At 37.7% G+C, this 288,358-nt stretch overlaps 1 protein-coding gene and 1 pseudogene across 6 annotated transcripts; both read left to right on the top strand.

Moving 5' to 3' along the window:
• Positions 1 to 86,171: 86,171 nt before the first annotated feature.
• KCNU1 (potassium calcium-activated channel subfamily U member 1) lies at positions 86,172 to 230,589 on the top strand. 6 transcript variants are annotated; one of them, XM_038560121.1, is made up of 28 exons: positions 86,172 to 86,376; positions 89,094 to 89,213; positions 106,300 to 106,361; positions 107,447 to 107,537; positions 108,688 to 108,799; positions 109,783 to 109,858; positions 110,963 to 111,038; positions 115,912 to 116,082; positions 116,991 to 117,082; positions 118,814 to 118,924; positions 126,320 to 126,425; positions 127,921 to 128,003; positions 129,131 to 129,200; positions 132,550 to 132,702; positions 136,789 to 136,901; positions 137,257 to 137,325; positions 141,311 to 141,400; positions 141,536 to 141,633; positions 158,969 to 159,083; positions 200,611 to 200,707; positions 204,132 to 204,356; positions 205,721 to 205,907; positions 212,232 to 212,303; positions 215,150 to 215,289; positions 223,177 to 223,368; positions 225,094 to 225,206; positions 229,418 to 229,527; positions 230,314 to 230,589. In XM_038560121.1, exons 1-28 carry the CDS (start codon positions 86,230 to 86,232, stop codon positions 230,343 to 230,345), a joined length of 3,123 nt encoding a protein of 1,040 aa, XP_038416049.1. In that variant the 5' UTR covers positions 86,172 to 86,229; the 3' UTR covers positions 230,346 to 230,589. The 6 variants fall into 6 exon arrangements, 5 of the variants coding, with proteins under 5 accessions (XP_038416049.1, XP_038416050.1, XP_038416047.1 ...); XM_038560122.1 differs by lacking the exon at positions 230,314 to 230,589 and adding an exon at positions 229,656 to 229,808; XR_005371468.1 differs by lacking the exon at positions 230,314 to 230,589 and having other exon boundaries at positions 225,094 to 225,300; positions 229,418 to 229,499.
• Positions 230,590 to 246,299: 15,710 nt separating this feature from the next.
• Positions 246,300 to 248,983, top strand: LOC100685222 (annotated as a pseudogene).
• The last annotated feature ends 39,375 nt before the right edge of the window (positions 248,984 to 288,358 follow it).

Below are 288,358 nucleotides of genomic sequence, written 5' to 3'. Positions count from 1 at the left end.
CTAGCCCTTTACCTGATATGTCATTTGTAAATATCTTCTCCCATTCTGTAGGTTGTCTTTTAGTTTTATTGACTATTTCTTTTTTTTAAGATTTTATTTATTTATTCATGAGAGACACAGGGAGAGAGAGAGAGAGGCAGAGTCACAGGCAGAATGAGAAGCAGGTTCCATGCAGGGAGTCTTACGTGCGACTCGATCCCTGGTCTCCAGGATCAGGCCCTGGGCTGAAGGCGGTGCTAAACCACTGAGCCACCAGGGCTGCCCCTTGTTGACAGTTTCTTTTGCTGTGCAGAAGCTTTTTATCTTGATTAAGTCCCAATAATTCATTTTTGCTTTGTTTCCCTTGCCTTCAGAGATGTATCTTGCAAGAAGTTCAAAAAGGGTATTGCCTGTGTTCTCCTATAAGATTTTGATGGATTCTTGACTCACATGTAGATCTTTCATCCATTTTGAGTTTATCTTTGTGTCTGGTGTAAGAGAATGGTCTAATTTCATTCTTCTGTATGTGGATGTCCAATTTTCCCAGTGCCTTTTAGGGAAGAGACTGTCCTTTTTCCAGTGGATAGTCTTTCCTGCTTTGTCAAATATTAGTTGACCATAGAGTTGAGAGCCCATTTCTGGGTTCTGTATTCTGTTCCATTGATCTATGTGTTTGTTTTTGTGCCAGTACCACAATGACTTGATGATCACTGCTTTGTAGTACAATGTGAAATGCCTCTGGCTTTGGTTTTCTTTTTCAGTATTCCCCTGGCTCTTCAGGGTCTTTTCTGATTCCACAGAAATCTTAAGATTATTTGTTCCAACTCTCTGAAGAAAGTCCATGGTATTTTGATAAGGATTGCATTGAATGTGTACATTGCCCTGGGTAGCATAGACATTTTCACAATATCAAAACTTCCAATCCGTAAGCATGGAATATTTTTCCATCTCTTTGTGTCTTCCTCAATTTCTTTCAGAAGTGTTCTGTAGTTTTTAGGGTATAGATCCTTTGGTTAAGTTTATTTCTAGGTATCTTATGCTTTTGGGTGCACTTGTAAATGGAATTGATTCCTTAATTTATCTTTCTTGAGTCTCATTGTTAGTGTATAAAAATGCCACTGACTTCTGGGCATTGATTTTGTATCCTGCCACATTGCCAAATTACTGTAAGAGTTCAGAAATCTTGGGGTGGAGTCTTTTGGGTTTTCCACATACAGTATCATGTCATCTGCAAAGAGGCAGAGTTTGACTTCTTCTTTGCCAATTTGAATGCCTTTTACTTCTTTTTGTTGCCTGATTCCTGAAGCTAGGACTTCTAGTACTATGTTGAAGAGCAGTGGTGAGAATGGACATCCCTGTCATGTTCCTGATCTTAGGGGAAAGGCTCTTAGTGTTTCCCCATCGAGAATGATATTTGCTGTGGGCTTTTCATAGATGGCTTTTAAGATGCTAAGGAATGTTCCCTCTATCCCTACACTCTGAAGAGTTTTGAACAGGAATGGATGCTGCATTTTGTCAAAGCTTTCTCTACATCTATTGAGAGGATCATATGGTTCTTGTTTTTTCTCTTGTTGATATGATCTATCACATTGACTGCTTTACGAGTGTTGAACCACCCTTGCATCTGGGGATAAATCTCACTTGTTCATGGTGAATAATATTATTTACTATTGGTTCCTATTGGCTAGTATCTTGTTGAGAATTTTTGCATCTCTGTTCATCAGGGATATTAGTCTATAATTCCCTTTTTTGGTGGGGTCTTTGGTATCTGGTTTTGGAATTAAGGTGATAGGCCTTATGAAATGAGTTTGGAAGTATTCCATCCCTTTCTATCTTTTGGAACAGCGTTAGTAGAATAGATATGGTTTCTTCTTTAAACATTTGATAGAATTCCCATGGGAAGCCATCTGGCCCTGGACTTTTGTGTCTTGGGAGGTTTTTGATGACTGCTTCAATTTCCTCCCTGGTGATGGGTCTGTTCAGGTTTTCTATTTCTTCCAGTTCCAGTTTGGGCAGTTTGTGGTTTTCCAGAAATGCATCCCTTTCTTCCAGATTGCCTAATTCATTGGCGTATAGCTGCTCATAGTAATACGCTTTTAAAATCGTTTTTATTTCCTTGGTATTGGTTGTGATCTCTCTTTTTTCATTTGTGATTTTATTAATTTGAGACTTTTTTTTAATAAGGCTGGCTAATGGTTTATCTATCTTATTAATTCTTTCAAAGAACCAACTCCTGGTTTTGTTGATCTGTTCTACAGTCCTTCTGGTCTCTGTTTCATTGAGTTCTGCTTGAATCTTTATTAACTCTCTTCTTCCGCTTGGTGTAGACTTATTTCTGTTCCTTCTCCAGTTCCTTTAGGTGTGAGGTTAGTTTGTGTATTTGAGTTTTTTCCAATTTTTTGAGGGATCCTTGTATTGCGATGTATCTCCCTCTTAGGACTGCTTTTGCTGTATCCCAAAGATTTTGAACGGTTGTATCTTCATTTTCATTAGTTTCCTTGAATCTTTTTAATTCTTCTCTAATTTCCTGGTTGACTCATTCACCTTTTAGCAGGATGCTTTTTAACCTCCACGTGTTTGAATTTCTTCCAAATTTCTCCTGGCGACTGAGTACAAGTTTCAAAGCATTGTGGTCTGAAAATATGCAGGGGATAATCCCAATCTTTTGGCATCGGTTGAGACCTGATTTGTGACACAGTATGTGGTCTTTTCTGGAGAAAGTTCCATGTGCACCTGAGAAGAATGTGTATTCAGTTGCATTTGGATGCAAAGTTCTGTTTATATCTGTGAAATGCATCTGGTCCAGTGTATCATTTAAAGCCCTTGTTTCCTTGGAGATGTTGTGCTTAGAAGATCTGTCATTTGCAGAAAGTGCCATGTTGAAGTCCCCCAGTATAAGCGTATTATTATCTAAGTATGTCTTTACTTTGTTATTAATTGATATACTTGGCAGCTCCCACATCAGGAGCATAAATATTCATGGTTGCTGGGACTTCTTGTTGGATAGACCCTTTAAGTATGATATAGTCCTTCTTCATCCCTTACTACAGTCTTTGGAATAAACTTTAATTTATCTGATATGAGGATTGCTACCCTAGTTTTCTTTTGAGGACCATTTGAATGGTAAATGGTTCTCCAACCTTTCATTTTCAGGCTGGAGGTGTCCTTAGGTCTTAAATGAGTCTCTTGTAGACAGCAAATATATATGGGTTTTGCTTTTTTAACCAGTCTGAAACTCTGCATCTTTTGATGGGGTCATTTAGCCCATTCACATTCAGAGTTACTATTGAAAGATATGAATTTAGTGTCATCGTAATACTTATTCAGTCCCCGTTTTTGTGGCTTCTTTGGGCTTCCTCTTTTTTAAGCCCCCTTCAATATTTATTGCATAGCTGGTTTGGTGGTCACCTATTCTTTCAGTTTCTGCCTATCTTGGAAGCTCTTTATCGCTCCTTCTATTCTGAATGAGAGCCTTGCTGGATAAAGTATACTTGGCTGCAGGTTCTTCTCATTTAGGATCCTGAATATATCCTGCCAGCCCTTTCTGGCCTGCCTGGTCTCTGTGGAGAGGTCTGCTGTTAATCTAATATTTCTCCCCATATATGTTAGGGATCTCTTGTCTCTTGCTGCTTTAAGGATTTTCTCTTTATCTTTGGAATTTTCAAGTTTCACTGTTAAATGTTCAGGTGTTAACATTTTTTATTGATTTTTTTTTGGGGGGGCGTGATCTCTCTATCTTCTCTATATGAATGCCTGTTTCCCTCCCTAAATTAGGGAAGTTCTCAGCTATGATTTGTTTAAATATGCTTTCTGGCCCTCTGGCCATCTGGCCCTCTCGGTGGTCTCAGGAACCCCAATTATACGTAGATTTTTCCTTCTGAGGCTATCATTTATTTCCCTTAACCTTTCCTCATGGTCTTTTAATTGTTTTTCCCCCTTTTCCTCAACTTCTGTCCATGTATCAACTTGTCTTCTATGTCACTCACTCTTTCTTCAACCTCATTAACCCTCATTGTGAGGATCTCCAGTTTGGATTGCATCTCATTTAATTGATTTTTAATTTTGGCCTGGTTAGACCTAAATTCTGCAGTCATGAAGTCTCTAGATTCCTTTATGCTTTTTTCCAGAGCCAACAGTAGCTTTATAATTGTGCTCCTAATTGGCTTTCTGACATCAAATTGTAATCCAAATTCTGTAACTCTGTGGTAGAGATTACTGTTTCTGATTCTTTCTTCTGTGGTGAGTTCTTCCTTCTAGTCATTTTGCTCAGTGCAGAGTGGCTGTATGAGTGGGCTGAATCAAGAATATCAACCGTGACCTAAATAAATTTCACTCTAGATGATTCTTATTATAGCAAAAACTTTTCTTTCTGTAGCTTTCCAGCTGTTCTCTTTAAATCTCAGGTCAAATTCATAGGTTTTCAGGATGGTTTTGAAAGTTATCTAGGTAAGTTGGTGGGGCCAGGTGAGTTGAGGACCCCTACTTCTCCACCATCTTGCCCCACCTCCTCAAACAAGTAGCTCTTGACTGAATTAACAAAGGTTCTCTTTTTTTCACACAGCCAGTTCATTACATTCGCCCATTTTTCCAAGCCAGTTTGTATATTTCTAGATTGTTGGGAAATCCAAGAAGATGTTCACCTTACACAGTGAAGAGGATAAGTGGCACTTACCCTGAATATCCCCTTCATTTAATAATTACTGCTAAGTAATCTTGGTTGTTCAGCCCCCAAAATGATGAGAAACTGGAAATAACTCAACAGCTTCAAAGAATTGGCTCCTTCTGTCTGTAATGCTCCTCCCTGAGGTCTGCACATCTCACTCTCTTTTCTCTTTCAGGCCTTTACACAAACACCATTTATCTGTGGGGCTTACTCTGATCAGCTCATTTTAATCTACTACTGGACTCCCTATCTCTTTTTCAAATGCTATTTCTCAATAGCACTATTTCATCTGACTTTCTATATGTTTTTCTTATTTTTAGCATCTCCCCACACTAACATTTAAATTCCAGAAGGGCAGAAAATTTTGCCTGTTCTGCTCGCTGCTGTATCCCCAGTGCCTAGAACAGTGCCTGGCCCATAGCAAGTACTCAAAAGTACTTGCTGAATGATGAGAGAATGATATCCCTCCAATGTAATTTTGTAACACTTTCAGTATATCTTATAATGTCCCAAATTTATATAAATAGAGCTGCTCCTTATCAAGAATACACTCTACTAAGAGGTTTATTTTCTTTTCCAAACAATAATAAAAGTGTTGGCTAGAACATCTAGCATGTTTTTTTAAAAGATCTCAAATGTCGAGGAAACTCAAAAGTTGCAGTGATTTGTGTCCTAGTCTTGATCTATCACAGTCTCTAGCAAGGTGACTTTGTCAAAATAACTTAGATTCTTGGGCCCTAGGTTTTATGGGAATGAAAATTAAAGAGCATAAACTAAATGATGCTTGGTTTTGTTCCTCACTCAAATTCTATGAGTATTTCTATGATTTCTGTGATATTTTCATTCTTCCATCTGATAATTTAAGCATCTCATGTGTATAGAACATATACTAGTTTATTTAAAAATCTGAACAAAACAGAACAGTTGCTCCATAGATCTAGAAAATAAGAAATCAGGAAGATCTGTTTTCTGGGCTTTTATATAAAAGTTTTTATGGGAAAGTTATTTAAAAAGTCAAATGTTTTAGCTTCCTTGTCATTACCTCTGCCATTGACAGTTTTGAATTTGTGAATTACACCCTACATAAGCATGGCTCCAAGTTTCTTTTTTTATCCAGATTACAAAGCCACTGAATTGTCTTTTCATCTTGGATGCTCCATTGAACATACTATACAATTTTTCAACACCATAATTTGATCTGAGAACATCTGCAAAAAATCTGGAACACATTTTTCCCCTTCTCAGCACTTGACTTTAAGCTTCACATATCAGACATTCTTCCACAGTTTCTGTGACATATTATGGGGCAAACCATCAGCAACACTTCTGTTTTGGAGAGTGTCAATATGAACAGAAAATGAGCCAGGTTAACATCATCATTAACAGAATCTTAATTACCTGCTCAACCTATGGATAAATCTGTTCTTTTAGAAATAATAATCTGGTGGTATTTTCTCCACTGTTATTCTTCATTTGAAATTGTTTCTTAGGGCAGCCCAAGTGGCTCAGCAGTTTAGTGCCGCCTTCAGCCCAGGGTGTGATCCTGCAGACCCAGGATGGAGTCCCACGTAGGGCTCCCTGCATGGAGCCTGCTTCTCCCTCTGCCTGTGTCTCTGCCTCTCTCTCTCTCTCTCTCATGAATAAATAATAAATAAAATCTTTAAAAAATTGTTTCTTATATACAATCAAGATTATTTCACTCACATATCTATTTCCCCAAATAATTAAAGCTTCCTGGAAAGAACTGCAAGGCTTTCTCTGGGGTCAGTGTTTCTAAATGTAAGGAAATTCAACCAATCATTCAAATTTTACCTTAATGACATACACACACCACCTAATATTTACTTTCTCTTATTATATTCCTTCATTCCATGACTATCAGTCTTCTAGTCCTCATTATCTCCTTTTCCACAGAAATTTGGCCAGGAATGCCACCATATCCTTTGATCTAGCCCTCCCCATTTTCCTCCTTCCTTTCTTATTTGCATGTTATTACTCATTTATTTTCATCTTATTTTCTTGTGGATTTCTAGCTATCTGCTACTTTTCTCTATTCTTCCTATGTGTCCTTGGAGGATTTTATTTTATTTAGTTTTTGGCTCTGACAGATTGAATGGCTTAAACAACAAAAACTTATTTTCTTATGGTTCTGGAGGCTAGAAATTCGAGATAAGGTGTCAGCAGACTCAGTTTCTTTGGAGGCCTCTCTCCTTGGCTCTCTTCTCTCTGTGTCTTCACATGGTGTTCCTTCTGTGTGTGTCTGTGTCCTGATCTTTTATTTTTATGAGGATACAGCTATATTGGATCAGGAGTTATCCATATGACCTCATTTTACCTAAAACTCCACTTTAAGGGTCCTATCTCCAAATATGGTCACATTTCTGAGGCACTAGAGGCTAAGATTTCAACATATGAATTTGGGGGACATAATTCAGCCCATAACTGACTCCCTCCTTTTCTTTTCTCTTAGATTACCTACTATTTTTCTATGCCTTCTTATTTTATTTTTATAATTTATTTATTTATTCTGGTCTCTATTCTTTAGCCCCATCTCTTTTTCATGCTTCAGGGACAATTTTATTCTCACTGCTCTCCAGAGACATGTGAATCCCAGCATCAACAAATCCTTCTGGCTTTTGGTCTTGAGACCAAAGAAGGGAGTTCAAAGATAAGATATGAAAGTGATCAAGTATGACTCCTCCACCCTAAATCAGATGTTGAGAAGTCTTACCCAGCCAACATATTGCCACATCCAAAAAAACAAGAAGGGAGACAAAAAGGTCAGGCTGCCAGGTTTTAAACATTATATCATTTTCCATGAAGGGTTTGAAGTGTATTATCAATTTTGTTCCCTTTTTTCAAATATTTTGTTTATTTATTCATGAGAGACAGAGATAGAGAGAGGCAGAGACATAGGCAGAGAGAGAAGTAGGCTCCTCATAGGGAGCCTGGTGTGGGACTCAGTCCTGGACCGGGATCACGCCCTGAGCCAAAGGCAGACACTCAGCCGCTGAGCCACCGAGGCATCCCAGTTTTGTTCCTTTTAAACTTGCTGCTGACTCATCATGATTAATAACTAGATGGAAATATATCTGTTCTTTCATTTCCACCACTATTACAGAAGGAAAAGCTACCAATCTTATCATTACCTACTGACACACTACTCAGTGACGGTGCAACCTCAGAACTCCAGAGAAGCTCTTTGGGGTGTAGTGCAGCAACATTCTTGCCTGACTAACCCTTTCTATTGTAGGAGTCCTATCTCCGTTCTTTTGCAGCAAGGGTTTGTTGAACCTGAGCCTTCATTCTTTTCCCCAGGCTAGAGTACAACAGATACACTGCTGCCCTGGAGACATATCGTGCTATGTTCAGTCAGTTTGGAGTTTCCCAACAGGCAGAAAAAGCATATACTTAGGGCTCCACAAGGCAGGATCATCAAAAAATGTTTGAAAGACTTTTATATTTAATAATGACATCTCTCCCGAAAAGCATAAATGAGTCATCTTTGGGGAAAAAAGTCAATCTTAATGGACTTCCTTACTTGTATTTCACATCTTGGCATTATTATTTTATAATTTTTAGTTACATATCTCAGAAGAATGGGTACACCACAAGATTCTCAGTGCTACTCTTTCTAATTGTCTCAGTCCAACCTGTTTTATATTTAAAATGCAATTAGAAATTAGACATTATTTATTGTAAGAAGCTTGAATGCAGCTAGTATTTCAACTACTCTTGAATAGACTTAGTTTTCAAAAGGTGTTAAGTTTAAGGCATTGAGAAAAAGTATGATTCAGAATATTCACTGGTTTTGGTCTTGTACCATTTTTATTTCATTGTGGATTATGCGTGTATTTTTCAAACTCCTTTAAATTCTTACCAATTGATGTGTCTCTAAGTATTTAGTTCATGGGAACAAATCCAACAAGAATTGCAAGGGTGTCTCATCAAAGATTAAAGCCATAGAGCAATAGTTCAATCCCTAGCCTGACCCCATCAGGAGGCTTTAGTTTCATGTAGACACCAGGACATATCCTCTCCCCATTAGAGAGAATTTAAAGAACTCCAGGTTAAGAGTGAAAAAACCCATCCAATTAACCTCTTTGCCCTTGTTGGTCTTGAGGTCTGGTAACTGAGTCCCACTTCTAGTAAACTGCCAATCTCCCAACCCTTCTGGGGTTGTAGCCTCTCTCCACTCTTACAAAGGCCTTGCTTTCAACAACTGTACTACAATGTCTCTTCACAACAGAAGCTCATTCTATACAAAGATAGCACTGGGAAGGGCTTACAGCAGATATTAGCCCCATTTTCCTACCTAAGTAACTTCCACCAGTTCTTACTAGTGAGGAAATTAAAGCTCAGTAATTTGCCCCAAATCCCATCTGACAAAAAAAAAAAAAAAAAAAAAAAAAAAAAAAATTGACACTCAATTGAAGTAGTAAATTTCAAATGAGATTTAGACACCCAGGAATTATTTAAGAGAACAAAAAAAAAGAGAGAGAGACAAAGCATCTGATTTAGACAGTAGAGCAGTTCATGTCCTTATACTCCGATACAGACTCTGTGGAGAAGAATGACCTCTTGGCTCATTCTCGACCTTATCATATCACTTACATAAGGTCAAGTGTGGAGTCTAATACTGACTCTTGTCCATGCAAATTGAATGTGTCTTTTGTTCAACCTCTCTTGCTTAGCAGTTTACAGTACACTTTTCATGTTGAGACCTACAAAGCACAGAAAGTAATGTAAATACTAGAAAAATTTAAGAATCAATGTTGCCTTTACTGGAATGCTGCTTTTGGTTTATCTAAATATTTTCCACTCAAATTGAACTTTAAATGACTTGTATACAGTATACGTCCCCATCTCCACAAGAACCACTTGAATAATGCTGTAATTAATATGCACAGTCACACAAATTTACCCTGTGAATATAAATATACTCTCCACACAGTGTACCTACATTTATACTTATTCTCCAAAATAAACAGCAATTGGCGCAACTCCGGAGTGATGTGTACAATCTGTAGCAGAATAGTGAGCCATGCAGAATGTACTAAAAAAGATGCATTTCTGATGGAGCCAATATTAAACATGTACCAACAAGACTGATGGGAGTTCTCTGTAGTAAAAGTCCACAGAGTGGGAAACATCTTGTTGTGTTATTATACAGGGTAATGTATGAAAACTAATATATAGCAGTCCTAGAAGCAAATATTTGAATGAGTCTCTACTCAAACCTCCAGAGGCCTATAACTGATTTTTAGTTTTAGTTTTAAATCAGAGCAAAGCCATAACAATTTAAATAATCTTTTAAGGCAGAGCTTCTTTTTGCTGCTGGATATGTCACTTGCTGGGAAAAGAACTAAATGGTCAGAGCACAAGCATGCTACCTTTCCTAGCAGAAAAGGAGGAAGTAGAAGCATTTGTGAGTAGCCTTGGAGTCCAGGTTTCTGTAGGATGATGCCTTTGGCAAATGAGGAGGGGACTCATGCCTTCCCTCACAGTGTGGGGAATAGTGATAGGAAAACCGAGGCAATGTCCTCAAATATCTTCATTTTATAGATGTGCAATTTGAGATCCAGAAAAGCAGTGTGACTTACTTAGGATCACACAAGTAGTTAATGGCAAAGCCAGGACCTTATGCAAACCTCTGAATTTCCTGCCTCTGCCTGTTTGGTATTTGGAGATGAGGTAGAAGTTGAAGTACTCAACTTACAGTCAATTTATGAAGCTACAAAATAATTCATATCTGAAAAATTCTTTTCTTTCTTATACTGACACATTGACCTTCAAAAAATGAGGTAGAAAAAAAAAATGAGGTAGAAAGTGAGCATTGGTATCCAAGGGGCCAATTACCATTAAGAAATCTGTCCTTCCCATCTGTTCCAAAAGCTGTTCGCACCCAACTACACATACCCACAGTCCTTCAGTCAATGGTAACAGCCCACAGTGCTTTGGGAAATCATAAAGCAGGGAAGAATCAGAATTTCTGGGTCAGGGGATCCCTGGGTGGCGCAGCGGTTTGGCGCCTGCCTTTGGCCCAGGGCGCGATCCCGGAGACCCGGGATCGAATCCCACATCGGGTTCCCGGTGCATGGAGCCTGCTTCTCCCTCTGCCTGTGTCTCTGCCTCTCTCTCTATCTCTCTCTGTGACTATCATAAATAAATTTAAAAAATTAAAAAAAAATTAAAAAAAAAAAGAATTTCTGGGTCAGGAAGGATCTGAGAGGTCATCTATTCTAGTGTCTCACTCATTCCAGAAATCTTCCCTGTAATATTACTAATAGTTGATGATGATTCAGCTTTTGTCTTGGAATCCCAGTGGCAAAAGCTTGCTATAGTCTGAGGCAGTGTGATCCATCCCATTGTGCTGTTTATCTGGAAATTGGTGGCCAGAATTAAAAAGTATGGTTGTTTATGCAACCATTTGGAGATGGGTACAACAATGTCCTGCCGAACAAAAAGAGTGGTGATCAAAGCCCTGTGCTCTGAAAGTGATTGTGTCTACCTGGAGGAAGGAGCTTTCTTTGTATCAAAACATCTGTCTCCCAAGCTACGTATCACTAAAGCTGTCAGCAGTTGGGAGGAGGGAAGGGGAAGGAAGTCCAGCGTTTTCCAGTTTACAGTCTCGGCTAGGGGAGACCTTAGTGGCAATATGTATAATGCTTCCAGACATCAGGAGAGAACTGACAAGAAAAGGCTGTAAGAGAAGTGTACTGATCTGAGTGCTGAAACCCAGAAGGGATTTCTCCAGGGTGGTAAGTAGATAAACCAATCCTTTAGTCTTGCATGACCAGTGAGCTTCTGCACTCAACAAAAGCCAAAGTTTCTGGAGTCTTTAGATGAAAGGAAGCAGTACCGGGGACTTTGATTGCACAACCCAAAGGTGAAAGTGAAGATTGTACTGCTAAAAGTCCTCTAACCTGGAGTTTCTCCTAATGTTGTAATATATCAGTTCCTTGAGCATCCAGATCCAACCTAACTTCCAGGCTTCATTGCTCGCCATGTAGACCTCCCTATCCCTTACCTTCATCACAACTCCCCTTCACCAAACTGATACCATCTATATTCTAACTACACTGTACTTCTTATCATTGCACTAACATCTGCCTCTTTGGCCTGCTATCCCTCTATGCTAAACAGATTCCTCTGATGTCGAGCTCCTCCCATGGAATTGCCTTGGCATGCTTCCATCCATAGTCCTGACCCAGTTCACCAGTTATTCCCTTTGGAAATATGCCCCCAAGCTTTTTCTGTAACATTCAGGTTTCAAAGTTGGGGATTATTTCATATTTAATTTTAAAGATCTCTGTGCCCTTGATATTTTTGATGGATAGATTATTATCTTGTTGTGTCTATTTCCAAATCAGGGCCATCTGAAAAGGTCCTTCCCTGGACTTTGCTTTTATGTGGCTCTAATTTTCCTACACTATCTTCCACTTGTTTTCTTCTCAAATGCTTGAAATTCTAAATCTATGTGATCTTTAGGACTTCAGTTTCTTTTTTTTTTTTTTTTTTTTGAGATTTTATTTATTTATTCATGAGAGACACAGAGAGAGAGAGAGAGGCAGAGACATAGGCAGAGGGGAAAGCAGGCTCCATACAGGAAGCCTGTTGTGGGACTCGATCCCAGGTCTCCAGGATCACACCCCAGGCTGCAGGAGGCGCTAAACCGCTGAGCCACCGGGGCTGCCCAGGACTTCAGTTTCTTTATTGAAAATTGAAATGATGATGTAAATATCTCTTAGGTTTAGAGGATTAATTGAGATAATGTAAGTACAATGCTTAGCAAAATGCCTGGTACATTAACAGGGGCTCAATTATTATTGGTTTATATTTCATTCCTATAGTGCATATGGTTTTGGGTGAGACTGAAGTGGGATTTACTAAATCATAGACTAAGCTTCTAAAACTAAATTAGAAAATCACTGACATTAACCAAAAAGAAAATATATGTAGAATTTAAGAAGAATGCGACTTTGGCTTTAAATTCTGACCCACTGTTTTTTTGTTTCTTTGTTTTGTGTGTGTGTGTGTGTGTGTGTGTGTGTGTGTGTGTGTGTGTTTGGAACTCACTTTAAGGTGGAAAATTTGAGAATTCCATGAAATGTTTTTCAAAGACTCATTACCTTTAATTTTAACTAGAAGTGAGGCCAATAGCATAGGGGTAAATAGCTGGCTAACTCTTGATCCGTTTCCCTTTATGGCACCTTGTACAAGGTAAATACCTGCATTATGGAAAGAATCTTCCTAATGTACAGTCTAAATACTTCATTTGGCACTTAAAATTCATAATCATTACTCTGAATTAAATTGGCATTGGGATCAGATCCTCTCCCAAATAAAATTCACAGTTATAATTCTAGGTCGTAGGTCATGATTTAAGCTTTTCCTTCATGAAACTAACTCACCTCCATTTCTCGCAGACCCTATTTGCATCATGTTTTCAAACTCCACTTACTTTAATTCAAAATCACTTTACAGCATATCAAAATGGGGCCCTGAATATGTTTTCTAGTTAATGAAAGCCAGTATCATTGCCACATCCATATATCTCAGAGAACACTTTTAGGCTTACCCAGATCTGTCACAATTATTTGTCAGCCTGAGAGCTATTGATTATTAATGGTAATTACTTGCTTAAGGAATCCCTCCCCAGGTTCTGAATTTCGAATCACAGCACCTTCGGGCTTGCTGCAGAGGCTGTTCCTGGGACCGAGGAAAGAAGGAGGGAACTGAAGTGGTGGGCCTTTCCTCTGGGAGGCCACTGAGGAGATTGATGAAATTACAGATAGTCTTTAACTAAATACCAAGCCTACCTGACAGAAACCACACAGCAATTCAAAGGGTCCAGGAGCAAGAGCAATGCATTTTAAACATACTCCCAGCCGTCGGTCTGTCAGTAACAAATGAGACTTGTCACTTTCTCCAAGCAGATTTAGTAAGGACATTACCAATGTTAATGATCTGTGCTTGCCACCAGAGGAAGAAGCTGGAAGCAGAGTCTGGTAGCACCCAGGGAAAGCTTTCATTTTCTTTTCATTTCTTTTCTTCTGGCTGCATGGGAGCAAGACGGAGTCTGCTTTTCCATCATCATCCTTCTCTCAAGTTTGAGAAATGTCAGACCATAGGAAAATCTCCTATATATTCTACTCAACAGACAGGTCAACATTTAGTCACTGTATTCCTATGTGTGAGGTCAAGTAAGGGTCATCAGGGGAATGAACCTCCAAGAGGAGTGCATGTGTGTAAAAAGAGGGCTTGCTTTCCAGGATGCAAGCCCTGCCAGGTTGCTCATGGGGAAGTAATGTTTGAAGAATCATGTATTTTAAACAGGACCCAAACTCCCCTGGGCCTTACTTTCACTGCATCCCATTTTCTAGAGGGAGGAATTTGAAACTAAAGCACAAACAGGAGCCCAGTGTTAATAATGATGAACTATTTACATGGAAAATCATCTCCTTTAAGAAGAAAGCTCCATTCATTTATCTCCAATAATTATAGTTTTTTTTTTCCTTAATGCATAGATGCAATGGCAATGACAAGTACACTTTACTTCCTTAAAACATTAGTTTTCAAAGCTTATTCAGAAAGGCAAATAGCAGGAAAAATGAGATGTCCCTCCCTCCCAAATATGGCCATTTACTTTGAAGCAGACAGGTAGTAGATCATGGAAATCAATCTACCTAAAATTAACAAGACCCAGCAATTATTTCACTGATCCAAACTCCAAAAGTGAAAAAAAATATTGGTGATGGCTCAGGTTAAAACTAGTTGAAAACCAATTTCACCCAACATCCATAGAGATTATGAGATATAAGACAGACCAAAATGTTGCATTATATGCAACAACAAAATAGGTTGGGTATATTAAAACTGAGATATTTCTAGACCAAACTCTCTTGAGTTTGTCAACAGTTCTGCATTTACCTTTGAGATCAAGCAACCAGTCACACGACTCTTGGGCCTAGGCGCAGAGATTCACAAATGAGTTAATAAAAACCTAATTAAGGATGATTCAGGAGGGAAATTTACTTCATGTTCTTGATATTGTAAGATTTTTTTTCTTATGGTTGTGGAGGGAGAAAAAGATCAATGGCAAAGAGATCATAAATCAAAGACACAGACTTTGCTATGCTCATTTTCCTATAAGCTCGACAGAGTCAGGTTTGCTTTCAAGCCCTGAGTTTGCAAGTGGCCTGGTTGCTGGAAAAACACCAGAAATGAGGGGAAAGCCAAACAGCAAAGCCAAAACAGGCAACTTCGAGGAAGGCTTTGAGAAGCAGCTCTAGTTTATTTTCCACCTTCTGTACTCCAAGTTAGCACCTGCCCCAGCACCGAGACAGCAATGAAGCCATGTGCTCGCCTCTTGCTATAAGCTACGGTCTTCTTTGCTTTGATTCCCTGGGCTTTGAAGTATCTTACTGCACACACACATACATCAAGTTGAATTTCTACAGGGCAAACTTCGGGTTTGTTTTTTTGTTTTTTTCAGGATTTTTTTCTTTCTTTTTTTCCCCCTCTCTTGTCTTCTTGTGTCTTTCTTATGTACATTTCTTCAGCATGTATTTCCCCCTCATCCCATTTTCCTTTTTAGAGCTGTCTTTCCGGACCAGCCATTGTTAGTCAAGAGATGACTAAGTTCTCTGAAGCATCTCCCACTGGGATCCTTGCCTCCATGTGAGCAGGTTTGAATTGCAGGTTGGCTGCATTTTTGATAAGTCCTGAACATAATGTACTATCAACCAGGGATGGAGGAAGCCGGTGGCATTTGGACTGAGCTGCCCAAGGAACATATTTTTCAGACATATTGGATTTTGCAAAGTCTGCATTGGACTTTGCCCCACAGGTATACTACTTATTTATTCCTTTAATTTCCAAGTCTTTGTGGATTTAAGAGGGCCTGAATCTATAGGAGAAAATTACAATGAAGACTTAAAGTTCTGCTTAAAACCCAAGATGCAAAGAAAATAATCTAAATCGATGTCAATTCTGAACTTAATGAAAAATGGTTTATTGCCAGCGTGTTGTACAACTATACTCAAAATACAGCAGTAAGCAAAGGATAAAAATGTAGTGGCACATGTTGATGTATGTATTTGCCAGCTTTTGCTATGACAGCAGCAAACTCAAGATCTCAGTGGTTAATGATACAGATATCTATTGCTTACTCACAGGTCTGTGAATTGGGTGTGACTCTGCTGGGCTCACCTGGGCTTAGCTCTGGGCTGCTATTTGACTTCACATATGCTCTGCTAGTCATATTCTTGGAACCTCAAGGAGCACTCAGGGAGCAGTCACTCTCTGGGGCATGCTCTTCTGGTGATAGTGGAGAGAAGTTCAAGAGGATAAACAGAAATGTAGAATTCCTCTTAAATGCTTCATTTGGAGCAGAAATAATGTTACCCCTGCCCATATTTCATTGTTCCAAGCAAGTCACATGACCAAGCCCAATGTCAATGGGGCATTGAAAATATGGTATAATAATAAATAAGTGTTTGGCCTTTGTTCCTAGTTCCTGCCATAGAGTTCTTCAAACTCTCATAATTTACTGTCTTTTGTATGCTGATGAGATGACTCATGAGGCAAGGAGTCCTAGGTAGTTTTAGATGGGTCATTGTCACATGAAAAACCAACAGTGAGAATACAGGGCAGAACTTTCAGCTCTATCCTCCATGAGAGAAGAGGGACTGGAAATTGAGTTCAATCACCAAAGTCCAATAATTTAATCATTTTTGCCTATATGATGAAACCTCCATAAAAGCTCCTGTGATGGAGTTTAGAAAGTTTTTGGGTTGATGAATACATTGATATGTTATGAGGCACGAAGTTCTCTATGCCTCCCCACTCCCACCTTGACCTATGCATCTCTTCCAGTTGATATAAGGATTATTGTATCCTTATGATAAACCAGTAACATAACTAAAGCACTTTCCTGAATTCTATGAATCCTTCTAGCAAATTATTGTAACTTGAGATGGGGTGTTTGAACCCTCAATTGATTCAATTTAGCATCCAGAAGTGTGGGTAGCTGACATCTGAAATGGAGACAGTTTTGAGGGACTGGGCCCTGTGGGGTCAGCACTAATTATGGGTAGTTACCGCCAGAATTGAATCAAATTGTTGGACACCCAGTCAGTGTTGAAGAATTGCAGACCTGAAATGACATATTTGGTGTCAGAAAAATACCACATAGAAAGGTATTCTAATCACAGGGAAACAAGGCTTAAGGAATGAATAAATACTTATGAGACAATAATATAGTCTACCACAAAGTACTTTGGAATAGATTTAAATGCATTACAAATACTTAGCACTATTGAGGAGCCTCAAATCCCAATTTCCCAGTCTACTCCCCACCCAAATCTAGCAAACAATATCATCTCCATATTTCATAAAAACATCAACATCATTCAGCATTAGCCAAAGGAGATCCTTTGTTTCCCAGAAAACATTTCGTAAACTTGAAATGATAAAAAAGAAGAATTATCTGGAAATAGTCTGGGTCCCTAAGTAGGCTTCAAGCATTAAAGGAAGATATTCCCTGTGCTGACTTACACAAAATCTGACACAGAGGCAGTACCAACTTCTTTTTGCTCATTGCTAACCTATAGTTAGGCAGAATAAAGGCATATACTTAAAGAGCGTTTAAAAGAATCCCCCAAAGAATGTCATATATTTGTTTTCTCAAGCTCTACACACATCTCTGCCTTGTCTCCAACTTAAGTTACAGAATGAAGAAAGAAAGAAAGAAAGAAAGAAAGAAAGAAAGAAAGAAAGAAAGAAAGAAAGAGAAGGAAATGTAAAACAAGTTCTGGGTATCTACTTTTGTTCTTAGAGCCTTTGATCCTCATGACAGCCTTGTAAGGGAGACATTACTACCCTCATGTTCAACCCCAAGTGCCCAAATAAGGAAACTAAGACTCAGAGACAAATGTGACACAACTAACATGTGGTAGAATCAATACTTGAACTTAATCCTATACAACAAAAATCCTATTCTTCCCATTCAGTATTTTTCTACAGTAAAAGTCTCAGGCTCAACCTTGTCTAAGGGAAGGGCCAACTAAGAAATGCTGTCATTTATGTTATGAAATCCATTGAATTACCTACATTTAGAGAAGAATGAGGGTAAAATAATAATATGTTAAGCTGGATAGCTTATATCCCTAATGTAAGTTTCTGTTTATAACTAGGGTTTGTTTGCTTATGTTCCAGAGCACTCCATATACCTTACACTCCATACAATAAACAACCCCCTTTTGCCCAAAAATGGGCAAAAGATCTGAGCAGACAACTCACCAAATAGGCACATGGAAACACACCCAGTATCAGTAGTCATTAGGAAAATGCAAATTAAAACCAGTGAGATACTACAACATACCTAACAAAATAACTATAATGAAAAAATAATAATAATAACAATAAAATTAAAAAGACAGGCAGTAATAAGTATTGGCAATGAAGTAGAGTAACTAGAATTCTCATACATTGAAACAAAGTAAAATTCTATACTGAAATGTACAACTATTTCATAAAACAATTTGGCGGTGTTCTAAATGGATAAATCATATGATCCAATTATTTGGCTACTAGATATTTATCCAAGAAAAATAGAAATATATGTGTACAAAAATACTTATATACAAATATTCATAGCAGCCTGATTTGTAACAACCTACAACTGGAAACAATCCAAATATAGATCAACAGATACATACATAAATAAAATGTGGTACATCCACTCCGTCAATGGAGTACTACTCAGTAATAAAGGTAATCTACAAATACCTACAACAACATGAATGAATCTCAAAATACTTAGGCTGAGTGAAATAAGCTAGACCATCCCCAAAACTATATGATTCATGTGAAACTATAGGATTCATGTGAAACTCTAGAAAGTGCAAAGTGATTTATAGTGACAGAAAGCAGAAGGCACGTGCCTGGCCTACCAAATCCTTGCCAAAACTATGTGCCTTATCCCACCTTCAATCTGCCTCCTCATTTTTCAGGTGTTGGATCAGACAATGACATTCCTCTAGATTTGGCAATCAAGCATTCCAGACCTGGGCCAAGTGCAAAAGGTGCCTCCAAGGAGAAACTGAAGGAACCGTCAAATGTAAAAAGTGAAGGTCCCTTGAATGTAGTAAAAACAGAGAAAGTTGATAGAAGTACTCAAGATGAACTTTCAACAAAATATGTTCACTGTGGCATTGTCTTTCTGGATGAAGTGATGTATGCTTTGCATATGAGTTGCCATGGTGACAGTGGACCTTTCCAGTGCAGCATATGCCAGCATCTTTGCATGGACAAATATGACTTCACAACTCATCCAGAGGGGACTGCATAGGAACAATGCACAAGCAGAAAAAAAATGGAAAACCTAAAGAGTAAAACCTTAGCACTTAGCACAATTGGTTGGACAGGGATCGAAGTAGGAGACATAGGAAGGAGGAACTACAAAGAGCATGAGAAAACTTTTGGAGGTGATCGATTTTTTAAAAATTTTTAATTGTGATGTTGAGTTCATGAATGTTTACATATGTCATATCTTACCCTTGAAATATGTACAATTTACTGTATGTCAATTACATCACAATAAAGCTTTGTTAAAAAGTGCATCATGGGGGCACCTGGGTAGCTCAGTTGGTAGAGTGTCCGACTCTTGATTTTTGGCTCAGGTCATGATCTCAGGGTCGTGGGATTGAGTCTGGCTTAGGGCTCCATGCTCAGCATGGAGTCTGCTTGTCCCTCTTCCTCTGATCCTCCCCGATGTTTGTGCTCTCTCTCTAATAAATAAGTAAATAAAATTTTTTTAAAACAAGTGCATCATATAGGAACATTGTGAAGAATAAATGATTTCAGATAAGAAATCTCTGAATGGCATCTGACACATAGCAAGCACTTAATACGTACTAAGATCTTACTACTATGATTGTTATTGAGAGAGATGCTGCAGAGTCATCACTGGTATTAAGTATAATACGAAAAGATCTACTTTCTACTTTCTGGGGCAATTGCCTTTGTATGTCACTGCTCAACCACGACAGAGTTGACAAAATCTAGGGCAAAGCTATAAGACTAACTATATAACTATATAAGACTATAAGACTAACTCTGACTAAAGGATGTTTTCTCATGTCTACATTTCATAATGTGAGAGGTATATTAGGGAAGTAGAATCTCTTCTGTGTGAAGTCAAATTGTTTCTGGTAAGGAAGGCTTTTGATCATCTTTAATGATACACAATAATTTAGCATTACTGAGCTCAGGAGTTTAAGTTCTCTCCCAAACATCTTCCCTTTTTACCTACCTTGAATGCTGATTGAGAGTCAAAAGTTCCTGAATGTTCCATGTTCCTTAGGGAAATGGAAGCAAAACTAGCCTATTTCTTTTTTTTTAAGGTTTTATTTATTTATTTGATAGAGAGAGTTGGGAAGCACAAGCAGAAGAAGAGGGAGAAGCAGGCTTCCCACTAAATAGAGAACCCCATGAAGGGCTCGATCCCAGGACCCGGGGATAGTGACTTGAGTCGAAGGCAGATGTTCAACCAACTGAGCCACTCAGGAGCCCCTAATGTTAGGCCAGTTCTAAGATTAATCAGAATCCACATGCTTTGGCAGTGACTGGGTGGCACAGTCGGTTAAGCCTAAATTCCTGGTTCAAGCTCAGGTGGTATTCTCAGGGTCCTGACATTGAGTGTTTCCTGGGCTGTTGCTCAGTGTGAAATCTGCTTAAGATTCTCTCTTCCTCTCTCCCTGCTCCTCCCACCCCTGCTTGTGCTCTCTCTCTCTTAAAAAAAAAAAAAAAAAAAAGCCACATGTTTTGGTAGCTGTGCCAATTTCCCAGGTGTCAAAAAGGAAAGATTATTTTCTCTTCATTCCTTTACTCATACACCATGGTGTTCTATTATCAGTGCTAGGTACAGTGTACAGATTCCTGTTGAGATTTCTGTGGTGTACAGGAATGGTGTACAGATTCCTATTGAGACCCAAAACCCTCTAAAAAGTTGCCTTAGAAATGTAACAATTTACAAGTTTCTCTTCAGGTTGAAGCCAAGGCAAGGAAAGATATGTACCATGAGCACTGGGGACTGGTCAGGAAAGTCACCGGCAAAGTGGCTGGAAGCTGCATCTTGAGTGGGAATGTACAAGTGACTGTATTTGAAAGTTGGGTCCTTGCTGAATGATCAAAAAAACAAGAAAGAAAGTAAAACACTACAAAGATTAGGCTTGAAGAAAACCGGTGCTATCAACATTTCTAAGCTTCTTAAACACATTAAATGACAAGATTGTTTGCTCTCAACTTTATCCCAGCTACCTTATCCATACTCTCTCCATTTTACTGATCTAAAGGAGAAATGGTGGAGACTCAAAGGTAAAATTCATGTCATCTTTGTCTTCATCAAATATGAATTTTACCAATCTTTACCACTTTTTTTAAAGCAATGCTCTGTGTGGAGATTTAAAGTGAAAGTTGAACCCTGGTTCAAACAAATGTGATCCTTGTCCAAACAAACAAAATGCAATTTCATTCAAGGCAGAGAAGCTGTGTGGCTCACCATCCTATCCCTACGAGTGACAACATATTGACGAATAGACCACAGCATACTTGAAAGAGAAACAGAGACCCCCACCTTCCAAAATCTCATTTTATACAATGTGGAATAGTTATTCATTCACCTCTGTTTTAGAGATGAGAGAAATAAGATACAGACTATAAGTGATTTTCTGAAGAACAAAAAGCTAATAAGTCACAGAGCCAATATTTTTATAAGTAAACACTTTATTGAAATATAACAGGCATACAAAAATGCCCATGAGTCATAAGTATCTAGCTGGATAAACACAAATTGAATACCTCTATGTAACTACCATCCAGATCAAAAAAGAGAAAATTTTGTGCACCTCAGAAGCCTTTTTGTGTCCCATCTCGATAAGTACTTTTCCACAAATTAACTACTAAGAACGAATATATATTGGCTTTGCTTGCTTTTGAACTTCATCTAAATGGAAGGATACAGTGCACTCTTTTTTTTTTGTAGCTGGCTTAGTTCTTCATCATGTTTGTGACATTCACTCCTGTTGCTTGTGAAGTAGCTTGTTCACTCTGCTTGTTGTATAGTATTATAACATCACTTATTTATCTTACTGCTGATAGACATTTAGGTTTTTTTTGCAGTTTAAAGGTATTCAAATCATGTTACTATGAATATTCATGATCATGTGTGTGTTATCTACTGGATATATACATATGTATGAAGATGCTAGGTGCTGGGACATGCATGCATTCAGCTTCAGTAGACATTGCGAAACAGCTTCCTAAAATGATTGCTGTAGTTTACACTCTCAGTATATGAGAGTTCCAGTGTTTACACATTCTTGACAACATTTAAGATTCCATTTTAGCAATTATGGTGAGTGTGCTATGGTACTTTTAATTTGCATTCCATAATAGCTAACAAAATTGAACACCTTTAGATATATTTATTTACCACATGGATCACTCTTTTGTGAACTGCCTCTTTAAAAATAATGTCCATTTTTCCTCTATTGATTTTTTTTTCTTACTGCTTTGCCTAGGATTTTTATATATTCTGGATAGGAATCTTTTGATGGAATTTTATATTACAAATATTTCTCCCCACTCTGTGGCTTGCCTTTTTATTTTTAAATATATATTTGATGAATAAAAGTTCTTAATTTTAATAGGTTTCTTTTTATAAATCAATTATTTTAAAATAAGCACTTTTTCTGTTCTATTTAAGAAATCTTTGCCTACTCTAAGATCATGAAATTATTTTCCTATGTTTTCTACAAAAGGATTAATCATGTTATCTTTCACATTCAGATGTACAATTCATCTAAAATTGATTTTTGTGCATAGTGTGTAGTAGGGGTTAAGATACATTTTTTTCCATATGAAAATCTAATTAACCTTACACCATTTACTGGAAAAAAAAAAAACTTTTCTCCCATTTCTTTGCAGTGGCAATTTTTTAATAAATCAAGTAACTACATATAGGTCTCTTTTTGGACTCTTTAATTTATTTCAACATCCTGCTGTCTTTCTTCACACTAATAACACACTAGTTTAATTACGTAGCTTCATGCTAAGTTTTAATATCTGTTGTAGAAAGTACTCAACTTTTTTTTGTTTTTTTGTCTTTTAAAGTTTGTCTTGTCTCTTCTTGGGACTTAGACTTTTTAAAATAAATTTTATGATTAAATTATCAGTTTCCAGGGTTCAAGAAGATGGCAGAGGTGCAGAGTCCCCAAGTCACCTGGTCCCAACAACTCACCTAGATAACTTTCAAATCATCCTGAAAACCTACGAATTTGACCTGAGGTTTAAAGAGAGAACAGCTGGAATGCTACAGAGAGAAGGGTTTTCGCTTCTAACAAGGTAGGAGGACGGAAGAATAAAAATAAAAAAGAATCCAGTGGGGGAGGGGCCCCGCGAGGAGCCGGGCTAAGGCCCAGCGGCCAAAGCCCCCGGGACAGGAGAGCCCAGTCCTGGAGAAGCAGGAATTTTAAAACTCCGCCCCAGATTCTTCCGGATCAGAAAGGTGCTTAGCAGGGAGCTCGCGCAGGACGGCAGGAGGGGCAGTGGAGCCCCCAGGTTGCCGGGGTCACTAACAGAGGAGGTGCGCCCAGGGGGAGAGGGCGCCACAGACCCCAGGCCAAGCGCGGTCAAGGGCTGGAGCGCGCCCGGCGGGGCCTGCGGAGCAGCTCAGGCCGCGGCTCCGGGCGGAGGGTCTGGGCCCTGCTGCCTTCGGGAGCCGCGGCCCCAGAGCGCGATTCCAGCAGCACAGGCCCCGGATCCCAGGGCGATGGGGGACACCGCCCAGGATCCTGCGCTCTCCCCGGGACAGCGAGGACTCTCCTGCCGCCCGGCGCCCGCAAGCTGTGGTCAGCACCCCCGCCCCCGGAACATCCAGGCCAGGGAGGACTGGGAGCTGCGGTAGTCACTGGGGGAACTGACTCCAGGGCTGGAGACCTGGCCACCGCCAGTGTGGCTGTTCCTCCTTGTGTCACCGGGTGCCTGGTACCGGGTGGGGTCGCCAGGGAACAGGGGCCTCGCAGGATAAACAGCTCCCACTGAGCCGTGCACCTGGCATGGGGCGGGACAGCTTCCCCAGGTGCACACACCTGAGAATCATCACAGCAGACCCCTCCCCCAGAAGACCAGCTGGAAGGACAGGGGAAGAGCAAGTTCTTGACTGAGCAGCACTGGAAGTCTCCAGGGGAAGTTGAGGGATTGAGAGTATATAGAACCAGAAGATACCCATCCCCCCCTTTTTTTTTCTTTCCTTCCGTTTTCCAGGACAACTCGTTTTTAGATCAGACTGTAAATTTCCATTTTTTTCTCTTTCCTCACCTTAACTACAATATTTTACCACCTCTTCATTTTTAAGTTTCTTCCTTTTTGACTTTCATATTTCTACAATTACAGGTCCTAGATATATTTTCCACTTCTAGATTCCATTCAACATACTCAACTAACATTTGGGAGACATAAGATATGTTATTTGTTTCGGTTTTTGTTTTCTCTGCCTCATTTTGTTCTACAATGGTGGAAGTTAATAGTTTCTAAAATATGAGCAGTATGCACACAGAACCAAATGGTATATGGTGCTGGTTCCTTTTGTGAGATTCCTCATTCCCATTCTGCCTCCCTCTTTTATCTCATTTATGTTTTGGTGGCCAAGGTTGGGGCCCTCTACAAGTATCTCTGGTTTACATAAATTTGGGACTGAGCATCTTCTAAAATACAGAACTTAATATACTCAGAAACAAGAGGATCACCCTATAGAACCGTTCAGGCAGACTATATTCTCCCTCCACTACAAGTTCCTAACCACCACCATCTCCCAGTACCACCTTTTTTTTTCTTTTCTTCTCACTTATTTTTTTTTCTTTTCTCTTCTTCTTTGGGATTCTTGGACTTTTATTTTTTACTACTTTGTGTAAAAATTTGTTTTACACCTTAGTGGTTCTTTTGTTTTATATCATCCTGATCTATATTTTCAATTTTTGGTCTCTGACCTCAGCAGAATCATCTAGGGAGAAATTTTCTTAAGTCGTGGTTGATATTCTTGATTCAGCCCACTCATACAGCCACTCTACACTGAACAAAATGAGTAGAAGGAAGAACTCATCACAAAAGAAAGAATCAGAAACAGTACTCTGCCACAGAGTTATAGAATTTGGATTGCAATTCGATGTCAGAAAGCCAATTCAGAAGCACAATTATAAAGCTACTGTTGGCTCTGGAAAAAGTCATAAAGGAATCAAGAGACTTCATGACTGCAGAATTTAGATCTAACCAGGACAAAATTAAAAATCAATTAAATGAGATGCAATCCAAACTGGAGGTCCTCACAATGAGGGCTGATGAGGTAGAAGAAAGAGTGAGTGACATAGAAGACAAGTTGAAGGCAAGGAGGGAAGCTGAGAAAAACAAAAGACCATGAGGAAAGGCTAAGGGAAAATAAATGATAGCCTCAGAAGGAAAAATCTACGTATAATTGGGGTCCCTGAGACTGCCGAGAGGGCCAGAGGACCAGAGGGCCAGAAAGCATATTTGAACAAATCATAGCTGAGAACTTCCCTAATTTAGGGAAGGAAACAGGCATTCAGATAGAGGAGATAGAGATCCCCCCAAAAAACCAATAAAAAACGTTCAACACCTCAACATTTAACAGTGAAACTTGAAAATTCCAAAGATAAAGAGAAAATCTTTAAAGCAGCAAGAGACAAGAGATCCCTAATATAGATGGGGAGAAATATTAGATAACAGCAGACCTCTCCACAGAGACAAGGCAGGCCAGAAAGGGCTGGCAGGATATAGTCAGGATCCTAAATGAGAAGAACCTGAGGCCAAGTATACTTTATCCAGCAAGGCTCTCATTCAGAATAGAAGGAGAGATAAAGAGCTACCAAGATAGGCAGAAACTGAAAGAATAGGTGACCACCAAACCAGCTATGCAATAAATATTGAAGAGGGCTCTGCAAAAAAAAAAAAAAAAAAAAAAAAAGAGGAAGCCCAAAGAAATAAGCCACAAAAACGGGGACTGAATAAGTATTACAATGACACTAAATTCATATCTTTCAATAGTAACTCTGAATGTGAATGGGCTAAATGTCCCCATCAAAAGACACAGGGTTTCAGACTAGATAAAAAAGCAAGACCATCTTTTTGCTGTCTACTAGAGACTCATTTAAGACCTAAGGACACCTCCAGCCTGAAAATGAAAGGTTAGAGACAATTCACCATTCAAATGGTCCTCAAAAGAAAGCTAGGGTAGCAATCCTCATATCGGATAAATTAAACTTTGTCCCACAGACTATAGTAAGAGATGAAGAGGGACACTATATCATACTTAAAGGGTCTATCCAACAAGAAGACCCAGCAATCATGAATATTTATGCCCCTGATGTGGGAGCTGCCAAGTATATCAATCAATTAATAACAAAGTAAAGACATACTTAGATAATAATACACTTATATTGGGGGACTTCAACATGGCACTTTCTGCAAATGACAGATCTTCTAAGCACAACATCTCCAAGGAAACAAGAGCTTTAAATGATACACTGGACCAGATGCATTTCACAGATATATACAGAACTTTGCATCCAAATGTAACTGAATACACATTCTTCTCAGGTGCACATGGAACTTTCTCCAGAAAAGACCACATACTGTGTCACAAATCAGGTCTCAACCGATGCCAAAAGATTGGGATTATCCCCTGCATATTTTCAGACCACAATGCTTGGAAACTTGAACTCAGTCACCAGGAGAAATTTGGAAGAAATTCAAACACATGGAGGTTAAAAAGCATCCTGCTAAAAGGTGAATGAGTCAACCAGGAAATTAGAGAAGAATTCAAAAGATTCAAGGAAACTAATGAAAATGAAGATACAACTGTTCAAAATCTTTGGGATACAGCAAAAGCAGTCCAGAGTGGGAGATACAACACAATACAAGCATCCCTCAAAAAAATTGGAAAAACCTCAAATACACAAACTAACCTCGCACCTAAAGGAACTGGAGAAGGAACAGAAATAAGTCTACACCAAGTGGAAGAAGAGAGTTAATAAAGATTCAAGCAGAACTCAATGAAACAGAAACCAGAAAGACTGTAGCACAAATCAACAAAACCAGGAGTTGGTTCTTTGAAAGTATTAAAAAGATAGATAAACCAGTAGTAGCCTTATTAAAAAGACTCAAATTAATAAAATCACAAATGAAAAAAGAGAGATCACAACCAATACCAAGGAAATAAAAAAGATTTTAAAGACATATTACTATAGCAGCTATACACCAATGAATTAGGCAATCTAGAAGATGGGGGCGCATTTCTGGAAAACCACAAACTATCAAAACTGGAACTGGAAGAAATAGAAAACCTGAACAGACCAATCACCAGGGAGGAAATTGAAGCAGTCATCAAAAACCTCCCAAGACACTAAAGTCCAGGGCCAGATGGCTTCCCATGGGAATTCTATCAAATGTTTAAAGAAGAAACCATATCTATTCTACTAAAGCTGTTCCAAAAGATAGAAAGGGATGGAATACTTCCAAAAGCATTTCATAAAGCCTATCACCTTAATTCCAAAACCAGATACCAAAGACCCCACCCAAAAAGGGAATACCAATATCCCTGATGAACACAGATGCAAAAATTCTCAACAAGATACTAGCCAATAGGAATCAATAGTAAATGAGAAGATTATTCACCATGAATTAGTGAGATTTATCCCCAGATGCAAGGGTGGTTCAACACTCATAAAGCAATCAATGTGATAGATCATATCAACAGGAGAAAAAACAAGAACCATATGATCCTCTCAATAGATGTAGAGAAAGCTTTGACAAAATGCAGCATCCATTCCTGTTCAAAACTCTATGGAGTGTAGGGATAGAGGGAACATTCCTTAGCATCTTAAAAGCCATCTATGAAAAGCCCACAGCAATTATAATTCTCGATGGGGAAACACTAAGAGCCTTTCCCCTAAGATCAGGAACATGACAGGGATGTCCATTCTCACCACTGCTCTTCAACATAGTACTAGAAGTCTTAGCTTCAGGAATCAGGCAACAAAAAGAAGTAAAAGGCATTCAAATTGGCAAAGAAGAAGTCAAACTCTCCCTCTTTGCAGATGACATGATACTGTATGTGGAAAACCCAAAAGACTCCACCCCAAGATTTCTGAACTCTTACAGTAATTTGGCAGTGTGGCAGGATACAAAATCAATGCCCAGAAGTCAGTGGCATTTTTATACACTAACAATGAGACTGAAGAAAGAGAAATTAAGGAATCAATCCCATTTACAAGTGTGCCCAAAAGCATAAGATACCTGGAGATAAACTTAACCAAAGGATCTATACCCTAAAAACCACAGAACACTTCTGAAAGAAATTGAGGAAGACACAAAGAGATGGAAAAATATTCCGTGCTTACGGATTGGAAGAATTGATATTATGAAAATGTCTATGCTACCCAGGGCAATGTACACATTCAATGCAATCCCTATCAAAATACCATGGACGTTCTTCAGAGAGTTGGAACAAATAATCTTAAGATTTCTGTGGAATAGAAAAGACCGTGAAGAGCCAGGGGAATACTGAAAAAGAAAACCAAAGCCAGAGGCATCACAATGCCGGATTTCACATTGTACTACAAAGCAGAGATCATCAAGTCATTGTGGTACTGGCACAAAAACAAACACATAGATCAATGGAACAGAATACAGAACCCAGAAATGGGCTCTCAACTCTATGGTCAACTAATATTCGACAAAGCAGGAAAGACTATCCACTGGAAAAAGGACAGTCTCTTCAATAAATGGTGCTGGGAAAATTGGACAGCCACGTACAGAAGAATGAAACTGGACCACTCTCTTCCACCATACACAAAGAGAAACTCAAAATGGATGAAAGATCTAAATGTGAGACAAGAATCCTTCAAAATCCTAGAGGACAGCACAGGCAACACCCTTTTTGAACTTGGCCATAGCAACTTCTTGCAAGATACATCTCTGAAGGCAAGGGAAACAAAAGCAAAAATGAATTATTGGGACTTAATCAAGATAAGAAGCTTCTGCACAGCAAAAGAAACAGTCAACAAAACTAAAAGACAACCTACAGAATGGGAGAAGATATTTGCAAATGACCTATCAGATAAAGGGCTAGTATCCAAGATCTATAAGCAACTTATTAAACTCAACAGCAAAGAAACAAACAATCCAATCATGAAATGGGCAAAAGACATGAACAGAGATCTCACAGAGGAAGACATAGACATGGCCAACAAGCACATGAGAAAATGCTCCACATCACTGGCCATCAGGGAAATACAAATCAAAACTACAATGAGATACCACCTCACACCAGTGAGAATGGGGAACATTAACAAGGCAGGAAACCACAAATGTTGGAGAGGATGCGGAGAAAAGGGAACCCTCCTGCACTGTTGGTGGGGATGTGAACTGGTGCAGCCACTCTGGAAAACTCTCTGGAGGTTCCTCAAAGAGTTAAAAGTAGATCTGCCCTACGACCCAGCAATTGCACTGTTGGGGATTTACCCCAAAGATACAGATGCAGTGAAACGCTGGGACACCTGCACCTCGATGTTTATAGCAGCAATGTCCACAATAGCCAAACTGTGGAAGGAGCCTCGGTGTCCATCGAAAGATGAATGGATAAAGAAGATGTGGTCTATGTATACAATGGAATATTACTCAGCCATTAGAAACGACAAATACCCACCATTTGCTTCGACATGGATGGAACTGGAGGGTATTATGCTGAGTGAAGTAAGTCAATCGGAGAAGGACAAACATTATATGGTCTCATTCATTTGGGGAATATAAAAAAATAGTGAAAGGGAATAAAGGAGAAAGGTGAGAAAATGAGTGGGAAATATCAGAGAGGCAGACAGAAGATGAAAGACACCTAACTCTGGGAAATGAACACGGGGTAGTAGAAGGGGAGGTGAGCAGGGGGTTGGGGTGCCTGGGTGATGGGCACTGAGGGGGGCACTTGATAGGATGAGGCCCCCCCTCAGATGAGCACTGGGTGTTATGCTATATGTTGGCAAACCAAACTCCAATTAAAAAAATAGAAAAAAATTATAAAATAAATTGTCAGTTTCCAAAAGAAAACAAAATAAAACAAGACTATTTCTAAGATCTTGACTGAGAAGCTTTGAATTAAAATAATGAATTTGTGAGAGAATTGATACCTTGAAATACCGGGTGTATCAATTCATGGATATAATAATAATTCTTTCCATTAGTTTATTTTTTAAATTTATATCAGCAAGTCGAATTCAGTATAGAAATCCTGTCCATATTTCATTATATTTACTCCTAAACTACTGATATTATTTTTACAACTATCAATAGTATTTTTAAATAAATTTCAAAAAAATTTTGTTTTAGATAATATATAGAAATACCAATTATTTTCGCATGTTTACCTTGAATCCAATAACCTCACTAAATTATTACTTCTTTTAGTTTTCTGAAGATTTCTTTTTACCCTATTCACACTCTAAGGCCTTGTATAGATAATAACAATTTAATTAATCTTGCCAAATCCTTACAATTTCATCTCATTTTCTGGTCTTTGTGCAATGTCTGAAATTTTATTAAATATTGAGTTGAGGTGGAGGTAGCATAAATCCTATCCCATTCCCATTTTCAGCTATTAGTAAGATACCTAAGTATATTATTTGTTTATATCATTTTTTAATAAACACTGATCTTAACAGATTAAGAAAGTTTGCTTTTATTACTAATTTGTGAATAGTTTTTATTATAAATGGATATTAGACTTTATCAAATACTTCTTTTGTGTATTTTGAAATGAGTACATTATTTTTTTCTTTTGTTCTATTTATGTAGCTAGTTCCATTGACTGACTTTTTGATGTAAAATCAAACATGCATTCATAAAATAAATCCAATTCGGTTGTGTTATAAAAGAACATTCCTGTGGTGCCTGGTGGCTCAATAAGTTAAGAGTCTCCTTTAGGCTCAGGTCATGATCTCTGGGTCCTGAGATCAAGCCCCTCATCAGGCTCTCTACTGAGAGGAGCCTTCTCCCTCTTCCCCACCCAACCCCCACTCGTGCTGTCTCTCCTTCTGTCTCTCAAATAAATAAAATCTTTAAAATGAACATTAGAAATAAAAAAACACATTCTTATATAAAGTTAAATACAGTTGGCTAATATTTAAGATTTTGCATCTATCTCATGATTGTGTATTTCCCTTGGAACAATATTTTTATACAAGGATTTTGGTAACATCATTATGCAAGTTTCATATGGATGTTCCCTTTTTATTCTACTCTCTGAAAGAGTCAGTATGAGTTTGGTGTTATAAGCTTTTTGTCCACTTCATCTAAATTTTTTAACTTGTCAGCATTACGTTCTTAAAAAGACACCTTTTTTTATTAAGTTTCTAATTTTCATTCCAGTATAGTTAACATACAATGTCCTATTATTTTTTAGTATCTGAAGATTCTGTAGTAATATTCCTCTTTTCACTGCTGATATTGGTGATATGTGCTTTTCTCTTTCTTCTTGATCTGTTTTCAATCCTATTAGTCTATTTAAAGAACCAATATCTTGTTTGTTGATTTTTCTCTTTTGTATATTTGTTTTCTATTTCATTAATTCCTACTTTTACTTTCTTTCATTTTTTATACTCTCTTTGTATTTATTACACTGGCCTCTTCCTAACATCTTTTTTTTAAAAGATTTTATTTATTTATTCATGAGACACACACACACACAGAGAGAGAGAGAGAGAGAGAGAGAGAGAGAGAGAGAAGCAGGCTCCATGCAGGGAGCACGATGTGGGACTCAATCCAGGGACTCCTGGATCATTCCCTGGGCCAAAGGCAGGCGCTAAACTGCTGAGCCACCCAGGGATCCCCCTTCCTAACATCTTGATTTTAATTCTCAGATAATTGATATTTAGTCTTTCTTTTAAAAGACATATATCCCATGAATTACACCCTATCAGCAGCTTTTATTCCTCAAGTGTTGGTATGTTGTATTTTCCTTTTCATCCACACAGCAGAATTTAAATCCAGAATTTTTTATTCTAATCCAGAATTCTTTCAAAAAGTATAAAGTATACTATTCTTTATTTTTTGTTATCTATATATAAGTAGTATTCAAACTTCTATGTGAAAATATTCAGACATAAAAGTGAACAAAATTGTCATTTTCAGTTTGCATATTTTGTGCCAGTAAATGGTTAAGCTTTTTCTTTTTTTATTTAGGTTTTTATATTTAATATTTCCAGCAACCTTGGGAGGTGTTCGTTATAATCTCTCTATAAGTAAAGAAACATGAACAAAGACATGAAGGTATTATATCTACTCTATGTAGTAGAACTAGAATGTGAAAATAAACAAGATAAACTTCTCTAGCTCTAAAGTCTATGTTTTTTTTTTCCATTCTCTCTTACTCTATGCTACTTCTGCCCACACACCATGCAATTGGAGGAAGAGAATCGAAGAATCATAGTTAGAATGAGCAAAACATCTTAGACTCTTACATTCTGCAGGTAAGAAAACTATAGATTCCAGAGAAGCTGTGTGGCTCATCCAAGGCCATTTTGCTACTGAATGGTTGAGCCAGAACCAAATCTAAGGTGCCCTTTTGTCCAGGACAATGAAATTCCTGCCTTTCTAAATTGCTTCACAGTCCACCTGCCAGGAATAAGCAGAGTGCTACTCTGTCAACAATGCTTACATAACCACTCACTTAACCTGATTGCAAACTTTAAGAAGTTATTTTGTCAGTATTACTATAAAAGAGTACAGAACATGGATATTATCCCCTATTAGTTCCTTAACAATATTTTAATAAATTCTACAAAAATTTTCTTGGTAGTCACTGAGGGGAATTAATATGGAAAGTAGAGGATGAGAGTTCTCCAGCTGTCAGCAAGAGCATTTCCAGGAAGTGCCAAAAACTGTTATCTGGGTTTAAACTTAACTTCAGGGAAGAGAGTTCAGGTACTGGATTCAATTAGGCCTGACTGATAAAACTCCACTTGCCAGTGTTTTCCATCTCTTGGCCTCTGGCACTTTCAGCAGCTTATTCCACTGCCCACTGGGGAATTCTATTAAGGGTACCCAAAGCTTTCATATGGGGTCCCTGTGGGCTGTCACAGGAAAGAGGAGTTTGTAGCTGCATGATTTAACCTCTCTTCCCTCTCCATACTCCTTGCCACAGAGAATCTCTGTCACTTAGGCTTTAGGCAGAGATGAGGCCGGCGAGAGAAACTATAAACTGTAAAACTCTATTCTGAGAAAACACATCATCCAATGAATGCCTTGTAGCTTTTGCTGAGAGACAATAAATGTTATTGCTCTACCATAAGGAGAAATGAGAAATCCTATTCCCAAGGGAGGGAAATACATCTCCACGTATGACAAGTAGTTAACATTATGGATAGCATCTGCCTGTACTCTTATCATGATGTAAATTTGTTTTCTATTCACTGGTTTTAATAGTGACAAAATAATATTGAAATGTGAATGAAGCACCAGATACAAATTTTATTACAACTTCCATGGTAATCTGGGCGGGGGGAGGGGTTGTTTAGGAGTGAACAAAAGCAGACAACAGTTAGTCAACTCTAGTATTTATTACCTATGTTGGAAAGCCAATCTGTTTATTAATAATAAGCCAAATGCTTTTTGGAATGAATAATTTTTTAAGGCTTTCTTAATGTCATATAATCGAGGTTTACATAAAGTTCCTGAAGTGGTTTGTACTAACTTGTTGACATGATTGTTTATCATTCCTTTTGGATGAATCATAAGATGAAATTTTGGCCACAGGCTCATAAAACTATCTTGTGCCTTTTTTTCCCACTAGAAGTAGACATGCTAGTAGTGAGGTTCCAGATAAATCTACTTCAGATTTATCCTTTATGTATTAAGCTGCTCAGAGACAGGACTCATATTTCTTATAAACTTGAGTTATAAGTACATGAGTTTAGGTGTGTTTGAAAGTGTGCATTGACAACAACGAACTGGGGATTTCTAAAACATATGGGATGATAACACAACTCCTACTTAAACTAACTCTAGCATTTCAAGTGGACATAGGGGGTTTTGTTAATTATATTTTTATTCTTTACCATGGTTTCCTCAGGCATATGGCCTGATGTTAACAGAGCTGCCTATTTCTACCATAGGGCTAACTGCTTTTCAGGAATGGAGATATTTATTTACTCACTGCTAAATTAGTTGCTTATGAATTCTTGTTTGAAAAAGGAAAGCAGGAGGGAGGGGCAAGATGGCAGAAGAGTAGGGTCCCCAAGTCACCTGTCCCCACCAAATTACCTAGATAACCTTCAAATCATCGTGAAAATCTATGAATTCAGCCTGAGATTTAAAGAGAGACCAGCTGGAATGCTACAGTGAGAAGAGTTCGCGCTTCTATCAAGGTAGGAAGACGGGAAAAAAGAAATAAAGAAACAAAAGGCCTCCAAGGGGGAGGGGCCCCGCGAGAAGCCGGGCTGAGGCCGGGGCGAGGGTCCCCAGGACAGGAGAGCCCCGTCCCGGAGGAGCAGGAGCTGCACCGACCTTCCTGGGGGAAAGGGGCTCGCAGGGAGTTGGAGCAGGACCCAGGAGGGCGGGGATGCCCTCGGGCTCCCGGGGACAGTAACAGACACCTGCGCCCCGGGAGAGTGCGCGGAGCTCCCTAAGGGCTGCAGCGCGCACTGCGGGACCCGGAGCAGCTTAGAGGGGCTCGGGGGCGGCTCCGCGGAGGGGGCTGCGGGGCGGGAGCAGGTGTGGGGGGCGGGGCTCGGGCGGAGGAAGAGGCTCCGCGGTGGGGGCTGCGCGGCTCCGGGAGCGCGAATCCACCAGCACAGGCTCCGGAGCACAGGGCGCCGGGACACAGCCCAGGATCCGGCCTCCCCCCGGGACAGGCAGAGGCCGGGAGGGCCCAGGACAGCAAGGACGCTCCAGCCCCAGCTGAGCAGATCAGCGGCCCCGCCCCGGAGCCTCCAGGCCCTGCAGACGGAGAGCTCAGGAGCTACTGCGGGGGCTGAATCCAGGGCTCCAGAGCTGGCCGCTGCCACTGCGGTTGTTCCTCCTGGGGCCTCACCGGGTAAACAACCCCCACTGAGCCCTGCACTAGGCAGGGGCACAGCAGCTCCCCCAAGTGCTCACACCTGAAAATCAGCACAACAGGCCCCTCCCCCAGAAGACCAGCGAGACAGACAAGTTCCAGGGGAAGTCAAGGGACTCAGGGGACCTAAAGTATACAGAATCAGAAGATACTCCCCCGTGGTTTTTGTTTTGTTTTGTTTTGTTTTGTTTTGTTTTTGCTTTTTGATTTCTGTTTGCTTCCCCCACCCTTTTTTTCCCCTTTCTTTCTCTTTTTCTTCTCTTTTTTCTTTTTTTCTTCCTTTTTTCTTTTTTCTTTTTCTCTTTTCTTTCCTTCTTTCTCTTCTCTCTTTTTCTCCTTTTCCCAACAACTTGTTTTTGGCCACACTGCACTGAGCGAAATGACTAGAAGGAAAACCTCACCTCAAAAGAATCAGAAACAGTCCACTCTCCCACAGAGTTACAAAATCTGGCTTGCAATTCAATGTCAGAAAGCCAATTCAGAAGCACTATCATACAGCTACTGGTGGCTCTAGAAAAAAGCATGAAGGACTCAAGAGACTTCATGACTGCAGAATTTAGAGCTAATCAGGCAGAAATTAAAAATCAATTGAATGAGATGCAATCCAAACTAGAAGTCCTAACGACAAGGGTTAACGAGGTGGAAGAACGAGTGAGTGACATAGAAGACAAGTTGATGGCAAAGAGGGAAACTGAGGAAAAAAGAGACAAACAATTAAAAGACCATGAAGACAGATTAAGGGAAAAACAACAGCCTGGGGAAGAAAAACCTACGTTTAATTGGGGTTCCCGAGGGTGCCGAAAGGGACAGAGGGCTAGAATATGTATTTGAACAAATCCTAGCTGAAAACTTTCCTAATCTGGGAAGGGAAACAGGCATTCAGATCCAGGAAATAGAGAGATCCCCCCTAAAATCCATAAAAACCGTTCAACACCTCAACATTTAATAGTTAAGCTTGCAAATTCCAAAGATAAAGAGAAAATCCTTAAAGCAGCAAGAGACAAGATATCCCTGACTTTTATGGGGAGGAGTATTAGGGTAACAGCAGACCTCTCCACAGAGACCTGGCAGGCCAGAAAGGGCTGGCAGGATATATTCAGGGTCCTAAATGAGAAGAACATGCAACCAAGAACACTTTATCCAGCAAGGCTCTCATTGAAAATGGAAGGAGAGATAAAGAGCTTCCAAGACAGGCAGGAACTAAAAGAATATGTGACCTCCAAACCAGCTCTGCAAGAAATTTTAAGGGGGACTCTTAAAATTCCCCTTTAAGAAGAAGGTCAGTGGAACAATCCACAAAAACAAGGACTGAATAGATATCATGGTGACACTAAACTCATATCTTTCAATAGTAACTCTGAACGTGAATGGCTTAATGACCCCATCAAAAGGCGCAGGGTTTTAGACTGGATAAAAAAGCAGGACCCATCTATTTGCTGTCTACAAGAGACTCATTTTAGACAGAAGGACACCTACAGCCTGAAAATAAAAGGTTGGAGAACCATTTACCATTCGAATGGTCCTCAAAAGAAAGCAGGGGTAGCCATCCTTATATCAGGTAAACTAAAATTTACCCCAAAGACTGTAGTGAGAGATGAAGAGGGACACTATATCATACTTAAAGGATCTATCCAACTAGAGGACTTAACAATCCTCAATATATATGCCCCGAATGTGGGAGCTGCCAAATATATAAATCAATTAAGAACCAAAGTGAAGAAATACTTAGATAATAATACACTTATACTTGGTGACTTCAATCTAGCTCTTTCTATACTCGATAGGTCTTCTAAGCAAAACATCTCCAAAGAAACAAGAGCTTTAAATGATACACTGGACCAGATGGATTTCACAGATATCTACAGAACTTTACATCCAAACGCAACTGAATACACATTCTTCTCAAGTGCACATGGAACTTTCTCCAGAATAGACCACACACTGGGTCACAAATCGGATCTGAACCGATACCAAAAGATTGGGATCGTCTCTTACATATTCTCAGACATAATGCCTTGAAATTAGAACTAAATCACAACAAGAAGTTTGGAAGGACCTCAAACACGTGGAAGTTAAGGACCATCCTGCTAAAAGATGAAAGGGTCAACCAGGAAATTAAGGAAGAATTAAAAAGATTCATGGAAACTAAAGAGAATGAAGATGCAACCATTCAAAATCTTTGGGATGCAGCAAAAGCAGTCCTAAGGAGGAAAAACATCGCAATGCAAGCATCCATTCAAAACGAAAGAACTCAAATACAAATGCTAACCTTACACATAAAGGAGCTAGAGAAAAAACAGCAAATAGATCCTACACGCAGCAGAAGAAGTTAGTTAATTAAGATTCGAGCAGAACTCAACGAAATCGAGACCAGAAGAACTGTGGAACAGATCAACAGAACCAGGAGTTGGTTCTTTGAAAGAATTAATAAGATAGATAAACCATTAGCCAGCCTTATTAAAAACCAGGAGTTGGTTCTTTGAAAGAATTAATAAGATAGATAAACCATTAGCCAGCCTTATTAAAAAGAAGAGAGAAAAGACTCAAATTAATAAAATCATGAATGAGAAAGGAGAGATCACTACCAACACCAACACCAAGGAAATACAAACGATTTAAAAAACATCTTATGAGCAGCTATACGCCAATAAATTAGGCAATCTAGAAAAAATGGACGCATTCCTGGAAAGCCACAAACAACCAAAACTGGAACAGGAAGAAATAGAAAACCTGAACAGGCCAGTAACCAGGGAGGAAATTGAAGCAGTCATCAAAAACCTCCCAAGACACAAGAGTCCAGGGCCAGATGGCTTCCCAGGGGAATTCTATCAAACGTTTAAAGAAGAAACCATACCTATTCTACTAAAGCTGTTTGGAAAGATAGAAAGAGATGGAGTACTTGCAAATTCATTCTATGAGGCCACCATCACCTTAATTCCAAAACCAGACAAAGACCCCGCCAAAAAGGAGAATTATAGACCAATATCCCTGATGAACACGGATGCAAAGATTCTCAACAAGATACTAGCCAATAGGATCCAACAGTACATTAAGAAAATTATTCACCATGACCAAATAGGATTTATCCCCAGGACACAAGGCTGGTTCAACACTCGTAAAACAATCAATGTGATTCATCATATCAGCAAGAGAAAAACCGAGAACCATATGATCCTCTCATTAGATGCAGAGAAAGCATTTGACAAAATACAGCATCCATTCCTGATCAAAACTCTTCAGAGTGTAGGGATAAAGGGAATATTCCTCAACATCTTAAAAGCCATCTACGAAAAGCCCACAGCAAATATCATTCTCAATGGGGAAGCTGAGAACCTTTCCCTCAGATCAGGAACAAGACAGGGATGTCCACTCTCACCACTGCTATTCAACATAGTACTGGAAGTCCTAGCCTCAGCAATCAGACAACAAAAAGACATTAAAGGCATTCAAATTGGCAAAGAAGAAGTAGAACTCTCCCTCTTCACTGATAACATGATACTCTACATGGAAAACCCAAAAGCCTCCACCCCAAGATTGCTAGAACTCGTACAGCAATTTGGCAGTGTGGCAGGATACAAAATCAATGTCCAGAAGTCAGTGGCATTTCTATACACAAGCAATGAGACTGAAGAAGAGAAATTAAGGAGTCAATCCCATTTACAATTGCACCCAAAAGCATAAGATACCTAGGAATAAACCTAACCAAAGAGGTAAAGGATCTATACCCTAAAAACTACAGAACACTTCTGAAAGAAATTGAGGAAGACACAAAGAGATGGAAAAATATTCCATGCTCATGGATTGGCAGAATTAATATTGTGAAAATGTCAATGTTACCCAGGGCAATCTACACATTTAATGCAATCCCTATCAAAATACCATGGACTTTCTTCAGAGAGTTGGAACAAATCATCTTAAGATTTGTGTGGAATCAGAAAAGACCCCGAATAGCCAAGGGAATTTTAAAAAAGAAAACCATATCTGGGGGCATCACAATGCCAGATTTCAGGTTGTACTACAAAGCTGTGGTCATCAAGACAGTGTGGTACTGGAACAAAAACAGACACATAGATCAATGGAACAGAATACAGAACCCAGAAATGGGCCCTCAACTCTATGGTCAACTAATATTTGACAAAGCAGGAAAGACTATCCATTGGAAGAAAGACAGTCTCTTCAATAAATGGTGCTGGGAAAATTGGACATCCACATGCGGAAGAATGAAACTAGACCACTCTCTTTCACCATACACAAAGATAAACTCAAAATGGATGAAAGATCTAAATGTAAGACAAGATTCCATCAAAATCCTAGAGGAGAACACAGGCAACACCCTTTTTGAACTCAGCCACAGTAACTTCTTGCAAGATACATCCACGAAGGCAAAAGAAACAAAAGTAAAAATGAACTATTGGGACTTCATCAAGATAAGAAGCTTTTGCACAGCAAAGGATACAGTCAACAAAACTCAAAGACAACCTACAGAATGGGAGAAGATATTTGCAAATGACCTATCAGATAAAGGGCTAGTTTCCAAGATCTATAAAGAACTTCTTAAACTCAACACCAAAGAAACAAACAATCCAATCATGAAATGGGCAAAAGACATGAACAGAGATCTCACAGAGGAAGACATAGACATGGCCAACATGCACATGAGAAAATGCTCTGCATCACTTGCCATCAGGGAAATACAAAACAAAACCACAATGAGATACCACCTCACCCCAGTGAGAATGGGGAAAATTAACAAGGCGGGAAACCACAAATGTTGGAGAGGATGCAGAGAAAAGGGAACCCTCTTACACTGTTGGTGGGAATATGAACTGGTGCAGCCACTCTGGAAAACTGTGTGGAGATTCCTCAAAGAGTTAAAAATAGACCTGCCCTACGACCCAGCAATTGCACTGTTGGGGATTTACCCCAAAGATACAGATGCAATGAAACGCCGGGACACCTGCATCCCAAAGTTCCTAGAAGCAATGTCCACAATAGCCAAACTGTGGAAGGAGCCTCAGTGTCCATCGGAAGATGAATGGATAGAGAAGATGTGGTCTATGTGTACAATGGAATATTCCTCAGCCATTAGAAACGACAAATACCCACCATTTGCTTCAACGTGGATGGAACTGGAGGGTATTATGCTGAGTGAAGTAAGTCAATTGGAGAAGGACAAACATTATATGGTCTCATTCATTTGGGGAATATAAAAATAGTGAAAGGGAATATAAGGGAAGGGAGAAGAAATGTGTGGGAAATATCAGAAAGGGAGACAGAACATAAAGACTCCTAACTCTGGGAAACGAACTAGGGGTGGTGGAAGGGGAAGAGAGCGAAGGGTGGGGGTGAATGTGTGATGAGCACTGAGGGAGGCACTTGACGGGATGAGCACTGGGTGTTATTCTGTATGTTGGTAAATTGAACACCAATAAAAAATAAATTTATTATAAAAAGAAAAAGAAAAAGGAAAGCATCAGATACGTGCCTGAAGCTTTATAAGTGAGGTCACTGGATGAGATAACATGAACATACTTGACGTTTCTTCTAGGAAGACAACAGAAGTCACATGTCCTAAGGAACTATAGGAAGAGCCATGTATGCTAATGAGGGATGAAATCAAATGTGGCATATTTATTCAGTTATCATATGGCCAATAACAAAAATCACAATCTCAAGTAATATTCATTCTTTTTTTTTATTCTTTGTAATATATTAAGTTAAAAAATGGTGCTGGGAGAGATACCCAAAAAAATGTAGCAAAATGAAAAAATACTATGTAGTAGAAAATTTGATGTATTTGCTGGAAAATATACTTTTAAGTCTTGGCATTGAGAAGATCCATGGTGAGGAAATTGGAGTGATGGTGGCACCATGCTGTAGGAGACATAGGGAGGGAGTAACACTGTAAGTCAGGGAAGGGAAAGAAGAGTTGAGAGGGAGTAAACCATAAGCAAGCCAGCAAACTAGAGAAGGCCTGACATTCCACATCATTACACTGTCTTGTCACCATCACCTTCTACATTAATCTTCAATAAAAGATCACAAAATTTAGGGTGCCTGGGTAACTCAGATGGTTGAGCATCTGGCTTTTGATTTTGGCTCAGGTTGTGATCTTAAGGTCATGAGATAGAGCCCTGCATTGGGGATTTTGCTATTCCCACACTCTCTCTCTCCCTCTGCCCCTGCCCCTGCATGTGCTCTCTTGTTCTTTCTATCTTAGATAGATAGATAGATAGATAGATCTTTAAAATATAAGATCACAAAATTTGAAAGAGGTTTTTTTTAATATGATCAGGTAATTTTGCATTCAAGGAATTTTGCATTCAAGGAGTTGCTAAATTTTACAAACTAAAAGCAAAAATGTTAGAGTTAAGAAGCAGAGAGATAGAGACAGTGAGAGAGAGAAATAGAAGGACATAGAAAACTTGGAAAAAGCACAGAAATAGTGAGTGGTCTTTAAAGGATGATCAGCCCTACTTTGGGAATTTGGGCCCAATGTCACAAATCTGTGAGTGGTGACAGGATAGGAGTGCTGCTGACAACAAAACTGTACAATTGTATGTATATATAAATACATACATATATGTGAATATATACATACACATATGTGTGACTTTATATATTGAGGGCATTTACATATATACATAAAGAAATTACATATGTGAAGGAATTCTATCAAATACTAATAATGGTTGTCTCTCTGAGGATGATGCTATATTAAATTTTCATTTCTACCTTCATCTACTTTTTTATTTTCCCAATTTTCTATAATGAATATTATTTTAATACACATAGTAACTATAATTTCCCTAACAAAGTCTATGATTACTGAGCATCTGTAGCCAACAACCTCTGTAAGGGTGAGAACTTGAACATATTTCACTTACCTTTAAATCAAATAACACTTTCACCTGCATCTTTTTAGTTGCTCAGAGATTATGTTGGTAGTTTCTAATAAAAGTAGTAATTTTTACTAGTTAAATTTGTGATCCAATTTTATTAATGCCTCTACTCCTGTTATTTCTTACATCCTGCTTTTTACCTCAGCATTCTCTTTTCCTCATGCTTAAGTATTACTTTTAAAATATCTTTCAGGGCAGCCCAGGTGGCTTAGTGGTTTAGCGCCACCTTCAGCCCAGGGCATAGTCCTAGAGACATGGGATTGAGTCCCACGTCAGGCTCCATGCATGGGACCTGCTTCTCCCTCTGCCTATGTCTCTGCCTCTGTCTCTGTGTCTCTCATGAATAAATAAATAAAATCTTGAAAAAAAAATCTTTCAGTGAAAGTTTGTGAATAATTTTCTTAATCTTTGTTTATCTGCAAACGCCTTTATTTTGCCCCCCTATTTTTTAAAAATTTATTTATTTAATATATATATAGAGAGAGAGTGAGAGAGTGGTGGAGAGGGGCAGAGGGAGAGGGACAAGCAGACTTCCTGCTGAGCAGGGAGCCCAATGCAGAGCTAGATCTCCAGACTCTAAGATCATGACCTAAGTGGAAATCAAGAGTCAACTGCTTAACTGAATGAAACATCCAGGTGTCCCTGTCCCCTATTTTGAAATGATAAAAGCATGGATTATTTTTACATAAAATAATAATATAATGATAATATGAATGTTTTAAACGCAATTGAGTATGGGGTGCATTTACCAATGGTAATAAAAGTTAATTTTTGGATAACCTAACTACAAAAAGGTGGTATCAGGAGATAGAAAAGAATTTCAGAGTGGAGGTGTCCACAGATATCACTAATTCCAATCTCTTTATTTTAAAACAATAGAATTGAAACCCAGCGATTCCAAGATTTAGATCCCAAGCATGGGGAAAAGAGGGGCAGAATGATTTCACTCTCTCACCACAGCAAAGTCTGGGATAAGTCTTTAAGATGAGCTGTTTTTCCCCTCAGGAATGCTATCCAAGGGCCAAGTGAACTTGTCTGCATTATGGAAGGCAGAAACAAAGAAATCAAATTGTTTCTAACCTATACCATGACACAAACTGCAAGGCTGAAGGAGCAAGGTCAATCAATATGTGTGTTATTGCATTTAGTCCTGGCTGGAACACTATCACAGACAAGCCTTAATTCTGGTTTCTGCTCCTTGTAACTGCAAAAGTCGGCCAGGTCCCTTGTGTTGAATTCTTATTGGTAATAGTCTTCCCCCCTGCTGGAAAGTGTCAGTATTCCGTGTATGAACAAGGCTATCCACATCTATAAATTGATTCTAGGAGCCAAGTGAGAACCCTCTTAAAGCGACAAAGTCAAATTAACTTAAAACACACACATTGAAAGACTATAGTAACTGAGAGAGAAGAAAAGAAAAAAAAAAAAAAACACATCACATGAAGATCCTGCTAAACCCTCTGAGTTCCTGATCCACTTCACTAAGGAAAAAGCCACTGATAATAATGCCAGAACTTTCCAAAACACTTATCACTTAATTAATTTAGATTTCCTTCCCCTTCGACTCCAGTAACTAAATGCAATACTAAAATCTTATTAATGCTTTCTGGTTTGCACATACCTTACATAACTTAACTCTCTATAAGATTATGGGAATTATTTATTGTAATGACTCCCATGGTCTCCACTAACATCTCCTTGCCAGGACTCATTACCCATTCAGCAGCTGCCGGAGGAATGTTAGTTCTGACTCCTCTCACCTGCGTTCTTCTAAAGGAATTGTGCTTGGTCTCAGGAAACTACCACACCTAAGATTTCTGCCTCCTTGCAGGATGAGCCTGTGGCCACCTCCAAAGAGCATTCATATCATTAATCCGGTAAATGTGTTCTTTTCCTTCTCTATCAGAAAAGAGGCTCCCAAGCAGTTCTTGCTCACCTGGGACAGACAACAGAATGCATCTACATCACACTTGTTATCTCTTCCACCCTCCAAGTGGCTCCAGACTATCTGGTCTTTTAACTGAATATTACATTAGTCCATCTTATTAATAAAACACTCTTGAGCAGAGTAAGCAAAAAATGGCAGTTATTTTGGAGCCCTTGGTAAGTATGTGCTTCAGAAGAAGGAAGGTAGATTCTCTGAAAACTCTGAAGCCCTACCGTATTACTAATGGTATTATGGGTTTGGTAGTTAGGGTGTGCTAGGATATCCTCTTCAAAGTAAAAGAAATAAAAAAAAAAAAAAGAGGAACCTGGGTGGCTCAGTTGGTTAAGCACCTGCCTTCAGCTTGTGTCATGATCTCAGGGTCCTGGGATCAAGTTCCATTTCAGGCTCTGTTCTCAGCAGGGAGTCTCTTCTCCCTCTCCCTTGTCCCTTCCCCCAGCTCTCTCTTTCTCTCTCTCTCTCTCTCTCTCTCTCAAATAAGATAAAATCTTTTCAGAAACAACAACAACAAAAAAAAAGAAGGAAAAACTTTTTGTCTCTTATAGTATAGAGGTTTTTAATTTTAATAAAGCCCAATTTATCAATCTTACAGTTTTTTTCATACATGGATTATGCATTGAGTGTTTATTTAAAAACTCATCACCAAACCCAAGACCATCTAGATCTTCTCTAATGTTATCTTTAAGAAAGTTTTATAGGCTTTCATTTTAAATTTAAGCCTCTGATCCATTTAATTTTGTGACAGTTGTAAATGTCTGTGTTTAGATTCCTTTTTAGACAATGTCTCCATAATTTTACTTGTTGAAAAGACTATACTGGTGTATAGTTCCTTTTATACATTGTCAGATTTTTATTGCTAATATTCTGTTGAGGATTTCTGCATCTATGCTTATGAGAGATATTAACCTATAGTTTTCTTTTAATGTCTGTCTGGTTTTGGTATCAGGGTAATGCTGGCCTTACAGAATGAGTTAGCAAGTATTCCCTCTATTTCTATACTCTCTCTGAAAGAGATCATAAAAAATTGGTAAAATTTCTTCTTTAAATGTTTGGTACCAGTAACTCATCTAGCCCCATTTGTTTCTTTTTTGGAAGATGATTAGTTGTTGATTCACTTTTTTTAATTTAATAGGTATAAGCCTATTCAGACTGTTTCTTGTGTAAGAGTTGGCAGATTGTATCTGTCAAGGAATTGATACATTTCAACTAAGTTTTCATATTTGTGGGCATTGAGTTATCCGCAGTATTCCTTTATTATATTTTTAGTGTCCATGAGATTTGTCATGATGTCTACTTTTTCATTTCCAACAGTAGTAATTTCTGTCATCCCTCTTTTTTTTTTCTTTTCCTTTTGTAAAATAAGCTCTGCACCCAATGTGGGGCTCAAAGTCACAACCCTGAGATCAAAAGTCACAAGCTCTACTAACTGAGCCACCAGGCATCCTGTTCTTTCTTTTTTACTTAATTAGCCTGGCCACAGGCATGTCAACTTCATAGATCTTTTCAAAGGACCAGCTTTTGGTTTTGTTGATTTTTTTCCTATTGATTTCTTGTTTTCAATTTCATTGATTTCTGCTTTAATTTTCATTATTTCTTTTCTTCTGTTTACTTTGGATTCATATTGCTTTTTCTTTTGTAATTTCCTCAGGTGAAAATTTAAGTTCTTGATTTTAGATTTCTTTCTTTTCTGAAGAAAGAAAGGGCATAAGTTTTCTTCTAAATACTGCTTTTGCTGCATTCCAAAAATTTTGAAAAATTGTGCTCCATTTTTTAAAATTCAAAATGTTTTGAAATTTCTCTATATTTCTTCTATTTCTATATTATGTTCAGAGCTGAAACTGGAAGTCTCTCAGTCTCTTTTAAAAGTTAGTATCATACAAAAAAGATGGAAGGAAGCCTATTCTAAAGGAAAAGATCATTAACATAAATACTATCAAATAAATATTGTGTTATTTTATTGGATCCTTGTTTAGACAATATGTATTTTTAATAGCATACGTTTTGGGTACAAATGGTAACATTTAGTATTTAGTATGAACTTGATGTTAGATGATGCTGTATTTTGATGCTCTACTGGTATCATTAATGGATATTTCAAAAATTATGATTATTTTAATGCATATTAAAGAATTTAGGGTAAAATGTCATGATATCTGCAACTTACTGGTAAAAACTCAAAGCAAGATAAAGTATAGCAAAATGTTAACTTTAAATTATTAAGTCTGGGTGATGGGTATATGGATGCTCATCACACTATGCTGTCTACTTTTCTAGATGATTAAACGTTTTTATTATAAAATTTTAAAATAAATTTGAAATATAATAAAATAAATAAAACTTAAAGGTAAATGTAAGATAAAACTATAGTCATGTTAATGAGTATAAAATTGTACATATGAATTACAAATAAAGTACAATGCAAGGCACATAAAAGGTGCTCAACAAGTGCTATAGAATATCATTCCCCAACTAGAAGTTTTCTATTCCAGAATAAAGATTTGTTCACATAGAGTAAATAATTTGGTTTTCTGAAATTAGTTTCACTTCACCTAACGATCATCTTTTTAGAGTGATGAAGGGTAAATCAATGCTGATTGTCAAACAAACCCTATCAGCAGGAATGAAGCATATATTAATGTTACCAGAGCTAACCATGAATGACCAGAAAGTGAGGTGGACATGAACATATACCATCCCAGATGTGAATTTCCTGACCTCCATTAGGTGACTAATGCTCACTGAGAGGTTGGCAGATCAGCACATTTCTTGATTTTCTGTACTTTATGGAATGTTCTAGCCTACAAAGATATGCATTCAAAGACAATGTGCATTTAGTATATGAATAGTTTACAAGCATGAAGTTGCATGTCTTCTTACCTCCCTAGTAGAATATTTGACAATTTGATATCCTTTTTTTATAGATGTTCGATTTGCCAACATATAACACCCAGTGCTCATCCTATCAAGTGCCCCCCTCAGTGCCCGTGACCCAGTCACCCTGTCCCCCCGCCCACCTCCCCTTCCACTACCCCTTTTTCTTTTCCCAGAGTTAGGAGTCTCTCGTGTTCTGTCACCCTCTCTAATTTTTCCCATCATATGGTTTCACTCATATGGGGAATATAAGAAATAGTGAAAGGGATTATAAGGGAAAGGAGGGAAAATGAGTGGGAAAAGAATTAGACAATTTGATATTCCATAAGCTATGAATTGCTTTTAAAATCAATGAGAACCTATGAACCATCTGGCACAACTCTTTAATTGCAAGGATGACAAAACTAAAGTGCAAGGAAATCAAGACTGCCTAGATTAGAAAACAGGACTTTTGGTTTTCAGTTCTGTATCTTGATATATGAAGCACATACAAAGGATGCCTTAAAATCTTATTAGTATTATGTTGTTTTCAAAATACAAGTCCTATACATGTTCTCTTAGATCCACACATTTAGTTTTTTAGGTGACTGTAAATGGTATTCTATTTTTAATTCCAGTATCCATGTGTTTGCTACTAGCATATAGAAATTATATATATTCTATATATATATTTATCTTACATTTATCTTATATCCTGGGACCTTCCTCAACTTACCATATGTAGATATCTTGTTATCCACACATAAAAAGCAGTTGATTTCTTCCTTTCTAATTTACTTGTTTTTACTTTCTCTTCTTTATTGCATTGGCTGGAACTCCCAACACCATATTTAATAAGAGTGGACATCCTTGCCTTGTTCCTAATCTTAGAGGGAAAGCATTCAATCTTTCATCATTAACAGTAATGTTACCTGTAGGTTTTGGTAGATGTTTTTTGTGAGGTGGTGAAATTACCCTCTATTCTCATTTTACATAGAGTTTTTACCATGAATACCAGGCCAATTTGGCCAAATTATTTTTCTGCACTGATTGATATGATTGTGTGCATTTTGCTTTTACCCTCTTTTATAGTAGATTGCATTGATTTATTTTTGAATATTGAACTAACTGTATCCCTGGAATAAATCCAACTTGGTCATGCATATAATTCCTATTATAAACTGCTGATATCTATTTGTTAATTTTCAGTTACAGATTTTACTCTGTATATTTTTTTTTTACTCTGTATATTTATGAGATAGTTTGCTCTGTAGTTTTCATTTTTTATACTTGTGGTCCAGTTTATTTTGGTCAGATTAATTCCAGTTTCATAAAACAAAGTGGGAAGTGTTTCTTTCTCTTCTATTTTATGGAAACAGTTGTCTAGAATTGCTCTTAAAAAGCTAAAGCTCTTTTAACAGTTTGGCAGAACTCTCCAATGAAACCATCTAGACCTAGAGCTCATTTTAGGGGGAAATTATTAAATAATGAGCTCATTGTGTTAATAGTTATAGGGCTATTAAAATTATTTCATATTTAGTGAGTTGTAACTTATGTTTTCTGTAGAGTTAGTCCTTTTAATCTAACTTGTTAAATGCATGCATGTAGAATTATTTCTAATAGTTCCTTATTATCATTTTAATGTCTGCAAGGTCTCTAATGACAACCTGTTTCATTCTTGACATTGGAGATTTGTTTTGCCAGAGGTTTGTCACTTTTATTGATATTTTAAAAGAGCTGGATCTTCGTTTCATTGGTTTTGTCTATTGCTCTTTTGTTTCAGTTTCATTTATTTCTGTTCTTACCACTATTATTTCTTTCCTTTTGCTGGCTTTTGTTTATTTTGATCTTCATTTTCTAGATTCTCCAAGTGAATACATAATTAACAATTTGAGACTTTTCTTCTTTCAAGAAGTATTCATTTAGTGCTATTACTCTCCCTCTCTGCACCGCTTTTTCTGTTTCACACATTTTTGATATGCATCTTCATTTTCATGCAGTTCAACACATGTTTTCATTAACCTTATATTTAGCCCATAGATTATTTGGAATTGTGTTGTTTAGTTTCTAAATGTTTATAGATTTTTCTGTTATCTTCTTGTTATTGGTTTCTACTTTAATTCAGTTGTGGTTAGAAAACATTCAATCTGAGTTTGTTTTTCTTTAAATTTGTTGAAGTTGGATTTATGGCCCAAGTGTGGCTATTTTCTATGAAAGTAGATTACATCCCATTCATTGATGGTATTGGATTCTTCTATATTCATGCTCATTTTCTAATTGTTCTATTAATCATTAAGAGAAGGATGTTGACTTCTTCAAATATAATTGTAGCTTTATCTATTTATCCTTTCAGTTCTATCAGTTTTTTAAAAACAGACTTTATTTTTTGGAGCAGTTTTAGGTTCACAGCAAAATTGAGTAAATGTACAGAGATTTCCCATCTATCTCCTGCCCCAACACATGTACAGCTTTCCTCATTTATCAACATCCCCTCCCAGAGCAGTATGTTTTTTTTTATAGTCCATGAAATTGCATTTACATTTAATAGCTTAAAGTCCATAGCTTACATATAACTACATATAATATTAAACAATCAGTTATACTTAGAAGAAATAGAGAAAAGTATGTCTAATTTATCTTACCAGAAGTGGGAATACCAATGCAATATTTTTAAAACATCAAAATTTATGCAAAAAATCTATATAAACAAAATATCAGAACTTTTAAATAATGATGTGATTAGTAGTACTGTATTTCCCTTATCTCAGGCTCCAATACAACCCCTTTATATCACTGTTATTAATTCTTTTTTTAGCACTGTTATTAATTCTGTCAATATTTAAAAACTTAGGATTTATTTTCAAATAACAAATAAAATAACAACCAGTGGTTTAAACAAGAGATAAATTAACTTATTTCTTGCATAGAGGAAGTCTTGAACCAACATCTTTAGGCTGGGTAAGAACTCCATGGCATTATTGGGAATTTGGGCTCTTCCTGGTTTATTCCCCTATCTTCAGCCTATGGCTACCTTGTCAAGATCACAAGGGTTATGTGGTTATGCCTAACTCTATTGAGGAAGAAGGAAGAGGAATGACAGAAAAGCACAGAATCTCCCTGGTAAAGATTCATCCCTTTGCATTTTTAGTTGGCCAAGAAGGTTGGGAATATATTCTTTTATTCCGGGTTGCAATGCGCTCAGCTACAAATCAGGGCTCTCCATCTAATGAAAAGGACACCAGATGTTAGGGAAAGGATTAGCAGTCTCTACCACACATTCAATATCTTATTAGATCCCAAAGTCTGGGGATACCTGGGTAGCTCAGGTCATGATCCTGGGGTACTGGGATCGAGTCCCACATCAGGCTCCCTGCTTCTCCCTCTGCCTATGTCTCTGCCTCTCTTTCTGTGTCCCTCATGAATAAACAAAATCTTTATGGAAAAATAAAAAGATTCCAAAGTCTGAAGAACGTTGACCCAATCCCTATTTATTTCATGATTCCATAAATATTAGAGTAGCAATAATAACAAATCATAATAAATAGTAATAATTTTATTTGGAAGAAAATGCAAAGTCAACACACCAAATATGTGTACAAGAATTTTAAGGTACTTGCATATTGAGAACTGTTGGAAAAATATCAACACTAACAGTTCCTTTCTTCTGATCCTCTTCATAAGGCCGATGTTCAAGTTCTCACTTATCATCGTGGTCAATATGAATGGATGCTGTTTTAGATCTAATTCACTGATACAAAGTGCATAGGCTTTATTTTCCCTCATGTCAGTGTCATTGCTCTGGATATCTGAGAGGCAAGTTCTCATTAGCATTCAGGCTACTATAGTTGATATCAATATAATCACGCTTCCTGAGCTTAAATTCCCTCTATTCTCACAGACAACAGCTGTATAGAGGTGACTATAAAGTTTTCTAGGTTGCTCATCAGTCCTGGAGCAGCATCATATTGTAAGAATTTTAAACAAGGTCAATAGTTTCATTTTGTTTTGTTTTTTGCATCAGCGAAACCAGTGTAATATCAGTACAAGAGAGAGCTCCAAACCAAGGGATGAAAGGAAGGATTTCATTAAATCTTTAAGAGAAAACTCAGAAGCCATGAATCTGCAATGGAGAATTTTTTGTTTCAAAGCCAAAAATTTAAAAATAAATAAATAAATGCACATTAAAACTAAAAAGCACATATGGAGTAAATCATATCACTTTAGTTTTCCTTGCTCATAACATATCTAATTTATAGATATGATGTAACAAAGCTTTACTAAAGATAAATCAGAAAATATTTTAGTATACTTCAATTTGGGAGAGCAACAGCAGAAAAAAAAAAAAAAAAAGGAAGTAACAGTTGAAGAGACCTTGTCAATTGGAAAACACTATCCAGCTGTTAGGAATAGGATCCTGGTGGCTCCATAATGCAAGTGCTAAGCATGTGGTACCATCTCTCAAGGAGATGAAGTTATTTCCCTAAGGTTGTACATTTGAAATATGTCAGAGCCAGGGCTTAAACAGATCTAAACCTTTTAACTACAGAGAAACAAGCTGCTCCCCAGGTATGAGAACATAGCAGGCATGAAGAGAAGTAAAGGAAAAGCTACAGCTGGGTCAGTGCTAGAGACTAGCAGAGAAGCAGGTGTGGGAACAGCCCAAGGGTCGCCCAGTGTTCATCAATTACTGATGCCACACTCTGCTATCCACTAAGGATCTCAAACTTTGTTTCACCCCTTACTACAGTTTTTTGAAATGTGATATTCCTATGCAATTACTGTTCATAATTCTTCAATTCCGTTCTACTCTTAAGCCACATAAAGTGCCCAAAATGGTGAATTAGGAGAAAACTGTCCACAAAATAAAAAATAAAAAATAAAAAAAAAACCTTATTTGTTTAACCCAGGGGAAAAAGTTCAATGAAATTAGGGCCCCTTTCCTCTTCAAGGCTGTTGGTTTATGCTTTAATTTATGGGGAGGTGGGAAAAAGCCATTCTGGAGATCCCTGGGTGGTGCAGCAGTTTGGCACCTGCCTTTGGCCCAGGGCGTGATCCTGGAGACCTGGGATCGAATCCCACGTCGGGCTCCTGGTGCATGGAGCCTGCTTCTCCCTCTGCCTATGTCTCTGCCCCTCTCTCTCTCTCTCTGTGACTATCATAAAAAAAATTAAAAAAAGAAAAAGCCATTCTGTACCCAACCCTACCCATAAAATGACTGGAATATATAAACACTTGGAGGTGTCAACAATTACCCACTTAGTCTTTGGAAAGTTTCCATCTCTCCCTCTCTAACCTGTTTACCTCGATTTACCAAGTGCTCACAGTACATGGAGTGTACCAGGGCACTCTCCACTCAGGATACATTGTTCTAAGTTTTCCTTTATCTCTCTTCTATAATTCCCAAAATAGTTTTGTAATTCATTAGCAATTTGTTAGTAGTGAGTATTCTTATGAGAGATGTTAAATTTAACTGGAGAACCTGGAAAAGAGAGTCTCTTAATCCAAAGTTAACACCTGCTGGTAAACAAAATATTGTGGAGAAAACAGGTAGAGCTATAGGGACTTCAAGCCGCTCCCCAAGGATTTCTGCAAGGGTGAACCTACACACGAGGGCAAAATCAGGAGATACCTAGCTGCCAACAGCTCACTGGCTGCCCTGACAACTTGAAGGAAACACTTGAAACATGGCCATTCTCTTTCTTCAAAGTCCAATGGATCCTCTAGATATCCCAGAGACCCAGGGACTAAGGATGAAAAAGGAGGTGCTTTGCATTTGGAAGAAGTGTCCATAGCTGCAATCTTAGCCTCCTGGATTCCAGGAGATCTCTTTTGTGTTCCATATTGCAATTCAAAATGGCATAAGTAAGCAAGAAAATTTATGTGGCATATCAGAAGCTTGGAGTAAAGTTTAAAACAGAAAAGTAATATATTCAGTTACAACAATGTTCATAATCCCATTTAAGAAATGGTTATTTTCTTTGTTTCCTTTACTCTAAACTGCCATCAGATTTCTGTGGTGTGGTCAAAAGTTTTGAAACCAAGATTAGTTCACTATGTTAAAGAGGGAAAAGATATTTCTCTTCAGAAATGTTAATAAAAGTAGGTTGAAATGTTATATCATTCTTTCAAATAAACTGACAGAATATAAATCTCTTTCAAAGTGACTTATCGTCTTTAAAATAATTCACCAGGAGAAAATGATTTCTTGTCTTCTCATGCTTTGATTGGGTGTAATCCTCCTCATTTGTCTACTAATTCTTAGCTGCAGAACAAAAGATACTAAAAGAGCAAGTTAGGAGCTTAGGTTCTTATATAAAATGGGATTTGGGCTTATTCAAGATGTTACCCTAATCTAGAAGATATCATAATCCTAGAACAGTTGTCAAATTAGGAACCAGTTCTGGGCTGTCCTATCAATTGATATTTTTTCAACTTCTCTTTTTTCCAGGCTCAGGATTCATTTGAATTTTAATCAAATGTGAAGAATTACCAAGAAGGCAGGATTAATAAACCTAGTGTAGGTAGATTTTCTGTTCCTCACAATATGGGCAGCCCCTACTAAAAGTTGATTGTCATAATTTTTTGGCGGAAATGGGGGGGTAACTGAATTGAATTATTTCCTCTTTATTAAGAAGTGGTACTCAAGACTTTGAGATTGCACTATCTCTAGTTGAATTATAAAAGCTTTTATAATGCAATGTCCCTTAATGTTGACAATATTAACGATTATTTTTATGACTTACTTAAATTTCCTGAATTTTTTCTAACTTTATTGAGATATAATTGACACATAACTTTGTGTAAGTTTAAGGTATACAATATGATGATTTGATACATGTATATATTATTAAATATTTGCCACAATAAGTTTAGTTAACACATTGTTCACCTCACATAATTACCATTTTCTTGTTGTTATAGTGAAAATATTAAAGGTCTACTCTCATGTCAAAATTTAAGTATACAGCACAGTAATGATTACGACTACTATGATATACCTTAGATCCTGGAAAATTACTTATAACTAAAAGTTTGTACCCCTTGACCAACATTTCCCCATTTCCCCATCCCCAGCCTCTAGCAACCACCACTCTACTATTGGTTTTTATGAGCTTATTCTTATTAAATTCCACATATAAGTGAAATCATCCAGTTGATATTAAGAGTTAGGAACCCCTATTCATAGCCAACACAACCTCTTAGCTAAAAATACATATATTTGCCCAGAAAAAGTGAATATTTGTTAAAAGATATTCTTAACTTAAAATGAAGAAAAGCATTAAATATTTAAAAAAATAAAATTCACGTGCCCTACAATATGAAATAGATTTTAAAAATCCAAGAATGGTATTGAATATTGAATCATAGAAGTCATATATTGACTATTGAATCACATAAGTCACTGGAATAATCCAAAAGCAATTACTTTCTTAAGTTAGAAACACTGTTTTAGCAAGATGGTCTCTGTTTGATTCAATATTTGGTGGAGACTCATGCCTATATGCATGAGTACTGCTGAGCCAGTATAATCCAAGCACTTTAAAAACCTATCAGACCTAGGCTATGTGCGCTCACTTAGGATCCATGAGAATTGTTCTGACAATTAAAAGTAGGAGAACAGAGAAAGTCTGATAACCTAAAGCTCAGAAAATTTTTATGATTTTCAAATATTTTTAAGATAGAAATCAATCATATATATTTCATTTCTAGATTCTTAGGAACAGATGCCAGAGAGAATGTCAGGTATGGACTGATAAGCCCTTCTTTCCATAGGTTACACAGCAAAGTAGCTTATTGAAAAGGGAGGAACAACTCTGACACAGAGAGGAATGATGTCCTACAGTCCACAGATATGTTGCATTCAGCAATAGGCACTCTGAGCTAACAACAACAATGACAACAACAACAACAACAACAACAAAATAGTTGGAGATTTCTGGAAAAAAACTCAGAATATTCTGCGGTAAACTAAATCTGCGTGAAGGTTAATAAGAGATGCCACAAAAGAATCAAAAGTAGGGAATCTAGAATTCTGAAAATATATTACAGCCAAAGTCATTAAGCTGTTACTGACTCAAGCAACTGAAAAGGGAACAAATATTTGGGGAGCATCTCTGATACAAGATAAGATACTAGATGCATTAAACATTGTTTCTTTTATTTTTAATAGCCCTTTGAAGTAAGGATTATTAACCTTCAAGGCCACAAAATTTATTAGTAAGTTATAACATCAGGATTCAAACCCAGACCAGTGAGACTCCAAAGCCTAAATATTCTCACTGTACTGCAGTACTTATGTGGAAAAAGCAACAGGCGTTGGATAGATGGTAAAATTAAGTTAGGTAAATTATAGATGCACTCATGCTTTTACCTATAATTCTGCTCAGAGCAATTTGCTTTAAACACCTACCCATGGAAGTCCAAAATATCATTCACAGAGTTATTTAATACTGCATTATTTGTAATAGTAAATGTCTGGAAAAAACACAAAATGTCTTCTGGTAAGGGAGTGATTGGGTAAGATATGATGCATTTGCACATTGAATTAATAGGCAATCATATAAAAAGAATGAAAAAGATAACTATATACTTATATGGAAAAATCTCTAGAAAAAATCATTAATCAAAAATAAGGTACAGAACACTGTATATAGCATGCTAGTATTTATGTGAGGAAGGAGAAGAAATAATAATACATATATATTATTTTATTTTTATAAAAATAGAAATATATACACATAAAGATATTCATCAGAAGAAATAACTAAAATTAATAGAAATTGTTATATAGAAGTGGTTAAAGGATATGGGGTGAAAGGACAAAGAAACTAAATTTCTTTGAGTTTATAATTTACTTTTTCACTATTTAAATGTGGATGCTCAATATCACTAATCATCAGGAAATTATAAATCAAAACCTACAATGAGATATTATCAGGAGGGGGCAAGATGGAAGAAGAGTAGGGTCCTCAAGTCACCTGTCCTCACAAAATTACCTAGATAACTTTCAAATAATCCTGAAAACCTATGAATTTGGCCTGAGATTTAAAGAGAGAACAGCCTGGAATGCTGTGAGAGGGTTCGCGCTTCTATCAAGTACAACTTGTTTTTGGCCACTCTGCACTGAACAAAATGACTAGAAGGAAAAACTCACCTCAAAAGAAGGAATCAGAAACAGTCCTCTCTTCCAAAGAGTTACAAAATTTGGATTACAGCTCAATGTCAGAAAGCCAATTCAGAAGCACAATTATAAAGCTACTAGTGGCTCTAGAAAAAAGCATAAAGGATTAAAGAGGCTTCATGACTGCAGAATTTAGATCTAATCAGGCCGAAATTAAAAATCAGTTAAATGAGAAGCAATCCAAACTAGAGGTCCTAACAACGAGGGTTAACGAGGTAGAAGAACGAGTGAGTGACATAGAAGACAAGTTGATGGCAAGAGGGAAACTGAGGAAAAAAGAGACAAACAATTAAAAGATCATGAGGATAGGTTAAGGGAAATAAATGACAGCCTCAGAAGGAAAAATCTACCTTTAATTGGGGTTCCCGAGGGCGCCGAAAGGGACAGAGAGCCAGAATATGTATTTGAACAAATCATAGCTGAGAACTTTCCTAACCTGGGAAGGGAGACAGGCATTCAGATCCAGGAGATAGAGAGATCCCCCCGTAAAATCAATAAAAACCGCTCAACACCTCGATATTTGATAGTGAAACTTGCAAATTCCAAAGATAAAGAGAAGATCCTTAAAGCAGCAAGAGACAAGAAATCTCTAACTTTTATGGGGAGAAATATTAGATTAACAGCAGACCTCTCCACAGAGACCTGGCAGGCCAGAAAGGGCTGGCAGGATATATTCAGGGTCCTAAATGAGAAGAACCTGCAGCCAAGAATACTTTACCCAGCAAGGCTCCCATTCAGAATAGAAGGAGAGATAAAGAGCTTCCAGACAGGCAGAAACTGAAACAACATGTGACCACCAAGCCAGCTCTGCAAGAAATACTCAGGGGGACCCTGTAATAGAAAGGGGAGGTCCAAGGGAACAATCCACAAAAACAGGGACTGAATAGGTATCATGATGACACTAAATTCATATATCTCAATAATAATTCTGAAAGTGAATGGGATTAATGACCCCATCAAAAGGCGCAGGGTTTCAGACGGGATAAAAAAGCAGGACCCATCTATTTGCTGTCTACAAGAGACTCATTTGAGACAGAAGGACACCTACAGCCTGAAAATAAAAGGTTGGAGAACCATGTACCATTAAAATGGTCCTCAAAAGAAAGCAGGGGTAGCCATCCTTATATCAGATAAATTAAAGTGTGTCCCAAAGGCTGTAGTAAGAGATGAAGAGGGACACTATATCATACTTAAAGAATCTATCCAACTAGAGGACCTAACAATCATGAATATTTATGCCCTGAATGCGGGAGCCGCCAAGTATATCAATCAATTAATAACCAAAGTTAAGACATACTTAGATAATAATACACTTATACTTGGTGACTTGAATATAGTGCTTTCTACAATCGACAGGTCTTCTAAGCACAACATCTCCAAAGAAACAAGAGCTTTAAATGATACACTGGACCAGATGAATTTCACAGATATCTACAGAACTTTATGTCCAAACGCAACTGAATACACATTCTTCTCAAGTGCACATGGAGCTTTCTCTAGAATAGACTACATACTGGGTCACAGATCAGTTCTTAACTGATACCAAAGATTGGGATCGTACCCCGCATATTTTCAGACCATAAAGCTTTGAAACTAGAACTAGATCACAAGAAGAAGTTTGGAAGGATTTAAAACACATGGAGGTTGATGACCATCCTGCTAAAAGATGAAAGGGTCAACCGGGATATCAGAGAATAATTAAAAAGATTCATGGAAACTAATGAGAATGAAGATGCAACCATTCAAAATCTTTGGGATACAGCAAAAGCAGTCCTGAGGGGGAAATACATCACAATACAAGCATCCATCCAAAAACTGGAAAGAACCCAAATACGAAAGCTAACCTTGCCTTAAAGGAGCTGGAGACAAAACAGCAAATAGATCCTACACCCAGCAGAAGAAGAGAATTAATAAAGATTCGAGCAGAACTCAATGAAATGGAGACCAGAAGAACTGTGGAACAGATCAACAAAACCAGGAGTTGGTTCTTTGAAAGAATTAATATGATAGATAAACCATTAGCCAGCTTTATTAAAAAGAAGAGAGAAAAGACTCAAATTAATAAAATAAATGAGAAAACAGAGATCGGCACCAACACCAAGGAAACACAAATGATTTTAAAAACATATTATGAGCAGCTATACGTCAATAAATTAGGCAATCTAGAAGAAATGAACACATTTCTGGAAAACCACAAACTACCAAAACTGGAACTGGAAGAAATAGAAAACCTGAACAGGCTGATACCAGGGAGGAAATTGAAGCAGTCATCAAAAACCTCCCAAGACATAAAAGTCCAGGGCCAGATGGTTTTCCAGGGGAATTCTATCAAACGATTAAAGAAGAAACCATACCTATTCTACTCTGTTCCGAAAGATAGAAAGAAATGGAATACTTCCAAACTCGTTCTATGAAGCTAGCATCACCTGAATTCCAAAACCAAAGACCCCACCAAAAAGGAGAATTAGAGACCAATATCCCTGATGAACATGGATGCAAAAATTCTCAACAAGATACTAGCCAATAGGATCCAACAATACATTAAGAAGATTATTCACTATGACCAAGTGGGATTTATACCTGGGATGCAGGGTGGTTCAACACTTGTAAAGCAAACAATGTGATTGATCATATCAGCAAGAGAAAAACCAAGAACCATATGATCCTCTCATTAGATGCAGAGAAAGCATTTGACAAAATACAGCATCCATTCCTGATCAAAACTCTTTGGAATGTAGGGATAGAAGGAACATTCCTCAGCATCTTAAAAGCTGTCTACAAAAGCCCACTGCAAATATCATTCTCAATGGGGAAGCACTGGGAGCCTTTCCCCTCAGATCAGGAACACAACAGGGATGTCCACTCACCACTGCTATTCAACATAGTACTAGAAGTCCTAGCCTCAGCTATCAGGCAACAAAAAGAAGTAAAAGGCATTCAAATTGGCAAAGAAGAAGTCAAACTCTCCCTCTTTGCAGATGGCATGACACTGTACATAGAAAACCCAAAAGACTCCACCTGAAGATTGCTAGGACTCATACAGCAATTCGGCAGTGTAGCAGGATACAAAATCAATGCCCAGAAGTCAGTGGCATTTCTATACACTAACAATGAGACTGAAGAACGAGAAATTAAGGAGTCAATCCCATTTACAATTGCGCCCAAAGCATAAGATACTTAGGAATAAACCTAACCAAAGAGGTAAAGGATCTATACCCTAAAAACTACAGAACGCTTCTGAAAGAAATTGAGGAAGACACAAAGAGATGGAAAAATATTCCATGCTCATGGATTAGAAGAATTGATATTGTAAAAATGTCAATGCTACCCAGGGCAATTTACACATTTAATGCAATCCCTATCAAAATACTCTGGACTTTCTTCAGAGAGTTGGAACAAATCATCTTAAGATTTGTGTGGAATCAGAAAAGACCCCGAATAGCTAGGGGAATATTAAAAAAGAAAACCATATCTGGGGGCATCACACTGCCAGATTTCAGGTTGTACTACAAAGCTGTGGTCATCAAGACAGTGTGGTTCTGGCACAAACACAGACACATAGATCAATGGAACAAAATAGAGAATCCAGAAGTGGACCCTCAACTTTATGGTCAACTAATATTCGACAAAGCAGGAAAGACTATCCACTGGAAAAAAAGACAGTCTCTTCAATAAATGGTGTTGGGAAAATTGGACATCCACATGCAGAAGAATGAAACTGGACCCATTTTCTAACACCATACACAAAGATAAACTCAAAATGGATGAAAGATCTAAATGTGACACAAGATTCCATCAAAATCCTAGAGGAGAACACAGGCAACACCCTTTTTGAACTTGGCCTCAGCAACTTCTTGCAAGATACATCCTTGAAGGCAAGAGAAACAAAAGCGAAAATGAATTATTGGGACTTCATCAAGATAAGAAGCTTTTGCACAACAAAAGAAACAGTCAACAAAACTAAAAGACAACCTACAGAATGGGAGAAGATATTTGCAAATGACCTATCAGATAAAGACCTAGTATCCAAGATCTATAAAGAACTTACTAAACTCAACAGCAAAGAAACAAACAATCCAATCATGAAATGGGCAAAAGACATGAACAGAGATCTCACAGAGGAAGACATAGACATGGCCAACATGCACATGAGAAAATGCTCTGCATCACTTGCCATCAGGGAAATACAAATCAAAACCACAATGAGATACCACCTCACACCAGTGAGAATGGGGAAAATTAACAAGGCAGGAAACCACAAATGTTGGAGAGGATACGGAGAAAGGGGAACCCTCCTGCACTGTTAGTGGGAATGTGAACTGGTGCAGCCACTCTGGAAAACTGTGTGGAGGTTCCTCAAAGAGTTAAAAATAGATCTGCCCTACGACCTGGCAATTGCACTGTTGGGGATTTACCCCAAAGATACAGATGCAGTGAAATGCCGGGACACCTGCACCCCGATGTTTATAGCAGCAATGTCCACAATAGCCAAACTGTGGAAGGAGCCTCGGTGTCCATCGAAAGATGAATGGATAAAGATGTGGTCTATGTATACAATGGAATATTACTCAGCCATTAGAAACGACAAATACCCACCATTTGCTTCAATGTGGATGGAACTGGAGGGTATTATGCTGAGTGAAATGTGTCAATCGGAGAAGGACAGTGTATGTTCTCATTCATTTGGGGAATAGAAATAATAGTGAAAGGGAATAGAAGGGAAGGGAGAAGAAATGGGTAGGAAATATCAGAAAGGGAGACAGAACCTAAAGACTCCTAACTCTGGGAAACGAACTAGGGGTGGTGGAAGGGGAGGAGGGGGGGGGGTGGGGGTGAACGGGTGATGGGCACTGAGGGGGGCACTTGACGGGATGAGCACTGGGTGTTATTCTGTATGTTGGCAAATTGAACACCAATAAAAAATAAATTTATTATTTAAAAAAAAAAAGAAAAATAAATGGTTAAAGAAGATGTGGTCTATGTATACAATGGAATATTACTCAGCCATTGAAAAATACCCACCATTTGCTTCGACATGGATGGAACTGGAGGGTATTATACTGAGTGAAATAAGTCAGTCAGAGAAGCACAAACATTATATGGTCTCATTCATTTGGGGAATATGAAAAAATAGTGAAAGGGAATAAAGGGGAAAGGAGAGAAAATAAGTGGGAAATATCAGAGAGGGAGACAGAACATGAGAGACTCCTAACTCTGGGAAATGAACAAGGGGTGGTGGAAAGGGAGGTGGGGGGGGGTAAGGGTGACTGGGTGATGGGCACTGAGAGGGGTCCTTGATGGGATGAGCACTGGGTGTTATGCTGTATGTTGGCAAATTGAACTCCAATAAAAAAATTTAAAAAAGAGATATGACCTCATACCTGTTAGGATGGCTATTATATGTAAATAACAACAGCTGGCAAAGATGTGGAGAATTGGAATCCTTATACACTGTTGACCAGAAGGTAACATTGTTGGGCAGCCCTGGTGGCCAGCAGTTTAGCACCACCTTCCACCCAGGGTGTGATCCTGAAGACCGGGAATCAAGATCCACGTCGGGCTCCTGGTGCATGGAGCCTGCTTCTCCCTCTGCCTGTGTCTGCCTCTCTCTCTCTGTGTCTCTCATGAATAAATAAATAAAATCTTTTTTTTTTTTTAAAAAAAGAATGTAACATTGTTCAACCTCTAAGGAAAACATGGAAGCTCCTCAAAAAAGTAATAGAATTACCATATAAAAAAAAGAATTACCGGGATCCCTGGGTGGCGCAGCGGTTTGGCTCCTGCCTTTGGCCCAGGGCGCGATCCTGGAGACCCGGGATCGAATCCCGCGTCGGGCTCCCGGTGCATGGAGCCTGCTTCTCCCTCTGCCTGTGTCTCTGCCTCTCTCTCTCTCTCTCTTTCTCTCTCTGTGTGACTATCATAAATAAACAAAAATTAAAAAAAAAAAAAGAATTACCATATGACCCCCAATCCTACCTCTACATATATACCCAAAATAACTGAAATCAGAATTATAAAGAAATATTAGCACTCTCATGTTTGTTGCAGTATTATTCACAATAATGAAGATACAGAAATAATTTGTGTCCATGGACAGATGAATAAAGAAAATGGAGCATATACATAAAATATAATATTCAGCCTTAAAAAGAAGTCAATTTTTCTATATGCAAAAACATGGTAAACCTTGAAGACATCTTGCTAAGTGAAATTAAGCTAGACACAGAAGGAAAAACACAGCATGATTTTACTCATATGAGTTATCTAAAATAGAAACACAAAGGAAAATGGTTTCTCAGGGGCTACAGGGAGGTAAAAATGGGAAGTTACTCTTCAATGAATATAAAATTTTGGTATATAAGATGAATAAATTTTAGAGAACTGCTTTACAACAGTGTGCCTATAATTAATAATATGGCATTGTACACTTAAAATTTTGTTGAGAGGGTAGATTTGAAGTTCAAAAACCCTTAATGTGTTATCACAATTTTTTTAAAAAAGCAACAACTGATAGGCCTATTTTAAAAAGAAGTAAAAAAGCAGTCTTTAGCTTTGTTCAGTAATGTAATTTCAGTGTTAATATTTATTTTGTTAGTTTGGCACTTGTGAATCTTGTATTATGCTACAAATAAATAATCATTTTAACATTATTCTGTGTCATGATTGCACTGTATGGAAAAAAGAGACAAATACAAAGTTCAAACATTAAGTAAATTTTCTTCTGTGTTGAAATGAATATTACAAAAACTCATGATTTTTAGAAAATAGTGTATTCATGAAAAGATATGAAATGCAGCAAAAGCAATACAAAGAGGGAAATGTATAACTGTAAATGCTTATCTTTAAAAAGAACAAGGGTCACAAATGAAGAATTTAGCCTAAAGAACTAGAAAAAGAAGAAAAAACTAAACTCAGAGCTTGTGGAAAGAACAGCGTAATAAACATTAGTGTAGAGGTCCATAAAATAGAGAATAGAATAATGGAGAATATCAGTGAAAGCAAGATCATTCGTTTTTTTTTTTCCTCCAAAAAGATAACAATATTAACAATCTTTAGGTAGAGTAACTAAGAAAAAAAGACTCAAGTAAATAAAATCAGAATTGAAAGTGGCTTTCATTATTTCTGACTTGACAGTAATTAAAAGGATCATAATCTAAAATGCACAAATTCCTGTAAATTTACAATCTACTAAGCCTGAATCATTAAGAAATGGAAAATCTGAGCAGACCAGTAAAGAACAAGAAAATTGAACCAATAGTCAAAAACCTTCCAACACAGAAAGGCTCAGGACCAGATGGCTTCACTGGTGAATTCTTCCAAACATTTAAAGAAGAAGTAGCACAACCTCAAACTCATAAAAAATTGAAGAGGAGGTAAAACTTCCTAAATCTCTCTATGAAGCCAGCATTATCCTGATTTCAAAGCCAAAGATACTACAAGAAAAGAAAACTATATACCGATATTGTTTATGAATATTAACCCAAATACCCTCAACAAAATTACTAGCATGTTAAAAGAGTTCTATACCTGGAGTGCGTAGTTGGTTCAACATACAAAAATCAATGTAAAACACTTCATTAACAGATAAAAACACCAAATGATAAAACACTAAATGAGGAATAGAGGGAAACTATCTTAACATAATAAAAATCTTATATAAAAAACCAATAGTTAACATACTCAATGGTGAAAGACTGGGAACAAGACAAAAAATGCCTACTTCGGCCACTTTTATTTAACACAGAACTGGAAGTCTTAGCCAGAGAAATTAGGCAAGAAAAAGAAAGAAAAGGCACCCAAATTGGAAAGGAAGAAATAAAATTATCTCAGTTCACAGATGCCATGATGCTATATGTAGGAAACACTAAGATTAAAATAAACAAACCACTGTTAGAACTAATTAACTCAGCAAAGTTGCAGGATACAAAGTCAACATGTAGAAATTAATTGCATTTCTATACACTAACAATGAATGATCTAAAAAAGAAAATTAAGAAAACATTTTCAAGACTATCCAAAAGAACCAAAAGCAGTGACTCAAACAGATATGTATCCACATTCATAACAGCATCATTCTCAATAGCCAAAAGCTGAAAACAAACCAAATGTCTATCAGTGGATGAATGGATAGACAAAGCATGGTATGTACATGCAGTGGGATACTATTCAATCCTAATAAGGAAGAAATTCTGAAACATTCTATAATATGGGTGAGTCTTAATGACATTATACTAAGTGAAAACAAACCAGTCACAAAAGGACAAATATTGTGATTTCACATATGTGAGATTCCTAGAGTAGTCAAATTCTTTTTCAAATTCTTAAAAACAAATAGTAACACAGTGGTTGCCAGGGGCTTGGGGAAAAGGGAAAGAGAGAGTTAATGTTTAAAGGTAGGGAGTTAAAAAATAATAATAATAAAAATTTTAAAAAGTAATAAATAAAGGTAGGGAGTTTCCATTTGGCAGGATGAAAACAAGTTCTAGTGGTGGATAGTGATGATTCATAATGTGAATATACTTAATGTCACTGAACTTCATACTTAAAAATGGTTAAAACAACACGTTTTATGTTATGTGTATTTTATCACAATTTAACAAAATAATTCATTGGTGGTGGTCAGTACGTCATGTTGCATCATATCTGGAGACACAAAATAACTAGTTGCTTCATTATTTGTGATGATCATTAATCAGATTTCCCCATCGTAAATGTTTATTTTCCCCCTTATACTTGGGAAATAATCTATATGACAGTATTTCTAGTACCATCAATGTTTAATATATGATACATATATCTATATATACATGCTTATGTATGCATATATGTATATATGATACAAATATAGCAAAATGTTGTCATTTGTTTGATTTAGGTGGTAGGTATATAGGGGAGTAATTGTACTATTTTTTCCTGATTTTAAATATGTTTAAAATCATTGGAAATAGAATGCTGAAAATGCAAGAGCCTATCTAAGTTGTATGGAACAAGATCAAAGAGGGCTTTGACAACCCATCAGAAGGGCTTAGATTTGTGTTAGAAATAAACAGGGAGCTGAGGTAGCTAAACAAAGTTCATTGTGGTTCAAATATTCCTCGCTACCAATAACCTTTCATTTATATTTTCCTAGTGTATATATATATATTTGTCTGTTATAAGCAAGCTGGCTGTGTATGGAAAGATACTTGCTCTATTGCCTTCAATATCTTGCTGATAAGCAGCCAACCCTTAGAAGCAGAGCTTCCTGGCTGACCAGAAACTGACCCCAGATGCATTACTGAACCAAGCTGAAAGCAGAATTGCTATTTCACAGAAATGTGAGATAAATGTTTGTAGTTTTAAGCCATTGTGTTTGGGATGGTGTTTTGCATAGAGAAAGGTAATTAATGAAAGGGACAAAAGGGGAAGATTGAGGAAAAAAAGAGGAAGAAGGTGTCAGAAATGAAAAAAGAGAAGCCCTAAGCATGTGAATGACATTTTTCATGGATGTCCTGAATGTTGTATTTTATTTAATCAGGGCTGCTGTTGCACTGGTGGCATTCAGCAAAGTCATGGAACTTATGTGGTGTTTCCTCTATTTTATCAAACTTGAGGTTTGAACTATTCATAGAGATAAAAGAACTAATTATATTTCAGGAGAAATTTCTTCTTTTGCCATTAGTTCATATGCACAGATGCACCAATCTTCCAGCAGTGAGCAGCTACTTAGTCTACTCACTGCTACTTTTCTCTTGGATTAAGCCCATACCAGAACATCTTGCTTTCTTGTGCCCATTAGGATATTGGTGCTTTACTTTTTTAAGGCGTTGGACAGAGTATTGATTGAGGTAATTTTTTTTCAGAAAGACAATAATCAGATTCCTGAAGCCAAATGATTCTGGACTCCAATCTGAAGCTAATTTCTTCCTCTAACCCCACCATACAGTTCAGTCCCTTTGAGTATAACCTCCTCTGTGTGTATATGTGTATATGTGTGTGTGGGGGGGATATGTATATAAAGTCATGAAATAAATGATGAACATTATTCAGTGACAAAGGCCAGAAAAAAACTGATCAATGTCATAACTTAGATAAGAGATATTTATGTGACCCACTATTGGAATGTCAGTGTTCTATCTCGATATTGTACAAGAATATCTGTGGACAGAGGAGATTAAGAAAAAGTAGAAGAGAAAAATGAGAGAGATATCAAACCCAAGAATCACTCAACTGCTTACATTTCTGGTAAGCATTTTGAAAAACTGGAAGAAGCCTGGGAACTAAGAGGATGTGAAGGGCAGAAATGCTTATGTTATCAGAGAACAGATCGGAGAAAAATAGAAGAAACATGAGATAGAGAGGTATCTCTGACCTGATTTTGCTTCTGACCGAATTCTGGCTTCAGCTATATTTCTCTTAGATTTTGATTTTTGCATTCAGTGGACTGCTCTGGTCAAAATAAAATTATTAATGCCAACAAATTTTATTCTATGTATCAGTATTTCTGGACCCATCAAGCAGTCAAGCTTTGGTAGTCAGTGATTGATTACCTGACTTCCATGGCCTTCCCACAATGCCCTCACTCCTAAGAGTAAGAAGGGCTGGAGGAGACCAATGGTTCTCAATACACTTGTACAAGAGAATTTCTCTAGATATGGTCATAAAGATAGTAGACATTTTTGAGGATGAAGGTGTCTGATAATCTGAATTCAGAAAACTCCCCCAGTTAATTTTCTTGCAGCCATCCAGACACTAGTTCAGGACCAGATTTTTGGAAACCACTGGACAAGATGTAGTTAAAATCAAGAGTCCATAAAAATGTATTTGTAGGGCTTTTGGTAGATTAAGTTAATTTCTGTAGAATTAGTTTGGGGACCTCCACCATTTGTTTTGTTTTGTTTTGTTTTTAAACTTTCCCGCTTTCTGTTTTTTTTTTTTTTTAAGATTTTATTTATTTATTCATGGGAGACACACACAGAGAAGCAGAGACATAGGCAGGGAGTCTGATGCGGGACTCGATACCAGGACCCTGGGATCTCAATCTGGGCCAAAGGCAGACACTCAACCACCGAACCATCCAAGCACCCCTAAATACACCTTTGAATGAGGTTCCAAAGCGGAGAACACAATATAAGTGCCAAAAGAATGAAATGGGCAGGTGGAAAGTGCAAAAACCTAGGGAAGAGTGCTATCTCTAAGAGTGTATTACTGCCATCTGGGAATGAGGATTCAGTATGACTTTTCAAACACATTCAGAAATTCAGATACTTCAAAATGAAGCTTCTTGATTTTAAAATGTTAACAGCTCATTTTTAAAAACTTAAAACACCATCCTTGGGCCCAATGGTATGTTTCTCTGGGCTTGAATGCAACTGTCCCATACGCTACCTTGGAGTATCTGCAGATGCTATGTTGCTTTTGTAAAATTTCATTCTGTCATAAACATTCTGAAGTATTCTAAGTATCAAGAGACTTTAAGCACAACAAAGAAATTGTCACAGATTGAATAATGACTAATTTTTGCCAAATATATATATTTTTTGCTGTGTTTTACATTAGTATAATATGACCTTATCCTAAAGACAGCCTGGCAGGGAGTCTCAGTAACACTTTTCTCCCCACACATACACCCAAACACACAGACTTATTTCTCTTTGAAGTGTCTATTTGTGTGAGTTTATACACATGGCATTTTGTTTCTGGCTATAAAGGGATACTGGGTATAATAAGGTAATGGAACATTGGCTACCACTCTCAGGGTCTCTTGAACTGCAGTGGTTCTTGTGGACAATGATGCTAAAACTACAGGATAAACAACTGTTTCCTTGATAAAGCATGTAAGGCCCTGAACCCAAAGAGCTTCCAAGTAGAAAGTCATCACAGAACCAGGGATGAAGGTATTCTCTGTATTTCTCTTCAGATTACCATATGGTTCCAGCACCCAGAAGACTCAGAGAAAGGACAGCTTCATTTGGCCCCTCTAAGATGTTGTGAATCTTATTGGTTTGGGGTCTGGGATTCAGTACTTTATGGAAGGCAGTAGTGCATTGACAAATGTCCTATGTTGAGTTACTTGGCAGTAGCCACCATCTATAAGAAGACCAGAGTTAATATAAAGCAATTCATTTCTGTATACCAGTGAAACCAGTCAGGGAACAACCAGAAAATTGATCCCTGACCATCATATACCTGCCACCATGGCCATCTGTGACCCTACTGAAAGCACTATTCACCCTAAAGAATCTGTTAACGCTGAATGAAGACAATATACCCATTCAGAGTCTTTTGGGCACATATTGGTTGCCTCCAGTGATTAGTGATGGTTGGAGATAATAATTTCCTCTGCAATGTCATTATTAGATAATATGTTTATATTTTTCTTCTTAAAAGCAAACACTGTACCAAATTTTGCCACAGGTACCAATAGTTATTAGCAAGCAGCATCAAAACATGCAGATAATCAATCTTGCAAATTTGGTGAAGTCCTCACTCCCCTCCTTTCCACTCTTCCTCTTCAGGCACCCCACAAGCCCATGCAGGAAAGATTCATCTTGTCACAACAAGTATTTGGATGGCTATGTGTCTGGTTTGATAAGAGCAAAGAATTATATATAAAACTGGGAACTCAGAAACTCTACTTAAGAGATCTAGACCTAAGGAACTGCTCAAAAAATATTAGCCTACAGGGATTGTCAGACTATTAATCATGTAATGGTAGATTTTTCTATGCAAATCTTTCTGTTTGACATATATTGACACTATTCATTTCTCTGGTGGCATAATTTAATATTATTTATGTTAATTAATAAACTCTCTGGTGCCAAATCAAACTATGATATGTGAAACAGTTTCTGGAGTCCCCTCTGAGGACAGTATGAACTGTGGAATAAGGTTTCACATACTAACCAATCACCTGTGAAATATTCTGAAGTGTAAATTACTGAGTAGCACACTTCACATATTATGTAACCACCCCTGAAGTATAGAGATTAATGTTAATTTAGACATGCATATACACCTCACACTTCAAACTGAAATATTTCCAATAATATTTTAGAAAATAGAGTAATATTACGCAGCACATTGTTTTTTAGCCAAGGAACTCACTTTTCAGTGAACTCACTTTACAGTGAAAGAATACAAGGCCATGGGATTTACTGATCTTACTATCCAATCCATCATCTAGTAGCAGCTAGCTCTGTAAAACTGTAGAATGGCTCAGTAAGATTCAATGTTTTCCAGTGCTATAAAAAGCAGACATAATGTTATCTGGGAGAAAGCACCAAACAAGATAGGAGTGTTGTACATAGGTTTGGTATTCATTCTACGCCACCAACCAACAATGGAGCTCTTTCCTCCTGAAGTCACAAGTACAGGATTCAAGAGTTCAAAGTGAAAAGATCCTCTCTTAGTTTTGTACACATAATGACCCTCACACAAAATTTCATCTCGTGTAGCAGCTAACCTATCTTCTCTTGATAATCAAATCAATTTTCTTGACCAATATTCTAATATCACAAACCTCCTTTTTTCTTTTTTTAAGATTTTATCCATTTATTCATGACACACACACACACACACACAGTGAGAGAGAGAGAGAAAGAGAGAGAGAGGCAGAGACACAGGCAGAGGGAGAAGCAGGCTCCATGCAGGGAGCCCAATATGGGACTCGATCCCAGGACTCCAGGATCACATCCTGGGCTGAAGGCAACAAACCTCTTTTCTTTCTCTTTAATCAGTTGCTATAGAAGCCCAAAATACCTGGGTGCACGTTACAGCTTCAGATTTAATACACTTACTGTTTAGCCTTTTAGTGGAAATGCTATCCTCCTGATATACTAAAATCTTGAAACTGTAGGAGTCCAGGGTATATCTTGGTATTGGACAACAAAAAGAGTTATATATAGCAGTAACAACACTTTTTTTTTTTCCTGACCATTATTTTAATCACCTTTCAATATTTGGGAATTTCCTCAAATTAGCTAAAAAAAGAGGTAGAGCCTACCTCCCATTATAGAAGCTCAAATATTACCTTTCTAAGATCCCCTTGCAATTAGCACATCAGGCACAGGATCAAACAGCTATTAACAAGCATTCATTCTGGAATGTTCTCCTCACTCCTTAGGGCCTGTGCCCTGCCACCAATCTTCCCTCCTGCAGTAATACCCCAGCACCTCATGTGCTCAGGCCATCAAGATATCCCAGAGATGCCATTCTCCTCATTGCTGTCATCTAGTCTTTCTCATTCTTTTCCTGAAGAGGTGATTCTGGCAGCCTTTGCTCACATTCCACCTTCTTAGTAGAGCTTTCTATGACCACCTTTCTCAGAAGTCACTCTACTGGGTGCCCGGGTGGCTCAGAGGTTTGACGCCTGCCTTTGGCCCAGGGCGTGGTCCTGGAGACGTGGGATCGAGTCCCACATCGGGCTCCTTGCATGGAGCCTGCTTCTCCCTCTGCCTGTGTCTCTGCCTCTCTCTCTCTCATGAATAAATAAATAAAATCTAAAAAAAAAAAAAAAAAGAAGAAGTTGCTCTACCTCCTACCTGTTTCTTTTCTAACTCATCATCATGTTTATTTCCCACAAATAACTTGTATTGTGAGATGTTTTATTAATTTATTCTTTCATTCATTCATTTAATGCATGTTCCTCCTGCTAAAATAAGGGAGAGTCCTTGTCTATTTCACAGTTGTATCTTCAGTACCTAGAACGGCATCTAACACTTTAAGTAAAACTGCCTGTCTGAAATTGGGTTAAATAGCCATACATGTACCTCACAGTTACATGAAATTCTATCTTGATATTTCACCTATAATAGCCAATATTTCAGACACTATTCATGAAATAATAGGCTTCCTGTTTGCTAACATGCAATGTTTTCTCAATTACATATTACATGTTTATATAAGATCTACATTATGATTTTCCACTCTGTCATGGCGATATATATATGCCTGTTTTGCAAAGCCAATCTATTTTTAATCACTGGGACTTGATAAACTTTGTAGTAACTGATACAGCAAAATATTATTTTCCCCTCTTTAGCTCTTCATAGGAAGTCTTTTCCAGGTGAACATCAGAGTTCAGACTATAGGGGTACTTTTGTTATAGAATAAAAGTGGAACAAATTCTAAAGGAAAAAAAAACCCTGAATTTGGTTACATAAAAACATGAACTTCTGTACATGGGAAAACAACAGAAACAAACCTGGAAGAATTATTTGCACAATATGTAGCAGTATTTGGGTAGGAGTCAGGCAGGTGCTATGATCCTCAAGACTTCCGGTTATACCACCCCCTGAAGTCTCCTCACCCCTACCTGCTGGCTGCCCAACTGCCATGAAATGGTCAAGAAAGGGAATGGTTATTCAAACCAACCTCTGACTTGGAAATATGTAAGAGTCAGTCTGAAAGAGATAGCAGGAATCTTGAGCATGTTCAAATGTATTTGCAGGTCTGACTGGTAAACTGGGGTATGTCAGAAAGAAAGTATCAGAGCTTAACCATCAGTGTGAAGACCGGTGCCAAGAAGTGTGTGAAGCTGGCCTGTCCACTGCCTGCTATAGAAACACCTCCATCCTTGGATCACCTGTGCTATCTGAGGAAGAGAGGCCAAGCCTGTCATATAATTGAGAAACCCAACTATCCTACTTTGGAAGGCTCTTTCCAAAGAACAGGTTAAAAAAAACCTAAAGAAACCTACCTGCTGGTCAATCAGAAAGAAGAGCCCTCATGTTGCTTAGGGAATGCCAGGAACAGCATTGGGTTTTTTGTCATTGACTCTGAGGCAGAAGGAGCAGCCGTCATGAGAAGGTACAAATATCTGATCTTTATGTGAATTCCTCCCCTTCCCTACCCAAGTTCCTAAGAATAAAGTAGCAAGAGAAATCCCAGAAGTGCTTTATCAGCAAAGGTAAAGCTCTGAACATTAAGATTTGTGAATGGCAGAAATTTATAATTACTGGTAGGTGAGGCTAGGACATCTATGGGTTACAAAGAGCCAAAGGGTTAATATTGTCTTTAATATAAAAGATATTCTTAATACTGAAGCAAAGAAAGGACTGCCTTTCCAATAGAAAAAAAAAATGTCAATGGATAGCAACACATAATTTTCTAATGAATGAAAGAAACTAGGATATGTCACCCCAATACATGCCTCTTTGACATAAAAATTATTTTGAGCTGAATTAAGAAACAGTAAATGCAGAAAAATTTCCCCCTTTTCTGCCTAAAGGCAGAATACAAATTCTTCTTTTATTAAAAAAATAAACTCTTATTAGCCCAGAAAGGGCACCAGAAGCAACCACAAACAAACCTTGATTAAACCAACCTCTACCTTCCAGTTATTTCTTCACCATTTACTTCCCCCAGTACAAAACCCTTTGCCTTGTTAATTCTTCACAGATGTACTGTTTATTAAAAAAAAAAAAATCCTGTTCTGGTCACTTCTTTGGATCGTCATTTTTTAAAAGATTTTTATTTATTTATTCATGAGAGACACAGAGAGAGAAAGGCAGAGACACAGGTATAGGGAGAAGCAGGCTCCATGCAGGGAGCTCAATGTGGGACTCTATCCCAGGTCTCCAGGATCACACCCGGGGCAAAGGTGGCGCTAAATCGCTGAGCCACCTGGGCTGCCCAGGATCTTCATTTTTTTTGTATGTGTGAAGGTTCCTAAGTACATGCAAAAAGTTCACTAAAATCCATATACTTTTCTCCTGTACATCTATCTCTGCCAGTTTCATTTCCATATCCAGCTAGCGACATGAAGAGGTGGAGGAAACCTTTTTCTTGCCCTACATGAAGCATTATCAACTGACCCAATATTTGAAACATGTGAAACACAACAGTGTGGGTAGAAGAGAGAGGACCTAGACATTCTAGTAAAAATAAAACAACACAAGCTGTCCAAGAAGAGATTTGACCATAAATATCCAGCACTTAAAACTGCTCATGTTCTTTTGCATAGCAATTTCACTTTTAGGACTCAATCTAAGGAAATCACTAGAGAGAGAAGAAATATTTACAAAGATACTTATTGCAGCACTTTTATAATAAAAACATTGAAAACCTAAATAGGAAATGGCTAAATAATTAAGTTAATATGTATTATGCAATCATCAAAACAATGTCTTAAGGTAATTTTAGTTATGTGAAAAATATTTAATATCTCATGTACAATAGGAACAAAAGGATGCAAAACTATATAATATGATTAGCTACAGGCCATAAAATCACTGAACTGTATCTCAGATATCATCCAGGTCGCTGCAATCATGTTATAGATGAAAAAATTGAGGTTCAAAAAGAAAAAAAGAAGAAGAAGAAAAGAATAGGAAAGGATAAAAGATTTCCTACCCAATGTCACAGTGATAGTTCAGAGAAGACGGACTAGATTTCTAGGCCCTCCACTCCTAATTCATAGTTTGTGGAATTTGCTCACATGAAGTTCCTGTTGGCACATGGCTTTAGGGGTTTCGAATCTCCCACCTGCATCACCACATCTTTTATTGGCATTTCTGTTATCAGCAGTTATGGCTCAAACTGCCTTGATTCCCAAATCCACATCTGCCTGGAAAAAGTGAATCCTTTTTTTTTTTTTTAACTACTTTGCATCATTTCTTCTCTGAAGTATTCCATTTTTCTTATCTGTGCCATAGGCTTTGGGAAAAATGCATTTCTGAGGGAAATGCCCCTAAGTCTTCTCAAATCCACAAGTTTGAAAATACCGCTATTACATATCATTTCCTCCATAAAATGCTATAAAGTGTAACTTAAAATTTTAAGTGACCCCCTTAGACAATTAATGATTCCATAAATTTAGTCCTAAAGTCTTTTATATAGCTATTAAAATAAATTCTGGTGGAAGCAATTGCTGAAGTAGTTTCACAGATTGCTTACTCTTGTTTCTCTGTAGAGTACATCATGGTTCTAAGTTGATTTCACCATTAGACTTCTTAATCTGTCTGAGAAACATAACCTTTGGAGCCTCTCCATTTTCATCTCAAACTTAGTTGTTGACTTCTTCAAGGTCGTTTTTCAAAATACATGAATGTGTGGTTTTAGTTTAATTTTTTTTTTAAACCCAATCACAACCAGTAGTGAATAGACCCTGATAAGTAGAGAGCACAATTAAGTCAAGATTCAGATACAGGGAAGCCACTAAGTTTACTCCCTAAGAGACTTGCCATCTTAGCCCATTTTAGAACATTAAGTTCAAATTCATCAGTCCTATTAAGTTACTAATTACTACTACATGTTCCTAAATAATTAAAATTTAAAATGTTACCCTTGAATGCTAAGAATCTATTATACTGTTTTATTTTTGATGGTTTTTGATTCCCAGGAAGACACTTAATAGTCTATTTTTATTATCCCAATGCCTAGCTTACTCCCCCTTTCAATTAGTGTAGGTAGATACTTTGCTGTTTGTAACCCCATCCCTAGCATGAAACAGTTGCTCTGACTTACCCATTTGGCTGTGTGACATGAGCTCGGCAAACAAAGCTGGCTTGGATTGTTAATGGGACAAGAAAGACTATAATCCATGTTCTTGGCACACCCCTAGGTCATAGGAAAGCAAACCTTCTATTTCCTGCATTATCCCAAAGTGAATGCTCTGCTCTTTGCTAAGCGATCAAAATACACCATGATCTATTAGGTCTTTTTAACCAATGAAAACAGAATGAGATGTATTGTATTTAACACCATGAATGGAAGGGGAAATTGCATTGTTAATGTATAGTGGAAGCATCAAATTCCAAAGTCCCTTGCGTGAAATACAGTATAGATGAACACTCTAATAGTTATGTTCTTCCTGTTTTCCCCATCAAATACCAGTTCACCTCAGAACTATTAGACAGGTATGTCAAAACACGTCTGGCTTTGTCACAGAAAGACTATAGAAAGATTTAACTTGTGGTCCAATGAGCCAGAAACCCAGACTCCTAACTGGTGACATAGAGATGGGATCTCTCCATTGCTACTTATGTAATTTGGAATCAGTTACTTTGATTTGGGCTTACCCTTGAATATTTTTCTGGTTTAAATTTGCTTGGCTAAGGTAATATTTAAAGGCTTTTTTGAATGATTATCATAAAACTCAGACTGTTAACTCTTCCAGTCTAGTAAACAAACTTCAATTAGATTTACATGATAAACACTAGCGCACTTTACCACTATTCCTATGTGTATTTATAATTATGTCCTCACATTTTTATCTTCTAAAAACACATCCATCTACTCTTCTCTGTTTCTACCAGCATTATTCATTATCACACTGCCATATTCTCTGATGTGGACTTTGATTGTCATTTTCTGTTCTGGTCTCCCTCCAATCTCTTCATATTTTCTCACTGTTTGTTGTATGTGTGCCTTCTTTGAACAACTACCTGCTCCACTTAATTCATCTTTTAAAAAATGAACAGATTTGCCAGATGCTATGGAGGAAGCAAAAGATCTACAAATTTCAGCTGGCTGATTATTTTTTGATTTATCAAAATAGAATTAGTATACAAGAAATTAATCCTTACTGCTGACCCTACTCTAACAAAGGAACTTGAGTCTTAAAGAAATATGCATGTATGGAGTGGTTAATCTAATTTCACCTACAAACACCAAACACTGGATGGTAAATGATATATTATAGGTTAGATCTTCCTGATATACCTTGGAGCTATGAGGCTATTACCCTCTTCTGCCCACTTTCTCTGGAGTTGCGACCTTCCAGATGACATGGGCCTACTACTCACACTCCACTTCTTCCTGTCACCTAGGGGACATTGGGGTCTTCCAACAAAACAACCTCCTAATGTGACAGTAAGGAGAGCTCTCCTCTTTGAAGGATGCAAAATGCTGCTAATTAGGTATGGTGACTGGCCTCATCCCATGGCTCTGCCTTCCTTTCTCTCCATTTCCAGCTCTGTTCTTTCCTTCTCAGTATGAAGATTTTCCCTTACATCACAGTGTGACTTCTAAATTAGAGTGGTGGAGGCAATGGGGATAATTATATAAGACCATTAAAGATCTTTCGTTAGCATTGTGGTTTTTATTTCGTTAGCATTGTGGTATTTCCCTGATGGCAAGTGACGTAGAGCATTTTCTCATGTCCTTGTAGCCAAGTGTAGGTCTTCTTTGGAGAAATGTCTGTTCATGTCTTCTGCCCATTTCATGACTAGATTGTTTGTTTCTTGGGTGTTGAGTTTGAGGTTTAATGATATGCGGAATATAAGAAATAGTGAAAGGGACTATAAGGGAAAGGAGAGACACTGAATGGGGGAAAATTAGAAAGGAAGTCAAACCATGAGAGACTCCTAATTCTGGGAAACAAACAAAGGGTTGAAGAAGGGGAGGAAGGCGGAGGATGGGGTGACTGGGTAACAGGCACTATGGAGGGCACTTGATGGGATGAGCACTGGATGTTATACTATAATGTTGGCAAACTGAATTTAAATAATAATAATGATAATTAATAATAATAATAAATCTGTTTGTTAAGCACCCCTCCAAAAAGATCCTTCATTAGCGTCCAGTACCTCTTTGTAATGAACCTTGTGGCCTTAGAAGAGGAAGGAGGTTTAACCTCTTTGCAGGGAAGAGGTTCAGATACTGCAGATTTCTCTGCCCAAGATATAGGTGACAGGTTGCAACAAGCCAGTCTGTAGAGCAGTGTTGCTTAACGGTGAGGTAGAGGAAGAAAAAATTTTCTTCCACACTTGTGGGGTCTCTGGCTGGGTCTGATAATTAAACTGGCAAAAACAGACATACAAGAGAAAAGCATATATAATAAAAATTGAATTTTTACATGTACAAGGAAGCCTTCACAAGAGAATAAAGATCCAAAGAAGTGACTAGAGCAGAAATCTTTTATACCTTTTGGACAACGAAAAAATACATTTGTAGAGAATTGACAAGATTTAAGAATTTGGGCTAGGGACAATAAGTACTAAAATAAATCATAAATTCCCTGTCTGGTGATAAGAATGTTTTCTTTCCTCCAGGTATGGGAAGATACCCTTACATGGGAATTTTATGACCTGTTTCAGGGAGGAAGAGCAGGGGGCAGGGGAAATCAGAGTGAACTTCTTGCTTTTGTCTTCTAAAAGACTCCTTAAGATCTTTAGTATTTTGAGGCAGTATGTCCTGAACCTCATTAGTGAGAATACTGATTCTGGAGTCTACTAGACTGCAGACTGGGCTTTGAATCAAAATCATCACTTCTTAACTCAGAGAAAAAGAACAAATTGCTGAATTTCTCTGTACCTCAAATTTTTAATCTCTATAGTTGTGGAGATTTAGTGAGACAATCTACACAAAGTGTTTAACAGGGAGCCCTATGCTCAGTAAATGACAGCTATTATTATTGAGTGTTCAAAGAGCTATCCCACTGAGGGCTTAATACTTTAATTTACAAACTGCTTTCCCCATAGAAATCTTGACCCTCATACAATCTATGAAGGAGACAGGGTATTTTTATCTCCCAGGAGAGTAGTGAGGTTTTTTGGTTTGTTTTTGGTTGCTTTTTTCCCCAGATTTGGTAAGTAAAATTGAGACTGAAAGCCATCCCTTGAGGGTCCAGGACACTTGCCCCTGGCCAGAAAGGACCTCTTGAATCTCCAGGCATCTGCAGAGGCCATGATTCCCCTGTGAATAATGTTTCTAAATAATGTGTGTTGGTGTGTTTTGGTTGTTTTTATTACATCTACTTGATTCAGCCAGGTACTATTACAGCTAAGAAGTCCAGCTATTATGTACTGTCTGTCAGTTTGTTTAATGATTATTCTAGGTGCAGGTGATTTCTATTAGAGTGCAAGTGACAGATTGCGCATTAGGCAGAAATGTCTGTTTTTCAAACTAGGAAGTCCCAGCAAACAGTGAAGCAGAGCTGGCTCATCCCCACTCCACATCCAAAGGAAAGGTTAGTGACGTGATTATCAGGGTGTTGTTGGGCCAGGTGGCATACTAGGCTCTGCACACCTCTACTAACTACTCTCTGTTGCTTCACTCCAGAAGTGAGAAGCATATGCGACAGTAGATTGGAAACCAGTGTGTGACGGGGTTAGAAAGAGTCTAGAAATCCAAAGAGCTCCCAGAAGCTTATTTTCCAGCTGCAGAAGGGATTAGGAATAACTCAGGATGCCAAAGAAGAAAATCCTGGACCTTCTTTTCTATGGCACCATTGCCTTTCTGGAGGAAACTAGTTGAATTTTTCCTACCTTTCTGTGCTTTGTTTCACTTCATCGCATTAAGTGGGAAACATTTCTAAGATTCTCTTGCCAATTTCTTGATCCCTGCGATGAGCCTTGACTGTCTATGATTGAGATCACTCCTGTAAGGTGGTCTTTGCAACAAGAAAAGTCTGTGCTAAAGAAGATATTTTGAGTGGAGATGTAAAAAAAAAAAAAAATGCATTATTTTCATTCTTTCATTAAGCCAAGAAACCCAAAGATGATGTTTCAGGACAAGGATTAATTTTTGAATATACAAGTTACAGTTTTCTGACATATGAAAATCCAGAGAGGAAAGGAATCCTGAATAACCTTTCCCAGTCTAATGAGATTCATATGCATAGATCTGTACATCTCTTCTTCCAGCCTCATTGAGGTGAGCCAAAGTATTTGCAAACAAAGGGTGGTCATATGTTCTCCTTGATCTTCTGGTCTTACAGGACTCCATCCTTCCCCTTCCTGTGAACAGGAACTGCAAAAGTATAATTTTTGAAGGGTTTATTTGGATGTATTCCTAACTATCCCTTAAAAAAAACAAAGCAAACAGCTCCCCGCCCCGTCCCCAAACCTAGACAAACAAAAAACCCTATAGGGCAAAACTTAGTCGATGTTGCTCCCTAGTGGTAAGATTTCCAAACCGCAGCCTTTGGTGAATACAAGGACTTGCAATACAAGGACCTGGCCCTTGGCACTACTGATTACAAATGAGTGTAAATGAGGAAAGGGATGCTCTTACTTGCTCAGTGATGGCCATTCCATGGAGTTTGACTTTCTCAACTAGCAAATAAATTCGTACAGCTAAATTGCTACACTCTCTCCTTTCACTCTCTCTCCTGGTCAGAAAGGATTTGATCCTTATCTCTTTTATAGCACTTTTACTTTTTGCATTATCAGTTCAATGCTTGTTAGAAGTGAGATTAAAAGACATCTTTAAATATTCAGGAGGCCCAAAGATTTTCCCAAACAAGCTTACCATTGGACTTTGATTACTATGCAACATCATAGGCTTATCTTTTTTTCTACAAGATGCTATGCATTTGGACAGGTTGAGGTAGCTCTGTTTTCACAAACTGAAGAATAAATTCCTCTGTCCCAGTCTTGGTTTCCTCGTTTTCAAAATAAATTAGTAGGACTTAGGGATAAACAGATTTAATACTCAGTAATTCTTGTGCCTCAGTGCTTATCTACATAGTGTTTGCATATTATATTCCAAAAGACCCTTACTCAAGGACATCTTGAAAAAAGAAAATAAATGTATTAATGCAACAGTTACTTTCACACACTGTATCAAGGGCACTGCTTACAGAAGCAGTTTTGGATAAATGCAATTAAAATCACAATACTGATGAAGAAAGTCAGAAATGCCAGTAAAAAGGGCAACTTTATCCTTTGGTGGGAGAAATAATACAGCTAGTGAATATGCAAAGCTGTATCTTAGAAGATATTAACCAGTTTTAGAGAACTTCATTTGCCTTGCATATGTATCTTATATCATTTGTTGAGATTTTCTTTAAAATGTGTAGATTAAAATAAATTTGAATTTTAGAAAATTATTTTGTATCTATAGGGTTTTAGTTTCTCTCCTGAGAATAATTGGAAAACTGCTGGCCTATCCTCAAACCAAAGATGGAGCAGGAAGCCAGTCCATTCTTTCGTCTCCTGCCAAAGCTTGCAAGGAGACTGTGAGGGTTTGGAGAGGAGAATCTGGAAGAACAGCCAATTCAAAGGAAGTTGATTCAGAAGAGATGGCTTTCATCTCCTATGCTGTTGGTGACAACTCCGTTTTTCAATCTAATCTTCAGGTTGGATACAACTGCCCAGAGACTCAAACAAACATAGTTCATTGAAATTGTGACTGTGGTAACACAGTCACACAGCAACCAGCTGCTGGGGCAATCCTTGGTGATTTGCCTTAATCTTTTCAATGGTAGACCAATAAATCCAAACAGGAGCGGTAGAGAAGATGGGCAAAGGGATGATATAACAATAACTGCATTGAGACCCTGGCCAGAATGGCTGGTTGGAGTTGCCAACAGTAAGCCTCCTCTGTGTTGCTCTCACACCACTTTTGCTGGTTGGCATTAAGCATTCTGATGAAATCACCAGCTTGATGTTCAGTTGGCCTGATTGCTAGAGAGACTGATTGCATTATTCATTCTCATGAAAAGATTTTTTAGGACTCTTGACAATCCATAGAGATTATACTTTAAAAAAAAAGAAAAGAAAGAAAGAAAAAAAAATACAAAAACTCCAGAGTTATCAACAGTTTAATTCATTCTTCTATTCTTTCAAAATGGGCAGAGTCAGAGGATAAACAGAAAGCCTGTACAAAAAATGGGTTTTTGGTGAGATTGCTTGGAAGCCCTGTATTTTATATGATTGGGTGTCCCTCCCTTTGTTCTTAACTTTCTGTTTTTGTTTTTTCCTTTTTCCTTTTCTTCCAGAAAAGTCCTCCATCTTCTCAAAAAAAAAAAAAAAAAAAAAAAAAAAAAACCAAAACCAAAACCAAAAACAAAAACAAAAAACAACCAAAAAAAAACAAAAACAAAAACAAAACAAAACAAAACAAAACAAAAAAAAAAAACCTTAGCTTGCTAATTCCCTGTGAAATACTCCCATCTGCTGGTCAAATGGAAAAGGCTCACATCTTAACCTTTATTATTGTTTTCTACTAGGATTTAAGACCACCCTCCAAACAGTGCAATTAGGAATAATACATGAGAAAATTTAAAAGATTGAGGAAATTCTTCACTTTGCACTTATCAATCCACCCATATATCTGATATACATATGGACTTAAATATGCTGTTTGCAAATACCCAAAGTGAAGCATAACTCTGTAGAGACCACAGAAAACAAGTTAGTGAGAGGAGGAGCGGGAGATTGGGCAGACAACATAAGAGATGATGTTTCTGGCAAACTAGTTAGCACATTTCTAATCAGATCACATAGGGAAAGAGGCTCGAGATGCACAATTGGAATCAGAGACTGTGACCAACATAACCATATTCCCTCTATGAAGAAAATTCCATGAGATCCAAGAGGAAACCAAAATGGGTTGGGCAGCCTGGATTGCTCAGTGGTTTAGCACTGCATTCAGCCCAGGGCGTGATCCCGGAGATCGGGGATGGAGTCACTTGTCAGGCTCCCTGCATGGAGCCTGCTTCTCCCTCTGCCTGTGTCTCTGCCTCTCTCTCTCTTTCTCTTTCTCTTTCTCTTTCTCTTTCTCTTTCTCTTTCTCTTTCTCTTTCTCTTTCTCTTTCTCTCTGTGTGTGTCTCTCATGAATAAATAAATAAAATATTTTTTAAAAAAAGAAACCAAATTGGGTTCCAAGTTAGCTTATCAAAGGGGAGACCCCTTTAGTGAAAATCCACTCAGAAATGATGCTTCTTCCTTTTTGTTTATTTTTTTAATGAACTCATCTGGTGGTTGAAGTTAGACACTGGTATATGGTATAGAGTTTACAATCCAGTAGAGTCATAATCTAGGATTATAGAATCAAAGACTCATGTTTTGAAGCTGGTAAGAATCCCAAATACCAGTAGCAGGCTTCTCATTTTACTAATGAGAAAACGAAGATGGGGAAGCATAAGAAGCTTGCTTGAAGGCTTATGCTTCAGAAGTAAACCAACAAATTTGATGAAAAGAGAAAAACAAAATTGAGTTTCTTTATGGATTTTAACTACAACTACATTGTTTATGATATCAGCCTCTTCAGAGCTGATAGTTTCTAAACACAAACCCATAGTCTCCCCAAAAGGTAAAGAGATCCAATTGAGTTGAAGTGCCTCCTATGGTGGAACATTTTTCTGTGGTTTGTCCACTTAGGATACATATGGCGTTAAAAAAAACAGTGAATTTTTTTAAAGGGGGATCATGCCTCTAAAGAGAATATAGATTAAATCGTATTCCCTCAAAACTAAGCTTTCTCGAAATGTAGTAAAGTTACTCTCTCTCCTATTTCCTGACACTTGAGATGTTAAACCAAAAATAGAAATGGAGCCTGCAGAAAGTGAAAGGTAAAGAATTGGTGACTAAAATAGCTTCATGCAAATGCCTTGAGACACTGAAGCTACAATCTGTAAGTAACATTTTCCAAGCTACAGATGCATGAGATCCACCAGAAGATGTTTACCCCAGAAAGCTAAGGTTCTCTCATTACCACGTGGGTGTTCTGTAGAGGTGAAGCCACCTTCATCCCTGACTTTAGGCTTGTTTCTAACATTGACTAGCTTCATGAAGTGAGGATATGTATTTTTTGACCAGTATTTGACAGATGGTAAGGATGTTCATTGGGAGTACGAAAAGAACCTCGGCTTATAGAAACAGAAGAAGGTAGGGTTATACCATTCAGTGTGATGGGTGGATTTGGGCCCTTAAAAGATTATATTATAATATGATTATTCTCAGAAACATTATACACAAACAAATGCACATACACACTCATAAGTACTGCTATATACACATTAAAAATGAAGTTCATACTTACTTTTGTCGAATAGGGCACATTTGTTGAAAACTAAATTTTTAAAATAAAACATTTTTTCAGTCTCATTATAAAGTAAAATTTTTCCAGAATATTTGAATGCCCAGAGGAAATTACAGAGGTGTGTACAAAGTGAAGCTATTTTTCTAATCAAATCACTGACATGTTAAAAAAAAAATCATCTAGGGGCACCTGGATGGCTCAGTCAGTTAAGCATCTGCCTTCAGCTCAGGTCATGATCCGAGGTCATGGGATTGAGCCCCACATAAGGCTCCCTGCTCAGCAAGGAGTTTGCTTTTTCCCTCTGTCCCTCTCCCTTGCTCATGCTTTCTCTTGCACTCTCTCTCTCAAATAAAATCATTATAAAAAATTAAAAATAAAAAATTCATCTGAGTGGGGGAAAAGTTCTTTATATTATAGTCTTCATTTCTTAGATGGAGTTTTAAAGGCATAGCAGTGAATCGTCCCAAGAACCACCCAAAAGTACCACTGGAAATGCAGGGTAGCCTTAACCAATCTTCTCCTTCATTTCCCACATGCAGGGGAGCAGATATTACCTCCTAGATTTCACTCCCATCCACTCACTTGTCTCCACCAGCCAGCATATCCTGCCTGCAGCAGTGTTTTCTCCATATATCAGAGCAATACCTTTACAACAGGGATTTAATCACTTAATGCCTTTCTCTGAAACCTTTCTCATGTTTTCTCTTGTTCTTGGGTTGAATTTTATTTGTTTGTATTTTTTTATCTTAAGCTGGAATACAAGGTCTTGCATGATCTGGTCTCCTTCATATGCAGCCAGTTTTCTCTTGGGTCATTACTGTCCATCCAACCACCCTCTCCAGAAGTATCATCCTCCTTCCCATCCTTGCCCAAGATGGTGTCTCAGCCAAACAGTGGGCGCAATGCTTGTTCCCTGCCTCTCCACACCACTGGGGGATCTGCCAAGATAGCATGTCATGCTTCCACCCTCAGTTTCACACACAACATGCTTGAGGCAGCTTCTGGCCTCCTTACCTCTATTAGAATCCCTTCTTCGATCACCTATTTCCCCCCCACTTTTTCTGACTTCTAATTGTAAATATCTTCCTCAGTTAACTATATCCCCTTTGAGGGTATGAACTAGGTTTCTTTTGTTGACCATTGTGCTTCCATTGTGCCTGGCACATAATACTTGCTCAACATACACACACAGGACAGATCCTGGCTGATAGTAGGTAGCCAACAGAATAGTTATTTTTTTCTTCTTTAAACTATCTAGTACAAAGAGAGTCCTTTCTCAGTTATTGTAAAATGTAATGTTTCAAAGTTGTCTGTCTCGCCAGTTGTAAATACTGAATTACTGCCAAGCTATAAGTGGCACCTTTTCCTTCATCACACACTTCTGCCATGATAAAGTATATCAGTAACTCTGAGAAAAGCTGTCAAATTTGTATCTATTAGCATCTAAAAGTTAGATATTAACCTTTTGAATGGCAGTTGATCCAGATCACAGCCCTTTCCACTACACACACACACATACATACACCATACCACTCAACACATACACACCGCTTGGATAAGCACAGACATGTCACATGTACCTGCACACCCATACTACCACCATCACATGCACACACCACATGCATACACACATCACAAAACTTACACACACATTATATATACACATTCTGAGCACACACACACACACACACATACCACATACTATGCACTGTGCATAAACACAGATGGCACGCTCGATGAAATAGTTCGTAGTGAGAGGTGGGAAATAATGGAGTAGAGAAGCGTGGCTAACTGGGATTAAAGTCCATGTAGAGTCAGTATTTCATTCACGAAGCAAATATTTTAAGCAAATATCTAGGATTGATTCATCCAATCACCAGATATTTCTGAAGTTCATGTGACTTGCCAAGCATGTGGCAGATAATATTACTTGACACAGGCTACTCACTCATGAATAAAACAGGTATGATCCCAAAGCTTCTGAGGCTTACATTCTTGTGAGGGAAGATAGAAGATAAATGAGACAATAAGGTAATTCCAAGAAGTTTAGGAAGTGCTGTGAAGGAAAGGGCCATCATAGAACTCTGGAGCATGTGCCTGACCCTCCCTTTCTGTTGGATGGTCAGGACAGTGTGATGGGACATTAAAAAGAGACCTGGAAAAAGCAGCTGCCAGAGACACGAGTGTGTATTCTCAGAAGAAAGAACAGTGTGTTGGAAAGGTCTGGAGAGAGAAATAGCTTTGCATGATCTAGTAGGTAGGATGGGGCAGTGTGGCTTCAGCACTGTGTAGAAGTAGTGGAAGTGGTGGGTGGCAGGAGGACCAACTACCTAACCTGCCCAGGACCAAGGGTCTTCTCAGGATGTTGGACATTCAGTACCAAAGCTGAGATAGTTCCAGGGAAATCGGATGACCTGGATACCCCAGGTTCAGGACAAATTTGAAAAAGTCTGACTTTGGAACCATCCATACATTTTTTGACTCAGCCATAGTAACTAATATTACCATCACCATAACATAATATTAGAGGGTCAAATGACCTGACTGTTTCATTGCAATTGAATCTTTTTGTTTTCTTAGGACAATTTCTGGGAAAAAAGGAAAGATGCCTAGATAGCATCCTCAAAAAAATTGGTGCTACTTTGACAATATTAAATAGCAGAAATTAGGAAAATAAGAAAGTTTAATTGATGATGATGGCTTCATCATTACTTAAGATTAATCAGACTAAGTAAATGAGCTTTAACTCGGAAACTGTGATCTTATTTTCCAAATAGCTAGCTATAGGGGCTGGTGCTCATGTGTGCATGTCATCTAAGTACATACTTTCATCCTTCTTTCTTTGCTCCCCTCTTCTTTCCTTCCTTCTTCTTTGCTTTATAATCAGTGCCATTCAGAAAAGGAACTGAAATACTAACGGTTATCTTTTCTTGTTTTGGGTTTTATGCTTTTCAAAATATGATCACACTATCTTATTGAATCCCCACCATAATTCCGTCAAGTATATTATTATGTTACTTTCAACATAAAATACGACTGTGAAAAGTAATAGAGATCACACAGCAACTTAATTGAAAGACTGGGACTGGAATTCAGGGCTCCCAACTCTTGACCAGAGTCCTTCCTAATTTTGCCCTATGCTAATGTAATGACTAGATTTTGTGGAAATTACAGCTCAGCTTAGAAGAAGGAGAGATAACTATGGCAGCCGTCCCAGGAAATGTTGTAATTCTCTTCTCAAAATAGTCTGCCACACAGAGCAGAATCACGGTGGGCTCGAAAGGACAACAACATTTCTCCTGGGTCTCATCACCTTGTGTCAGGCCATCTTCACAATAACTCAGGAGACTACCCTCCCCCATCAGGCTCTGACATTTTGCCTGCCACTTGTGCACACTGAAAAGCATGACATTTCTTACGCCTTTGAAAACAGCAGAGAAGAAAAAAGAAATTACTCGCATTCTGAACTTTACCTCTGCTGGACCAAAGTGTTTGCTGACAGGGTAGGGATAAAAGCAAGAAAGAGGAGAGTCCCATAAAGAAGAGATAAGGGGAACGGATTACTGGGCTCAAATATTTATCAGTTGACCAATATTTGCATTGGTAAAATTGCCTTCTATAATACGTGCACTATCATGCCTTTCTTACTGATGTGCTAAGCAAAAATCCTGAACTGCTCTTCTCATCTGTCCTTCCAAGACCAGGACTCAGTAATACACTAAACTCTAATTTCTGGAATCATTACCATGTGATCATGACATCATAGAAGCCCAACAGTTCCGTCTGCTGATCTTTCAAATGAGCCAGAGTGATAGTAGGGAAGATCTGGGAAAATGGCCTGCTCAACTGAGATCCAAGCAGCGTTTATTTTCTCCTCCTTTGTGACCTTCTTCCTTGGACTCCTCTTCTTATTCATTTTCAGGCTAATCTGGAGAACCATTAAAAAATGGCAAAACATCAAGGGAACAGGAATTCTCTTGGTCAGTTTCCTTATTTTGGATCCCACTGTATGAAGATGGAGACAGGTTTGGCAAGTGATTGGGTTTAGTAAATAATTTAAGCTTCACACCCTTGTCAGGAACTAACAGACCCAGCTCTGATCAGATGCCCTTGAAAGGGGCTGATCCTCTCCTGGGGTGGAAAACAGGACCACAGGCTGCCATTCCAAAGGTGGCAGGTATGGAGAGCCAGGCCTCCACTCCCACCACTCAGAGAAGCAATGTCTGGTGTGGCCAATAATGAATGGTAGCTCTGGAAACAAGGATCACTATTCTGAAAAAAATGTTCACAAACATTCTGTCTATGCCTCTATTTGAATTTTAAAATGATACTTGTGCTTGGTACTATAAGACATACAGAAATGACCATCAGGTCAACCTTATTTTCATGAATCATGTGTGCAGGATGCATATATACTTACACATGTCCATTGCCTCTTTTTTAATTTTTATTTTATTTTCTTTTTTTTCATTGCCTCTTATATACTATGTTCACACAACTCACCTAGCCATACATACATTCACCCAGAAACCCATGCATACATCCATGTGCCATCCAGCCACTAAGTAGAAATACTTCTCAAAACCAACCAAACTTTGCAAAGGTAGGAGCTGTTGAGTAATAGCTGGCAAATGATGATAAGAATAATGGCATCTTACCCAGGTAAGATTTTGAATAAGAGCTTGAAATAAAACTCTCAAATGCTATATAATGGCTGCTCTACTACCAGTGGTCGAAGGCAAAGAGCTTTATTATGCCCTGTGTGACTTGTTTCCAATTTTCTTTTCCCAAATTTTGTTTTTCTGATATAGTAATTTCCATAACAGAACACATAAGACATTTCTCTCTTAAAAAAAAAAAAAAGACATTTCTCTAATGGTAAACACTGACATAAAAATAACAGAATCTATAATAACCTTTGTGGTAGTTTTTTGAGGTCATTGGCAATATCATAAAATGGAATTCAGGTTTCTACATTCAATATGTACCCAATTCACAGATTTTGTTGCTAAACACATTCCCTCTATTCTTAATTATTGTTTGTAAAGACTTTAGGCAGTGGCTTAAGATCCATGAAAGTATACTGAGGTGCACTTACTTCTTCACAAAATCGATACAGTAATGAGTATGGAGAGTCTGCTTCTACCTTTTTTTCTTTTTTCCCAATGCACAATTGAATTGGTAGAATTGTTTAATCTGCTTGAACTTCTGCTCCAGAAAATATATATTCTAGTCCCATTATATCTATTTTTGTGTGGCTACAAAAACGTGAGAACCCATTTGTCCATAAACATTTGCTGTATCTTTCCCTTATTTTGGATGCTATTCATATCCACCTTTCTGTCCAGAGGTGTCTTTTAATTTCTAATAGGAAGCAACTATTACAAAATATTAAGAAGTATGATCCAAGCCACCAGAACACTGTAGTTTTCTGGTTTTGAATCTTGAGGAGAGGATTTGAGATAAGTAGAGTGATTTCTCAGTAACTTGTTATATTTAAGTTGAGAGTGCTGCATTTTTTTCTCTAAGCCTTTGAGAAAGTGGCCTAATGCAAAAAAAAAAAAATGTCATAACTGTCAAAGTTGTTTTAAAAATTTGGAATCATAGTTTTTTTCCTTAAATGTGCATTTTTAAAATGTTTACTACATTCATAAGTATGGTTTTATTATATCTTAGGGTCAAATGTTTTCCTCTAGAAGGCACCTTTAATTTCATAATGAAATTCAAAGGAATATTCCATATTAATGTTATATTGAATATTTTTAAAAATCAATTCTCAGACCATGCCTTAGGAATGCACATGATGAGTATTAGAGGGCAAATTATTGATCAAGATAAGAATTCTATCAAATAGTTATTTAATGAGACTTCTCTTCCTACCATTCAGAAATTAAGAGTAGAAAAATTAAGTCGTTTTAAAACCTTGGCTTCATATATAATGAGTTTTTCTAAAAGTTGGATGGTCTCAGTCAGCAAGGCGTGGTCAATCCTAGCTCACTTGTATCTTTTTTGGTGATAGCTTACCAACAGATATGGGGGCTATTTCAGACTCCAGCCTCTCCTCATCCCCTGCTCATGGGCCAGTCACGTAAATTCTGTATACCTCAGTGTTCTTATCAGTAGACAGTGGATTTAATCACACTTATTTTGTCTGCTTTATAGGATTACTATAAATTTTAAATATAATAAGAAAAGGCATTTTATAAATATGAGGGATTATATCAGCAGGATATGACACCACGTAAGGAACTAAAAGCAACATAAAATTGCTGAAACTTTCCTTCTTTCTCAAAAAAAAAGCAGATACTTAAGCAATCACTAAAGATCAACTCGTGATATTTTTTGCTTGTCCATGTATCTTGATAAAAAAAGGGTATGTTCCCAGAGTAGGAAGAAGCTTGTTACTCCCAATCCTGATCACTGCAATAATGTCAGTTTGAATCGTCTAGGACTGTGAGGAAGGCATGGTGAAAACTGCAGAATTCCTAATTAAAAAGCTGTGCAAAAGAGCAGTAAAATGCATACCCAGTAAAATTCATTCCATAATATGCTGAATAAACGACTTCAGGTTTCTCTGCGTTGGATAAGGGGGGAGTGATTGCCGGCCGATAATACAGTAGGAGGCGCCACCAACATACATAAAACAGATTACTTTCCCTGGGATCCAGCTCACTCACTTCTTTTCTCTTGCTTATAGGAACTACTCTTAACAAAGAGCATCGGTAATAAACATTTAAAAAGTCTCCACTTCCAAGGAATATTTCGTAATCGTGTAGAAATGCTGCTCTCAGCACAGACGCTTGTGGGGCAAGTGTTGGTAAGTGGATTGTTAGTTTGCTAATGTACTTCAGTCATGAGTGTGATTATAGTCCGTATATATAATTTTATCACCTAGGTAAACATCTGGTGATCCCCGGTGGCTTATCTAAAATGTCACTGCCTCCCTACTGCCATCTCCCTGTGTCTACACTATCCATTATCCTGTGTATTTTTAATTTGAATATAATTACTTGGCTTATAGTTTCAATTAATCATCATCGTATGTGCTAGAAGAAAAGCTTTATTAGAGCAAAGACTGTGTTCATTTTGTTCTCCTTGTATGTAGATGAATGTCTGGCATATAGTAAATATTTCCCAAAAATGTTATTTTTAGTGGATAATTTAGCCTGAAATGTACAGCTATCTTTCCCTCCTTTGATTCTAATAACCTCTTTTCTTCATTATACACAAACCAGTATTTTTTTTCCTCTCTAAGATGCTATTTATCATTTTACTATCTGTTTTAATCTAAGTAACTTGTACATTTTAAAACTCAATTCAGGCATAATCTCATAGGGGAAAATCCTATCTTCATATTAGGCTAAGAGCCCATCTCTAAGCTTCTATAATATTCATTGCACACTGTTATTAAAATGATCTGTGTATAAGTCTTTCTCTTCTAGTGTACTGTGAGCTCCTTGAGAGAACAGACTATGCCATAGAAATATTTATATCACATTGTCTGGAAATAGCAGACGCCTTGTAAAGGATAGAATTGATCTGAAACATTAAAAACTAAAAATCTATATTTTGAGGGAATGCTGCCATCAGATGGTGGTATGGTGGAAGTGATGTATGCAAGCTAGAGATTATCCTCTGCTTTTTTAGTAATCAGTAAAAACATAGCTGTCTTCTGGTTAATGTTGTTTAAGATAAAAATTACTTTTTAAAACTTATTTGGAAGTACATAAATATAACTGTTCTTGATAAAATCTAGAGGGGATGTTGAATCATCTGGAATGTGCCTCTCCTTTTTTTTTCTTCTAGTTTTGGTCCTTTTTCTGAAATCCCTGTCGGTATGACCTGTTAGAGAAGAATTTAGTGATTCTTTCTGATTATATCAGCGATTTCTTGGCTAAGATCTCTTCAAATGTTCAAATCATGTGTAATTGTATGAGTATAATATTAGTGATAACATATTAAAGGTCTCTGGGGTGAAGAAGAAGAGAACTTACGCTATCCACCATATATGAGCATTTCATATGGAGAATGGGTGAAGAAGGAATGATCATTGATTGCATATCAATAAAAATTACTTCTTTGAAAATGGAAAAAATTATTTTTTTTCAGTATGTTGCTGCTGCTGATTAAGTAGTTGGAACAACAGGAAGCGTAGAGCAAAAGTTAGATTAGAATAGACACTCTAACATTTAAAGGCACCCCTCAGTAGGAGTCCGGAGCAGGTATTTTATGAAAGATTGAGAAGAGAACAAAATGGCTTATAGATTTCCTTTCCATCCATCCATCCATCAATCCTTCCTTTTTAAAAAATATTTTATTTATTTATGTATGAGAGACATAGAGAGAGAGGCAGAGACACAGGCACAGGGAGAAGCAGGCTCCATGTAGGGAGTCCAACATGGGACTCGAACCTGGGTCTCCAGGATCCCACCCTGGGCAGAAGGCAGCACTAAACCGCTGAGCCACTGGGGCTGCCCCCATCCATCCTTCCTTTCTTTGTAATCCTCTTACTTCTTTCAACAGATACTTATTGTTTACCAACTACGTGCAAGGCCAATGCTCTAGACATGGTGAAAATGCAGGCATGAGTCTTAAGTCCTATTGGACTTATATTCTAGTGGGGTAGACATGACAAATATGTACATAAACAAATAAGATAAATTCATATGATGATCAGTGCTATCAGGGAATTATGAGTGTTGTGTTTGAGAGTTTTGGTGGAAATGGAGTTAGATCACATCAAATGTAGTGATCAGAGAAGAAATCTCCAAAAAGGTAAGATTTGAGCTGAGACATGAAGAACTAGAAGTATAAAACCATTGACGAATGGAGGAAGAAAGGTTACTGACTGAACAGATTTGTGGAGGTAAGGAGCTTAGCTTATTGAAAGTACAGCAGGGAGACTCCTATGCTAGAGATCACAGAGGGCAGAGCAGAATGAGGTCTGAGAAGAGACAGGAGAACTATGCAGTGCTTTGCACTTCATATCAAGGAAGTAGGCTATTCAAATGGAGTAATTTTACTCTAAGGCAAAGGGAAGTCATTGAGGGTTTTTTTGAGCATAGAGTTGGCATAGTCTAATTATGTTTTAAAAATTCAAAAGGCAAAAAAAAAAAAAAATTCAAAAGGCACTAAAGTTTGAAAATAAAGGAACTGTCAGAAGTATACCGGGCAAGTGACAATAGAAATTGGGAGTGCACATTTTAATATCAGGTAAGTTTGAATTCAGAGCAGAAAACAATAAATTAAGTCAAGTAACTCGCATTAGTTTCCTAGGATCACTGTAACAAATTTCCACACACCAATAGAAAACAACAGAAATATTTTGTCTTGTGGTTCTGGTGGCTAGAAGTCAAAGGTCAAGGGTTGGTTCCTTCTGGGGACTGTGAGAGAGAACTGGTCCCATACTTCTCTCCTAGCTTCTGCTGGTTGGTTAGCAATCTTTGATATGCCTTGGCTCATACGTGCATCCAGATCTTTGCCTTTTTTTCCATGTCACTCACACAGTGTTTCCCCTGTTTTTGTGTATACATCCAAATTTTCCTTCCCAAAGACACCAGTCATACTGAATTAGAGCCCGTCTTCACGACCTTATCTTAACTTGAATATATCTGCAGAGATTATTTCCAAACAACGTCACTTCTGGCAGTACTGGGGGTTAGGAACTCAACATATTTTTTTGCAGGGGACACAATTCAACACACAATATTTGTAGTGGTGAATGTAATCAATCTCAACCAAGATATAACATCATGAATATCACTACACCAAAAATAACACTTCAAGATAATAAATAAACAAAAATTACAAGATACAAAAAAGAAATATTAAAAACACATTGGTTGTAAAAGCTTTTAGTTCACCTATCTCATATCAGGACATAACAAATAGAAAAAAAATAATGCTAAAAAAACAAAATTCAACCAAGTCAACTTGAATATATAGTTGGCTTTATTTAGCAATTGATGAATCAGGTAGCATCTCATCTAACAGAGAGATACTCTGAGGAGTTGTACAAAATGGAACATTTTTATAGAAAGAGAATGGGGCAAGGAAGCTATTAGCAGAAGAAACAACAAAAAAATTGTTTCAGGCAAGGTCACCTTCCCTTAGGGGACACAGTGGGCGGTCATATCATGCACATTACCTCATAATGCTGGTCAGGAAATTCCAGACTGATTGATTTAAACGTACACTCCTGGGAAAGGCTAAAACAGCAATTAGGTTAGGTATTATGTCTTTTGTGGGGCTTAACATTAGCAACTCCATTTGGGGCCTGTTTCTTTTTAATAATAAGCATAAAGAAGATCAAAGTAACTTAATTATTATTATTATTATTATTATTAAAGATTTTATTTATTTATTCATGAAAGACACACAGAGAGAGGCAGAGACACAGGCAGAGGGAGAAGCAAGCTCCATGCAGGGAGCCCGACGTGGGACTTGACCCGGGACTTCAGGATCCCGCCCTAGGCTGAAGGCAGATGCTAAATCGCTGAGCCACCCAGGGATTCCCAAAGTAACTTAATTAATAAGAGAAAGTTGGTTTAAATGATGAAACTCCATATGCTGAAAACAGATATTAAACTTAAAAGTGTCTGTGGACTATTTGTAAAAATTTAACATATATTGGGCCACACACAAACACACACACACAAAACAGTCCCTGTTATGAAACTTACAAAATACAAACAGAAATCAACTGAACACAGCGCAATAAGTAACTAAGAAAACTAAATAAGCCCCCCCCCAAAAAAAAAGAAAGAAAAAGAAGACCTTACAGCTACAAATTATTACATTTCCCCCTCTCAAAAGACCCTTAACTCAGAAAGATCAAATTAATACTTACAGGATATTTAAAACATAAAGATAACGAAAAAACCATATAACCCTTCCACCTAGAGTACAAGATGGAAGTGCTTTTGAGTTAAATGCCTAACAGTAAAAACTTATTTTGATAAATGGAAATAATTAAAATAAATGAATTATCAATCTCAAAAAGTTAGAGAAAGAAAACACATTAAATCTATGCAGAATATAAAGAGTCAGAAATTAATGGGTTATAAAACAGCTGACTATTTGAAACAATAACATAGAGAAATTTATAGTCTAAACAAGGAAAAAGGGAAAAAGCACAAATATATAAGAAATTAAACATTAAAATGAGGATATAAGTACAAATAAAAACATTTGAAAACTAGATGATTCCTTAGGACAATATAAGTTACCAAAACTGATTATTAAAGAAACTTAGACAAATCTCTGGAAGAATACAGATTTTTCAAAGACCTATATCACCACCACCACCGTCACCCCTCCTCCTTCTCCATCTGTGAGAGACCTAGATGATAACAAGGTCTAGTCAATCAAATCTTCAACAAGTGGATATCCCTAATGTTAATTAAACAGGGCATGAAAAAAAAGAAAACATTCAATTTTCTTTTTTAATGAAGGCATAGTATCTATATAAAAACTCCCAAATATAGCAAAAAAAAAATCTACAGACTAATAAATATCCTTAATACTTAGGGAGAGGACATAGCCAACCTCAGTGAAAGAAGAACAAAAAGATGGAGGAGGAAAAAGAGAAGAAGGTGAAAAAAAAGAGGAAAAGAAAAAGATGGAAAATAAGGAGGAAAATTCTAATAGTCAAAAGGGAAAAATATATTATTTTCAAAACAGGATACCTTCTAGAAATCTCTTTATAGATTAAAACATGGCAAAGTATTGATCAACTCTGTAGTATCTGTGTGGTCTTATTGTTTTTGTCGACACAAGTTATGTTTTTATGACTATCTTTGGGAGATTTTCTTTTGCATTAAGTTCCAAAATAGTCCTTTCCCTAAACAATCTTTCCTTTTTTTCAGGGGCAGAGAGGTTGTGGCAAATTGTGTAACTATGTTTCTCTGTTGTTTTAATGCCTAGAAAATTCAGAACTAAAATTATGACTTCTCTTTAATAAATGTATCTATTTTTGGCATCATTCTAGGCACCATTTTAAGTCCACATTCTGTTTTCCCCATCTTCCCTTGTTTCTATTTTCTCAGGTAATGCATCTTTATGTGACCTTGTATTCTGTTTTAACTCCTTTCCATAAATGTGTAATCTTTTCTTTGAAAGTGTAATACTTTCTGTAAATTTGCAAATAAGCCCTTAGCTAGAGTAACAGTTGTCAGTTTTAGTATACAGAACAACCAAATGAGCATCATAATTTGTTTGAAGATGAGAAAAAATATTTCAAAAATTATACTTGAAAAATTGACTAAATAAAAATTTATTTCACTAGGGTTTGCTCATTTTCATAAAGCAGTGATACTTCTTCCCGGGGGTGGGGGGGGGACATAAAAATCAGTCTCTTACTTCATACCTTACATCCATTGTTTATGCAAAAAAAAAAAGTTAAAAACCTCTTCTACCACCTTGAGATGAGTTGTATCTTTATGGTTTATTTTCCATTTCCTTCCATTATTTCATATTTTATATTTAATGTACCATCAAGCAACAGGAATTTAATTTCTATGAGACTATGCCTTAATTCAGGATATGAATAAGGAAAAGACTGGTAGGAGATACTGGACAATATTCCCACTGATTATGTGTGCATGGTTACATTATTTGTCTTTTTATGCACATAGCACAATATTCAAAAAATATTAAAAGATACACAGTAAAAACTTAATTTCTTCCTTATCCCTATCTCCATCCACTGCTTTGAGCTTCTTTCAAACCTCAAGATGCTCAGCATCATTCTCAGATATATTTTCTCTGGGTGTTTGGGTCACTTAAGACAACCTTTCTTCCCCATGTTGTATCTATAAAATTTAAATTTTGAAATAATAAAATGTGTTATTTGTGGCAGTTCTTTGTGGAGACTAGTAAAGTGAATGGCTAATGAAGCTAGTGAAGGCAAAATTAGATCTGAATTCAGTTTAACTGATCTTAAGTTGGAATATATCCTGGGAAAGCAGGGTAGGGTGGATGTTTCAACACTTTGTTTTATATCAGTTCTCCAAGTTTCATGGGTGCTATTTCCTAAAATGGATTTACCTGAGACTTCTCACACCAGTTTTCCTCTCTTATCACCCTTTTAAAATCCATTTCACAAAACAGAGGTATTACCATTACCTCTTTGATAAATGAGGAATCTGATGCACAGAGAAATAAAATGCAAAAATTATAAAATGGGAATAAAAAATACTATCTGTAGTTTATTTCAGTGAATAAATAAGTTAATATATGAGAATTAATTAACATAATCATTACATGAGTTACTAGTTAATAAGTAAATATATATGTATGTCTAGCATATAATCCATATACAGATATAACTATTCTTAATATTTTTATAAGCAGTACTTAGTGCCTGCTTCTATAAACAAAAAAACATGATTAAAATTGATGCTAAAGCCTATCTCATTCTAGCAACAAGTAATATACTTATATAATTAGTTGAAAAAAATCTACCTCTTTTGGGTGAATTTCCTATAGTTTTACTTTTTGTATTTGAAAATTGTTAGAATATGTGGTAGAATTCTGTTGCTTTAATCAGATATGTTAACAAGTTAATGATGATTCAATCTAGAAGAAATTAAAAAAAATTAGAAACTGGTGTCAGAAAATTTAGATGTCCTTTTAGTTTCTTGCACCTATTTTGAGACTAAAAACCTGTTCTCCCAGGTGTTTTTTATACAAGTTAAGCAGTTATTTCTGTATCAATACAATAATATACATTATAAGTGTGATGATCATAAGCTCAGGTTTCTGCCAGTTGTCCTGGTCTGTTTACATAGAGCTACTTCTGTTCTTAGAAGTATATATATTTACACACACACACACACATATATGTATATATGTGCATATATATGTGCAAATATATATGGTATATATATGTGCAAATATGTATACTGTATTAATATGTTTATAATAATATACATTGTGTGTATATGTATATTTGCACAATAAATAGTATAGCCTTCCTAGTTTTTTACTTATATAAATAGTATATATATGTGCAAATATATGTACTGTATATAATATATATTATAATATATATACTTATAATAATATATATATAGTGTGTGTGTATATATATATATATATATATATATTTGCACAATAAATAGTATAGCCTTCTTAGTTTTAAATGAAAAGATTTGTTTTTTGAAACCAGAGGTCATTTTTCAAGGAAAAGGAGCCACCAGAAGGAGTGCAATTTTGAAGATCACTCTTCTCTTCTCTCTACACGTAATTCACATCATTCTTCTCTCATGATGGGCCACATCCCTCTCTTCTGGTTTCATTTAGCCATGCTAGACATTTCTGTATTTCATTAGTTTCAATGATACACACATATGTATATGTAATCAATGTCTTTTGTATCCTTCATTTCAATACCCCGTTTTTTCCCATTTATTTAATTTCCCTCCCTCCAGTCAATTTTTTATTTTTATTTTATTTATTTTTTTTATTTTTTTTATTGGTGTTCAATTTACCAACATACAGAATAACCCCCAGTGCCCGTCATCCATTCACTCCCACCCCCCGCCCTCCTCCCCTTCTACCACCCCTAGTTCGTTTCCCAGAGTTAGCAGTCTTTACGTTCTGTCTCCCTTTCTGATATTTCCCGCACATTTCTTCTCCCTTCCCTTCTATTCCCTTTCACCATTATTTATATTCCCCACATGAATGAGAACATATAATGTTTGTCCTTCTCCGACTGACTTACTTCACTCAGCATAATACCCTCCAGTTCCATCCACGTTGAAGCAAATGGTGGGTATTTGTCGTTTCTAATGGCTGAGGAATATTCCATTGTATACATAGACCACATCTTCTTTATCCATTCATCTTTCGATGGACACCGAGGCTCCTTCCACAGTTTGGCTATTGTGGCCATTGCTGCTAGAAACATCGGGGTGCAGGTGTCCCGGCGTTTCATTGCATTTGTATCTTTGGGGTAAATCCCCAACAGTGCAATTGCTGGGTCGTAGGGCAGGTCTATTTTTAACCTCCAGTCAATTTTAATGAATAATACTACCTAACATGCTACTCCACCAGTTCAGGGTGAGAATTTTTTAATAAATCTTTTCTGTCACCAAACCTGCTTCTTTTCCTATCACCCAAAAGTTCACCTGGAGCTTGGGGAAGAGTTGACTGGATGGACTCTTAATTTATTGGGAGAAATCCCCAAATCGGTATGTTTCCCCTTTGCGACAAGATAAGTTCAAGCCCCCCGAAGAAGGCTTAATGAGCAATAAACATGCTGCTCCACCGTGTGAAGCTTGCCCGTAAAAGGACCATCCTTAACACGCAGGTTATTCTTCAATGGGGCCAGGGTCACATGGTTTCTTACGGCAGAGGGCTGTGGGCTTCTTCTGTGGCGGCTTCTTCTTCTGAGGCTTCTACCCTCCTTCCATTAGTGGCGGCGGCCAGGGTACACCTGACCATGCACCCGACCTCTGCCATCCTGGGCTCCTGATCACCTGCCAAGGTTGTGGAGAGCCACCAGCCACTGGTGTGAAGGCTTCTCAGCAACCCCCCCTCCCCCCCCCCCCCCGGCGGGGCTGCTTCCTCCTGGCACACCAGCTCAGGAAGAGGGCACAGTGGTCAGCTAGCAGGGGCAGGGATCAGGTAAAAACCGCCACCCCTGAGAATGGGCACCAGCCCCCACCGGCTCCGGGATGTTCAGGGCCCGATGGAGGGCTAGTCTCGGAGTTTTGCAGATGAGGTCCTTCTGCAAAAGCAGCACAGCCCTGCTCAGTCTGCTCCCTTTGCACAGTTTCCTGTGTCTCTGTCATATTTTGTTTCCTCGTGTTCCTCAATTTACTGATCACTGGGTCTCCAAGCACGAAGTTTATTTTCGCACCGCCGAAGGTTGGCGGTAATATTCATCATCAGTCTGGGGATGCGGGTATCGGCTGCACAGCCAGCACCTCACCTGGCTTAGCCTGGAAGGCACAGGACAGCACTGCGCACGCCCCACAGCCCTGGCTCCCACCGCGCTCTCGCTCCGCACTCCCTGCAGCACCTCATTTCCAGCTTCTTAAGTGGAATCTGTTTTACAAAAACTTGCCCTCCGAGTACTTCCTTAACCCTGTCTCATAGACTTTAGCAAGTATTATCATTATTTTTATGAATGTCTAATTAGTCTTATAGTTTGGAATTTTAGTTTTGATTTCTTGTTTGATTCGTGGTCTATATAGAGGAAAGCCGTAGGCTTTTGTTTCCTTTGGATAGAGTGGGTATCTTCACTTCAGTAAAATTTATGGTCCAAGAATATCACTACCTTTATGACTTCTGGTTTATGAAATTTATGGGGAAATTCATTGTCACCTAGTGCATGTTCAATTTTTATTACTCCATTGACTTGTGAAAGAATATGTATTGTTTGATATATAAGCACTATTACGTTATGTATTTTCCGTATCCTTAATTATTTGCTGACCGATTGAAATGACATGTCAAAATTTTTCATTTATGATTTTGTAGTTTTATTGAATATCTTGCATTTCTAACACATTTTAAATTATATATTTTACATAATATCAATTGCTGCATAAAATCACCTATTAAATCTTATTACTTGATTGTACCTTTTATCTATAAGAAATGTTATTGTCACACTTAATGTTTTTTTTTCTTTTTTGCTTAAATATTTTTGAATAAAATATTAACATGTAACTTTGCTTTCCTTTTATTCATGCTCGATTGGGATGTCTTTGCCCAGCTATATGTTAATCTTTTTGTATAATTTCCTGTTAAGTGTCTCTCCTGTAGATATCATGGAGCTGGAATTTTGTTCTCTTATTGATTTAAGAATACATTTATTTGCTAATTTACCAGGGGGATTTAATTATTCTTCTTTACAGTGATTTGTTTTACTGGTCTTCATAATACTTAGAGATTGAGTTTGTTGCATAATAGAATATCTAAATATCTGGGGCTTAAAAAAATAAATGGGAGATAAGTTAGTAAAGAAAAGGAAAATGGATATGAGGCAGTTAAGAGCTCTGTCACAGCCTTAGTTCCTTATCTTACTGGAGTGACCAGAATTACATGGTGACTGTGAATTTTGAGAGACATCATAGACAAACTATGTAAATCAAGTTCAGAACGAACTTCCCATCCTATATCTTCTCTATGTATCTCTGCATGTTTTATTTCTATATCCTCTCCTTGCATGAGATCTTTGGCATGTTTTTACACCATGTCACCTCTCCATCCTTCCAGAAATTGTTGAACAAATCTGAACATTCAGTTCCAGCTTGCTATTGTGTTTTTTGTTTGTTTGTTTGTTTTTGGCATTATACATCTGGTAAGATTTTTTCTTGATATTTGCTTTAGAGTCAAAAATTAATTTTATCAGTTTCATTAGGCACCAGTTTTTCTTATATAACATGCCTTCTGTTTCTGAATGTTTTCCTGAGACTCCCCATATTCATTTGCAAGGGGAAGTGTGGGTGGTTTGCTTTTGTACCTTGAATATTCAAAAACATTTTTTTCCTTGCTCTCTCTGATGAACAACAATTTTGTCAGATGTAGAATTTTTGGCTTTCAGTCCTTTTTCTTAAAATTTTTGTAAATGCAGTTCCAATATCTTCTAGCACTTAAGACTACCTACTAAATCTGAAGCTCTTTTTTCTCAGCTCTAAATCCACTCTTTCTCTCCTCTTCTTTGTGACATGAGGTCAGGCCTCAGCAATTACACTTGTCCTCTGTCCGCTTGCCTGTGCTCATAGATGGGCTCTGCCAGCGAGGGGACCAGAGGAAAGGGAAAGCTTAGCGTTAGAAGTTTTGCATCAGTTTTTTAACAACCTTGCCCGGGCAATGGCTTTTCACTCTATTAGCAGTTTTTGGTTCTGGTTTCTAGTTTTTCCAACATCTGCCATAACCAGGCTCACATCATCTTCTCAGAGGTACCACCACCAGTCAGGTCATTAAGACCCCCTCCTCTGAGGTCTGAAATTCAAGTCCAAAGGCCATCTCTTTTAAGATGCTAATGTTGATGATCCCTACCCATTTTTTTTTTAATCGCCCAGCCAGACCTTGGGGTGCCCCTTCTTTCATGTATGCCTCTATAGTACCATCTTCTCCTTTTACCTGTCCAAACCTCCAATGCTGTTTAACAGATTTTTAGAATCTCACAAGGAACACTGATTGTGATTTGACAAAGTTTAATTATGTCTTCTCTATTAATGCTTTCAATGGAGGTCATTTTATCTCTTTCCTCTACTTAATCCTCCTATTTTTTTTTTTTTTTACATTTCCTATGTAAACAGCATTTTCTGTCATCTGCTAATAATCATAAATGAAGGTTTAGAGCATTCAGTGTCCCTTGTTTCCTGTGTTGGCTGCTGTTTGTGTTCTATAGATATGCATAACTATCCACCAAGTAAATGGGCAGTTTTACATCCCACTGAGGAAATCTATCTCATTTTACTGTGTGTTTTTCCACACAAAAACAAGAGATAATGCTGTGGCCAGCGGCTTCACAAACAATGTTTCTTTTGGACGAGGTCTCATATTTTTCAGTTTCTTTCTTTCTGACTGCTTTCTCAGGCTCTTCTGGGAAAAGTAGTGTTGCTGCTGCTAGTCAAGAGGTCTATCAGCAATGGTGTGGCTGCAGTCTCCTCCAGGACCCTCTGGCTTTGTGGCTTCATCTTCAGTACATGGGCTCAGATGGAGGGCTTTTTACACCCCGCGCACTCCCAAATAGCCAATGCTTCTGGATTTTGCCTTTTCAACCCAAGAGAAATTAATGCATCCTCTGGGAATTCCATCCTATTTTTGCCTGACTCACTGAGCAGTGTTCATAAGCTGTTAGCCCCCAGTGCCTGCTTTTGTTTGGGTATGTGTTTTTCTATTTGTTATACATTATCTCTGGATAATATTATTTCGGTTTGTGGCATAAGGTTGGTATTCTTAGTTTCTTTTTTTTTTTTTAAGATTCTTTATTTATTTATTCATGAGAGACACAGAGAGAGAGGGAGAGAGTGGCAGAGACACGGGCAGAGGGAGAAGCAGGCTCCATGCAGGGAGCCTGATGTGGGGCTCGATCCCCAGTCTCCAGGATCATGCCCTGGACTGAAGGCGAAACTAAACCGCTGAGCCACCAGGGCTGCCCTGTTCTTAGTTTCAATGAAAGTAAAATTTTCTTTTTCAGGTGGATTAATTTCTGTGGTTTGGAGGATTGTAAACATACGGCTTGCCATCCTCTTTCTGGAAGCCTGTCAATATATGATTTATACTTGAAGAATCACTTGGAGAAAAAAAATAATGCGTAAAGAGCAGAAAAAGATTTCATTAAAACTATTTTTTGTTATCAATACTTGGAGACATGTGCATATAATCTCCAAATATCCACCTCCCAATCTCGTGAGCTGCAGAATATATTTGTAACTGCCGTTAGACCCACAAACTTAGTAATATCTCCATCAACACCGAATGTAGATGTTACAATGGAGCTTATAGTGAGAGTTGAGACCCCAAAGAAATAGATGACAGTAACTCTCAGGTATTAACTAAGGTGCAACATTGCCACTTACAAAGCAGTTGGAAGAAAACTAATTGAAGCTCTTAGCTTCTTACCCAGTCACATGTAAATTAGGGTAAGTTAGTCCTTTATATGTTTTGGATAATAACCTCTTATCAGATATGTCAGTTGCAAATATCTTCTCCCATTCTGCCGGTTGCCCTTAGTTTGTTTGACTGTTTCCTTTGCTGTGCAAAAGCTTTTTGTTTTGGTGAAGTCCCAGTTGTTTATTTTTGTTTTTGTTTCCCTTGCCTCCAGAGCCGTATCTAGAAAGAAGTTGCTACGGCCCATGTCAAAAAAGTTACTGCTTGTGTTCTTAGGAATTTTATAGTTTCAAGTCTCACATTTAGGTCTTTAATCCATTTTGAATTTATTTTTGTGTATTGTGTAAGAAAAGGGTCAAGTTTCATTTTTCTGCGTATTGCTCTCCAGTTTTCCCAACATCATTTGTTGATGAGACTGTCCTTTTCCCAGTAAATAGTCTTTCTTGCTTTGTCGAAGATGAGTTGACCATAGAGTTGAGGGTCCATTTCTGGGTTCTCTCTTCTGTTCTTTTGATCCATGTGTCTGTTTTTGTGACAGTGTCATACTGTCTTGATGATGACGGCTTTGTAATACAGCTTGAAGTCAGGCATTGTGATGCCCCCAGATTTGCTCTTATTTTTCAAAGTTGTTTTGGCTATATGGGGTCTTTTGTGGTTCCATACAAATTTTCAGGCTGTTTATTTCTGTGAAAAATACTATTCGTATTTTGACAGGGATTTCATTAAATGTGTAGATTGCTTAGGGTAGTATTGACTAGACATTTTGACAATAGTTTTTCTTCCAATCCATAGTCATGGAGTGTTTTTCCATTTCTTTGTGTCGTCCACAATTTGTTTCATCAGTGTCTTATAGTTTTCAGAGTACAGATCTTTTACCTCTTGGTTAGGTTTATTCCTAGGTATCTTACTGTTTTTGAAGAAATTGTAAATGGAATTGATTCCTGAGTTTCTTTTTCTGCTGCTTCTTTATTGGCATATAGAAATGCCATGGATTTCTGTACATTGATTTTGTATTCCTTCAATGTTACTGAATTCATTTAAAAAGTTCTAGTTTAAAAAAAAAAAAGTTCTAGTTTTTTGGTGATACCTTTTGGTTTTCAATGTAGAGTATCATGCCATCTACAAATAGTGAAAATTTTATTTCGTCTAGCCAATTTGGATGCCTTTATTTCTTGTCTGATTGCTGTGGCTAAGACTTCTGGTATTCTGTTAAATCACAGTGTTGAGAGCAGACATCCCTGTCTTGTTTTGTTTCCATAGTGGAAAAATCTTGTTTTTCCCTATTAAGGATGATAACAGCTGTGGGTTTTTCATGTATGACCTTTATTATGTTGAAGTATGTTCTCTATAAACCTACATTGTTGAGGATATGTATCATGAATGGATGTTGTACTTTGTCAAATGCTTTTACTTCATCTATTAAAACAATCATATGGTTCTTATCCTTTCTTTTATTAATGTGGTGTATCATGTTGATTGAATTGTGAACATTGAACCACCCTTATTACCCAGAAATAAATCCCACTTGATCATGGTACGGGATTTAAAAAACTTACAAAACTCAACACCCCCAAAATGAATAATCCAATTAAAAATGGGCAGAAGACATGAGTAGACATTTTTTTCAAAGAAAGTATACAGATGGCCAATAGACCCATGAAAAGATGTTCAACATCACTGATCATCAGGGAAATAAAATCAATGAAATATCACCTCATACCTGTCATAATGGCTAAAACTAACAAGAAACAACAGATGCTGAGAAGGATGTAGAGAAAGGGACACCTCCTGAACTTTAAGTAGGAATGCAAACTGGGGTAGACACTCTGGAAAACAGTGTGGAGCTTCTTCAAAAAGTTAAAAATAGAACTACTCTATGACCCAGCAATTGCACTAATAGGTATTTATCCCCAAAATACAAAAATACTAATTCAAAGGCATACATGCTCCCCAGTATTTATAGCAGCATTACCTATAGTAGTCAAATTAAGGAAATAGTGCAAGTGCCCAACAACTGATGAAGGGATAAAGAAGATGTTATGATGTTATATATATATAATATATAATATATATATATTATATATATATAACATCGTGTGTGTGTGTATAGATATTTACACACAAAATGGATGAAATATTACTCAGCCATAAAGAAGAATGAAATTTTGCCATTTGCAATGACATGGAGCTAAAACATATTATGCTAAGTGAAATAAGTCAGAGGAAGACAACATATGATTTCACTCATATGTGGAATTTAAGAAGCAAAACAAATGAGCAAAGGGAAAGAAAAGAGAAGGAAGCAAATCAAGAAACAGACTCCTAACTATACAGAACAAACTGATGGTTACCAGAAGGGAGATGTGGGGATGAGGAGGGAGTGAAACAGGTGATCAGGATTAAGGAGTGTGCTTATGATGAGCACCAAGTGTTGTATGTGAGTGATGAATCACTACATTGTACACCTGAAACTAATGTTACACTGTATGCTAACTGGAATTTAAATAAAAACCTTAAAAAAAATAGAAGTCAGAAATAAAAGAGGAGTTTTGGAACAAGTTCTATTGTGTCAGAGGTGTGGGAGTGCTTTCTTCTTACATCAAGCCTAAGGAAAGAGGCTTACAGGGTACTGCTCAGAATTTTCAGTTTGCATCTCTTGGAACACTGGGGATACAAGAGGACTGACAACTGGCTCATTTCTGATGAGGGGCTGTTGGGCTAGCCACTCTATGCAGAAGTTGTCACACTGAAGATAATCTGTACTTCTGCTATTTTGGGGGCAAAGAAAGCTTGAACTGTTCCAGAGGCCAGATTTGGGTCACATGTGAGTCTTCTATTACCTCCTCAAGTAAGCATCTGGAGGGGTATGGGTTCCAGCAGAAGAAGGCATGTGAGGTGTACTGAGAAAAGAGTCGTGACCAATCAGTTCAAAAACATGTTTCCACCCAATTCAAAGGAATTGCGAATGAGACATTAGTGATTACATATTATCCCCCCCTGCAACCCTTCTCCCCACTGCCCTTGCATTTCTGATCCCCTTTACTTTGCTTAACTTTATTTTCCTAGCATGTAACTTCTAACATACCATGCAAGTTACATATTAGTTGTCTTTATTTATTGTCTAGATGTATGACAGGGATCTTCATATATGTTGTTCACTGATCCCAATCACCAGAATAATATTTGGGTCATGATGGGTACTAAAAAAATACTCTGTTAAATCTGAATATGAATTGAATTGGTATTTCCAAAGAGCAGTGAGATGGCCCATACAAGTAAACATTAAATACCTCTCATTCCCAGAGCTCCAGGGTGAAAGCCTGGTTATCTAATTGCAGTCAAGTCCAGCATTTCCTCTTCTGACCACCCTCTTCTATTCATTCTCCAACACTGACCTACCATTCTAGAGAGGCCAGAGTTAACCTAGTCAGTGGGCAACTAGAAATAAAAACTCAAAGACGGTTAATAGGGAGGAAACTGATCCTTTTCCCACTACAGGGAACCTCCTCAAGGAACACCTGAGCTGGAAGGGAGTAAAGCTTTAATTGTAACTAAAATTCAGTTTTATTATTAGTATTACCAATACACTGGACTGAACATAAAGAAACAAATGGCTTAAAAATTAGAAATTACTGGAGGAATGTTTGTTTACCTTAAGTTTACCTGAAAATTCATGGAGGCTTCAAAAGTTTCATCCAAATGCCTAGAGGATCTTGAAGGGGTAAACTTCTGATTACATTTCACCAGCTCTGCTTCTTTCACAAACCAGGCACACTGGCATGTTAAATGCACTCCTTTTCTATTCCTCATTTACAGCACACTCCCTCCTGTCGAAATCTTGACTATCCTTTAGATGGTTCTATTGGGGCTGTTTCTGTTTCAGTATCATAGGCAATTCAAGTCCAGAGCCTATATACAACGGCTTTCATTTCCAGCACACAATACAGTGTATAACACATATTAAGCACTCCATAAAGGTTTGATGAGTGAAGGAATGAATAAATGATAGGACTTCTTGGGATCAGAAGGCTTTATGAACAGTAGGAGGGCCAAAGTGTTTATTCTAAAGTGTATGGGAATTAAAATTATATAAGTTAAATGAGTGGGTGCATGTCATTTCTTGAATACCCAGTAAAAGTCCAAACAGTTTTTCTTGAGCAGATGAATAAATGCATGAATGAATGCATGAAAAATGAATGCATGAAAAAATGGCTATGTATATATAGGCAAGATTAAAATAGAAAACACAATTTTGTTGGTTTGTTTATTTATATGTCAATAAAATGATTTGTACATTGGTCCTTGTTTTTCTTTTTTTTTCTTTCCAGGTGATCCTTGTGTTTGTACTAAGCATTGGGTCTCTTATAATCTATTTCATCAACTCTTCTGAGTAAGTAAAATCACTAGTAACCCTTGTCTGCTATGTCAGTATGTTGTCAGCTAATTTGGAGTTGTCTGTTAAGAGTAATGCTTAACATGCCTCTAGACATACACACACACAAGCTCATAAAAAAGATAAGTGTTCTCCCCAAGAAGCACTATACACATTTCCACAGAAAAATGCACGGGTTTCCCCTGTATCCTATCATCATGCATTGCTAGGGGCTGGGGTGCTGTACACAGGTCTATTCTAGATTCTCTGAGACTAGAAGCCTCCAGCTATGGTATCCAACCTTGGACCACTTAGGAGGGTGTTCTATGCCTTTGGAGTCCTCAAGTGTTGAAACAGCAGTTCTATAGCTGTTTCAGGGTTTCTCATAGATTTCAAACAACTTTGGATGGTTTTGAAAAAGGAAAATGCTAGAGCTCACTTGGGATAAAGGAGTATGTTATTGTTTGCTCTTCTCTAAAGCTTTTCTCTTCTATGCCCAAGTTAGAATGGTTTCTTGGACACAACCCAATCTAATATGAACTCCACATTGATCAGCTGGGAATTACATTGGATTTCCAGCTGCAGTAAAATTGGGATTAAGGGCCACAGAAATCAGGTAACTTTAGAAATCCTAGGGAAACTAGCAGTCATTCTTTTGTGAACTCCTTACTGATTTTTTTAGGAAATGTCTTTAAATTTGGGTTCAGATCAATCCATTTGGCTTAGAGTAGCTCTGTATCAGAGGGGTACAGAAGCCAAAATGTCCTGCCTGGGTAGATGGTCTTGCAACCAAGAAGAGCCACATAATCTCAATGCCTCTGACTCCTCATTGATAAAACAGAAATAGAACCAATAAACTCTATGAAAGGAAAAACAGGTAATTGTCCTGTTATTTTCAACGACATGTGCAGTCCATGGTTTTGTTTGTATATACCTCTTCCCACGAGAAAAGTAATTTCCTTAAGATGTGAACTTAAGTGTCTTGAATTAACCCTTCATGGTAAATAATTAGAACATAGTCTATTCTTTCTCTTTATTTGGTCTTATATAGTCAGAGCTCTTAAAATGTACATCTTTATAAATTGCTCTTGTTCCTTTTCCAGCCCTGTTGGAAGCTGTTCTTCCTACGAAGACAAAACCATCCCTATTGATTTGAGTTTCAATGTGTTCTTTAGTTTCTATTTTGGGTTGAGAGTAAGTATCTATGGAGAGTGGGTGTAAACAGATGAACACAACAGGTGCAACCCAGAGAGATCTGTATGTGCCTTAGTTGTACAATCTGCCTATGTTTTCAGGCTCTAAAACTAGACAGTCTGTGCCCAAATTGTCCAATGTAAAAAGAGACATGAAAACTCTCTCTTGCACTTGAAGCTGTATCTAGGCCAAAATCTCAATGAAAATGAAATGATCCCTTTTAAATATCCTCACTCTGTCACACTGTCCTCCGTATGGGCTTCCCACCTACAACTGAAAAGGCTTTGCTAATAACCACAAGCTAGCAAACCTGAGTAATAGCCTCTGAAACTGCCATTGGCTCCACTGATTCCACTGATGGCAAATATGCCATATAACTGTATAAAGTACATATCTTTGTTTCATTTTTGTTACATTCATTTATTAAATAATTCTCTCATTCCACAGGCACTTGTTGAAGATCCATCTTAGATCTGGATTTCATTGTATTTATCCATCTGATGCTTATCAGAGACTGTATATGTGTATATATCCATGTGTATATATACATTATGTGTATATATACATGTGTGTACAGTGTCTCTGTGTGTGCATATATATTAACTTGTATTTTTGTGACCTTCCTTCAAAACTTAACTCTCACCACACAGACCATCAACCTCTTTTTACAGTAATCTCCCTCTGGAAATGCTTACTTTCTCCATCTAAATAGGGAAGCTCAGACAGCAGGGTTGGCCAGCCAGGCCTCCAGACAGTTGTACTTTTTCCTAAATCTTCATTACTCACAAATAAGAGGCTTTATCTATGTAATAATATATATCAGAAAGTTCCGGGAGCAGTAGGGAAGGTCAAAGTATTCATTCTGAAGTGTGGGAGTTGAGATCTGGTGAGTAAAATGGGTTCATTTATTGAATACCCACTTATAGATATAAGGACAGTAGAAGTGGATCTATACTAATATATATTCATCTATATAGCTAAGTGTACATATGTGTAGGTAGATATATATATTATAAATACATATGTATAATAGAATGAGATCAAAGCTTCTGTGGATGAGTGAAATATAGCTGAAAGAAGCTACTCTTATGTTCATTTGAAAAATGTTGAGGGTAACAGAATTTGGAGTTTTGTGTTTCTTACATTATAGTTTGTGGCAGCGGATGACAAGATCAAGTTCTGGTTGGAGATGAATTCAATTGTGGATATATTTACCATTCCACCAACCTTTATTTCTTATTATTTGAAGAGTAACTGGCTGGGTAAGTGTGTTGTGGGACTCAGGAACAATCTCTAAAAAAAAAAAAAAAAAGAATCCTTTATGTTCACTCACAAGTATCCTTCATTTTCCTTTAAAGTCTAAATGCTATTTAAAAATATTTCTCATATGATTATATGGTTTTGTAATATATTTTCAGAATTTATTAATTTTTTAACCTCAGCCTGGTGATATAGCTGATGCACAGTACGTGACAGTGTTTGTTTATTGTTTATGGACTGGCTCATCCACACCCTCAGAGGCAAAGCCCAAACATCCCATCCCCCTGCAGCACCTTTATGCAGGGATTCCACATGGACTGGAAGAAATGAAAAGCCTCCCTTGGTCTTTAAAAGCTGTAAATCATCATATCCAGACAGGCTGTGACATGTTAGAGATTTATTTAATTATTTTTTTGTCTTTAATGTGGATGTATGAACAGCACATGAGCATGTGGCTTTTATCACTTTTTATGGAATTCTTTATTATTACCTATTACCTACCAATATTCCTTGCTGTTAGAATTATCCAACATTATAAAGCAAAACATCATGTGAAGAAGGCTGAGGAGCAGATCTTAGAGATTCTATAGTCAGGAGTTTAAGTGGTTTATGAGTAATTTACTGTCTATTCTGAAGAGCAGTTAAATTGAGTGAAGTGTTGAGTGGTGCTTATGATACTTGAGCCACGCTTCCACATGTTTTATGTTATTAGCTCAACAGCCCCATGAGGTAGGTACTTATGATTCCCATTTTGCAGATGAGGAACTAGAGAAGTTAAGGGAACTGCTTTAGATTGTACCAGCTGTTAAGTGCCAGGGCCAGGATTTGAACTAGAGGCCACGCTCTTAAATCTGCAGTGTTCTGTTGTATTTCAGCATCTCTCAGAGAGGAAGAGTATGAACAGTCACAATTGTGTTATAACCCAGACCACTCCCAGAAGTGACCCTCTTCTTTTGGCAGATTTTTCCTTTTGATTGCTTTGTAGGTTTAAGGTTCTTGAGAGCTTTGCGGTTGCTAGAACTCCCTCAAATCCTGCAAATTCTCCGAGCCATCAGAACCAGGTAAATGTGAGCCCTGCCTTAAGTCCTGCTAACTTGCTGGTTTGCATTAGGAATTAAAATGTAAACTGAACCTTCAACTCATTTCCCATCAGAATTTTAGCTCCCAAGATACTATTAACTCCTTCCCTCCCACTGTATTAACATCATATGCTGGCTGAGAAGTTTGCAATCACTTGAAAGTTTGTTTCTACTTTGTTTTGCAGAGTTGCAATGAACAAGGCCATTTAGACTTTAATTCTGTCTCTCTCCTCAAAAAACATTTTAAAAGTAATCCAGAGGCTTTGATTCTACATACTTGCTATCTTGAATCACATCTCTTCTGTCTAGGAATGTTAAGACAATTTCTGAGCACGAGGTGCCCAGTAGCAGCAGTGAAATTGCTTACAAAAATAGAGCCACCTAAATGCCTCAAAAAAAAAAAAAAAATCCAAACTACCTTTGAGCAGTAATACTTCTAAAGTTTTAAGCAGTTCGGTTTAATGTTACCCACTGAAAATCTCCATGCCTCTACATCCTCCCTAGAAGCATCAAATTTTATAGGCCAGGTGGATTTCACTGCTAAGTGTTCATGCGTTATGGAACAGTGGGGACTGGGCTTTTCTGGTGTAACAGGTGGCCCTACCTTAAAACCACAGAGATTTCAGCTAAATTTTAGAGCTTTACTTGGGAAACAGAAGCTTGTCTGATCCCCTTCACTCAAAGATCCTGGTATGAGGTTAGCAATGTGAGACATTTCTGTGATCCACTCAAAATTCCTTTTACGAACCCATGCTCTGTATTCCTAGGGCACTGCACTTCTTATTTTTACTTTAGACAGTGTAACAATCTAGCAAATCTATTTTATGACAATACACACATATTTTTAAAAGCAATATAATATCAGGCTAGTGGATATCATAATAAAGTGTAAAGTTTTGGGGCAAATGTGTATGACCCAGTATGTTTAGAGCTGGGCATCTGAGACTCTAATGTTTATATGAATCAAGCAGAGGATGCAGATCTATAGATCAGAGGTTGTGTCTGGGATCCCACATTGTTAATAATGTTCCCAGGTAAACGTACCATTGCTTCTACCCCAACAGCTTTTTGTCTTTCTTCCTCTAGCAATTCAGTGAAGCTTTCCAAACTATTATCAATAATCCTCAGTACCTGGTTCACTGCTGCAGGATTCATTCACCTGGTAAGCAACTCATTAAGCTCTCTAATGTTGCTGGTCAGCATAAACTTCTTTTCTTTAAAAAATGCAGGCAAACCTGAATTCCTGTCTCACTCTGTGAGGTTTATCATTTTACTTCCCCTTTCTGGTTCTTCTGCACCCCCATATTTTTCACAAATACATGTTTCCTGCACTCAAGGCATCTATGTTCTGTCTTCCAACTTTCAAAACTTACTCTCAGGAAAGGATCTAACAAGCTTACCCTTCCAATGTATAAGCAATAGGTGAAACTTATTGCTGTATCTTTATAGGGGTCTCCGCATTTTACTAAAGAATAAAAAGTCAAAGAAATGAAGGCAGTGAGAGATTTTCACACTAATAAAGCTGAAAAGTTTTGGGAGAGGAATTGGTGAGTTGCAAAGGGGAGCTTTGGGGCTTTCTTAGATCTCCTAAAATCAATCTGCATACATAGCTGCCTCCTTTGCCTGCAGGAAAGGCTCATTCTTAGCTCACATAATGGGCATTATAATAAATAGGTTTCAACAAGAAGGAGCTAACTCCTTCTATGGACTCTGTTGCTTGAGGACAGTTGAGGAAAAGTCATTAAAAATGCACATATTGAAGTAGGATCTTAAGAGCAGAGGTCTTTGAGAAAAGCAAAACAAAACAAAAAATACAGCAGTCTTTTCACTTGAGTCCTTCTTTCAAAATTAATTAAAGCACTAATGATAAAAAAGAAAAAAAAATAGTTACCATCTTCAGCTGACAAGCAAAATGTCAAACACCAAATGCAAACTATGGTATGAACCTTCAAGAAATCTGAAACCAGCCACATCCCTCCTCAATCCTTAAGCAGGAGAGAAATTGCCCAGAGAGAAAATCACAGTAGGACAAGCAGATTCTGTGTCTAGAGGATTGCGGTGGGGTGCATGGGCTCACCATGAGAGCAGCAATCATCAGTGTCCTTCTGAAGACCTGCTGGTCATCACAGAATGGTAGGCAACAGAGTGTTATAGGAGAAACCATGGTACCAGGATGTTTTTGTCTTCAGTAGCAGTTCCAATGTAGGGCTTTTAGGCTGAATGTGGCCTATCGACCTATTTTATTTGACCTAATTAGTTTGTACTTTCTGTTATATTTTTTTTTCTTGCTAACTTTTATAAAGAGCTCACATAAAAACTCAAGTTTCTGTATTCTTTGGGAAAATACAAAGTTCTGGCAATCCACTCTCCCGAGGCCACCAACAGTCCTCGTTGAAGACTAGTTACTCCCTGTTAATAGCACATGCTCTTGAGCTGGACACAGTTTCCACCAGGCTCACTTGAATCAAAGTCTCTTTCTGGACCTTTCTAAGCATGTGAATATGCGCCCTTGTTGGGCATCTAGTCACCCAGGTGAGGAGACCTCCAGTGAAGGATGCATGCAGAGCAACACAGAGAAGCAACCAAATGGCTTATGACTTAAGGATATCCACAGTAAGGCATTCCAACGTCTGGAATGTTGAAAACCTAGAAGAGTTACATCCAAGAGCAAAGAAAATGGCAGATTTTCTTGGGAGGATATTTGAAATGACAAAGCCAAATGAAAGCTATTAATTGTCCGAACTCACCATCTTTACATATACTTATTGGCCTTTGGCTAAAAATTAGCCAATTAATTTTGGCCATTAAAAGGTAAGTATTAACCAGAAAGAAATCAGGATGATGCTCATGCATAAATTCTGTCAAAAATAACAAGGAGCTGCGGTGGAGGACACAGAGACATAAGTATAATAACAGTTATTTAATATAACAGTTTTAAGAACAATTATAAGATAACTTGTCCAAAGAAACAAAGGAGAAGTTAAGAAAAATAAATCTATATTTGAGAAAAATACAAATAAAAGGCTAGAAAAACTTTAAAAATCCTAATTTAAAGAAAATACATATGTTTTATTTTATTTAACTATTTTATTTATTTATTCATGAGACACACAGAGAAAGGCAGAGACGTAGGCAGAAGGAGAATCAGGGACCCCAATGGGGGACTCGATCCCAGGACCCTGGGATCATGCCCTGAGCTAAAGACAGATGCTCAACCACTGAGCCACGCAGGCATCCCATACATAAGGTTTTAAATAAAGGATTATTAAACAGTAGCAGGAGTTGGAAAAATGGGCTGAATGATATCAGAGAAAAGAGGGAAAAATATTACCAGAGCTGAAAACTACATTAGAAGGACCCGAAATTAATAAATGTGACAAAGACATGCTTAGGAACATGGTAGACAGGACTGCAGCAAAAACACTGATGTGAAAAAGAATAAATTCCTCCAGCAATGCCAACTGAACATAAGATTAATGTTTCTGAAGAAAAGGACATGACAAATGGCACCAGAAAAATGCTTTAAAATAAAGTCTTGAATCTATGGGTTAAAAGATATACTATGTCCTGGGAAATATGACCTGAAACTTTATTCCAATCATACTTTGGAGCAGTTTACTGACCTTCAAAAATAAGGAGAGAAGCCAAGCAGAAGAAAGCAATGTCTATATAAGGGGGAGACATGAACCTAGCCTCAGATTTCTCATCAACATCAAGGAATACCAGATGGTGATAGAGTAGGGGCTGCAAAGTTGTGTGGAACTATAGCCTATCCTGTCATTTTAAGTATGCAAGAGAAAATAACACTCATGAGTCCCTTCTAAAAATATATCTTGGTGATAAAATCCAACCACATAGGAGATGAATCAAAACTAGGAACTCAGGAATGAGGAAACCATGTTATAAAGTAGTGGTGATCATTATTGAATGAATTAAAAGTAGACTAAGGCATAACCGAGGGAATTATGGTTGGACTACACGTACGTGTACAATATAAAGATGACATAACTTGTGCAAATGGTCGGGAGGTAAGAGGAAATTGAAGAGCATCCTTGTGTCCTCCTCTATAGCACTTCTCATCCAAAGTTAAACAACATGAAGTTTTAAAACATGGAATTTTAATTTTGCAATATGGAGTTAAAAATGATATCTTGACATTTGCCCATAATCCTTTACCTTAACTTTAGCTTATTTTCCATCTGGGACTGATGGGTCTATGCTCACATGGTTAGGAGGAAGAGCAAAGTGGACAAGTAGACCAGCAGGAGGCTGTCAGATCTTAGAAAGGTGCGGGGAGGGAAGGAGGGAAGGTGGTTGAAACACTAAACACTCCCAAAGAGAGTGAGCTAAACCTTAAAGGGTGACTTAACTTGTGAAGGAGATTTCCAGGTTGAAATAAATTTACTTTTAATTTATACAAAATGTTGTGCCAGAATAGGATCGAACCCCTGTCCTGAGATGATGCTGTAAAAGACACTATGGGGTTTTATCTTGAAACTGTCGCAAGCAACAATTTTAATCCTGTGGGAATATACATATATATAGTCATATATTATATATATATGACTAAATACATATATATGACTTAATCTGTGTGGTTTAGACTGGTTTTATTGTAATACACTAGTCTTAGAAAACAGTGAAGATTTCAGAAGTTAGGGGAAGCAGATTAGTAGACTTTGCAACAAAATCCACTGCCAGCCATGGGAGTTAAATAAAGACATACGATCCCTTTCTTATTTTGGAGTAGGGTATTATAGGATTCTATACTTTAACTTACTCATCAAACTTAAGAAAAATTCATTCTTAGGGGTACCTGGGTGGCTCAGTCAGTTAAATGTCTGCCTTTGGCCCAGGTCATGATCTCAAGGTTCTGGGATTAAGCCTCACATTGGGCTCCTTGCTCATTGGGGTGTCTGCTTCTCCCTCTGCCACTCTACCCACTCCTGCTCTCTCTCTCTCTCTCTCTCTCAATAAATAAATAAATAAATAAATAAATAAATAAATAAATAAAATATTTTTTGAAAGATAGACTTAAGAAAAGGTCACTTTTAGGGGATCCCTGGATGGCTCAGTGGTTTAGCGCTGCCTTCGGCCCAGGTCATGATCCTGGAGTCCCGGCATAGAGTCCTGCATCGGGCTCCCTGCGTGGAGCCTGCTTCTCCCCCTGTGTGTCTGCCTCTCCATCTGTCTCTGTATCTCTCATGAATAAATAAATAAAATCTTAAAAAAAAAAAAAAGAAAAAGTCACTTTAAAAAAGTGATCAAATACTTGAGTGAACTATATTATTTCTAATTTCTGTTTTAGTTCTGAACACTGAAACAAAAAAATCTACTTTCCTCAGTCATATCTAACATTTTATCATTTTTTGCAATAAATAAAAATAGAATAGCAAGGAAATATGTAAGCTATTTGGAAAAGAAGTCTAAAAATGGAAAAACAAAATTTTATACATTATATAATTATTATTTGGGAGAAATCGGAGGAAAAATTCTTCAGTTTTTTCTTAATCACTGAAAAGATTTTTTGTTTTGAGGGCAGAATAACCTGGAAAACTTGTTTGTTTGTTCTTCCTTAGACACTAGCCTTCATGTGCTTAAGCTCATTGAAATGAAGTGCTTATGTAGGTGCTTCTTTTTTTTTAAGTGCTTCTTCTTTAATGATAACACTGAGCTAGTGAAAAATAAGAATAAACAATAATTAATCCATCTGAGAGCCTTTGGGGTGGCTGAGAGCCTCTTGGATGTGATTACTTGCCCAGATGAAGAGAAAAAGATATGGGCAGCCAGTCCCATGGAGCCCTCCAAATGTGGGTTCAAGCTACCATGTCCTCTCAGAGTTCAGCACAATAAAGGAAAACAAGACTCACAATAACTACCCAAACTTTGCAAACTTTTTAGTGCAACCAGGGAATCACTTAATACTTCATTTGGATTGAATTAACTGAAACTAATGCAGTATTTTGCCTATTCTTTATAAACTTTCCCTTGGATTCCATTCAGAGATCTTTCCTGAATCTCCTCTCTTTGGACAGGTGGAAAATTCTGGTGATCCCTGGCTCAAAGGTAGAAATTCACAGAATATATCATATTTTGAGTCTATTTACCTGGTCATGGCAACAACGTCAACTGTTGGCTTTGGAGATGTGGTAGCCAAGACATCCCTAGGACGGACCTTCATCATGTTTTTCACTCTGGGGAGTTTGGTGAAGAATATTTTTAATATCTTTGAATATAGCTACATAAACCAAAAACATGTAGTTAATGGTGAGAAATAAAGCAATATAGGTTTGAGAGTGAATGTTGCATTATTCAGAGCAGATGTCAAATGAAAATGGAAGATATTAAGAGCCCATATTTCCCAAACCACATCCCCTGGAGAGCATGATGTAATCGCTTGATTGCCAAACATGAGGATAACAGACAAAGGAGAACAGACTTTCCTTATTAGCCTCTACACTGAATTGGGCAACCCTATATTCCTTTATCTTTTGCCCATCAGTCTTTTTTCCAAAGAGGAAGAAGGGCATTTGAGATTAGATTTGAAGAAAATTCTGTTATTTCCAGACCAAATGCATAAGCTCTCTCTGAAGGAGCATTTTACCTCAGATATGTGAGTATCTGCACTTGTCATGGGCAAAGGAAACCTCCTTTTCTTTTAGTGACTTGAATTTCAATTCCTTAAAAACCATTAACAGAATTCTCCATTCCACTATGGTGATATTCCTCTGTCCATTGTTACATTCCCTCATTTCAGTCATTTTTCCTTGGAGAGAAAGGCTGTGTCCCACATGCTTTATTTTTTCGAAGGCTTCAAGTAGTACCAGCTCCAGGGGTCAGAAAGGCAGTTAGATGTGAGTAGGGAGCAAAATGGGCAGGAAAAAAGGTTGCCTTACTGCTTGTCTTTGCTTTCATCATTTTGAATGCTGCAAAGCACTTTATTCGATTTAAACCAAATCCAAAGATTGAAGTAAGGAAGAAAAAAAATGGTCTGCCTTTTAAAGAGAGTTCACAGTCACATCCCTCATAGATAAGAGAAAGTTTTGTGCACCTTCCTTTCCCCCCTATATCAGAAAATAACGACACCTAAGATTTTATTTGCTGATCATTTTAGATCCTATTTGCGAATTATATACCTGAAATGGTAGAACTTTTTGCTAACAAGAGGAAATACACCAGTTCCTATGAAGTAGTCAAAGGGAAGAAGTAAGTATAGCTTTCAAGTATAATTTCTACAGTTTGAGAATTCCTACTAGTCACATATCCCTTTCTAAACACCTATTGTCTGGCCTAGGTGAATATATTGGCAAGGTCCTTCATTCAATTAACAGAGTTGGGCTAAAATAAATACCATAAGAAGATATTTGCTATTTGATAAACCCTGCTATATAGATGCCTAGCACTTAGTAAATAAACTAAAATGACAAGAGAATGTTGCCATTCCCTGTCAAGTATTGATTGTGGCAATATTTCTATGTTTCTTATCACCAACTATTCTGATACATCTTTTACTAACTGTCCTATTCATTTTAATCATGTGATTAACTTATGGCTAACTTCACATAATGGATCAAATTAAAGTCACAGTTCAAATTTAAAATAATTACTTCAGTTCTGTTATCTTGGCCCAAACCCCCCTATACCACATGGGGGCTCGTTCATGGGCAGAGGTTTCCTAGGTGGAATAAGAATTGCCACATCTTCTACAACACTTCATAGATCACCTGTTTTGTCTGTGTCACAACCACCTGTTCCAGAAGGGAAACAGAGTTGGTGCTATTTCTTACCCTATTTCTCTGTAATGTGTTACTTCAGTTTCCATTATGGTTTTCACATCTAAGGAGGAGAGAATGAATTGGAGATCTTAAATTTGAAGCCAATCTTTCTTATTTTGTCTTGATTGGCTATAGAGGAAACAAGTACAGTGAAGAGAAACTTTCTTGGAGTGGTCTTTTAGCATAATTGGATGAAAACCAAGATTGACCTAGGAGTCTGAGGGGGAGAGTAGTAGTAGTAGTAGTAGTAGTAGTACTACTACTACTACTACTAATAATAATAATAATAAAAATAATACTATAATAATACTACTAATAATAAAATAATAAAAATAATACTATAATAATACTACTACTAATAAAATAATAAAAATGAGTTGAAAACAATGAAATGAACTACATAAGCCAAAGTCTGACCCAATTTATTGCAGGACAGGGATGTGGAACATATGCCAAAGTAGCCCAAGAAGTCTGAAAAATTTAAAATTAAGTTAGGCTAAATGTACACTTTCAGTTTCCTTAAATGAATAATACAGGGAAAAATAGCTTCTTTAAATGAAGGAAACCTAAGGAAATTGACAGCAATTTTTCACTGTAAAAGTTACATGCATAGATTTTTGCACCTGCTCTAGATATCTCTCCACTGGGCTCACTTTTTTTGCATGGACTAGATAGTTTTCAATGTGGAAGATAAACCAAAATGATCTAGAGTGTATTGCCACCTCTGCCATTTGTTTGACTATGAGAGAATCAGTGAACCATGCTGAGACTCTGTTGTTCCTTTGAAAAAGATTATATCAGCTAATCAGGAATCAAGTGAAAAAAATTAAGTGAAGTAACACATGTGCCAGTCAATTACAAGTTATAACAACTATGAAAAATATAGCAATTATGATAGTTATTATTGTATTCCTGAAAAGGTATGTGTAATTCAAATGTTTGGATTCATACCCCAACATGGGGTGAACTGGGACTACAGAAATTTGACATTTCTTTTCTCTATTGGAGATGAATTCTTCAGCGTTTCTATTTTAAAAATCTGGGTAATTCAAATACCAGATGGATTTATAACTGTGTTTAAGCAAATTGTCCATATCTAAGTCTTGACAGCAAGATACTTCTGTTCCTCCAATGATCCACCTCACATAGTCTTGCTCCCTAGGTTCATCGTGGTCTGTGGAAACATTACAGTTGACAGTGTGACTGCTTTCCTGAGGAATTTTCTCCGGTATAAGCCTGGGGAAATCAACATCGAGATTGTTTTTCTGGGAGAGTAAGTGTATCTGTACAGTTCATGAGCACTAAATTAACAATTGAAATATGGGTGCATTTTTTTAATGGAAGAGAATTGCCCTTGCAATATTCATAGAAAATTAGGAAATAACAATAAGCAAAAAGAAAAGAAAAGGCAATCTTATGACCAGGGATATATTTTGGAATATATCTTGCCTGATGTTTTTCTGTGTATGTCCTAACATTGTCTAAGAGATTTCTTATCATTTAGGAAAGTATTCCATATTTATTATTATTACATATGGCCATGAAATGTGCACGTCTAGTGTACTTTATAATTATTATGCTGTTAATTCTTAGAATTGGAAATGTGAGTTCAAGTAGGTGCAGAAAGTATTGTTTTTGATGATGTTTTGTTCTATGAAGCTTACATTTCCACAAGTAGAATCCAGGTCAACTATTTTGTGAAACACTGGAAAATGCATACTTAAAACAAAAAGATTTTTCAGTAGGCAAAATGGTTTCTCATTGTTTTATTTTTCAATTTTGGTTCCTACTGAGACTGAAAAATTTTTAGGTTTTGACTGTTTTCTTTTTTGATGAATGAAGGAATTTGTCTTTTCATTTCTCATATCTTCTTTTCTACGAGGATGGCTATCTGTTGTTTTGCTGACTTCTAAGCAGTCTTATGTATTTGATATTAAACTTTTTGTGTTGTATGTTGTAAATATTTTTCTCTCTCTGCCTTTGTGTGCGTGTGTGTGCATGCATTTTTTTTCTTTTTTTTTTTTTTAGTACAGAGTGTTGGATTTACATGCACTAAAATCCATTGGCTCTTTCATATTGACATCTGGCATTCTTTGGCCTCTCTGTTCTAGAATTAAGCAATACCCTCAAGCAATGTCCTTAAGCTCTCTGGAATTGATTTTGTATAAATTGTTGTGAACCAACTTCCTTATTTTCTCCAAGTGGCTCATCAGTTATGCACACATCACTAAATAAGTCAGACAGATTTGAAATGACATTTTGATCTTATACAGCATTGTATATGGAGTCACTTCAACCTTCACACATTTTATGCTTAACATTTTGTACTTTTTACATTAGGGAATTCCCAGTCCACTATAACTTTGGGCTCTTGTATATGGGATAGCCAATAAGTGTTTTGAACTCTTTCATGGTGCTATTTAGGGACAGCCAACAGTTCTGTTAAAGTATCATTGCCTGCCTGCCTTCTCAGTAATTTGCATATTACTTGAATCCTTATTTTTAAAAATAGTTTAAAAAAGTGCTAAAATTAGTAATAAAGGGCTAATAATTATAATCCAGTTGAGACAGAAAAGGAAATCATTAGATGTTTTTACTTCTGTATTTTCATGGACTAATGTAGGTTATTATAGGTACTTATCAAGAGAATGAAATTTTTAAATGATGCAAAATTCATCTAGAATTTTTCCAATTACCTATAATTCTGGATGACTCTAAAATTTATATCCTCTGCCAGACATTCTCTGTGGTTCCATATTCACACAACTAATTGCTTATTGGATATTTCCACCTCAGACTTCATTTCCATCTCCTTTCATTTTTTTAAATTATTATTTTTTATTTTTTTCCCATCTCCTTTCAAAAAGCCCTCAGACTTAACCTTTTCAAAAGTAAACTCCTCTCTTCAGCTAATAAGACAAAAAATATATATGTAAAGGAAAGAAACTGGCATTTTCTATCTCAGCAAATAAGACATTAGTGCAGTCCCTTAAAACAGAGACTGAAGCATTGTTTTTGCTAACTCTCTTCCTCAAACCCTGTGTCCACTTTCATCAAGATCATCAATTTTGTCTCCTTAATAAATACTAATTCTATTTCTACCACTTCATCTCCACTATCACAACCCCATTCAAAGTTAATATTTTGTCTCTTCTCAGAAAGGCTACTTTAATGATTTGTGCTTTTTTTCTCAGAAGCTCTTTTCCTACTATTATATGACCAGTTTATTCTTATTCTTCAGCACTCAGAGAGTACTCCCTACCCCTAATTCAAGCAATCTAAATTAGTGTCTTCTTTTTTTTTAATATTTTAAAAGATTTTATTTTATTTATACATGAAAGACACAGAGAGAGAGGCAGAGACATAGGCAGAGGGAGAAGCAGGCTCCTTGAAGGGACTCCAATGTGGGACTCAATCCCAGGACCCTGGGATCACGACCCGAGCCAAAAGTAGATGCTCAACCACTAAACCACCCAGATACCCCTAAATTAGAGTCTTCTAATCCTTCTTTCTCACTACTCCATTATATTTCCTCACAATCTGCAATTGTGGTAGATTTTTCTTTAACATAGCTATTTTTAAAATATTTATTTGTTTATTTATTTATTTGTTCATAAAAGACATATGGAGAGAGGAAGAGACGCAGGCAGAGGGAGAGGCAGAGGCTTCATGCAGTCAGCCCAAAGGCAGACGCTCAACCGTTGAGCCACCTAGGCGTCCTTCCTTAACATAGCTATTAACGTTTCCTTCTCTTACTGTATATTCATGCTGCTCCTCTCAATAAAAGATGGTGTCTCTTCCTCTTCTCTTTGAATCTGGGCTAGCCTCTGATTGAGTTGATAAACTGGATGCCACAAAGATGACCCTTTGTTGGTTTCAGGCCTAGCCTTTTTAAGAGGGTTGACAGTCTCAACTTTCACTGTCTTGAAGCCCTTTGCCATCCTGTGATGAGTCAGAGTAACTTGTTGGGGAGAAGGCTCATCCAGCTGTCGGCTGCTCCGATCACATAAGAGAGACAATAGTATATTGTTTTTGTTTTAGATCAGTAAGTTCCAGAGTGGCTTGTTTTGTGGAAAGAGATAATTGATATAAATGTGGTCCTGGAAGTGGGCTGCCATCATAACAAAAGTCAAAATGTGGCTTTCTCCTTGGAACAGGTGGTAGGCAGAAGATAGAAAAACAGTGGGGACAATTGCTGTTGGGTGCAAGAAGAAGAGCACAATTTTGGTAACAATGTCACCAAAAAATAGCACGATAGTGAAGGTGGCTGCGAAAATTTCCTGGAAGAATGATAAGTGTCATTTTGCTTCAGTATAATCATGTATAATGAGATATTGTAGGAAAATAGAGGTAAAAAAGAAAGTTTTTAGTTTTCAAGCAGAACCTAAACAAAATATAGAAGCCTCAGAACAGTCTCTCCAGCTGGCCAAAGAATGTCAGAGGTAAATGACCTCAGGGGGTAAAAATATCAAATCCAGGGTGCTATAAGATATTACCTTAATGTAAATGGACAGTATCCAATCAAGGGTGCAGCTGTAAGATCCTTTGTTAAGACCCCAGGGAAAGTTAAGGTGGTGACCTATAGATATATAGGGTATAAAAAGGGCTTCTATGAAGCTGAAGGACATTCTCCCCAAAGTTCTCACAGTCTCAAAATAGAGATCTGTCTCCAAAGGAATCCAAAGGGTATGAGTTTGGGGGCATGTACCTGAATAATATTTATAGAAAGTCATCAAAGCTTTAAAGAAGATTTTACTGCTAAATTAACTAAATTACTGCTAAATTAACTGCCAGCTTGGAGTAAATGGGACAAAGAGACTTCACAATGGAAACAAATGCCTCTGGGCTCCCAACTCAGCAGATGCAGAAATTAGGCTGAGAGAGTCATTCAGGGACAAACATGGGCCATTTTTTAGGGAAACATAAGGGGATCATAGGGTCAGAGGGCAAAGACAAGAACTGAGAAAAACAATGGATTGACTCATGAGAGCATAATTGGCCCCTAATCAAAAACATCTGAATCAGGGGGCATGATAATATGCGCTTAGATAATTTCACAGTTTTGGTGGACCAGTCATTCCTACATGCCATCTGGTAACCCCTCGCATTGTTTGGTTTGGAGTGTCTGCTCTAGTTTTCCTATCTTTGCTCATCATGGTATGCTGGGCATTGAGTTGATGATGACTTGTCTACCTATGTCATAGTCATCAGATGAGGAGGAGCTGTGCCTGAGGAGACCCGTTCTAGACCCAATGTAGATGACAAGACCCAGGACTTTAAGCTGATGCTTTAAAGAAATAAAACTTTGGGGAGACAAAATGAGGATATTTTGTCCAGGGGAGGGATGTGAATTCTTGTCGAAGAGTGTTTTAGAAGATGTCTGCCAATATTCCTCCAACAAAAGTAGAGTCTGTTCACCCTTCTGTTGAAACTGGACCGGCATTTTGACTTATTAAAATATTAATAATATTAATAATTTTAAAATTGAACTTATTAAAATATATACAAGTGACTGGGCTGGTTATAGGCCCAGCCTTTAAGAGGCCTGGCAGCTTCAGCATCCAGTCTGTTGGAGCCCTAAACCATTATAGAAGTTCACCTACTCTGATGGAGGGGAGGCCCATCCATGTGCCAGCTCTTCCGGGTAAATGCAGACATATGAGTGACTCCAACAAAATTGCATGGAGCCAAAAAGAAACCCAACTGAGCAAATCAAGCCAAGGAATTTCAAGAAATAACAATTTGCTATTTCAGGCCACAAAAATCTTGCAAAATTTTAAGCAAAAATGAGAAATTGTTACTTTTATTTCTTTGGTTACCTGTTATTTGAGAAAAAAATCAAAGATATGATATAAATTGTCATAAGGGTAAAATATTAATTTATATTCCTGTAAGTCAGGATACCTAGTGGCGTGCAACAAAATTATTTATGACTAAATTAAGCAGAAAAAAATGTATAAATAGTAATTATATAGCTCTCAAAACTTCCAGAAAAGCCAGATAACTAGGCTTAGAGAATATACAACATAAAACAATAATAATATGATATTTTATATTTGTTTATATTTCTAGGTACTTGGTATTTTCAGATGTTATTGGAAATTGTGTCTTATTAATTACTTTTTCTAGTTGTTTGCTTTTGGCATAAAACACAAAATTGACTTTTGTATATTAATCTTCTATCTATCCATATTATTTGATTTCCATTATTTAAATCATTTTTTATAGTGGTGTTAGGGGTTTCTATGTAAATAGTATTTTGAAATAAAGACAGTTATTTTCTCTTTTCCAATCCTGTGTACAATTTATTTTAGTTTATTATTGTACTTGATGAGATATCAAATATAACATTAGCAAAAAAAATTGGCAATTATATCTTTTCTTTCTCACAAAGAAAACTCTTCTAATATTTTGTCATTATGGACATCCTTTTTATTTTAAAGATATTCTTTGTGGTCTTAAGGATATTCTATTCCTCATACACTATGAGCTGTGTTTCTTAACTGGGTAAAGATATTTTCATCAACATTTTCTTTGCATCTGAGGTGTCTCTCTCTCTCTCTCTACATATATATATATATACACACACACACACGCACACACTTTTAATTTGTTAATGTGGTAAATTACATTGATAGTTTTGAAGTTATGGCTATTTTGGCTTTGTAATATTAGCTGGAGACTATTCCCTCTTTTTAATATCTTCAAAAGACACTGTATGAAAATGGAATAATTTGATGTTTGAAAGTATGGTAGAAGATACTGTAATACCATTTAGAACTGGTGGATTTAAATTTTTGTTTGGTGTATGTGTGTGTTCTGCTTTTAGTTTGTTTTAAAAGATTTTAAATTATGGCTTCAATTTCTTTAATGGTACTAGGACTATATGGGCTTTGTCTCCTCTAGAGTGAGTTCTGATAAGATATATTTTCGGTAATTTGTTTCGTCTGAATCTTCAAAGCTGTTGCATTTGGTTATCTGCTGTATTCTCTCACTCTTATTTTTATCTTGACTTTTCTGTAGGTATTTTATCTTCTTCATTCAATATATTGAATTCGATTCCCTGCAATTTTGTATTCTCTCTCTCCCCATTGATTTTACTACAGCTTTGCCTATTGTATTAGTTTTTTATTGGTTGTTTTTTTCCCAAAGATATAGCTTTTGGTTTTGTTGCTCTTCTTTGTTTCATATTTCTCTTCTATTTCATTCTTTGCACTTCTATTTTTATTTTCTTCTTATTTCTTTGGGTTTATAAATTTCCTTTAAAGCATTGCATTTGTTGTATCCAAAAGCTTAGATGTTTAGTGTTTGCAACATGATTTATTTCTAAGAATTTTATATCCTTTGTTATAATTGCCTCCTAACCCATGTGACTTTAAACAGTCTATTCTTTTGTTATCAACCTCTAACTTAAAATATATTGTGATTAGAGATCATAATATGTATGACAATTAATTTTTGTAGTATGTTGAGCCTTTCCTTATTTGTCAAGTAATTTGATAAATATTTGTTTTCTCAAAAAAAATTAAAAGTATTCACAATAGCCAAGGTATAGAAACAATCTAACTTAAGTGTCTATTGATGAATGAATATATATATAAATACATATATATAACACATGTGTGTATATGCATACTGTGTATACATATACTTCCATATACATGCATACATACACATACAAACATATATACATACATACATAGTAGAGTACTTTTCAGCCTTAAAAAGGAAATCCTGTTATTTACAACAACATGGATGAATCTGGAGGGCATTATGCTGAAATCCAGACAAAGAAAGATAAATACTGTGTGCTACCTTATACCTGGAATCTTAAAAAAAAAAAACTCATTGAGCAGAAAGTGGAAAGATGGTTGCCCTAGGCTGGGATGTGGGGAAAGGACAAGACAGGGGCTGGTAAAAAGGTACAAACTTCCAGTCTTAAGATGAATAATTTCTGAGGATCTAATGTATAACATGGTGATTAAAACTTAAAACATTATATTGTGTAATTAAAATTTACTAAGTGAGTAGAACTTAAATGTTCTTACCCTGAAAAAGACAAAACTATGTAAAGTGATGGATGTGAAAATTAAGTTAATGGGAAGAAACCTTTCACAATATATACACATACCAAATTATCACATGATACATTTTATGTATCTCACAATTTTATTTGTCCGTTATACCTTAATGAAGGGAAAAAAGGACTTAGAAACCATTGATGGTTTTTTCCTGCTTAATCAGTAATTAAGAGATGTGTTGAAATCTCTCATGACAATGACAAGTCAGTCATCAATTTAAATCTCTCTAGTTTTGTTAATTTTTTCTTTATATATTTAGAAGCTATTTCATTAAATTCATTGTTGTTTTAAAAAGCCATATCTTTTTGAATAATCGAAATGTTTTTATTTTATACTGAACTTCATCCTTAGTAATTCCTTTTTTTTTTTTTAAATTTTGGGGCATCAACCTGATTTGTATTTTTTCTTCTCACTGTGATTGACTAGGCTTGATCTTCAAGCCCATGCCTGAAATAAGACCAGTATGGACTAGTAAGGGAGGATGGATGTTTTCCTAGAGGAGATTAGGAGTTCTGTTAAAGATATAACAATCTCTAAACCAAATTCAGGCATCTTTTTACATCTTTGGTACTATATTCTTTGCCCAGGGTCCCTCCTTCTTTGGAATTAGAAACTGTATTTAAGTGCAACATGGCCTATACAACTTTTATTTCTGGATCTGCACTTAAGTGGGATGATCTGAGACGAGTTGCGGTAAGAACTAGTTTTGTTTTGTTTTTTTTTCTTCTTCTTTTAGTTTCCCTAAGCTGCAACAATTAAGATGATAAGATATATTGCTCTTTTAAAAGTATTACTCCAGATGCTTAAATTGGAAGAAAATAAGACTTCCTCAATTTTAAAAACTGATCATAAAGGAAATGTAGTAATTGGTTTCTAATTCCTCCTTGACAGATATCAAGCAGAACTCACTGTTTGCCTATGCTTACATTTATTTATTTCACTAAATTCTGTCTAGTGCAGTTTTATTTTATAAGTCTAAGAAATCTGAAAAAGTTATGGATAGCAAAAGTGTGTTTAATCTTCCCAACCAAGTAGGATCATTACCAAATGACAGATTTCCCAACTTTTTCTAAACACACTGATGTGCCTTCTGATAGGAGAAACATTAAGGAAAATAGCAGAAATCCCATTAAGATTGGAATGAAAAATAATGAGCAAAGTCCAACCATCTAGACAGCTTTCAATTAAGATCAAAGCCAGTTTCCTCCCATGTTTTAGGTTTCATAGACTCATATAAACAAAGGCTACAGTTTTTAAGATCAGAAATCTATAGTCAACATAGAGAATTGAAATAGAAAGTGATAGACTCAGAATAATCTTTCTTTTTCCCACAACTCAGTATTACAAGAGCCACTTCAATAATTTGCTAGACCCTTAAGATTCAGAATCCATAGATATTGAATGACTGCTTACTTTGAACCACACATACTTCCAGTTCCTCTATTCTTTGCTGTCCTGAAAGGCAAATAAATATACAAGTAGTTGCTTAAAAACTTGGTTTTGGACAACAGGAAAAACATAAGTATCCACTTTACCCATTTTAAGGCAGTCTTGCATCTTTGTCAGAGCACTTCCAACCCTTACAGCATCTACAGGACTCATCCTGATGTAAAGACATCCTTTTTACAACTCTTTCTCAAGAGTGTTCTCTTTCTTAGGGGAAATTTTATGATAAAACCATAGGAATAAACCACATCTTCTTTATCCATTTATACAATGGAATATTACTCAACCATTAGAAACGACAAATACCCACCATTTGCTTTGACGTGGATGGAACTGGAGGGTAGCATGCTGAGTGAAATAAGTCAATTGGAAGACAAACATTATATGGTCTCATTCATTTGGGAAATATAAAAAAATAGTGAAAGGAAATAAAGAGAAAAGGAGAAAAAATGAGTGGGAAATATCAGAGAGGGTGACAGAACATGAGAGACTCTTAATTCTGGGAAATGAACTAGGAGTAGTGGAAGGGAAGGTGGGCAGCGGGTGGGGGTGACTGGGTGACTGGCACTGAGGAGGGGCTTGACAGGATGAGCACTGGGTGTTATTCTATATGTTGGCAAATTGAACACCAATAAAAAATAAATTTATAAAAAAAAAAAAACATAAGAAAACCCAAAGGGGGAACAGTAGAGTATTTCCCCTGTAAGTAACAAGATGGTTGCTGTTTAACCTTGAAGAATAGGTGGAATCTGCAGAAGCATGTCTGATTATAGCTAACCCTTTGTGCAGTGATTTGCATGCTGAAGACACTTCAAACATTATGAGGTAAGAAGCTGACACTTTGTTTTATATTCTTCAATGCTGATTTTATTTTTTCCTCTTTTAAAATAAAGCCTAGTGCATTGGACTAAATAGGAAAAGATGTCATCTCTTATAGGACTATGTTCATTATAGTCCAGGTTTATGCCTTTTTTTTTCTCCCAAAGGCTGTGGAGATGTATGAATAAGGAAGTAAAAATAGAGTATTCTGAGTATCTTTGTGTTTCTCCACATACTTGCCTAAAGTTTCATATGGATAATAACTATTTAAGTTGAAAAAAAAGCAAGCATACCAATAACTGATAACTAATTGTTCAGGTAACACCATCATAAATAACATCTTTAACCCACCAAAAATAAAGATGCCATTTGTAATTGGTGAGCTCTGTTAGTAGACTTGACTTATTGGGGTTTTCCTCCAGTAGTTCTGGTGAAATATTGTATATCATTTGGTATAACATGCTTGTGATGATTGGAAAATGTCATCAAGATGGCTAGAATTGGTGTTGACCATCTTTAACTATGAGCTATCTGTGAGTGGGATCTTCACTTGTATTAATTGCTTCAAACTATCATTGTGATGGCAATGGAATTGTGCCTAACCCAGATGAATTCTTAGTCCCCAAAACAAAATAAACATAAGTAACTGAAGGTGATTCTACAAATAGCAATAAGCTGTTGAGAACATATGCGGTTAATAATACAATATATATGAACCAGACCTTAGTTTCTTAATATGTATAATGAGAAAGTTCAACAAGACAGTCCATGAGCTACTTCAAGTTATAGACAGAAATTCAATCTGCTTTTCCTGTAATTAATGTGTTTGAGTTTGAAGGCTTAAATACATGAAACAGTTTATTTCCTCCTCAAGAACTGGTTTCAGAAGACTAGAGTCTCCTAGTATCAAGAGCTGACTATATCATAGATTTCATTTATTAAATCACTAAAACAATAGCACTGTTTCCTGTGTATGCTATTAAACAGAACATTTTTAGAAAACAGCATAGCAGTGAATTTTATGTGTTGTTTTATTATGCTTACCCACACATCAATCTAATTCTGAATTTAATTTTATTGCAAAGCTATTGGATATGGCACATCACTCATGAGCATATTTGTTATTCATGTAGGGTTCTCTCTATCAAGAACTATTACCCTAGTACCAGAGTCATCATACAGATACTTCAATCCCATAACAAGGTATGATTCCGGCCTATTTATTTTCCTCCTCTTTCAGTCTATGGAGTTAAATGACTTACTCTATCTAAGTAAAATAACTTATTAATTTCTATAATTAATAGACCTATAGATCTGCACTCAAAAAGTTGTTTCCAATTATGGATGAAATTTGGAGTCTCATTAAGATTGTTAATCACAATGGGACATCTGGGTGGCTCAGTCATTCAAGCATCCGACCCTTGGTTTTGGCTCAGGTCATGAGTTCAGGGTCCTGGAATCAAGCTCAACATCAGACTCTGCTCTCAGCAGGGAGTCTGCTTGAAGGTTCTCTCCCTCTCTCCTTACCCTTCTTCCCACTCTTGTGCTTGCTCTCTCTCTAAATAAATAAATCTTTTTTAAAAAATCACTTAAAAATGTAAATTCATGGGCAGCCCAGGTGGCTCAGTGGTTTAGCACTGCCTTCAGCCCAGGGTGTGATCCTGGAGACCCGGGATTGAGTCCCATGTCAGGCCTCCTGAGTGGAGCTTGCTTCTCCCTCTGCCTGTGTCTCTGCCTCTGTGTGTGTGTGTGTGTGTGTGTGTCTTTCATGAATAAATAAATAAAATATTTTTAAAAATGTAAATTCATAAAGAAATATAGTTTCATATTTCAACAGTTGCTGCCTGAGAGTCTAACTTCCAATCCACCTGAATCTAGGTGCTGAGATCCTTTTCTTTGGGACACTGACAGCTCTGGGCATTATCTCAACTATTGGGAGCCCCTAAAAATGAATTAGGCTAATTAAACAGTCACAAAGGTTTGAGAGACAATGAGAAGCTATGGCAGGGTTGAATGATAAGGCTCAACTTCTACACAAGGCCATTTCTTCAAAACAGGGAAAGGTGGCTATTTTATCTAATACAGAATTTTAGGGGAAATGACAAAACAGAGGAATATTTTCTAAATGAAAGAATAAGATAAGACCTGAGAAAAAGACCTTAGTGAAACAGAGATGAATTATTTACCTAACAGAAAGTTCAAAACAGTCATAAAGAATGGATGAAGAAAGTGAGAACTTCAACAAAAGGATGGGATATATAAGAAAGTACTAAATAGAAGTCACAGAGCTGAGGAATTTAATAACTGAACCAAAAAATGCAATAGAGGAGTTTTAACAGCAGACTAGATGCAGCAGAAGAATCTGCAAACTTGAAGACAGGGTAGTGGAACACACCTAATCAGAGTAGCAAAAAATAAAAAAAAGAGTGAAATGAGTGGGAATAGCTTAAGGGACAGTGTCAATCGGGCCAACCTCCGCATTATATGAGTCTCAGAAGGAGAAAACAAAAGCAAGGGGGCAGAAAATGTATTTGAAGAAATGGTGACTGAAAACTTCCCTAACCTGAGGAAGAAAACAGACATCCGCATCCAAGAAACTCAGAGAATTCCAAATAAGATGTACTCAAGAGACCTAGTCTAAAACTCATAATTAAAGTGTCAAAAGCTAAAGACAAGGAAAGAATCTTAAAGTCAGCGAGAGAAGAGTAAGATGTAATATATAAGGAAACTACTGTAGGGCATCTGGGCTACAGTTGGTTGTTTGCCTTTGGCTCAGGTTATGATCCCAGGGTCCTGAGATTGACCACCGAGGCAGGCTCTCTGCTCAGTGGGGAGTCTGCTTCTCCCTCTTCCTCTGCCTGCTGTTCCCCCTGCTTTTGCTCTCTCCCTCTCTGTCAAATAAGTAAAATCTTAAAAACGAAAAAGAAAGGCAGGGGTAGCCAACATAAGACTACCAGCAGATTTTTTAGCAAAAATCTTCACAGACTAGAAGGGAGTGACCTAATCTTTTCAAAGTACTTAAAGAAATAAAAAAGACTGCCAACCCTGGATGTTCTACCTAGCAGTGTTGTCATTTGAAATTAAAGAAGAAAGTTTTCCATACAAGCAAAATCTACAGGAGTTCATCATGACTAGGACTACTTTATAAGAAATGTTAGAGAAATGTCTTAAAACTGAAAGGAAAGGGCATTAATTACTAACAGGAAAAGATACAAAAATATACATCTCAATGTCAAAGGAAAATGTGCTGTAAAATTCAGAATAATCGAATCATGTAAAGGTGGATTAATCACTCATGAAGCTAGTATGAAGGTTAAAAGACAAAAGTAGTAAAAATAACTATAGCTGTGATCCTTAGTAAGGGCTACACAAGACCAAAAGCTGTATGCTGTGATATATCAAACACAAAATGTGGGAGGAGGAGTAAAAACATAGTTTTAGAACATGATCAAGCTTAAGTATAGGTTGTTATTAAAATGAATTATATAAGCCTCAAAGTAACCACAAAGGGAAAACCTATAGTAGATACACAACAAAGAAAAAGGACTCTAAGATCTATAGAAAATCACCAAATCACAAAGGAAGAGATTAAGAGAAGAAAGGAAGGATTTACAAAATAGCCAGAAAAATTAACATATAACAACAGGTACATAGCTATGAATAATTACTTTAAATATAGATGGACTAAATTCTCCACTTTAAATATAGATGGACTAAATTCTCCACTTATATTTAAAGAAATATATAACAAAATATGTAAATATAATGAAATTTTGCTCAGCCATATTAAAGAAGGAAATTCTGCATTTGCTACAGTGTTCATGGGCTTTGAGGGAATTATGCTAAATGTAATAAGTCAGAAAAAGACAAATACCATATGATTTCACTCATATATGGTACCTTAAAAATTAAAAAAACAAAAAACAAAAAAAAAATACTCCTAGATAGTACAGATCAGTGTTTGCCAGAGGTGGAGGGTGATGGGGATGGAGTAGGTGGAATGAGTAAAGGGGATCAAAAAGAACAAACTTCTGTTTATAAAATAAATATGTCATGGGAATATAATGTACAACATCATGACCATAGTTGATGATACTTTATTAAATATTTAAGAGTTGCTAAGAGGGTAGATCTTAAGAGTTCTTACCACAAGAAAAAAATAATTGTAAACATTGGGATGATGGATGGTAACTAGAATTATTGCAGTGGTCATTTCAAACATATACTAACACTGAATTATTTGCTTGTATACCTGAAGCTAATACAGTGTCATATGTCAATTATATTTCAGTAAAAACAAGGACAAAAACAAATATTGTACATTCAGGTTAGAGTCAGAGGTCTATGTCATCTGACCCAATTTTAAAACTCTCACTATTTTTGTTTTAAAAAGTGGATCACTAACAATTTCTAAAGGCTAAATTTATTCTCATCACTTCCACTGACTTGGGCACAATAAATGCTTTCAGGGAACTGCTTTAAAATAAATGCAGGAAAGATGTCCATTCAGAAAACAACTTCCTTGAATTGTCTTTGTTCTACCCTGAAACAGGTTTTTCTGCCAAAGATCCCCAGCTGGAGCTGGACTGCTGGTGACAACATCATCTGCTTTGCCGAGTTGAAGCTTGGATTCATCGCCCAAGGCTGTCTGGTACCAGGCTTGTGTACCTTTCTAACATCTCTATTTGTTGAACAAAACAAAAAGGTAATCTTGTAAATTGCTGTTGAATCTTGGTTTTCTCCCCCCCATATCCTCACATGTCAGGATCAGAAATAGAAAAAAAAAAAAATTGAGGAAGGCAAGAATGTCCCAAGAAATGAGATTTGACTTCCACTTGAACTACGAAAAGGATTGAGAAGTCTAGATCAAAGTCCCAGGTACTGCACTGACCTTGAAGAAGTTATTGATCTTATTCTTGTCTAAGAATATTTATCTGCAAAATAGAAATCACGTCTTTGCTTCCTACCTGCAGTCTGCGATGTTATGAATATAAATGTAGGAGTACTTTGAATAATTGGAGCAAAAATATAAATAAAAATAAAGGTTATATTGTTAGTGGCAAAATCATATATTTAAATATAAGTTAAATGCATAAAATGGATAATAATAAACATATTCATTGAACAAATGATGATACAAATAACAGTTGAAATCTAATTTTTCAGATTATTTTGGGAACGTTCCATAGGTAATAACAATAGTCACCATACATTGAGTACCTACTATGTCATTCATTTTAAATGCATTATGTTTCCCCTTGACATTTCAAAGTAGAATTCCAGTAATGAGTCAGTGAAGCTAACTAGCTTGATCATATAGTAAGTTAAGCAGGAGGAGAACTGTCTGACTTCATGTCTTACCACTAGGTTTGATGCCTGTGGCTGTTGGGTATCTACTCACAATCTCCCACATCAGGTCTTTTGTTACCTTTGAGACAAAATAGGTGGCTTAGGGGAATATTGGGATGACTGCTATAGCACAAAATATGACTTTTGAAATGCTACCCCCATGAAATGTTCCTGGGAAGTTTCTACCCCTCAGCTGGACCTGGTATCCCATTGTCCAGAGGCTCTACAGAGAGTGACCTTTCCTCTCCATATGCCTGCCTTTTTACTCAATTTCCCTCTTGGCCTTTCTTTGCATTTTATTTCCTTTGTTAATAAATCCAAAAAAATGTTTACATCTTTTTTTTCTTTTAAGGATCTTATTTATTTATTCATGCAAGACACATACACACACACACACACACACAGAGAGAGAGAGAGAGAGAGAGAGAGAGAGAGGCAGAGACACAGGCAGAGGGAGAAGCAGGCTCCATGCAGGGAGCCCCATGTGGGACTCGATCCCGGGTCTCCAGGATCACACCCTGGACTGAAGGCAGGTGCTAAACCACTGAGCCACCCAGGCTGCCCTGTTTACATCTTTTTTGGTTTCATCCTGGTACTCTTTTAAAGAAACAAAACAAAACAAAATCCACCAAACCAAAAAACAAACAAAACAAAACAAAACAAAACAAAACAGAACATGAAAGTTGCTCTGGCCAGCAAAATGCTAACTTGAGAACTCAGACGGAATATTGTAATTCTTTCTATGAATGTGAGGAAATGTCATATATAGATAAATAGAAATGACCATCAGGCAGTAGGAAATGAGCCCTGATGCTGCTATAATGAACCTGCCTTTGCCTTCTCTTCCTGCTCACTATGTACAGCCTAGAAAATCACTTGTGAGGAAATTGTCTGCTTGTACTGTACACTTAGTGCAAGATAACTGTTCTGCATGATTGTTATGTGCACATGCCATAGTGATTTGCTTGGGCTCTCCACAGAGTCTCCAACCAAGACATTGGAATTTGTAAACTGTAGCCACTCAGCAGGCTTTGAATCCATCCTTTTTCACAACTCTCAAGGACAGGGATGTTTGAGAAGGTGCTTCCAAAGCTTTAATATGCGTGCAAATCCCCCAGGGAGCTGGTTAAAATGCAGCTTCTTGGGCAGCCTGGGTGGCTCAACGGTTTAGCTCCGCCTTCAGCCCAGGTCCGGATCCCAGAGACCCGGGATCGAGTCCCAAGATAGGCTCCCTGCATGGAGCCTGCTTCTCCCTCTGCCTTTGTCTCTGTCTCTGTCTCTGTCTCTGTCTCTCTGGTCTCTCATGAATAAATAAAGTCTTTAAAAAAATGCAGATTCTGATTCCAAAAGTCTGAATGGGGCTTCATTTCTGAAATAGCTCCCAAAGGTGTCCAGGCTGCTGGTCTGTGGAGACTTTAAATACTTGAGAACATTAACGAGAGTGAAAGACATTAGTAGTATCATAGTAGACATAGTCTACTTAGTAACAAGATAACATGTGTAGTAATGACTCTGATTTTAATCTCCATGGCTGGGAAGGTAAATGGAATAAGTGCCCTCTCTGAAGATTTCATCTATTTTATGGAAATAGAGGAAGAGATATAAAACTAACCCTATATCATATTGTTGTTCTCTCTGTGTAATCTAAAGTTGTGACCTCCTCACTGAAGATGATCATCTGTAAATATTCATCATATGAGAGCTTTTTGGTATATAGGAATTGAGAGATTTGTGGTCATGGTAATTTTTCTTTTGAAATTAAGTCTAAAATATACTTTCAGAAGTCTTAAACTGGGCAGTTAGGATAAGATGGTTTTTAATGCTATTCTCTGCTCTGGTATTTTAAATTCTCTAATAAACTATTAACTTGGGCTTAACAGCCAGGACTCCATAGTGTCGTATATCCCATTTTTCTTGGATTAGACATTTAATTTCCCTGTCAATTTCTGTATCAATAAAATAAGTTATTAATCTCGTAACCCGATTTTTCTAAGTATTACATTAATATCTGTAAAATTTCCCAGTACTCAGATTCCAAGACCTTAGATCAATGATATATGTTTTACCTATATTAATTTCAGGGTGAGAAATTATAGTCCAAAGAGCATTTCCAGTTGCTTCAAATCACACAGCATTGCCTTAGACTTAAACTTAGATTAGATCTATTCCAACTAAAATACTTGAGCTCCCTGTATTACTATTTAGATATTGATATCTAAATCCAAAATCCATCTTATCTTTCCTTTTCTGATATTTAAAAAATAAGCACAGGAAATCTCCATCTCTATCACTTTTTTTACCTTCTTTCAAAAACTGAAACATTTATGCAAGAAACATTAAGCCAGTTTTTTCAGTTAATGGAACTTAAATAGGGACTCCCAGTGAAGTGAGCACTCCTCAAAAGAGAAATTTAAGAGATTGAGAGAAGGCAGGAGATTCACTAAATCTTGGAAAGGGGATTAGAGGGGGAGTCCTTGGATTGCCTGATACAAGCAGTCCTTATTTGTAAAGCAGGATTTTTTTTTCTTTATATGTGCGTGTGTATGTGTGTGTGTGTTGTTTTTCCTAAGCCACAGGATGGCTATGAGGAGTATTTCTGAACTGGTCTTAACTCTTCATAGCCACAGTGTTTCAGAGATTATAGAAATTAGAGACATTCACCTGAGACTCTGGGCTTTAAAAGGGACCTGTCCTGCCCTGTCAGAGCAGTGTGGTGGGGATTCTTAGGCAGTAGATGGGAGAGGATGATGAGGATGTATGGAGCATAATAAAATTCTTATACAAATATCAGAGACGAGTTACCCAACAGCCACACACCCTGCAAACTATATTTAGCATTTTTGAGAAATATCCTTCTCCCTTCCCATTGCGTTTTTCTCTGCAAACCCACTGCTATCCTTGGTTTTATATTCTCAGTTCCATTGATCAGGATGGCTCTTTAAGTTCATTTAAAGCTATGAAGAGTTCCAATACAGGACAGAAGCCACGAACATTTTTTCTTTGTGGTATGTGGCTAGTCAGTAGAAAACTAATATTTTTAGAAAACAATCTTGAACAGCCATTTCTGTGAAGAGACCAACTTCGATTCCATGTTACCTTCTCATCTTACTGTTACTGACTTAAAAACCAGTCTACCGTGCTGAAATTATTAAAAGAATTACAGTTTCCAGCAAGGAGTCTTGAATGCCATTGAATGCCATGTATGAAGAAACCAAGTTATGATGCTTTCATTTCATTCTGAGCTCTCTAGTATAAATAGTTGAGATGTAAGAGTTTTAGTTCTTCCTTGGAGATTTCTTCAGTTAACCACAAGGTCAAATCTCTTTTCTGTGACCTAAGTGCAATGGGTGCTGGTTTGCTGCTTAGCAGGATATACAATTTGAATTATAACATCCTATATCCCATGTCAGTATGCTGCATGTGGCATGATTGTGTATTCCAGGTTTTTCCTAAACAGCCATGGCAAAAATATTTCCTTAATGGCCTAAAGAACAAAATCCTGACTCAACGTCTCTCTGATGACTTCACTGGAATGAGTTTTCCTGAAGTTTCCCGGTAAGTTAAGATAAATGCTTTCCTCATTCTTCATGCAATGGCATTCTTTCAACAATGTTCACTGGGGGCCCACTATAGGCCAGGCTCCATGATAAACCCTGAAGATGTAAGAATAAGCAAGTGTGAATCTCTGCAGTTTAGAAGTTTGCAATCTGTGTGGGACAGTTCCCTATCTGTACCCTTGACATGGCTGTGACTTACTTTAGAATGATTTCCCTTATATTTGGGAGACTCTTCCTCTGCTGAGGTGCTAGTGTTTTCCTAGGCATGGATGGAGCACAAAGTGTTGGTCATATTCTTATGAATTAGCACCCTGCTATCCTCTTTCCTCACAATTACTTGTCTTCCTTCCTAGGCTCTGCTTTGTGAAGATGGGACTCATGCTGATAGCCATTGAACACAAATCCACGTTTCATGGTCAAAGGTACCAATAAGACTTTGAATCTCTTCACTTTTTTTAAAGGAGATTCTTTATGATTAAGACTTTTCCAAAAACACAGGCATAACTAAGCTTTTGCCATTTGTTGAGAGCCAACTTATTGGGCACCCAGTCTGCTGTGGTATACTTAGTACGTCTCTAATCATTGGGGTTAGAATCTAGTGATTGAGGTTAGAATGGTTATGCTAGTGGGGTAGCCATTGTTCTTTACCTTTGTTCTTATGGCCCTCCCCAAATTCTGTTTCATGAGCTGGGGAGAGAAGAAATTATCTCCTTCTCAGATCTATTCCTTTTAATTTATTATCAAATCTTGTAAGTCTTAACCATAAAATAGCATTAGGAGAATTATTTATGACCAAAACATGCTCCCACAAATGTAGCCTTAGAAACTAAGCTACAAAATATGGCAAAATGGAAATTTTGGTTACTGGACAAAGTCTGCCATTGGTAGGGCAGATAAAAGAAATAAATAATATTATTAGACCATTGGAATTTCTTAAGAACCCATAATGAATAGATAATATGAGGAGTAAGATAATTTATTATGTAATAAAAAAGAAAATCCAGGAAAAACAGCAGATCAGCTACAATGTTATACATAGAGATAAAAATGCTGAAAAAATAAGAAAAACTGAGTGTCTAAATGGGATGGGGGATAAGAAAGACATTGGATATTGGCTTATGTATGTTTTTTAGTGGAGAACTAAGTTGAGTTAAATTGTAATCAACAGACCAACTTCTGATCCTGATTATGACTAGCTAGTCCTGTGTGCTGGAGAAGCGCCCATTCTCTATAAAATGAGGAGGTTGCATTAATACCTGAGACCCTTTCCAGCTATAAAACTTACATTATCAGGAGCCTTAAAATTATAGTGAAATAGTCAAAATTCAACAAGTTTGAATGATGTCAGATGTACTACAAAGAAACAATTTTCTATGAAAAACTGTAAAGAAGAAAAACCTAAATAGAGATGTTGCAAAATGTTTCTGGTCAAAAGAAGTCAGTGGAATACTGTACAAAGGAGAGAATACTGTACTATGGAGAGAATAACAAGTAATATTGTCAGGCTGACTAAATTCTATTTAACAATCCTGCCATGCTCAAGAAAATCTCAAAATCTAAATTTGTGCACAGATGTCCTTCCTCACAAAAATAGGTCATGGAGGGGATCCCTGGGTGGTTTAATGGTTTGGCACCTGCCTTGGTCCCAGGGCGTGATCCTGGAGTCCTGGGATCAAGTCCCGCATCGGGCTCCTTGCATGGAGCCTGCTTCTACCTCTGCCCGTGTCTCTGCCTCTCATGAATAAATAAATAAAATCTTAAAAAAAAATAGGTCATGGTAAAAAGACTCCAGTCTTAGAACCCATTTGCTAGGCAGTTGAGGTTTTAGAGTGGCCCAGAACTTGGCCTTCAGCAACATGGGCTATGAGTTGGAATTATTTGCAAAGTTTTAAAGGCATATAGATTCCAAAATCCCACTCTGAACTTTATAAAATCAAAATCTTCAAGGGTGGGACCACAGATTTTTTTAAAGTTCCCATGATATAGCCAAATTTTTCACTGGTATTTGTAAACTACTGAACCAAATTTTAGCATCCTAGATTTCTTTAAACTTTATTAGAATGACTGTGGGACATCACAGACCAGAAACACAAACATTTATTAGGCAGCTAATTTCCACATATGTTCAAGATGTCCTGGTGTTGTTTATTACTTAGCACATAATGTACCCCTAATGAAAGAGGAATCTGCTCCAACTTAGATTTAACTTTGGTTTCTCACCAAAGAGTAAGGTAAATCATTGGGATTAAATCCTCATTTGGATAATAGCAGTCTTTTACACTATTGCTAGTTCATGACCAACAGTGCTACAGATACTTATATAAACTCTTGAATCTTTACAACAATGGGTACCATTCTTAGTCCCATTTTATAGGGCAGAAAGATGAGCCCCAGAAAAGTTATGATTTTCCCAAACTCACATCAACTCCAAGTGGCAGAGCCAGAATCTGAATTCAGCCTGGCTCTGGTGGCAGTGATTCTGATCACTATGCTGTACTAAATCCACCACAGCCACATAAGTGGAAGGAAAATAGGGCATCTCAATTGAGCTAGAGTTTAGACTTGAGTATCGAAAAACTGGAGAGGAAACCTATTTTTTCTTACCTTTTATTTTCTCTTCTAATTCATACACTTGAATATACTTGACTACTTGAAAAATCCCAGGGTGTCTGGGTGGCTCAGTTGGTTAAGCATCTGACTCTTGATTTCAGCTTAGGTCATGACCTCAGGCTTGTGAAATGGAGCCCTGCATCAGGCTCCATGCTCAGTGGGGAGTCTGCCTGAGATTCTCTCCTTCTTTCCCTCTCCCTCTGCCCCTTCCCCTGCTTGCATGTTTGCATCTCTCTCATAAATCAACCAATCAATCTTAAAAAAACAAAACAAAACAAAACAAAAAACAAAAAACAAAAAAACACCACAACCTGGAAAAGCCTTTGACAGTTATAAGGATTTGTTTTAGGGACTAATTTGTCATCTGCTAAGAGTAAATCTGGATCTGACCCCAGTCAGATAATGTTCTAAGCTTGTTCCAGTAGTGAACATTCTCTAAGAGAGCAACTGGACATGATCCATGTAGAGGATATTAAGCCAGTTTGGAAAAATCTTCAAAAAGAGTTCACCTCTTATTTCAAATGCAAACACAGATATTGTGATAGTATCTTCATAACTAAATATTTAATATGAGTTCAGAGGAGGCTTAAAAAGAAGAGATATAAAGATACAACTAAGTTTATGCTTGCTACCTAGTGAACATCAGCTGATGATATTGGGGTGGAGGCATAAATTCATGTTCTTTTCTTTTCAAAGTTAAAAGTATTTATTCTGCTTATTAATATCAGTCAGTAAATATTTGGAAAATTCTGTTCAATGTCTCAGGTAATAAACTATCTCAACATAGCCTCAACACAGCTATCCAGCATCTTTCTACTCTTGGTATAGTCTGGCAGAGATTTTGTGGTGCAACCCTTTTATTTTTGTAAGCCTCTTACACTCAAAAGTTATGTTGGAGTACACTAACAACAAAATAAGCTTTTCCAGAATTAAAACTTGACTTCTTTCCAATATTAATGTAAAAAGAGTGTTTTAAGGGAGGAAAAAAGTACTCCTACCATGTGCAAATGAAGTGATGGGAGTTTTAAGGTTATAAGACCTCATTGTGTTGGAAGTCTGAATTAAAAGAAATAAAGATGGAATATCCCAATAAACATAGGGAGATATGTGAGGAATTCAAATAGTCATAAGGTAGTACTGCACCAAGGAATATGAATACCATGGGTGAAATTTGTAAGATGTCATTTTCAAATATGTAAACCATAAGAAAAGAGAGAATCAAAGTGTTCATGTAGCAGTAGTAACAATTCAAGTGGCTCCTGCTCTTAAAAATCTGGCAATCGGGATAGAAAAAAAATGAAGTCAAAAGAAATATGCAAGTTCAAAAATTGCATAGGCAAATAAAAGGAACTTTTGAATCCAGCTGGGTGACTAGACATAATTTAATTTTACAAAGCAAGTAGCCTTGGTTAAACACCTTTACTAGGACTATAAGACTTGCAACCATGTGGCTGTGGCCACAACATTGGATAGCCTAAATTAGCAAGGCTTCATTGCATCTCATTTGGTGTAACCATTTCAGATTGAAGACACAGTCCAGGAAGGAGCTCACTCTTATATCAATTGTGTGCAACTCAGCAATCATGTTGTGACCTGGCTCCCTTCTGGATATTTAGCAGCAATCAAAGAAATATAGTCAAATGCAGTTTTTCTATTGTGTTTGGCAGTAAAAGGGGATGGTCTTATTAACTGGATTAATGGATTTAGGGAATCCATTGGTAATGACAGAATGAAACACCAAATATTGCCACAGAAATTAAAGGGGAAAATTACTGTATTTTTATTTTCTGTTTCCAGTGGTCTGCTACTAAATCCATCTGCACAAGTAAGGCTACGTAAGAACACATTAGGGTTCTTTATTGCTGAAACTACAAAGGAAGTCGTAAGGTAATTTTTTAATTACTTTGTGGGGAGAAAGTCCTAAAGCAAATGCAAGTTAATGGAAGGCATACTGAGTCGTGCTATGCTTCTGTAAGTGTTAAGCCTCATGTAAGTCATTCTTGATTTGCTTTCTTTGTCTAGAGCCTCCCTTTACTGTGCCTCCTGTCACAGTGATATCTTTATTCCTGAGCTGATTGGAAAATGTAGCTGCAAAACCAAGATCCATGAACACTTCCCAGGTAACTGCACTTTATATCTGGTTGCCCTCAGCCCAGCTTCTGGGGATGAGAAAGGCGGGAAGTTCTGTCTCTTAAAAGAAAATACCCATTTGAATTTGGCCAAGAAGTGGCAGAGATTTTCCCACTGGGAATACAAGGCCTGAGAATCAATCTTTCAGAGCTGGAAGAAATCTTGCTAGATGTCTAGTTAGACTCCTTCACAGGCCAGGCAAATGGGTATCGAAGGAGATTCAGTAATGTTCAAAGTTAAAGACCCAATTGGAGGCACCTCCCAACTCAATTCCAGACCAGCTGACTTTCAGCCCATTGCTTTTCACTCCATCACAGTGGTTTTCCCATTTTCAGTCCCAAAGTTCAGCCTGTATCTGACTACTGGCTTGGCCACCAGGCCACCTCATGAATACTCTTTAAAAAAAAAAAAATTATTGAGTTACGTTTATTTGACAACATTGTGTAAATTTAAGATGTGCAAAGTATTGATTTGATATATTTATATTGCAGTATCATTGCCATTATAGTGTTAGTTAACACCTCTATTGTGTCACATAATCATCATTTTTCCCAGTGTTGGGAACAATACCTATTCTGTGAGTACTCTGTTTCCTGAATGGATTGTATGGGGTTAAAAATTTACTCATTCTGACACAGTGATGAGGATATGTAATTTTTTCCTCATCTCTAATTGAACTCAATCGCTTACCAACAACCTTTCCCACTTAATAGCTGCAGAAGAGAAATTAATCTCAAACATCCATAATAACTTCTTCCCTTTTAAAGGGAAGATTTAAAACAGTCTTTTCCAGGTACTTTAAGATTCTATGGGTAAAATCCCAGCGTTTCACCATTTAAGCATAATTTGAAATTTGAATTTCCTTTTAGGACTATTCTCATCTCTAAGGTTCTTATCCTTTCCTTCTCTCCAGTATTCTATTTAAATGCAGGAGTGTGCTTAACATCATAATTGGTTTTTGTTTTGTTTGTGAGAGAGAGAACAGATAGGGGAGAGGCGCACAGGGAGAGGGAGAGAGAGAAACTTCTGCAAAGCCCCTTTTCTAGTATTCCTGGTCAATTCATTCCATATATTATTTTGGCCCCTCGGCTGTTTGGGTTTTTTCAGTCTCCTGGAGTGTATGTATGTGTGTCAGGAGGTGGGCCTTCTCTCTGCTTAAGCCCACTTACTGCCTCGTCTCCTCTGTAGTCATCTTGCAGTGTTACCAGTCTTCTAAGCACACTCCACCAGCGAAAATCCATATGAAAGTGGAAACATCTCTCTCATTTTTCCCCCTTGCACACTGCAGAGCTATCCTATTTTCCTTGTCCAGCCACCCTTCACCAACCTGAAACACAAATTGTGTATATTGGGTGTCGGGGAAACCGACTGGGTCCTTTTTGAAGGATCCTGGCTCTAACATTTTTATATCTCAATAGCTTTATTAAGATATAATTTAAATACCATGAAATAAATACATTTAAAGCATACAATTCAGTGGGTCATAGTGTGTGAACAGATTTGTGCAACCATCACTACAATTTTAGAACATTTTCCATAACTCAGAAAGGAACTACATACTCAGAAGCAGTTGTTCCCCCATTCTCTTCTGTCCACACTCCTGGCTACTCCTACTCGGTCTCGGTATATAAATTGGCCTGTTTGGGCCATTTCAAGAAATAAGAATCAGACAGCATGTGATCTCTTGTGTCTGGCACCCTTCACTTAGCCATGGTGTAGCATGTATCAGTACTCATTTCTTTTTATGGCTGAACATTATTATGTTCTATGGATATACTTCATTTTGTTTATGCATTCATCTATTGATGGACACTTGAATTGTTTTCACCTTTTTGATACTGTGGATAATGTTGCTATGAATATTGGTACTCAGATATCTGAGTTCCTGCTTGCAATTTTCTGTGTATATGCTTATAAGTAGGATTGCTGAATCAGATATTAATTCTTTGTTTAATTTTTTGAGGAACTACTCTACAATTTTCCACAGTGGTTACATTATTTCACATTTCCACTAGCAATGCACAAGAGTTCCAATGTCTCCACATCCTTTAAAAAAAAAAAAAAAAGCTATCCTAATGGGTATACTGGGATCTTATTGTGGTTTTAACTTAAATTGCACTGATGGCTAATGAAGTTGAGCATATTTTTATGAGAATCTTATTGGCCATTTGTATGTCTTTGAAATGTCTTTTCAGATCCTTTACCCATTTTTATTTATTTATTTGTTTGTTTGTTTAATTTTTTTCCTTTACCCATTTTTTAAAACTGGGTTATTATCTTTCTGATATTGAGCTGTATATGGTCTTTATATATTCTATGTATTTAGAATATATACATTTCTTTTATCAGATGTATGTTCTGCCAATATTTTCTCCCATTTTGGAGTTTGTCTCCTTTTCTTCATATAATTTGAGGTACAAAAATTTAAATTTTGATGAAGTCCAGTGTTGTATTTTATCTTTTGTTGCTTATGGTATGTATGTGGAATAGCTAACCTGAGGTCATAAAGATTTACTCCAATATGTCTTCTAGGAATTTAATGTGTTCAGCTGCTACTTGTGGGTCAGTGAACTATTTTGAGTTGATTTTTATGTTTGGTGCAAGGAAAGGATCCAATTTCATTCTTTTCCCTGTGGCTATTCAGTTGTCCCAGCAGCATTTTTAAAAAAATTGTCCCCCGTTTAACTGTTTGTGGTATCCTTATCAAAAAACCATAGATTGCAAAGGTGTGGGTACATTTGTGAGGCTCAGTTTTATTTCTTTGATCTGTATGTGTAGCATTGTGTCAGTACCACATTGACTTGACTACTGTAGTTTTGTATTAAGTTTTGAAAATGGGAAATATGAGTTCTCAAAGTTTGTAATCTTTTTCAAGATTTTTTTGATTAGTCCCTCATTTCCTTATGAATTTTAGGATAAACAGGTCAATTTCTACAAAGAAGCCACCTGGGATTTTGATTGTCATTGTGTTGAATCTGTAGGTCAATTTTGGAAGTATTGCCATGAAGACAGCAAGTTTTCCAACCCATGAACAAGCGATGTCTTTATATCTATTTATATCTCTAATTTCCTTCAACAGTGTTTTATAATTTTCAAATAATTGGTTTTATACTACTTTTGTTCAGTTGATTCCTATGCTTTGTTCTTTTTAGTACTATTGTTAATGAATTTTTTTTAAAGATTTTATTTAATTCTTTATATCAGAGAGTGAGAGCAAGAATGTGAGTGAGGGTAGAGGAAGAGGGAGAGGGAGAGGAAGAGAATCTCAAGCAGACTCCACACTGAGCACAGAGCCCTGCATGCGGCTCAGTCTCACAACCCTGAGATCATGACCAGAGCTGAAACCAAGAGTTGGATGCTTACCTGATTGACCCATTCAAGAGCCTCTTAAATTGTTTTCTTGATTCTGTTTGCAGATGATTCATGGTTAGGGTATAGAAATAAAGTTGATTTTTGTGTATTGATCTTGTATTCTGCAACCTTACTGAACTTGTTTTATTAGCTCTAATTCTTTATTTATAGCTTTTTATTTCACTTTGTTGCAAAATTACCCTGGAATAACCTCCAGTACAATATTGAATAGAAGTGGTAAGAGCTTTGTTCCTGACCTTAAGGAGAAAGCATTAAGTATGAGGTTAACTGTGAGTTTTTCATAGATGTTCATTATCTGGTTGAGGATATTCTCTTCTATTCCTAAATTCTTGAGTTATTTTTTCTAGTTTTATAATGAATGGTTTTGATCTTTGTCAAATGTTTTTTTTTTCTTTTTTTAAACATGTGGTTTTTGTCCTTTATTCTATTAATATTACATTAATTGATTTTCAGATATTAAGCCAACATCCTATTTGGTTGTAGTGTAAAATCCTTTTTATATCTGCTGGAATTGGTTTGCTAGCATTTTGTTGAGGAATTTTACATCTATATTCAATAGAGATGTTGGATAGTAGTTTCCTTTTTTGGGGGTGATGTCTTTGCTTTCCCCTTCATGGTAAATTTGGCCCCAAAGAATCAATTGAGAAGAATTTCTTTTCTTTTGGATTTTGGAGGAATTTGTGAAGGATTATTGTTAATTCTTCTTTAAACACTTGATAAATTTTTACCAGTAAAGCCATGGGCCTAATTAAAAAAGAATTATATATATATATATTATATATATATAATTAATTAAATCTCTTTACTTATAGACCTATTCAGGTTATCTGTTTCTTCTTGAAATAGTTTTGATGGTTTTCTCTTTCTAGAAATTTGTTCATGTAATCTCTGTTATCAAATTTGTTGACATACAAAGTATTGTATACATAAATATTCCTTATAATCCTTTTCATCTATGTCACATCAGTAGTAATATCCACCCATTCATTTATGATTTTAGTAATATGAATATTTCTTCATTTTTGTGGCCAATATTGCCAAAAATGCTTGTCAATTTTGTTGGGTTTTTCAAAGAACCAATTTTAATTTATTTTTATCTACTATTGTTCAATCTTTAAATTATGTGTACTCTAATTTTTAGTATTTCCTTCTTTCAGCTTGACATGGGTTAATTTTCTCTTCTCAATATCTTAACATGAAATATTACATTAGGTCATGTGATTTTATAAGTTTTTTAATAAATAGAAGTGTAAAATCAAAAAGTTTTTCTAAGCACTCTTTAGGGATATGCCATGTATTTGATGAGTAGTGTTTTAATTTTCACATTCATCTAAAAGTATTTTATAATTTCACTTCTGATTTTTAAGAGGAGGACCCATTGGTTATTTAGACATGTGTTCTTTTTATTTCCACATATTTATGAATTTCCTTAATTCCTTTGTTACTGATTTTTCATTTCATTTTGTTGTAGTTGAAGAGCATACTTTGTATGATATAAATTCCTTTAAGTTTATCCATATTTATTTTATGGACTATTACATGATCTATCCTAGAAAATATTCAATGCATAGTTGAGAAGACTATTCTTCTGTCATTGACTGGAATGTTCTATAGATGCTTGTTAGGTCTAGTTGGTTTATAGGGTCTTTTTTTTAAGTCTTATATTTCCTGGCTGAGTTTTGCTGATAGAAAAATGGGTAGTTGTTCTATCTGTTATTGGAAGGTGGGGTATTAAAATTCCGGCTATTATTGTTGAATTATCTATTTCCCCATTTAAATATGTTAGCTTTATGACTCATATGCTTTGGGTTTATACTGTTATGTGCCTATGATCTGTTATATCTTAGATTAACCATTTTATCATTCTAAAATGTCTTTGTCTTTAGTAATATATTTGTCTTAAATTCTATTTTGCATGAAATTAACATAACCACCCCAGCCCTCTTTTGGTTACCATTTACATGAAATATCTTTTTCATCCTTTTTCTTTCAATCTATTAGTGTTTTTGAATTGAAAGTATGTGTTTTGTGTGCATGATACAGTTGGATCATGTTTTTTCTCCAATCTGCCAATCCTTGCTTTTTTATTGCAGAGTTCAATTCATTCACATTTAATGCATTAACTGATAACTTAGTATTTACAACTGCTGTTTTACTGTTTCTTATATGTCATATCTTTTTTGTTTCTTAAGTCATTTATTACAGACTTCTTTTGTGTTAGATATTTCTTAGTGTACCATTTTAATTCCTTTGCCATTTATTGTCATATATATTTTTTAGTTATTTTCTCAGTAGTTGGCCTGGGATTTAATGTTAACATACAATGTATAATAGTTTTGTTTAGATTAATGCCACGTTAATTTCTATAGTATAGAAAAACTATGTTCTTATATAGTTCCATTTCCTCCCTTTAGGTTATCATCACAAATTCTTTATGTATATGTGGCCATCAGCATAGATTTGCAATTATTTCTTTTTACATTCATCTTTTAAATCAGATAGAAAAAAAGGGTTTTGGGGATCCCTGGGTGGCTCAGAGGTTTAGCACCTGCCTTTGGCCCAGGGCGTGATCCTGGGGTCCTGGAATCAAGTCCCACATAGGGCCCCTGTGTGGAGCCTGCTTCTCCCTCTGTCTCTGCCTCTCTCTCTCTCTCTCTCTCTCTGTGTCTCTCATGAATGAATGAATGAATGAATGAATGAATGAATAAATAAAGTAAAATAAAATAAAATAAAATAAAATAAAATAAAATAAAATAAAATAAAATAAAAAAGGTTTTTTTTTAAAGATTTTATATATTCATGAGAGACACAGAAAGAGAAAGAGAAAGAGAAAGAGAAAGAGAAAGAGAAAGAGAGCAAAGGAAAAGGGAGAAACAGGCTCCCAGTGAGCAGGAAGCCTGATGTGGGGCTCAATCCCAGGACCCTAAGATCATGACTGAGCCAAGGGCAGATGCTTAACTGACTGAGCCAGGCACCCCTAATAACTGTAACACTTTATTGCTATTCTGTTTTATGAGACATCATTCTCATATTCTTTTTTTTAAAAGATTTTATTTATTTATTCATAGACACAGAGAGAGAGGCAGAGACACAGGCAGAGGGAGAAGCAGGCTCCATGCAGGGACCCCAATGTGGGGCTCGACCCTGGATCTCCAGGATCACACTCCAGGCTGCAGGCGGCACCAAACCACTGTGCCACCGGGGCTTCCCTTAGTTCTCTGAACATACTTAAAATACCTTTTAATAGATTTAAAGTCTGATTAGTAAATGCAATGTCTGGGGGCTCTCAGGGACAGTAGTTATTGATAGGTTTTCATCCTGTGTATAGACAATATTTTCCTGTTTCTTTCCATGTCTCATAACTTTTGGTTGTAAATTAGACATTGAACATATTGTAAGTGTGGTAATTATGGAAATTAGATTTCACCCACCTTCTTCCCCAGTGTTTTTTGTTGTTACTGTTTGTTGTAGTTGCCATTATGTTAGTGACTTTTATGAACTACATAATGTCTGCGTCTTTGTTATTGTTAGCCACTGAATTCTCTATTGTGTTAGCTTAGTGGCCATCTAATAATTGGACAGAGATCTTGTTAAATACCTGCAACCAGTAAATCTCCCAGTATTTGTCAAGGGATTCTGTGTTTTTGTTGAGGTATGCCTTCAATATTCAGGTAGGCAGGTGACAACTCTGCTTTAGCCATCACTTCCTGCTTGCATAGAATACCAAAGGCAATTGGTGAGAGCTAAGACCTTTCTTTGCAGCATGGACATCTGTACATAGTCTTGGGGTCCTGGGATGTGTGTTGTTGTTTTCGGTAGTATTCCAGAGGTTTTTAAAATGTTTATGGACAAGTCATTTATCAGTTTCCCCTTTAAACTTTATTTAGTCTATTGTTTGCCCTATCTTTTATCCATTGTTTCAGACACCTGTGAAGCTAAAACATTTGGTATAGCTTACTGGGTAGAGGATTTTAGAACTAGCTACATTCAAATAAGGTTTAAAAAGACAATGCATTCAAGTAGGATCATCCAGGAAACTACTACACAAGTCAAATAATGACTCTTCTTTGGAAATAAGGCTATGAAAGAAATGTAGTTCTGTTCTACTCCCTCTGGCACCAGGAATATGGGGCATTATTTTTCAAGGATATTGATTAGCTTTAGAGTTGGAGATGGGACTAATATAAGTTAAAACACCACAAATATTGCTATTTTTATTGAGATATATTCGTTTTTCTGAACTAATTGTTCTTGGGTTACTGCCAATTAATTTTAAGAATTCTGAAAAAACATCATTATGACCACTTTTTTTAGTTTATTCTTTGTTTTTATGGAGGGGCAAACTTTCTGAAGTCTTTATCATTTTTTTGGGTGTGCCTCAGTACCAATATTGAAAGAGAGTTTTACTGGATATAAAATTTCTGTTTGACAGTTTATTTCAGCACTTTGGTTACATCACCCTACTGCCTTCTAGCTTTCATTCTTTTTGATGAAAAGTCATCTGTTAATCTCACTGGATTTTATGTGTAAATCAAGTTTTGTTTCTTTGTCTCCTGTTGCTTTCAAGATTTTCTTGTCTTTGACTTCTTGCATTATTACTATGATACGTCTGTATCTGGATATCTTTTTGTTCATCCTATTTCAAGTTCACTGAGATCTTTGTATGTGTAATGTAATAGACTAAGTAATGGCTCCCAAAGATATCCATATCCTACCTCTGGAACCCTGTGAATGTTATTTTCATATGACAAAAGGAACTTTTCAGATGTGATTAAATGAAGGATCTTGAGATAGGCAGATTATCCTGGATTATCTATGTGGAATCTAAATGTAATCATAAGGATCCTTATGAAAGAGAGTCAAAAGAAGATCTAACTATGTACACAAAAGAAAGGGGCTATGGTGAAAAAAGATGGAAGCTGATTCAGAGTGACAAAATGTTATGTCACTGTCTTTGAAGATGGAGGACAGGGCCACTGGGCAAGGAATACAGGGAGCTTCTCTGGTAGCTGGAAAAGGCAAGGAAATCGATTACTCCCTAGAATCTCTAAAGGGAATTTAATGCCTTGATTTTAGCCCAGGGAAAATTACTTCAGACTTCTTAACTCCAGAACTGGAAGAAAATAAAAGAATATTGTTTTAAGCCAACATTATGGGTAATTTGTTATAGCATTCATAGGAAAATAATACAGACATACCTCATTTTATTGTGCTTCACTTTATTGTGCTTTGCAGGTATTGCTTTTTTTACAAATTAAAGTTTTTGGCAACTCTACAGCTGCAAGTCTGTTGGCACCATTTTTCTAACAGCATTTGCTCACTTCGTTTCTGAGTCACATTTTGGTAGTTCTAGTGATATTTCAAACTTTAGTATTATTATAATTGTTATGATGATCTGTGATCAGTGATTTTTTTAAAGATTTTATTTATTTACTTATGAGAGACACAGAGAGCGAGGCACAGACATAGTCAGAGGGAGAAGCAGGCTCCCCATAGGGAGCCCAATACTGAACTTGATCCCAGGACCCTGGGATCATGACTAGAACCAAAGGCAGATTCTCAACCACTGAGCCATCCAGGTGTCCCTGTGATCAGTGATCTTTGATGTTACTATTGTAATTGTGTTGGATGCCGTGGACCATGCCCATACAATACATATAACTTAATTGATAACTATTGCATGTGTATTGTATGTTCTTCTGACCAGCTACTCCACTCCTTCTCCTTAGGCCTCCTTATTTCCTGAGACACAATATTGAAATTAGGCAAGTTAAGAACCCTACAATGCTTCAATGTGTTCAAGTGAAAGGAAGAGTCAGTTGATACAGGAAATTTCATTGTTTTATTTTTAAGAAATTGCCACAGACACCCCTACCATCAGCAACCACCACTCTGATCAGTCAGCAGCCACCAGCACTGATGCAAGCCTCTTCACCAGCAAAAACATTGTGATTCACTGTAAGCTCAGATAAAGATTGGCATTATTTATCAATAAAGTATTTTTTAAATTAAATATGTACTTTTTTAGACATAATGCTATTGTACACTTAGACTATAGTATAGCATAGACATAACTTATATATGCACTAGGAAATCAAAAAAATACTATTGACTTGCTTTACTCTGATATCTGCTTTATTGAAGTGGTCTGGAACCAAACTCACAATGCCTCTGAAGTGTGCCAATAATTGTAGATGAATATTTTTCATCAAATTTGGGAAGATTTAATTCATTATTTACTTAAGTATTTTTTCTTCTCCTTCATCTTTCTTCCTCTAATCGGTCCTATCTTTACATGTAAATGATACACTTAATGGGGATCCACATTTTTCTCCAACTGTTTTTCTTCTCCCTCTCTCTCTGTCTCTTTGTCTCTCTCTACATTGTATGCCTCTCTCTTTCTTTTGCTCTTGCTCTTTTCAATTGCAGTCTCTATCAATCTGTCCTTATATTTGCTGATCTTTTTCTTCTGGCAGTTCAAATTTATCATTGGGCACTGCACTAGTTTGCAACTGCTACCATAACAAGTTACCATTCAGTTAGTGGCTTACTGATAAATTAACATTACTTTATCATTCAGGAGTCTAAAACGGATCTACCTGGCAGGAGGCCTTATGGAAGTTCCAAGCAAGAATCCCTACCCTTTCTTACTCAGGTTGCAGAGGCTGCCTGTACTTCCTGGCTCATGGCCCCCTCTGTCTTCAAAGCCAGAAATTTCTGGTCAGGTCTTTCTCACTCAGGTCAGGTCTCATCATTCAGACTCTGCTTCCATCATCATGTTTCCTTATCTGACTCTGGATCTTTTGCCTACCTGTTCCATATTGAAAGAACTCTGGTGATTACATTGGGCCCACCTGGTTAATCCGGGAAAATTTTTCAAGGTGAGCTGATTAGCACGTTTAGTTCCATTTGCAAACTTATCTCTTTTGCTGATCTTTCTGTTCATCTCTCTGCCTCTGTTGGTATCACACCCAGCTCTTGGGGTAGACTAACTGGCTGCTGCAGACTCTATTATTCTTGACAATCCCTCAGGCATATATTGTTCTAAGGTATTACCCAATTAATTGTGGACTCCATTGCAGGAGTAGTTTTTGAGACCAATCTTTGAGGTCCTTCCAGACCCAAAGAAAACACTTATTAGCTGTCTCTTTTCCCATTTCACTGTAGTAAACTCTGGTTTACTATGGTTTACCTTGTTGTTCTCACCGAGCTATCAACCTCGATCTAATTGTTTGCCACCAAAACCACCATTGTTTTCAAGAGCAGCTTGAACTTTTCCACACTTTTTCAGATAAAGCCAACTCCCTGGGGAAGAGCTTCAGCTCTTGTTTCTATGGCCTGCCTCTCCCTTTGGGCAGAATGTCTGAGCCACTGCTCCAGAGCTGGGAATCGGGACAGTGATCTACTTCTCTTGAAATGACACATATGCTTTTTGAGCAGGGCACAGGGCAGTGGTGGTAGCCTCTGGTCTTCTTGGTTTGATTCTCTCACTGTAGAAACTCTGTCTTAGATGTGAGTTGGGATGAGGGTAACCTGAAATATCTATTGTGCATAAGATTGTCACTGAATGCTTAAGTCTGAAGATTGTTAATTAAATGGGCTTTAAGACCTTATTTGGAATTCAGAAGCTAAACATTGACTCTTTTTGTGTTCTTTAATCTATAAATCTTCCCTGAGGCAAGGGATGAGACTGAATATATAGGAGAAATATTTCATTTAAAAAAAAGAAGAAAGAAAAATCAATCCTTTAAAAGTGTCATCTCACTACATGTATCTTTATAATAAATGAAAATTTAACATGGTTTCACACAGTAGATGAATTCCTGTAAACACAATGTAAATCAAACGTTTGCAAGTTCAGTATACACTCTTATATGAATATAATTCTGCTAGTCATTTTGCAAAACAAAAATGCTTTATAAAAATTAATAATCCCCCTCTAGCAAGCTTTTAAGTGTATTTTTACTATTTTATTTTACGTATTTTATCTTATTTATTTTTATTTTTATTTTTCGAGAGTGAGATTGAGCACACAAGTAGGGAGGGGGATGGAAGAAGGGGCAGAGGGAGAGGGCTCCCTGCTGGACAGAGCTTGATCTCACAACCCTGAGCTGAAATCAAGTCAGACATTTAATCAACTGAGCCACCCAGGCACCCTTACTATATATATTTTAAAGTAGAAAGTTGCTCTAGTATAAAGAGGGAAAGATTCTTTGCATTAATAGAAAGGCTCTGCCATCATATGTATAGGTATGCCAAATGTTACCCACCTCTGTAATATGAATTTAATAGTATCTAGAGAATAAATTAGTAAAACTTTCTATCTAATGTTTGAGCTTCGCTGTATTTATCACAATTCTCAGAATCTTTGATTCTTTTCATAATAGAATCATTTCTTCTTCCTGCTGGGCCCTGATCCTCAGTCACCACTCCTGCCATGCCTATCCCTTAAGTCAGGGAGAACTCTTATCAAATAATTTGGTATCCAGATGCTGAAATAGTGGGCAATGTCAGCTGTTCTTGACTTCATTTTGTCAGACGATGGCAGCAGAGTACCATGAAATGCTTATGGGTCTGGCGTGCTTGTGTGGGAATTTGAATCTGGAGAGAGCTCTAGTCAAAATGTGCTGGAGAGCACATCACTCTAGAAGGGGGCTGTTTGGCCTTATAGATTTAAAAGTCGTGATAATATCTGGAAATTCTCCCAATGAATTAACCTTCAAAGAGAACTTAAGAACCTAGCAATAGGTAGCAAAATAGAAAATTTTTCTGACTTTGGATTAGTACAAATTTCAGGCTGAAGATTTCATGTTTCAGAGCCTGATGTGGGGTATCCCCAGTCCACTCTTCTTTAATAGCCTTTTCTTTCTTGAGCTAATTGAGTTTGCTCATTCCTACCAATTTTTTCCTCCTACTATGCTAATTGAGAGTTCAGAAGACTTGAATGCTATGGATAACTGTGCCACTGATTCACTATGGTTAAGTGAAGACATGTTACTCTTTGGGGTCTCAATGTTGTTATTTCCAAACTGGGCAGTTCTTATCATCTTGATGGCCATTTTCAATTCTGATGTTCGAAGATTTATAACCCCTCTTGCCTTTTATTACTTCTACTTTTCTTAACTGAAACCATACCAGAGGATCTCTACTTATATTCATATTCTTAGCATCTGAAGAGGCAGCATAGTGCAGTGGTGAAGTATATGAATTCTGCATTGGTCACCTCTTAGCTGTATGACTTTAAGCAAATTATTCAAACTCTCACAGTGCTTCAGATTACTATAAAATGCTGATAATAATATCACATATATCAAAAGATTAAATGAAAATATTAGTACATAAGGAGTATACAAATTGAGTGTATTAATATAAAAAGCATTAAGATCAGTAGCTGGAAAATAGTAAGTATATGTGTGTTAATTATCATATTACCCGTGGGACCATAAGCTCAAAATGAATGTCATTATTTCTTTTCTCATCAATGAAATGCAGATGAAATAAGAATTGCCAGAGAAGTCCTAGTGGATTATACTCATTTTAACCCATTTCCTGATGTTTTGGGGGCTCAGAGCAGGAAGACTAGTTGGGCTAACCTTGAGATGAGGAGGAGTAATTGTCTGTTTTTTTGTTTACTATAGTTAGATAAATTATTGGACAGAAAGTTCCTCAGCCCTAACTATACAGTTCACTGCCTGCTATTTCACTCTGAAACCTCTGATGCCTCAGGTGGCAGAGTAGTAGTCCTTAACCAGGGCGTGGAGGAGCTTACACAAATCTTGTGAGCAGTGGGATGGAGCAAGCAGGCAATAAGAATGACTAAAGACTATGTGGTGTAAATACACAATGGAATATTACTCAGCCATCAGAAAGGATGAATATCCACCATTTGCTTTGACGTGGATGGAACTGGAGGATATTATGCTGAGTGTAGTAAGTCAATTGGAGAAGGACAATCATCATATGGTTTCACTCATATGGGGAATATAAGAAATAGTGAAAGGGACTATAAGGAAAGGAGGGGAACTGAGTGGGAAAAATTAGAGAGGGAGGCAAACCACAAGAGACTCTTAACTCTGGGAAACAAAGGGTTGCAGAAGGGGAGGTGGGCAGGGTTGGGGTAACTGGGTGAAGGGCACTGAGGAGGGCACTTGATGGGGAACACCAGATGTTATACTATATGTTGGCAAATCAAACTTCAATAAAAACAAAACAAAACAAAAAAAGAAAAAGGCCCCAAGGAAAGTTGTGTCTAGATTTCCCTAATCTCCACCCCCCTGAGCACTGTTTTAGAGTCGTCATTAAAATGTTAGTTTTTGCAGTGGAGTCACACATAAAGGAGGAGAATTTTGAAAAGGAAGATGGAGAGAGGATGTGAAACGAATCAAGTCCAGGGGGCAAGATACGAAATGGTTTGGATCTATGATCCAAACTTAAATTTACCCCATTTCATGGTTCTCTTTAAGTTTGAACCCTGGGTCACTTTTTTCTTAAATACCCAAGAATAATTGACCTCTTTAAGACAAGAGTCACCCCAGCCACTACTTTTCAGGGAGGAGAATTCCAAACCCAGAAAGCTGAGATAGAATTTCCCTGATCAATCTACCAGCTGGTGTCTCTGGGTTGGCTTAACCAAGCTGCTCTGAAGCCCAGTCAGAGCTCTCCTCCTGTACTGGCCTTCAGTAAGAGAGAGAATAGAAAGGGTTCTTATATGACTCTTCTTATCTAGAGCAGAGTCAGGGACTACATGTCTACAAAATTTCAGTAAAAAGGAAAGGAACTTGATAAATACAAAGACCATACACAACTATCTTGTATTCCTATATTCATGAAAGTTGTTATTCTAATCCTATAGTTGACAGTGGGCTCCATTTTCTCCTGTCCTTGGTGTCCATCTCCACCTCAGCTGTGGTCCTCTGTATATCTCATCCCAGTGATTACAATAGCTTCTAAGCTGGTTTCTTTGGATCTAGCTGCCACTTATGCCAATCCATGCCATCCTTCATGGCTATAATAACTTCTTGAAAAAAATTTCTGACCATTAATGGATATATAAATGAAAATAAGAAGATAGATGAATGCTATCCTTCATTTTTGTAAGACTAAGGCATTGGCTTATTCTGTTGTCCTGCTTCTTCTTCATCTCCTAGAGTAGTGGTAATGGTTCTTTTACAGAATACATACTGTCACCTTTTAGATGTGTCACAATTGCCAAATATTAAATTTTGTAAATAATTGTAATGATTTGCATTTTTAGTAAATTGGGGCAAATTCAGAATTACCCAAACAATATAGGAATCATGTTGGCTTATTTGGACTATGATAAGAGTTCTTGATGAAGCAAGAAAGGGTTAGAATTACTGCTATCTGTATGGAAATCATATATGAGGCATGTCTTCACACGCAGTCCTATCACATATGCCAAAGAAGAAAATGCTTACCTGTACCTTTCAAGGATATCACTTCTTGAAGAAGAGAGAAACATAATCAAAATGTTGGCCTTTTTTCTTTCAGTCATTCACAGATCTTAGATGTCCTTTTTGGTGTCTAATGGTTTATCCAGAAACCTTCAGAATATCTATAGGGAGGTCATAGAAAGCCATGACAAGATGTTAACAGTGTTGCTAGAGTGTAAGGCAAAATTCCATTTCATTCTTTTCTTGCCTAAAGCACGAAGAAGTACATGGATGCTGTTGGCTGCAGATAGAAAAAAATATAACTAAATAAAATGATCAAAGTGTCTTAGAACATAATCAGAGAAATTTAGTTGCTTTTCGACTGCTTTGAGGACTTCTGATTTTTATGGTATTCTTTACATTTTCTTCAATTGCTTGAAGTAGCATAGAAGCTGGGGGCAAAAGCAATGAGATTGTTGGATGCTCTTAACTGCCCTGTCTGCAACCTGCTGGAAAAAAACACTTTTAGACCCTTTGCGAAGGTCATTCAGATCATAGAATTAGTTAGAAGGGATCAAGAGTGGTCACAGGACCAGTTAACCTTTCACCTTTAGGCAGTCAGCCCATGGCCAGAGGAGTCCCCAGCCCCTACAGGCTCCTTTTTCTGACCCCCACATGTACATACTTCCATAACTATGAAAGCTTCCAAAATTATACAGATCTTTAATGTGTTTTCAGAAGAGATTTTCTTAAGAATAGTACAAGGGAAGATTCAAAGCTTTAGCAAAAATTTTGAGAGATTCATACATAACATTCACCTACTCACTTATCCCCTCCCACCCATTTTTTAATACCGTGCAAGTGTTGGCTGCTGGGTTAGGCTTTGAGAAAGCAGAGACTTCCCGAAAGTTCCATTGTTCCTAAGCCAGTTTGGGCATGTTGCCTTTTGCATTCCATAGCTCAACTTCTATCAAATGTATTCAGAGGCTGGCCTTTAAAGACTGACAGTTGATACACCAGTTCTCACTCAGAATTTTCTTCAGATGTTCTGTCCCTGAGCCATTTTCCCCAGGGCCAAAGGTAACCAGGAAATAAGGAAACACCAGTCAACCTGAAAACCCCCATCAAGCCTCCAAATGTAAATGAAGGCTTCTGAGGATTACAGGTAGGGAGCAGTCTTATTCCAAACCTGGCTCTTAGAACACCTGTGTGATGCAGTTACTGCTGATTTAAGTTGACAAATCACATATCCAAAGGAGGTCTCTCTTCTTCCAGAAGTGTGTTTTCACTCAATTGATATTTTCCACAGATTAGAATAGGTCAGAAAGCATTAAATCAAAAGAAGAGGGAAACCAAGATGTTTGTGTGGCTCTTCTTGCTGGCCATTGTCTAAAACCTTTAAACCCACATATCACTTACATATGTGGGTTTAAAGATTTATTCCACATGAACAAAGAGTAGTCCACAGATGATCCTTAAATTGAGACAGGAGGAAAAGGCCATGTTTCTTCTCTCCATTTGGATGGGCAAGGAAGAAGAATAATAGTAATGGCTCCTCTTTGACTTTGTCCATCTCCTTGATAACTTCTTCTCTGACAGTTACACATCTCTGGTCACCCAGGAATCTGGTTCAGGGAAACCCATAGTGCAGGGTCCTTGAAGAGTGAAAGAGAAGTATTTACCTTCCCAGCATCTTTTAGAATGATAATTTCTTAACACAATACTAAGTGCCAATCCTTATCATCCAATAATGACATCCTAGCCCAGTGGGTTGAAAGGATTCCTAGGTTGAATCTGGGTTCTGGAATAACAATGGCATGATTTAATACCAACATATGGGTGCAGGATGAAGTAATGGCTCCTATGTCATTTTTTTTCATCTCAGCTTTGTTTTGCTCATTTAATTATTAAATTTCAAACAGTCTTCCATTTATCTTGACAGTTACCCTTTGAAGTTTCAATATTATCCCCATTTTGTAGATGAGAAGATTATTTGCCTTTGTGTTATTTCCAGGCTTGGAAATTCACAAATGTTTTGAGACCCAGCCCAAGTAAGATCAAGATTCTTCAAGAGTTAAAATTAATAATAAAGAAATATTTTGAAAGAAAAAATAAAGTAAAAGGCAGTATCCACAGAGAATAAGTTGCAGCCTGAGTAGTATCTGCAGAAGGGAGAAGAAGACTTGTATAGTGATCTTTTCTTAGAGTCCAAAAGTGGCTATGGACTGACTCTTCCCATGGCAGGAAGGCTCTGTGGATGCTACACTTGGGTAAGACAAAGGAGTAATGACTTAGAAAGGTACAGTAGTAACTCAGTAGGTACTTATTTTAAGCATCCATACGGTATTGAAATCCTCACAATCACTTTCCACCCACTCTCTAACTCTGCAGATGGAAATGTAAGAGATTTCTATAATCCATCCTCTTATTTTAGTCTGTGGCTAAGGATCTCTACCCTCTCCCTAGCCAAGGGCCTAGAAATGTCTCAGTCAGTAGGAATGGTTCAAAAATACCTTCTAGAAAGATATGCCGACTCATTAAGATTGCTGTGTTCTTGCAGGAGCAACAGTGATGGTAAAGAAAAGTAGCATGAAGGTGTTCTCTGATTCTACTGTGCCTGATCGTATGCTCTGGGGACAGCCGCAACCGATAAGCAATTTGAGCTTCAGCACCAGGTAAAAGCGTCAGAGAACCCTGGTTCTCTGAGGGTTTCTAAGGATCATTGGGCAATAAAAATGTGATGTAAACAAGAATATTGGCTTTATCAGCCCTTATAGTGACCAGTGGAATTGTTCCTTACCAATGTGAATTCATCTTTGCTTTTCTCAATGTCATTAAGCTAAACTAATATACCTCCCTGCAACATGGCTCAAAATAACTTTATACCTGTGACAACCAATAGTCATGTACCCAGTTTTCTCTCAGATCACCTTTCAGGCACTCTAGATATGTGGATTGGAGTAAAATTTCAATTATTCCCAATTTCTATTATTAATCCATCCCTTTATTTCCAAAAAACTGATGATATTACTTTTGTTTTTGAATATGTAGAACAAGGTCAACAATTGCTTCCTCCCTCATTCTCTTTCCCTGCAGTACATTAAAATCTTGATTAACCTGAAGGCAGAGTTGGAGGTAGAGGGTGATATGTTCAGTTGATTGTAAATAGAGGGTTGATCTAAGAGTTCTATCACTTCAAAGTTTATTGTAAATAGCTTTATAATATGTTGGTAACATTTCAGCTTAGTATGTATACACTACCAGGAAAATTTTTAATGATTGTGATTATCTACAGGTAAATATTGTATTACCAGCAAAGCATGGTCATTGTGCGTTGACATTATATAATGTGGTGTGGTTTAGGGTTAGGGTTAAGTTCAAATGCTGTCTTTGAGCTGTATGATCTTGGGCAAGTTGCTTTACTTCTAGTGTCTCTGTTTTGCTATATTAATAGTCATGAATACTTTGTAGGTTTTTTGTAATGATTGAATGAGATTAGGTATTTAAAGTATTTGCTTAATTGTTACCCAGCAATAAGTCCTCACAGGTGTTCCTTATTAAAATTATCGATTGTTATATCTGGGAAGGTGTGTAAAATTGATCTGAATATATAGCAAGTACAGAGACTTCCAAGGAGGTAAATTTTGAAATAAGTCCTTGATCCTGTTTGTTTGTTTGGTTGGTTGTTTTAATAACTGACCTCTTTCTTTTAATATATAAGGATCATGCTTCTGTTTAACTGGAGATTCTGGATAGATGGGTCTGGTTAACAGAAGTTTTATTGTACCACTCCCACAGCTGAGGCTGACCATCTCTTCATGTGTACACTTTCTAAGAGGAATATAAAAGTTCTAGGAATTATAGCTTCTGCCCTTCTGTGCCTTCTTTTCAACATTTTATCAAACAGATAATCTGTGGGAAAGGGTTAAGAACTGTGTAGGGGAAGTGCTTTGGTATTTCAGGAATTCACATTTTTTCTCACTCTTAGTGATAAAAAAAAAAAAAAACAACTACTCGCTATAATTGGGATTTTGCATTTTTTTCCTCTTCAAATGATTGATAAAAGGTATTTATTGTGTACCTCCATGTGCTAAGTAGGCACTCTGCTTGATATGTTTATAGATATAGAAATGATGTTTCCACCTCTATGCAATCTAGTTTGGTAAACAAGATGAATTGATATAAAATAAATCAGAGGCCAAATAAAACAACACACCTTCAGTACTACATCAATGATTCTGGCAGGAGGTCAAAGGAAGAAGAGGTCAATGAGGGATGGATGGGTTGTTCCAGAAAGTTTCCTGTGGTAGATAGGATTTGGAAAGGTAAGAAAGAGTGTGCATCTCAACTTCTGTGAAGGCTGTGGCATGACCAAGGCATAACCTTCCATGTACTGGCTGGTCTGACTGGAGGTGAGAATATGTGTTCAAGTGTTGTGAGAAATAACATCTCAAATTTCTTAAGAGTACATTCTTGGCTATTGATATTGTGCTTGTGTGTATTAGTGAATACACTAGGTTTATTTTAGTGTGAAATTGTTACAAAAGCATAGTTCACATTTAAAAATTGTTTTTGAAAATATAAAGACAGCATATGGGGTAGCACATGAAGTGCTCCAACCATACTTGTGTTTTCATTTATTCTTTCCCATGTCTTCTTTGTGATAATAGAGGATTGGCAAGTAATGGATACCAAAAGCCATGGAAAATCCTTAAATGTACATGTAGCTGTTCAGTTTCATAAACTTAATCTCACTAAAGAAGCACAGCTATAAAAATGCAATAACTTACTGGTATGCTTCCCATTGTCTTTAATCCCCCCCCATGTCTATGATAAATAAGGAAATGGTCCAACACAGGCATCTAAAAGGAGGATTGATTTAGATGGCATGGTCCATCCATAAACTGGGCTTGTCAGCTCTGTATATGGCTGTGGAATTCCTGAATATGTTTTAAAAGCCCCTAAAGAAGGTCACAGGTCATGAAAGTTAGCCATCCAGAACATCTCTAAAGATGATGCTGAAGTCATCTGTAGTTCTTAATTGAAAAGCAAGGTGTGTTCACATGAGCTACAGGTTTTTAAAAAATGAATTAGTCATACTAGTGATTAGTGATCATGTTATACACTTCTGTATGTATGAATGCCATTTGTGGGCTCATTTCTGTGGTATTTCATCAACGGAGTTGGTTAGCTTAGTTGATTTAAGTACAGTGTTAATAGGATCAATGACAGATCCTGCTCCCACTTAGTATTAGAATAGGGTGTGTTTTTTTTTTGTTTTGTTTTTGCTTTTCATTTTTTTTTTCATAAAAAAAAGTTTTCTTAGCAATAGGGCTAAGATAACTCCAGGTAGCAAATAGACAAACATATATCCTGAGTAATAACAATGAGTGGTAAAATAAACTTGATGGCTTAATAGAGTTAATAAGTAAGCACTATCAAGGGAAAAATGTAGAATGTGTGGTATGTGCTATTTGTGATCCATTTTTGGTGTGTTAAGAGTATTATATTCACATACCCAACACAGCATATTATTTATAGTTTTGCTGACAAGGGTTTGGTGCTTTTAAAGATGTAATCTTCAGGCCACCAGTGGGTTTTCCAGTAAGTTCAGAAATGACTATCTTCTATTCTTAGTACTTGAAGCAATACAGACAGCCCTAACTTATACAAAAGTTATAGTCCAATATTTCATTGCATCCCTGGGTTCTTTCTCCTCACATAGAATAAGCAATGTTATAAATAGCAGTTAAATTCTCAGACCAGCACATGAAAGTCTATTTAATAGATGGTAGTTAAACGCGTATTTATTAAATAAATAAACAAACACTAGCTCTATTCACTTGAGTTCTGTGTCCTTAAATCAAGATATCATGTAACATAAGAGAAAGAAGATGAATATCTTCTTTCCACGATGATCCAGTTAGACATATGCAAAATTTTATGATAAATAAAAATTTCATTTCAACTGCTCCTGGAGCCCCTCTGCCCTCACTTCCAATTTCTTTATTATGGCCACTTGACTTTGGGTGAGCTTGAGAGAATTCTGCCCACTGTTATTTACTTCTTCAGTAAAACTGAGTTTTAATTAGATATTACAAAGAAAAGATTTAGACACAAATAGTTCATTTTATGTTGCGACTGGCCAGTAACAAAATAATCACACTGAGCCATTCAGTGTTTTTTAAAAGTAGGTGTTTATAAACTTGAGTACATATTGACAGATGTTTAATCAAGTGAACCAGAGGAGGCAGAAATTTCCAAGCAGTTTATGATAGATCTGGGCCAGGAGAGGAAACTATTTCCAACAGAAAGATTTGTCTTCTTGGGGCATATGAGCCCTTCCCTGGAATACCTCCTTCTGGGTCTGCTTAATTCAACTGTTACAGACTATATTGAAATCTAAATACTCTACTTTCCTGCATAATTGCCCTTCCCACTATATATCTTTGTGAAACCTATGCAAATATATCAACTTCATCTTCCTACTCGCCATGTTCTTTTAGAGACACCAGAGACCATAAATGTCATTACTTCTCTTATTCTTAAAGTCCAACCCAAGCATAGCTCTTTGAAGGTCAAGCATCCCACAGATATCTGTCATGAGCATTGTTCCTATAGCAGGTATGAACCCTGGATCACCATCCTCTTTAGCCCTTATGCTTCAGTTTCCTTTTCTGCAAAATATAGATAATATTAGAACCTAAATAATTGAAATGTTGTAAGTTGTGACATAATATGAGAACCCAAATAATTGAGATAAAGCAGATTAAGTTCTTATGTATAGCCTACCTCACAGTCAAAATTGAGCAAGTGCAAAATGTTTCCTTGCTATTGTTGTTCTGCTCCCCCATCCTCCTTTGCCACTATTTTCCTGGCTCTTAGATTTTCATGCTTTTGCAACCAATTTCCTTCAGATTCAGAGGGAGAGGGTGTGAAGTTTCAGACCTTCCAAAATTTCTTTTGCTGTCTGCCACCCACACCATCCATCCATAGACCATTGGCTCAACAGAGCATACCATCAGGGTTTTCAGTGAAAATCTGTAAATCAGAACCTCCCACTGGTGCAGTCGCTTCTCCATGCCCACATCTGCCTATAGTTTGCTGTTTCCCCTCAGGAACACTCTTTTCCATGGTAATTGCAGCTCCTCTTTGGATATTTCCCAGTGTCTTCCAGCACAGCTCATTTCATGGCAGTCTTCAGTTTCTGAGCAAATTATAATTCATCCAGAAGGACTACTGTTATATCTTCTTCCGGATCAGAAGCTTGTTAGTATCAGAGGTATGCCATCCATAAGGACATGGGGAAATCCATCTAACTGGGAGGAATTGGTTCTTTTCTGACACACCCACTCCCAGCCCTATATAATTTATTCTCAAGGAGGACTCCTGAGACATCTGCCCCAAGGACCACCCATTTTCAGAGGCTATGCACCCTCACACCTCCCCCTACTCACACAGCTAAGAAAGAAAGCCAGACCACCCTTTCTTTTTATTCTCAGTTATACATACCTTACTGAACTCTGTGCCCCAGATGATCCAAGCAAGAGAAACATCATCTTTTAGCCTCAGTAATGTCTAAACTCCTACTGAGGACCAGTTTTCAGTACCATCCCAGGGTCAGAATATTGGGTATAAATCACCACACGTGATTCTTCTCTTTCCACATCGTATCTGAGCTTCCTACAGAAGCTGAGCATACAAGATTTTCTGAGCGGGTACTTTTCCTTTTTTTTTTTTTTTTTTCATATTAAGCTTTTAAAATGACTTTCCCTCTGGACATGCTTAGACTTTTTTATTTGAATAAAATATAGTCCATAACTATTAAATCAAACTTTGATTCTTTCATTCATACATGCATACTGAGTTTGCCCTTACTGTAGGATTTCAAATCATGTTCTAGAAACCCATATGTACTTAATACAGGATAGACAGCATTTGATCTTCCAGAGCTACCTTTTTCTAAGAGTCCAGACAGCACTTATGTTTGTAGTCTTGGAGATTCCAGAACCTCTAAAGATGTCCTCCTTGTTGAAATTAATGGTATTTGGATAAGTAGGAATCCCTACCAAGGGTGTAGGTTGGCCATGAAGTGTGATAAGCATCCTTATCAAGTCTCAATAGGAAGTCCAAAGAAAACAGTAATACAAATGTATCATGTCTAGTTACAGGTACAGATAGGTATGGGGGTAGGGATCAAGATAGACATGCATGCACACAGGTAGAAATGATATTTTTAAGCACAATGAGCCTGAGTTCCAAAAACAGGTGAAAGAGTTAGGGTTCTAGCAGCAGAAGAATACAAATTTGGAAAGAACTAGTTCCTGTCTTGTACCTAGTGGCAAAAATTGGATTTCTGAGAAGCAAAGTACCACAATGCTAGCAAAGTACTACATAGAGAAAAATTATTTATCATATATTTATTAAATAAATGGATTACTCAGATTAATGAATAATATTTTATTATTACTAATTTAAAAAGAAGACAAAATAGCTTCAGGCTTCAGAAAAATGTCAGAGGAATTCCATGGAAAATTCAACTTATTCCTTCCATCCTTCCTTCTTTGCCCTGTTTGACTAGCTTGAAAGGCTATATTAAAGAGGAACAAAGACCTTTTTTAAGCCTCTTTGTTAATCTGTGGACAGGTCTTAAGAAAAATGAAGTCAAATTCTAGGACTTGCGGGTATGGAAATTTCCATTGATTTAGCTGGATGGGAAGATGAGGAAGCAGCTCTCCTAATATGGAAATAAAAAACAGTGGGACAACTGATCATTTACTGAATGCATATATTTATTTGCATTAAGTAGTTCATTTTTGTGTGTTTTCATTCTTGTCATTTATAATGTCTTAAAAGGCAGGGATGAAGCCTTGTTTGTTTAAGGTCATATATAAAAGACTAACTCAACAAGACAAGGTGAAGATTATGGGAAGCTTAGTCACTGTTTCTGTGTAAAATTCTATTCAAGGACTAGGATGTGGCTCATAATGTTTCTAGGGAAAATTGTCATAGACTTCATTCTGTGTCCTCTGCTCTGTTTGAGACCCATCATCACCTTCCTCCAGGACTCATACTTCCCAGCTACTTACTATCCCCATCGACATCTACTATTTGAACCATTATTTATCAAAACAGAGGTTTAAAATATTGTCCTTTCCAGGGGTAGCCTTTCTCTTATTGGGGATCAAGGGTTTCAGCTGATGGAATCCCCCTAACTACAGGATTTCAGGCATCAAATAGAAGGGGAGATATTTTTTAGGAGACATTTGATAAGGGCCTTTTGGGTACATCTAAAATCACAAATCAAAGCCTATTGTGTGCTATGGCATTCTGGTTTTTAAGTTGCAGCAAGAGTGATAAGGCAGGAAGCTGTCCAGTCCCATGGGCAAGGTGGACATGCCAGAAGTGGACTGTTGAGAATAAGACCTCAGCTCTGTGACTTCATTTTATGTGATCATGAGCAAGGCACTTCCTGAACTGTGGTTCAGATCCCTCTTCTGTAAAACAAGTGGCACCGATCTCAGGAGGCTGCTGAGAAGACCAAGTGTGGGACTCTTGGCCAGCTTCCTAGTGAAGAGTAAGCACGCAATAAATGTTAGCAAATTATCATGACACAGGAAGTATGACATAATTGAATCTCTGGTCTGGAGATTCACTCAATGCAACTTTCTGCTAAAATTGTATTAGCACTCAACATCTGCGTTGCCACCAATAGTTTGAGTAGGAAAGACAGAGGAAATATCATCTCAGTTTAAATCTGAGGGACAGCAAAGCTTCCACAGTACTCACCTTTAGTAATAGGAGAGGGAGACCCAGTTTCTGAATCCCCATGAGGCAATATGATTTCTGCCTGGTAGGAATGATTGCTTTTTTAGCTCTTTCCCCAAAGACGTAAAAATATTAGAATTCAGCCAATGTTAGTCAGCCCCATGCTGGGCTCCTAAAGACCATGATGGCTTTGACAGTGAAAGCCAAGGACAGGGATCCCTGGGTGGCGCAGCGGTTTGGCGCCTGCCTTTGGCCCAGGGCGTGATCCTGGAGACCCGGGATCGAATCCCACATCGGGCTCCTGGCATGGAGCCTGCTTCTCCCTCTGTCTGTGTCTCTGCCTCTCTCTCTCTGTGTGACTATCATAAATAAATAAAAATTTGTTAAAAAAAAAAAAAAGAAAGCCAAGGACAGGACCATAATTGTCCTCAACTCAGCATCAAATATCAAGGATGTTCACCCAATACCTTGTTGGCTTTTATGCAATTATTTATGATTTTTCATCCAAACTTACCAAGAACAACTTCATTCTGAGTCTATAACAGTCCCCAAATAATTGAGACAATCTTTCTTGTCAGGAGAGGATTGAGAAAAAGCATTTTTAACAAACTCTTCTCCTCTACACTCTAGGACCTTCTTCCCTTTCCCTCCCTGCATCCTGTTCTGTTCAGTTGGTGGACCGAGGCGAACACAGGTCAGGCAAAACCCAGGGTCTCCACACCTCTGCAGCTGTCTTCAGCACATGCGCAACTATGAGGACAATAAAATATTGTTCATTGCTTCTACCCCACAACCAATTAGGTCAGCTGTAAATATTGGAATTGCTTGGTAAACATGCTGGAAGATTGTGCTGACTTGTTAATATAAGTGAAAATGTAATTAGATTTATAACACATTTTTCCAAACTATAATTTACAACAACAACAGAAGAAAAAAATTCCCTTGCAACCTGCTGAAATACCATTATTAAAATGCATATGAAAAGTCAATTATGCCAGAGGGAGGTATTTAAGAGAAGTGAGTTTCCATACCCTGGGATTACACCATGGGGATTACATATTTCTTATTTATTTTTTTTTCCCCGAGATCTTTGCTGCTGCCAAATGAAAAGGAACAGATATTTTACTTATTTCACTCTGAAATATTGCTGTAGATAGTGCTAAAAAGTAAACTAAATAACCTGGCTCCTTGAAAACCTGCTCTAATCTCCCCAAAGCCCCAAGACAAGCTGAGTAGTCACTGTTTTATTCATTTATTCATTTATTTATTTGTTTGTTTGTTTATTTATTTATTTATTTATTTATTTATTTATTTATTTAAGTCCGATTGTCTTTAAGCAATAGTCATGTTCCTTAAAATATGTAAAAATCAGATTTCTTTTTCTAAATGCTATTCTATTTTATGCTCTAAGTGAGTGGGTCATTATATATGCTTCTATGGAGAATCCTTATGTAAAGGCAAGAAGCAACCCTTTATTTTTGTTTTAAAACTCAGAGTTTCCTGTACTCACAGGGTCATGTTGGGAAGATAGCTCTTCCCTCAGACAAGATGGCATCAGCCCCACTACTTTCCTTTGCTAGGCTGGGCTTTCTCTGCTGCAGGAGCCTCTCTGTCCATCAGGCAAGGCTGACCCCTCTTCAGGAGGCTGCAATTCTAATCCCAGTTCCAGTTTTAACCCAGACAGGTTACTGTCTCTCTGCTTTCTGGTTTCCTTATAATGAAATGTAGGTATTATTATATCTCATCTGAGTTTAAAGTACCAGTGGGGAAAGCTAGTTAAAAAAATCATAAAACAATTTATAATTGTGAAAGAAGCTGCCATTTTCAGACTTAAACTTCCAGTAAAATGTTCAGTTTAGATAATGGAAGAAATTTTTAATACATATTTTTTAGAATCACTAGTGCTTATATTGTGGATAAATTACTCTTTGGGGAAAAATTCTGGTGTTGCTATATAAGAATCAATCAATAAAGTAAATCAGAAAAAAAAATAAAGTAAATCACATATATCTAGGCATATATATATACATATATTTGATTTACTTTATCCATTTATTTTTTGCACATACCTATATATGCATACATGTATATGCATACATTACATATATACATATTTACAGAAAGATGTAGAGGAGCCTGAAATGGGGAGTAGCAAACTTTATAGGCTTTGATTCCAAGTAGCATCTTCATCCATTGGTATGACTTAGTAACTGAGAACAATGTGAATAATCTTCCGACATGAAAATGTTCACAATCTTTATTTCCTGACTCATGTGATTATTAGGATTAAGAACCTTATATTTGCATTTTAGCACAAGTAAGGACACACTAATATTTCTAGCTCTTAAAATAACATTTTATGGAAAGTATTTTCATACTGATTGGCTAGATTTTCTTCCCCTGAAATATTGTTAGATTTTGCAGTCAGTCAAACCTTGTGTCTGGCTTGGCACTCTTTGGAGATTGATCTAATATTCTTGAGCCTTTCTAAATGTCCCTGGTTTCAATTTTTGCTCACACACAGGTATTCAACTGTCAGGACCATGGTAATGTTTCCTTTTTTCTTGCTTTATTTCTGTTTTAATCCTTGAGAAATCCTTTTTGTGGATCAACACCAGAAACCAGTTTTAAGAGACTTAGAGATGGCTTAGGGGACAAGATAACTGGGAAGGATTAAGTATCTGCTTGGCCTGAGCTCAGTATTCCAGGAATAGTTCTCAGCACCCACACCCCGCCCCAAATAATTGATTTCCATCTGCATCCCTTAAGCTCACCCAGGAACAAGGTGAAAAAAAAAATCAATGAACCCATTGGCATAAGGCTCTGACCTCTTTATATGGATTATATGTGTCTTTTTTTTTTTAACAGCTTAGTTGTAGGAGGGGAAAGGTGAACATATTAAAGAATAAAACAGCCAGAAACCATCCTGGGTGAGTTTACATTCATCTGTTTTTCAAAGTCACAGGCCTATGTCAGGCGACTGACTCTAAATCTTAAGGGTTATTTGGGACCAGGAAGAAGAGCACAGGAGAAACATGGTTTTGCAATCTGCATAAGCAGATTATCTCTGCCAACTCTGATTATATTCCTCCATCTAGAGAGACTTTCCTGGTCTACCTGCCCACTTGGAACCTTTTTCCTTCTTTAGGGCTATGGGAGTAATGGAATGTCATTCTTAACCCATCACTCTTTCACTCTTTAGGCAGATACTCTCAGCTCCACCTCCAGAGCTCTGCAGCTGCCTCCCATTCTCTCTTCTTCCCGTACTCCTTATTTATTCTTCCTCATTTTACTGTTTCAGCCACCAGATCTCATCATATTATTTTTCTAAGCCAGGAACTAACAGAAAAATAGAGAAGGAATAAAACAGTAATTCCTAGGAGTATGGGTATGTGTGTGTGGGCCTAGAATAAAATTTTCAGGGAATGAGAGGCCTCTTCAAAGTATATCTTAATATCACCCCTGGCTGGCTTGTTTTCACACTGAGAATCACAGGGTATAAGGTGAGACATCATTGATGGGAGCACTGAAGTTGAAGTGAGAAGAAATGGAGAAGTAGGAAAAATAACGATTCTAGAACCAATTTCACTATACCAAATGGGCAAAAAAATCCCCAAATTAATACTTTCCCCAAGTGCCTGATTTCTAATCTGCCTGTTTATTGTATTTAGAAACAAACTCTAAGGTAGGCAGAAACAAAGGCAGCATGAACAATAAAGCCAATGGTGAACCTAGCCAGGTCTATCAGCAGCCAATGCCTGGGCTAGTAGTCCTGGTGAGAGGTAAGAGTAGCAAGTGAGGAAGTTGTGAGATAGGTTTCTCTCGGATTCAATCAGTTGTCCTATTCTCTCTATTTTACTCCTAAAAAATAGTATGAATCTCTCTACCCTTTCCTTCTCCCAAGTCTATTTCCAGTCGAGGCCACCATCTTCTTTCTTCCTGGACCACTGGTGAAATGATGGTTTACCTGGTCTCCTCACAGCTCCTCTTGTCCCTTATTACCTATTTGTCTATTACACAGGATAAGTATCAAAAATGAAGATTTGACAGTATTGTTTCCCTTCAGTGGTTTTCAGTACATATAGGAATGAGATCAGAATCCTTAACGATGCCCTTCATCATGTGGCCCCTGCCTTTCAGAAAAGTCCTCTGGGTGTATTTTCTTACTTGTCCCAATATGTACCATATTCCTTTTCCTGGTGTGGGTCTGTGCATATTCCAAGAATGTGCTTCCTTTCTCATACTTGCCTAATAAAATCTCACTCTCTTCCAAAGGTACTCCAAAACCCAACTCAAAATATCCTGGATTACCAAGATACAAAGGGCTTTGTATTTGATTCACATCCGATAAAGATCTGGCTTCTCATTATAAGTAATGAACTCCTTTCAAACAAAAGTGTGTCTCCTGTGGTCTTATATAAAGCTGATTTATCAATGAAATATAAACATTGTAATTAGTGTCCAATCACTTGTGAGTAACAGAAACTCTTTTAAACTAAAGAAAAATAACAGAACTCCTAATAAGGAATCACAGAACTGTACAACCACAAGGGAGAAAGTGTTGTATGTTTTCTGGTGAGACAGGAGCCAAGAAGTGGAAATCTGTGTGCCTTGAAGCAGTGCTCACCAGTTGCACCCCCACTGGGTCATGTGCTTCATCCTTTTCACAGAAGTTTCTGTAACTCTGCTTTGCAGAATCTGGCTACTCCTGTCCTCAAGCCACATCCCAGCTTTGGCACCATAAACCAGGGGACAAGATTCCCAATATCCCAGTTTCTCCTTATAGAAAAATAGTGTCTGATTGGCTCAGCTCAAATTAGGTTCCCTGACTTGTCCTATCATATCCAGGAAGTGGAGTCATCAGGAACAGACTTGGCCAATAGTGGGGGATGAGGCAGTTCCCAAAGAAGTAAAGAAATGCAGATAATGGGCTTGGTAGACACTCCAAAGGATCTACTCCAAATAAACACAGGAACTATAATCATAATAAATAAAAACATTTAAATAATATCTCAATCAGAAGACATATATTTAATGTGTGTAATAATATAGAATATATGTAATTAATATATAAATATATATAAAAATACATATAATTTCATGCCCCTGCAGAATACACATTGGCATAGTGAGCATTTGTGGTGCCCATCAAACAGTAAATCTATCTTCAAATAACGTATGAGTGATATGCAAGAAAAAAGCAGGCATCCATTCACTGTAGAATGGATCAAATAAATCTTTGTGTTTCCATCTAATATTTGGTGAGTGCCTTTGAGGTGCATTGTGCTTTTATGGATTCATTAATTAGAAGTTATTGTGCTAGAGATCAGAAAATTAGTGAAATTAATAAGGAAGGCTTCCTGCAGGAGGCAGATCTTGAGCTGCATTTGAAATGCCAAATGCTTTAACAGCTGGGATTGTGTGAGCTACTTGAATAAAAAATAATTGATGCAAAGCAAAGCAAACCTGATTGAAGGAAAATGCAGTTGGTTTTCCCTCCTGTGAAATTTACCTGGCAACTAGTGAACCATCAGGACTTTGCTCAAGTTGCTTTCTCAGATATTCTGGAAGGCCTGCCTAGAATGGGTACTGCAAAGATTGGTTTATGGCTCAGATATTTGTTACATTTTAATAAGGCTTGGAAACTTAGATGTTATTCACTGCAGCTGCCAATCAAGTACCTGGGTAAAAAGCAAGACAAACATAACAATAAATGCTAAGCACTCCAGTGTTCAGCAACTCTGGCAGGATGCACTGCAGGCTTTATGAATGTGTGAGAGTGAATATACAGAAGCTTGGGGAAAAGGTCATTGGTATTTTTGGAGCAATAAATCAAGTATGGAAAGATTTGCATTTTGGCTGTATAACATACAGGACTGGATTACAGGGAGAGAATACTTTGAAGTAATATTTCTCTGCTGACTTGTTTTATTAGCTTCCTTTAAACATGTTACATTATTGCTTATAGAATTTCATTTACTCGGATTGGCAGCTTGATAAATACGTCTATTGGCGATGATTTGGATTGCTCTGGGCATTAATATTATTAAAACCTGTCACAAGGAAATGTCTGAAAGATGACTTACTGTAAAGATTACAGCATGAAATAAATCATCCAGTGGTATTTGTTACCATTTATGGCCTCTTGGAGCTGAGTCAATCCCTTTTTATGTTGCATTATTTTTCAAGTTTTTATAGCCTTACATTATATATTGCCGTCAGAAATGAACAGATGGGGTGTCGAACATGAGCTTTCTGAATAATTCCCACCCTCCAGTTATTTGTATGAAGGACAAGTGCAAAACTGTGCATTCTCAAGCAAAAAGGGAGAGAGAAAGAGGTGTAGAAGCTGCTGTTAAGGAAAAGGGATCCCTTTTGTGAAATTCTGTAGGCCAATTCCACCAGCTGGTTGGAATCTCTGACTGGCAGCCACCCTGTTTGGGTTTCAAGCAAGAGATGAGGTGGCTCTATTTGGCTCCAGGGAGCCAACAAATGCCATTTTCAAATGCATTTTCTCCTAGTGCCTCTTGCTGAGACACTTCCACGTTCGGAGGTGAATGTGTCATACTCTTATCCTAAAAAAAGCTGAGAAATTTGAAACACACACACACAAACACACAGAATAAGAAGAAAGACACATTGGAAGGATTTACTATTCTTTGAGTGAGTGACAAATATAAGAGCATCCTGTAGGGGTGCACAAAGGAGCCTGTGCAATCTGAATTGTTCAGCAGAGCCCTTAAAATCAATATAAAAGAAATGAAAGTCACCCCAGGGAGGTTTTCTGCCCTTTTTGGAAGATCCAGGGATAGGGGTCTGCAAGGCCTTGTACACTGAGGGCAAGCAAGGTGTGACTTTGCTGGTCTTTAGCTGTCCTTCTCTGATGGGACTGGACAGCTGCCTAATTGTCACATGAACCCCTCTTTAGAGACCTGAGGCCCTGCCACCATTGGAGAGGAGAGAAAACAAACCCACTACAGAGAGAGAGAGAGAGAGAGAGAGAGAGAGAGAGAGACACGGGCAGAGGGAGAAGCAGTCTCCATGCAGGGAGCCCGGCATGGGACTCGATCCCGGGTCTCCAGGATCATGCCCTGGGCCAAAGTCAGGAGCTAAACTGCTGAGCCACCCAGGGATCCCCAAGTCAACCAACTTTTTAAAAGGTAGGGGGAAGCACACATGAATTTTTCTCACTTACCTTCACTATTTACTACTACATCCATTCAGAGCAGTTCTATAAAGTGCCAGCATATTGTACAGGAATACATGGTAGACATAGAGTCTAAGTGATGGGAATCCAAAGTCGTTGCTTAGGACTTAGAGTGAGTCACCCAATTTCTCATCATCATAAAAAGTGGATAGTAGTATTTTTCCTGTTTACCTCATGGTGTTGCTATGAAAAATCAAATCATACTATGTGCATGTACAGACACAGACACACACACAGACACACACACACACCACCATTAAAAGTGACTGGGCCCTGCAGCTGTTAACGGATCCTTGCCTTCTCTCCAATAAAGTTCTGCATTATCTATAGTTTATCAGTGTCTCTCACTCATCTCCTTATCCCAAGATACCTTAATGTCAGACCCTCCTTCCACTATCTCCTAAAACTGTTACCTTACTAGGAGTGACTTGTAGACCCATAATGTGAGCTTTAGCAGCCCCCTCTCCAAGACCATACCCATTCTCTCATTCAATACCTCTGACTCTCTTGTCCCTCATCTCGCCCTCCATGTCATCTTCCCAAGGCCCTTTCACGTTTGCTTATTTGTCACATTTGCATGAGGATGCCATCTGGATACATCTGTGTAATTGGGTACATCTGTGTAATTGTTGACATTCACCTTGCATACCTGAAACCCATAGGGCTGAGGGAAGAACCTCTTCATTCTGGGCAAAGTTCACAGCTTTCCTGCCTTTTATCTGAGATCTCAGAAAGTTTTCTGCCCCTAACCCAAGGAGAGAGCTCCAAAGGATAAATTTCAAATATCTACTGAGTTTATAAAGGCAGTTAGTTATGCAGAGTTAAATATCTGTACCGTTAGAAATGTACCCCTCTCCCTCCCTCCCACTACCCCTCTTTCTTCCTCACCCACACTCTGTCTTCCTCCTTGTCCCCCACAAAGGAATATTCACACAAACCCCACCCCAGCCTCGATGAATTGGCAATGCTGAAGCCCCTACAGTCTAACTGATAAATATGTAACTCTTATATCTTTCACCTGTGTATAAGGTGTGCTCTTCTTTTTTCTATTCTTCCTCCTCCTCTTTCTTTTTCTTATTCCTCCCTCCTTTTCTTTTTCTGTTGCCTCTTAAACTTTATTTACTTTTGCTTCCCTGTTGATTCAGTCATCAAAGTACTCAGGCTCTTCTGAGTAAGCATCTTGATGGCTCTGTTCCCATATAGTAACTTTCTTGTTTCAGATGAGAATATTATTCACAAAACTAAAGCACCAATGGATTACCTTTTCCATACTCTGATGTGGACCTGCTCTCAGTATACTCTTACTCAGTCCCATTATGAGAAAACTTTGATATTCACCAATTTCCCCATCAGTCCACATCCTCCCGCATGTTAGGGAAGAGAAGCATGGCACCAAGCTCAAAGCCTGACTCTCTTATTCACTGGCAGCCACATATTTTCTCTAGGCTAAATCACCCATCTGTAAATTAGACATGGTCATCTAAAGTTCCTTTAAGCTTTAATTTATCATTTGCTCCTGGTTCAGCTTCCATATCTTGAAACATCCTCATAGTAACCGATCTCTCCTTGTGATCGTTTGCCTTTTGTAGAAAGGATTTCTCTGATAATAATTACCAAATCTCTTTCTCTGACCAGTTCCAAGATAATACCTCATGCAGAGTAAAACCATCCTTCTTTTGTTTTAGCTCTCATTTAAAAAGTTTTTATAAATCCACTAAAACCATTAAGCCATTTACTAAACTATCTTAAAAGTGTGTGTGTGTGTCTGTGTGTCTGTGTGTCTGTGTGTCTGTGTCTGTGTTTGTGTCTGTGTCTGTGTTGTGCTGGATGTTGGATCAGGAAGAGAAGCAGTATGACCCAGAATGACCTGACATAATAAAGTTTCATAGTAATGTCTAATTATGGCTACTCACCTCTTTATTATTAATTCCACAATTCCAGCACATAAAATAACTTAATCATTTTCAGAATTTGCATGACTAATGGAGTGAGTTCTGATAGAATAAGGATAAGTTTCATAATTAGGTTTTGCCGGGAACTTGTACAAACCAGTCTATTTATAATTTGGTCAGCTCCTGATTTTTAATGAGGGCACTGAGAGTGACTGAAGCCTCTGGCAGCATTCACTTCATATTTTAATTACCGACAGTAATTCTGACAATTACACACATGTCATAAATCACATCATAATGACCCATAAAGAAAGTATATTTAATTACTGATAGGGGAGTTCTCAGATTAAACAGGTAGCTGGGATGAACCATATTTGAGAACTGAGCTGTCTGATTCTGTGACATGGAAGAACCAGCCTCTGAAACTTCCATTATAGAGAATAAGGAAATCCATTGCCAAATTTCCAATTTTAGCTCCAATATGTAAAGAATTTTAAAGTCATCACTCCTGTTCTCACAAAAGGAAAAACAAACAAACAAACAAACCTGAAAAAACTGAAAATTAAAGACTTGTCTTCAACCATCAGAGAACTGAGGTTTGCAGAGCAAACCATCACCCTGAAATCTGGAAAGTCACAGCAGAGATCACCCACTTGGAGAGAGTGCCAATGGAACTGTAAACTGGTATGAACACTTAAATGCTAAATTTAATTAATTCCTGGAGATCAAATGTGGATTGCGTGAAGAGTGAGAAACTCCTTGAGGTTGCAGGCTTTCAGGGACCTCCATACTTTTGGAGGTTTTACCTCTAGAAACTACCAAATTCTCACAGTAAAGAGCCAGAAAAATACTCTCAGTAACTCTGGAAGCAAAATGGGAACAATGGTGAAATACAACTGTGGATTCACCATAACACAGGCCTATTCCATAGGGAAAAAGATTTTACCAGTGCTTATCTCAAGTGAGGGAATGGCGTTTCTCCCACTTTAGCCCCTTGAGCCTTCTTTCTCACCTGAGTGGAGCAGGATGGAGCTAAGATACACTTGTGAAGATCACAGTTCCAATGTACAGGGCCACTGAAAACAGATTTAATCACAAAATTAAGTAATCTTCCCCTTTTCCATATATTACCACCACATCAACAGGGTTCTAATGTAATGACAGTGAAATTATATTTGAAATTGCTACAAGGTGAAGATTATGCAAGAAGCAGTTTTTAAAAAAACCCAGACAGATGAGACAAAAGCAAGTACACTAGAGGAATCTGAAGCCTCTGGGAACTTCAGCAACACTGAACATTAAACACAGTGCAACCGCGAGCCAGATTAACTTAAAACTTCACCCTCGCATCTATTTTAGTTCCTATTATTTAATATTTCATATCTTATTGTAAAACAAAACAAAGCAAAATGGCATGATAAAAAGGCAAGAAAGAAGACTATTTGAAAAGACAAAGTATTAGAACAAGACTCAGATATTTCACCAAATTGGAATTATCGGACAGTGGATTTAAAATGAGTATTAGCAATATGTTAAGGGCTCTGATGAAATAAGTAGGCAGCATGAAAGAACAAATGAGTAATGTAAACAGAGGAATGGAAACTCTAAGAATCAAAAGGATTTGCTAGAAATAAAAAATAACATAATGGAATTTTAAAAAAATGCCTTGATAGGCTCCCCAGTAGATTGGTTGAAGCAGAAGAGAAAATGAGAGAGCTTGAAGATATATCATCAGAAATTTCCCAAACTGATATGAAATTTAAAAAAATGAAAAATTAGAAAAATACTGAAGAAATGTGGGACAATTTCAAATTGTGTAGCACATGCATTATTGGAATATGAAGACAAGAGAGAATGGATCAGAAGAAATATTTGAAGTAACACTGGCTGAGAACTTTCCAAAACTAATGACACCAAATCACAGATCCAGAAAGTTCAGAGAATACAAAGTATGATGTATATGAAAATATTAACAACTATATGTACCATATCAAACTGCTAAAAACAAAAACAGAGAAATTTGTGAAGGAGATCAGAGAAGAAAAGCTAGCTTACATATGGAGGAACATGAATAATAATCACAGTGTTCCTATTTTCAGAGACTGTAGTATAGAAGAGAATGAAGTGCTTTGTGTATGATGTAAGAAAATAGTCCAGTTTCATTCTTCTATATGTGGCTGTCCAATTTTCCCAACTCCATTTATTGAAGAGATTGGTTTTTTTTTCGATTAGTTGACCATAAAGTTGAGGGTGTCAGCCATCAAAAAGAAGAAGAAGAAAGAAGAAGAAGAAGAAGAAGAAGAAGAAGAAGAAGAAGAAGAAGAAAGAAAGAAGAAAGAAAGAAAGAAAGAAAGAAAGAAAGAAAGAAAGAAAGAAAGAAAGAAAGAAAAAGAAAAACGACAAGAAATCTTACCATTTGCAATGATGTGGACAGAACTAGATGTGGCTGAGCAAAATAAGTCAATCAGAGAAAGATAATTATATGATCTCATTTATATGGGGAATTTAAGAAATAAAACAGAGGATCATAGGGGAAGAGGAAAAAATAAAACAAGATGAAATCAGAGAAGGAGACAAACCATAAAAGATTCTTAAATATAGGAATCAAAGTGTTGCTGGAGGGGTGGGTATTGGGGTAATTGGGTGATAGACATTAAAGAGGGTGTGTGATGTAATGAACACTGGTATTATATGAAACTGATGAATAGGGATCCCTGGGTGGCGCAGTGGTTTGGCGCCTGCCTTTGGCCCAGGGCACGATCCTGGAGACTCAGGATCGAATCCCACGTCGGGCTCCTCTGCGTGGAGCCTGCTTCTCCCTCTGCCTGTGTCTCTGCCTCTCTCTCCCTCTCTCTGTGTGACTATCATAAATAAATAAAAATTAAAAAAAAAAAGAAACTGATGAATAACAACTCTACCTCTGAAATTAATGATACATTATATGTTAATTAATTGAATTTAAATAAATTTTTAAAAATAAGAGAGTGAAATGAAAAATTTAAAGTATTGATAGAAAAAGAACCCATCGGGGATCCCTGGGTGGCACAGCGGTTTAGCACTTGCCTTTGGCCCAGGGCGCGATCCTGGAGACCCGGAATCGAGTCCCGCGTCAGGCTCCCGGTGCATGGAGCCTGCTTCTCCCTCTGCCTGTGTCTCTGCCTCTCTCTCTCTCTCTCTGTCTGTGACTATCATAAATAAATAAAAAAAAAGAAAGAAAAAGAACCCATCAACCTAAAATTTTATATGCAGTGAAATTTTCCTTCAGAAGTGAAGGAAAGGGGCACCTCAGTGGCATCAGGCTTTATACCCAATGGGGAATTTTCCTCTTGCACTGTTGGTGGGAATGTGAACTGGTACAGCCACTCTGGAAAACTGTGGAGGTTCCTCAAAGAGTTAAAAATAGAGCTACTGTATGACCCAGAAATTGCACTACTGGGGATTTACCCCAAAGATACAGATGCAGTGAAAAGCTGAGACACCTGCACCTCAATGTTTATAGCAGCAATGCCCACAATAGCCAAACTGTGGAAGGAGCCTCGGTGTCCATCAACAGATGAGTGGATAAAGAAGATGTGTTCTTCTTTATACAATGGAATATTACTCAGCCATTAGAAATGACGAATACCTACCATTTGCTTCAATGTGGATGGAACTGGAGGGTATTATGCTGAGTGAAGTAAGTTAATCAGAGAAGGACAATCATCATATGGTTTCACTCATATGAAGAATATAAACAATAATGAAACGGATTAAAGGGGAAAGGAGAGAAAATGAGTGGGAAATATCAGGGTGACAGAACCTGAGAGACTCCTAACTCTGGAAACGAATAAGGGGTAGTGGAAGGGGAGGTGGGCGGGGGATTGGGGTGACTGGGTGATGGGCATTGAGGGGGGCACTTGACGGGATGAGCACAGGGTGTCACACTATATGTTGGCAAATCAAACTCCAATAAAAATACATATATATGTTTAAAAAAAGAATTACAGAAGTAATAAGTGAAGGTAAAATATTTTTCCTACTCTTCGTTGATCTAAAATATATTCATTTAAACCAATGATAGTAAAATTGTGTTGGTGATGATAACATGTATAGGGATCCCTGGGTGGCGCAGTGGTTTGGCGCCCGCCTTTGGCCCAGGGCGCGATCCTGGAGACCTGGGATCGAATCCTACGTCAGGCTCCCGGTGCATGCAGCCTGCTTCTCCCTCTGCCTGTGTTTCTGCCTCTCTCACTCTCTCTCTCTCTCTGTGTGACTATCATAAAAAAAAAAACATATATATACATGAAGTGAATAATAGCAGTGTCATGAGAGAGGAGATGGAGATATTGGGAATACTCTGTCATAAGCTACCAGCACTACACATAAAGCATTAGAGTGTTTTTGAAAATGGACTTAGATTAGTCAAAAATGTATGCTGCAAATTAAAAGGCAACTCTTAATTAAAAAACAAAAAAGAAGAACAAGAAATATGCTAAGAGAGGAGATAAAATGGAATACTATAAAATACTGAATTAAAACCAGAGAAGGCATGAAGAAAAATGTGTAAGAAGAACAAATGCAACAAATAGCAATTATAAATATGATAGATAATCCAACTCTACCAATAATAGCAAATTATAAACATGATAGAAAATCCAACTCTACCAATAATTGCTTTTAATAAAAATGGTATACATAAAAGAAGCCAAAAGACATATTGTCAGAGTGAATAAGGAAACAGAACCTAATATGAAACCCATTTTAAATATAAATATTTATATAAAGTATAAAAATAATTATCTTAAGAAACCCAGTTTAAATAAATATAATATTCAGATAGATTAAAAATAAGGGATGCCTGGGTGGCTCAGTGGTTGAGCATCTGCCTTGGCTCAGGGTGTGATACTGCAGTCCCAGGATCGAATCCCACATTGGGCTTCCTGCATGAAGCCTGCTTCTCCCTCTGCCTCTGTCTCGCCCCCACCACGTTTCTCTCATGAATAAATAAATAAAATATTTTAAAAAATAAAAAAACAAAAAAACAGATATATTAAAAATGAAAAGGTGGAGAAAAATAAACTGTGCTAATACTAATGAAAAAGAAAGCTTGAATTTTAGTCAAAGAATATTCAAAACAAGAACAATGGATAAAGAGGGACATAACATAAAGAGGTTAAGCCTTTAAGAAGATATAATGATCCTAAATGTATATGTACTTAAAAACAGAGCTTCAAAATACATGGAATAAAAAATTGATAGAACTGAAAGAGGAAATAAACAAATCCACTCTTAAAGTTGGAGATTTAATGACCCCTTTTTCGGTAATTGATCAAGTTAGCAGAAAATCAGTAAGGATATAGTTGCTCTAAACAGGATTATCAATCAACTTGATCTAATTGACATTTGTAGAATACTTCAACAATAGCAAAATGCACATTCTTAAATACACAAAATAGACTGTATTCTGGGCCGATACAGTAACAAATTTAAAAGAATCAAAATCATACAAAATCTGTTCTCGGGAACTTAATGGGAATTAAGATAGAAATCAACTACAGAAAGAGCTGGAAAATCTCCTAAATACGTGGAAATAAACAAATTCTAAATATCACATAGGTGAAAGATGAAGTCTAAAGGAAATTTAAAATGTTTTGAGCTAAAAAAAGTGAAAATACAAATTATCAAAATTAGTGGGATAAAAAAGCAGTGCCTACGCTAAATGAATATAATTAGAAAGGAAAGAAGAACTTAACAACCCAAACTTCTATCTTAAAAAAAAATTAAGCCTAATTAGACTAATCAGAAGAAAAGTAATAATGAAATTAGAGAATAAATCAATTAAAGTGAAAACAAACAAAAGAGAAAATCAAAACCCAAAAGTAGTTCTTTGGAAATATCAATACGGTTTTTAAACTTCTAGCCAGACCAAATGAAAGAGGAGTCATGACCACTGATTCCATAGACATTGAAAGGATAATTCCGGAATGCTATTAACTCTGTGCAAAGAATTTGATAATAGATGATATGGAACAATTCCTTGAAAGCCACAAAGTACCAAAACTTACACAAAATTCTTTGAATAGGCCTATATGTATTAAATAAATATATCCAATGATTAATACCCACCCTCTGCACCCCCCCTCCCCCGAAAGTCTTTTTACTGGTTGAATTCTACCAAGCCTGTAAAAAATGACACCAATTCTCCACAATCTCTTTCACAAAATAGGAGTGTATACTACCTAACTCAAGGCCAGCATCATCTTAATACCAAAACCAAACAGATATTTTGATAAAGGAAAACTATAGGCCAGTATCTCACATAAACATAAAGCAAAAATTCTCAACAAAATAAAGGCAATTCAAATGCAATAATATATAAAAATAATTTTTATTATGACCATGCAAGATTTATTACAGCTATATGAGGCTGGTTGAACATTGAAAAATCAATCAATGACCTACTGATTAGAGAAGACTAAAGAAGAAAAATCATATGACCGTTTCAATCAATGCATTAAAAGCATTTGACAAAATACAGCATTCATTCATGATTTAGAAAGAAAACAAAACAAAACACTTCAGCCAACTAGGTAAAGAGAGGCTAACTTCAACTTGGTAAAGAATACCTATGAAAAACATACAGGTAATATCATACTTAATCATCAGAAACTGGATGCTTTCCCCTTAACATCAGATACAAGGCAAGGATATGCCCTCTCATCACTCCTACTTAACAATATATTGGATGCGCTAGTAGGTGAAATAAGGCAAGAAAGGGAAAATAAAACACAAATTGGAAAGGAAGAAGTAAATGTATCTTTCTTTACAGATGACATGACTGTGTCTGCAAACATCCCAGAGATTCCACAAAAATATACTTGCAACTATTATGTGAGAATAGCAATCTTATAAGGTTAATATACAAAAATCAACTGTTTTCTGGTATCCCAGCCACAAACAATTAGAATTTGAAATTTTAAAAATGCTATTTACAATGGCATCAAAAGAAATTACATATGCCTCACAAAATATGTATAGGATTTATATACAAAAAAACAAAATTGATAAAAGAAATTAAAGATCTAAAAATGCAAAATGATTCCTTATTCATAAATTGGAAGACTTAGTATTCTTAAGATATCAGTTCTTCCCAACTTGATCTATAGCTGCAACACAATCCCAATCAAAATTCCTGCCAGTTATTTTGTAGATATTTATAAACTGATTGCAAAGTTTCTTTGGAAAGGAAAAGGTCTGGAATAGCCAATACAATATTGAAGAAGAACAAAGTTCTTCTTCCCATGCTTCCTCATGCTTCCCAATTGTAAGGCTTACTAAGAAGCTGCATTAATTGGGACATCATAATGTTGATAAAAGAATATACACATAATCAATATAAAACATAATAAACTAAACCCAGGACCATGCAAATGTTATAAATTGATGTTTGACAAAGGAGCAAAGGCAATTCAATGGAAAAAGGATAGTATTCTCAACAATGGTAATGGAACCACTCAATGTCCATATGCAAAAGCCAAAACCAAAACCAAACAAAACCTAGATGCATACTATTATACCTATAACAAAAATTGAATCAAAATGGATTGTATATCTAAATGTAAAATGCAAAACTATAAAACTTATAGAACAAAACATAGGAGAATTTCCAGGTGGAATTGGATTTGTGGATGAGTTTTTAGATAAAGCACCAAAAGTACAATCTAGGAAGGTAAATATTGTAGGATCAATAAATTAGAATTGATTAAACTCAAAAGCTTCTGTTCTTTGAAAGACACTGTTAAGAAAATGAAAAAATAAGCCACAGCAAATATTTGCAAAGCACATATCCCATAAAAGACTTATATCCAAAATAAAGAAAGAACACCTAAAATTCAATAAGAAAAACAATCTAATTGAAAATGGGCAAATAGCTAAAAGGACACCTCAACAACAACAACAACAGATACAAAGATGGAAAATAAACATATGAAAGGATCCTCAACTCATTTGTCATTACAGAATAAAGCATCAATGAAGTACCATTACCTAACTTTTCATTTGGCTAAAATTCAACAAAACTGAAAATTCCAGTTGCTCCCAACAGGGCATAGCAACAGAAATTCTCATTCATTTATTGTGGGAATGACAGATGGCAGTCACTTTGGAAGGCAGTTTGGTGGTTTCTTACAGAACTAAAAACACAGTCTTACTATTCATTCCAGCAATTGTGCTTTTAGGTATTTACCCAACTTCTTTGAAAACTTACATCCACACAAAAACCTATGCATGTGAATGTTATAGCCTCTTACTCATAAACACCAAAAAGGGCAAGCAATGAAGATGTCTTTCACTAGGCGAGTAGATAACAAAACATCATTATGAGGCCCTCTCATAGGTTGATGTTTTATCATATTGGTTATTTGCCACTCATTGGAGTCTGCTTTTCAGTTTGATCAGCTTTGAAGTGGCCTTCCAGGAAAGGATATACCAAGCAAATGGTCATATGTTACTTTATGATAAAATTATGTAAATACTCAAGCTGGTTTGGCCGGTAGATCTCTCTTTATTCACTGAACAACAGTGGGATCGCAGTCAAGTTATCTAACTTTCTAAAATTCTTCCTTTGGAAATAGGCCATTGCAGGATTAGCAATAATAAACGTGAAGTGCCTCACACAGTGCCTTCCAAATGTGTGTGCTCACTCAATACATGGTACCTATTATAAAACAGATTATAATCTGAAATTTGTTTGAAGAAAATGAAATTAGAGCAGAATTAATTAATTGAATGATTCTTATGCTAATCACAGCCTGTTGCCCCTACATGTGAGAAGTAGAGCTTCCTCTCCAACCTGTTGCCAAATGAGTTTGAGTCCATGAGTGATGGAAATGTTTCTTATGGGAAGAGTTTAGATCAGTGATGTTGGTTCCAGCAGCTCTTCATTTCCTTGGTTGAAGGGAGTTTATTCAGAGAATATTTCTTTTAAAATGGTGTTTATTAAATCCATTTCCTAAATCACTATCATATTCAACCTGCTATCCTGAACATTTTCCTTTTGAATCTGCGGGTATTAGATAATCTCTTGGTTTGTTCTCTAATACATCCAATACTATTCATCATGTAGATTTTATTACTTAAAGTTTCCCTGTCATTTTACAGTTTTGGGGGGGCACATCTCACTGTAATCACCATGTATCTACAAATAGATATGAACTTTTCTAACATCATGGAATGTGATGGAAAGGAAAACTATAAGGAAGTTGAATTTTATTTTTGAGTTTGACTTTCTTAGTAGTAGGAGGGATGCTGGACTTATAACTCTTAAACCAATAAAATATGGCAACACAACTGGTGAAGTTTGGAGATATAGTCAATGGCTTTCATTAGTTATTCAGTCTCCAGACACTAAGCCAACCAATACTTATTGGAAATTTAATAAATGCCCCCAATAATTTCATTGTAGAAGACACTGCTAGATCCCAGGTCACACATGTGAACTCTGTTCTCATGGAACTTAATAGCACATTAAAAGGTTCTCTGTAAGACTTAGAGAGGAAATTTGAATAGTACCTCATCTTCTATAAATCTCAATGTTATGAAATATTCATTACAAGATTTTTCAACCTCAATGAATCAGAACTCTTGGAAAGAATCATTCTGGATAGTTTTGCCTAGAACTTACTTATCTAAGTATTATCATTTAACAACTTTAGTTGGAAATAATCCTAGAAACATAGGCACTTTCCTGATTCTTTATGAAAGAACACATTTACTATAATTGAACTTCTAGGCTATTCAATTATCATTATGGCTGTCACTGATCATATGTATTATGGTACACAGCACAGTTACAGTTCATTGAATTGGAGGAGAACTTGACTCTACTAGAAAATAAATAGAATACTATAGTAGTGCTGTAATATATTTAAAAAATAATGAATAGGGACACCTGGGTGACTCAGTGGTTGAGCATCTGCCTGTGGCTCAGGTCATGATCCTGGGATCCTGGGATCAAGTCCCATATCAGGCTCCTCAGAGGGAGAACCTCTGCTTATGTCTCTGCCTCTCTGTGTGTCTCTCATGAATAAATAAATAAAATCTTAAAAAAATAATGAATAATACAAAATAAATTGTAGAATGTTATACTTTGTCTCTTCTTGTGGCTACTTTGTGTTTTTATTGAAAACTTAATTGATATATAATTCACATTCTTTAATCTTCACCCTTTAAAGTGGTTTTTTAGTATAGTCACAGAGTTGTCAACTATCATTAATATCTAAGTTCAGAATGGAGGCATCACTCCCAAAGGAAACTTCACAGCCATTAGCAATCACTTCCCATTCACCCCTCCTCATACCCTCTGGTAATCACTAATGTACTTTCTACATTTATAGATTTTCCTATTATAAACATTTCATGAAAAATGAATGATACAATATATAGCCTTTTGTATCTGGCTTCTTTTACTGTTTACAGCATAATGTTTTCAAGGTTTATAGCACATCAACCCTTCATTCTTTTTTAGCACTGAACAATATTCCAGTGTATCAACACACTATATTGCATTTATCCATTTGTCAGTTGATAATTATTTGGTTGTTTCTTTCCTTGGCTATTATGAGTAGTGCTGCAATGAACCTTTGTGTCTGGGTTTTGTATAAACATGTTTTCAGTTCTATTGGGTATACACTTAAAAGTATAGGTTATAGCAGTGTATGAAAGTTCCAATTTCTCCCCATCCTAACACTTATTATTTATTATATGTCTTTTTAATTATAGCCATTCTGGTACATGTGAAGCATCTCATTGTGATTTTGAATATCCTTGATGGCTAATAATTTTGAGAATCTTTTCATCTGCTTGATGGTCATTTGTAGGTTTTCTTTGGAGACATGGCTGTTCAAGCCCTTTAATCCATTTTTTAACTGGGTTGGTTTTTTGTTGTAAAAGTTATTTATATGTTCCTGATAAAGTCCTTTGTCAGATCTATTATTTGCATATATTATCTCACAGTTCATGGGTTGTCTTTTCACTTTCTCCATGGAGTCCTTTGAATGAACAAATATTTCTAATTTAATTCATCCAAATTGTCTCTATATATTTTTTATTACCTGTGCGCTTTGGTGTTATGTCTAAGAAACTATTGCCTAATCCAAGGCTTTGAAGATTTACACCTTTGTTCTTCTAAGAGTTTATGGTTTTAGCTCTTATATTTAAGTCTTTGATCCAGTTTGAGTTAATTTTTGTCTAAAGTATAAGGGAAGGGCCCACCTTCATTCTTCTGCCTGTGGATATCCAGTAGTCCCAGCAGTATTTCTTGAAAATGCTATTATTTCCCCAATTGAATTATGCTGGTTTCCTTATTGGAAGTAAATTGGCCACTAGTGAAAAGGTCCATATCTGGATTGCTAATTCTATTCTTATGACAGTAACATAATATCTTTATTAATGTAATTTTTAATTCAGGAACTGCAATTCTTCAACTTTCTTCTTTGTCTAGATTTGGTTATTCGAGGTTCCTTCAATTTCCATATAAATTTTAGGATCAATTTGTCAGGTTATCCTAAAAAAATACAGCTAGAATTTTGATAGAGAGCGAGTTAAAACTTCAGATGAATTTGGAAAGTATTGTTATTTTAACAATACTTAGTTTTTCAATCCATGAACATGGCATGTCTTTCCATTTGTTTGGATCTTCTTTAATTTCTTTTACAAAATTCTGCAGTGATCACTGTAAAACTCCTGCTTGTCTTTTGTTAAATTTATTCCTGAGTATTTTAATTTTTTTATGCTGTTGTAAATGGAATTGTTTTTTTTCCAATTTACTATCAGATTGTTCATTGCTAGTATATAAACATACAATATATTTTGTTTATCAATCTGTATCCTGCAAACTTGCTAACATTGTTTATTAGTTTTAATAGATTTTATGTGCGCATTCATTAGGGTTTTGCATGTATATATAAGATTGTGTCATATGCAAACAGTATTGTTACTTTTTACTTCTGTTTGTCTTAACTGGATGCCTTTTTATTTCTTCCTTCCTTTCTTCCCTTCTCTCTTTCTTTCTTTACTTCTTTCCCTGATTGCCCTGACTAGAACCTCCAGTACAATGTTGAATAAAAACAGTGAGAGTTGACATCTTTTGTCTTGTGTCTAATCATAGTATTTTTTTTTCTGGAATTCAAGATTGTTTCTTTGTCTTTGACCTTCAGAGTTGATTATAATGTACCTAGGTTTGAATCTCCTTGCGATTATCCTCCTTGGAGTATGTTGAGCATTTTAGACACATAGATTAAGGTTTTCACTAAATTTGGCAAGTATTTGGTCATTATTCCACCAAATATTCTTCCTGCTCTATTCTCTTTCTAAGATTCTCATTACAAGTAAGATGATACACTTGATATTTTAGTTTTCTGAAGCTCTGTTCATATTTATTCATTTCCCCCCTATTCTTTATATTAGATAAACTCCATTGACCTACAGTCAAGTTTATTGATTTTTTTTTCCAATTCAAATCTCTAGTAAAAATATTTTCCACTCCAAGAAAACAAATAATTCAATTAAAAATGGGCAAAAGACATGAATAGACATTTCTCCAATGAAGACATGCAGATGGCCAACAGACACGTTAAAAGATGCTCTAGATTACTCATTACCATGGAAATACAAATCAAAACCATAATGAGATATCACCTAACACCTGTCAGAACCATGAAAATTAAAAACACAAGGAACAACAAGTGTTAGTGAAGATGTGGAGAAAAAAGAATCCTCATACATTGTTGGTAGGAATGCAAACTGGTGCAGCCACTGTGGAAAACAGTATGGAAGCTCCTCAAAAAATTAAAACTAGAACTATCCTATGATCTGGTGATCACACTATGGGGTACTTACCCAAATAATATGAAAACATTGATTTAAAAGGAAATATGCACCTTTCCTTTATTGCAGTATTATTTACAGTAGCCAAACTATGGAAGAAGCCCAAGCATCTATCAATAGATGAATGGAGGAAGAAGATGTGGGGTGTTTGGCTACTGTAAATATTACTGCAATCTATATATGAAGGAATATTATTCAGCCATAAAAATGATAAAAATCTTGCCATTTGCAACAGTATGGTTGGACCTAGAATGTATAATGTTAAGAGAAACCAGTCAGAGAAAGACAAATACCATACAATTTCATTCATGTGTGGAATTTAAGAAACAAAACAAATGAACAAAGGAAAAAACAGAGATAGAGACAAAACCGAGAAATAGACTCTTAACTATAGAACAAACTAATGGTTACCAGAGGGGAGATTTTTGAAAGGATGGGTGTAATATGTGATGGGGATTAAGGAGTGTACCTGTCGTGATGAGCACCAGGTGATATAGAAGTGTTAGATTACTATATTGTATGCTAGAAACTAATATAACACTATTAACTAACTGGAATTTAAAAACTTAAAAAATGTATTTTCAATCATTATACTTTTCAACTCCAGAATGTCCATTTGGTTCTTATTTTCTCTCTTCATTGATATTCTGTATGTGATGATACATTGTTTTCATAATTTTCTTTAGTTCTTTAGATATGATTTCCTCGTTTTTGACTATACTTGTAATAGCTGCTTTAAAAATCTTTGCCTAGTAAGTCCAGGGCCTGGGCTTCCTCAGGGAGTTTCTCTTGACTACTTTTGTGCTATGTATGAGCCATACTTCCTTGATATTTGTGTCTCATATTTTCTTGTTCAAACCACATGTTTTTAACAATACGAAATGGCAACTAGAAATTATTTCCCTCGCTAACCCCGGAGTTTACTGTTGATGGTGTTTCTGTTGTTTCTTTCATAACTGTCCTGAAATCAATCTTTAAAGTCCATTTTCTTCATAGTGTTTTGATACAAGTCTCTACACACTCAGTTTTGTGGTTAGCTAATGATTATACTGAGATTTCCTTAAATGCCTTGAATCAGTACATCTCTTCGCCTTTGCCAGCAGCTCTGTGTGCATGTTGGAGAATGCCTTCAACACCCTAGCGGCTTACATCTCTGTGTTAGCCTTCACTTCTTGCTAGTGCAGATTCTCAAGGGCAGCCAGAAGTAAGAAATTAGGGATGTCTCAGGTCTCTTGGGCATCGTGTGCACAGCCCTGTACCCATATGTGGTTCCTTTTAGATTCCTAGAATGAATAAAAAACCTTTCAGAGCTCCCATGGACTTCCCATTCTCAAGGACTTTTGGCTCCCCAATTTTACCATTAACAAATGCCATAGGGACTTTGTGATATCTTTGGTCTGTGAAGATGTTATTTTTAAAATTATGTCAGGGTGTTTTTTAGATCCAGGGTCAGAAAATTATGACCTAAAGGCCAAATCCAACCCACCACTTGTTTTTGTATGCCATTTCAATGGTAAAACATTGTACTTAATTATCAGTGACAGTATAGCTGTGCTAAAAGAATGCGATATAGGTTGATATTATCAAATTAGGCACTTATAGCAGTAGTCCTTCTTATGCTAAAGCACTGATTTAAAAAAAATTAGAAAATTTTAAAAAGACAACTTAATCCCAGCAGAATTTGCAACCAAAGTTTATGAATAACCAAGCAAGGAAAGTCATTTACTGATGGTAAGTCAATTAAATTGTTTTCACTGCAGCCCACAAGGGTCTCCAGAGAAAATAAAATTATTTAATACTACTAGCCCTTCAGCAAAAACAGTTGCTTGAAGAGTTGACATTGGGGGAAATATCAATAGTTAGCTAAAAATTAAGGCAAACGATTTTGAGTCATTTTCCTGGGCTTCTTGTGAGCCAACAAATTTTACTGATAGTGTCTAGTTGTTGTTCATGAAGGGAGCCAATGCTGAATTTGAAGTAACTGAAAAAATTTGCCTCTGTGAATAGTCTGTGTGGCACAACTACCTGAATATATCTTCAAATAAGTTGAGAAAACACTAATCCAGTACAATCTGAAGTGGAACCTGCTAAGATGTATTACAACTGATAGTGATAAAAAAAAATACATGTAGCAGACAAAAAAAAATCTTACTTAGACACATTTACAAAATTTGTGAAATTCAAGGTGTGTAAATACTATGGCTATTCATTGTATTATTCATCAGCAGGTTTGTGGTGGAAAATATTTGAATTTATCATATTTATTTGGCCAATATTGTCAATGGTAAATTTCATTTTTTCTCAGGGACTTTAATCTTGTTAGTTCTATGAATTTTTTTAAGAAATATAAACTGAGTATTTTTACTTACCCTACCACAAAAGCCTAGCAGTGGTTTGGGTTTTTTTGTTTTGTTTTGTTTTATCTTGTTTTGTTTCGTTTTGTTTTGATTTATTTGTTTGTTTGTTTATTTATTTATTTATTGAGCTCTAGGTCAAGACTGAAAATTTTCTGGAAAACTGCAATTGATCACTATTATAGAACATTAAGTAGCTTCAAAACTTAGCATTTACTGTAGGTTTTAAAATGTTTCTTAATGAAATCAGCATAAAATTAAAAAACAAAACAGAGCTTGTATGTGAAACTTATTCTATGATAAAGTCATTACAATGTCAACTATCATTCTTTGGATCACAAATAATGCCATACTTCTTTATACACTTCCTATAATGTCAGAAGTTAAAACAAGAAGTAAGATCACTAACTCCACACAAATTTGCAGTTGACAGATTTTCTGATCTCAGTTCCAGGAATGTTGTTTATTTGTTTATTTTTTGGACCTCAATACAAGTGCAAAGGTAATTTATATTTTTAAGTTCATTTAACTGCAATTGAGGAATTCCCACCTAATCTTCCATTGCAAGTGGTTAATCTGCCATATGATGACCTACTAAAAGACAAATATTGAGAGAAAAGTTTAACATAATTCTATAAATGCCTTCTAAGTGATATGCTCAATTAGAATCATATGCCCTTGGAATACTATCAGTATTTGGCAGTACCTATATGTGTAAACAGACATTTTCAAAGATTATATATGTTAAAACTGATTAGGGTCAGCATTAATATATGAACATTTGCAATTAATTTTGAATACAGAGAACACTAACTCTGCATGCCAATTAAGGAAAATCCTTTAAAAAATATCTTTCTTTTTATTAGTATATCCTATAATAAAAATAAATCTCCCCCTTCCTTCTCTCTTCCTCTTTCTTCTCCTTCTCCTCTTCCTCCTTCTTTTCCTCCCCCTTCCTTCCTCCTCTTCCCTTCTGCCTTTACCCTCCCCCTCCTCCTCTTCTCTCCTCCCCTTCTCTTCCTTCTTCTATTTCTTCTTCTTCTTCCTCACTATTATTATTGTATTTTGAATATCATCAATGAGAGATTGTGAAAATTTAATTTCTCTTTTTATATAACTACTGCATAAAATCACTTTTGCCTCTTGGCCTGCAAAATTTAACATACTTACTATCTGTTCAGTCCCTTCACAGAAAATAACTTGTTGATCCTGTTCTAGATAGAGAAGTTGTCTAGTATCTCATCAGATGTCTGGAATAGATAAAAATTAATTTTAGGATAATTTCACAAAGGGGTTAATTTTCATCCCAAACTATTACCAAAAGTTTTGAGTTTAAATTAAGAGTGTTGAAGAACTTAGAAAAGTAGAGGTGAATAAAGAGTGCCCACAAAAAAAGTGACTCTTCAATTATATAATCTCAACTTTCCACTGAGACAAAAAATAAATAAATAATGTAGACAAAGAATCAAAAGGTGGAATCAAATAACCATTAAGATATCTGAAATCTAGTGTGACTATTGTTGTACTTTTGCCCTAACATCCTGAAACAAAATGGATTTCTTTCAAATGCTCTAATGGAAGAGGTTGGAAGATTTTGCAGAGCATGTAATTTGTTTATTCTTTCATAGAGTGATGAGAGCTTAGACATAACTTGGAATCTATTCCCATGGAGATCTTGATATGGAGAAGAAAGAGATGATAGGAAAGCATTTGCATTCCTGCAAAATAGTCAAGAAACTATTCATCAGGAAGATAGATACCATTTTTATTCGTATTAAGTGTCTGTATAATTCTAAATAAATGCCAATTTATTCTAATGTACAAACGGCAGAGTGTTTAGTTGAAACCTTTGACAATGCACTATTTTTGGCCTTCCATTTAGTCTACATGGGCAGCTAAGAGGGATATGCATGCACTTCTCTGCCTGCTGGGTGACTAGTGATGGACCATGGGATTATCTTGTCCTTGCTGTGAAATAGGGCAAGAAAGATTCAAGTCAAAACTCACTTATCAGCCTGCACAGTGGTTCCATGGCACAGGAGACATTTAAGGGAGATATACAAAGGAATTTTATTTGGTGGTGATTTTTATACTATAACAAAGTTCCTAGAAAATTTGTAGAACCATTCTCTTTTTTCCCACCCGCCCTTTCCCCCTCCTTCCCTCCTGCCTCTATGTGGCTGCAACTAAGTAAAGAACATTGGAAAGTTCCTTCTGGAGCTTAAGTAGTAGTGGTAAGAGGTAGACCATCCAGATGGTTTCCTGATACAACAGGCTCAGCTTCAGGAAATCCCGATGTGAATGTCATCTTCATAATCACACTAAGAAGAGTGAAAGACTTGGTGTGCTGCAGAAACTTAATTTCAAGTTAGAGGTGAACAGAACAAGATGAACATTCTACTTCTTTCCTCCTTCGTTCTTATTCATCCTTCACTTAAAAAGCTAAAACACAGGGAACCTCTAAGTTAGAATGCTTATGAACTTCCTGCCTGTGACCTTAACCTCATCCTGCAGATCCTCTTCTATGTCCTCCACACATGAAAAAAATCCTGACTCTTACCTTTCATCCCTAATAACAGCCTGGCTTTAATCTCTTCTTCTTCTCATTAAAGAACACTAGCCACAACCTTTTCCTTCCCACCAGAGGCTCCTACTTCTAACTTTTCACCTTTAATCAAGGCATTCTTCTTTTAAAAAAGAGCCATCATGTGGCCATTGAGCAGAAGGAGGGCCCCATGTCATGAATGATCCCAAGTGGCCTCCCCCTCCATTATCCCCATTGCTTCTTGACGGGTCACTGGTGCTAAGTAAAGTGTTATAACACTCAGGGTGCCTTTATTCAACAGCCTACCCCTGGTGATGGTTTCCAGATGGGAGGAAATTTTTAAAAGTCTGTGGTCCTCAACACATCATTACGTCCTTTCAGTTCTTCCAAAAATCTGTAGTCCCCAGCACACTGATAATCTCTCTCCATGTTGACATCTAGCAACAGGAATGTCAGAGAAACTAAGGAATACAGATAAGGAAGCTTCACGAAGAACCTCCTATTTAAAAAGAAAACCCAGTAGTATTCAGGTACCCTGGAATTATTTGTTTCCTCTGCACAACGTGTACGTTTCAATCTAATACCCATTCCCTCTCTCACACAAACACACACACACACACACACACACACACACACGTACACAAGCACATGCATACAAGCACATGCACAACACTCAAACCAGTAACAGTGTGGCAGATGCTACTTTTTTCCTGTGTTAATTTCTTCTGAGGGGTTATGATTATTGATAATTTCCCAGATCAGGCTTCTCACCCAGTGCCTAAGGAAATTGTTTCTGTCATACTAACCTTTGACTCAGGCTCAATCCCATAATACCTTAGAAAGGGTATCAGTACAATGAAAAATTAGCTAGTTTTCAGATATTTTAAATTCCTATTTCTCAACTCCATATCCCACAAAAAAATAAAAGTCTTTGGCCTGAAATTCACATTTGTTTTAGTAATATGTGTTAGGATCAGAAGTATCAGTAACTGACTTGATTGTTCAGTTCCTAGTCCACTGAACAAAGAAAACTATATCCTAAACTCTGTGGAAAATATTTTTTATTTAGGTCAACCTCTCTGTTTAGTATGTCACTTGATATGTAGAAAGTGTTAGATGGTATGGGAAAGAACACCTAAAAATATAGCCTCATGCTGAAAAGATTGGCTATGAGGTTTATTCTGAGATGTGTACCTTGCCCCAAGCCCCAGGCTCTTCTACCCAGGGCACAAACTCTAGCCCCTATTAGAGGTACCTGCTGCTTCAGGTAATGCCTCATTTGTCCTCACATTGTAGGAAATCCCAAATGCAATATCCATAAAATATAAAGGAATTTAAATGAGGATCTGTCTGGGGAATGGGCCAGGAAGAGGGAAACTATCTTTTTTATCTTTCACCTTGATCTCCTGTCTGGTAACCATTTAAATTCTTAGATGCCTACATGTATGTTTTGATAGAAAATGCTGTTCAGAAAGCTGTCAGTTTATAGTCATCAGAAATAAAGCAAAGCTTAACAGAGAGATGCTTAAATGTGCCTTCAGATGTGGGTTTATCGGAAAGGCACACCATCTTATTCTTGCTTTCACCTGGTCTGGGACCACTCTGACCTTGTTTCTCACTTCTAAGCAAAAGGTTGGAAAAAGTGTCTCTTTTGAGATTTTAAATTGTAAACATTGAAAACAGAGGCCATGGATTTGATGGACTCCATCTGTAAAGCAGCATTTAAAGGCAAACAGAACACTCTATTCACAGCTGATTTGGTTTACATTATCACACAGTTTATATATTCTCCTATGTAGATTGAAATAAGATTATACTGAATACAGTGATATCCTGAATTTTAATATGTCTCCTTTTTAAAATACCATTTACAGATTTTTTAAAAATCAAGCCCACAAACTACACTATTAAAGTTTGTAATACTACAATGATTTCTTATTCAAAGAATCAAGAGACAGGAACCAGAGTGGTGTTGGAAGATATAATTCCGTATATGTCTTAAAACATACAGGCCTTTGACCACCCAACTGTCTTTTCTTCCACTGAACATCAACCAAACCCACCTACAGACATAAAGGTGTGGAAGGTTGTCTGGGCATAGGGTTTCAACTGTTTTATTCTTTCTTCCTTTTTCTTCCCTCCCAAGGAGCTTTTCCCCATTCTGGTAGTGCAGTGCCCAGTTTTAGGGCTGAAAGTCTTTGATCTTAGGAAACCCTCAGTCTGAGCACAGAGTGGCAGCCATTCCCCTCCTTCATAAGGCTTCCCACATGTAACCAAGAGGGCATGATGCTTTAGAGATAACCAGCCTGCTGTTAACATGTGGAATATCCCATGAGATTTCATGGCAAGTTTTCTTGCATTTTCCCTGGTGGTAAAGGAGTCTCAGCAATGATATCTGGTCAGGGCACAAAGCTTTCTCATGGAAAAGGAAGTGATCACAGAGATCCTTCTAATGGGTAAGGTGGACTGTGCTTTTCTCCTTCTTGAGATTCTTACATGGTTTCTTGATCCTGAAAACCTCTCAGACCTCACAGGAATCCTTTTCCATTTGTTCATACACAAGTTCCCAGGGGAATGGACTATAAAAAATTATCCATATTTTTAAACCTTAAGTTTTCCTCCCAGCAAAAATAGTGCCTTGTTATGAATATGTGGCAACCAGGTAAAATTCCCAAAAATGAAATCATAATGTGGCCATAAAGACTCATATTCTGAAATTTGACTATAGCACACATTTAGTATGTAAGGGTGTGTGTGAATGTATGCAAGACAGAAAGAGAAAGAGACAAGCACAGGATAAAGTGGGAAGCTCTGATTATGCAATTTGCTCTCACATTCGCAGATTTTAGGTGATTGCCTTCTTCCCAGAAGAAAAGTGGTAGACAGAATTGACAATCAATTAGTATTTTCAGATTAAGTATAAACTGAATAATCTCATCATTATATATGAAGTCATTAGAGAGAGGGCAGTTGTAGCCTGCAAGATACAAAATCTTTAGCAGCACCAAAGGCATCATGGAACAGAGGATTTTCCCCTCCATTTTTGGTGGGAGTTTGATCACTACCTTCAAGATACAGTTTCACTGGATTTTTCCAAAAACTGAACAAAGAAGGGCAATGAAACTCCTGGACACACTGACACATGCCTCCCCTTCCTTTTCAACACTTGGTCAAGGGACTTGTCTTTTCTATGCTAAGACTTTGAAACTTGTTATTTTTAGTTAACTCATGTCTTGAGCAAAAAAATATATTGTTCTACATCCAGGCCAGAAACCTCTGTCCTAAGAATTTATAAGCCACCTATGGAGTTTTAAAAAGGCTTCAAATAGAATAGTTACATGCCAGAGTTTCCAAAAATGAGGCCTGCAAAAGAGAGGGGGAAAAGGAACTGTCAATTGCTTTTAAGCTTTATAATGGATATTGTGAATAGTGGAGAATCTCATCCATTGGTAGATCATCTTCAAGAATAATCTGAGTCAAGTTCGTAAACTGAAGGAAATAGTGTCAGCAAACTTATACTCTTGGATACTGTGCTTCCTGATCTGACACTAAAACCCACCCCACCTTAACAGAGAGTTTCCTACATGGTTTGAGCCTCTCTTTCATCAGACACCACAATTGGAAACTAAAGGCACATGGTCCTTCGCTTACATTTTCCTTTAAGTACTAGGATTCATACGGGATAAGTTGCTATGGACAAGGAAGAGTCATTGCTAAAGTACTCTTTAGCAGAGTTCCAGAAATCAGTGAGGAAAGAGTCTGCCTTCCTTAGTGGGGACATATTTGAGCTTGTGCTCACAAGATCACAAGACAGTTGGCTTCATGCATATGAAAGTGGCACAGAGAAAGGCAGTCATCAACAAAGAAAGCTGGAACCTTCATTCGCATGCTGCTCTGCACATCTGCAAGTGGACTGGCTACAAAAGCTATTCTCACCCAGCACACTAGGCCTGTCAGCCTCTAAATATGGCAATCAGAGACCTGACTCTGAGGACATTTCAGGGTTTGATGCCTCTTGGATGCTCCCAGATGGAAGTATCCTATTTTGCTTGAGCAAGGAGAAGCCAATCTTGTGACTAGTGAACTCCCCCACCCTCATCCCAAGCATGTCCTTCTGAGGGCCTTCTCAGCTAACTCCTACTATATTTCTTGTCAGCCTCTCTTACACAGAAAGACCCCTCACTCAAGAAAGAGGCTTCTGCCTGTGGCTGGGATATAGCTTTTCTTTTTTGCCTTGAATGACACGGATGGTGTTCTATGGCTCCTTTTTCTTCCAATAGCATCAGCCTTTATGTTTGAATCCTCTTTTCCTAGTTAATAAGACTGCTAGTGCTGCACATTCCCATAGATGATTTATTATTCTCTTTAGGAAGGTATATTTCTGCAAGAATCATGTCATTTGCAAGGCATATGGCAGAAGGGAACTATAGTTAAGGGATGGTGAAATAAGTTGCATCAGGTTTTGCTTGGCAAGGACACCAGATGGATGCCTTTATGATGAAGTGGGGCTCCTCCAGCCTTTTCTTTTATGCAGGTCTCCAACAGGTGTTTCCTCTAAGGCATATCTGTTTTCCATAACATCAGAATGAAGAAAGACATTGTCTGTGACAGATTGTGTACATAGATCATGCTTTTATTATGATAGAAAAGTGTACAGTGATTGATTTGGTATTCCAAGTCAAGCTAAAATGTGCTTGGGAGAAGATTGTTTTCCATTTGCCAAAAGGGCATTTAATTTCCAGACCAAGAGTCTTCATACATTATGAGGATGAGGAAGGGGCAAAAGAGGGAGAAGGAGAGGAAAAGTGAAAAGTCTGAAGAAAGTGACCAGAAGAAAAGTAGTAGCAGTTGTCGTGTAGACTTGGGTGCTGAGGGCAGAGAGCAGGAAGCTTCCTCTCTGAAGGTAACTTGGGTGTATTAAATCAACATCTAAGCAATGGTGTCTAGGGAGCTACACATGGAGGAAAAAATAGGTTCTATGAATGAGTAACATGGCCAGTTCTCCAGATCCTGATAAAAATAAAAAACAGACTTGGGTCTCAGGTGTGTTCCCTGGTGAGTTTCTTTAACCAGGTTGGCATAAAGCCATCCCCACGGTCCTATGTAGTACCATTAAGAGAGCCTCTGTGGCTCTTAGAATTTGGGGTGGGAGCTCATGAGTTAAGGATATTTAAACCACCAAAAGGCATGTTAATTTGAAAGAATAACATAACCCATTTTGGTCAAACTGACCTTAAGGCTTACATTATTACAACATCTTCTGGCCAGGTAAATGACTAGAATCCACTACGGTTATAGAGAGGTCTTCAATGAGGAGGAAGATGAAGGACTGTACTTCAGCATTAGCCAATCTCATTAGCAATAAGCTCTTAACTTTCCAAACCCTTCTCCCATGTCAGCTTCTCTGGGTCCTCTCTCTATCCCGTTACTTTAAGTCTGATACTTCTAAGCTAACAATCTGAAATTCCTTTGTCTGAAAAATTATGACTTAAGATAGCAATTTAGAAACTGACTTGGTTTAAAGAGATCAAAATTGCTTGATACTACATTAGAGTCTGAGTCTTTGGGCCAGGTGTTGAATAACAAGCGGTATTAATTAAAAAATATATAAAATTAAAAAAAAAACTCACCCTGCAGCACAGAGCACAATATGTTGTATTTTTCCCAGAATGTATAGCAAAATTTCACAAGAGAGTGCTGTCAGAATGTACTGATCAGCAGGGCTGAACCTACAGTGTGACACTGTATAGAATGTTTCAAGAGATAGTAACAGATATTTTTAAGTGAGTAAATGAATAAGTAAATTGGTAAACTTGTGTGGTGAAGTAAATGTGTGAAATACTGCATTATACAAACTTTAAAGGATTTCTTTTTTGTAAGACTTTCCTGAACCTTTCAAACACTGAAGTGCGGTGTGAATCTCAAAGAGGGGACATTTTCCTCAAACTTCATTTGACTGCAGAAAGCATTTCCTCACGACTTCTACAGTTGCTAATATTCCATGTGTTATGTTTGTTTTAGAGTAGGCATTTCTTTCAGAATAGGATGGATTTATGCTGTAGTAACAACCATGAAATCTCAGTGGCTTAGCACAACAAAGGTGTATTTCTTTTTCATATTACATGTCTGACACAGGTCAATGAGACCAGGGCACTCTGTGGCACGAAGGCACTCATGTTCTTAGGCTGGTCATCACTATAGAGGGTCAGGAGAGTGTTTGAAGAATCACACAGGAGCTTGTCCCTTCATCAGCTATCCCTTCTCACATTTCATTGGTCAGAACTAGTCTTGGGCCCCATCTGACCTGCCCATTTGCCAAAGAAGGAAAGGAAAATTGGATCCTCTGAGCATCAATATTCTCAAACTTAGCATTCTATTCAAATGCCAGCTTTACCATTTGTTAGCTCTTTGACTTTTACCCACAAAATAAGGAATGGTCTTTAAAGTCTGGCAGAGACTGAAATGGTCATTAAGTATTTCAATTGCTTCCCATGTTCCTCAACCCCATAGATTAAGAGGACCCATGTGACTAGATCTGGCCAATGAAATATGAGCAAAAATGATGTGTGTCACTTTTGGCCATGGCAGCTAAAAGCCCAGGCTTTGCTCTTCCCTTGCTTTAATGACTAAGGAGGATGTGTGTTCTAGGTGTGTGACTCTAAGATAGTACAGACTCTGCACCCCTAAAGCTCTGTTCATCTGATGAAAATATGTAGTGTGAGTGAGAGAACCTGTGTTCTGTTCAGCCCCTGCAATTTTGAGGTTGTTTCTATAGAGTAAGCTTTAATTCTCCCGACCCAAATAGGTTCAGACTATAAACTTTCTGCACTTCCAGAAGGGTTTCTTCTCTTCTCTATCTTGCAAATTTGCATTCCTTCAGATGTGATAGGATTTTTTCCAAAGATCATCTAATCCTTTGGGTGATTGAATATACTTTGAATATAGTATGTGACAAGCATTGTGCCCAACCGCAGTGTTCATGTCGAGGGCTTTACCAAGACCTAAACCAAGATTATAGTAAAGTCAAATGCAGGCCAGTGATAGAAATTGCGAAGAATACAAAATGCATGTAATAAGTAAGAATGTTTCAACAGGGACTCATACAAAAAGATATGGAAATGAGAGGGGTGGAAAACAACCCAAGGAGAGAGATACATTCATGACTCAATCTCATAGACTTTTAAATTCTATATTCAGGGGCCCAAAACACCTTTGTGATTTCTCCCAAGCAATAGTAGCATCGCCAAAGTAGCAAAATTAAGAACAAAAATAAATACATTGAAGGCACATATAATGTAAGGTAAAAGGAGAGATTGATAGGTCTGTTAAATGCTCACACAAGCACATGTACATGTGCAGGTGAACACACACACACACACAAAGTTTTCAGTATATCTTCAATTGTGATACATTCTGGACATTCAGCTCTTGGTGTCCCTCAGACATGAATCTTTATTCTGTAGGCCCAAGGTTATTCTGAGCTTTGAGCTCAAGGTTCTAAGTTTGACATCTTGATTTTGTTACACCAGTGCCACAAATGTTCTCAGCTAACTCTCCATTCTCCCTACTTAGGGTTTTTCTGTATGAAACAGAACAAGATTCTGACCAGCTTGATAGCAGCGGCATGTTTCACTGGTGCAGAGCAACCCCTTTGGACAATGTGATTCTGGTAGGTGATGTTGCACCAAATCTCAAATAAAATAAAGCTATAGCTATGGTAAATAACATCCTTACACTAGTTATAAGCATCTGCCATTTCTCTTTGTAAACTGTGAGTTTCAAAGGAAAAACACATTTCCTCACCAGCCATATGAATAGTATGCAGGGTAACAGATGTGGCATTTGACAAAGATTATGTAGATAATATGCTGAGATTTGAAACAAGTAGATCAGATTGTTCAACTACTTCTCCCCCCCACCTTAACAGTTTAGCTGAGTCAGTTATTTAGAATAATGTTCTCTTGACACTTTGCCGTTTTTCTAGTAAACCTAATTAATTTAAATGCACTAGGGAAGCCATTTACAAGAACTCTGAAACCTTTCCTCTCTCTCTCTCTCTCTCTCTCTCTCTCTCTCTCTCTCTTTTTTTTTTTTTGAGTAAATAAACATTTTCCTAATTATTGGTTTTGTTTGGATTTTCTATAGTGGTTTCTCTTAAAGTTGGCTATCTTTATACTTAACACATTAGTCAAGAATGTGTCTCCTAGATGCACCACATGGATGAATCCTAATAAATATTAGGAGAATCCTGCCTCTGTCTCTGTTATCTCAAGGAAATGAACTAACTCAATTTCCTGAAATGCCAGCAACTAAGATGTAAAAATTCTGTATCCTCATCCAGACTCTGATACCTGTTTCTGGGTCCCCATCTATTCTCATTTTCCAGAGTTAGCAACTCAAGCATAATCTCAGGATTTACCTTGCAAACAGTAGTTGGTAATATAATAAAAGTGATAACTTGTTGTATGAACCCTACATAATTTTTTCAACTATAACTAATTGATAATAATGTCTTTTCTTGCTTTCCAAAAGTAATTCAGCTCACTTTTTCTGCTAAACACGCACATACACACACACAGTCACTCACTCTTTGTGGCTTGGTACCTGTGTCCTGACAATATATAAGTTTTTATAAAACCATGATCAATCATTTGATCAGAAGCATAAAATTGTCAGAGCTGTCGTAATAACTAGAAAACTACTAGAGTTGCTGCTGAAATTCACCATTTTAGCAATTATGTCTTCTTCTAAGCAAAATAAACTCCATTGAGCAGGAAGCTAAACATTTCAGTGGGAAGGAAGTCGTTAGAAAGGTTGGGAAGTTGGTTGCAGATGGAGGCATCCAAAAGACCAAGAAATAGACATAACAGATGTTTTATTATACCATATTTCTTAAGCACACAGGTTACTATGATAAATATCTCCTTTATGATACTTGATATGGAATATAGTTCAGAACACCAAGTGAGTCTTTTGATAAGTTTAGAAGGGCGTTTAGTTTAAGAAATTCTAAGGCTTTTGAAAGTTGTGACCCTAGAGGAGAAATGTCCATATTGTGGAATTCAGGGATGCTTTGAATTTGGTTTAGTTTGCAGAAGGGTCAAGTGAAAGTGGTCGATTTAAGTTACTTTGAACAAATAGTGCGTCCTCCCCTTCCTCCAAAAGCCTCCATCTTTCTCAATTGGGAGACAGTTTTGTGCCACAGTTTCTTGGAGAAATTGCCTCTCTAGCTGTGCCCATTAATGCACTTTGCCATGTATCTTGTTTCTAATTGTTTAGTTCTACTCAGAAGAGCAATCGTTGGACTTCAGGCATGTTACATTAAATACCGTTAGAGGCTTCATTATTCAAGTTAAAACTAATCGGATTAGCTAGAGACAATTATTTAATAGATTTGGTTACGATTCACATCACTCTTTAGGAAGGCTCTCCAGACAAGTAGCTTTATTTCCCCTCACAGGGCAATTCCCTTTGAAAAGAGAGTATTTCCTAGTATATGCTAATTTGACAAACTAATTTTGGAGAAGTCAGATGTTACTTATTTATCTTATTAGATTTTATCAGCCCCTGTTTCACAGAAGCTTGTCATTTAACCCAGCTAAAGATGGGCATAAGAGAGGATGATACATCCATTTGAAGTATTCTGAGTCTTCATATGCCGAGGAATGTAGAACACACTTATACATGAGGTGCTTTTAAATGCATTTAACTTGTTCTCTACCAGCTTCCAAGAGTTCCTCCTCTGAAACTCTAGGAATTCAATAAGATTCAGAGTTGGTTAATAGGTATTGAACAACAGCTAATGAGTTGAACACTGTACTTTCAATATATTATTTCATTTCCACCACAGAATTAACTTTTATTTTTTAAACCATTTAAACTTAAAGAAACTGAGTGTCACAGAGTAAGCTAACTTGTTCACAGTCATACAACACAATCCAGAATCAGGTCTTCCTCCAGATCCAGTGCTTTTTCTAGCCCATCCCAGAGCCATCACAGAAGAACTGACTCATTCCCTTGAAAAAATCAGACCAAGGCTTGAAATGAGTTTCCTATAGGATTATCACCTCTTTTTAAAAAAGATTTTATTTATTAATTCATGAGAGACACACAGAGAGAAGCAGAGACATAGGCAGAGAGAAAAGCAAGCTCCATGCAGGGAACCTGATGTGGGACTCGATCCCGGGACTCCAGGATCACACTCTGGGCCAAAGGAAGGCGCTAAACCACTGGGCCACCCAGGCATCCCATCACCTCTTTTTTTAAGTTACATTCATCATTCTTAAGAGTCTCTGTGAATGTGGGGGAAAGCTAAACTAAATATTTTTCATGTATATGATTATTTTCAACTTGGAGATATAGAGAAAATGTTAATAGTCGGTGATGCTGATAGTAGTACGCAACATGTTTGAATGTTTGGGTTCAAATGGAATTTTTGTGACCCTTTCATTTCTTTTCTGTACTTTGTATAACAAATTTCCTCAACTCTGGAAAGCATCTTTTGAATGAGTTTCGTATGTCAGTTTGAACCATATGAAATTGCCAATATTCAACCATTTGGGGCCAATAAAAAGAAAACTTCATATGTTCCAAACTAATAGATATCTTCATATGTTTGAAAATCCACCAAAAACTACAACATATTGTACAACTTGATGTGATTTTTAGGGCTCACTAGAAGACATAAATTTAGCAATGAAATTTGTAATGTTTAATTTTTCATTGAATCTTAACTATAGCACATACAAGGTCAAAACCACATGATAAAATAAAAGATGTGCTCCCCATTTGGTTGTATGGTTTCACACCTTGAGAAATGACATTGATCTGAGTTTTAATTGATGCACTCCAGGCTGATAAAAGACTTTAAAAAGTGGAATAAGGAGGAACTCCACTGAAGGAAAAAAAGTATAATTGCCCTGTGGTAGATAAATTCCACTTTATGAGCAGTTTGCAGAATTTCCTAATCCTTAATGAAAGTCCTCCTATCGATGTACCTGGAAGAGAGTTGGGATGAGGGGAAGGATGAGTCCTGTTTGAGACATTCTCAGCTTGTTTCTAAAACTGACCAGATTCTGCATGTTTATGCTTAGAAACGAATGGACAAGTCAAAACATGAGTTTCGGAACCACGTCATAGCATGCATCTTTGGAGATGCCCAGTCAACACTGATAGGGCTTCGGAATTTTGTAATGCCCTTGAGAGCTAGCAGCTATATGCGGCAGGAGCTGAAGGATATTGTGTTCATTGGGTCCCTCGAATACCTGAAGAGAGAATGGCTATTTCTCCGAAATTTTCCCCAAATATACATTCTATCTGTAAGTATCACATACGAGATAGTGATTATTTATTATGATGATAAAACTAATGGCACTAGCATTAATAATAATAAAACAATGGCTTGTAGCTATATAGTGCTTACTAGTATCAAAAACATTTCTATGCATTTTATATATATTAACTTTAACTCATTTAATCCTCACAAGAATCTGATGGGATAGATTTTAAAGGTGTTGACCTTTGGACATGGAGAGAGTAGGTAACCTGTCCAAATGAACATGAAGATAAGTAGCAGAACGAATATCTAAACCTAGCCATTGCGGGTCCTGAGTTCATGCCCAGGAGCTTATACATTTTATGTTTATAATCATATTTTATGGTCTTTATATAAATAAATATATAAATAAGAGTTTCTCCACTTTTCTGAGTCTTATTCTGACTTAATGTCTGTAGTTAAACTAGCAAGCCTTTGTGCTCTATCTTGTCTTTTCTGAAAATACATCATTTATGGAAAACATAATGTCACAGGGTCCTCGATAGATGTATAAGAAGGAGGAATTAGGTTTCCACTTCTGAGAAATGGATCCATTATGAATATGTGGCATTTTGGTTGTAATTGTATTTGCTCTGAACCTTTATAAGCCCGTGTGCCATTGTGTGCCACTCTTTCCCTGTATTAAAAAAAAAGTATGTGCAGTATGAAATGCCCCCAAAGCATGTAATTTCTTTCATGAAATAATGGCTGGCAATATGTAACATAGTTCAAATTTCAAAAATGGTTCTCTGAAGGAACAAATTTCATTTGCTTTTTAAAAAGCCATCATAAAGTACTCTGCACTAGACCCTTACTTTAGACCATAGAAAGGAAGCTGGGAAAAGGAGCAGAAATCTCTCGATCAAGCTAGTGTTAGGAATTACCAGTATTAAAGTCTAAACTACCTGAAGGCAGGACCAGATCTAATCCTATTTCTCCACCAAATTGGAAAAGAAGAAACCACCACTATGTTAGCTAATTCAGAGAATATAGGAAAGACCAGCTGCAAGCAAAATTGTGAGGATGCAAAATTTGCCTTTAGATCCATAACTTCCTCATTCTCTGGATGTTTTTTGTTACCCCTGCTATTATCCCTATTTTGCTTCCTCCACTTAAATCATCTGAATGGATGTACGCTTCTCCCTCTTTACCCTCCTTTGGCTCATCCAGACTTGCTGTTAGGAAAGAGTCTATGAAATTTATCCACAGTAAGATATTAATGATTAATGATCAGTGATCAAAGAAGCTAAGTATGTTCAGATATCAGGTACTTAGTCTTAAAACCAAGTCAGTGGGGGCTGGAGAGGCTTTCACTCAAAAATCCCTCTATCTGAGAAGTCCCTCCTCTACTGGGTTTTCTCTTATTAGGGATCTGCACTTTTTCCTGAAGACCTCCATGCAGCCAACATAGAGGAATGTTCCATGTGTGCTGTTTTATCCTCCTCATCCAAGGCATCAAGCAACCCGGCTTTGGTAGACACAGAGACCATCATGGCTACCCTCAACATTGGATCACTGAGGATTAGCTGCTCTTCCCAGACACCTGAAGAATCACGTAAGAACAATTCCCTGATAGGAGGAGGCTAGAGAGAATGGAATAAGAAAAGAGAATTAACTCCTCTCTGAAGTACTCTGATCATGAGGAGAAGGAAAATTGGGTCAGATATCCTTGAAGGCCCCTCCCAACTCTGAGAATTCTGTAATAGATGTAACAGTTAAGTCCTTGGGAATCCTAAGTCAAATGAAAGCTATTTCTACCTCCTAAGTGGAATGCATGTAACACTGTTTACCCATCTTAAGAAAAATCACTGAATTTTAAGGATGTTTTTGTTATTGATTTATTATTAGTTAAGAGAGAAATTGGCATATTATTATAATTAATAATATTTAGTAGTAGTACTATCAGTCTTCATTAGATCTTAGAGATGTCCCATTACTATTCATAGTTTTATGTTTCAGAGAATGAGGTATAATTCTCTTTTATTCCGTTATGATGTTTTCAAATTATGAATTTTAGAAGATTATTTCTAAGTTCTCTTCCAACTTCTATATTCTAAAAATGTCATATTGAAGCTTCAGATTGGAAAGAGATTATGAGAAGCAGGAGCTACTCAGGATGGGAATCAAGTCTTTTCCTCCTTTGTAGTCCTCTTAGTGCCTAGGGCAGTTATGGTCACTTAGATGTTTACCACATACTTAATGAATTGAAGCAAATGAGCCAGTACCTGGACTTCCCATACATTTCACCATATCCAAGTTCATTTCATTATACCAAGTGTTTGAGGTTAATTCCCATACATTTGTAGAGTTCCCATATATTTAACCATATCCAAGTATTTGAGGTAAATGATCAATAAAAACTGTAGTTTCCCTTTTGCCCCAAATAGAGAAAGGCTTATCTATTAATCTGTTTCTAAAATTGACTACTAGACACCCAACCTAACATGAAAGTACTATTACTGAAGAATTTTCTGTATCTAAAACAGATTTTCAAGTCAAAAAATAAAAGTAGATCATGGTTGGGGTCCCCTTGACCCAGCCCATTTCCCTCAAGGATGTTAATTCTTGTATCAGTATCAAGAACTCAGTCTTCTGGCCATGCATCTGCTGAGCACAGCTATTCTGTGCATGGAACTTGGAGCAGTCAGACATTACAGACATGGCAAGGCTTTTGTGATTATGGTTGTGGATAAAAATGTTCAGAATCAAATTAGGAAACTAAAAGAATGCTCTCTGACTCCTAGAGCACTATTGCTAGGTAGAAAAATAGAAGATTCTTATAAAGGAAGGGGGAAGAAATGTGTGGGAAATATCAGAAAGGGAGACAGAACGTAAAGACTGCTAACTCTGGGAAACAAACTAGGGGTGGTAGAAGGGGAGGAGGGCGGGGGGTGGGAGTGAATGGGTGACGGGCACTGGGGGTTATTCTGTATGTTAGTAAATTGAACACCAATAAAAAATAAATTAAAAAAAAAAGAAAAATAGAAGATTCTTATGCCAAAGGACTAAATAAATAATCTAACCTAATCTTTGGTAGGTGAACTGAACCACCTATTTGAGACACCCTCACTAAGCATCAAAAGCTGACTCGGCATTCAGAGTTTCAGGATGTTTTGCAAAGCAGACTAGTAACCAAGCACTTTATGAATATCAAAGTATTCCAGACTAAGCCATATCACTGCTAAGAAAATCTAAAAATGCTGTTGTATTGTGCACATAAATCTTCAGCCTTGCAATTAGAATCACTCAAATTTACACAAGATCTGTGTGTGGTACATGTGAGAGTAATTGTGTGTGTGTGTGTGTGTGTGTGTGTGTACACCATGCTTACAATTCTCTGTGATTAGACAGAGAGGAAGTATTCACTTAATAGGCAATATCATCAATATACAAGTGAAATAAGTCAATTGGAAAAGGACAACCATCATATGGTTTCACTCATATGTGGAATATAAGAAATAGTGAAGGGTGGGACACCTAGGTGGCTCAGTGGTTGAGCGTCTGCCTTCAGTTCAGGGAATGATCCTGGGGTCCAGGATCGAATCCCACACCGAGCTCCCTGCAAGGAACCTGCTTCTCCCTCTGCCTATGCCTCTGCCTCTTCTGTGTCTCTCATGAATAGATAAATAAAATCTTAAAAAAAAAAGAAATAGTGATAGGGATAATAAGGGAAAGGAGGGGAACTGAGTAAGAAAAATTAGAGAGGGAGACAAACCATGAGAGATTCCTAACTCTGGGAAACAAAGTGTTGCAGAAGGGGAGGTGGGTGGGAGGATGGGGTAACTGGGTGACTGGCACTGAAGAGGGCACTTGATGGGATAAGCACTGGATATTATATGTTGGCAAATTGAATTTAAATAAAAAATGTAATAAAAAATTCTATATGATACATAGCACCAGGCATTGTACTAGCAACAAGTAGCTGTTCAATAATTATATGTTATTATTAAAAAAATGAAAATGCCCATGTAACCTAAGTCTGGGATGAACTGACACTGACTGACCATCTAGTTAATCATCTGAGTGACTTGTCTTCCTATTACTAGCTTTATTTAAGTCTCACATATTATATAGGCTAGAAAGATAGAAACCTGTGAATATAATTCTGATTTTCTTTATATCTAGTGATTTTCATCCTTTCACTTATTCATTAATTCAACAAAATTATATTGATTTTGTATGATGCACCATGTACTCTGTTACAGGCTGGAAGGTTGCCCTCAAAGGAGAAAGACGAATTGGTAGAAGGAGGTAGAGGGGGAGAAAGGTTTTGAAAGGAGGCAGAAGAAAATGAAGGACTATCAAAGTATTTCAATCATTATGAAGTATAAGTAGGTGCTTTCCCCAAAGATAAAAGGGAAAGTTTAAAGAAAAATGTATTGTGCAGGTTTGGTACCATTTCTTTTATGGATGTCATCATACCCATTTGTGTAACCAGGAAATGTAGATCCAGTCAAGCTCTACTGTGCCACCTAATGAAGGTCATTGCGTCTACTTATCTGGTGCCATAGCCTCAGTAAAGTTACAAGATGAGCACTTATGAAGAGCAAAGTATCATTACTCAGAAATTTTATCAATCACTCTGGCATTATAGGAATCTACCTGGAGTTTATATATAGAAATTCCAAATCCTCAGAGAGGCCTGTTTGGTTCTCTTAACCATTCTTCCCATTTCATGTTAATACTGCTCTTGCACCATCCTTAAAATGTGGAAATGGGAATACACATATCCAAGAATTGTCAGTATAAAGGACTGGGAAATTCTGCTAGGAGCCAGAGAACATCTTGCATGCTGGGCACCGGCATCAGACTAGCCAATGGGCAGTTCACTTTCCCTTCCTCTAGGACACTGGTTTTCAACCAGGGGCAGTTTTGCCCCCAGAGGCCATCTGACAAAGTCTGGAGACAGTTTTGGTTGTCACAACTTGAGGGCATACTATTGGCAGCTAATGAGTAGAGGCCAGAGATGCTGGTAGACATCTTACAATGCACAGTACAGTCCCACAGGTTTAAAACAAACAAACAAACAAACAAACCTTTTGGCCAAAAATGTCAATAGTATCAAGATCAGAAACATTGCCCTAGAATATCTGATGAGACTTTTGTGGGATCAGTGGGCTTTCCCACATTTCGCAGTCATGATAAATTTACATACAAAGGCCATCATGGACCACCAAGGCATCAAGGGATGTTAGGGGTTGGGGACAGCAGAATGAGGACTCTCTGAAAGATCAGTAAAAATGCCATCCCTCTGGACATTTCCATGGGAAACTTTAGGGTTTCCAGTGACGCTCTAATTGCTGCCCTGTCGCATCACAAGGAGAACAGGTTGGCAAACCTAGGTACTGAACTAAATAATCTGTGGCATAATCTAAACATATAACGGTAATTAAGTCTGACAACTTAATATGCTACTGAAATTTAAATGTACAGTAGTAATCTACAATTAAGCAATCTTTTGTAATAGCACCCTGCCAGACTGGAATATTTCAGGTATAATACTGTGTACTATTAGGCAGCAAAAATATTGACACTAGTAAAATATACCCAGGCTATGATCTGACACATATTCAAATTAACTATTGCTCTACAATACAAGATAGAATTAAGGCAGAAATTCCATTGTTGTCCTTCAGCTGGTGTCCAAAGCATTTATTTCAACTGATATGCATATTTTTGCACCCAAGAAGAACATGTGATATCAAAGTATCTGCCTCTATATACTGAATTCACAGATTTGATATGACTGTAGTAAAATTCTGATATCTCTATAGTTTCTACTGTCATAGCAGCCAGAGGGATCTTTTAAAAATGTTTTGTAATGTCATTTCCCTACTTTAAATTCTATGTGACCTGTGACATTTATAGGAAAATCACATAGCATCTTTCAGGCCAGTAGGGTGTTTGAATATTCTCCTACTTAGTCCTGTTTATACTGGCTTTTTCCTTCTTTGGATTTCTTATCCTATCCCCTCTGCCTGGGTGGCTTTTCAACCCTCAGGACTCCATTCCAACATCAGAGAGGCCTCTTTTCAGACTCTATCTAAAGTCACCTTTCCTCACCAATCACTGGTCCCTAAAAGTTAGTTTTCCACACTACTTGTCACTATCTGGAAATATTTTATATTCGTAGCATGTAGAATGTCATTGGAGCAGGGACTCTTTACAGTCCTAACATGGAATAGACTCTCTTTAAAATATTGGCAGAGGAAGAAGAAGGAAAGGTACAGAGAGCAGAGAAAGCATCTTACACAGTTCTGAGAATAAAGGAAATCTTAGTTCCGCCAATCTTTCTGCATTATGGAAATCCCAGAGACTTTTTTTAAGGGAAAAAAGTTTGAATGTATTCAGATCTCATTACAAATAAGATTTACCAATGAGTTAGAATATCTGATCTCTAACCATGATGTAAGCCTTCCACTTACATAGCTGTGTGAGCAAAGTTAGCCCTCTCATCTTCCACTTTCCCACCTGAAGCTGGAGGGTTTGCTAAATTCCTAAGGCCCTTGCCAGTTCTAGCTATAAACCAGATAGGTTGGGAACTTCCTGTGGAGTTTCACCCTCAATCTACCTTGGAGCATGACTCAGAATTTTAGCAGTTCTCAGAAATATATTCAGCTCTACTCTGCATTAACAAGAAGTGCCTCTTTTACTGAAAGTCTCAGGGAGATGGAGGAGCTGGTAAATATTGTAGTATGCAGTATTCCCTCTGAAAAAAATTTCCCTCTGGGTTGTTTCTCTTCTCCTGTCCCTGTCTCAGTGGGACAGGTTGCCTATCAGCCTGTCTTACCACCATGCTCATCTCCGTTCGCTCCCCATCTCATTCCCACCCGTCCTGTGTGCCTGGTGCCGTAAACAGCAGACCCTCTTCAAAGGCAGCAGGGAATTTTAATTATAAATAGAATTTTTACCTTTCACAGTAGTGTGTCCCTGTTATATAGCATTCTCAGGAAGGTTCAAGAAAGGCAACCAACAGTTTTAAAGCATCACATCTGATGAGAACATTGTATGTGTGTTTCTTTTTTAAGTAGATGCCAGTTCCCCATTTCTCTCTTCCCTTTTCATTCTTTATATTTTTTTTGGCTTAGAGACCAAAACTCTGGTGTTTCTCCCAGTTTTGAATTTGTCCATAATTCCCTACATGGTAAAACTGTGTGTCAGGCTGGAGCTGTGCATCATTGTCTGGTGGATGGAGTCGAGACTCACAGAGGAAAGTGAAGAGCCTCACATTCTCAAGCCCGAGGGAAATCTGTCTGTAAACTGAAAGCAAAGCTCAGAGGTTCCAAGTGACACCCTGCCCATCTTTAAGGAACTCCCAAAGCATTGGGGATTGAAGCAAGCCAACTAGGGATGGGAGGCAGCCAGGTCTAACGAAGAAGAAAGAAGATGTGAACAGTACCCAGAGAGCATCCCAAAGAACCCTAAAGCACTAGGGGCCAGAAACCAGCTGCGGTGTCTCCAAAAGCACTGGTTGAGGAGCACCACCTATTTATTCATGGTTTCCTGAAAGTTCTCCAAGCAAATGGATGTGGATTTGGGCACAGCTTGCCTGAGCCATCACCCAACACTACCATTCCACAGAGAAGAATCATATTTTACTTATGTGGTCAATAAGCAACCACTGGGTGAGCTTTGCCTTTTTTGTAATTCACTTGAAGTGCCATTTAAAACACAAAAATCACTTCGCAAAAGGAGATGCTAAGGAGGCCCCAATTGTTTCCCCTAAATATAGGGAAAGAAACGGGTTTGGACATAAGAATAACTTTGTTAAGATAAAGCTCCAGGTTACATGGTGTGCTTCTATGTCATTGCCAAGTTTTCTAAGATACTTTGTTTGCATTTATCAATCTCTTTTCATCTCTGTTGTCTGTGTCCACAGAAGGGACTTCAGAGACCTTCAGATTTCCTGGGAAATCCAAATACCGAAGAATCCCCATCCTCACTGAACTGAGTAAGTTGAGTTTCAAGGACAAAATGCAAAGGAGAAATTGTTGTTATCCATAATCGATGTCCCAGATTTCCTTTTAGAATCTACAGTCAAAGAACTGAGGAACTAGAGAGGGAACCAGAGAAGCATTAAGTATTTGACTGGACATCACATTGGGCTTTTATCTAACTGGTGACATCATCAAGCAGAGCCTGTTATATCTGGGTGTCAGGGTGCAGGAATAGTATCTACCTTCTCCTCCTGTTCAGTTATCAGGAGAGGGAGACCAGCAACTGGCTCAGCCTTGTTTGGAGGAAATCTTCTATGGGATGGGCCCTGGGTATGAGGACTGCTAGGAAGGATCTCCCTATACTCATTTACCTACTAATCATGGGTCTCTAAACCAAGCAGGTCCTTTCCTGTACTAATACCAAGACTGGGATTAGGGAGACACAAATGAGGCACTCAGGATGCAGATGTTAAGGAGGCACCCACCCCTGGGGTCCTTAAACTTTATGTTCCAGATATCTCCCTTATGTCATCTTAATCCTGGCTCTGAGTGGTGCTCTTCTAAAATGGAAATACCCCATGCAGAAATACCAGAATAAGCTGTTATCTCTCACCAACACCATATGGAAAATGCACATGTATGAGACTTTCTTAGATGTGAGGAGCTCTGGGAGTAGAAGAAAGGCTGGGGAAGGCAGGGAAGGTGTCTGTGTGCATTTGGGGATATGTTTGGGAGGCAATAGGGGACACCAGGATTTAATACTGACAATAATTGTTAAGAAAAGGGGAAGATAGGAAAAAGAGGAATCTTTTACACAGATTAGAACCTGAGACAGCCATTTTTACTTGTATCTTTTTTTTTTCTGTCCTTTTAATCATGTTTAAGCCAAGGTGTATATACACTAAGGACATTGATTAGAAGACTATGATGTAAGTTGGAGTGCTTAGGAGGGGAACGGCCAGCTTCTCACTAGCTCCAAAGTACATCTGGTCACTCTCCAGGGACTTAGAGCTTTGTTCAAGTAACGACTTGCTGGCACCAGGCAACCCTTGTCAAATTAGTCTAACAAATCACCTGCCAGCTCATGCAGCTTTTGTTCTTTGGCTGGCTGGAAAGGGTCACAATGACATGAGAGCTGCAAGTCTGAACTCTAGCACTTTAGTACAGAATGTACAGTGGCCTGCAGGAAAATGTCTAGGAAAGTGGAGGCCAATATTTTAAGATGACACAGTAAGATTTGGACAAGGGCTCTTGGGGTATGTGTGCGTGCTGAGGGTTGGCAATGCAAGGAGAAAAAAAATATATGTGCATAAAAAATGTGGGTTGATATGGTCATGTATTATTGCTCATCTTTTATAAAAACATGGAGTGACTTAAAGAATTAGGAAAAATCCAGTCTTAGTTAGGAATGTATTCTGCATCACGCTCAGTAGATTTGGTTTGATCTATAATAGGACTGTCAAGAACTGTGAAGGATGTAAGTAAGATCTTATGCTACTTGTAAACCAGTAAGTTAACCTGCCACATTTTCATGGATATTGGCAGAAGACACAAGACCACTCCATCAGAGATTAAAAAAGCAGTTTATTACTCAAAGCAATGGCCATAGCCAGAGTATCATCAATTTTGTGCTGCTTGCTCAAGGCCAGTTCCCACAGGATGACATGAAAAAGGCCAAATGATACCTGTACCCACCATGGATTGCTTTAGAGGAGAGGAACCCCAGGCTTCAGGAACCAGAAGCTTTTATAATGGGCAGTAAGCATGATTCCCTTTGCTCTGGTGAGAGATATTATTTCTATCTTCCAATACTATTTTCAATTTAAACATTTTTGAAACAATAATCTTGGAACAAAGGCAATCAGTGCTTCTATTTGTATTTGCAACAATGACCAATTCCATTCCCTTCAGAGGCTTCTTCCAGGGATCTGAGTTGCAATCTGGGATAAGTAAAGATGTGCTAATGGTTAATTTGACTACTGCTACATGGGCCCCAGTTCAGAGGATTCTCTAAGCCCTGCTACTTAAAGTGTAGTCGAAGAGTCAGCAGCATCAATAGCATCTGGAAGCTTCTTGGGTACCTAGAATCCCATTCTTACCCCTAGACCCAGTTAATCAAAATCTGTGTTATAACAAGATCCCTGGGTGATTCGTATACACATTAAGCTTTTGAGAGGTACTGCTTTAACTCATTCTGGACCCAGACAACTCTAAAAACCCAAGTAAATACCGAGGTATCTATGGCATGGTATTATGAAAAATGTCTGTAACTGGGGGGATCATACGTTCCTATTTATGCCTGTTTCCCCAGTGCAGTTATTTTTTTAAAAAGATTTTATTTATTTTTTCATAGGAGACACAGAAAGAGGCAGAGACATAGGCAGAGGGAGAAGCAGGCTCCCTGCAGGGAGCCCGATGCAGGACTCGATCCCTGGACCGGGATCACACCCTGAGCCCAAGGCAGACGCTCAACTACTGAGCCACCCAGGCCTCCCTGTCAGTGCAGTTATTGAGAGTACACCTTTTTATTTCCAAAAGTGCCCTGGTCTGAGAGATAAATTATACAAAGGTGACACTGGGGACACTTATTTGGAGGAGATGGGCTTGAAGGTATACCCTTGATTATGAAGGTAGCCAAGAAGGATACATGTCTTTAGGGGAGGAAGATACTTGGAAATAAAAAATATAGATGATAGATAGATAGATAGACAGACTAAAGTAAGGGCAGATCCCACATTGACCCCAGAATAGACGTCAAATTCTTTGATCAGTGATCACCCCTTGGCCTGCCTTGTATGGCACTCCTGCATTCTTAAGCTTGTCTGCCTGCCTTTCTTTTTTTTCCATTTTTGCCTTACAGAAAATCCTTCCAATATCCACTATATTGAACAGCTGAGTGGACTGGATGAATCCTTCGCAGGAACAAGCCTGCATCTTAGCACGTCCTTTTCCACAGGCACTGTCTTTTCTGGCAGCTTCTTGGATTCCCTCCTGGCCACAGTAAGTGCAGCTAAGTGCAGCTTGCAGAAGGGAGAAAGGATGGTTCAGTCTTAGGAAAATGATGAGAATGCCTCACAATTTGGAGTTCTCTTTGATTTTTCTGAAAAAGCTTATTCACATACATTATTCCATCTCTCTTTTTTTTATACAACTACTTGGCAAGGGAAGCCAAATTTTCACATTTTCAAGATTAAAAACATGTCTGGCCCTTAGGACCAGAACACTTGGTACCAGGAGGAATGAGCGCATAAAAAGCAGGATGCCTACCTTTCAGCTTCAAGTGCATCTAGGCAGATCAAGCTCTGGTTCAGAGCTTAGGAGACACTGCTTTCTCTTCTCTCTAAAATATCCCCATCAGCTTATGCAGAAATCAGACACAGGGGGACACAGGGACCAAGGAGAAGCCTTGGTAGTATGAGCTTTATTCAGAGCTAGGTCAGCTCTCCCTCCAAGTTGCCCCCGCTCCTGGGATGTGTTTTCGACTTCATGGTTGCATTTCAGCTCTCAGCTCCTCTTTAGCCTCTCAGTGGATCCCTTGCTTCGACTACAGTATTTCTGTAAGTGGAATTAATTTACCATGTGATCACATACTCCGTGCAGGGCACACTGTTCTAACTGCTGGGAGCACAGCAGTGATGAAACAGACCAAAGTCTGTGCCCATGTGGAGCTCGAGCTCATGGAGATTAACAGAAACACGATAAATAAGGAACACATGTGGTGTGTCAGATAGCTATAAGGCTAAGGCAATAGGAGATGAGAAATATAGGGGTTAGGAAAGGAGCTGGAAGTTTCAATAGTGTGGCTGGAGAAGGAAGGCAGCACTGATGTGGTGACATGTGAGTCCAGCTTTGGAGGAAAAGAAAGCACACACCATTTTGATCTTTTTTTTTTTTTATAAAGATTTTATTTATGAGAGAGAGAGAGAGAGAGAGAGAGAGGCAGAGACACAGGCAGAGGGAGAAGCAGGCTCCATCCAGGGATCCCGACATGGGACTCGAACCCCGGGTCTCCAGGATCACACCCCGGGCTGAAGGTGGCGCTAAATCACTGGGCCACCGGGGCTGCCCATCATTTTGATCTTTGAGGAAGAAACACTCCAGGCACAGGGAAGAAGGGAAAAGGCAGTGAGGTGCAAGAGCCCTTGGTATGTTCAAGGAGTTGAATCAAAACACAAAATCTGTATGTAGCCATTTGTACGTGGGTGCAAGAACTCCTCCAAAGGAAATGCTTGTTACCTACCACCTCCCAGACTCCTTTTCCCCAGATTTTCCAAGGGAAGGGCTGCAGAGGGACTGAATATCAGCCTACAGATGCACAGGGCTCTGAACACAGTTTGATTACCTTGCAGTCTTCTGTAATTCTATGGGGAAGGGGCATCATTCCTGAACTGTGTGGTCACCTCAAAGGCACAGTTTGCACTTTTAGGGGAGCATGGCTGGGGCACATGCACTGCCCTCATGGCATCAGTGCCACTGATCCTGAGGGGATTATGTCTCCTTGGGTTCTGTTTTCCTAAGCTTTGGGGGCAGGGGGAGATCTCATAAATCCTATCAAGCTCTCAGAGAGATAAAACTATGTCAGTGATGGTTCAACATTAAACAAGTTGGTAGATGATGAATTTCCTAAAGGGTGAGGCAGCATTTGGCCTTGACTGAGCTGGGAGTCAAGTCAGGTGACTTTTCTGGTAAGGTGGCTCTAACAAGGAAAGGGTTTTATCACTGTCTGTCATTGATATGTCAGTTACTTTCCAATAATTAATGACTAAAGCATCAGGCAGGAGGTGATTTTGGATGAACTGGACCTGTCTGCAGGATACATTTTAAATGGGGTTAAGGTTCCAGTTCTCTTCAGAGATCCCTAGATGGTAGGCAGCTTTGTGCCTTAAATTGAACTGGAGCCTTAATTAAACTCCACTGGTCCACAGAGGTAGAACAAAGCCATGAACTCCATTTACAACTAGTGGGAAGAGCTAGATGGGCAGAAAAGGGCAAAAAGAGTAGAAATAAAAACAGATAAACACGTAACATCAGCCTGCATAGGAAGCTCAAACTTGAGATCCAGCAGCCTCCCTCCACTTGCCGTCAGTCCTGTGACCACACTGAGGAGTACCTCTGCCTTCCAGGCTGCCTTCAGATATTGTGATGGTGGGCTTCTCAGTGGGAGAGGACAGTCTAGTCCTCCTGGAGAAGGAAATAAACTGAGTAAAAAACTCAGGAGTCTTTTCTGAGGCCCCACAGTGAAGACTGTGAGAGAGAGAAAATCCACACACTATGTCTGACACAAGGGAGAGTCACATGAGGTCACAAGCCACACTGGACCACCAGTTTGCCGATAAGGGTTCCTGGTAAATGCCAAGTTTAGGACTAGCACTTGGTGAACAGAACACAGGGTGAGAGGAGCAATGGAGCTTCAGGGCAAGCCTTTCTATCAAGGGGGCTGGCTTGGGTCTTACCCCTCTGCATATCTACCTAGTGGCCTTCTGCCTAAGCTCTTGAATCCTTAATGATGCATGGCACATTACATTACATGAACACACTTTTCTACTATTTAGAGCTCCAGCCCCAAATCTCTAGCCATGAAGAGCTGAACTAGACCTTTGCAAATAATCAGGTCATACTACTCACTTTTGTTTCCCTTGCATCTATGTCTGCTGCTACTGGGTCCACTTGGCTTTCTAAGGGTGGGGGTGACTTCCCATTGTCCAACCACATAGAAAGAAGGAGCCCACGGGTCAAGTCTGGGCTTCCAATTCTATCCTCTACAGTCTTCTAGTACCATTTGATCTTGGCTGGCCTTCTGATCTTGTGTCTGGTCTCATGGAAATGATAGCAGTAGCCTCAGAGAAGAAGAGACCATTTATCCTCTGGCACTAAAAACATCTGGGAGCCAACACTGTGGTGGTGGCTGCAGAATATGTTCATTAACACTCCAGTTTATTCTCCATACATGTGGGAGCATCTTCTTGCTGAGAAGTGGGGGAGAAAGGCAAAGAACTCAGGCTCCCCTTAAAGTTAGGATGGCCGTTCTGGCCTCCATGGTCATCACTCCCTCTAACACATTCCCAAGACAGAGGCCACTAATGATCACAGTTTTCTGCCTCCAGATCACACCTACAGATCTTTCCCAACACAGACCTCAAGGTAACTTCTTCCGATAAGTTTTGCTGTTGGAATAATATTAATAATCAGAACAATAGCTGCGGCAGGAATAGTAATAAGACCTCTGAAGCACTTACTCTGGGCCAAGATCTTTGCTACAAAACCTTGTTTAATTCTTCTTCCAGCCCAATTAGGAGAATACAATTATAAGCCTCATTTTACAGATCAAGAATCTGAAGCTAAGGGGGACAAATCAAGTGCCAATGTCACAGCACTTACAGATGATGAGCTAGTTTTTGAACCCCACTTTCTATGATTACAGTCAGACCTCGTTGTTACAGTCCTTTGTCCTTCCAGACATCTCTTTCTGTGATTATGTGTGTCCTTCCAGTGCACTGATTTTCAAGTTTTGCTTAAAGGAATCTGCCTCCCAGGGTGTTCAGGAGCTGCTGAGCAGACAAGCAGGGAGGAGGGACTCACCCACCCCATCATGCCCCCACCACCACCTGCACTCTTCCCCCCAGTCAGAACTATGTGTGGCTTCTGCCTAGGATTTGATGTGAAGGAAGATTCCTGTTAAGGAGATTTGGAAAACCACTACCTGTAAGTTAGAATACACGGCCAACAGAGAGGGAGGCATGAAATAAGAAGACCAGAATCCTGTCCTCTCTTTTGAGACAGATTTCCAGTTCCCAGTCAAGAGTCCTATATGACAGGAGTCCACCATCCCTCCCCATTTTGCATGTGCCTTTTGTCCCATAATTCTCCTCTCCAAAGAACACCTTCTAGATGGTTCTTCCAATCTGCTGCCAAGCTCAATGCACCAAGAGATCTGTTCCCCATTGCTGCATGGTCAGAGGTTAGAATTCTAGTTATTTTTTCCTGATGCCCATACTACACAGAAGTGCAAGGAGGAATATAGATGCATTCGGAACAGACCCCCCTCAGAAAAAAAAGGAGGCTAACACCTCAGCTGAGTCAGAAACAAGATGAGATCACCAGTCTTGACTCCGACTTCTCCACCTTTTTCTCCATTCCCCCTTAATAAATATCAGAAAGGGAGACCGAACATGAGAGACTCCTAACTCTGGGAAACAAACTAGGAGTGGTGGAAGGGGGGTGGGTGGGGGTGGGGGTGACTGGGTGACAGACACTGAGGGGGGCACTTGATGGAATGGGCACTGGGTGTTACTCTATATGTTGGCAAATTGAACAATAAAAAAATAAATTTATATTAAAAAAATATAAAGGATTGAATGTGCAAGTCCCAAGGATAGAACAAAGCCTGAATATTACGCTATTAACCCATCACTGCTTTTACTGAAATTTTGCTTTGGATTTCATGTAGGTTTTCATTCTATGCCCTGATACACCTGTAATTTTTTTTTCAAGATAAAATAATACTGTTTCCCTCCAAATCTGATACAGCTGACACCAGGGCTCCAAATAGCCTCTGGTACACTGCTGTGAACTCCTGCCCCAGATCTATAAAGTATAATTCAGATTCACTTTTAATCCTCTATCAGCTTAATGTTATAAAAAAAAATAGGGAGAGACACTCAGGTCCATAAGCAGGATTCCTGTACAGCTTTATAACAATAGAACTTCAGAACCAGACATGAACTTAGGGAAGTTTCCTTACTTGTAGGGAAATTGAGGCTCGCAGAAGTTACATGACTCCCTTAAGGTCACTCAGCTGGTTAGTTGCAGTTTTCCTATCATGTAGCCTCATTCTCAGTTAGAAGCATTTCTCAATGAATGTTTGGTTTTAGGGTCTTTTGAGATTAGATTTCAGAATAAAGAGCAGCAAGTAGCTAGGATGTTAGTATCTACATTATTAAGTAATATTGTAAGTTGTAAGAGAGACCTCTGTCTTCATTGTAGCTAAAAGTTATAACACCATGGGCTGCAACATTTTCTAACACTGGAAGTCCAAATTCTAGTAAATATGATTATATTAGAAACACTATCCAAGGGGATCCTGGGTGGCTCAGCGGTTTAGTGCCTGCCTTTGGCCCAGGGCATGATCTTGGATTCCTGGGATCGAGTCCCACATTCGGCTCCCTGCATGGAGCCTGCTTCTCCCTCTGCCTGTGTCTCTGCCTCTCTCTCTCTCAATCTGTCTCTCATGAATAAATAAATAAAATATTTTAAAAAAAGAAACACTATCCAAGTTTAAAGGTCTTAAACTATTTGAAGCACATTTCAACTTTTGCATTTTCATGAGAAAGAAAAAAGAAAGAAGGAAAGGAGGAAAGATAGGAGGAGGAAGGGAAGGAAAGAGGGAAGGAGGTATGAAAAAAGAAAGATACCAATATCTTAGAACCCTGAATTATAAGAATACTAGATGAGCTCATGGAATAAGGGGAACATAAATCCCTTTATTTTTCCCAATATAGAATTGCAATCCTTTTGATGTCAAAACTGAAAAAAATGATATATTCAAAGACTAAGCTTCTCTCAGTTAAATATGTAAAGTACATGTTTCCCTAGAGCCCTTGACACCAAGATAACCTGAAAATTTGTACCTTTTCTTTAATCAGTGGAGAATTATTCTAACAGCATTATGTTTGATCACTCTACATCATGGCCACTTGTTCTTAAACGGATTGTGGCTCAACCTGGATTTATATCCTCTGTTCATGCCTGGATTTCAGGGAGCTGATTCTGTAAGCACCCTTCTGGGTGGTAGCAAAATGGAACAAAGAAGAAATGGGAGAAGTCAGGGGAACCCTTCAGTCAGGACATTAGGGAGGAGAAGGCATTTGAAGTCATCTTTTAATCTAAAAACTATTTTAAAACATTTTACTTTTATTCTCTCTTAATTCATATAGTTTATATTTAATTTCCTACACCCTCTTATCCCAGTGGCTTTTACATTTTACTAACATTATTTATTTCTTAAAAATCAACTGCCAGTTGCTCTCTATATTCTTATAGCTTTTGAATACCTGTCTTGTTTCATGCACTTTGAGGACATGAATGCTAAGTAGATAAAGTGTGTCCTCCAAAAGACCATATCATTTACAGAAGTGTTTCCCAGATGGTGATCTGAGCACCAACCAGTGACAGAACCACCAGAGGTAGCCTTTAAATTTCTGATTCCCACTCCTGTCCATACATTCTGATCCCATAGATCTTGGATCCCAGAAATCTACACTCACAAATATCCTTCCAGGTGATCCCGATATGTAAGAACCACTGTTGAAGGGAACAGAGTTCAGTAATGTATGTGGTATATCTCATCTCCTTCTATAAACAAGGCTCAAAGATGATATTATCACATCAATGTTAAAAGTTATACAACTGTTTCTGAGAAAGAACACATGAATTGTCCAAAGGTGTTCAGCTAAGACATGCCAGTCCAAGATTCAAAGTCAGGTGTGTTTCAGACAAACTACTAACTATAAAATATAGAAGGATGAAATGGAACAAAAGCCAGTGGCTTTTGTGGGATCACAAAGACAGGGAAACTTCTTTCTGATGAGGAGACCAGCTTAACATTTGCCAGCCAGAGAGTTTGATGAATGATCAGTCAGATGTTCCAAAGCAAGGCATAAAGGAATAAATATGTAGCTTGAGCAATAGATAGACTATAGTGTGCACTGGAGGACACCATTCATGGAGGAGATGAGCCTGGGGTACATCGGGGTATGACATCGCAGGTTTGAGGAGCTGGACGGCATGATTTGATTTGTGTCCTAGAGAATCTCTCTGGAAACATTTTGAACAAGGATTGTTAGTAAGAAGAAAAATAAGACAGGAAGACTAGTAAACAGGACCCTATCATAATTCGGTCTGCATAAGACAAGTCCCGGAATTTTAGAGAAAGTAAATAGCAAAATTTCTATGACAGTAACAATTAAGGTCCTTCCTACTATTTTTAATAAAAACAAAAGTATTGATTTTTGTATAGGTAATATATAAACATATAAATTTTCATGTCAACTAGAGTAAAAATCTAATTTAGATTAAAAAAGGTAGAACATTTAAAACACTGTGTATTCAATAGTTTTGGGAAAATCTAATGGGTAACATATTACAGCGCTATTTACGTGTATGCCGATATCTATTTTACACTAAATGTAGTAGGAATCCTTTAGGAAAGTAGTTCAAGAACATAGCTAGGGTTATTCAGACTCCAAGTAGTTTCAAAATAAGAAATAGTTGCACATGTCTTCCTTTGGTTTCATTTTGATACCAGAGATTCCAAAATTCCATTAATTTATTCAACATCTACCATTTGTGTAGTATACAAGAGCTATGGGAGATCTAAATAATAATAAGGCTCAAGTAAATACCTGTCCCCAAGTAAGTCACAATTAAAAAGAATATAAGTAGATTTGCACTCAGAAGATTCAGTTATTGATGACAGTAATAATATCAAAGTGGCCTAAGGAAACATCAATAGAAGTCTCATTAAATACACAGTTTTAAATATATGGTGATGATTATTAAGGTATCTGTGGCCAAACATACTCCTTTGGTTATTTTTGGAAGAGAAGACATCCTTGGTGTTAGCATCATTACCCATTTTCTTCTTCTGCCACGGTGTAAACTCTGAGGGAGCAAGAAACGAGTAAGTGTTATTTTCTCTGTACTTTGCCTAACCCAGTGCCCTACCTGAATGGAGACATTTTAGTTGATTTTAATAATAATGAGAGACCCTGTTTTGCCTCACTGGATCCATTTCAAAGAGCAATGCTCCTCAAGTGTCTAAGACAATATACCTCCACAGTTTCTGTGCTGGCTCCTCTGACTTTTCACATGTTTGCCCTTGCTTTCCAGGCCTTCTACAATTATCATGTCCTGGAATTACTTCAGATGCTGGTGACAGGAGGGATAAGTTCTCAGCTGGAACAACATTTGGATAAGAGTATCTGTGGGATGGTCCAGAGCTACAGTTCAGTTTTGTCTGGAAGAATGCGGTGTAAGCTGGGACTTCTGTCCTTGGACCAAACAATTTTGTCAGACATTAAAGTGAGTCTACTCCTGTCATAATAGGGGTTCCCACTTCCTTACCACTTTGGGTTTCTGAAGATGATTCAGGCTGTTTGGGTTCCAAATGGTCCATAGCATGGAAATAATAGCAAAAACTAATACAATCTTGTATTCACAGAGTATTTTATAATTTAAAGTGCATTTTCACATGTTCTATTTATTTTTTACAGTAATTCCAGGAGGTAGATAAGGCAGCTATTATTATCCTTATCTTCTAAATAAAAAAAAATTGAAGTCTGCAGGAAGCATCTGAGAGGTCTAACAACTTTGCACCTTAGCGAGGATATTAATAATAATTGTAATAGCTAATATTTACTGGAGCACTTTCCCTGTACCTGTCTGCTTAGTTGTTGTTTAGTTAATCTGTCTAAAGATTTACTTGGTAGGGCATTGTTTATTAATTGCACTGAACAGATCAAGAAACCAAGACTCGGAGAAACAAGGATTTACCTAAAACCACATTGTCTCCCACTGGAAAAGCAGAGGACCCTCCAAGGCAGTCTGACCCAGGCTCGGCTCACTCTTCCTATACACCTGAGCTGATAAAGAAATCTGATGATGTCAGCTGAAATGAGGCAGAAGAGTTCTGTGTTTGGGTCTAAGATTCTGATCGGGCTGGCCAGTGGAAAATGCTTGAATTTTCTTAGCCCACTGAGCTGGTGAGCAGTAGATTACGGCAAGGGGAAAAGATGTGCCATAATTATGGCGCAACCAATGGGGCATCTGAGTGTTTGGGAATCACAGTAAAGTCCAGCCTGGGGATGAGTAATGTACTGATTGGTGTCTTTTAGTTTAGCTTTGATTAAAATTACATTTAGTGCTCTACCAGTTGTCAGGGGCAGGGCATTGTAAGGAAATATTTTTTGTTTGTTGAGAGGACATCAGCAGAGCTCCCTTCACATGGAGCAGCCCTTTCCAGGTCTTGCACCTGGTATGTCTTAATAGATACTGCCAAAAAGGGAGAACCCCTGTACATCTGAATTCCAGGTGCAAAGTTCCCGTAGCATAGTCTGGTCCTTTGCATATCTGTAGTCCTGGGCTCTTCACCCACGATTACCTTATGAGTGATTATAAGTCCAGGACAACTGCCACTGGCAGCTTCTTGTCAGTATCAGTATCTTCTCTTTCCTTTCTCCACTTATTTTCTGTCCCCACATTATTCTTTACCCTAAGGAATCATAATGAAACAAACTGTTCTTATGTGACTTCATTTGCTGCTGCTTTAACCCTGTTGTCTGCTACTCATGCTGCTTTTGTTGACTATAGCCAGAGAGCAGTGTCAAGAGGACTGGGATTGCAAGCTGTTGTAGAGTAGGATAAAAAGATTACTCTCTGGAGGTCATTTAACATCTCAACCCATTGTATAGCTGGAAAACTGAATTTCCCAACCTGTTACTCATCATTACTTCTTAATGGCTACCAAATAGCAGTAGTAATAAAAACTAGCACAACAACATCCTATACCATGCCCACAAGATACTCTTGAAAGACCACAGTGATAAAAATAATCACTGGGATTAGATGCTCAAAACGTATCATAAACCTAATTTCCTACTTGACACTGCCACTATAAAAGATAACAGGAAACGGCTTTTGGGTCTTCCAAATTTTTGCTGCAAGGAACGACAATAACTTTCCAGTAAATACTTGTTATTGCTTAAATTGAAGTACCAACAGACACATGTTTTTCTCTTTCCTCCCCAGCCAAGAAAGACATTTGGGCAAGTGTTCTGTGGCTCATTAGATAATTTTGGAATCCTGTGCCTTGGCTTATACCGCATGATAGATGAAGAGGAGAACAAGCCAGAACAAAAAAGGGGAGTATGCTAGCTTGGAAAGTGCTACCCATCTATCCAAGCATAAGAGCCAAAGCTGCTTTATTCAATGTGAAAGAGAAGTACAAAGCTCAAGGTCCGTAGTTACAAAAAAGGGTCTGGGGGAAGTAGACAGTTATGTAGGAAGAAGGAAGCATGTGTGTAACTTAACATGAATGAACCGGTGATCCAATTAATATTGACCATATAAGGAGAATGACGTCCATGTACCCAGTGAAAAATGAAATGTAAACTCAGATTACCCCTCATCCATGTCTATGTAACTTTTTAAAGTTGAAAGCCACTGTCCACATTGGAAAGATTTACTTATTTCTGCTAGAGTCATTGGGTAAATGTTTATTGACTGCCTCATCTCTAGCCCACTGTGATCTCTCTATATAAGTTATGGGTGCGACATGTTCAGATTTCAGTTGAAAGTCAGAGCAATCTGACCACAATGTAGGAGAACATAAAGAAAGTGTATGGGGGGAGTAGGAGGGGGAAGAAAAGGGTGCAGTCTACAGACAACACAATAATGTAGGTCCAAAGTAAGATCCTCACAATGGGAATGGACAGGATTCAGTATAAGAAGGAGAAATTAGGGATCCCTGGGTGGCGCAGCGGTTTGGCGCCTGCCTTTGGCCCAGGGCGCGATCCTGGAGACCCGGGATCGAATCCCACATCGGGCTCCCGGTGCATGGAGCCTGCTTCTCCCTCTGCCTGTGTCTCTGCGCCTCTCTCTCTCTCTGTGACTATCATAAATAAATAAAAATTAAAAAAAAAAAAGAAGGAGAAATTAAAAACAGTAGAGAAGAAGAAGATTGAAGGAAACGTGTTCTCCTTTCTAAGGGGAAAGAAACCAAGTTACTCAAAGTGGGATAGTCTTAAATGGAAAGACTTTTCTACTCATCAGAAGGAAAAGAATGGGTGCCAAGGCAAACATAGCCATAGGTGAGGGGTGTGCTAATAGGAATTTGTATATAACACCAGGATTTCTCTATGAAGTATAGGCATAGCCATTGCTGGGAGAAAAGATGGAGGAAGTATCACAGGGAATTGAAAAGGAAATCAAAGTGTATTAGCTCCTGAGAGGAAATGGAAGAAGGGTTTATTGTGGGTTTATGGAAGCAACACCAGACTTTAAAGGAAAAAGTGTTGAAAATCGTGATGCAGTTAAAGAGTAGATGTACTCAGAGTTCAGGAATCAAAGGGGAAAGAATGATGGGAAGTTGCAGCCAGAGAATGATTTATGGAAGCATAGAATTTTAGTGGCAGGGCATATCAAGAAATGATAACACCTAGTATATGACTAGGAAAGTGGTTTGGAGGTAAGATCAATGGGAAGTGGCAATGTGCTGGCTGTTGGAATTGTAACCCACATAAACACTGCATGCACATAAGCTGATAGTGGCACTGGAATTTGAAAGAAAAAGTGTCCCAAATGCCAGAAGCAAATAAGCTTGGAGATCTGTAGATGACACCGGTGAATCGAGAGGGAGGGTGATGCAGCTATAGAGCATTAATCACAAAGACGTTGGGGGAGCAGTGATATTCTAGAAGCAGTACTAGTAAGCATAAATGATGCTCGTTTCTCTGTCTCTCTCTCTTCCTGAACTCCATTCCTTTGCTCCAACACCTCTGGAAAACCCATTGAGCTCAGTATTTGGGACAACGTGCATCCCATATTTCAGAGGACCTCCAGGAAGGAAATGATATTTCTATTTCAAAGAGAATGTGTGACTATAGTAGGTTTTGCTTAAACAATTATAGACATTGTAGGGGACTCAGTAGGAAAGATAAAGGGGAGAAAATTCAGTAAAAGGAGGTCTGAGGTGCCCTGAGTTGGATGTTCAGGAAAGAAGAGGTGACCACTTGGGGTAGCGATGAAGAAATACAGGTTGAAAGACATGAAAGGTTATTCTGCCTCAGTGTGCTGACATGAATGCTGGTGGTTAATTAATTAACTCACATTTACTGAGGATTTGCTATATGCCTGATGAAGTACTAAGGTATCCTGCTTCCCTGCGAAGACTTTTTATGCAAGTCCAGGCTCTGGGAGTTCTTTTTTTTTTTTTTAATTTATTTTTTATTGGTGTTCAATTTACTAACATACAGAATAACCCCCAGTGCCCTCACCCATTCACTCCCACCCCCCGCCCTCCTCCCCTTCTACCACCCCTAGTTCGTTTCCCAGAGTTAGCAGTCTTTACGTTCTGTCTCCGTTTCTGATATTTCCCACACATTTCTTCTCCCTTCCCTTATTTTCCTTTTCACTATTATTTATATTCCCCAAATGAATGAGAACATATAATGTTTGTCCTTCTCCGACTGACTTACTTCACTCAGCATAATACCCTCCAGTTCCATCCACGTTGAAGCAAATGGTGGGTATTTGTCATTTCTAATAGCTGAGTAATATTCCATTGTATACATAAACCACATCTTCTTTATCCATTCATCTTTCGATGGACACCGAGGCTCCTTCCACAGTTTGGCTATCGTGGCCATTGCTGCTATAAACATCGGGGTGCAGGTGTCCCGGCGTTTCATTACATTTGTATCTTTGGGGTAAATCCCCAACAGTGCAATTGCTGGGTCGTAGGGTAGGTCTATTTTTAACTGTTTGAGGAACCTCCACACAGTTTTCCAGAGTGGCTGCACCAGTTCACATTCCCACCAACAGTGTATGAGGGTTCCCTTTTCTCCGCATCCTCTCCAACATTTGTTGTTTCCTGCCTTGTTAATTTTCCCCATTCTCACTGGTGTGAGGTGGTATCTCATTGTGGTTTTGATTTGTATTTCCCTGATGGCAAGTGATGCAGAGCATTTTCTCATATGCATGTTGGCCATGTCTATGTCTTCCTCTGTGAGATTTCTGTTCATGTCTTTTGCCCATTTCATGATTGGATTGTTTGTTTCTTTGGTGTTGAGTTTAATAAGTTCTTTATAGATCTTGGAAACTAGCCCTTTATCTGATATGTCATTTGCAAATAAATTCTCCCATTCTGTAGGTTGTCTTTGAGTTTTGTTGACTGTATCCTTTGCTGTGCAAAAGCTTCTTATCTTGATGAAGTCCCAATAGTTCATTTTTGCTTTTGTTTCTTTTGCCTTCGTGGATGTATCTTGCAAGAAGTTACTATGGCCGAGTTCAAAAAGGGTGTTGCCTGTGTTCTTCTCTAGGATTTTGATGGAATCTTGTCTCACATTTAGATCTTTCATCCATTTTGAGTTTATCTTTGTGTATGGTGAAAGAGAGTGGTCTAGTTTCATTCTTCTGCATGTGGATGTCCAATTTTCCCAGCACCATTTATTGAAGAGACTGTCTTTCTTCCAATGGATAGTCTTTCCTCCTTTATCGAATATTAGTTGCCCATAAAGTTCAGGGTCCACTTCTGGATTCTCTACTCTGTTCCACTGATCTATGTGTCTGTTTTTGTGCCAGTACCACACTGTCTTGATGACTACAGCTTTGTAGTACAACCTGAAATCTGGCATTGTGATGCCCCCAGATATGGTTTTCTTTTTTAAAATTCCCCTGGCTATTCGGGGTCTTTTCTGATTCCATACAAATCTTAAAATAATTTGTTCTAACTCTCTGAAGAAAGTCCATGGTATTTTGATAGGCTCTGGGAGTTCTTTAAGACTCATTGACATTTGCTATTTGCTTACTAGTCAAAATTTCAAATAAAATTTTGGTTTAATATTTTTCCCCCACTGGCCACACTACATTTTTTGTGATAGTTGGTGGCATAAGTATTAGAGTAGGCCTAAGCTAGAATAAAAATAGCTGAATATATGTGACCTTCTGATTTTGATAAAGCTTGGCCAAGTGTTCAATATTGTGCTGACTAAATGCATTAGTGTAGTGGATATTAAAAAGACTGTTAGAGATCAATCAGTCAATACCTCCACCCTAACCCTCTCCCATTAAAATGATGACTAAAGGAAGGTCCAGGGAAGGGAGACGTCATGCCTAACTAGGGTCAGAAATGCTTGGGTTGGAGGCAGAAGCGAATGTTAGTCTTCTGATTCCTAGCCAAGGACTTCCGTTGCTAGAGATATTTACTCTTAATCAGAAACCAATGAAGCAAAGTACAACAAAAAAACATTTCGTCCTGTGGCCCAGCAGAAAGACTTCCTTGTTTGGGCCATTGTCTGTAGCCACACTGTCCTGCTTGCAAAAGCTTGGGAGTTATCTTTGGCTTTTCTTACAGGTTTGTGATTACCCGGCCAGCCAATGACTTTAAGCTACTGCCCTCGGATCTTGTGTTTTGTGCCATCCCTTTCAGCACTTCTTGTTACAAAATGGATACTTCGTCTAAAGGTTTGTATGAAATGACAAATACAGTGCCAACATCAGAGAAAGTTACAAAAATACATAATTCTCCTACAACTGACCCAGTCGAGCAGACTACAACACAACCTTTGACTACAACCATTCATTGTTTGCAGCCAGCAACTATCTCTGTTAGTGATTCTAAGCAAGCTGTATTGACTCAGAGGAGTAAAATATCATCCCAGACACACTTAGGTAAAACCGAAACTGTGAAAGAAAATGGGAGAGGAAAAAAGAAGGAAAGCCCAGAGGAGAATGCCCCTGCTTCTTCAAAACCAAACTAGACTCGTGGATGTTCTCCACAAGCCCCTCACTTGCTACTTGTAAAGCAAATCCAGAGATGGTGACTTTGAACAGGAAAATAAAAACAGAAGCATGCCACTTTTGTGCCCAATGCCTAGTGGTGGATCAGCAAGCCCATACTGGGGAGAGACCAAAGTCTGATCCAATCCCACTGGATCTGGAGTGATAAATAAAGAAATGGATGATGAATGTTCTGTAAGGAAAGTTCATTGCTCTGTGTCCCTTGAGCAGAAAACATGTTAGGCTGAGTTATGTAAAAGAGATTCTTCAGTACTTCTTGGGTTCATCCAGTCAGGGCATATAAGCCATCAAGATAAAATGAGAAGGACTTAGACACAGGAGACGAGACGTAAAGAGCCCTCAAATGAAGAATCCTACATTCTTTATCCTTAAGCAGGCAAATAGTAAGCTAGTATATTATCTCCTTCTCATTATTCTTCATGCTCTTTCTTTCTTCATCTTCTTCTATAGGAGGTAAGAAAGATCAGATGAGGAGATGTTGATTTGAATTGGAAACCAGTTTGTGTGTAAGTAAGACTTAGCTATATGGCTCGCACAAGAATGAATCATTACAGTATCCTGGGATGGGGTGCCTAGGTGAAGTCAGGTAGACAGAAATATATGACAGATTCCAAATTCTCTAATCTGAGGATAAAGACCTCATTGCATAAAAGGTCTAAAACTTTTCCCTATGTTCCAAAATAAACCATTTACTCCCAATGGGTTATCTTATAATGATGAGCTTTGTAAGCAACATCTTGTGTTTTAGATACAACACAGGTAAAGGGAAGAGGAAAGAAAATAATAAACCATATTTCTAATACATTATTTTAAATAATGCTTATGATATCCTTGACATTTTTAACAATATCTTTGCTGATTTAGTATTATTAGCTCTATTATACAAAGGAAGAAACTATGTCACAAATAAGGTTGCTAGATAAAAGAAAGGATACCCAGTTAAATTTGAATTTCAGATAACAAGTAAATTTTTAGTATGAGTGCACCCAAATTATTTTTTTAAAGATTTTATTTATTCATGAGAGACACAGAGAGATAGGCAGAGACGCAGGCAGAGGGAGAAGCGGGCTCCCTGCAGTAGCCCGATGTGGGACTCAATTCCAGGACCCCAGGATCATGCCCTGGGCTGAAGGCAAAGTCTCAACCGCTGAGCCACCCTGGTGTCCCTGCATCCAAATTATTATACTTTATTAGCAAGTGATCAAATCAACATTTAAACATGGTTGTGTTGACTCTAGCACTTACAAACATTCTGTATCTAAGCACACAAAAGAAAAACAAAACACTAATCCACAGGAAATAAAATTTTATATTAGTTAAACTTTGTTGGTAAAAACAATCCACTCAGCCTATATGGGAAAAAAAGGAGTAATTATAAGGAAAGCTGTCAGAGATCAAGGATTTTTTTTTTTCTTTTTAAAGCTTACCTGAGTCATCTTCATCCTTCACTTTCTACAGACTGACTTTTTTGTTTGTTTTTCATTACATATGCAACATTTATTTTCTTGCAGTTCCACATTTATAGGTAGTTATAGATGCATCAAAGATTTCACTAGCTTGTCTTTGAATCTCAAATCCTAATTTCTGAAAGAAAGTATGTAGTAGGTTCAGCTTTAGCCACTCCACTCCAGCTATCAATGGCTGAGGTGGAGAGTGCCCCCAGTGAAGGAAGGGAAACTGATTCATGGTCTGGGAAGACATTTTATCAAACATCTACTGCAAAGGCAGTATCATTCCACCAGGTCATTTTATATACATAGCAAATTTGGTAGAAACAAAATATTCCTGAGAAAGAAAAGTAAAGATTATTCCTATGCTTATTTAAAATCCACATCTCTGCTGTACACATATCAATCAAGCTGTTTAGCATCTCAAACTCAGTTCTCCAGAGTGAAAGCTTATCCCACAAATGATCTCATTTTCAACACAGCAGAGAAATCAGAATGAGTAATTTTTTATTTTTCAGTATTTTAGGGGATTGGGACCAGAAATATGGCTAAAGAAATATTGAGGTATATGCACTATAGCCAACTTTTGAGTATTTATATTGCCAGTCTTCATAAATAAAATTGTCAAAATACCCTTAGGCTCATGTGCAAAGTGATTCCATAACTCCGGAAGTAAATCCTTTGCTCATAAATGGCAACATTTTAATACAAATCATAACACTAAATCCTTTGGCAATATAGTAGATATTGTCATAATTCATAAAGGAATCCATAATGATTATTCAGTCCTTTATTTTACTGAAGTATGGTTGACACAGTGTATTACATTAATTGTAGGTGTACCTACCACACAGTAATCCAGCAACTCTATATGGTATGCTATGTTCACCCACAAATGCAGCTACTGTCTGTTCCCATACAGTGCTACCTGTATGCTGTATGCTTACCTCTTATCCTCATGACTTACTCGTTTCATAACTGGAAGCCTGTACCTCCCACTCCCTTCACTCCTTTTCCCCATCTCTCTACTTTCTCGCAAACACCAGTTTATTCTCTGTATTTATGGGTGTGTTTCTACTTTCTTCATTTGTTTTGTTTTTCAGATTCCAATATAAGTGAAATCCTATGGTATTTGTCTTTATCTGACTTATTTCACATAGCATGATATCCTCTAGGTCTGTCCATCTTCTCACAAATGGCAAGATCTCATATTTTTTTGTGACTGAGTATAATCCAGTGTGTGTGTGTGTGTGTGTGTGTGTGTGTGTGTGTGTACACATACACCACATCTTCTTTATTTATTCAACTATTGACGGACACCTACTTTTTAAAAATATTTTGGCTATTTAAATAAAGCTGCAATAAACATAGAGATACATGTATCTTTTTGAATTAGTGTCTTTGTTTTCTTTGGGTAGATATCCAGTAGGGAATTACTGGATTATGGGATTTAAAACAAATTTATTTATTTATTTATTTGACAGAAAGAGAAGGTGAGCACAAGCAGCGGGGAGGGGCAGAGGAGGAGGGAGAAGGAGGCTCCACAGTGAGCAGGGAGCCCCATGTGGGCTCAAGCCCAGGACCTTGGAATCATTACTTGAGCCAAAGGCAGATGCTTAACTGACTGAGCCACCCAGGCATCCCTGGATTATATACTATTTCTATCTTTAATTTTTTTAAATTTATTTATGATAGTCACACAGAGAGAGAGAGAGGCAGAGACACAGGCAGAGGGAGAAGCAGGATCCATGCGCCGGGAGCCCGACGTGGGATTCGATCCAGGGTCTCCAGGATCGCGCCCTGGGCCAAAGGCAGGTGCCAAACCGCTGCGCCACCCAGGGATCCCTATTTTTAATTTTTTTAGGAAACTCCACACTGTTATCCACTGTAGCTACACTGATTTACTAAATTTACTAAATCTTACCAAAAGCGCAAGAAGGCTCCTTTTTCGCCATATCTTCACTAACACTTGTTATTTCTTGTCTTTTTGATAATAAGAATTCTGACAGGTGTGAGGATATATCATTGTGGTTTTGATTTGCATTTCCCCGATGATTAGTGATGTTGAGCATATTTTCTTTTGTGTTGGCCATCTGTATGTCTTCTTTGGAAAAAAATGTCTATTCAGGTCCTCTGCCCATTTTTTAGTTGGATTATTTGGGATTTTTGATATCGAATTATATACTTTATGTAATTCGAATATTAATTCCTTATCAGATATGTCATTTGCAAAGATCTTCTATTCAGTAGATTGCCTTTTCATTTTGTTGATGATTTCCTTCACTGTGCCCAAGATTTTTATTTTGATCTAGTCCCAATAGTTTATTTTTGTTTTTGTTTCCCTTACCTGAAGAGACATATCTAGGAAGTTATTGCTATGACCAATGTCAGAGACATTACTACCTATGTTTTCTTCTAGGGGTTTTATGGTCCCAGACCTCACATTTAGGCCTTTAATTCATTTTGAGTTTATTTTTGTGTATGTCATAATAAGGTGTTTCAGTTTCATTGTTTTGCATGTAAGTGTCCAGTTTTACGAGCACCATTTATGGAAGAGACTCCACTGTATATTCTTGCCTCTTTTATCATAGATTGACCATTTAAGTGTAGGTTCATTTCTGGGCCCTTTTGTTCCTTTGATCTAACTTTATTTTTCTGCCAGTACCATGTTATTTTGATTATTATAGCTTTCAAATCTGGAATTGTGTACCTTGAAATCCTGGATTGTGATACCACCAGCTTTGTTCTTCTTTCTCAAGATTGCTTTGGCTATTCAGGGTCTATTGTGGTTCCAAACAAATGTGAGTGTTCTTTGTTCTAATTCTGAGAAAAATGCTATTGGTATTTTGATAGGGATTGCATTAAATTTGTAGATTGTTTTGGGTAGTATGGACATTTTAACAATATTAAATCTTTGAATCCATGAGCATGGAATATTTTTCCATTTGTTTGTATTATCTTCAATTTCCTTCATCAAGGTTTTATAGTTTTGGGGATATAGGTCTTTCACCTCTGTAATGATTGTTCAGTTCCTATTTATAGGAAAACTGATATGAAGACAAGAGAAAATATGCAAGGAACATAATAGTTTATAAACAATGTGTAGACCAGTGGTTTCTAAGAATTTTTTGAGGCTTTGACCCTTTTTCTTCTATATTTTTTTATTGGAGTTCGATTTGCCAACATATAGCATAACACCCGTGCTCATCCCATCAAGTGCCCCCCTCAGTGTCCATCACCCAGTCACCTCACCCCTCTCCCCACCTCCCTTTCCACTACCCCTTGTTCATTTCCCAGAGTTAGGAGTCTCTCAAGTTCCATCACCCTCTCTGATATTTCCCACTCATTTTCTCTCCTTTCCCCTTTATTCCCTTTCACTATTTTTTATATTCCCCAAATGAATGAGACCATATGATGATTGTCCTTCTCCGATTTACTTACTTCACTCAGCATAATACCCTCCAGTTCTATCCACATTGAAGCAAACGGTACGTATTCGTCATTTATAATGGCTGAGTAATATTACATTGTATACATAGAGCACATCTTCTTTATCCATTCGTCTTTCAATGGACACTGAGGCTCCTTCCACAGTTTGGTTATTGTGGACATTGCTGCTAGAAACATCAGGGTGCAGGTATCCCGGCGTTTCATTGCATCTACATCTTTGTGGTAAATCCCCAGCAGTGCAATTGCTGAGTCTTAGGGCAGATCTATTTTTAACTCTTTGAGGAACCTCCACATAGTTTTCCAGAGTGGCTGCACCAGTTCACATTCCCACCAACAGTGCAAGAGGGTCCCCTTTCTCCATATCCTCTCCAAGATTTGTTGTTTCCTGTCTTGTTAATTTTCCCCATTCTCACTGGTGTGAGGTGGTATCTCATTATAGTTTTTATTTGTATTTCCCTGATGGCAAGTGATGCAGAGCATTTTCTTATGTGTTTGTTGGCCATGTCTATGCCCTCAACTCTATGGTCAACTAATATTTGACAAAGTAGGAAAGACTATCCACTGGAAAAAGGACAGTCTCTTTAATAAATGGTGCTGGGAACATTGGACAGCCACATGCAGAAGAATGAAACTAGACCATTCTCTTACACCAGACACAAAGAGAAACTCAAAATGGATGAAAGATCTAAATGTGAGACAAGAATCCATCAAAATCCTAGAAAAGAACACAGGCAATGCCCTTCTTGAACTTGGCCACAGCAACTTCTTGCAAGACACATATGAAGGCAAGGGAAACAAAAGCAGAAATGAATTATTGGGACTTAATCAAGATAAAAAGCTTCTGCACAGCAAAAGAAACAGTCAACAAAACTAAAAGATAACCTACAGAATGGGAGAAGATATTTGCAAATGACATATCAGATAAAGGGCTAGTATCTAAGATCTATAAAGAACTTATTAAACTCAACAGCAAAGAAACAAGCAATCCAATAATGAAATGGGCAAAAGACATGAGGTTTTGACCCTTTTGAAAATTGGATAAAAGGTACAACCTTCCTCCCCAGAAAATTAATGTGTCTATATATTCCACAAAATTCATCATGTAAGTGGATGGAGGTCATGGATCACCTTGCAGTCTATCTCCTATCTTCCCAAATCCTTGATTTGGGCCTTCTATAATCATTGGAGTAGTCACCAGAAAGACATAGGGCGGGGGAATCAGAAGACATGAGTACTTGTTTAAGATGTCTCATTAAACACAGGATTTGGGGCAAGTTCTTAAAACTTTCTCAGCTCCTTTCCCAACTCATTTTACTATTCTATAAAAGCAAAAAGTTGAACTAAAAGATTTTGAACATTAATTATGTGCTCATTCATAATAGAAAAGAATTAAACATATTGATGTGGTAGAGAATGTGTTACTCAGGAACCACTGAAGGATTGGAAGGATCCTGTGAAACACTGTCTTAGGAAAGGGAAGTTGGCATGTTAAAGAAAAGAAAACAAGCCAGTATGGTTAGAGAATAGTGAATACACCACAGGAAGAGTTGCATGAGATAATATTAAAAGATAGGCAGGACCTGATTAAGAAAGAGTTTTAGACCATGAGAAAGAGATTATATTTTATTCTAAGTACAGTGAGAAGCTGTTTAACAATTTTAAATAGTGGAATGATGCTTTCTTATTTATATTTTGAAAGATCACTCTGACTCTTATGTTTTCAACAGTATGACTAATTGAATTCAAATAGATTTTCTTCCTGCTCCAAATACTCAGAAATGTTCAGTAAGTTATAACAACAGAATTTTTAAATATATAGCCGTTTTTGAAATAAGTGGAAACTTTCAGCCAGAAGCAAGAGGTCATAGAGAGAATGCCTGTGAGAGATATAAGACTCATATGTAGGACTGTTTAGTTAGTGGCTGGGATTGTAATGCCACCTGGAGCTAGGAAATACAGGTAAGAACTGAGATCCAAGGTAACCATCACCCGTGAAAGATCAGCTTATCTGTGTTAAGAGGCAATAAACAGGTTCTTCATTCTGGCCCAAAAAAGGCACAAGAAAGCTTATCTCTGCTTAGGGATATTGGTATGAAAAACACCTATCATGAGAAATTGAAGCCTCAAGTTCATATTATATGTAAGGGTAGTATCCAAATTTATACGCTGTGTGGCAGGAATTTAAAACTGGGAAAGTTAATGGGAAAAATAAAATCTGGTTCCAAACAAATAATATTATCGAGATAACTGTAGAAAGAAATTAATAATGCTTTGCAGGAAAGAATTTTACAACTCAGAACAAACAGGACTCCACTGGTATGGGTGAGGTGGTAATGAATTCAAATTTTTCTAAAAACTGACAATATGCCTGCAATAAAGAAATTAGAATTGAAATGAGGAAATTGTCTTCATAAATCAGTGTCAGCAAACAAATCAAACAAGAGGGTTAGCATGACCCCAGACTTTGGAGATTAGAACAATCTGAAAAAAGACCATAGAATTGATACATTTAAAATGATGAAGAAGGTTAAAAAGATATGATTATAAATCATAAGGAAAGAAAAGGAACTGTGAAAAAATGAGCAGCGAGAGTTAAAAAAAGAATTAGAACTTCTAGAAATAGCCGATTACATAAAATTCAATGTCGATGGAAGCAATGTCAGATACAGATAAATCCGAATAATTTACATAAAATGTAAAATAAAAAGATAAAAATGGAAAATATGAAAGAGAAGTGAGGAGACATGGAGGAGAGAATGAAGAAGTCTAATATAGAAATAACTCAATTTCTGGATAGAGAGATAACATGGATGATACCAAAAAAGAAAAAAAAAGAAAAAGAAAGAAAGAAGAAAGAGAAAGAAAGAAAGAAAGAAAGAAAGAAAGAAAGAAGAGAAAGAGAGAAAAAATCTTTTAGAATTGGTACAATATAGGAATACTGAGATATAAGAAGTCCAGTGAGTCATGAAAGAGAAAATTAAAATGATTCTACATATAGACATATCTATACTTGGACAGGAAAGCAAATTCCCTACAAAGCGATTACCCGTAAGAAATTAAGGAAAGAAAAGGTAATCGACCAATAACATCAAAATGCTGAGGGCTAAAATAACAAAAGTGGTAAAAAATGTACATGCTTATACTATCCAGATTACCATTCAAAGGGGGAGGGCAAACATAAAGGCAATTGTATATAAACAAAGATAGACAACATAACACCTAGAAATCTTTATTGAAAGAGCTAGTAAACTATATACTTCAGAAAGAAGAGAATAAACTCCAAATGATGGAGAAATATATAAGGACCAATGACAAGAAAATAAACAGAAACTTTTAAGGTAAATATAAATACATGTCAATTGTAGTACTACTAATAATAGTTTTAGAAGGGGTAAAACAAGTTGAAACTAAAATAACTAAATAGAAATAATAGGGGATATGAAAGAGGTGTGATTAAGCAAAATTATTGTAACATCTTATCATTGTTCAGGAGGAGGGCAAAGAAAATTATTAACTTTAGCATTTGTTCAATCTTTAGCATGTCAAAAATTTGGAGAATTAACTTTAAAGACAAAGGGAAGAATACATGACTTCCAAATCAACTGTGACTCAATTCATGAGAAACCAGCATTTTTTTTAGAAAAGCAAATTAAAAGAACAGCGTGTAGGAAAAAAAAAAGGAAAGGTTAGTAATAAATACAAATATCTGATAATAAATAAATGAAAATGGACTAATCTTGTTATGTAAAGGATAAAGCTTTTCAGATTAGATTTTTAAGTTACATGTTGTTTATAGTATAAAATGTAATGATTCAGAAAATATGAAACTGAAAAAAAATAAAGGGATATACTAGAAAAATATGGATCAAACAAGTACTATTAGTATCAGATAATGTATACCTTAAGTCAAAAATCATTACTGAAGAAAAAAATTTCATTTTGTAACCATAATACTAATCTTCAACTACCAAATAATATAACAATTCTGAAATTCATGCATAAAGATGACCTTAAAATATATAAAACTATATATAAAATAAAACTGACATATTATTTATATATTTTAAAATATATAAAACTAACATATTTATATATTTTAAAATATATAAAACTAAAACTAACAAAATTATACAGAAAATTGAGAAATCAATAATCATAGGGAAGAATTTTAACACACTTTTCTTAAATGATAGATCAAGCAGAAAAATGATTAGTACTTACATAGAATAATGTAAACTAGTTAACTAGTTTGATTGAATGGGAGGTAGATAGATGATAGATAGTTGATAGATAATCTAATGAGTAACAAATGGACATTCTTTTCCAACACACATATTATATGTTTTAATTTCCTATGGAGTCATCCACAAGGCTAGTCTCTCTGAACTAGTCAGTGATAATAACAACCACATTGCAATAAAATTCAAAATTCGTAACAAATACCCAGACCTCAACAAATAAAATTTACCAACATATTTGGAAATAAGACAACAACAAAAAATCTAAATCAACCATGGGTCAAATTTAAAATTTCATAATGGATATTACAAACTTTTGATATCTAAATGATCATTGAAAGACTATATTTTAGAATTTGTGATATGCTCCTCCAACAAATGGTGATAGGAAAACAGGATTACACATACAACTACAAAGAATGAAGTGGGACCATTACCTTTACCTTACACCATATATCAAAACTAACTCAGGGACACCTGAGTGGCTCAGCAGTTGACCGTCTGCCTTCAGCTCAGGGCATGATCCCAGAGTCTCACATCAGGCTCCCCGCATGGAACCTGCTTCTCCCTCTGCCTATGTCTCTCTCTCTGTGTGTCACTCATGAATAAATAAATAGAAACAAACAATCCAATCATGAAATGGGAAAAGGACATGAAGAGAAATCTCACAGAGGAAGACATAGACATGGCCAACATGCACATGAGAAAATGCTCCGCATCACTTGCCATCAGGGAAATACAAATCAAAACCACAATGAGATACCACCTCACACCAGTGAGAATGGGGAAAATTAACAAGGCAGGAAACAACAAATGTTGGAGAAGATGTGGAGAAAGGGTAACCCTCTTGCCCTGTTGGTGGGAATGTGAACTGGTGCAGCCACTCTGGAAAACTGTGTGGAGGTTCCTCAAAGAGTTAAAAATAGACCTGCCCTGACCTAGCAATTGCACTGCTGGGGATTTACCACAAAGATGTAGATGCAATGAAACACCGGGACACCTGCACCCCGATGTTTATAGCAGCAATGTCCACAATAGCCAAACTGTGGAAGGAGCCTCGGTGTCCATCGAAAGATGAATGGATGAAGAAGATGTGGTCTACGTATACAATGGAATATTCCTTAGCCATTAGAAACGACAAATACCCACCATTTGCTTCGACGTGGATGGAACTGGAGGGTATTACGCTGAGTGAAGTAAGTCAATCGAAGGACAAACATTATATGTTCTCATTCATTTGGGGAATATAAATAATAGTGAAAGGGAATATAAGGGAAGGGAAAAGAAGTGTGTGGGAAATATCAGAAAGGGAGACAGAACGTAAAGGCTGCTAACTCTGGGAAATGAACTAGGGGTGGTAGAAGGGGAGGAGGGCGGGGGGTGGGGGTGAATGGGTGACGGGCACTGAGGGGGGCACTTGACGGGATGAGCACTGAGTGTTATTCTGTATGTTGGCAAATTGAACACCAATAAAAAATAAATTTATTATTTAAAAAATAGATTAAAGGATAAATAGATTAAAAGGATAAATAGATAATTAAAAGGATAAATAGATTAAAGGATAAATCCTGAAACTATAAAATTTCTAGAATAAAAAATAAGAGAAAAGCTTCATGACATTGGATTTGGCAATGGTTTCATGGATATGACACCAAAAGCACAGACAACAAAAACAAAAATAGGGAAGGGGGGATCCCTGGGTGGTGCAGTGGTTTGGTGCCTGCCTTTGGCCCAGGGCACAATCCTGGAGACCCGGGATCGAATCCCACGTCGGGCTCCCGGTGCATGGAGCCTGCTTCTCCCTCTGCCTGTGTCTCTGCCTCTCTCTCTCTCTCCGTTTGACTATCATAAATAAATAAAAATTTAAAAAAAATAGAGAAGGGTACTACATCAAACCTAAAAACTTTTGCACAACAATGGAAAAAATCAACAGAATGAAAAGGCAACCTATGGAATGGGATATAATATTTGCAAACCATATGGCTTACCATAAGGGGTTAATATCCAAAATATTTAAAGAACTTCTGCAGCTCAGCAGCAAGAAGCCTAAACAATCCAATTTAACAATGAGCAAGGAAAAAACAAAAAAAAAAAAACCAAAAAAAACAATGAGCAAGGACCTCAATAGACACTTTTTTTTAATTATTATTTTTTATTTTTATTTTTTTTTAATTTTTTATTGGTGTTCAATTTACTAACATACAGAATAACCCCCAGTGCCCGTCACCCATTCACTCCCACCCCCCGCCCTCCTCCCCTTCTACCACCCCTAGTTCGTTTCCCAGAGTTAGCACTTTTCTAAAGAAGACATTACAGATAGCCAATAGGCACATGAAGAGATGCTCAGTATCACTAATCATCAGGGAAATGCAAATCAAAACCATAATGAGATACCAACTTACAATTACTAGGATGGCCACTATCCAAAAAGAAAAAAAATACACATTAGTGAGGATCTAGAGGAGTTGGAAATTTGCACATTGTTGTTAGGAATATCAAATGGTGCAGCTGCTATGGGAAAGTAAGTTCCTTAAAAAATCAAAAATAGAATTACCATAAGATCCAACAGTCCCATTTTTGAGTGTATGTCACCCCTCCAAATTGAAAACAGGAACTTGAAGAGATATTTGCACACCCATGTTCACTGCAGCATTACTCACAAGAGACAAGAGGTGGAAGCAAACCAAATGCCCACCAGTGAATGAATGGATAAAGAATATGTGGCATATACGTATAATGAAATATTATTTAGCCTTAAAAAAGAAGGAAATTCTGTCATATGTTACAATGTGGATGAATCTTGAGAACATTATGGTAAGTGAAACAGGCCAGTCACAAAAAGACCGATACTGAATATGCCATTTACATAGGTTATCTATAGTAGTCATATTCTTAGAAACAAAAAGGAGAATAATAATTGCCAGGAGCTGGAGGAGAGAAAAAAGGGAGTTGCTGATCAATGGACAAAGTTTCAGTTGTGTGAGATGAAAAAGTTCCAGAAATCTGTTGTACAACAATGTGCTTATAGTTAACACTATATGTACTCTATTGTACACTTAAAAATGGTTATGATGGTAAATTTTGTTTTTGACCACAATTTAAAAAAATGTGGTATACATCTAAATAAGAACAAAATGTGAATTTATAACCTTGTACGCATATGTGGAAACGGATAAGATTAATTAGAAATTCGTTAGGTAATTGCTCAACTTAGCAAATTAAAGAAATAATAGGAAACTCATAAAAATCTTAAAAGATTTCACATTATCTTTGGTATTTCCCAGTATACTTTCTGGAACAGGAAACCAGAACTCCAATCCAGAGTCTGCTTTCCTCAGTAGCTAAGTATTTGTTATTTTCAGAAATGACAAAAAAGCCCTCTGTCAAGTGGATAATTGAGGAGTAGGGCAGTTAGGTTAGGATGAAGAAGCTTGGGGGGAATAAGCAAAGACCTCTTTAAGATTTGCTGTTCAAAAAAAAAAAAAAAAGAAAGATATGCTGTTCAAAACATGGTCCCCAAAAGCAACATCTATGTTACCTGAGAGTGGGCTTCTTCCTAGACCTAGATGAGATTCTGCATTTTAACAAGGTCCATAAGTGATCTATGCATTAAACTTTGTTTTAATATATATGGATATGTGATATATTACAGATACATATTACATACGCATACACACACACGCATACTGTATAAATACACATAGATTGCATGTATTATATACGTATATGTAATATGTATGTAATATCTATTAAATATCCTCATATTTCCACACATACATACGCAGACATATGTAACTACATCCACATACACGGTGGCTTCTGGAAAATTAAAAGACTGGAGATTTGGTTTTAATGAAAACTGCCTCCTTCACCATTTAGCTATTTGGCATATTAACTTCTCTTTAAGACCCATGGTACATTCCAAACACCTCTAATGAACTATAAAATCCTCGAGCTGAGTACCTTCGAACTGTAAAGGAGTTAATAGAGGTTGGAGTTCAGTGAAGTTGGTGTATAGTTTCCTGGAGGGATAATAACCCGCAGCTCAAAGCCACGAGTTGGTTGTTTCTTCCAGGCCAGAAGACAAAAGAACCCAACCTCTGCAAGGAATCTGACTTCAGTTTTTCGATTGGCATGCTTTGGGAGTCCTGGAAATTGAGAAGGAGGAGGGGGACAGTGGGAGGCAGGAGGCTGCTGGGGATGGGAGGGAGAGGGAGAGAAGGCTGGAACACTAATGAGGCTTGAAAGAATACAGGATGAGTCCAGCCACTGCGTGCTGGGAAGCAAGGTACCTGAGCAGCTGATGCTAAGTTCAGACTAAACTAACTGCAAGTCCCCTGGGGACATCACAAGGTAAACCTGATCGTCTCTGTCATTTACAATCATTATCAGGCAGGCTGCTTCTGTAATTTTACTGGGGAGCCAATTAACAGATCCCTGAAGCTAGGGGGAAAATGTCTCAGCGCTCCTCTTGCTTTTCCAAAGGAAAAAAGGCAGCTTTTGTGCTGCTGTCTCTCGACTATTTCTGGTAAAGGCAGGAAAGCGGGGTAACTTCTGACGATGCAGTGGCTCCTCAGGTCAGGGGAATGGTTGAAGTCAGCCTCTCACTGCCTTAATTTACTTTTTTCGGTTGTAACCTAAATCAGGCTCCAGATGGCCTGGCGAGCCTTGTTTCTTTCTTGTTTGAGAGATGAAAATGCTGACCACCTTTCACTGTCTCTCGCCTTCAAGAAAATATCTTAGCAGCGTTTCATCTTGCAAGGAAGCAAGAAAAAGCTGGCTGATGGCACTGGGAAGAAGACAGTAAAGAAAGGCCACTCTTGTCTGAAATTTATTACTCAACCCCATCTTTCCCCTGAAACATCTTTTCTCTTACCCTCCTGTCACAGACAGACTCTTTTTCACTAGCCCTCTACATTCACTACTTTGTTTCCACATATCTTATTGACTACTTAAGCCACACCAACCTGGCTGTCATCTCCATTATTCTACTAAAAATACTCTTTCAAAATCACTAATTACACTTCAGTCACTCAATATAGAATTAGAACAGTTAATCGGCACAATCTTCTTGCCTTCCGTCCTGAAACATTGTCTTCCCTTGACTTCCATGATACAACAGTCTTCTTATTTTCCTTTTCCTTTTTTTGAATATGCATTCTCATGTCGCCTTCAGCTCTCCTTTTATACAACACAATTAGGTATTAGCATTATTCAAAGCTTGATTATGGATCTCCTTCTTTTTTGACTCTCGAGGATCACTGAGTAATCCAGATAATTAAAACTGGAAAGCGTATACCTGAAATTAAAAGAACAGGAGCTACTTACCTCAAGCCATTATTTCCATACAAGAATGTGGGCCTCATTTTTCCAAATATTTTTTTGAGAAATTGAGAATTTTAATTTTTACATAAAAATATTATGCTTTTGGGGTGCCTGGGTGGCTCAGTTGGCTAAGCATCTGCCTTTGGCTCCAGTCATGATCCTGGGGTCTGGGATTGAGCCCTGCATCAATTCAAATGTTCATGGGGGAGTCTGCTTCTCCCTCTGCCCCTTGCCCCACTCATGCTTTCTCTTTGGCTCACTCTCTCTCAAATAAATAAAATCTTTATTAAAAATGCTATAAGGGCAGCAAGGGTAGCTCAGCGGTATAGTGCCGCCTTCAGCCCAGGGCCTGATCTGGAGACCCGGGATTGAGTCCCACGTTGGGCTCCCTGCATGGAGCCTGCTTCTCCCTCTGCCTGTGTCTCTATCTCTCATGAATAAATAAATAAAATCTTTTTTAAAAATACCATATATTTTTTATAGTTATGATGATATAGTTATGGTAGTTGTAGCAGACCAACACTCTAAGGGAAAAAATTCAAAAGTGGATAAAGATGTTTTGAGGGGCATTGGGTGGCTCAGTGGTTGAGCTTCTGCCTTTGGCTCAAGCCATGATCCCAGAGTCCTGGGATCAAGGTCTGCATCGGGTTCCCTGCAGGGAGCCTGCTTCTCCCTCTGCGTATGTCTCTGCCTCTCTCTGTGTGTCTCTCATGAGTAAATAAATAAAATCTTTAAAAAAAAAAAGTTTTGAAATTATCTGTTTGAAATAATCATACAGCAACATAGTAAGAACTTGAAAGGCTAAGATCCAAGAGAAAAGAACATTGACGTAAGCTCAGCAGGCTCTGCTGTTTCTCCCCTAGTAATTGGCACCAACCAGAAGGTCAAGTTGAATTTTAAAGCTAAGAGCTCTGTTAGGGCTAGGAGAAGGAAAAAAATGGAATTGAGGGTTATCTAGGCTGCTAGGAATTGAGGGGTTTAGGTTTGGGAGAAAAGAGAATGGGAAAACTGTGAGCATGACTTTCTGTGCTTCTTTTTTCCCTGAGGATATTATTTATTCCTAACATTTTCAGTGTAAGAGGCTGAGAAGCCAGGAAGAAAGGGTTTACTAAGAAGCTGGAAAGTTAAGCAGAGCCTTTGCCAGTCTCCAAGCACTGGGGAAGGGAAAATTGGCCAAAGCCTAGCAAGGGAATGGGTCAGGTAAACAACCTTTGCTTTCAGTTAATATTCATGAAAGGTCCTACTTTAGGATTACTTCAAACTAGAAATAGAATAGTTCTCACAAAGCCTGAAATCAGCTTGCATGCTTCCCATTCTCTGATTGTATCAAGGTGATCAATTCCCTACTGTAACTACCTATAAGTAAAAAATAAATAAGCACTCTCTTCTGGAAGTTAGCACTATTCAGAGTTTTTACACAGTATACAGCACTGTATAAAAATTATTGGAGTCAGTTTTATCTTCGCCTTAATTTATGTTTTTCTGTAGCAACCTAAATTAGCTTCCAGATGGGCCCCTAAACCTTACTTCCTTCTAGTTGCTGAGATATGGCAACATTGATAGTCTCTTTTATTCCTTTTTTTCCTTCAAGGAATAAATAAGTAAATAATTACCATGAATGACAATAGAGTGACTCAAATGACTAAAAGCCAAGAGAAAAGAAATGGATAATGGAGACAACCTACAAATGATCTATATCATACAAAAGACAGACTCTAAAGTAACTGTGATTAACATGTTCGAGAAACTGGGTGGCACTTCCTGCAGGGCGCCCAGTAGCAGTGAAGAAGGGTAACTCTAGTGTTACAGGTGCAGGGATTTTACCCAATGTTTAGGCACCAAGAAAACAGATTGCAAGGGTATTCCAAAGGGAAGTGGGTCTGCTTCAGTGCCGAGGCCAGTTGGACAAAGAAGAGCATCAGGCTGGAAAAAGCACTCCACAGAGGCCAGATGGATGGCCACTATCCATTTGTGATTGGACAGGTTAGCCACATGGGCCTGAGCCAGCTCCACACATTACTGAATGGCATCAGACACATCTAGAAGTCCCTTGCCGATGTCAGCAAAGACTGGAAACAGAGCATCAGTGCCATCGAGAGAGTCAAGGATATGAAGTATGCTGTGATGTGGCATAGCCAGTTCACTGCAGCTTCAGAGACCCTCAAGGACAATTCAGGACCCCAGATTATGAGGGGGACCCAGGACTTTATTAAACAAGGGGCATTCCTGTAGGTTGACTGGAAGCCGATGGAGCTGGAGTGCTCATTCCCAAGATGGGCTGATCTATAAGCAGTCCTATGTAGACAGAGGGAACGTGAACAACATGATCCTCATCCATGGCTACTTTGGGAGCATGCAGGGGTTCTCAGATGAGCTAGCCAAGCAGATGTGGATAGTGCTGCAGAGTTTGCTGGTCATCTCCTGTGACCCCACTTACTGGTCTCAGTTGTCAGAATCATCAAAAAGGAAGACAAATTGGCCAATGTGTTTCTGGCAGAAGAAGAGGAAGAAGAAGAAGAAGAAGAAGAAGAAGAAGAAGAAGAAGAAGAAGAAGAAGAAGAAGAAGAAGAAGAAGAAAGAAGAAGAAGAAGAAGAAGAAGAAGAAGAAGGAGGATAGGAGGATGAGGAGAAGAATAAGAGAGAATACAGAAGAAGAAGAAGAAGAAGAAGAAGAAGAAGAAGAAGAAGAAGAAGAAGAAGAAGAAGAAGTAGCAGTAGTAAACTAGCTTGTTTTCTTCCAAGAGGCCCAAGAATTGCAAGGAGAAAATGTTTGCCGTCTTAGACAGAGCCATGAGTACTAGAACTGAGGCCACACAAGCAGACCCCAAGGAGTCCAACAAGATATGATTTATCTGCCACCTGGAAATCATAAGTAAGTATGTCCTGGATGACCTGTCATTGCCAAAAACCTGATGGTTAAGTGTTTTCCTCCCTATTATGAGATTTTCAGAAACCTCCTGAACATGTACCACCAGGCTCTGAGAACATGGATGCAGGACCTTGAGTTAGAAGACCTAGAAGCAAATGAAATTATGCGCCTGTGGACATGGGTGTCAAACACCTACACAAGCACAGAGATGACAGAGGATGTGGAGCTGGCCCAGAAGTGGATATCAACCTTTACTTTCTCTAAAGTAGTCCCTGATCTGCTCCACAGGTACATTTCAACTCTCACTTCAGACATTATCATCTGGCTGCAGAAAGCACTAGAAACAGACAAGAAAGACTGGATAAAAGATGCTGAGCCTAAAGCTGAACAAAGTGGGTATCAAGTAACACTCTTTTCTAGACGTTAAACAAATTCTTGAAGTTGCTCCTCAGATAAGCAAAAACAAAGGTTTGTGACACAAACTAGTCTCTGTCTTTAGCAAATGAATTCTTATTAAGTAGATGCAAAGATGAAGTTCAGTTGTATAAAGAACAGCTGAGAAGTCAATGATACCTACACTATATTCAATATATGACAGCTATCAACAACTGTCAAAGCTTTGAAGAATTTATCGTTGGTTTAAAAAGGAAATTTTTTTTTTTGAATGAAATGGAAGAGGGCATATCCCTGAGCCAACCAAAAACGGATGGGATTTCAGACACTATTGCAAAAGAGGGCTGTCGCAGCCTGCTGGGGAAGGTTTTCCTGGATCTGGAGCAACATCTCAATGAGCTGATGACAAAGAAGTGGCTGTTAGGCTCAAACACTGTAAACATCATCTGTCTCACTGTGGAAGAATATTTTAATGATTTTGCCAAAATCCAAAAGCCATATAAAAAAAGGAGGATGGCAAGTGGAGTACCTATGGGCCAGCATGCAGAAGCATATCTCATTCTGGAGCACCAAGGAACATAGGGATGGTGCTGAAAGGGTGGTCAGGGAAGCTGAGCAACTCCACTTCTCATTCCAGAAGCTGGCTTCTGGATTTGGTGAAGATATAGGTGGACATGGTAATGCTATCATTGCCACTACAGAAGTTATTAAGCTCACAGACCCTCCTCTGCTCTATCTGGACATCTCAACTCTGATCAGTCAACACCAAGACTTCAGGGATGACCACATTGGCATGCTCCTGGCTGGGACACTGGCCTAGAAGAATACAAAGCAGACCATCATCAAGACTCTAGAACAGGCCCCAATGTAGTGAATCTGAAATACATGCCCATCTTCAAGGAAATCATAGTTCTTAGTATGAACGTGGCAAAGCTTTTCAAGTAACCTGTCAGTTTTCAACTTTATGTACATTATTTGCACTCATCATCCCCAGTCTCAGGAATATATTAAAGCAAAAGTGACTCTCAAAGAGTCACAGTAGATGTTTCAGTACCTCATGTCTATCTCTTGAAGGGCTAAGCATGTTTGTGAGGTGTCCAGGCTCACACCTTCTTGAAGAACAAGAACCCTGCTGGCTGTGATTCTTCACAGACTCTCTGGTTTTTGTTGTAAACACCTTTCTGAGGCAGGATTCTCACGTAAAATTCCTCATGGTAGATTGTTTATCACAGGAGTGAGAAGGTGTGTGGAGGGGGAAGAGCCCATCTTCATTCACCTCTTGGTCTTTGGTCATTTCCACAGTAAGATTTCTAAAACTCTTACTAAACAAGGCTGCTTAATTAACAAGGCTGAAGTCCTGCAGAGAAATAAAAATGAAAAGAAAAAGAAAAATTGACAAAATGGAGAAAGTTATCAGAAAATGACGAACCATTAAAAAATGTTTAAAGAATAATAGCTTTCAGCTTTTCCAGCTTTATTGGGATATATTTGATATATAGCATTGTGTAACTTTAAAGTGTATATACATTTACTTATGTATTACAAAATGATTACCATAATGGGACGCCTGGGTGGCTCAGTGGTTGAGCGTCTGCCTTAGGCTCAGAGCATGATCCCAGTCAAGGGATCAAGTCCTGCATGGAGCTCCCTGCAGGGAGCCTGCTTCTCCCTCTGTCTATATATCTCTGCCTCTCTCTCTGTGTCTGCCATGAATAAATAAATAAAATCTTTAAAAAATGATTACCATGATAAGGTTAACATACAATTTTCACGTGTAAAATATTGTTAACTATAGTCACCGTGCTATACGTTAGATGCCCAGAACTTACTTATACTTCGTACCCTTTCACCACAATCATCCATTTCCCTCCACCTCCCAGCCCTTGGCAATCACCAGTTTACTCCTTGTCTTATGCATAAGAGTGAGAGTATAGAGTATTTGTCTTTGTCCGACTTATTTCATTTAGGATAATGCCCTCAAGTGTCATATACATTGTTACAAATGACAGAATTTCCTTTCTTTTTTATAGCCAAATAATATTCCATTGTCTATATGTACATTTTCTTTATTCACTTATTTGTTGATAGGCACTTAAGTTGTTTCCATGTCTTGGGTCTCATAAATAATGCTGCAACAAACAGGGAGGAGGTAGAAATATCTCTCTACTAATCACTAATCACTATTAGGATAGTGATTTTATTTCCTTTGGTTATATATCCAGAATTGGTATTGCTGAATCATATAGTATTCTATTTTGAAATAGAATTTATCTATTTTTGGGAACCTCCATACTGTTTTCCATAGTGGCTGCACCAATTTACATCCTTTTATGGTTCCATATAAATGTTAGGATTGTTTGTCATACTTCTGTGAAAAATACCATTGGAAATATGATAGGGATTGCATTGAACCTTTAGATGGTTTTGGATAGTATGGAAATTTTAACAATATTCTTTCTATCCATGAAAACAGGTTATCTCTTCATTTATTCACGTCTTCTACAATTTCTTTCATCAGTGTCTCAGAGTTTTTAGTCCACTTTTGGATGATATTGTTTATGAGATTGTTTTCTTCATTTCTCTTTCAGATATTAAATTGTTCATATACAGAAATGCAACCAATTTTTTTCCATGTTGATTTTATAATCCGCAATTTTACTGAATTTATTAGCTCTAAAAGTTTTTAAGTGGAGTCTGTAGGGATTTTTACATATCAGGTCATGTTGTCTGCATAAAGAGACAGTTTTACTTCTTTTTCCTACTTGAATGCCTTTCTTTTATTTCTCTTATTTGCCTAGCTGATATGGCTAGGACTTCCCGTACTATGTTGAATAGAAATGGTAAGAGTGTGCATCCTTGCCTTTATCTGATCTTAGAGGAAAAACTTTTAGTTTTTCACCATTAGCTATGATGTATGTTGTGGGCCTTTCATACATAGTTTTTGTTACAGTGAGGTTATTTTCTTCTATTCTTAGGGATTTTTTGATAATTTTTATCATGAAAGGATATTGACTTTTGTCAGATGCTTTTTCTGCATCTATTGAGATGATCATGTGGTTTTAATCCTTTATTATGTTAATGTAGTATATCATATTAATTGATTTGTATGTGCTAAACCATCCTTGTATCCCAAGATAAATCCACTTAGTCATGGTGTATGATGCTTTTAATGTGTTGTTGAATTTGGCTCGCTAGTATTTTGGTGAGGATTTTGTATCCTTTTTGTTCATCAGAGATATTGGCCTGTAGTTTTCTTTTCTTACAGTGTCTTTTAAGTCTAACTTTGACATCAAGGTAATACAGGCCCCCAAAAAAAACAAGTTGGAAAGAGTTCTGTCCTCTTCAGTTCTTTAGAAGAGATTGAGAAGGATTGGCATTAATTTTGTTTTGTTTTGCTTTGTTTTTTGTTTGCTTCTTTTTTGTTGTTGTTTGGGAGGTTTTAGATTGTTTTGTTTTGTTTTGTTTTTTCTTTGTTTGTTTTTGTTTTTGTTGTTGGCATTCATTCTTTAAGTGTTTGAGAGAATTCACCAGTGAAGCCATCTGGCCCTGGGCTTTTCTTTGTTGGGAGCATTTTGATTACTGATTCAATCTTCCTGCCAGTTTTAGGTCTGTTCAGATTTTCTATTTCTTTATGACTTGGTCTTGGTAAGTTGTATATTTCTAGGAATTTATCCATTTCTTCTAGGTTATTTGTACCTCATTATCTTGCATATCAAAATGTTCTGCAATAATTTTCCTTGTTCTAGATATACATCTTAAATTCTTTAAGCACATGTATGGTGATAAACTTTTAGTTTTTATGTTTCTGTAGATATAGCTCATCATAATGGAAAAAAAGTTTCTTGGGTATAAAATTATTATAAGTTAATTATTAAAGTTATTTTCTAGGACACCTGGATGGCTCAGTCTGCCTTCAGCTCAGGTCGTGATCCTGGGGTTCTGGGATCATGTGTCACATTGGGTTTCCTGCGGGGAGCCTGCTTCTCCCTCAGCCTATGTCTCTGACCCTCTGTCTGTGTCTCTCATGAATAAATAAGTAAAATCATTTTTTTTAAGTTATTTTCTCTGAACACCTTGAAGTTATTATTCCATTGTCTTCTGGCTTACACTATTATTTTTAAGGAGTATGATGTAATTCCAAATGTCTACTCTTAATGTCTTTCTTAGAGCCTTTTATTTGTCTTTGTTTATCCTATTATGGCCCCAGATATGAATTGCCTCAAATACATTGAACTAATGGGATTTTTGTTTGTAATAGGAAATTTAGAGCCATTATTTCTTTAGATACTATCCCTCTTCATGTTTACTTACTTCTGCTACTCTGACTGCTATACTTAGACATATCTTCTATATATTATAATGTATATTTTATAATGTCCATTTTTATCATTCTGTGGAGACTGCAATTGTTTGACTGTATTGTTCACTTTACTGATTGTCTCTTCAGCTATTAATAATCTGCATTTAATTCTTTTACTTAGATTTTTAAAAATCCAGCTATTAAATGTTTAATTACTAAACACTTCATTTGTATTCTTTTTCAATTCTGTGCATTTAATTTTGACAGTATCTTTTTTATGTGTGTATGTGTGGTTGTATCCTTTAATTTTTGGTTAACATTTTATATATGACATGCCTAACAACTCTCAACATTTCAGTCCTTCAAAATCTAATTTTTGTTTGTTTGTTGTTTCTGCTGACTTTCGTCATTATCTGATGTCTCTGGGTTTGCTGATATTTCATTCAAGCTTATTGACCTTAGTCCATGGAATTATTTGGATCTAATTGTGAAACTCTTCCAGAAAGGATTTGCTTCTACTGTTGCCACTATTCAGATGGCACCACTGACTAGAATCACTTCAATACTACCACTGCCTTTCTCCCAACACACACACATATACACACACATACACACATACACACCCTACATTCAGTGGGTGATTCCAAGCTCAACTTTCTACCTCCTGATAGTAACCTTATATCTACCATATGCCTATGTCACATGCTTGGGCCCAATAAACTGCTGCATCCCTGAACATCGCATGTAGATTTTTGTTTATTTGTATGTTTTAAGGTGTGGTCTATAGAAAATTCCTCTACCCCTTATGCAGCCAGCAGTGCCTCAAAGCACATTTCCTCTGCAAAGTGTATTTATTTTGCAATGAAGGGGCCCTTCTAGAATGACCATCAACTATAAAGACAAAAGAAAAAGTTCTAGTTTATTTTGGCTACAAAGCAAATGGAATGTTTTAATGAATAACTCTGATAAACTCTGGCCAAAAGCAGAGCTGTGTAGGGGCCAGGTGAAAGCATGACATAGGGATGGTATAGGTAGAGGCCAATGAATTCAATTATTCTTGAATTTCAAACATTTATGGCATTATGAGGAGTGACAGTTTGGGAAAGCACCCTTGCCATCTATATGAACATTCTTATGGAAGGCTTTTGCAGAAAAGATAGTGGCATAGTGACTTAACAAATCAGATTAGATGTTGACTGTATAGAGGGAACACATACAGCTTATATCATAAAATTGTTTATTTGCATCTATAGCTCTCTCTATATATAACTCTCACATTGTTGTGCCCTTCTTTTGTCTTTCTTAAAAGGTAATCTATTACAGAACAAAAGAAACCAGACTTCCTATTCCTACTACATGGATCTCCTCTGGGACCTTCCACATTGTTGGTCTCTCTACCATGATTTGAGTGGGTTTGGTATTGGAAGAGCAAACTAGTACCTTCACAATCAGGATGAGGCTAAGCTCATGTGTCACCCTATATCTAGCTTTATCTACCACCACAGGAACTGTTCCATTATTTTGAATTTTTGTTGTCTTGACTACTGGACTTGAAATAACTTTTACTTAGATAGAAAAGCTAGAAAACATATGCCCGATGATCCTGGACTTTCCTGAAGGAACCAGACACTTGGTCAGGGGAAGAGGAAAATTTCTGACTCTTATGAAGCTTGTGAAGCTGTGTAGTTAGAGATTTGATTTAAAACTCTCCACTGAGAGCATCCATAAGTAACCTACACTGAAACAGACTTGTCCTTCTACAAAATTAGCAATTCTTAGTTAACTGCTACTGGCATTTAAAATCATGGATCTTACATGGATTATCACTGTCTCTTTCTGAAAACCCCTTCTTCACTTCATTTTCATGATACTTTAGTCTCTGGGCTTTCTTCCTTTTTCACTGATCATTCCTTCCAGGCATTTTGAATAGATCCCGTTATCTACTCCTTAATGTTGGAAAGTTCCAGAGCTCAGACCTAAACGGCTTCATCTCCTTTGTTTATTGCCTTCCTTACTGACCTCATTCAAATCCATAACTTTAAAGATCTTCTATGTACTGATCACTTTAAAATTCATATTTTCAGCCCTTATATAGTCCCTGAGTTCTGGGCATCTATTAGTTTCAACACCAGTATATTTGATAGCAAATTTAATATGGCCAAGAGGAAACCACCATTCCCTTGGCCCCAAATCCTTTCCTCCTCCATGGAACTGTACCTCAGTTATCTCCACCCACATATATCCAGTTGTTCAGACCAAAGGAGGAATGCCCTATCCTCTCCCTTCTTCCAGTCTACATCCAATCCATTAGCAATTTCTGTCACTTCTACTTCTAAAACATATCTTGGTTTCATATACTCATTTCCCCTCTATTGCTACCACCTAGTTCCCCTCTAGTTCACCACTTTGCAATGGGACTGTTTCCTGGCCTCCTAAGAGATCTTATTTTAAATCAGTTTGCTTTAAGTGAGATTTTTTTTAAAAACTCATTGCCCCATCCACTACTATATTCTCAACACTTAGAATAGTGCTTCCTACACATTAGGTGCTGAATGGATATTAGGTGAATAAATTAAGAATTAACATGAGATTTTATAACAAAGGAATAACTTTTAGAGTTTTACAAAATCTTACTTAATTCACAAATAATTTACAATTTGTTGTCAGAACATGCATCTTGAAGTTTGAACCACTAAAGACATTAACAAAAGCAGTTCAGAAGAATGTCAGCTCATTGTTTTATTGCTATCAAAGATACCCTGTGTCAGGGCACCTGAGTGACTCAGTTAAGCATCCAACTCTTGATTTCAGCTCAGGTGATGATCTCAGGGTCGTGAGATTGAGCCCTGTGTTGGGCTCTGTGCTCAATGGGGAGTCTGCTTGAGATTCTCTCTCTCTCTCTCTCCCTCTGTTCTCCCACCCTCTGCTCTCATGCGCTCTCTCTCTCTCTCTCTCTCTCGCGCGCGCGCGCTCTCTCTCTCAAATAAATAAATAAATCTTAAAAAAAAAGATACTCTGTGTCTGGACATCTGTACCTAACACACATGGGGTTATGAGCTGAGACTCAGGAAATCTTCCTATCTTGCTGTACAGAGTTAGTACTCAAAAAAGTCTAGAAAGAATTATTTTTTGAAAATAATTCTTCAGGAAGTATGTACTTTCTTAATCCATGCATTTAGAGTAGATTATTAAAAGTCCCACAGTTAATAGAACCTGCCTCTTTTTTAAGTCCTCCAACATCTCCCAAATGCCATTCTCACTGCAATCTCATTCTATTCTTGCCTCTTAATAATCCACCTAACAAAATAACCTAATAAACCCTCATTAGGCAAACACTGTCTTTCTACTGAGGTGAAAGAAAGTCTGAGCACCAGTCATGTGTAAAATGGAAGATGAAGAAAAGAATCTAGTTTTAAAGGTAGAGAGACCACATTCCAGTTCAGGATCTGCTGATTTGTCAGGCATGAATTTGGAGAAGTGGCCTAACCTCTCCAAATATCATTTTTTTGACCCATGAAAGATTGCTAATAATACTTCCTTATAGGGTGTTTGTGAAGAATAGGCATATTCTTTCTGGGACCATGTCCTTGAGTAAAGTGTAGGCCCCCTGCTGGAGCTGGTTGGTTTTTGAAAGCTGCTTTGTTCTGGTTCTTCCTTCCAAGGGCTCCATTTAGCCATCTATCAGTCAACTGTTACTAGTGTCCCTGGCAGGGCCCACCTCCTCCCAAGATTCACACAACTCGAAGATGATAATAACTAGGGGGAATCGTGAGAAAGTTGTAAAAAGTCTCCCTTCTTAAATGTAGCAAACTGCAGTCACACTGGAGATAATTAACATTTCAGAATAAACTAATAGATGAAGATGGATGTCCCTTCTTCATCATTTACATACTAAATAAATCTGGCCATATTTTTCATTAGCTTTCTGTACTTAACAAAAGACACACTCTTAGATTTATAAGATGGAGCACAAACATGGGCTGCAATGCCAAAAGAAAGCAAGAGGGATGGGGGTTAATGGGAGGAGTGATGAGTTTGGGGAAAGCAGAGATTTAATTATTAAGAGCAAATCCTTACTAGGTCAAGATGGCTTTTGCATAATTCTATTATCACCAGGAAAAGGAGAAATAATCATATTACATGTGTGCTATACTACTCAACGTGGCTTGTCTTACCTTACGTTTGAAGTCAGATAGGTTTAAATGCTTTATGTGAATGAGTTGTTCAGAAGGCACCCAATCAATAAGGCAGGTGCTGCCAGAGCAAAGCAGGGAAGTTTTTGATGTTGACAATTACATATATTCTTGTACCAAAAGGAGTAATCCATTTGGTCACAGTTATGAAAAAGTTATATGTGTGCTGCTTTGGGGAACAGGGGCAGTGCCATCTGGAGGGTGACTTTCAGGCAGTCCAGCTCCAGGGCATCAGCATGGTGGTGGGCCAGTCCATGAGCAATGGCAGCCCTTTATTAAGCTTTCCTGTCTTCTGGGTTGAAAAGTGGGCATTCTCACGAGCAGCTGCATAGCATTGCTGTTGGCATCAGCTCTACCTCACCTTCTGTTTACAGAGCCCAGACATCTCATCCATTTGCATTCAGCTCCTACATGCCATTGCTTCTCCCTGATTCCAGAACAGTCTGCAGGAAGGCCCAGGCCCATCTAGGACTGTGCTGACTCCAGGTGATGCTTGTCAGAAGCTTGCCCCGACAACGGGCCAGACATGGGCAATGTCTTTCAGACATTGACTGAAAGATTTTAGCCTGCCTCCCATGATAGAAATACCTACTATGAGGAAAGAGAACAAAAGCTATGGTCTTGTAAGAGTCAGTTATGAACATTTCTTCCAAACTCCAGTGATATTCGTAACATGAAATTGGCAATAGTGGAACTATCTGGACCATGGAAACCACCAAACTTTATAAGGGTTTTTGCAGCTTTTGTTTTAAGGGGTTGGCTGGTAAACATTTGTCAGCACAACATGGAGTGAGGTGCAGAGAGCAGAAAGAAGGAGCCTGGATTTCAAAGTCCTTAATTATCCTCTTTATCCCCTCTCATAGAGGGTGCTCAAATTTCACAGCTGAACCTCTCCTGTATAGTTTGACAACCACTGTAGGCAATGGCCAGCCAAAAAGGTTTTGTGTGTGCTTTTATTTTTTAATCAGATTTGTATTTTAGGAAGGTAACCCTGGCCACAATGTGGGCTAGGTAGACTCAAAGGGTATAAAATCAGAGATAATATCAGAGGCAAAAAAATCAGGTGGTAATCTAATTGCCTTTTGTCCATGTAAAGGATGATGAGCCCTGAACTAAGGGAAGAGCAGTGAAAATGGAGATGAGAACAGATGAAATAAATAAATGGTAGAGAAATGGAGTTAATAGGGCTTATCATTTGATCAAGTGTCAGGGTGAGAAAAAGAAAAGTATAGATGACAACATCCAAGTTCCACATGATCTCACTATTCACCAAAGCAGAAAGAATAGCAGATTTTGGTGGAAAGTTGATGACTTATGTTTAGAACAGCAGAGATGGCTGAGAGGCAGGTGTTGGGGGCCGAAGCTCAGAGGAACAGAGTTGCCAGAATGCATTTTGACAGTCAACAGATGGTGGCAGGTGACAGCAGGTGATCAGGGATCGTATGAGATGAGATAACATCTGAGAATGAAACATGCATGGCAGACACAATATTTAAGGTACACCCAGAGAAATAAGAGTCAGCAGAGGACAGGAGAAGGATTGGTCAGTGAAGTAGTGGAGAACCAGGACATAGGCAAAGAGGGAAAAGAGAGAAATAGATAGTCATTAATGTAAAATTTGGGGTCAAAGATAAAGATGAAGGCAAATGAAAAATGCATTAGGTTTAGCTGGAGATGATTACTTAGGCCTTTTGCCCAAGCAGTGTCGGGGCATGCAGGGCCAGAGGAAGCCAGACGGCATGTGTTTGAAAGACAAGTGAGCAGAAGGTGGAAATAACAGAAAACAAGTGAAGAAGCAAGACTTCTAGGGTTGGAAGGTAAGAAAAGGCAAGGAGATGCAGGATCAAGGGAGGACTTTATTTTTAAGATAGACAACAGACTTGATCATAATTTCACACTATGCAGAAGGGACCAATTGAGATGAAGTTGCCAATTTGGGAAGAAGAAAGGAAGTCACAGCTGCAGGAAGGTCCTGGTCAAGAGCATAGGTGGAGGGAAGGACCTTAAGAGAAATAATATCTCTTCCTACAAGACTGGAAGGATAAGTTTGAGAATAAATGCAAACATAGCTTTCCAATGGCTGGAAATTGAGGGGGCTTACATCTGATATTCTGCTTTCAAAAGAAACTTAAAAAATTAAGTTCCAAGGAGAGTGGTAGAAGTTTGAAGTAAGAGCTGTGGGTAATGGAGAATTTTAAGCATACGTCCCATGTTAATGCTTTAATATAGATTCTGAGAGGTTTTTTTGTACAGTTTGTAGCATGTATGGCAGACATAATAGCACATCTCACATCACTTTACTTTTGCTCATTTGATTATCTGCCTATGTAACAATAGACCTAGGTAGAGTAGGACTAGTGCTTCTAGCCTAACAGAGTGCCTGAAATATAATGGGTGATTGACAAATATTTGTTCAATGGATGAATTATTTAGTAAATGAGTAGTTTTCAGAATTTGTCCAATCTTCCCAACTAACCTGTAAACTCCATTGAGTCATAGATTTGGTTGGATTATTCAGCATTTTCAATATATGAAAGCTGCACAATCAAGACAAATGAAAAGGAATTGTGCTGCCTCAAGACCAAAGTGTGGATGTAAAAATAAAGAAGCTCATTCCAAGAGAGAAGCTCACAATGAAATGATGGAGGGATGGAATTCAAAACTAGCTAAACCTGTAGAAGAAAATAGACCTTCTTCCTCCTAACAGCTTCTAGTTGCTGATTTTTCTCCAGCTTTAGGAAAAGTACCGTAGGAGTATCCCGGTGCTTAACATCTTCCATTTCTTAATGGAATCAGTAGGTCATGCAGGATTAGCATCATGTCTCAGGCATCTTGGGCCTGAACCCCCATGGTCTAGACACTGGGGCCCAGAGAAGGTAACCAATTAATGTCAGATACGTCCCTGAGGTGTGGTTTTTCTAGTTCTGAAACTGAGCTCCCTATCACCAGCCCTCCACGGCTGAGAGAGAGATATCCTTCAGGCAAGCAGTGAGAGGCAGCTCCTCTCTGCCCTGCTTTGAGGTGTCCCACTGCAAATGATAGTGGCAGGGAAATGTCTTAATATAGCGTGGTGTTTAGCATAATTGATGTTCAGATGCAATGTTGGTAGAAACAAGCCCAGTTAATTGGTCTCTCAACCTACATTAGCTCTTGCATTGCAGCCAATTAGGCAGGGGCCAGAGGGCCCTTTTCTCGGCCATTAGAGCCCTCCACGCCGAGGCCGGGAAGGTGCTGGCAGTTAGGCAGCAGAGACGGCATAAATGACTGTGATGAGCTGTGTGTGCAGCTGCACCACAGCCGGAGCCATCTGTCCGTTTGGGAACTCGAGACCTTAACAACCAATCTTAAAGGTGAAAAAAGGAAGGTAACATTCAGGAGAGGGAAATCTGGGCCCTCCAAGGGGAGGAATGCTGGAAGAATCTTTGAAGAGCATAGGCTTGAAGGGTATAAATCTAATACTAGTCCTACGGCAGTATTCCTAATGAACTAAATGCACATCCCTGTTCCCTGCGGCTCAGTGTTATTGGAAATACCCTGGATATAGTTCAAGGAGACTCTGTGGGGCGCTGCTCAAAGCGAGGTCCAGACCAGCAGCATCATCGCCATTCGGTAGGGTGTTACGGATGCAGATCACAGGCCCACTCCTGACCACCGAACTAAAATCTGCATCGTAATAAGATCCCCATGTGTCCTGTACGCCCATTAAAGTCTGAGAAGCCGTGCCGTAGGCCAGGGGTCAGCACACACATTTTATTAGAACACAGTGTGTCCATTCATTTGCCTCTTGATCATGCCACTTTCACACAACAATAGGCTTGAGTGGTTGCAACGGAGACCTCACATCCCGCAAGCCTACAGCATTTACCCTCTGGCTCTTTACAGGGAGACTTGGAGGACCCCAGCTCTAAGCAGAAGTCTCTGTACTCAGCTCACCTGACTAACATTTCTGTCAGCCTGGGGGGGGGGGGCAGGTTAGCAACAGATATTTAATTTGCTGTTTAAATATTGCCATGGACATTAGGGTCAGATGGAGTGATATATGTTAGATGACAATGATCTCAATGCCAGGAGCTTAGGAGTTTCTGAGTGTATATGGACACATCAGCAGAAGTTGGCAAAAACTTTAGAGGTTCTGCTACCTTGACTGAGGCAAATGGTTTGAAGGTTCCTTTCACTCTCTCATTCACACAGGGAATAAAGAAAAAAAGGATAATCCGGGGCTTGTAATAAAACAGTCACCAAATGTCTCCATTGCATTGTTGGTAGCATATTCATTCTGACTGGAAGTATTAACTTTCTTCCAAATACACCAAGATGTCACTTTGACTTTATGCCAGTGTTTGGGGATAATTTTATACCTAATGAATTACCCAAAGAGACTGTGTTCTCCCCCTCTTGATTTTCACCAGGGTGAAATGTTAAAACAGGTGTGACTGCTCTGCTTTATATATAGCAAAAGGATTGTCGAAAATGTGCATTCCTTAGCGCATGCCATAAAGAGCTTACGCAAAGAGCCACAGAGGACCGAAGTGGCTAATGGTGAGGAAGAGTGCTGCTAAACCAACATTTCTGAAATTGCCAAAGCATGTTGACAGGAGATCCTGGCCAGGAGCTTGTAGATTTGCATTTGCAAGAATATTAAAGAAGCATCTCATTGTGTTTTTTAAACCCTTGGAGTTTTTCCAAGCCTGTGCTTTCCAAGTCTGTCTCTGTCTCTGCCTCTGTCTCTGTCTCTGTCTCTCACATACATACCAACGAGTGCCGGGCTGCAGCTCCAGACTCCAGACGCACGCATCCATCATAATCGCAGCACTGCCAGCAGTCATGTAACTGCTTAAAGACCTCAACAGCCTTCTGGCACTTAAAGGAAAAAAAAAATCCATCTAATTAATCACAGGTGAAACAGCTTGGACTGTCTCCAAAAGCCCCAGAATTTACTGCCAAGCTTTGATGCTAATTTTCTTTCTAAGTAACCCCCTAAAGAAATTTACGATTAGGTAATTAAAGTAATGAATAAAGAGATACTTAGGTGGAGAGAAAGGAGGAGAGGGAAAAGTCTATTATTTCCAACCTGCAATAAAGGAATCTGGGCATGCGTCATTTGTGAACCCCAGCGCAAAGGTCCCCAAAGGGCTTTCTCTTGAAGAATACTTTAAAAATCAATATTTAAAAGACCAATATGAGGCATATAAATGAAACCGGGAGCAGGTCACCCTGCTAGGGCCTGTAAGACAGGGGAGAAAATCTGCCTTCTGTCAGATACTCTTGGCTATTTTTTGTGCCCAATGGGGAGGGGTTGGTGCCTTCTCCCTATGAGCTGATTGGCTGGCATCCCTGGGTTGGATTTAGGGCTATCACTTTCCTCAGATCCCCCATGTCCCTGCTGGGATAGATCCCGGATTGCTGGATTTAAGTGGTCAGAAAGACATTGCTTCAATCTTTTACTCAGTAGGTATTCGGGAGAGGGCTTTGAGTTTTATCATCGCAGCTCTGATCCTTCCATCTGTCTCTGACACTCAATGTCAGAACACCCCAGAAAATAGGGGTCTTAGTTAATTGCCTACTTATGTTTCTGAATTAAATAGAAATACTCCCCATTGAAACGATGGATTAAACAAGTTTCTGCTCAACTCCAAAGTGCCTAGAGCTTCCATCCTTGCTGAAAAATCTTGCTATCAACTGTTTTCCTGTGTTAATAAATATAGTGTAATAAGCATAATGCTTTTTTAAATAATTCAGAATCTTGAATTTTTGAGTGAAAAGCTCTTTGCTCTGATTTATACCTACCTTCAAGATAGTTTTACAAGCTTCTTGCAAGCAAAGATCAGAGCAGGCCCCTTATACTATCTCTTCACCAAGCTTAGGAAAGGCTGAGTACTAATTGTCTCACAGGTTTATAGAAAGAAGGGATAGGAGGTTGCACTCTTTAATACATAGTGCATTGATTCGATATACCCTGGAGATTTAATTCTTGTTTTTTTGTTTGTTTGTTTTAACTAAGTTACCACATGAACTTCTTTAACATTTTCCCCTCCTAAAAGGGGAAGGCTGAAAAGAATAGAATCAGAATTTTGCTTTGGAAGTGAGGTTAGAGATTTTCTTGTCTTAAGCTTCATTTTGGAGCGAGAAGACTGAGGCTCACAGAGGTGACTTGATTTGGCAAAGATGCACAACCACCCCTGGGTGGTTTCAATCATAGACTCTGAAGCAAGCTATATTTGCTTTTGTAAACTGCTTTGCTACTTACCAGCTGTGGGCCATGAGAAACTGCTTGCCTTCTGAGCTTCTTTTTCTGACCTACAAAATGAAAAGAGTTATATTCTTGAATTACAGTAAAGATTAAATGAGCTAATATAGGTAAGATGCTCAGTATCATGCAAACACTAGAAACTACTTAGCTTTTATCTGTCTGACTTATTTATTTTTAGTTGTCATATAATTAATTGTAATTTTATTTTTACCAAATGGATTCTTTTTCATTATTCACAATTCCTTGCTGCCTTCCAAGGAAGGTAGAGTCCTAGTCAAAGGTGTTTATTCAAGGTCAGATGGGTGTGGATGTTCCTCTTTTGGGGAACTGGACCACAGTTCACTTGTTCTGTGTAAAAAAGAGACACATGTTTAAGAGGCCTTCGATTCAGAGCTTCATCTACTTCTGAGCCAACACAGAATGATAGAAGTTCTGAACCTTGTTCCTAACTGAGGAGTGAGAGATCTTTTCCCCCCAGAAAAAGCAATTTCAGGGCATGGGTGAATCTGAGAAGAGAGGTGAAGGGCATGACGGGGGCCATTCTGAGATTTAGGTTCCTTTCTGGTCCTCCTGATTCAGCCAAGGTTGAAGGTCACCATCTACTCAGACCCTCATCTCCCTACATATTCTCCAGTCCCAAGAGCTGCTGGGCCCAGTTCTCCTCTGAGCCTCTATCTAAAAGGCTAGGGAAGTTGGGAGAATCCTGCCAAATGGGAATTAAAAATGACAAAATAGCTGATTAGATCTGAGGTGACAAGAATGAGAAATAAAAGCTATTAGAGCCCATTTGCAACGTGCCCTCAGAGAGTCAGGTTTCAAGGTGTTCCTCAGAAGATTATTAATGGCATGACAGTGTTTTCCGTACAGGAATCTGATATGTGAAATAACACCAGTGTACACACACTGCATTCTAGATGGTAAGAGGGGCCTGCCCTCATTTATTTAGTTTCACAGATTTGAAGAGACACCCTAATTTGGCTGTCAGGATGAGGCTAGTGTAAGCACCCAGTGCTTGGAGAAACAGATTTCCACAGTAAATGGTTTTCTTCTATAGCAGGGCTGGGCAAACTAAGGCCCATGGGCTAAACCTGGTCTGCGGCCTAATTTCTGTACAGGCAATGAGCAAGGAATGGTTTTTGTATTTTAAAATGGCTTAAAAATATCCAAAGAAGAAAATGTTATGACATATGGAAATTTTACAAAGTTCAACTGCTAGTGTCCATGAATAAAGGATTTTCTGGAATATAGTCACACTCATTTGTCTACATATAATCTGTGCTTACTTTTGTGCTACAACAGCAGAGTTGAGTAGTTGTGACAGAGACTGTGTGGCCCACAAGCCTAAATTATTTACTGTCTAGGCCTTTCCAGAAAGAGTTTGCCAACCCCTGTTCTGTAGGACTTCTCAGCCAAATGACTGTACTTTGCAAAAAGAAAAGGAGTCGTGACTTAGCAAAATACTATCAAGGTTTTCTATAGAAGAATATAGACTCATATTTGAGTCACAACATGGAAATCAGTTTATCCACTGATCCGAGTGACAATCACCCAACTCTGAGAGCAGCAAGTTTCAGGTTTTTCTAAAGGTTGCTGGAGTTGTAGTCTACCAGGCCCTTGGTGGCCGTTCAGACACAGAGGAAGGCAGCAGTCTCAAAAGGCAAATCTTCTCCAGGCTGTTGACTAGGAATTCCTTGTAGCTGGAGCCTTCTCATTTTTACCTTCATCCATAAAAGATAAACAGGACCCCAGAGAAGACATAAATCCTAAAAAGTTTTGTATCCAGCTTGGAGTCATCATGCATTCCTATCTCATCCCTATGCCTGGACTTATACACAAGGGTGTTTCTCTCCCCTCTCAAAAACGGCTGTGGCCCTCAATAAGCACTACCAAGATACTTGTTATCCTAGAATCTCAGAGAGCTTACAAAGCCCTTTTCCAGTCCATTTTTATTAGTGAGAGCAAACATGGTGATCTTGAGACAGAGAAAGACGTTGCTGTTGTTTGGAGGATAGAATGGATGAAGATTGACAGTGAAGAGTATCAGTAACACTCACCCCAGAGCCTCTGACACCATGTCTCCACAGGGTCAGTCATGAAGTCCTTCAGTCAAAGATGTGTTCAGCAGAGCTGTCAGCTGTCAGTGGCTGGTGGGCTGATCATCCAGTAGGACAGATGCACCTACACATTCATAAATACTACAGGGACATGTCAAAAAGGAAGGACAAACAAAACAAAGGGGACTTGTGGGGGCACACCCCCAGGAAAACCTAATGGAAGAGGTGGAAGTGGACATGAGTGAAAAATGGGGTTGGATTGCCATGATCAGAGAGGGGAATTGATGGAATTTTTGTGGTGAGAAAATTTTAAAAATTATTTAGTACCTTCATGATCATGAGTTGGTGGCAGAGCCAGTCTCCAGACTTCTTAATTTAATACTCTTTCAAGAACATTAAGAGTAGACAAAGAATCTTCACCCTGTGTCTCCATTGCTTGAGGTGGGAAGTTTTATAGTTTATGATTTTTTTAAACATAAAATGTTTCTGAGGTAGACCTGTCTTTGGAGGGATGAAGAGAGGAAAAGGAGAGGGAGTTTGAACCCCCTCCTTCTATCAGAAGAGAGAAATTTTGGATAATTGCACGCCTGGAATAATGGAATCATGGCAGCTTCAGTTGTTAAGGCTCCTTGTGGGATAAATAATCTCTAGATTGAATCGTGGGATGCAGGTCAAGTGCCACCCAAGAGAACCCTGAGCCTAATGCAGGAGTTGGATCATTGAAATTACTTTTCTTCCTCTTCAGCTTTTAGGAGTTCTTGCTTATAGATCATCACGGTGTTTTTGTTTTGTTTTGTTTTTGCCTTTCCAGATTGCAGAATCTCTTCTTTATGGGTGTTGAGGTTTCTTTCCATCAAATTTAGAAGGAGGAAAAAAAACTTATTTTGACCTCATAAAGGTAGATGTAAGAGAAAGTGTAGGGTTAATTTATATAACATTAGAGGGTCTTTTCTGTTTTCTCTAAATTTCCATCTTTTTAAAATGCATCCCTCAGTTATAAGCAAGTGTTGTCACATCCAACTGGATAGAATTGTGAGACACTCAAGTTAACGGTTTGCAGAAAAGTGGGTCATATAGGAAGCTGGCAGAAATGGGGTCTGAAAGCAGGGACCGACTGTGACTTAATACCCAACTAATGAATAATACCAGTCACCTCAGAGCATCCCAGGGAAACAGAGACCCTATGAGCAGAGGCTCTCATGCCTCCCTCTGGGGTTGCCAACAGATAAACCAGCAGGTTGAAATGTTACCTGCATAGGTTCCTGCCTCAGGAGCTCTGTACAGCTCTGCATATGCTGTCAAGTTCCCATTTGTCCTTTGACAAATGCCAAGGATTGTTCACGTCAGTGGGTTATGTCCAGTACTTCAGGGGAAATTTCCTAATAATTGAGACCCCTGCTGACCCTTCCACCTGGTCATCCAGCTAATAGAAGGGCAGCTTCACCAGAGGCTTGACAGTAGGCATGTTGTTCTGCTTATTGCCTTCCAAATAGTCAGACTGAATCTTCCAAGAGGCACAAGACCACCTCCAGCCCAGAAAAAGATCAACAGATGCATGAAGGTGAGAACAATTGCTTTATTTAGGCATAAATGTATACTTCTATATATAGAAGGCAGCTACCCTTCCTCCATCACGTAGCCATGAATCTATAAATGTTGTATACGTAACTACCCTTCAGGAAAAATAAAAACACTAATTGGCAGTGTGAAATTGTTATAATTAAAAGCCTCTTTGACTAGAACAAAGTTTATTCCTGTTGAAACTCAGAAGAGGAAAAGGTGGCTGCAAGTTTCACCCGAGAAATGTCAGCAGGTTCCAACTTGCCTTTCTCCTCTGCTCTGTTCTGACAGTCACAGGAAGCCTGAAACCCCTTTGACACTCACCACAATGATGACAGATCCTCCCTGAAGACTCAACAGCTGCAAACAAACGCATTGTTCTCCTTGTCAACCCACTATTGAAAGGTGATGCACAGTCGAGCTGCCATTGGCCTCATTTGTTAGTGTTAGCAAGTGCGAGGCTGAAGCTCATTACCCTGAGAACAGTGAAAGCCAAGAACAAGTTCCTGGAATCAGGCTACAGGATCAGGGGCCTGTCAGCAAGCTTTGAGTATGAATGTGCCACCCCAGCTGGTGACTGAGGCCTGTTTGTCCCTCTCTGCCCTCTTGTCCATTTCCACTTTTAGCAACCTACATCGAGAAAGTACCATCGTAGGTTTTTTTTTTTTTTTTTAATCCAGAACATGGATATTCAGTTTTTCAGTCCAATTCTCCTTCCATCACACATGCTGCCTTCCCATGGAGCAAGGTGACCCAGTGTCTATGACTTTTAGGAGCACTTTGGACCTGTGACCTTCTTAGGTAGAAGTGGTCCCTCCCTATATAGCAAGGCCTTACCCATTTCAACATCACACACAAGATGACATCTGCAGTGTGCCCTGGTAGTTCATCTATGTGTCAATTGCTCTTTATTAGACTTTGACCTCCTTAAAGACAGGGGCTTTGAGGATAAGTGGGGGCCAGTAAGGAACATGGGCTTTGTCCTGGGTTCTACCATATGCTCAAGGTCAATGCTTGAACCTTCCCAAGATTCAGTGTCCCCACCTACACAATGAGGGAAAGAACTAGGTAATGTTATGGACTAAATTGTGTTCCCCCAAAATTCATATGTTGAAGTTCTAACCCCTAGAACTTCAGAATGTGACCGTATGTAGAAGTAGGATCTTCAAAAAATAATTAAGATTAAATGAAGTCATTTAATTATAAAGTTAAATGTAATGTTCTTATAAGAGGAGATTAAGACACTGACATGCACAGAAGGAAGCTTATGTGAAGATACAGGGAGAAGAAGAGGGCCATCTACAAGCCACGGACAGAGGCTTCAGAGGAATCCAACCCTGCCACTACCTTTTCTTAGTCTGTTCATGCTACTATAAAAAAAAAAAAGTCATAAACCAGGTGGGTTATAAACAATGGGAATATATTTTGCATAGTACTGGAGGGTGGAAACCTAAGATCAGAGTGCCAACATAGTCAGGTGAGAGACTTCTTCTGGGTAGCAGACTTCTTGTGTCTTCACTTGGTAGAAAGGAGAGGAATCTCTCTGGAACCTTTTATGAGGGCATTAATCCTAATCATGAGAACTCTACCCTCCTGACCTAATGCCTTCCAAAGGCCCCACTTCCTAACAAAATCACGTTAGGGGTTAGATTTTCAACACATGAATTTGGGGGGCACAAACATTCAGACCATACCACATCTTGATCTTGGAATTCTAGCCTCCAGAATTAAACAAAACAAAACTTTCTACTGCATAAGCCACCCAAACTGTGGCTTATGTTGTATGGCTACAGAGATACTGTGATTTATAAGAAATATATATTTGGTCAGATGACCAAAATGTCTTTCTCATATATATTTGTTGTTCATCTACAGTTCCTGGCTCACAGCTCCCAAACCCTTGGGATTTCCTACTCAATAAGAGCGATGGGAGTGTCTTTTGTTATAATATTTGGTTTCTTGTCCTCAGTTCTGAACTCTTCAGAGACATAAACGTGAAATTGGAATCTTGGTATTCATAACAAGCCCCTTTCTACCACAACTGGGTTTATGTTAATGAGGTAACTTTGGGAAAGCCCTCTAGGATGGGGGCTGATTGCCAGAGGAACCAACCATGTATGTCAATCCCATCTCCTAATTTCAATGAATAGTAGAAGGGCTGGATGTTGAGTTCCTTCACCAATGGCCAATGATTTAATCAAGTATGTCTATGAAATGAAGCTTCCATAAAAACCCAAAAGGAGGTGGTTTGGAGACCTTCCTGGTTGGGAAGCCACCATACCAGGCCCCAAGCTCCACAGGAACAGAGGCTCCTTTGTTCAGGGCATCACCCTATGTGTCTGTCTCTTCATCTGGCTGTTGATTTGTATCCTTTAGTATCCTTTGTAATAAACCAGTAATGTAGTGAGGGAATGGGTTTCCTGAGTTTTGTGAACTGCTCTAGCAAATTAATTGAACCAAAGGAGGGGGTCATGAGAACTTCTGATTTATAGCCAGTTGGTCAAAAGCACAGATTACAACCTGGGCTTACCACTGGCATCTGAAGTAGGGGCAGTCTTGTGGGCATCTGATGCTGTCTCTGGGTAGATAGCACCAGAACTGAGCTAGTTGTAGGACACACAGCTGGTGTCCTAAGCATGGCTTGGTTGCATGTGTGGAGAGACCCCTCTTCCACGCATTGGAATTGGATCCAGAATCCAAAATAGTAGCCCCTAGCAAACTAATACAAGGAGGTCTGAGCTAGAGTTCTTTTAGCCCCTTTGAGAAGATGCTGGAAGCTAATTGAATCTCTGGGAAAATGTGTGAACACATAGAAGTTTACAAATCACTTAGGGCCTCAAAATGACCTACCTATGGATTCTTACTGTTCTGAAGCCTTATGGAAACTTGGTTGATGACTTGATTTTTCATGAGGCAGAAAGAGAAAGAGAATAAAATCTTCAGATGGTAATGAGACATTTCTGTGGAGATAAGTTTTTGGAAGAGTTAAAATCTGGGAAGAAAGGAAGCTACTCTGACTTTAACTAACATTCCCTGAAATAACTTCAGTCCCTTGTTTTAGCAGAAAAAAATTAATTCTTGGATTTTTAAAAATAACTTTGCAGACATCAGAATACCCCCTCAGAGAATCCTCCTTACTTTTCCATCTTTGCTTAAAAACACAAATAAATGAGCCAAACAATATGCTATGATATTCAGGAAAAATTCCCTTTTCTACCCATATCTAAGGGATGAAAGCATTTGACTATCTTACTTTATCTAAATGGAAGTAAGGTGTGGCAGGCAAGGACCAGAGTGACCCAGCCTCTAGGTCTAAAATGTTGAGCACGCATCACAAAACTTTCAGGAACAACTATGGGCTCAGATTTAGCTAGACAATTGCTACACTTGGCATGTTTACCTTTATCCTTCCCACATTGGTCACCCACTCATGGCCCATAACTTAACATCATCACTAGGCCTGAACATTTCTGGTTCTAAGATTCCCTGCACAATCTCTTTCTTGTAAGCCTTCCATTTCCCTATTCTGTAAAATCAGCAGGTTGAAAAGATCTCTGTAGTCCCTTCCAACCAGAAAAATTGTATGATTTTATGAATCTCTGAATCCCAGTGCTGTGGTAGCTCTAATTTCAGGCTTGTCTTTAATTCTTTGCTTTGCTTCACAGAGCAGGAGAATAGCTTATGTTGCAAAATGCATCTCAGAGAGTAGCGCCCCAGAGACCAGGAACAGGGTGAAGGCAGGCGCAGCTAATGTAGATCACAGCAGCCTGACTGGGTGGGGGAACTGTGGAGGGCTTGGGTGTGTGTTGTGTTGTAGAAAGCGTTGCTTGGCAATTTGGCTATGTTGATAATTACAGGGCAGGGGAAGTTGGGAGTGAAGAGATGATGATGGACATTTTGGTTAAGAGAACTGTTCCAGGGGTAACTTGGCTCTGTTGGAGAAGTGGGAAAGCTGGCAGAGAGCCAAGGGTAAACTTTGAAGTAAGTTTTAGGAGATAATCTATATGTCATGTGTGTGTTGTTTTGTTTTTTATTGTTTTTTTGGGGGGGGGTTGTTTTGTTTTGTTTTATAATGCAGGAAGGGAGCTTTCCTTGACATGAAATGGAAGGGCACTGACTAACCCTTAGATTTAGTGTAGCAGGTCTGCTCAGACAATCCTATCAGACAGAAGCCAGGATAAGTAGTGCATAATTTAAAGAACTTCTATATGAATTAAATTAGACAAAATGGACAAATGCAATTTGAAAGTTGTCATATGTTAATCCAGTGAGGCAGATGTATAGCAGAAGAAGCACTGGCTCTATAAACAAAACAAAGCAAAACAAAAAACAAAGAGAACTGTCTTAGATTTAGCTTTGCACTTGGCACTTACTGAGACCTTGTAACTAACCATCATGATTTCCCTCACTTTAAAGCATAATAGAAGTTATAATTGTGATAACAATTACAGAATGATTTGGTAATAATAATAAATTTCCTTTCAAAAGGAGAAGGAACTAAATTCTCCAGCACCTTCAACTTTATTCTTGACCTGAAGGATTTTCTCCTTGAAGTTCCTTCTCCATGGAGTTAGTTGGGTCAATAAGGTGCTGGTCACAAGAGCTACAAATGGCATCCTCAGAAGTCGAAGTTCTGAACCCAACTCCATCACAGCCTTTAAAATTGTCCAGTGAGGGATCACTCACCCTGGACCACCAAGGGATTCATTTACCATTCTTTAATGTCTCCAAAGGTCATTGGAAATAAGGTGAAACAAATAGATCGGTCTTTTATTAGGCCATGACAAAAATGATTTCAATTGTAGCATAGGTATAAGTATGATATTTGCAAGTGCTATGGTCATATATAAATACATGTTGTAGAAACATAATGGGAATCCTAGGTAATGGGATTTTGGAAGAATTTTGGCCTTATACATATTTTTTTCTAAGTTTTCTTCAATGAGCATGTATTTTTCTTTTGAATTACAAAAAACAAGATCAAAATTGTACGTAGTTATTGAGTTAGGCCAGTGTCTTGGCCAAGAATAGTCTCTTCTCTCAATTACATCTCTTGTTTAACTGATAGGCTTTGTTGCTCCTTTAATCCAAAGGAGAGTCTTTCCCTGAGACTTCCATTTCCTTAAAGGTATCTGGGAGATGCCAGTTGAGAGGGCCACTCACTTCTTCCAGAACCCATAATAGTTTTGTATTTCCCCTTTACAGATCCTGAACCAAAAGGTAGGAGGTTCATTTTATGTCAAAGTAAAATCAGCTACAAAATTAGGTAGAGTGGAATTGGCTCAGGATTGGAGTTTTGCTGGGTTAATATTATAAACGGAGAGAAGGCAAGGGTGTTGAGGGTGTATACAAGACTGTAACTATAGTCATAGACCACAGAATTTAAGCTGATAAGAATAAGATGAGGTTATTGTGGGTGGTGGGGTTATAAAGAATAGAGAAAAAAAGCACTAGGGTCAATAAATTGGCAATCCTCATTAACCCAAAGATTTGTTGGAGCTTTGAAGAAATGAGGGAAAATGGTAGGAAGTGGTGATCAAAGGGTGGGATGCTGAAAGTCATTGATAATAATAAAGACTAAGCCATGAAAGGGAGTGGTGTGTGGCTAAAATGGAGTAGAGATGTATCCATATCGAGAAGAATGTTAGGGAACTGAGAGGACAGGGTTTTAGATGGATTTTCATACTTTAATGTTGAAGCCACCAAGAATGAAAACGAGAGTAGTGGGGGAAGGGACCCCGTAGTGCAAGTGGGGGAGGGGCATGCTAAGATTTCAGGAATGAAAGTGGAAACCCCAGGAGCACAGTTTATAACTGAATGGAGGATGATGTGTGTGCTTCAAAGGGCGGGTTAAAAACAAAAGCCTTGGAAACTGCAAAGGTAGGAAATGTGGGCAGTAGTCCACCCTAAGACTCTGCTGAGAGAGGAAAAAACAGCCCCCACTTAGGAGCATAGTAGGGGTCAGTGTCCTGTGGGCAGCCAATCTTCAGCTAGAACAGGAAATTGAAGAAATCGAGAAGAGTCTAAACATATACCAGTTTCCTTATGACAAACACACTAGGAAAGGATTTAAAGGGATTGAGAAGGGTAAAAGCTGGAGGTGTGTTAGGGGATAAACTGAGGCATATTAAACATTTTAATTGTTTATTTGAGCAAAAATCAAGTTGAATTGGGCAATGCCAAAGTGCAAATGGTCAGGCATATTCCACTGACAGGAACTAGGGGAAAGATTTTAAAATGAAGATGTGGAAACAAAGCAAGGAAATTATTTGATTCCTTATAGCTTAAGCATTTGCCTTATTTGGAAAGTCTGGTTGGCTATTTGTGATTGGTTGTCTTTAGGTTTCAATTTCTTAACCTTGAGGCATTTCAGGCTTAGGGTTTGGTTTTCTCATGTGGGTTCCTAAGGCATGAGAGCCACCTCAGTCTAATGGCCTCCTTGTTTAATTAAACAGGTGGATTAGTTAACATACAGGGCCCAGACTTTGAAACAATCCACAGAAGTGATAGAGAGTGCCGCATGTATTTTTCTCCTACTCATCCTCTCATCCCTTAACATAGCCCCATCTCTTCCCTTCAGTGTGCGTGAGGGTCATGAGGAAGACTGGTGTTCTTTGGAAGGGACGTGCGATGATTTAAAGGCAAAGTATTTTTGTCTTCCCCATTAAGAAAAAAATTAAGAAGACTCAAGAACAAGATGCTCACACGCATGTGTGCTTGCACATGCAAACAAATTGAAAAACATAAAGCCGATTGAGGAAGCTTGTCTAATGCCTAATTTCTTAGCCTTCCCACAGCAGGCAGGGGAAAACTAAAAGCCCCACATCCCAGGCAGCTAATGGCTTTTTCTTTTGTTCCACACTTTTCTGCTGATTTTATGTATTCTTTAGGTTAAGAAAAGTGTAAGAAATAGAAAAAGGGAAAGGTCCACAACAATGCCCAGGCCAGCTTCAAGGGGAAATGGGACCCCTCACTGTTAGCAGAGAAGGTGCATGCATGTCCAATTCTTCCTGAAAGCCAGCTCTGTTTTCTGTTGCCTCATGGCAGACACATGAGTGATTTATTGCTTCTAACGTCTCTTAGTTTGTAATAAAGTTTTCAGCAGCTCTTTCTAGCTGCTTCAACCTCTGCCCCTGCACACACACACACATACACACACAGACTTCACTTTGTTCTTTTTTCACATAATGTCAACTCATAAAGCTTTCATCAAGTCAACCAGGTGGAAAAATCCCCTTGCTGAAAGAAGCATTCACTCAGGGTAATGGAGGTGAGCCATTGGGCAGAGGAGGGGAGTGGTTGACAAGGTAGAGAAGAGAAGAAAGTGTTATTGCTGGGAAGGTTTAGGTGAGGGGAAGTGAGTATAAGCTTCCCAGAGGTGTGCCCTCATGATGAAGGTTCTCCTCACCTTTACATGCCCCGCCTGCCAACATTCACAGAAGCTGACAAATCTGTCATTACAGGAATGAGGGATAGAATTCAAAATTTACATATTCAGAGAATTAGAGCTTTGGACCTAATACCAATGCTGATACGAAGGCTTAGGCAAAGTCAGATATTCCTCCTTGTGCTGCGAGCATCTGGTGAGGAGGTTGGTTTCTGTTTCTTTCTCACTCCCTGGTTTCCATCCCCAGCTATGCTACACCCCACCATGGTCCTCCCAACCACTGGACCCCATCCTGCCCCTTAGGACCCTCTCAGCCCACTCATTATCGGCCATTATGTATCCCAGAGTCACATGGGAAGGAAAAGGGTTACTAGAATTATAAAGCATTTGGAGAATGAAAGGCCTGGAGTGATGAAGAATACAAGGTGAGGCAGAGCAAGATTTATGATGTCATTGTGGTTTAGGATTCGCAGAAAGGTTGAGCATGGCCAGAGCACATAGTTCCTGGTTCTTTTCACAAGAGGTTAATTTGACAGACACTCCCTGAATTCCTAGGGTCCAGATGAAAGCCTCATGATAAATTGAGGATTTCCAGGGATCCTGTGAAACACCTGGATATTAACCTTGTTCTTACCAAAGAGATCACAGACAGAGGAGACTTCAGTCTCTGAATTCTAATATTTTCTTCCCTTACTTTGTTACTTGATGAGGACATAGAATACCTACTGCTCTGTAGCAAATTAACTTTGTCTCAGAGCCATATTGTAAACTGGAGAACGTAGAAGCAGCAACATAGAAGCAAGGGAGCACCAAGAGAGACACAGCTGCACCCATGTACTCAGCAACTGTGTTCACCCTCCCTCTCCTCAACTCCAATTCCCAAATTCTGAGTTTCCAAAAAGTAATGTGCTGATATAGACAAATAATGTCACTTCTTTAACAGAAGTTTCTCTTTTCCTTTAATTTAATTTAATTTTCAGCATTTTGACTATAATATGTGGCTATTTTTGCTTAGTTTGATTTGGTGTTTATCCAGCTTGGAGTTCACTGATCTATAAAGTTGTGTCTTTCACCAAACTCGGCAAATTTTTACCATTATTTCTTCAATTTTTTTTTCCTGCTCCATTATCTCTCTCCTCTTCTTATGACATCTCACTTTTGTTAGACCTTTTGATACTGTGTTTGTTCACAACACCAGGTTTCTGTTTGGGGGGAAGATTGTTTTGTTGCTGTTTTGTTAAGATTCTTTATTTATGTATTTTGAGAGAGAGAGCACGAGTGGAGACAGAGGGAGAGAGAGGGAATCTCAAGCAGACTACATGCTGAGCACAGAGCCTGATGCGGGGTTCAATCTCACGACCATGAGATCATGACCTGAGCCGAAATCGAGTCAGACACTTAACCAACTGAACCACCCACACACTCCTGTTTTGGTTTGGTTTTTCTCATTTATTCAGGTGGATATTTCCTATTTCTCTATCTTTAACTCTACTGACACCATCTCCAATTTGTTGTTAAGTCTCACCAGTGGATTTTTTCTTTTAAAAATATGTATTATCTTTTGTTTTATACATTCAAAGAATATATGTCATAAATAACATTAACATACTAATGCACACGAACAAAATGAACATCATGAACTAATCACCCAAGTTAAGAACATTACTAAGACTGTTGCCTCGACCTGTGTGCTCCTTTCTTTCCCATACTCCTAGTGTCCCTACCCTAGAAGCAACCATTATCCTTAAAAGGTTATCTAACATTATTTTCAGTACATCTTTATTACATATATGTTCTCCAAACAGTATATTGTTGACTTCTGCTTGTTTTTGAACTTCATAAAAATGGTTGCAAATTGTAGGTAACCTATGATTTTAATTTTTCATTCTAAGATTCATCCACTGTCTTGTGTGAAGTTCTAGTTTATTCATTTCTCTAGATATAATATCTATTGTAAGATAAGTCAATTAATTGTGATGGGCATTTGGACCATCTCTAGTTATGTCGTTTTCTGGGGGGGGGTAATTATAATTTTTTGAAGTATAATTGATATGTGTTAACATTAGTTTCAGGTGTACAACATAATGATTCTACAGCTCTATACACTATGCTGTGCTCACCACAAGTGTAGCTACTATCTGTCATCATACAACACCCTAAGAATTTATTTTCAACATCTGTAAATTTCATTGAGAACATACTGCTCTTATAGCCCTATAACTTGTCATCTGCCTTCAGGAAGGACACAGTCCATTTATACAAAGAAGCTATAACCGTAACAGATAAGCAGCAGCATGTAACAACTTGAATAAGTATTGACCAAGTGATATGAAGATAAATGCTGAGAAGGAAGAGGTCTTAACAGGTTACAGTTGAGGAAGTCTTCCTAGAGATAGTAAAAATTGAGCTGATCTTGAAGGAGAAAGAAAGAAAGATATTTCTAAAATGAGAGAATTGGGGGTAAGGAAATAAATATGTGAACAAAAATAACAGTTTGAGGGCACCTGGGTGGCTCAGTCATTTAAGAATTTGCCTTCAGCTCAGGTCATGATCTCAAGGTCTTGGGATCCCCTGCTCAGTGGGGAACCTGCTTTTTACTCTCCCTCTGCTGCTTCCCCCACTCCTGTTGTCTCTCTCTGTCTCTCAAATAAATAAATAAAATCTTTAATTTAAAGATTTTAAATTTAAATTTAAATAAGTTTTATTTAGGAACAATAAGTAGACCAGTTTGGCTAACACAGAGAGTTCAAGTAGAGAAGTAATGAGATATAATGTTGGACCAGATGATAGAAGACAAGGACTCCAAAGCACAGTTATTTGGATTCCAATCTCTTATGATTTAGAACTAAAATCCATTATATGGGTTATGTGGTGAGTTCAGGACAAGACATAATGAAAATAACCTGTGGTTCTACTTTTGGCTGTGTTCTGACATGACAACTATAAAATATAGGGAGTAGCCTTCGGTTGAGGGTGGGATCTCTACCTGAATCACATAGACTTCCTTAATGTCAAGTATCGGTGGAAGAGGTGGTTTTAGAAAGCAAACAGGAACCAATGTGAAACTACCAAGCAAGCAACTTCCTTTCCCTGATACTCATTCTCTTAAGTCTACTTTTAACGTGTTTCTAGAAAGTAGGGAAAAGATGATCACTCCCACAAAAGACAGGTCGGAAATGAGGTAAGGAGAAAAATCAGAGTGTAAGCTCCATAAGATCAAAGTTTTACACTTCCATGAGGTTCAACAGCCAAGGGCTTACACAGTGGTTGGCAACTAGTGGACACTTGAACAAGTATGGACATATGTATGAAGATAAATGAGCTAGACCATACAAGCTAATAGCACAATATTCTTCATGCTATCTTCTCCACTCCTCTTGTTTTATGTGGTTATTTAAAAATATTCTGGCCTGTGAGTTTATGCTTAATCATTAATTAAAAGTGAGCAGTGGTGGTAGGAGTAGAAATTAGTAGTGAATCCTCAAGAAGAAAATAAGTCTCCAGAGTCAAAAATGTTGTCAAACATGGAGTCTCTGGGTTTGCTTGCATTAAGAAAGCTGAAAAAAATTCCTTAATGGGTAACTCAAATATGTTTTTAGTTTCTATTTACATCAACCCTGTGAATATGTATTATCATTTGTACATTAAAGATGAGGAGAGTGACTATTGTGGACATTGCTGCTATGAATATTGTTTCACCACATCTGTATCTTTGGGGTAAATACCCAGGAGTGCAATTGCTGGGTCATTGGATAGCTCTGTTTTTAACTTCTTGAGGAACCTCCACCCAGTTTTCCAGAGTGACTACACCAGCTTGCATTCCCACCAACAGTGTACAAGGATTCCCCTTTCTCCACATCCTCACCAACATCTGTTATTTCCTGTCTTACTCATTTTAACCATTCCCACTCGTGTAAAGTGGTATTTCAGTGTGGTTTTGATTTATATTTCCCTGATAGCAAGTAATGTGGAGCATTTCTTCATGTGCTTCTTGGCCATGTGTAGGTTTTCTTCGGAGAAATGTCTGTTTCTGTCTTCTGCCCATTTCATGACTGGATTGTTTGTTTCTTGGGAGTTGAGTTTGATAAAACTGGAAGGAGCCAAGATGTCCCTCAATAAATGAATGGATAAAGAAGATGTGTTATTTATATACAATGGAATATTAGTCATTAGAAAGGATGAATACCTACCATTTATTTTGATATGGATGGAACTGGAGGGTATTATGCTGAGTGAAATAAGTCAATCAGAAAAAGGCAATTATCATATGGTTTCACTCATATGTGGAATATAAGAAATAGTGAAAAAAAAGACTATTAAGGAAAAGGAGGGGAACAGAGTGGGGGAAAATTAGAGAGGAAGACAAACCATGGGAAACTCCTAACTCTGGGAAACAAACAAAGGTAGCAGAAGGGGAGGGGTGGTGGGGGGTAACTGGGGGACAGGCACTGAGGAGGACACATGATGAGATGAACAGTGGGTATTATACGATGTGTTGGCAAATTGAATTTAAATAAAATATTTAAAAAATAAAAAATAAATTAAAGTTTAAAAAAAGATGAGGAGAATGAGACCCAGGGAGGTTAAATATCTCACCCCAAAGCACACAGGTAGGGCTAAAAGCCAGCATTTAAAACCAGATACCTCTCAACTAGCCTACCAGTTAGAACTAAAGACTTGGGCTCCCAAGCTTGGCACAGTGTCCTGTCAATGATGGAGTCTTCAAATGAAGGGAAATTTACCCTAGAGAAGGATGGAGGGACAAATGGGCTAATGACAGAGCTCCACAATAGGGCAGACTTGGGGTTAAGGATGAGACTAATAATGTCAAAATTCTGCTTCTTCTTGAGACAATCCACAATTAAAATGATCAAAGAGTAGAATCTGGCTAAACAAATAAAATTTAGACCAACTATTCTAGAATCGTCTCCATTACCAGAACTTACTGTAGGCATAACTAAGACTATAAAGAGATCCTCCACTGTCATGATAATAAAATTACCATGTCCACCATCTTGGAAATTCTACACTTCCTGTTATTCTTTTCTCCCTTCCCCATTACTCTAACTTAAGATTAAGTTAAGGCTAAAACTCAGTTTAGAAAATGACTGGGGATACCTGGGTGGCTCAGTGATTCAGCGTCTGCCTTCAGCTCAGGGCGTGATCCCACAGTCCCGGGACCCAGTGCCACATTGGGCTTCTTGCACAGAGCCTGCTTCTCCCTCTGCCTGTGTCTCTGCCTCTCTCTCTCTCTCTCTCTCTCTCTCTCTCTCTCTCTCTGTGTGTGTGTGTGTGTCTCATGAATAGATACATAAAATCTAAAAAAAAGAAAAAGAAAAAGAAAATGACTGAAGATCCACAACTAATCTCCCCTTGATTTATGTGACTGAAATAGATCCATTGAGGGACTAAGCAGCGGAATTTGGTCCTAGTTTTCTCTTAGTTAATGAATTTATTTAACAAAATTTATTGAAGACTTACTATGTCCCAAACATTTTTTATAGGCATGCGGAACACACAATTCTTCTCAAGGAGCTCATAGCACAATTATATGATCTAAAAAAAAGTGACTTAAATGTCCTCACATTCAATTTGTCCATCTATTAATCAGACAGAACAATCCTCAACCTTTTTGAGAAACTAAATATTCCCATCAGTGTCAAGGCAACCTGTGCTGCATTGCAGAATGAAAAGTAACCTATGAAGAAATTATTTTTACCTTCTATACACTGCTTCATTTAACAGTCAATAAGCTAAACCTAAACTATGGGGATGAATTAGGCAATTTTCTGCCAAATGCTCTGCATTCCTGTGAGACAACTAGCAGAGTAATATGAAATCACTTCCTCTTTTTTAAGGATTGAGGAAGTAGAAGTACAAGAAGAGGTATTGTTGGGGCACCTGGGTGGCTCAGTGATGGAGTGTCTACCTTTGGCTCAGGTCATGATCCTGGGGTCCTCCCCTCCACAGGGAGCCTGCTTCTCCCTCTCCTTATGTCTCTACCTCTCTTTGTGTGTTTCTCATGAATAAATAAATAATCTAAAAAAGGGAGGGGGAGTATTTTCTTGCAGATTAAGTAAGAAGGACATTGTTTAAAATTGGATTTGTCTGTCAGTAGCAGGGACCCAGAAAAGAGTAATTCAAACAAGGTAGGAGTTTACTTCTCTGTCATGTAAGAGAAGTTGGAGGTAAAGAAGTCCAAGACTCATCCAGTCGTTCCAAAATTGCCTAAATGGAATCAACATCCCTCCTACTTATAATTCCTCCAAAACCCTGAATATAGTCTTTGTCCACTTGTCTAAGACAGTTGTCATGGTTCCAGCCATCACATTCATTTCCAAGTAGCAGGGTAGACAAAGAGAGTTGGAAAAGCATGCCCTTGTCCTCATGACCAATCCACTTGCCACCCATTGGTCAAAACTGAGATGGCCACTCTTTGCTACAAGGGAGGCCAGGAAATGTAGTCTTCAGTCAGGAGATAATGTCCCTAGCTAAAAGTCAAATTTTCTTTGAGAAATTAGGGAAATGAGCGGGGAAATTAAGACAAATATTTGGAAGGCAACTAGCAGTCTCTACCACAGGGAGCATCAAGGAGACCATTGATAAATATTCATTGACATCTCCTTCAGGCAGCCTTTCTTTTCTGACATCTTTTGCCTAGGATAACCCCAATTTCGAGCCAGTGGTTTTCAAACTTTAGCAGGCATCTGAGTCACCTGGAGGATTTATTAAGACGCAGACTGCTGTGACCCAGCCCCAGAGTTTCTTATTCAGTAAGTCTGAAGTGGGGCCAGATAATTTGCATTTTAATGAGTTCCCAGGTGATACTGATGCTGCTGGTCTGGAAACCATGCTTGAGAATTACCACTCTAGTCAAATGTACAAAGCAGAAACAAACGGAAAAAATGAGAAAGCAAGAAATAATGATTATTAATTATGGAGTGAGCAATAGAGCAGAGAAACGATAAATAATAAGAGCAGTGAGCCTTGAAGATGAGAATACTATGTGTCAGCACCTCTAACCCACCTACTGAGCCTCAAAAAGGTTCTAGTGTTCCAGGACCTTTGAGCATATAACATAACTTGCTGTTACACTGTTGCTCCAGAGATCCTGGATGTAAATGCCATGACCTGTTTTATCTGCCTATTTTAGCAGAGGCCACAAATAAATCGTCCCAATTGTTGAAATCTTATTTCTTCCTTACTTCTGACATATCATCAGCCCTGTTGGAATTGGGGACCTATGACCTTCCTGGGATGGTTGACTCAAGTCTCCCCTGGAAGGATAGAATGCTAACATTGAAACAGCCATCATCAGCGTCATCAGCTTCCCCTCTCCCATAGAGGAAACCAGTCACCTGGAAGCTCCTTCTTTCCTTGTCATCTATCCAGAGCCCCCCAGCTGTGACCATTTCCATTTGAGGGGCTGCCAGGGATATGAAGTCAGAAACTCCTAGCTACTCATCAGGAAGGACAACATTTTCTGGTTAGGTGGGGCATCTTACATCATCATTAGGAACTTTTTTTTCTATCCATCTTGTATATTTTCTTTCTCAGAACATAATTTTACTTATGACTACATACACCTACATTTGATGAGACCTTACTCTGCATGTGCTATTTGCATGCACCAATTATTTTTGTATATCCTCTCTCCTCCAGGCAGTGTGAGCACCTGAAGCTTCAGCATAGTGCCTGACATCTAGGCAATCTGGTAAATGTTAAATGGTTGACACCAAGCCTGGTTTTTCTGTGTGCCATTGGTCAATGGGGCTTTTAGATTCTCTGCTGGCTGCCCTGTTAGAAGTTCCAGGCCGTACTTCCACATGTGAACACCATCAGTTTGTGGTCTCATTCACTCTCTCCCTCATCTAAGAAAAGATAGTGCTCAAAACACTGGGCATAGGGGCACCTGGGTGGCTCAGTCAGTTTAGCATCTGACTCTTGGTTTTGGCTAAGGTCATGATCTTAGGGTCATGAGATGGAGCCCCATGTCAGGCTTTGCACTCAGCAGAGTCTTCTTGAGATTCTCTCTCTCTTTCCCTCTGTCCCTCCTACTCATGCTCTCTCGATCTCTCTCTTTACTATAAATAAATAAATAAATTAATTAATTAATTAAAATAAATCTTTAAAAACAACAACAACAACAATACTAGACATGCAACTTCTGAAAGAGTGCCAGAGCCTAACACAGGCTTTTGGCAGAGACAGACAGAGATAAGAGGGGCAGAATGTAAATTCCTAAAGATTTTCTGTGCAGGAGAAATAGCAAGTGCCTGCCTGCTACCAAAGGTACTCCAAAGGCAGCAGCAGCAATCCAAGGATTGATCCTGATCCATTGGGTCAGTGAGCATTCCGTGAAAAGTTGGTTTACACTGTAATTCTGTGTGTATATGTGTGTGTTGCAAATAGAATATAGAATTAGATTCACCAGCTTGATTCCCTCTCGGACTGATCTTGCTATGAATCATCAGCTCCTTCACAGTGCCACCACATTGAAAAATCCCTAGAAATGATTTATTGAGAGGTCTTTGAGTGAGGTTTAAGAAATCAGGAAAGGATTAATCCTCTTAAAAAGTTGCTTCTTCCTTATTCTTCCCTGTTACTCTATTTGGCATAAGAAACCTGAAGCTCAGCCAGAAAGCAAAAACATATGAGGTTTTAAAGTCATCCATACCTCAGGTGCCAGGCTGTCTATGGAAAATAAAATTGATCTGTTGTAAAGACTTGATGAGGCCTAGGAAGATAGTTCCCTGAGCTCTGTTCATCTGCCCTAATCAGCTGCATTTTTTCAGTCTCATTTAATTTTTCTTGCCATAGGGACAAAATGAGTGAGAACAATAAAAAGCAAAGGAGTGATGAAGGGATAGAAGAAATTAAAGGGCTCCTGAGTGAATAGGTAATTTGATTCACTGTTTACATTGCTGGTGGAGATATTTAAACAGTTGACCTGTGGATAACCCTTTAAATTAAGATTTCAGAGAAAATTTTAAAACCAAATAAACTTTAGAGTAATGAAGACTATTTTGTAGGCTCTAAACTAATCCAGGTGGTCAGACTAGGAAGGGTTGGGCAGGGGTCATTATTGGGGAGGGATCTGAAAAGATAATTTTTTTCTTTTACCTGCTCAAAAGCTATTTGTCATGAGGCATCAAGAATTTATTGCTGCCTAAGACATGCAAAGCATTATGTTGGGGAATTAAAATATAGCTAGGAGAAGGTATAGAACACCCAGAAAAATATTGTATCTTTGTATGTTCCAGGCACACACAACATTAATGTAAAATGTTGGAGGGGGAAATGAACACAAGAAGTGGTGTTCAAGAAAGATTTCACATAGTGAGTGAGACTCTATTAGAGTCTTGTGTGTTATGTGAAACTTGGAGAGACAGAAAGGAGGTGGTTGTTATTCCAGGAAAAGGAAAAGGCATGAGATTAGGTAAGAGAAGAGAGAAGGCACTAGAGAGTACCGTGTTAATAGCTGCTTAGCAAAGTCATGAGCAGAATGCCAAGGAGAATTTTTGGCAAAGACAATAATGTAAATGAATGTTCACAAAACCTCCTTATATACACTGTCCAAAAAACCCCAAAAGAAGCAAAGTAGAGAAAAATACTTTATTAACTGCTGCACTGAGGAAATGATCCCTACTTTGTATTATGAAGCTCTGATAATTCTGTTAGATACAATCTGGTCCAAATTGAAATGAGTCATCAGAGGCTGACAACCCACCCCGCTTCCCAAGAGATCTATGAAGTGTTGTGGGAAGATGAAGAAATTCTATATAATAATTTTTAAAGACTTAATCCTCAATTTATTAAAATGAAGATTGAACTAGCCATAGGCAAAAAAAAAAAAAAAAAAAAAAAAAAAGCAAACACCCTGCTCTCCTTTTCTTTTCCAACTGAGGTCAAATGTACTCCATAATCCAACAGTTAGGTTAGAAGATTTCACAGTCATGCCACATGTTTTTCTCTCTAACATGACTCCTAGGTTAACTCTGCAACATAGACAAACCTTACTAATATGGACACACAGTTTGAAGCAGAAACAGCCCTGAAACAGTTGTTTTGGCTGCTACAGACTAAATTTGCACACCAGCCTCTTTAGCTGCCCATGGTCTGATCTCCTCTCCCACAGATTACTGAATAGCTGAACCTAACATTTCAATCCATCATAGAAGACTTCAGATAAAAATTAAAGGGAAGATCAAAATGGTGTACAAGTAAACTGAAAATGGAAACAAGAAAAACTCACATCAGTTGAGCAAATAGCAAGGCCAGAAAGAGTTTCTCATGTTAACAAATGACAACCAGGAAAACAAATCAAACAACCAAACACATGTAAGATCCATGTAAAAATCCTGCAATGATAAATGAGCATCCCAAAAGTGAAAATGAATATGTCATAAACTTCAAATGAAATAGATCCTCTAGGATAAAATAATAAGATGTAAGAATAATATAGACAGCATCCATGTACAAGGAAATTAAAGAAAACAAACTATGTAACAAACTAAAAGAAAGGAATAATCAGTATCCTGAATTTTTAAAGAGACCATTACTAGAAATAATAAAATATAATATTATAATGCCATTGCAGTTAAATGGCATAAAGTCCAGGAAAGCTAAAAATTAATAAAACAGCAATGGAATCAGGGATATGGAGGGTAGGCCTGAAAAAAAAACAAAAAACAAAAAACAAAAAGCAAAAAGCAAGCACCTAAACTATAGAGGAAAATCATAAAACAATAAAAAACAGTAGTATATAGGGAAAATGGAAAATAATCATGCAGGTGATAAATGGGCTTGAAGAAGAAATGAGACAAAGACATAGCAGAAGAAAACATTCCTAGAGTTCATGGAGATTTCAACCTACAGACTGAAAAAATTTATCATAATTTATTGAAATTATCAATAAGCTTCAAGACATAGTCTAAAGAATCTTTCATATTTCAAAAATAAATAAAGGAATGCTACAAAAATCCAGGCAAAAATAACTTACAAAGGAAAACAATCAGACTGACCACAAAGCAAAACCTCAAAAACAAAATATTCCAGAAGGAGATGGCACAATATCTGTAGAGTTTTAAAGGAAACCAATAATGTTTACACTTAGCCAAATTTCTATTCATGTGTGTTGACAACAGAAAGAAAAACTCAAAGACTGAAGCACAGCACATCCTGAAAAACCTTCTTGAGGATAGAGTCTAACCAACTAAGAGATTGATCAAAATCAAGAGGTCGTGAATAATGAATATTTGGGAAAAGCTAATGTTGGACATCTAAATCTAACATATGGAAACACAGAATTGGGCCCAAGTCATTTTGTTAACTCTGTTGAAGGAAAATATCATGGGCAAATAATTCTCCAAAGACAAGATATGCAATAGAGAAAATAAGGATTGAAATATAATTTAATAATTTAATGTAGTAATAATAATTTTGCTAAGAGAATCACACAGGGATATAACAACAAAACCCAGAGAGTGAAGTCTAAATCACCTAATTTCTATATCTTTAATAGAAAAAAAATCAATGTTATTTACTTTTTCAATTTCATTAAGTGATAATTATAAGTTTTGGCACATTAGTTAAATACAAAAATATCCCCAACCAGAAGAAACAACATACAGTTCTCAAAAAACTGACCCAACAAGGATCATGAACATAGAGCAAAAGATATACATGCAAATGCAAATCATGGGCAACAGGAAAAATATTTCTAAATAGAAAGGATGGAAGGAAAGAAGAAAGGAAAGAAAGAAGGAAGGAAGAGCTATTCAAGGAAAAAAAATCCCAGATTGGGGTTAAAAAAAACATAATTTCAGTCCACAAAAAATATGTCTAGAAAGCAGATATTCATTAAGGCCAAAACTAAAATGGTGTGCAAATGCATAGCAGGTAAGTGAAAAGTGAAATAAAAACATCTACAACTAAAACAGAAGGAGTCAGAAGTTTAAGAGTTATGTCTTGCAAAGTGGAATTCAAAATTCAAAGATTAAACAAGGCAAAGAGAATCCTGTTTTAATGATGAAGACATAACACACAATGAATGTATGTCAGGGAGAATAAATTTAAACTATATAAAACAAAAATCAGTTTAAAATGCAATGAAAATTTTACTGAAACTCACTAGGAGTAGGAAACTTTAATAGTTTCATGTCAAATGCAAAAAGCCTTCAGTGTTTTCAATAGTACATACCTATTCTGAATGATATAATCCATAAAGTTATGATGTATATCATTTCAAATTCTATATATCAAACTTCATATCTGATAAATAAAAATATATCTATCTTTTATGTGCAAATGCTAGCAACTTTTTTTAAGTTGATCATATAAAATATGAAGAAATTTTAAATAGATACCAAAGAACTCCACACCCTCTTTGACCACAAGGCTCCAAGAAGAGAAATAAATAACAGAAGTACAGATAATTCACAAAGTGAAATATTTTAACTCTAAAAAAACCCTCAGGTCAAAAAGAACATCAGCATCTTAATTAAAACATTAAGTAACAGTAAAGGAAACCTTCACATTCAAACTTACTGAACACACACAAAATTGTACTCAGAGAAAGATTTATAGCCTGAAACAACATCATTACTTAACAAAAACCAACATAAATAATCAGTATTTCTTCAAAACTTAGAAGAATAAGTAAATAAATCTCAAGGAATTATATGAAATAAATTCACATGGATAAAACCAAAACTCAATGAATTAGGGTTTTGTAAAATCTATGTAGTTGAATCTACTAACTTGTCTATCAAGAAATAAAAACGAAAACACAAGTATACAATAGCAGACAAGATAAAGGGGGTATATTCACAGATTTCATGGAAATTAGGAGAATTTTTTAAACCCTTCATTCAATACTGCACTAGTAAAATTGAAAAATGGATAAAAATAAAGATTTTACTGAAAAATGTAAATTACACAAATTAGCTCCAAAAAGCAAGAACATTTAAATTGATTAATAACCATGGGGGAGAAAATCAAAAGTATTGCAAAAACAGAAATAACAACGCACATCCTTAAAAAAAAAAAAGAAAAAGAAAAAAGACTGAGCTCAGATGGTTCCAAATGTGATTCGTAGGAGCTCAGTAGTTTTTGAATGAAATAACTAATTCTGAAAAAAAAAATAATAAATGAGTATTCTCTCTAATGTGTTCCTGAGGCTGTAGCCCAGGGAATAGCCTGGACTCATGGCCAGCTAAATCAGAAATAAATTTTAAAACCTTTATTTTTCTAGGCAGCATCAGGAGCCAAGAGAAGGTGGACAGTTAAATAAAACATCAGTTCACACCTATTAAAAGCAGTAGAGGCAAGTTCTGTGCCAAATTGGCTTGGAGAAATAGTGTGGCAGGTATGCTTTTAATGAAGATCATTTCTCCACCTTCCTGTTTTAATTTGATTTCCCTGGCAGAGTTGTGCTTCTCTGGCTTGGAGGAAATCTGCTTAACTACCACCATCTCACTTGGGAGCCAGACAGAACTGGATTCCTTCAACCCTGTTGCAGTTTGGCTTTTGACTTCCACTGGGATAACAGTGTTGCCTCCACCAAAGCCCTGGAGAGCATCCAGCAGGAAAGGAGAGGCTGCCTCATTTGGCCAGGACAAGCCACACGATGTCAGTGGCAGAGGCTTTGCCCACTTTGAGCTAAATTATGAACTATATCCTCTTCTCAGTTCTGTGGCAGCGACATAGACTCTCTTTGTAAACTGTGAAGGGCCGCCGGAGCCAGGGGCAGAGCTAAGGCCTGCAGCCTTTTTAGTGTAGAACAGGCTAGGCCTCTAGGGCTTCCCATATATAACCACCCTTTCCTTATAGGTTATATGAAAATTTTACATCTTTTTCATTGCTTTCCAAGTAAGTTCAGAAGTATATCAGCCTGCAGGTTATCCCATAAGGCTTTAATCCAGGCAGACAAGTGTTTGCGGAGAACGTATACATTTGTCTCCTATTGCTGCTGTAGTGAATTGCCACACACTTAATTACTTAAAACAACACACATTTTTCTTCTGGAGGTCAGAAGTCCAAAATGGACCTTATGGACTGAAATTAAGGTATCAGCAGAGCAACATTCCTTCTGGAGGTCTAGAAAATCTGATTCTTTGCCTTTCCTACCTTCCAGAGGCACCTGTGTCCCTGGGTCCCCACCTTTTTCCTCCATCCTTACAGCTCTTCACTTCTCCTTCTTTGTCACATCTTCTCTCCTGACTTAATGCCTTTGCTCCCTCTTAGAAAGAGTTCTGTGACTACATGCAACCCACACAGATAAGCCAGCCAGGATAATCTCACCATCTCTAGATCTTTAATATAATCATACCCACAAAGACCTTCTGCCATGTGAGGTAACAAACCCACCAGTTCCAGGGAAGAGGAGGACATTAGAGGCAGCCACCCTCTGTCTACTGCAGAGTCCTCAGTGGATAGACTCCTTGGCCAATATAATTCAACCAGACAAATGCTGCCACAAGATTGTATGTGATGAAGATATAGTGAAAGGACAAGAGTCGGAGCAAATGCTAAGATGTCAGATGTCAGAGGAGAGAAAGGACACCTTGTGTGGGGAAGTGCTGGGATGAGCAATCATGGAAGAAGACCCAGTGAACTGAACTGGATTTCAAAGGATGATGGAGAATTTTGCTTCCTTGGGTCCCAGATGGAGCTTGATGGGCAGCAAGTCAGTTAAGAATATGAAATGCCAGCACTTCCATGGCACTCCTTGGAGACACATACCCAGATGTATAGACACCAAATAAATGACTCTTGAAGAAAGAAGTCAGAGTATATCTTTGGAGCCACCCCCTTAACTCCCACCTACACCCCTCCTCAACCCCCAGAGAAATCAGTCTTTATCCCTCAAAATACACTGGAGATAACTTGGTCAGGAAATGTCCAAATGCAGCCTCTACTCCTCCTGGAAGAAGCCTCCATCAATTCCTCTAATCCGCAGGAAGGGAATGTGCTCTAGTTTCCTCAGTTGAGACTCAGAATTCCTTTCTCACTGATGCAATGTTTA

This window comes from Canis lupus, chromosome 16 (assembly GCF_011100685.1).
Source record: "Canis lupus familiaris isolate Mischka breed German Shepherd chromosome 16, alternate assembly UU_Cfam_GSD_1.0, whole genome shotgun sequence".
Lineage (NCBI taxonomy): Eukaryota > Metazoa > Chordata > Mammalia > Carnivora > Canidae > Canis > Canis lupus.
Note: the sequence above shows the minus strand (reverse complement) of the source record. Positions and strands in the feature narration are given on the sequence as shown.

What these genes read in the sequence shown, in the direction of transcription:
- KCNU1 (XM_038560118.1), top strand. Translation starts at nt 86,230, where the DNA reads ATGGCCTGCTCAACTGAGATCCAAGCAGCGTTTATTTTCTCCTCCTTT. An exon ending in GACACTTCAAACATTATGAG is followed by an intron (nt 128,004 to 129,130) that starts GTAAGAAGCTGA and finishes TTATTCATGTAG; the next exon opens with GGTTCTCTCTATCAAGAACT. An exon ending in TTGTTGAACAAAACAAAAAG is followed by an intron (nt 132,703 to 136,788) that starts GTAATCTTGTAA and finishes TGTGTATTCCAG; the next exon opens with GTTTTTCCTAAACAGCCATG.